At 44.4% G+C, this 288,358-nt stretch overlaps 4 protein-coding genes across 6 annotated transcripts in view; all 4 read right to left on the reverse strand.

The window, feature by feature from the left end:
* Nucleotides 1-15,001: 15,001 nt before the first annotated feature.
* AP1AR (adaptor related protein complex 1 associated regulatory protein) lies at nt 15,002-63,841 on the reverse strand. The gene is made up of 10 exons (XM_040418362.1): nt 63,663-63,841; nt 55,233-55,281; nt 50,683-50,709; nt 48,933-48,958; nt 44,304-44,400; nt 37,147-37,245; nt 36,219-36,274; nt 28,210-28,280; nt 19,075-19,203; nt 15,002-15,858 (listed from the first exon to the last, which is right to left on the reverse strand). Exons 1-10 carry the CDS (start codon nt 63,734-63,736, stop codon nt 15,617-15,619), a joined length of 870 nt encoding a protein of 289 aa, XP_040274296.1. The 5' UTR covers nt 63,737-63,841; the 3' UTR covers nt 15,002-15,616.
* A 12,340-nt stretch (nt 63,842-76,181) lies between these two features.
* On the reverse strand, nt 76,182-147,850 carry CASP6 (caspase 6). 2 transcript variants are annotated; one of them, XM_040418363.1, is made up of 9 exons: nt 147,690-147,850; nt 115,224-115,382; nt 110,623-110,664; nt 104,072-104,114; nt 102,781-102,930; nt 90,186-90,262; nt 87,788-87,963; nt 85,546-85,705; nt 76,182-76,876 (listed from the first exon to the last, which is right to left on the reverse strand). In XM_040418363.1, the coding sequence occupies exons 1-9, from the start codon at nt 147,706-147,708 to the stop codon at nt 76,644-76,646; spliced, it is 1,059 nt and encodes a 352-aa protein (XP_040274297.1). In that variant the 5' UTR covers nt 147,709-147,850; the 3' UTR covers nt 76,182-76,643. The 2 variants fall into 2 exon arrangements, with proteins under 2 accessions (XP_040274297.1, XP_040274298.1); XM_040418364.1 differs by lacking the exon at nt 115,224-115,382.
* A 55,659-nt stretch (nt 147,851-203,509) lies between these two features.
* On the reverse strand, nt 203,510-217,904 carry PLA2G12A (phospholipase A2 group XIIA). The gene is made up of 4 exons (XM_040418366.1): nt 217,545-217,904; nt 207,885-207,961; nt 206,823-206,988; nt 203,510-204,338 (listed from the first exon to the last, which is right to left on the reverse strand). Exons 1-4 carry the CDS (start codon nt 217,759-217,761, stop codon nt 204,220-204,222), a joined length of 579 nt encoding a protein of 192 aa, XP_040274300.1. The 5' UTR covers nt 217,762-217,904; the 3' UTR covers nt 203,510-204,219.
* Nucleotides 217,905-246,666: 28,762 nt separating this feature from the next.
* CFI (complement factor I) overlaps nt 246,667-288,358 on the reverse strand; it is a 58,951-nt gene continuing 17,259 nt past the window's right edge. Inside the window, exons 7-14 of one of the 2 annotated variants that reach the window (XM_040418367.1) lie at nt 278,523-278,567; nt 273,241-273,285; nt 268,906-268,941; nt 267,678-267,781; nt 258,820-258,923; nt 255,529-255,812; nt 254,087-254,188; nt 246,667-247,000 (exon numbers count right to left, since the gene is read on the reverse strand). In XM_040418367.1, coding sequence (XP_040274301.1) covers nt 246,783-247,000; nt 254,087-254,188; nt 255,529-255,812; nt 258,820-258,923; nt 267,678-267,781; nt 268,906-268,941; nt 273,241-273,285; nt 278,523-278,567 — 938 coding nt within the window. In that variant the 3' untranslated portion in view covers nt 246,667-246,782. The remainder of the gene's footprint in view (nt 247,001-254,086; nt 254,189-255,528; nt 255,813-258,819; nt 258,924-267,677; nt 267,782-268,905; nt 268,942-273,240; nt 273,286-278,522; nt 278,568-288,358) is intronic. The other variant, XM_040418368.1, reaches the window with a different exon arrangement.

Consider the following 288,358-nt stretch of genomic DNA (forward strand, 5'->3'; position numbering starts at 1 on the left):
CGGCTGGGACATATAGGGGTAGAGGTACAACACAGACTGGGAGAAGGGGTAGACGACGATGGCAGAAGGGAGGTACTGGCGGGAGGGGCCGCACGGGAGGGGTCAACTACTCCTCTGGTCCGGCATCCTATCCCTCTGGTTCATCATCTCATCTAACTGCTGCTTCATCCAACAGCTTTCCGCCATCACATCCCTCTTCGTCTTCATCTGCCTCTTTTTTTAGAGAAAAGCCAGGTCCCTTACCATCTGCGGGAGAGGAACAAAACCGACAGGGCTTGAAGGGAGGTCTGCAGGTTATTAACCTAACATCACGGGCACTTAGCACACTTGAACTTAGTGTACTAAATAAGGGCCTCTTTTTTGTACCCACCACCAATTTTTGCCTGTTTACGTGGATCAAGGACTTGAGTCTGTTCATTAGACGACTCAAGTGGCACAAATTCTTTAGGGACAATGACAGACAAACCTGCGCCAGATTTGGTTTGAGTGAGGGTGATATTTCTTCACTGTATTCTCTCTGTGAATTGGGGGAGGAGGGTAGTCGGTGCCCAGGACAGGGACCATTCACCAACCTCAAGCCCACTAGCAGGAAGATGCCCCCACCCATGAATTATGAGTGTGTGGACATCTTCATGCAGATGGTGACGAATGAGCTTGAGAAACTAGAGGGGATGTCTCCCCGCCACTTCAATTTGTCTCGAGCAGAGATGTCAGCACTTACTGCCCTGGAGAAAGATAAATCCATTATTATCAAGTCATCTGATAAGGGTGGGAATCTGGTTATTCTCGATCATGCGGCTTACCAGACGATGTGTGTAGACCTCTTGAAAGACAGGGAGGGATATAGGGTATTAGAGAGGAATCCCTCGGACACTTTCTATGAGGATCTTAAGGTCATCTTGACGGATGCTCTGACAGACAAATTGATTTCGGCGGCTGAGTACGACTTTCTTCTTCCAGCTCATTCGACCATCGCTACCTTCTATGGATTACCAAAAATCCATAAGGGTATTACACCCCTTAAGGGACGCCCCATTGTCTCTAGGATTAATTCCCTTACACAGAACTGCGGCATTTACGTTGATCGTGTGCTGAGGGAGTTCGTCGTGTCTTTACCCTCGAATACGAGGGACACGATGGACTTCCTCAGCAAGATCGACGCGATCAATGTTGACCAGGACTGTATATTGGCCAGTATAGACGTCGAGGCTTTATACAGTTCAATCCCACACAATAAGGGGCTTTTTGCCGCAGAGTACTATCTAAAGACAAGGGATATCTAAAGACAAGGCTCTATGTTCATGGTTCCCTTATCTCTATGGTCAAGAATCACGCGAATTCGGTAAATCCATCAAGGCCAAGACAAAAATAAATAGGATACACTTTGTATCTAATTTGCACATATGTCTTATGTGCCCTAGGTGTCACCTTTATCACAGGGAATACACCCAAGCAAAAATCTTTATCGTAGGGATTAAATCCAAGTGAAAAATACGATAATGAATATTCATGTATCACCCTTCACACCCTATTCCCCTGCCCCTTACCAAGAGTATGTGTGATTGCTGCTACAAATATATGTTCACACAGCGTCGCCTGGGCTCTGGGGGCCGTCCCCTGTGACATAGTACTCTGATGCACTGTTAATGGGACGCCTTGTGGAGCGGATGTGACGCGGCCATGCGTTCCACAGGACCGGATGTGGCCGCTCCGTGCGTTTCACCTAACACAGGCGTCGCACGGACCGGAAGTGACGCGATGATGCGTTCCACCTGACCGGATGTGGACGCTCGGTGCGTTCCATCTATACCAGGTGACGTACTGAGGCGGAAGAAATGCCTCCATGTATTACAGGGATTGGTGGCCACAGATGCATGCGGCGCATGGACCGGCAGTGACGCCGGCTGTGACGCCTTACCCCCTGTTACGATCTGCTGGACGCGCTAATTAGCGCGAAATCTGAACAGCTGGTAAGTGGATATATAGGGAAACTAGAGGGAGTGTGAATGTTAGGAGGAACAGGACGCCACAGGGACGCAGCTCAAATGTAAGTAAGGACCATGTACCAACAGCTGAAAATGATTATCATGGCATGCAATGTGCTTGATAGTATATGTAAATTTCTTGCCTACAGCTTCTTGGGTGAAGTACTGGCCCCTATCTCTCTGGGCCCTTTAGCCTCCTGAATGCACAGGACAATAAGTAAGTGCTGATCTACAGGAGGTCTAGGATATACTTCAGTTGTAGTACCCATATTTATACTGTTTTTATTTTCTACAGGTGGGACATATCAAATTGGTCCCTTGGTCCTATGTCTATCATCATCTGCGTCTCTGGTCCTGTGTCCTCTAACATATTCTAAGTATATCTGATATATCTTGTTATGTATGATGGTTGTATCCCTGACCGTGAATGCCCCCTGATGAACCTAGGAATAGGGGAAACGCGTAGGGGCTTATGCGAACCAGCCTGGGAACGCACCGTATGATGCCCCTGTGCTTGGTTTTGCATTAATATAGGTGATGCCTATCATGTTCACCTTCTAATGAATTGGTCTATGACTATCTATCAGTGTCCCTTAGGGTAATCTATTACCAGGGACGCATTATTACACCCGTCAGCTTCCTGGGGAGCATTTTTTCTATTGTTAGAGAGGAGGGTAAACGCAGGGCAGTCAGCCCAGGCACGAGGACAGGGAGTCTCCACCATCAGGGGACGTCCCTGGGCTGAGGTTTCAGTCAGGGTGAGCATAGGGAGAGGATAGTTCCACCCACTGCTCCCTTTAGCTGCCTTGTGTTCACTCACCACCTGACCAGTGTATCGAGAGCTGGCTCCCAGGAGCATTTTATATCGTATATTATTGTTGTTTGTTTCACTATTTTTCACTGGTGAACCACCACGGTGGTAGTATTTTATAATTTATGAAGTAAAAGTTAAGTTTTAAAGGGATCAATACTGCTGGACACTACCCAGTGCTTAAACACCCTGAAAGACCAGGCCACTTTTTACACTTCTGACCTACACTACTTTCACCGTTTATTGCTCGGTCATGCAACTTACCACCCAAATGAATTTTACCTCCTTTTCTTCTCACTAATAGAGCTTTCATTTGGTGGTATTTCATTGCTGCTGACATTTTTACTTTTTTTGTTATTAATCGAAATTTAACGATTTTTTTTGCAAAAAAATGACATTTTTCACTTTCAGTTGTAAAATTTTGCAAAAAAAGAGATCCATATATAAATTTTGCTCTAAATTTATTGTTCTACATGTCTTTGATAAAAAAAAAAAAATGTTTGGGTAAAAAAAAATGGTTTGGGTAAAAGTTATAGGGTTTACAAACTATGGTACAAAAATGTGAATTTCCGCTTTTTGAAGCAGCTCTGACTTTCTGAGCACCTGTCATGTTTCCTGAGGTTCTACAATGCCCAGACAGTACAAACACCCCACAAATGACCCCATTTCGGAAAGTACACACCCTAAGGTATTCGCTGATGGGCATAGCGAGTTCATAGAACTTTTTATTTTTTGTCACAAGTTAGCGGAAAATGATGATTTATTTTTTTTTCTTTCTTACAAAGTCTCATATTCCACTAACTTGTGACAAAAAATAAAAAGTTCTATGAACTCACTATGCCCATCACGAAATACCTTGGGGTCTCTTCTTTCCAAAATGGGGTCACTTGTGGGGTAGTTATACTGCCCTGGCATTCTAGGGGCCCAAATGTGTGGTAAGGAGTTTGAAATCAAATTCTGTAAAAAATGGCCAGTGAAATCCGAAAGGTGCTCTTTGGAATATGGGCCCCTTTGCCCACCTAGGCTGCAAAAAAGTGTCACACATCTGGTATCTCTGTATTCAGGAGAAGTTGAGGAATGTGTTTTGGGGTGTCTTTTTACATATACCCATGCTGGGTGAGATAAATATCTTGGTCAAATGCCAACTTTGTATAAAAAAAATGGGAAAAGTTGTCTTTTGCCAAGATATTTCTCTCACCCAGCATGGGTATATGTAAAAAGACACCCCAAAACACATTCCTCAACTTCTCCTGAATACAGAGATACCAGATGTGTGACACTTTTTTGCAGCCTAGGTGGGCAAAGGGGCCCATATTCCAAAGAGCACCTTTCAGATTTTACTGGTCATTTTTTACAGAATTTGATTTCAAACTCCTTACCACACATTTGGGCCCCTAGAATGCCAGGGCAGTATAACTACCCCACAAGTGACCCCATTTTGGAAAGAAGAGACCCCAAGGTATTCGCTGATGGGCATAGTGAGTTCATGGAAGTTTTTATTTTTTGTCACAAGTTAGTGGAATATGAAACTTTGTATGAAAAAAAATAAATAAAAATCATCATTTTCCACTAACTTGTGACAAAAAATAAAAAATTCTAGGAACTTGCCATGCCCCTCACGGAATACCTTGGGGTGTCTTCTTTCCAAAATGGGGTCACTTGTGGGGTAGTTATACTGCCCTGGCATTTTCCAGGGGCCCTAATGTGTGGTAAGTAGGTAAATGACCTGTGAAATCCGAAAGGTGCTCTTTGGAATGTGGGCCCCTTTGCCCACCTAGGCTGCAAAAAAGTGTCACACATGTGGTATCGCCGTATTCAGGAGAAGTTGGGGAATGTGTTTTGTGGTGTCATTTTACATATACCCATGCTGGGTGAGAGAAATATCTTGGCAAAAGACAACTTTTCCCATTTTTTTATACAAAGTTGGCATTTGACCAAGATATTTATCTCACCCAGCATGGGTATATGTAAAATGACACCCCAAAACACATTCCCCAACTTCTCCTGAATACGGAGATACCACATGTGTGACACTTTTTTGCAGCCTAGGTGGGCAAAGGTCCCCAAATTTCTTTTAGGAGGGCATTTTTAGACATTTGGATACCAGACTTCTTCTCACGCTTTGGGGCCCCTAAAATGCCAGGGCAGTATAAATACCCCACATGTGACCCCATTTTGGAAAGAAGACACCCCAAGGTAATCAATGAGGGGCATGGCGAGTTCATAGAAAAAAAAAATTTTTGGCACAAGTTAGCGGAAATTGATTTTTTTGATTTTGTTCTCACAAAGTCTCCCTTTCCGCTAACTTGGGACACAAATTTCAATCTTTCATGGACTCAATATGCCCCTCAGCGAATACCTTGGGGTGTCTTCTTTCCAAAATGGTGTTATTTGTGGGGTGTTTGTACTGCCCTGGCATTTGAGGGTCTCCGCAGTCATTACATGTATGGCCAGCATTAGGAGTTTCTGCTATTCTCCTTATATTGAGCATACAGGTAATGAGATTTTTTTTTTCCGTTCAGCCTCTGGGCTGAAAGAAAAAAATGAACGGCACAGATTTCTTCATTCGCATCGATCAATGTGGATGAAAAAATCTCTGCCAAAAAAAGAAAAAGGAGGGGAAAGGCGTCTGCCAGGACATAGGAGCTCCGCCCAACATCCATACCCACTTAGCTCGTATGCCCTGGCAAACCAGATTTCTCCATTCACATCAATCGATGTGGATGAATAAATCATTGCCGGGATTTTTTTTTTTTATATATACAAAGTGTTTGCCAAAGTATATGAACACCGCCACCTCCTCAGCTCATATGCCTCGGCAAACGTATCTTTTACTGCAGAGGAGAAATCTCGTCTTGCAGCGCCGCATACACCGACTTGCGTGTAATCTGACAGCAGCGCAATGCTTCTGTCAGAATGCACATCAGTGCTGCAGCTAGTCGATCGGTTGGTCCACCTGGAAGGTAAAAAAAAAAGAAAAAAAAAAAAAAAAGAAAAAACCAGGCCGCAACACAATAATTTTATTAACTTTGGAACAGAACATCTAAACTTTAACTTTTTGAACTGAACATTAACCTTTTTGCTTACTGGTGTTTTTTTTTTTTTTTTTTTACACCTTTATAGAACAAACCTCTCCTTCCCCATGGGACAATGTGCAAAGCGCAAATCGCCCAAAGATGTGGCGAAGTACGTTATGCACTTTATCCCAGGTGAAAGGAGACGTTTGCAGCAGCTGTGAGTGAATGGGCCCTAATAGCCCTGTGTGCCTGTCCTGGTGAGATGTGATCCCTATGCTAGGTGTACCTGTGTGTGGTACTTCCGGAAACACTCTCCTAAGCATAGGGCAGGGTGGTCAGGACAGTCAGGACAGAAATAGCGGGTGTCACGCCTTATTCCACTCCTGCTACAGACACAACATTTTTTTCGGGGTGGCGGTTGGGTTGAGGTCCTAGCAACGACACTGGGGAAATGTCGCTCGTGTAGACGGCTAACTACACTGGTGGATGGGGCCACGGAACCTCCTGGATAAAGGAGGTTCTCAATGATCTCTTCCTGGAATTTGAGGAAGGATCCTGTTCTCCCAGCCTTACTGTAGAGAACAAAACTATTATACAGCGCCAATTGAATTAAATATACAGACACCTTCTTATACCAGCGTCTGGTTCTGCAGGAAACTAAATAGGGAGCCAACATCTGGTCATTGAAGGCCACCCCTCCCATGAGCGCATTATAGTCGTGGACTGAGAGGGGCTTTTCAATGACACGGGTTGCCCTTTCAATTTGGATTGTCGTGTCTGCGTGAATGGAGGAGAGCATGTAAACGTCACGCTTGTCTCTCCATTTCACCGCGAGCAGTTCTTCGTTACACAAGGCAGCCCTCTCCCCCCTTGCAAGACGGGTGGTTACAAGCCGTTGGGGGAAGCCCACGCGACTAGTTCGCGCGGTGCCACAGGCGCAAATCCGTTCTAGAAACAAATGCCTAAAGAGGGCCACACTTGTGTAAAAATTGTCCACGTAAAGATGGTACCCCTTGCCGAATAAGGGTGACACCAAGTCCCAGACTGTCTTCCCACTGCTCCCCAGGTAGTCAGGGCAACCGACCGGCTCCAGGGTCTGATCTTTTCCCTCATAGATCCGAAATTTGTGGGTATAGCCTGTGGCCCTTTCACAGAGCTTATACAATTTGACCCCATACCGGGCACGCTTGCTTGGGATGTATTGTTTGAAGCCAAGGCGCCCGGTAAAATGTATTAGGGACTCGTCTACGCAGATGTTTTGCTCAGGGGTATACAAATCTGCAAATTTCTGGTTGAAATGGTCTATGAGGGGCCGAATTTTGTGGAGCCGGTCAAAAGCTGGGTGGCCTCTGGGACGGGAGGTGGTGTTGTCGCTAAAGTGCAGGAAACGCAGGATGGTCTCAAAACGTGCCCTGGACATAGCAGCAGAGAACATGGGCATGTGATGAATCGGGTTCGTGGACCAATATGACCGCAATTCATGCTTTTTGGTTAGACCCATGTTGAGGAGAAGGCCCAGAAAAATTTTAAGTTCCGAAACTTGGACTGGTTTCCACCGGAAAGGCTGGGCATAATAGCTTCCCGGGTTTGCGGTTATAAATTGTGTGGCATACCGGTTTGTCTCTGCCACGACTAAGTCCAAGAGCTCCGCAGTCAAGAACAGCTCAAAAAATCCCAGGGCCGTACTGATCTGAGCCGTCTCAACCCGAACTCCAGACTGGGCGGTGAAAGGGGGAACTAATGGTGCGGCTGAAGTTGGTGACTGCCAATCAGGGTTTGCCAGCACCTCAGGGATTCTAGGGGCTCTACGGGCCTGTCTGTGCGGTGGCTGCGACGGGGTAACTACTGCACGTGCCACCGTACCAGCTTCAGTGGCCCTTCTGGTGCTCGCTACTTCACCATGTTGTACGGCAGTGCTGGTACTAGGTCCAGGGAGGGCTGCGCTGCTGGTGTATGCCTCACCACGTGATCCGGCAGCGACAGCCCCACTCTGCTGCTCTTGAAGCGGATCCTGCGTAACCTGTGGTCTAGCGACACGGGGCCGGGTACGCCTGGTGCTGCCAGGGACCTCAACCTCCTCGTCCGAACTTTGGGTCAGAGAGCCACTGCTTTCTACAGGTTCATATTCTGACCCACTAGATTCGTCAGATGAGGGTTCCCACTCCTCATCCGACTGGGTCAGAATCCTGTAGGCCTCTTCAGAAGAATACCCCCTGTTTGACATTTTGGACTACTAAATTTAAGGGTATTCCCTGAGACTACCCAAGAAAAAAAGCAAGCCTGTCTTACAAAGGGGAGGCTAGCGAAGTACCGGAGGCCGCTGCGGTTGATAAAAAAATATCAAAACTGATTTTTTTATCGCCGCAGAGCGTGTAAAGTGAATGTGCAGTGATCAAAAATTTTTTATTTTTTGTCACTGCGGTGGGGCGGGCGTGGGTGAACGCACGTGTGGGCGACCGATCAGGCCTGATCGGGCAAACACTGCGTTTTGGGTGGAGGGCGAGCTAAGGTGACACTAATACTATTATAGATCTGACCGTGATCAGTTTTGATCACTTACAGATACTATAAAAGTACAAATGCTGATTAGCGATACGCTAATCAGTGACTGCGGTGCGGTGGGCTGGGCGCTAACCGATCGCTAACTACCTAACCAAGGGGCCTAAACTAATCCTAAACCTAACAGCCAATACTAGTGAAAAAAAAAGTGTCAGTTTACACTGATCACTTTTTGTCTTTCACTAAGTGATTGACAGGGGGCGATCAAGGGGTTAATTTGGATGATGGGGGTGATGGAAGGTGATCAGGGGCTAAGGGTAGTGTGTGATGTGTACTCACAGTGATGTCTGCTCCTCTGCTGGATCCAACCGACGAAAAGGACCAGCAGAGGAGCAGAGAAGCCATATAACAGATCATATTACTAATATGATCTGTTATCTGGCTTCTGATTTGATTTTTTGAAAATCGCCAGCCTGCCAGCCAATGATCGTGGCTGGCAGGCTGGTGACGAAATACTTCTTTAACTTTTGCCGGCCCGCGATGCGCATGCGCGGGCCGGCAATGCACGAAATCTCGCGTCTCGCGAGAGGACGCGCCGGCGCGTCCAGGTGGAATAAAACAACCACCTCCAGGACGCGTCTGTGCGTACAGCGGTCCGGAGGTGGTTAAAGAGGACCTTTCACTAGTTTAAAAACTAAAAACTAACTATCAGTGGGTAGAGCGGTGCCCAGGGGTCCCCCTGCACTTACTAGTATGTCTGGGCGCCGCTCCGTTCGCCCGGTATAGGCTCCGGTGTCTGCAGCTCCCTCTGTTGTACTGGGCGGAGTTTTTGTATTAGGGTTGTCCCTTGCTGCAGCGCTGGCCAATCGTAGCGCACAGCTCATAGCCAGTATTTTCCTTCCATGTCCGCTAGTTTTTTTTTGCGGACCCATTAAAATAAATAGTTCCGTATACGGGCCGCAAAAAAAAACGGAACGGACACGGAAGGAAAATACATTCGTGTGCATGAGGCTTAATGGTAAGAAAAGAAAACCCTCATCCACTTGCTGGCGCAGAGGCAGTGCGCTCCTCTCTTCAGTGGAAAAGACATGCCGAAGGACCTGTGTTGAGCATGATAATCAGCATGATCACATGGTGACGTCATCACGCTCAGCGCAAAGAGTTTGGCAGGTCTTTTCCATACAAGAGAGGAGCGGAGGACTTCCTCTGTGCCAAAAAGTGGATGAGGTGTCCGATTTTTTTTCTTTTTTCTTAAACCCAAAAGGCCATATTGCACTAGCGTATTAACGTTCTGTTTCAGCAGCCGCAAAAAACGGTCCCAGTGATTGATGGGCTGAATAGGGTTTTTCAAAACTTCTATCATTTCTAATGACTAGTATCTGCAATATGGCGGAGAAATACGGGGGAAAAAAAAAAAAAGAAAAAACACTTATAACTGATAAAAAAGATTTATTCATCAGCATGCCTATATTACAGTTTTATGTGCATTTATTCATTATGAAGCAGCAAAAAGCTGCAAGAACTTCTAGTGTATACATATAAAGCAAACCAACATTTTCTTTTTAATTACAGCATAATATACAAGCTTCTCAAGGAAGTTCAATAAAACACTAATTATTACGCCCCAAAATAAGATCTTCACAAAGACAAGCAACCTCAGACATTTAAGCAAATTCAGGATTTTAGGACAGGGCTATACTGAGTCACTGGTCGAGGTCAGGGTGGCAGAGTAGCGGTGATCCCATAGAAATGAATGGGTTCACAGCACGAGTTGCAATGTAGGATTTTTGGTGACTCGCACTGCGACCCCATGCGTTTCTATAGGATCACTGCTACTCTGCGATCCAGGCCGTGCCTGCCCTAAATTCAAATAATTTTGGTACCCAATTCAAATGCATCTTTATCTATCTGACTTCAAAGTCATAGTTAGAAGACGAATGCTATGTTCACAATGGCCTTTCTGTTTGCAGCCTTCATCTGGGGTCCTGACAGCATGCAGCGCTAATATTACTGCATAATAATGTAGACCTCGACAGGCAATGAGTTCCACTGAATAGGGTTTGGATACGCAGTTCGATGGATGTGCTACGCGTCTGTAAACCACAACACAAATGCAATCACAGCCTACCTGTGCTCCAGGAAATGGTTGTGATTAGATGCTCTCTTTAATTGTAAAAAATACCCCTTAATATGACACCTGATAGGTGGGGACTTAATAGGTGCTGAAGTGTCAAACAGTCTGAATTATTTGACTGCCACAGAAAAGTCTGTAATTCTCACTTGTAACGTTAGGCTATATTCACATGGCAGATGTCAAAATCCGTTGCGTATTCCACAACAGTTTCTGCTGCGGTTTTTCGGTTTCAATGCAGTGGAACTGCTCATGGAGCTAAAGAGTGAGCAACTCCTACTGCAGTTTCCCATGGTTTCTGTGAGGGAACATTGTCCAGAATGGACGTGTCCATTCTTGGAGCAGTCTGGAAAAGATATATAAATAATCCGCAGTCACATGAATGGCGGCGTGGACTCCCATTGAACACAACGGGCACGGATGTTGCATGGTTTTAGTACAAAATTTGTGCTAAAATCCATGGCAAAAATCCGCAATGTGAACATAGCATTAAGAACCTTCGGGAAAATCAGAATCTTTGTGCTGTCCACACCCTTGCAAAAAAAGATAGAACATGTCCGCAAAACAGACAAGAATAGGACAAGGATGGGATATTTCTACAGGAGCAAGAAAATAATTAAATTGTTGCCCTGCACACGGCCAGGATACGCGTTTTGCAGATCTACAATTTGCTGACCGAAAAACTGATACGGTTGTGTGCATGAAGCCTTCGACAAAAGCGTCTATTCCTGCACCAGATGTATCATCCACACGATGCAGATCTACACACACGCCATCTATAGGAATAGTAAATCTGGGCCACTGGGCTCTTTTCTTACAGGTCAAAAATGATACTACTGTTCAGGAATGTTAGTGACATAGGTCAAGGGAAACAAAGTGATATTCCCATCTTGGCCTTTTATGGCTGAGATGGGGATAGTCGAAGTTTAGGAAACATCCGAGTCAGCTGCTCTCCACTGTTTCCTTAGCTCTCACAGCATTAAATGAAAGCTATGCAAATAGCATGACAGGCTACGCAGTTTCTAGTAAATTGGGACTTACAGAAACGTTGTTTGCTTAGGTCCCGTTCATAGCTATGGGAGTTAATAGGGTATTCCAGTTGTGGAAAGTCATCCCCTATCTGCAGGATAGCGGATAACTATAAGATCGGTAGGCATCCTACTGCTGGGACCTCCACCGATCATGAGAATTGGTACACCGTACCACTTGGAGCCCCTCAAAACGAATGGAGCACCAGGTCGAGCATGCGCACTGCTGCGCCATTCGTCTCAATGGGAGTTTTGGAGACAGCCTAGCACAGAGCTCGACTATTTCTGTAATTTCCATAGAGATTAATGGAGAGATAGTTCGAATGCCCAACCTGCAGCTTTGTTCATATCGGGGGACTCCGAGGGGTACAGGGTACCTGTTCTCATGATCAGTGCAGGTTCCAGCAGTAAGACCCCTACCGATCTAACAGTTATCCCACATTCACAGCATAGGGGCTAACTCAACAACTCGGAATATCCCTTTATAGAAACAGAGGAGCAAAGCTGGCTCAGATATTTCCATAAGTCTGCTTACCCCAGGCTGGAGCTTACTCTGGTTATTCCCATCTCAGCCATGAAAGGCTGAGATGGGAATACCCCTTTGAGCACCACATCTACAAATGGAATGTGAGTGAACATGTACAAAGAATACTGCATGTCCGCAATTATTAAAACAATGAAACTAGGAATCCCGAGACCCAGGTCCCACTTCAAGCCTGCAGGGATTTAATCTTTTCATGTTTTAGATCACTTTTTTTTTTTTTGTGTAGGCCCCTATGCTTCTATTCACATACCACATTATTCTCCGTGCTTGTGTTTTATTGTATAGTCCTGTGATGGCCAACCTCCGGCACTTAAGCTGTGGTAGAACTACGACTCCCAAGATGCATTGCACACTTGCTTGGCTGTTCCCAGAACTCCATAGAAATGAATAGAGCATGCTGGGAGTCGTAGTTTCATCACAGCTGGAGTGCCGGAGGTTAGCCATCACTGGTATAGGCTATGTCTTATTGAATTTCTTACTTGTATTTGCAGTTATATGTGGTTACTTTTGATATAATCCCTGCCAGACACAGTATATTGCCATTGACATGTGGGTGACCTTTATTTTAGGTCAGGGCATGTGTTGATAGCACAATGTGTGTGGTTTTAACGGGAATTGCGTCTTCAGAAAATCCCCTATAGGCACCACTTCTTCATCTGTACAGATCACTATACTGCAGTTACCTGCTTATGTCATTCTAATCCTGTCTGTAATGATATCACCTCTGTGTATAGATAAGACAGGATCCAAAATTCCCGATATGCGATTGTCAAAGCTCATCTATTCTTTCCTTGTATAATTACTTCTACACAAATCACAGAGCATGCCTAGAAAACTCTCCCATAGAAGTCAATGAGGTGAACTCCTTGCCATTGTGCCGTAAAGCAATTCTTTAAGTGCTGTTAAGAACAGCTCAGGCAAGATGGCCGCCCCCATAATCATGTTTAAGAAACAATACAAAAATCTGTAGTCAAAATAAAAACATTAGAAAAAAAAAAGGATATAAGTTGCTATCTGGTTTTAGCTGGCAGAAAAAAGTGTATTTAAAGTGTAACTGTTGTTTCGGTTTAAAGGGAATCTGTCAGCAGTTTTCTGCTGCCCTCACTATTAAATCTTAATAGCGCCAGCATATGCCAATGAGTCCCCATATTCATGAGCTCACGGCTCTCCGCGCCCATCTGCCTCTGGACTGACAGTGCTTTCCAAATTAATCAGCAGCAGGTGGGCAGTGAAAATTCAGGAGCTCATCGGCATGCGCTGGAGCTGTTCAATACAAGATTTTGGCAAAATGGCTGGATCAATTAAAGAAAGTGACCCAGCATTTTACTAAGGGGACCTGTCACTAGTTTATGTTGCCCTTAGTTAGGACACCATAAAACTGGTGACGGATTCCCTTTAAAGAGTCTTTTTAGTAAAACTTTAATGGAGCGTTGCTAAGGAGAGTCTGTCTTCAGCGTTTTATTGAGAGTTGAAGACACCTGTGTGTAAGTCAGATAGGTAAAATAATGGGCAGTGATAGGAGGCAGGCTGGAAGCCTTTCTATGTTAGGGCTCTTTAACAAGAACGTAAGGGCTCCGTGCCCGTATTGCAGACAACAAACGGTGGCTTGAGCTTTGACTTGAATGGATCTGCGCTCCGCAAGATCTTTGCAGAGCTGAGGTATGAATCGGAAGCCCACGGAAACACCCCGAAGTGCTTCCGTACCGCAAAAGATAGGCCATGTCTTATCTTTTAAAGATCGCAGACCCATTCAAGTCAATGAGTCCGCACCACAATACAGGATTCACACAGTCGGGGACCATTTATGGCAGACCACTATTTGCAGTCTGCATCACGGGCACGGAGCCCTTACCTACGTGTGAATGAGCCCTTACACATAGGCGTCTTCATCGCTCAGTAAAATACTGAAGACAGATTTTCCTTAGAAACGCTCAGAGCTTTGCTAAGAAGACTCTTTCCACCCTGTTTTCTAGTACGAAACATATTTTCCTAATAAAGCATATTACAAAAATTTATAACATCCTTGTCCCTACACACAGTATTAAAAATAAACCGGAACAACAGTTACACTTTAAGCGGCTCTGTCTTGATGTCATTTGTGTGATTACTTTAAATAAAACTTTCATTACTTTGATATTTATGGAGGTGCAGTCGGTACGTGCATGTGTTGTTTGTCTTCAAATAAATTCATAACTGCATGATCAAGTAGTAAAAGTGGTCATACAGACAAACAACGGACTTGAAAGGTTTTACATTTGTGTAAGATTGCGCATTAAATGGGGTTTTCTTGGAGGAAAATATTGATAACCTATGCTCAGGATAGGTCATCAATATCTGATCTGTGGGGGGTCTTACTACCGGCACCCCCACTAATCAGCTATTGAAGAGGTCAGCGACATCGTGTTCATCAGTCACATGGCTTATGTGCAGCTCAGCCCCATTCAAGTAAATGTGCCTACACCGCAATACCAAGCACAGCCGCTATAGAACGTAGAGCGCTAAGCCCTTTCAAACAGTTGATTGGCGGGGGTTTCAGGAGTTGGACCGCCACCAATCTAATATGGATGACCTATCCTTTAATGACCAATCAAAATAAAGTATTTCACGTGGACAGGCTGCCTAAAAATATAGAAAAGGTACGGTATATATTTCATTTTCTCACCTGTTGAATCATACCTATAACTCCCTTCTCTAATACACGATATTATGTGTCCAATTAGTTGGTGTAAGGCTTCGTTGACATCACCGCTCAGCCTTTCCATTCTCCTGCCCCGTTTAGGAGCAGGGAAACGGAAAGGACGGATTCGGCACATAACTGAGCCCACAGTCCCCATAGACTATAACGGGATCCGTTAGGTTTCCGCTCAGAAGAAGATTTTTAAAGTGGAGAAAAAAGTCCTGCACGCACAACTTTGTCTCTGCTCCAAAATCTTCTTCTGAGCGGAAACCTAACGGAGCCCATTATAGTCTTTGGGGCCCATGGGCTCTGTTCGGCTCAGTTATGTGCCAAATCCGTCCTTTCCGTTCTCCTGCTCCTAAACAGGGCAGGAAAACGGAAAGACTGAACGGTGATGTGAACGAAGCCTTAGCTAAGACAAGTTCATTGTGAAATCACATCATGCATTTTAAAGTGTCCTGCTAGAGCCAAGATATGCTGGCTGTGCTCACCTGAAATTGTAGAGGATTTGCATACTGATATCATCAAGTGTTCCATGGAATGTACAAGAGATAAGGCGAGCCGCTCATAAAGATCCAGTCACTTGATAATGTACTGTACCTTCAGGTTTATCACAAAAGCAACCACAATTACAGTTATAACCCATATAAAATGAAAACAATCCAGAATCCATGAAGTCAATGACGCTAGGAGACAAAGTGCAAAACAAATGCCCAAGTATCAAGTTCTCAAATAGTGCATATCATTTCTACGTGAACTTGGACGAGTGTGGAAAAGCCTGACTACTTACCCCTCCTGTCCATCATTAAAAGGTGGACAAACCAATGAAAATTGCACTTTGTTGAATAAAAAAGGCTCTCAAAAATCTGTACATTCATGAGGGAGAAAGCTTTCTTTATGTGGTACAACATTCCTTGGTCTTTTCTATCGGTTCTGCTGCCCGGCAGAAAGTTCAGTCACTGGGTTTACAAACCCTGCGTATTCTGAGTTACCATTATCATCCATCTCTGCGCTTACAAAATCATTCTCCCACTCGAGTCCGTTGGAGTCATCCGAGGCAGAGGCTGTGTGGCTTCCAGGCTTTTTTCCACTGGATTTTAAAGCTGCTCGCAGGATGTCCTCTTCTGTTTTTGAGCGTTCTCTCATTGGAACCATCCTGTTTATTCCTAGGTAATTGGAATGGATAAAACTATATATTAATTACAAAGCAATTATAATTCACTTTAATTCTCAATTAAAGGGGTTGTCTGTTTTAGAAAAACCCATTTAATTTAGACACAGACAGCTCACTGATCTGAAAGGGCATTGTGTAATGATTACTTTCCCCAGTGGTGGCGCTGTAGGAAAGCTAAACACTTACTGCCAAGTTTCCCCACAGATTATAAATTATCACTGAGGGTCCCAGCAGATTATTGTCAAGGGACCAATCTAACGAGCAGGGAATATCTAAACAGGACAACCCCTGTGCCATTAACTTCTGGGATATAACGTTCCAGTATTTCTGGTGATTTCAGATCTGTAGCAAGCAACTAAAACATGTTTTGTTTTTTTTTGTTTCAAAAATGCTTTTATTGTGTTAAAAGTGAAAAAAAAAAAAAAAAAAAAAGTAAACATATTAGGTATCGCCGTGTCCGTAACAACCAGGTCTATTAAAATATCACATGACCTAACCCCTCAGATGAACACCGTAAAAAAATAAAAATAAAAACGGTGTCAAAAAAGCCATTTTTTTTTATCACCTTACATCACAAAAAGTGTAATACCAAGCGATCAAAAAGTCATATGCACCCTAAAATAGTACCAATCGAACCGTCATCTCATACAAAAAAAAAACGAGCCCCTACATAAGACAGTCGCCCAAAAAAAAACTCCCAAAAAAATAATAATATGGCTTTCAGAATATGGAGACACTAAAAAAATCATTTAAAAAAAAAAAATACTTTATTATGTAAAACTGAAACAAAACAACAACAAAAAAAGTAGTCATATTTGGTATTGTCACATAGCACATGATCTAACCTGTCAGATGAACATTGTAAAAAAAAAAAAAAAATGCATCAGGGGTGCCTTCAAATGTGACATGGCAACTTAAAATTATCCCAGTGAAATCTGCCTTCCAAAAACCAAAAACTTCTGCTCCCTGCCGTGTGCCCGTACAGCAGTTTACGATCACAAATGGGGAGTTTCTGTAAACTACAGAATCAGGGTCATAAATATTGGAGTTTTGTTTGGCTGTAAAACCCTTGCTTTGTTTCTGGAAAAATTTATTAAAATGGAAAATATGCCAAAAAAGTGAAATTCTGAAATTTGATCTACATTTTCCTTTAATTCTTGTGGAACACCTAAAGGGTAAAGTTTGTAAAATCAGTTTTGAATACCTTAAGGGGTATAGTTTCTTAAATGGGGCCATTTATGGATGGTTTCTATTATGTAAGCCTCACAAAGTGACTTCAGACCTGAACTGGTCCTTAAAATTGGGTTTTGGAAATTTTCTTAAAAATGTTAAGATTTTCTTCTAAACCTTCTAACGTCCCAAAAAAAGAAAATGTACTTTACAAAATGATCCAAACAAACTAGATATATGGGGAATGTAAAGTAATCACTATTTTAGGAGGTATCACTATCGGTTTTAAAAGCCGAGAAATAGGAAATTCAGAAAATTGCGAATTTTTCAAAATGTTTTGTAAATTTGCTATTTTCTTTTTATACACTGCTCAAAAAAATAAAGGGAACACTTAAAAAACACAATGTAACTCCAAGTCAATCACACTTCTGTGAAATCAAACTGTCCACTTAGGAAGCAACACTGAGTGACAATCAATTTGACATGCTGTTGTGCAAATGGGATAGGGGTGGAAATTGTAGGCAATTAGCAAGACACCCCCAATAAAGGAGTGGTTCTGCAGGTGGTGACCACAGACTACTTCTCATTTCCTATGCTTTCTGGCTGATGTTTTGGTCACTTTTGAATGCTGGCGGTGCTTTCACTCTAGTGGTAGCATGAGACGGAGTCTACAACCCACACACGTGGCTCAGGTAGTGCAGCTTATCCAGGATGGCACATCAATGCGAGCTGTGGCAAGAAGGTTTGCTGTGTCTGTCAGCGTAGTGTCCAGAGCATGGAGGCGCTACCAGGAGACAGGCCAGTACATCAGGAGACGTGGAGGAGGCCGTAGGAGGGCAACAACCCAGCAGCAGGACCGCTACCTCTGCCTTTGTGCAAGGACGAACAGGAGGAGCACTGCCAGAGTTGCAGATGCTTTAGTCCAGGTCTGGGAGGAGATCCCTCAGGAGACCGTCCGCCACCTCATCAGGAGCATGCACAGGCGCTGTAGGGAGGTCATACAGGCACGTGGAGGCCACACACACTACTGAGCCTCATTTTGACTTGTTTTAAGGACATTACATCAAAGTTGGATCAGCCTGTAGTGTGTTTTTCCACTTTCATTTTGAGTGTGACTCCAAATCCAGACCTCCATGGGTTGAAAAATTTGATTTCCATTTTTTTAATTTTTGTGTGATTTTGTTGTCAGCACATTCAACTATGTAAAGAACAAAGTATTTCAGAAGAATATTTAATTAACTCAGATCTAGGATGTGTTATTTTTGTGTTCCCTTTATTTTTTTGAGCAGTGTAAATAAAAATGAAATATTTTGACTCAAATTTACCACTGTCATGAAGTACAATATGTGACGAGAAAAAAAATCTCAGAATGGCTTGGATAAGTAAAAGCGCTTTAAAGTTATCACCACATAAAGTAACATGTCAGATATGCAAAAAATAGCCTAGTCCTTAACCCCTTAGTGACCACCCATACGCCTTTTTACGTCGTTACTAAGGGGCCTCTAGGTACTAGTGGGGCGTTGCTGCAGCACCTAGAGGCTCAGTCTTCTCACCCTTTGGCACGCCCATGTCCAGTTGATTGACGTCCTAGTTCTCCTCTGCGCCCGTAAAATCCTGTGCCTGTGCCGTCCAGTTTATTATTCGGCGCAGGCGCAGCGAGTGAAGCCGGCAGCAGGAGAATCCCCTTCCCTCACTGCGCCAAATACTAAACGGCACGGCGCGGGATTTATGGGGCACTGAGGAGAACTAGGACGTCAATCAACTGGAACATGGCGTGCCAAAGTGTGAGGACGGAGCCTCTAGATGCTGCAGCAACGCCCCACTAGCACCTACGGGCTCATTTGCATATTATAAAAGTCATTATTTAGCGCGAACGGCGGCGGGGAGTTAAAAATCATACAGTTATGTTCTGCTGACATTAGCACATCGCTAGTGTCAGCCAGATACATAACGATTCTTCTCATGACAGAAAACCCTTTAAGGTGAAAAATGGCAGGGTCTTGAAAGGGTTAAACTTGGTTGCAAGGCCATAACTTACCTTCTTCATCCTCCCATTCAAGATCAAGGGATGTGTTGTCATCATTGCCACTTGTAGACTTAGTTCTGGCTGTAAGATCACAGCTACTCTCTGTATTAGGAGTTAAAACGTTGGCGTCTGAGGATAGTCCTAATGGAGAGAAACAATAAATGCACATGCTTACTAGCTGGACATGCAATGACAACAAATTTTACATTTAAATCTATATTACAGTGGTATTTGCAAAAGTTTATGGTTTTCTTGAAGAAAAAGAAGAATGACATTCACATTACACATCTTACTAGATTGATTTCTAACCAAGTACAGCTCAGGGCAGGAACAGCCTCGGGGAGGAAAACAGGAGTGGTGACACCGGATCGGTCAGGAAATTAATCATCTGCTCTCTATTAATCATCTGCTCTCTATTACAGGTCAATCCCCTGAGTTGTGGGGTTTTCTTTTAAAATCCAACATCCCCTTTGGTGACCTCCGCCATAAATGTACATGCACCTGGCGCTGTAGCCACCAGGTTTCTACTGATCGTATACATTTAACCCTTAGATGCAGTGGTAATGTGACCACGGCATCTGAGCTGTCCAGAAGCGGGAGCCGCTCCCTTCCGATCCCCTAACAGCATTCCCCGGCTGAGATCAAGGAACCTGTAACATTACAGTAATAGCCTGAAGCCTCAAGCAGGCTTCAGTAGCTAGTACTAGAATATACCAATACGGGGTGTAATGGAAAAAAGTTAAAAAATGGCCAATTAGCAATTTTTTGTCACTTCAGCTCACAATTATTTTTTTTAAAGCGATCAAAAAGTCACGATTCAAAATGGTATCACTGAAAAGTACAGATCGCCCCACCAAAAATTAGGCCCATACATTATCGTACACAACTACAAAAAAGGTATAGGGGTCAGAATATGGCGATTAAAAGAAAAAAAATCATTTTTTTCAAGGTTTTTATTTATTTTTCAGTATTAAAACACAAGACGAACTATACAAGTGTGGCATCGTTGTAATCGTACTGACCTGGAGAATGAAGATAACAGGTAAATTTTACCGCATAGGGAACACCGTTAACCCTTTAGTGATCACCCATAAGCCTTTTTAAGGGGCCTTAGGCTGGGCCGCCGCTTTTTTAAAGTCTAAGCGCTGCACGGGTCCCCCATATGAGAGCCGCGGCCCTGCTCTAACAGGCAGCAGGATTGCCGATCCGGGCTGTTTAACACTTCACATGCCGCACGCCCGCTGCATGTAAAGTGCTGACAGAGGGAGTGGACTACCTCTGTATCCCATGTGTGTGAAGGCTGGCAGGGGTCTGATGTACAATCGTGGCCAAAAGTTTTGAGAATTACATAAATATTGGAAAAGTTGCTGCTTAAGTTTTTATAATAGCAATTTGCATATACTCCAGAATGTTATGAAGAGTGATCAGATGAATTGCATAGTCCTTCTTTGCCATGAAAATTAACTTAATCCCAAAAAACCTTTCCACTGCATTTCATTGCTGTCATTAAAGGACCTGCTGAGATCATTTCAGTAATAGTCTTGTTAACTCAGGTGAGAATGTGGACGAGCACAAGGCTGGAGATCATTATGTCAGGCTGATTGGGTTAAAATGGCAGACTTGACATGTTAAAAAGGAGGGTGATGCTTGAAATCATTGTTCTTCCATTGTTAACCATGGTGACCTGCAAAGAAACGGGTGCAGCCATCATTGCGTTGCATAAAAATGGCTTTACAGGCAAGGATATTGTGGCTACTAAGATTGCACCTCAATCAACAATTTATAGGATCATCAAGAACTTCAAGGAAAGAGGTTCAATTCTTGTTAAGAAGGCTTCAGGGCGTCTAAGAAATTCCAGCAAGCGCCAGGATAGTCTCCTAAAGAGGATTCAGCTGCGGGATCGGAGTGCCACCAGTGCAGAGCTTGCTCAGGAATGGCAGCAGGCAGGTGTGAGCGCATCTGCACGCACACTGAGGCGAAGACTTTTGGAAGTTGGCCTGGTGTCAAGAAGGGCAGCAAAGAAGCCACTTCTCTCCTTAAAAAACATCAGGGACAGATTGATCTTCTGCAGAAAGTATGGTGAATGGACTGCTGAGGACTGGGGCAAAGTCATATTCTCCGATGAAGCCTCTTTCCGATTGTTTGGGGCATCTGGAAAAAGGCTTGTCCAGAGAAGAAAAGGTGAGCGCTACCATCAGTCCTGTGTCATGCCAACAGTAAAGTATCCTGAGACCATTCATGTGTGGGGTTGCTTCTCATCCAAGGGAGTGGGCTCACTCACAATTTTGCCCAAAAACACAGCCATGAATAAAGAATGGTACCAAAACACCCTCCAACAGCAACTTCTTCCAACAATCCAACAACAGTTTAGTGAAGAACAATGCATTTTCCAGCACGATGGAGCACAGTGCCATAAGGCAAAAGTGATAACTAAGTGGCTCGGGGACAAAACGTTGACATTTTGGGTCCATGGCCTGGAAACTCCCCAGATCTTAATCCCATTGAGAACTTGTGGTCAATCCTCAAGAGGCGGGTGGACAAACAAAAACCCACTAATTCTGACAAACTCCAAGAAGTGATTATGAAAGAATGGGTTGCTATCAGTCAGGAATTGGCCCAGAAGTTGATTGAGAGCATGCCCAGTCGAATTGCAGAGGTCCTGAAAAAGAAGGGCCAACACTGCAAATACTGACTCTTTGCATAAATGTCATGTAATTGTCGATAAAAGCCTTTGAAACGTATGAAGTGCGTGTAATTATATTTCACTACATCACAGAAACAACTGAAACAAAGATCTAAAAGCAGTTTAGCAGCAAACTTTGTGAAAACTAATATTTGTGTCATTCTCAAAACTTTTGGCCACGACTGTAGGCACCAGACCAGCCTTGAGTAATTTCCAGCAGACTGCACCTCTCTGGCGCAGCCTGCTGGTCAATGTCAGAATAGCTGAGACAATAAAATGCAATGCATTATAGGGATAATGCATTTCATTTTAAAATAAATCAAAAAGCTGTCTGTTATAGTTCCTGTGTGAGACTATTAGCTAAAGAAAAAAAAAAAAAAAAAAAAAAAAAAAGGCTTGTTCACACGACAGTGCTGTGTTTTGCAGTCCGGATCTGCAAAACACGGATGCCGCCCGTGTGCCTTCTGGAGTGCCGTCCGCATCTTTTACGGCCCCATTGAAGTGAATGGATCCGCACCCGAGCCGCAAAATGCGGAACCAAACCACGGTCGTGTGAATGAGCCCTAAAAATGGGGCAGAATTGCGTTTTTCCCCCAATTCCAGTAGAAAAGTTAATATAAGACACTTACTAATGTATTGTGATTGTACAGTCGTGGCCAAAAGTTTTGAGAATGACACAAATATTAGTTTTCACAAAGTTTGCTGCTAAACTGCTTTTAGATCTTTGTTTCAGTTGTTTCTGTGATGTAGTGAAATATAATTAGACGCACTTCATACGTTTCAAAGGCTTTATCGACAATTACATGACATTTATGCAAAGAGTCAGTATTTGCAGTGTTGGCCCTTCTTTTTCAGGACCTCTGCAATTCGACTGGGCATGCTCTCAATCAACTTCTGGGCCAATTCCTGACTGATAGCAACCCATTCTTTCATAATCACTTCTTGGAGTTTGTCAGAATTAGTGGTTTTTGTTTGTCCACCCGCCTCTTGAGGATTGACCACAAGTTCTCAACGGGATCAAGATCTGGGGAGTTTCCAGGCCATGGACCCAAAATATCAACGTTTTGGTCCCTGAGTCACTTAGTTATCACTTTTGCCTTATGGCACGGTGCTCCATTGTGCTGGAAAATGCATTGTTCTTCACCAAACTGTTGTTGGATTGTTGGAAGAAGTTGCTGTTGGAGGGTGTTTTGGTACCATTCTTTATTCATGGCTGTGTTTTTAGGCAAAATTGTGAGTGAGCCCACTCCCTTGGATGAAAAGCAACCCCACACATGAATGGTCTCAGGATGCTTTACTGTTGGCATGACACAGGACTGATGGTAGCGCTCACCTTTTCTTCTCCGGACAAGACTTTTTCCAGATGCCCCAAACAATCGGAAAGAGGCTTCATCGGAGAATATGACTTTGCCCCAGTCCTCAGCAGTCCATTCACCAAACTTTCTGCAGAAGATCAATCTGTCCCTGATGTTTTTTTTTGGAGAGAAGTGGCTTCTTTGCTGCCCTTCTTGACACCAGGCCATCTTCCAAAAGTCTTCGCCTCACTGTGCGTGCAGATGCGCTCACACCTGCCTGCTGCCATTCCTGAGCAAGCTCTGCACTGGTGGCACTCCGATCCCGCAGCTGAATCCTCTTTAGGAGACGATCCTGGCGCTTGCTGGACTTTCTTGGACGCCCTGAAGCCTTCTTAACAAGAATTGAACCTCTTTCCTTGAAGTTCTTGATGATCCTATAAATTGTTGATTGAGGTGCAATCTTAGTAGCCACAATATCCTTGCCTGTGAAGCCATTTTTATGCAACGCAATGATGGCTGCACGCGTTTCTTTGCAGGTCACCATGGTTAACAATGGAAGAACAATGATTTCAAGCATCACCCTTCTTTTTTAACATGTCAAGTTGCCATTTTAACCCATAATGATCTCCAGCCTTGTGCTCCTTAACATTCTCACCTGAGTTAACAAGACGATTACTGAAATGATCTCAGCAGGTCCTTTAATGACAGCAATGAAATGCAGTGGAAAGTTTTTTTTTTGGATTAAGTTAATTTTCATGGCAAAGAAGGACTATGCAATTCATCTGATCACTCTTCATAACATTCTGGAGTATATGCAAATTGCTATTATAAAAACTTAAGCAGCAACTTTTCCAATATTTATGTAATTCTCAAAACTTTTGGCCACGACTGTACATACTGCTTCCTTTGCTGGCTGGATTAATTTTTCCATCACATTCTACACTGCTTGTTTCCATGGTTACAGACCACCCTGCAATCCATCAGCGGTGGTCGTGTTTGCACACTATAGGAAAAAGCACTAGCCTATGTACGCTCCCATGGTCCCGGCCACCAGAGAGGCTGATGCTTTTTCCTATAGTGTGATAGTACAATCACCACTGATGGATTGCAGGGTGGTCTGTAACCATGGAAACGAGCAGTGTATAATGTGATGAAAAAATGAATCCAGCCAGCAAAGGAAACAATATGGACAATCACAATACATTAGTAAGTGGCTTGTATTAACTTTCTCTACATGATAAATGCCACTTACTGAAGGGAGACAACCCCTTTAACTTTTTTATAGTTATGTCTACGAAACTGTGCAAGGGCTTATTTTTTGCAAAACGATCTTTAGTTTTTAGCGATACCATTTTGTAGTGTGTCCAGCTCTAATCAAAAGCAGGGGAACTTTATTTCAGCGGTTTAAAAACTTTCGGTTACAGGAAATGAAGTATTGTTACGCGTTTCAGACCACCTCTATTCTGGGTCCTTTATCATGACATACTAAACATTCAATGAATGCACTATATATGCTCACCCACCACCTGGTCCCGCAATCAACAGGTCACATGGTTGGAGCAGAATGTGCAATCAAAAACACACACATATAAAATAATGATTTTGCAAAATAAAGTCACATTATAGCTTCAAAAAGAACAATTTCCAAAAATTTTAAGAATTTTTTTTAAAAAATATAATCAGAAAATGTTTTCACTAATATTGCAGTATTAAATCATGTCTCTTATTAAGACATGATTTAATACTGCAATATTAGTGAAAACATTTTCTGATATATTTAATTTTTTTTTCTTTTAAAATTTTTTGAAATTGTTCTTTTTGAAGCTATAATGTGACTATTTTGCAAAATCATTATTTTATATGTGTGCACATGTGTGTGTTTTTTAATGCACATTCTGCTCCAACCATGTGACCTGTTAATTGCGGGACCAGGGGGTGGGTGAGCATATACAGTTGCAAGAAAAAGTATGTGAACCCTTTGGAATTATATGGATTTCTGCACAAATTGGTCATAAAATGTGATCTGATCTTCATCTAAGTCACAACAATAGACAATCACAGTCTGCTTATACTAATAACACACAAATTAAATGTTACCATGTTTTTATTGAACACACCATGTAAACATTCACAGTGCAGGTGGAAAAAGTATGTGAACCCTTGGATTTAATAACTGGTTAAACCTCCTTTGGCAGCAATAACTTCAACCAAACGTTTCCTGTAGTTGCAGATCAGATGCGCACAACGGTCAGGAGTAATTCTTGAAAATTCCTCTTTACAGAACTGTTTCAGTTCAGCAATATTCTTGGGATGTCTGGTGTGAATCGCTTTCTTGAGGTCATACCACAGCATCTCAATCGGGTTGAGGTCAGGACTCTGACTGGGCCACTCCAGAAGGTGTATTTTCTTCTGTTTAAGCCATTCTGTTGTTGACTTCCTTCTATGCTTTGGGTCGTTGTCCTGTTGCAACACCCATCTTCTGTTCAGCTTCAGCTGGTGGACAGATGGCCTTAAGTTCTCCTGCAAAATGTCTTTAAAAACTTGGGAATTCATTTTATCTTCGATGATAGCAATCCGTCCAGGCCCTGACGCAGCAAAGCAGCCCCAAACCATGATGCCCCCACCACCATACTTCACAGTTGGGAAGAGGTTTTGATGTTGGTGTGCTGTGCCTCTTTTTCTCCACACATAGTGTTGTGTGTTTCTTCCAAACAACTCAACTTTGGTTTCATCTGTCCACAGAATATTTTGCCAGTACTGCTGTGGAACATCCAGGTGCTCTTGTGCAAACTGTAAACGTGCAGCATTGGCTTCCTCTGTGGTATCCTCCCATGAAATCCATTCTTGTTTAGTGTTTTACGTATCATAGATTCGCTAACAGGGATGTTAGCATATGCCAGAGACTTTTGTAAGTCTTTAGCTGATACTCTAGGATTCTTCTTCACTTCATTGAGCAGTCTGCGCTGTGCTCTTGCAGTCATCTTTACAGGACGGCCACTCCTAGGGAGAGTAGCAGCGGTGCTGAACTTTCTCCATTTATAGACAATTTGTCTTACCGTGGACTGATGAACAGCAAGGTTTTTGGAGATACTTTTATAACCCTTTCCAGCTTTATGTAAGTCAACAATTCTTAATCGTAGGTCTTCTGAGAGCTCTTTTGTGCGAGGCATCATTCACATCAGGCAATGCTTCTTGAGAAAAGCAAACCCAGAACTGGTGTGTGTTTTTTATAGGGGAGGGCAGCTGTAACCAACACATCCAATCTCATCTCATTGATTGGACTCCAGTTGGCTGACACCTCACTCCAATTAGCTCTTGGAGATGTCATTAGTCTAGGGGTTCACATACTTTTTCCACCTTCACTGTGAATGTTTGCATGGTGTGTTCAATAAAAACATGGTAACATTTAATTCTTTGTGTGTTATTAGTTGAAGCAGACAGTGATGGTCTATTGTTGTGACTTAAAATGTGATCTGATCTTCATCTATGACTAGTTTGTGCAGAAATCCAAATCATTCCAAAGGGTTCACATTAGGGCTGCACGATATGGGAATTTTGTGCGATTGCGATTAGGGCCCTAAAAATTAAGATAACGGTATGGGATGCGATATTTTAAAGGGAATTGTGCTAGAGGTCTATTTGCTTGGATTTTCCCATATGAGTCGCTGACACGGCTGGGTATGACATAGTTGTGGGGGATCTGTGGATGGAGCTGTTATGTGGGGGATCTGTGGATGACGCTGTTATGTGGGGGATCTGTGGATGACGCCGTTATGTGGGGGATCTGTGGATGACGATGTTATGTGGGGGATCTGTGGATGACGCTGTTATGTGGGGGATCTGTGGATGACGCTGTTATGTGGGGGATCTGTGGATGACGCTGTTATGTGGGGGATCTGTGGATGACGCTGTTATGTGGGGGATTATTTTTGCGATATATATATCGTGCAGCCCTAGTTCACATACTTTTTCTTGCAACTGTATAGTGCAATTATTGAATGTTTAGTATGCCATGATGGACTCAGAATAGAGGTGGTCTGAAACACGTAACAATACTTCATTTCCTGTAACAGAAAGTTTTTAAACCGCTGAAATAAAGTTCCCCTGCTTTTGATTAGAGCTGGACTTCCAAGTGCGTTTCTGGACTATTGTTTGAACAGCCAAACCCAGGGGCTGCCGTCTCTGCTCTGCACAGCAGGAAACAGGTGAGAGCTGCTTTTTCCAATACTTCACCATTTTGGAGTGTGTATGATTTTTTGATCACTTTTTATTAATTTTTTTTTGGTGGAGTTGAAGTGCACAAAAAAAAAAAAAAAAAAAGGCAAATTGGCCATTTAGAATTGGACCCCTGCTGATCTGATGGAGGATAGGTCATCAATAGTAAGAAGCGGACAACACATTTAAATAAAATAATCTGTATATTGCAATGTAGTGCTGCCACCCGCAGGCCTACATTTGAATATACCTGTGAAGGAAGCTGAGCCTCCCTAAGGCTCCAGCCATTCACAACCAATGGCCCCTTCAATTGCTGCGTGGAGTAGTCTGGAGGGGGGATGTGGAGATGATGAATGCATGCACTGGCATTTCTGATCGGTGGGGGGGGGGGGGTTGGGGGTCGGACACCCGGCACCCCTGTCAATCAGCTGTTTGAAGAGAAAGTGGCACGCTATGCGAGCGCCGCTTCCTGGTCATTACACTGCACAGCGTCTCAGAAGTGCAGTGTAATTACAAGTACTCTGACTTGCATGAAGCAAGTACTTGTAATTACACTATGCCACTGCATGGGAGACGACACGTAGTGTAATGACCAGGTCACCAATATGTACGACAGGACAACCCCTTTAAGGGCTTGGATGTGTGGTTTGAAGGACATGGCAAAAACAAATGTTTTATCCCAAGGCAGGTTACCTCTTTAACAATTAAAAGTCTAGGGCAGGGATCAGCAACCTTCGGCACTCCAGCTGTGGTGAAACTACGACTCCCAGCATGCACACTTGCTTAGCTATTTTGAGAACTCCCATAGAAGTGAATGGAGCATGCTGGGAGTTGTAGTTTCAACACATCTGGAGTGCCGAAGGTTGCTGACCGCTGGTCTAGGGTAACCCCTACAATGTCTTAGAATAAAAAAAACTGATATGATATATAAAAACAATCACACAGTTTACTTACTACTACTCCTGGCAGGCTCATACTGTGATTTCACATTTTGCAAATAGGCCTCAAAATCCTCTGCTACAGAGCTGTAAAGAGTGACCACAGAATATGGTTATTAGTATGTGTACAATGGAGCATTGCTAAATGAGAAGAAAAGTGGTACAATGATTGTGGAGACATGGTGACTATCTATAGGAAAGCGGTGGCCACACGTTATTGTCTATAGATCTCAGGGGAGAACTGGCCATAGACCCTACGGTGAAACTTCCCGGTGGGCTGATGCCCAGGGGACCGTCTGAACCCTCCTCACAGCTGCCAGGGGGTTTAGTTTGTGCTGCTTATACAGTCTTTGGTGATGCACTGTGCTAGTTGGCTCTGTTGGGGTGGTATTTTGTGCTGTAATATGGTATTGCTGGCCCTGTCTTCTGTCAATTTGGACCTGACTACAAAATGGGGCCACCTTTTTTTTTTTCCAAGGGCCACTTTAGGTTGCCAGTCTGTCCCTGATAGAGATGCAAAAGCAGCAAAGTGGGCGCCCCCATCTGTTCCTGAATCTATCATTCACTACTATGAAGAGAGACTGTAAATGTGCAGCTACCTCTCGTTTTCAATGAGGGGACATGAGGCCCATGTTTAAAGTGGTTGTCCCATTACAAACACTTGTCCCCAATCCATTTAAATAGAGGAACCAAAGGCCCCAGCTTTTGTGATTAGCGGGGGCCCCAGCAGTTAGACTGTGCTAGTTAGACACCTATGCCCTATAGTAGATAGGGGATAACTGTAATGGGAAAACCCCCTTAAAGGGGTTGTCCGGGATCAAACATTTTTTTTTTTAAAACTGCTTACTCACTGTTAGTAGCCAAATCTATCTTCCTAAGATGTTTTTAGGTAGCTTTTGCACTGCTGCATGGCTCCTACAGTCCCCAGCAGACTGTTTACATAGCTGTTTATGTGCCATCACTTCCTGCTGCAGTGCATTGTGGCTCCGAGTGCAGCTCAGCAGCTCCTGGTTTCTACAGTGTAAGATCCCCTCCCTGCCCCCGCCCCCCTCATACATATTCAGCCTCCTCCACATCAGCCACGCCTCCATAGATCCGCCCCCCTCATACATATTCAGCCTCCTCCACATCAGCCACGCCTCTATAGATCCGCCCCCCTCTTACATATTCCTCCCCCATAATCTCCTCCCCCCTCTGTCTCTTGCACATGTCATGTGCTCAGTGTTTGCAGACAGTGAACTAACACACAGGGAGCAGCTCCATCTTTCCACAATGGTAGATCATTTTTAGTTTTATGTGTGCATTCATCATTACAATAACCATTTATTAGTAATATATCTTAGCATTGCTAATGTTTTACAATTTCCCTAGTTTTGCTCTGCTACACAGTAAGGCTATTTTCACACTCACGTTTGGTGTGGATCCATCATGGATGGATCCGCACCGATAATACAAATTGCTGCATCCGCTCAGAATGGATCAGTTTGTATTATCTTTACCTTAGCCAATATGGATCCATCTTGAACACCATTAAAAGTCATTGGGAGATGGATCCATTTTCTATTGTGCCAGATTGTGTCATAAAAAACAGATCTGTCCCCATTGACTTGAGCGCTTGGCAGCTGTAGACATCTCTGTTGGTCCCATGTTCATATGGGTCCGCATTGCTGAGAAAAGTGATGTGAGGAAGGCCTAACATTGTGTGTCAGGACGGATCCGTCCGGCTCAGTTTGGTTATGCGGACACCAAAACACAGCCAGCAGCGTTTTGTTGTCTGCCTCTAATGTGAAATGGAGGCAGAACGGAGCCAAACTGATGCATTCTGAGCAGATCAATTCAGAATGCATTAGGGCAAAACTGATCTGTTTTGGAGACCTCTTGTGAGATCTAAATCTCCTGTCTCAAAGAAGTCTTAGGCTACTTTCACACTTGCGTTCAGGTGTCCACTTGCTGAGCGGAGCGGAGGCTGAACGCTGGCAGACTGATGCATTCTGAGCGGATCCGCGTCCACTGAGAATGCATTAGGGCCGGACGGCTGTGTTCGGGGCCGCTCGTGAGCCCCTTCAAACGGAGCTCACGAGCGGACACCTGAACGCAGGTGTGAAAGTAGCCTTATTGAGGATCGCATTGGTGGATCCGCAATATATGTGCACAGTTCCATTTCCATTATGATTCACCGATGCAGACCCAATCCGCAAATCATGAGATTTGGAATGGGGCACTACGGAGTGTTTCCTGGGGTTCCATTCGATTCCTCTGCACAGAAAAAGGATAGAACTTGCTCTATCTTTTTGCTGAACGGATGAATCTTGGACCCATTCAAGTGAATGGGTCCATGATCTGTATGTGGCTGGCCCACGGTCGGTGCACGTGCATTGTGGACCTCAATTTGCGGTCAACAGCACGGGCACGTGAATAAGCCCTTATGCGGCAGTTAAAAAACACGAATGCTGCCTGTGTGCTGTCATAAATTTGTCTAAATAAACAGTCCATCAGGGCTCATGTACATATAATAAACATTGGTGGCGCAGTGCGCCCCCCCTCAATATAATAAACATTGGTGGCTCAGTGCACCCCCCCTGAATATAATAAACATTGGTGGCGCAGTGCGCCCCCCCTCAATATAATAAACATTGGTGGCGCAGTGCGCCCCCCCCTCAATATAATAAACATTGGTGGCTCAGTGCGCCCCCCCAACAACCCAGTATGATAAACATTGGTGGCTCAGTGCGCCCCCCCTCAATATAATAAACATTGGTGGCTCAGTGCGCCCCCCCCTCAATATAATAAACATTGGTGGCGCAGTGCACCCCCCCTCAATATAATAAACATTGGTGGCTCAGTGCGCCCCCCCCCCTCAATATAATAAACATTGGTGGCGCAGTGCGCCCCCCCAACAACCCAGTATGATAAACATTGGTGGCTCAGTGCACCCCCCCTCAATAGAATAAACATTGGTGGCGCAGTGGGCAGTGCCAATGAGGGTTAAAAAATAAAAAAATAATTCACTCACCTCCTCCAATTGATCGTCTCCTGGTCTTTCTTTAGAACCTGTCAAAGGACCTGTGGTGACCACTGTGCTCATCACATGATCCATCACCATGGTAATGGACCATGTGATGAGGTCAATGACGTCACCACAGGTCCTGAAGAAAAAAACAGGAGATCGGCAGCTACGCGATCAACTGGAGGAGGTGAGTTCATTTTTTTTTAACCCTCATTGGCACTTCCCACTGTGCCACCAACGTTTATTATACTGGGGGGGGGGGGTGGAAGGGGGCGCACTGTGCCACCAACGTTTATTATACTGGGAGGGGGGGGGCGCACTGTGCCACCAACGTTTATTACACTGGGGGGGGGGCGCACTGTGCCACCAACGTTTATTATACTGGGGGGGGGGGCGCACTGTGCCACCAACGTTTATTACACTGGGGGGGGGGGGGGGGCGCACTGTGCCACCAACGTTTATTACACCGGGGGGGGGGGGGGGGGGGCGCACTGTGCCACCAACGTTTATTATACTGGGGGGGGGGGGCGCACTGTGCCACCAATGTTTCTTATACAAATACAGGAGGCGGGTGCCGGAATCAAATAGGCACCCGACCTCTGACAGGGAGCTGCGATCAGCTACAATTAACCCCTCAGGTACCGCACCTGAAGGGTTAACTCAACTGCAGCTGATCGCAGCTCCCTGTCACAGAGGTCGGGTGCCGGCTATTTGATTCCGGCACCCGCCTCCTGTATTTGTATTACAGGTCATTTTTCTTCATTGGTGGCGCAGTGGTCACAGCCCCCCCCCCCCCCCTCCCCCCTCTTCTTATTGGCAGCGGCGAGGGCAGCAGCACAGGGGGAGAGAGAGACTTAGGTCCATAGCAACCAGGACGCCTTTGTTAGGCGTCCGGTTGCCATGGCAACGATCGCGCCGTTGCAATAGCAGCAGCAGGGGCGCGATGGTAGAGAGAGGGAGCTCCCTCCTTCTCAACCACATAGATCTGGATGCCGCGGGTGTTAGCTGTTACAGCTAACGCTCTCTGCTGATGGCAGCGGCTCCGTTCCTGAGCCGCTGCCATCAATATCGGCACCGGACTGGAGGGGCGGAGCTTAGCCAGGAGAGTTACTGCCCCTCCTAGACTTTTGAATAATTAATGAGGCTGTCAGTGACGTCACCGGGCTCCCGGAGCAGCGGAAGAGGAAGCTTTCCTCCTCTGCAAGGGACCCGGTACGTCACTGACTGAAAGAAATCTGTTACTTCCTGCCATAAAGGTTTTTGGTAAAAAGGGTACTTTAGAAACATGCTGAAAAGGTAGGACATGGGTGTATGTAAAGTGTGTGCATGTGCAATTTTATTAAACAATGGTCCCTAATCCCGGACAACCCCTTTAAGGGATCCCATTATTTAGACTTCCATAGATCAAATGTTTGTATCAGGCTTGATCATTAAAAATTGGTTTTCTGGAGCCCCAGGATGGTGTTAAAAAGGGAATGATCGCTCAGCCCTTAGCTGGGCACAGAAGTGATCTGCCCAATCTGTGAAATGAGAGTCACCAGGAAGTAGAGACAAGCAGAGGACCACAGAAGTGTCAGAATGGCAGTGGTGGAGGAATTGGAGAGAAGTATGATTTTTTTTTAGACCAGCAAAGCTCTAAATGTATTATTCGGGGGTCTATGTAGTAAAACATACTTTCTTCAGAACCCAGAGGGTACACTCCTTTCATATCAGGAGATAATGATATGAATACAGCTGCCCCAACCCCCCATTGTTATATTCATTGGTGGCCCAGTAGCCACAGGGTCCCCTCTTCATTGGTGGTGCAGTGGTAACTTCTGATCAGAGCCCCAGCAGTGAAATCGCAGGGCTCCGATTGGTTACCATGGCAGCCAGGAAGCTGTTGAAGCCCTGGCTGCCATGGTAATCTCTCTGCTGCTGTGTGCACAGAGCACAGGGACAGTGTGAGATCCTATTAAATCTGATAGAGCTCTATTAGGGTGACTAGGACAAGGGTTCTACCCATAAGGGGGTTAATCGTTAGTAAGTAAAAAAAAACAAAAAAAACCCACCAAAATATTTAATTTTAAATCATCGCCTTTCCTAATTTTACAAATAAAAATAAACAATAAAAAAAAAAAAACATTACATAACGCCACATCCGAAAAAGTACAAACTATTAAAGTATTGAAAAATATCTCCTATGCGGGGAACACCGTAACAGAATTTTAAATTTTTTTTTTTTTTTTTTAAAAACAGTTTGCTTTTTTTTTTGTCGTCTTGTCCCCTCAAAAATTGGATAGGACTGTTCTATTATGGGCCGGACGTTTCATAAAATGCACGCTGCTTTTTGGGGGTTTTATTTTTCTTTCGCGTGGTATCGAGTATTGCAATACTTTTTTATGGGACCGAAATTTTATCAAAATTTTGATATTGTGACAACCCAAGTCACAGGGGCATAACGTCATCTCAGGTCCATTAGGTCACAGTGAAATGGTATCTAGCGGCTGTAAACCCCCGGAGCCAGGAGATCGGCGCTGGATAACAGTGACTGCGCTCCAGGGGCTGCTGCACGGAGAGGCCAGGGCTGAGATAACAGGCACTGCGCTCTGTGGTTGCGGTAATATGGCTGTAGTGTGTAGGGACTAAGACCCATATGGGAAGCACTAGTCTTTAGTAAATGACCCCCCAATGTTTTACTTAAGGCACGTTTATGATGCCAGTGTGCACCTATGATGAGCACACTCTGAACAACCCATTCATCAGGGTTTTCCGCTAGCATGTCCCATTGTCTATGGAAGTGCCAGAAATAGCTGATCGCTGTTATCTCAAGCACTCCCATAGAGAATGAATGGAGCACTAGTGCGTATACCCTGACCCTGTTCTTGGTGGAGCAACTAAGAGATATTACTGTATGGGGGCAACAAGGAAACACGAGTATGTTTTTGAGTGTTTTTTTATTCTAAATGGGCATTTATCGCGATATACACTGCTCAAAAAAATAAAGGGAACACAAAAATAACACATCCTAGATCTGAATTAATTAAATATTCTTCTGAAATACTTTGTTCTTTACATAGTTGAATGTGCTGACAACAAAATCACACAAAAATAAAAAAATGGAAATCAAATTTTTCAACCCATGGAGGTCTGGATTTGGAGTCACACTCAAAATTAAAGTGGAAAAACACAACACAGGCTGATCCAACTTTGATGTAATGTCCTTAAAACAAGTCAAAAAGAGGCTCAGTAGTGTGTGTGGCCTCCACGTGCCTGTATGACCTCCCTACAATGCCTGTGCATGCTCCTGATGAGGCGGCGGACGGTCTCCTGAGGGATCTCCTCCCAGACCTAGACTAAAGCATCTGCCAACTCCTGGACAGTCTGTGGTGCAACGTGACGTTGGTGGATAGAGCGAGACATGATGTCCCAGATGTGCTCAATTGGATTCAGGTCTGGGGAACGGACGGGCCAGTCCATAGCATCAATGCCTTCGTCTTGCAGGAACTGCTGACACACTCCAGCCACATGAGGTCTAGCATTGTCTTGCATTAGGAGGAACCCAGGGCCAACCGCACCAGCATATGGTCTCACAAGGGGTCTGAGGATCTCATCTCGGTACCTAATGGCAGTCAGGCTACCTCTGGCGAGCACATGGAGGGCTGTGCGGCCCTCCAAAGAAATGCCACCCCACACCATTACTGACCCAATGCCAAACCGGTCATGCTGGAGGATGTTGCAGGCAGCAGAACGTTCTCCACGGCGTCTCCAGACTCTGTCACGTCTGTCACATGTGCTCAGTGTGAACCTGCTTTCATCTGTGAAGAGCACAGGGCGCCAGTGGCGAATTTGCCAATCTTGGTGTTTTCTGGCAAATGCCAAACGTCCTGCACGGTGTTGGGCTGTAAGCACAACCCCCACCTGAGGACGTCGAGCCCTCATATCACCCTCATGGAGTCTGTTTCTGACCGTTTGAGCAGACACATGCACATTTGTGGCCTGCTGGAGGTCATTTTGCAGGGCTCTGGCAGTGCTCCTCCTGTTCCTCCTTGCACAAAGGCGGAGGTAGCGGTCCTGCTGCTGGGTTGTTGCCCTCCTACGGCCTCCTCCACGTCTCCTGATGTACTGGCCTGTCTCCTGGTAGCGCCTCCATGCCCTGGACACTACGCTCACAGACACAGCAAACCTTCTTGCCACAGCTCGCATTGATGTGCCATCCTGGATAAGCTGCACTACCTGAGCCACTTGTGTGGGTTGTAGACTCTGTCTCATGCTACCACTAGAGTGAAAGCACCGCCAGCATTCAAAAGTGACCAAAACATCAGCCAGGAAGCATAGGAACTGAGAAGTGGTCTGTGGTCACCACCTGCAGAACCACTCCTTTATTGGGAGTGTCTTGCTAATTGCCTATAATTTCCACCTGTTGTCTATCCCATTTGCACAACAGCATGTCAAATTGATTGTCACTCAGTGTTGCTTCCTAAGTGGACGGTTTGATTTCACAGAAGTGTGATTGACTTGGAGTTACATTGTGTTGTTTAAGTGTTCCCTTTATTTTTTTGAGCAGTGTATATCGTTATCGCGATAAATTTCTTAATATTGTTATTGTGGGAATATTTTTGATATTGCCCAACCCTATGTCCATATAAAGTCTGAATGATATTTTGTATACTAATGTCAGTTAACCAAAATTATTATTTATTTTGCTGACTTATATAGCACTGACATATTCTGCAGCCCTTTACAGACATTAGTATTAGGCTGACCCCAATGGGGCCTATCAGTACGTCTTTGGAGTGTGGGAGGAAACCGGAGCACCCGGAGAAAATGCACACAAACACTGAGAGAACATACAAACTCCATGCAGATGTTGTCTTTGGTCAGCTTCAAACCTAGGATCCCAGTGCTGCAAGGCACCAGTGCTGGCCCATACTGAGCCACCGTGCTGCCCCAGACTGAGCCACCGTGCTGCCCCATACAAGTACAAAGCAAGAAACTGCTGCGGTCGAATTTTTGTGAACATGACAGTAGAGCATTACCTTTCTCCATTTTTAGCAGCTTGAGCTTTCTGCTTTATCCACTGTAATCGATGTTGCTAAAAAGAGGAAATGATATTGTAACAAATGCTGTGACATTAGTATGTTCTGCATAATATAGTTGGATTATTGGTTTGCTCGTGGTTTTCTATACATTTATTTTATGGTAGACTCAAAACCTTATCCACTAGCCACTAACACACCAAGCATTACATTAACATGAACAGCTGCCCTCCATCCTGTAAAAGAACCTGATGTGTTAAAATACCAGTAAGTGGTTAAATTACTAAAAGATCCTAAGCTGATGAACCAGTAGTGGGGTCAGTAGAAAGTAATCCACTCCACTGCTGGGCCCCAGAATTCTGGAGTATAGGGCGTGATATTTTCCCCACAGTGTTCTAATCGGAAGCAAGTGGCAATACAAGCCTGGGAATCCACTGGCTGTCACAGATGAGTCACCATGACTGTCACATGGCTGTGTAGTGTGTGTGTGTGTGTGTGTGTGTGTGTGTGTGTGTGTGTGTGTGTGTGTGTGTGTGTGTGTGTGTGTGTGTGTGTGTGTGTGTGTGTGTGTGTGTGTGTGTGTGTGTGTGTGTGTGTGTGTGTATATATATATATATATATTTTTTTTTTTTTTTTTTTTATTTATTTTACTGAATAGCATTTCTTCAAATAAATACAATTATGACTACCCTCTAAAATATCAGAAAATGCACTATACAGTTTGGCATTCATGACTGTTACTGATGTTATTTTCATACCGTATATGGTAACTACCATGTAATGGCGGCTATCATGTCCTCTTTCTAATCACCCAACATTAGAAGCAACCAATCCATTATTTCTGCAGTTGTCTTGGCTTCTAAACAACCAGATATTTTGTAGTAGTGATGAAATAGCAGCTGTAAAATTGGGGTTCCCATCCCCTCACCTCCAGAATCTTTTGCTGCTTGGCTGCCCTGGCAGCTTCACGCTGTGCAGTATATAAAGCCTCTTCTTCTAGTTTTAACTTCTCCTCCTGTAAGGCTAACTGCATATGAACAAAATGATAAGGGTTAACAAAATCAGAACCTGTCTAGCTGCCCTCGCTATTAAAAGAGAATGGAGAGAAAAGAAATTCATGCAAAAAGAAAAATGAATAATTATACCCACACCACTTCATCCAATAAAACATGCAAGTAGATAAAGCTCTTCTTCATTAGCATTGGATCTATGGCCAACAAAAGTGAAACGCAGCATTTTTGTAGATTTCCACTTTGTTTTGTAATGGCAACTTGTTATCAAAGCTAGTGCAAGAGAAAGGAGATTTCATGTCAGGTCCTTTTAGGTTGTTATGGGCAGCTTTTCACTTTTCCCCAGCATTAATGTTTTATAGTTCTATTCAGATTGGCAACAGAGCATTATTACGGGCAGCATAAAATCCTGACAAGTGTGTTTTAGGCTAGTTTCTCTTAGTCAGGCTGTTCCAGCAGAACAGCAGCCTGCCAGAGTTCATCGTATCCGTTATAGCGGAAGCACCGCCAGACCCCAGTGATTATAATGGGTCCCAGCGGGGATCCGGCCCGTTTCACGGATTAGCGTCAGGATTCAGCCAGACAAAAAACGCCGCAAGCACTGGTTTTTATCCCTTGCACTCATGCGTGAAACCAGATGGATCCATGACGGCTCTCATTATAGTCAATGGGCTCCGCCAGGGAAAGGTAGTATCCAGCCATAATGATTAACTCTGGCAGGCTGTTTCTCTGCCGGAACAGCCTACCAGACAGTTTTAACGCTAGTGTGAAGCTAGCCTTACTCTGAAATGATGCAGGGTTTCAGAAAGAACGGGCAAGTAACAGGGAGAAGAGCCATGCAACATCTACCCATCCAACCTAGATTGACAGGACCCCTCCCTATACAAAAAATAGGAAAAGACCTACAGACAAAGCTGAGCAAGGTGGGTAGATGCCAGTGGGCAGTCATCCAGAAACACTGTAATGAAGCCTCGTGTTTTAGGCAGCATGAATCTCCTGACTGGTTCCCTTAAAGGGAGCTTCAAGATTTGGTGAAAGCACAATCGTGCAGCAGTGCTTCTCAGAGTGCTCTGCACCACTGGGCTTCATCTGCGATGCTCTTCTTTTCCAGCGTGCAGAACATGGATCTCACTTTCCCACTGACATACACATTTGTCAAGATTTTATGCTGCCTGGAATATATGCATCTCCTGACAGGTTCCCTTTAATGCCTTGTTGGGAAAAGTGAAAGGTTGCACGTAACAACCAAAAGGATCTCTAAAAGCTGAATGCACAATCATGGTTCCCCCTTTAAAAGGGGTCTTCCGGGTTCAGAGATGAACCAGACATTCCTCCATTTTCACCCAGGCAGCCCCCCTGACTTGAGCATCGGAGCAGTTCATGTTCCAATGCTCTCCTTTGCCCTGCGCTAAATCACGCAGGGCAAAGGCATTTTTTAGAGATCCGGTGACGTACTGGGCTCTCCATGGGGCTGTCACTGGCACTGATGGGCGGGATTTAGCGCTGCTAGCCTTAGGGGAGCTGCCTGGGTGAAAATAAGGGTATGTCCAGGTTCAGCTCTGAACCTGGACAACCCCTTTAAGGGTATGAAATGTCTGCGACTGATCCACATAATCAAATGGCCTTTGTAAAACTCTATGGAGAAGATTTATCAAACTGGTGTAAAGTAGAACTGGCTTAATTGCAGATAGCAACCAGATTCCACCTTTTATTTTTCACAGCTCCTTTGGAAAATGAAATGTGGAATCTGATTGGGTGCTATGGGCAACTAAGCCAGTTTGATAAATCTCCCCCTGTATACATGCTGTAAAAACCACCCCCATTTAGATGTATGGAACAGATTTTCAGTTGCAGAAACTTCTCCAACATTGCAGTCATACTACCATTCATGCGGAAGGTCACTTTAAAGGTGTAGTAAACCATTTCTAACTTTGTGGTTAACGGAGCACACAGAGTCCTATCACTTCTCTCTCTATGCACCAAAATGTTCTACACTACAAGAAATGGGAAAAAAGAATACCTGGAAAGCTTAAAAGGGGTTCTCTGAGAATTAAGAAAATGAAAAAGACTTAAATATTACTTTATTATAAATATATTCCCAAATGCCTTTCATTAGTTATAATGGCTCGTTTTGTCTGGGGAGCAATTATCAGGGGAAATAAAATGGCCGCTGTCCTATTAGTACACACAAAACCTGTCCTAATCACACAGCAGGACAAGTAACTTCACAACACTGAGGTAAAGCGCTGCCTCCTCTCTGCTTGTACATGTACATGAAATTTTTATTGTGCATTGGCCACAGATTTCACCATTTGTATTGCATAAATACACATAATTATGAAGTACAATGCGCCACATTTATCAAAAGGTGCAATCCTCTTAGTAAATTTAGCATATCTTATGGCAGTCAGACGCCTCTATCTTTTTTTATTACAAAAGGGTGCAAATTTTTGTGTAATATGAGGCTTGAGTAAAACTGTGCAACCTGAGCACCAAAAGGTTGTAACAAGTTACTTCAGAACACGGAGCTAAAGAGCTGCTTCATCCTCCTTTCTGCTCTATTTGTCAGGGTTTATGATCCTGAATACAGCTGATAAGATTTTCAGCTGAATCTCTGTAGGAATGGAGTTCATGAGGAGACATTAAGTACAGAGAGGAGGAGGGGATGTGGATAATGAGCAGCAGCACTTGTATGCAGTCTCCATTACCACAGCCCCACATTACCAAAGTCTGTCCTGTCCATCCTCTCTGTACTTTATGTCTCCGCATGAACACCATTCCCACAGAAATTCAGCTGAAGATCTTATCAGCCGTATTCAGGATCATCATCCCTGACAAGTAGGGCAGAGAGGACGCTGAGGCAGCTCTTTACCTCAGTGTTATTCTGTGATTAGGACAGGTTTTGTGTGTACTAATAGGACGACGGCCATTTTCTTTCTTCTAACAATTGCCCCCTAAACAAAAAGACATTATAACTAATGAAAAGTGTTTAGTACTATATTTATAATACATTAATATTTAAGTATTTTCATTTTCTTAATTCCCGGAGAACCCCTTTAATGTGATTGAGCTGAGACAAAGTATAAACTTTTAATTGAGCTTGGTCAGTGATCACATAATCAAGGTGGCGCACCCTTCATCTTGGGTTCTGCAGCAGGGTATATGATGAAGAGTCACATTAATACTGAGGGGTATCTCCCCTTGTTAAGATACAGGCTGGTAATGGTCATATACATGCTGGATATCCTCCTGTGGTATGTCATTCCAAACTTTCAACTTGGACCTAAAAATCAGCCACGGTGATTGTTGGCCACTGTATATGGGAGGTACATCGATCCATCCAGTCCCAGACAATCTCGATAAGTGAGATGACTGGGTTAGTGAGGTGACTGGGTTGGCCAGGGGAGCTGCTGGATAATAGTAAAAGTCCAGCTCACCTGCATCAGCAGTTTCAAGAGTGCACGGATGGGATGAGACCCAAGCATATGAACTTAAAAGGGAAAAGAAATCCAGCACCTTGTTTTTCTTGCTTGACGGTATTTATTCCACAAACCAAGTGTACAGCGGTAATGGAACCCTCAAAATATAAGCCCCAATGCGGTCTACATGTTTCGAACCAGATGGTTCTTAATCATGACCTCCACAATAAATTTCCAAAATTGGAGGTCATGATTAAGAACCATCTGGTTTGAAACATGTAGACCGCATTGGGGCTTATATTTTGAGGGTTCCATTACCGCTGTACACTTGGTTTGTGGAATAAATACCGTCAAGCAACAAAAACAAGGTGCTGGATTTCTTTTCCCTTTTAAGTTCGAGCTGCTGGATACCCTGAAGAACAGATTGTGTAGCGCAGGCAGTGTGTTGGCGAGTACTCCGACATTGGTATATGCCTTCACTTTACACTGCTCAGCATTCCTGTCAGGCTGACAGCATATCTTTGGCAAAATCACTCTATTAGTACCTATGGTAGGGCAGTAACTCTCTACAATAGATGGTAATGATTCGATCCTATGTGCAATATTACATCATGGTTGACCAGCCCAACAGGAAGGAGGTGATGGCATATCGTAGGCAGGATCGCATCATTACACTATTGCTGTCAGGCTGAGCAACCTGACTGGAAAGCTTAGTAATGTAAACTAAAAGGTTGGCACTGAAGCACAGCATGTAAAATGAACGTGACCCCTCACCACCTCAGGCGGGAGGGCATCAGTACCTCCCATTTGCATAACAGGACTGCCGAGTCATGTGGAGGATTCATCAGGACTGGGGGGATCGGAGGGAATGATTAAGGGCGACATACAAAAGTAATTACATCTTCAGCACTCTCCCAGCTACACAACAGTAGGATTAGCTAGGGGCAACAAAAAGTAGCGACAGATTCTTATTAAGGGAGAGAGTATGCGTCTCCCTGCTTTCACAGGAAACAATCTAGCAAAATGGACACATTTCTATGAATATTAAGAATATTAGAAAAAAACAAAAAAAAAAAACAAACATAGGGTGGTTAATACATATATATGCCAAAGTTCTAAGTTTTGCTTCTAAATGAATATACTATTAACTGATTTTCAAAGCCTATATTATTCAATGTAGCAATAGACACAATCTACAGACAACAAGGAGCAAAACTAAAAGAAAATCAATATACTTATTGCATTATAAACCAAACACAAAGCATTATGGGATATTTAGAAGTAATGTAAGGGGAAATTGAGGAGTTGCCCATAACGCCGATATAGATTGCACTCAGCCTTTATTTTCTAAAACGAGAGCCTGGAACTGACTCAATCCTTAAAGAGCTGTAGGTTTGGATGAAGCATTCGATGCCTTTCAACATGAGAATACCTTACGAAGCCACCACAAGTCATCTTACCACATTTATAGCCCGCTAGTGCTGTAGTGGTAAACTGTGCCATGCAGGTGACACAAACTTACCAAACAAGATGGCTAAGTGAAGAAGCATATGTGTAAGAATCATCTATCTTCTAAGACCCACTACCAAGCTGCGGACCACCTCTGGAAGCAAATCTAGCATAAGAAGCACTAACACTTCCTTGGGAGCAACTTGGATTTCATTTTTCACGGTCAAGCAAATGTAGATTAGCCCGTCTTTTGAGCCTAAACTGTCGTGAACACTTTTTAGCTATTTTAGCATTAATAACTTTTATTTCTTGGCCCACTAAAATAATTTTTGAAGTGGTTCTTTCATGACACCTAATGGTGTTTGAAATACCTTTTTAATATTTATTTTCCGATATAGCCAATTCGCAGTGCTCGCCAGCGAACACATGCGGGCTGCCAGCTTGACTCCGGCGATGCACAGGTAAGCCCTTACCTGTGTCGGGAGTCGGTCTGAAACAAATGTGGTCACCAGGAGCAGGCAGTTCTGAGAACAGCCCGATGAAGGCCCACGGCGGCTGTTCTCGGAACTGCCTGCTCCCAGTGACCGCATTTGATTTCAGACCGGCTCGCGGCACAGGCACAGGTAAGGGCTTACCTGTGCATCGCCGGACTTGTGAGTCAAGATGGCAGCCCGCATGTGTTCGCGGGCGAACACTGAACTGGCCATCACTGTTTCTTTTAACTTTTTTTGTTGTTGTTTTATTAGGGTTATGGTGTACAAAAAATGTGATTTAACAATTCTTTGCTCTTTTAAAATTTTCAAACTAACATAAAAATAAAATATTAGAAAGGGATCTCTATTCTGCTTTGTTCATATTGATCACGATTTTGTATAGGTTTTGGTTATGAGGCAGCTATAGCTATGAATTGTGTTGGCACGGATGGCATTTTTTTTGTAGTTTATTCTATAATCATTTTTTTACTTTTTTTGTATATATATTTTTTACGTAATGTCCCTCATGGAGTCATAAAAGACATATGGGGAACATTCGCTGTTTGTTTCATGTTGCTGTTTTTAACTATAACCATATAAGCCTTAATGTCACTTTACACTGCTCAATTGAGCAGATGATTGTCAGGAAGGAAGTGTTCCTTCCCGATAATTGCCTGCTTGTTAGTGAAGGAGACAACTGCATTTACAAGCAGCGATCTCCTCCTCAGTATGGCTAATGCCATCACTTGTCTTCATACAGAATCATTGTTGGCCGGCAGCAGAGTGCGGTTTACACAGCATGATCTGCTGCCGGCAAACGATGATTTAGGGGACCGTACCAACGATCCAATTACCCGATGAATGAGCACTTCACTCGTTCATCGGGTAATCGGCGGTACCTTTACACTGGCAAATTATAACTAATGACTGTTCCTAGGAAAGCATATTAGTGATGATCTGTTCAGGCAGTGTAAAGAGGCCTTTATACCCCAGCAGAGGTAAGTAAGTGAATGTGGCTATTTTCAGGACTCCCACAGAAGTTAATGGAAAACGACCATCTGCCAGGTCATTGTTCTAGAGATAGGTGGGGACCCAGGGATTGGACCTGCATCTACTGCACATTTATGACATTTTCTCTGAGCATGCCATAAATGTCCATATGGGAATACCCCTTTAAAAATACAAAGCCATGACGTCAACACCAACTCTGGCCTGACCACATATCATAAGAACATCACTGGCAACCTCAGCATTGCTCTTTCCTACAGGAGCTGAGAATTAGAATAGAGGGGAACAATGAATATGACTTTTTGAGCTTCTTCGCTTTCTAAAGTGGCGATAAAAGCAGAGGAGCTTAGAGGGAGGGGTGGCGCTTACCACACCCCGCCGGATTTACAATAACTTACACCAGAAACTGGCGGAAGTTATAGCTCTGGTCTATGCCCGCCATGGGAACGCCTCTGTGCTAGAATATACTGTCGGATCTGAGTTTTCACGAAGTGAAAAATCAGATCTGAAAAAAACTGTTATGCAGACGGATCCGTTCTGAACGGATGCAAGCGTTTGCATTACAGGAGCGGATCCGTCTGTACAGACACCAGACGGATCCGCTCCGAACGCAAGTGTGAAAGTAGCCTTATAGGACCATTACATATGTCTTATTCTGTATTATCATGTATTTGATAAAAGGGAACTTCTGTGACCGCTGAGACTCCGAGATGTGGAGATCATTACCTCATTCTGTATCTTGAAATCCTCTCTTTTCTGTCTGTCGGTAATGGAATTGTAGTGCCTTTCCTTTAGGTCCAATATTTCTTCCTCGCTTAAAGGTCTGTGAAGAAAGTACTAAATAAATATACGGTTTTTTTGTTGTTCAGCTAGTGGCTCCATCAGGTCACATTACCCATTGGAATTCAGATGACTGAATATCTTCAGTTCTTTATTAGCAGCCTGTGTGGATGTGGAAAATCAAAATTCCCTACTAACACAACGCTCATAAGGCATTTTACTGCAATTTAGCAGCAGATGTACTGTACCATATACATATATAGTGTCTCTTGACCACATACGAGTTGTTAGTAAAGGAAAGTTTGTGCAAAAATGTATCACTGTTGTGTTGGGGCAGGTTTGGTTTTTCTCACTGGCTTCAAATGGGCAAAAATAACGCGTAGATTTGCACTTTACATTTACTACTTAAACAGTTGTCATACACTATGAAAAGAGAATAATATAGTAACACACACTCAATCACCCAGGAACGTTTCCAAGACAAGTGTATACCATGAGAATCTGATCTTTATTATATCCACATATATCAAAATCATATCAATAAACAACTAAACATATGAATAAAGTTGTCATACACTACTATAATTAAAGTGTTTTTAATGGTAGAATAGAAGTTTGACTTTTCTCAAGTAGTTAACGTCCGGTGAAAAGCTAAATGGTGGTCACACTTCAGGTTCTATTCTATCTTGTACATGGACATTAGGTTTGTGTAATGGGCAGCATTTTCACTTTTTAGGCTACTTTCACACTTGCGGCAGAGAGATCCGTCGCCGGAACTGCCTGCTGGATCAGGCAAAACGTATGCTAACTGATGGCATTAGGGCTCTTTCACACCTGCGTTCTTGTCTTCCGGCATAGAGTTCCGTCGTCGGGGCTCTATGCCGGAAGAATCCTGATCAGGATTATCCCCATGCATTCTGAATGGAGAGAAATCCGTTCAGGATGCATCAGGATGTCTTCAGTTCCGGAACGGAACGTTTTTTGGCCGGAGAAAATACCGCAGCATGCTGCGCTTTTTGCTCCGGCCAAAAATCCGGAACACTTGCCGCAATGCCGGATCCGGAATTAATGCCTATTGAAAGGCATTGATCCGGATCCGGCCTTAAGCTAAACGTCGTTTCGGCGCATTGCCGGAGCCGACATTTAGCTTTTTCTGAATGGTTACCATGGCTGCCGGGACGCTAAAGTCCTGGCAGCCATAGTAAAGTGTAGTGGGGAGCGGGAGAGCAGCATACTTACTGTCCGTGCGGCTCCCCAGGCGCTCCAGAGTGACGTCAGGGCGCCCAAAGCGCATGGATCATGTGATCGCATTGGACACGTCATCCATGCGCATGGGGCGCTCTGACGTCATTCTGGAGCGCCCCGGGAGCCGCACGGACTGTAAGTATACCGCTCCCCGCTCCTACTATGGCAACCAGGACTTTAATAGCGTCCTGGGTGCCATAGTAACACTGAAAGCATTTTGAAGACGGTTCCGTCTTCAAATGCTTTCAGTACACTTGCGTTTTTCCGGATCCGGAGTGTAATTCCGGCAAGTGGAGTACATGCCGGATCCGGACAACGCAAGTGTGAAAGAGGCCTTAGTAAGACTGATCAGGATCCTGATCAGTCTTAAAAATGCCTGATCAGTCGAAAAAATGCATTGGAATGCCGGATCCGTCTTTCCGGTGTCATCCGCCAAAAACGGATCCAGCATTTATTTTTTCACCTTTTTTTCCGTCTGCGCATGCGCATACCGGAAGGACGGATCCGGCATTCCGGTATTCTGAATGCAGGCAAGTCTTCAGTTTTTTTAGCCGGAGATAAAACCGTAGCATGCACTGAACTGAAGACATCCTGATGCATCCTAAACGGATTACTCTCCATTCAGAATGCATGGGGATAAAACTGATCAGTTCTTTTCCGGTATAGAGCCCCTGTGACGGAACTCTATGCCGGAAAAGAAAAACGCAAGTGTGAAAGTACCCTTAGAGCCTCCAACGGCACAGAAAAAAAAAAACATTTTAAGGGGTCAGGAACTCTAACGATAGATGTGAGCATGAAGTCAGCTACATGCAGGTTTAGACTTGCCCGTGAAGGACAGATGAATCCCTCGGTGTGCCCCTAGTCCCGCACCCCCTGCAGAAGTGGCACGTGGTACAGCAGACTGACTGCACTACATATAGATAGGCTGGTTGCGCTGCTGTACGCTGCCTATCTATATTCATAAAAAACTGGCTGGATTAGCAAACTACCCAGTTTATTAGAATAGATGCATCAAGAGGCTGAGATTACTTACAGGAGACAAGCAAGTCAGTATCCTCCTAAGGGCCCATGCACACAGCCTTGGCTGTTTTCACGGTACACACACTGCGGATCCACAAAGCACGGAAACCCGCCGTGTGCATTCCACATTTTTATAGATGGAAGGATGTTCCGTTCCACAAAAAGTCCTATCCTTGTCCGTAAAACAGACAAGAATAGTACATGTTCTATATTTTTGCAGGGACATGGAACGGACATACAGAGTGCTGTCAGTATCTTTTGCAGTCCCATTGAAGTGAATCGGTCCGCATCGGTACGAACAAAATACACAGTCATGTGCATGAGCCCTTACCCAGGGGCCTGCCTTCTTGAAGTCGCAGCAAGGCCTCCCATAACCAATGATCCTGCAGCTGTCTGTCGCTGTGTGAGTAGGCGATAGTTACATGTAGCTGTACATTGGGCACCCAGAAATAATATTATTGGTGGGCACAAGACACCTCAGTCCGACACTGGCAACATGGAATCTTCCTATAAAGTGACTATGCACTTTCAAGCACTAGAGGTAATATGGCCAAGCAGGTTTCCATGTAAGCGTTTTGAGGCCCTATTCACATCTGCATTATGATTAAGCCACAATGTTATGCCAGATCCCAAAAAAGCCGTTTTGACAGCGAGAATGTGCTGATCTTCTACTGCCATATAATTTGATGGAAAAGTCAGAGAAGTCTCCATACATAGTATTCTCTGCTTAGAATCATTCTGCCCTTGATGTACTCAATATCACTTCTCCATTGCACTGACTTCCTGCTGAAGAGGGAGAAAGCAGAAGCCTAAACCAATGAAGAGACAGGGGGCGTGTCTCAGACTAGAGTTGTTGCGATACCAAATTTTTGATTCGATTTCGATACCATAAAAAAGTATTGCGATACTCGACACCATGTGAAAAAAATAAACAAAAAAAGTCACGTGCATTCCGCATTTTAAAAAATGGCAAATTGCGCAGTTTTTATTTATTTTTTCTGTTCCGGCGTTCACTGCATAGATTTTTTTTATATTTTAATAGTTTGGACTTTTCTGATGTGGTGATAGGTGATATGTTTATTTATTTATTTATTGTTTATATATTTTATATGTGAAATTGGGAAAGGGGGGTGATTTATACTTAATATTTTGGTGTTTTTTTTTGTTTTGTTTTTACACTTTTTATTTAATAACTATTTCCCCCCTTAGGGGCCAGAACCATCAGGGTGAATAGGACCTCACACACTCCCTGCTGCCCTGAGCATAGTACACACAGCAGCAGGGAGCCGACTATGGCAGCCAGGGCTTCAGTAGCGTCCTGGCTGCCATTGTAACCGATCGGAGCCCCAGGATTACACTGCTGGGGCTCCGATCAGAAGCTGCCACTGCCACCAATGAGAGGAGGTGACCCTGTGGCCACTGCCACCAATGATACTGGGGGGTTGAGAGGGGCGGGCGCACTGTGCCACCAATGATTTTAATGGGGTGGGGGGTTGAGGGGGAGGGCACACTGCGCCACCAATGATAATTAACCCTTAATACAGGAGGCAGGTACTGGCAGCAGATCAGCGTCAGTTAACCCTCAGGTGCCGCACCTGAGGGGTTAACTGCCGCTGATCGCAGCTCCCTGTCAGCGGCAGGGTGCCGGCTATGCGATTCTGCTGCCGGCACCTGCCTCCTGTATTATGTGTTAAAGACGACCTTATATGGGTCCGGACTTTAAGCAGCAGGCTACACAGAGCGGCGCCCAGAGATGTCCCAGCACTTACTATTCTTCCTGGGCGCCGCTCTCTTCGCCCGCTGTGTCCCATTACTGTCTCCTGCTCCATATGCTAATTACTATGGGGAGGAGACATCAGCTTCTCTAGTGGGCGTTCCTTATCCCTGGCTATAGCGCTGTCCAATCGCAGCGCAGCGCAGGGAGAAGGAACGCCCACTAGAGAAGCTGATGTCTCCTCCCCATTGCTCCGATAGCATACTAAGACATTACAATAGCTACTGAATTCTTCTTTGTCCTGCTCACTGAGGTGGAAGCACATGCTCAGTTCCATCCTTCAATTACCACTAGCTGCAGCAGACAGGACACACCCCTGAGAGGGTAAGCCCCTAAGATGCCAGCTTGAAATTAACCTAGCAGAACAATTGGATGAGTGAATGGGGAGAACTCTGGATCCATGAGAGGTACAGGGCTGGTTCTAGCTTTATTAGAAAGACATTGTCCTGTAATAGATTATGTTGGATTTTAATTTTTTACATTAATAATGGGATAACCAAATGAACATAAATTGGGTTCTAAAATTGACACTGTACCTTTGGCTGCTTCCTGGGCTTTCACCCTGGAAAAAAGGAGAAATACAAAACACATTTCAATAAATAGTATATTACTAAGGGCCCAATCACACGACCGACATGTCCTATCTTTTGCAGTGCAGAGGGCACGGATCCGAAAGCCCAAGGAAGCGCTTTGAAGTGTTTATGTGGGCTTCTGATCCGTGCCGCCAAACCGCAAAATATATGACATGTCCTATCTTTTGCAGTATCTTGCGGATCACGGACCCATTGTAGTCAAGTTCACACTGCTGGCGCCCGTGTTTTATGGCCGGCTATTTGCGGTCCGGGAAACGGGTATGGCAACCATACAGTCGTGTTAATGAGCCCTTACAATGTTACAAAGTTCAATATTACAGAACTTCTGAGTAACATGCATACTTTTGCACTCCTTGATACATGAACCAACCCTAAACATGCATCTGTGGGAATTTTCGATGGGGTTGAGGTCAAGGCTCTGCGTGAAACCAGTTCTTCCACACCAAACTCACACATTCATTCCATTATGGATCTTGCTTTGTGGGGCCTTCCCCAAACTGTTCCCACGAAGCATAAAATTGCCCAAAATGTCTTGTATGCCGAAGCATTAGGAATTCCCTTCTCTGGAACTAAGTGGCCGCACCTCAGATCATCTCACTCAATGAACAAGCGTTCTGCTCATTTATCAGGTGATCTGCAGTACCTTTACATGGGCCGATTATCTGGAGAAAAAGGGTTTGTATGAATGTTTGTTCGCAATAATTGGCCCGAATATTGGACCGTGTAAACCCGCCTTAACTCTAAAGAGGACCTTTCACCGATTATTACACTATGAACTTACTATACAGACATGTAGAGCGGCGCCCAGGGATCTCACTGCACTTACTATTATCCCTGGGCGCCGCTCCGTTCTCCTGCTATGTCCTCCGGTAGCTCTGTTCCCTAAGTTATGGTAGGCGGAGTCTGCCCTTGTTCTTCTGTAGCGCTGGCCAATTGCATTGCAGAGCTCACAGCCTGGGAGAAAATAACCTCCCAGGCTGTGAGCTCTGCGCTGCGATTGGCCAGCCCTAGAGCAGAACAAGGGCAGACTCCGCCTACCATAACTTAGTGACTGGAATCTCCGCCTACTATAACTTAGTGAGCGGAGATACCGGAGGTCATAGCAGGAGAACGGAGCGGCGCCCGGGGATAATAGTAAGTGCAGGGAGATCCCAGAGCGCCGCTCTACATGTCTGTATAGTTAGTTCATAGTGTAATAATCGGTGAAAGGTTCTCTCTAAGTTGGCCAGCTTCATAAATGTATCTAAAAGCCAGACGAGCCCACAATCTAGTTTAAAAATGTGAAATATTGAGGATGTTGGAAAAAGTAATTCCTTTTTGGCTCATCTAAATAATGGGGATTAGTGGCTAAAATGAGATGTGAAAAAATTGTGGGGCAAAAAAAAAAAAAAATACACGAAAGTGGTACGCTTAGCATAGTAAATGTGGGCCAGTGTAGGAATTCACACAGTAAATTTTTATAAAAATATAAAATAAAAATGTGGATGCATTCTTCAGTTAAAGGTTGTTTGTAAGGATGGACTACTGTTTCAGAAAGATGAGTCCCACCTTCTCAGTCCATAATGGGTGCATAGCTGATAACCTGCAGTTCTGGGAGAGTTCTTATAACCCCAGTCTTTATGCAATTCACTTTTTTTGGGCAAATGGTGCTATGATCTGACTAACACAAGCTAAATAAAGTATTCGTACTTACCTCATCACTTTCTACAAGGTTTTCAAACTGTTAGAAGAAAAACAAATGTCAAAATTGAAAATTTATCCTGATACTCGCTCTATTTAAAAAAAAAAAATATATATATATATATATATATATAATATAATAATAATAATAATAATAATCTCATAGGAGATTTATTATGGCTGTACACTGATTTTCTGGCATAGAATAGTCACAAATTTTGTTGCAAGTGCCAGTCTCCAACATTCTCCCCATTTTTGGGCAAAAAGTAGATGGGGTATAGGTGGGAGGAGGGGACCTGTGGCACACATTGCACCAAAAAACTACCCCGGAGTAGATTTCAGTTATGGTGCATCTCATACCAGCACAGGACACATTAAAGGGATTGTCTCATCATGGACAATGGTGGCATATCGCTAGGATATGCACCCATTGCCTTATAGGTGCGGGTCCCACCGCTGGGACCCGTATCTATATTGAAAACGGAGCCCCGCAAGGTGGTGGCTGGAGGACTCCTCATAGAAGTGAATGGGAGCGTACCGCGCATGCGCGGCTCTCGCTACCATTCACTTCTATGGGGCCAACGGAAATAGCCGAGCCAGCGCATACCCTCCTTCACTTGCGGGGCTCCGTTCTCGATATAGGTGTGGGACCCGCACCTATAAGACAACGGGGGCATATCCTAGCAATATGCCCCCATTGTCCATGATGAGACAACCCCTAAGACTGGTGTACACAACTCTGGTCTTAATAAATCTCCCCCAATGTCTCATACCGCTCTTCTGCTATACACATATAGGCACTTATGTGCAGAAAAAAGTATTTAAATTCAGGTCCCACTTTAGAAACAATGGCAGACAATTAAAATTATCATATACAGTATAATAGCAAAATTGTTTAATTGTAGAAATCTTCAAGGAACTTGAACTAAAAAGGACATAATTTCACTTTAAACGATGACAATCGCTTTTCTGTACACAGGTGCATGCGGTACTTTTTTACCATCTAAAAAAAACGGATCTCAGACGGAAATGGCTCAAACGGAACAGAAAATGAAAGGTGATGAGAACTCTCCCTTGCTGAATCTTTTCCCACAACACTAAAAATATCACTCTGCTCAGCCCCTGCTCTATACCATGCTGCCTGCAGATTACAATGCATTTTGTCCTGACAGGTTCTCTTTAAATACTATTTCCTACTCTTAGGTCAATTTCTTAAAATCCTGGACAAAGAACAAAACATTTCAGAAACACTCCAGATCTGGTGTGACTAAACACAAAAACAAATCCTCACTTTTGTAGGCATAAAACTAAGTACCACGGCACTCAACTGGTTCTTGCTCAATCAAATGTGTAATTTTTAAGTGAGTTTCCAGTCTGGTCCAGAGATAGATATATAATGTACATTGGTAACCACTTATTAATCAGTCATGTTTCGGCTGTGTACTGACCTTCTTCAGCACAGTGAGTAACCAAAGTCATCCCAAACTAAATTAACAGTGTACACATAAAATCATATGAATATTCAAGGGACTGAGTGGGGCCCTCCAAAAAACCAACGAGGAAGGGTGGCGGCTGGTGAAGAAGAGAATCACATGCAGACCCGGTCACAGATAATGAGAACTTGGTAGTGACTATTTCATCTGTAAATGTCTCACCTGCCGAATTGTCAGTATCAGGAAGGGGTTAATCCTTTTGTCCCTCCCCCAGATACTTTGGTATTGGAACAAGAACTACAGGTTGAAAATAAATTTTCATAATAAATCAATGAATTTAATTGTGGAACATAAGGAGACTGCAGAGAACCCATTGAATAGATCATCTCTGGGTTTACAGAACAAGAGTTCTTTTATGCCTCCAAGACACAACCATCCGGCTGTCACATTTCGGTGTGGGAGGAAAACTCACACCGAACGTAGGAGGGAAAGGGGTGAGGGTAAAAGGCCTGGAAACTAGGGAAAGGAGCTTGTCACCTCCTAGAGGAACCCTATTCAAAGTCCTGACTGACTACATATATGAACTGACCCCAGAGGTAGGTGAGCTCATACACCGGAACCTAAAGTCCTAGTTCACTCTGAAGGACCCTGGTACTAATGTCAGGACAAGAGACCTGTTCCTCCAATTGGTAGGACGAACAGGAGTCTCCCTTTAGGCCTAAGCACAAATGACAGGGAAAAGAGCAACACGAGTTAACCCAAACAATAAACAAAAGGGAAAGAAGACACTTCACTTCAAATAGCTATGGAAGCACAGGAACTCTTCCGAGATCCAAACACCAGCAATCTAAAACAAGACTGAAGCTATAAACTGCACAGCTTGGTGGGAGAAGCCACAATAAATAGGGAAGTATAAATGACCACATAAGCAAAACCTGAGGCATGGGGTGTGGACATCACCAGAAACAACACAGACACGAATTGATAAACAAGGAAGCACGTGTTGCCAGTCTCACTGATCTCCTGGCACAGGAACGTCCGTGACACCGGCTGAGACTTTTATATCATTAGCCCATGCTGAGATACACAATGTGCTGCTCCAAGATACAGAAGACAAGTTTAATCCTGCCTCAGATCTAGCCCAAGAGAAGAAAATGTCCCTAGGTTCTTTGCAGCACAATGATCAGTTGATAATTTAACTGACCAATAAAAGCGCTGCTACCGTCATTATGGATAAGTCTGATTAATTGTAATCCCATAATAACACTGTTTTATGTCTACCGAAAATTCATAAATTTCTTTATAATCCGCCCGGTAGACCTATCATGGCATCTACCAACTCTGTCTTGTCCCCACTGGGGATTTATCTGGATAGAATTCTTATGCCACTATAATTAAAGGTAACCTGTCACCATGAAAATGCAATTTATGCTACAGGCAGCATGTTCTAGAGCAGGAGGAGCTGAGCAGATTGATATAGTTTTATGGGAAAAGATTCTGTAAAACTTGTATTTTAGACATTTTACCCTTAGGATACCAGAGTTTTTTTCATTTTGGCTTTTCATTTTTCTTACCAATCTTCCTTGAGCCATAACTCTGTATGAGGACTTATGTTTTGCAGGACAAGTTGTACTTTCTAGTGCCACCATTTAATATGGGGGGGGGGGGCGTTTTTGGTCGCGGTGATACCCATGATGTTTATATATTTTGTTATTTATGCATTTATTTTTTTATTCTACGGAAAAGGGGGGGTGATTTAAACATTTATATTTTTTCTTATTTTTTTGATATTTAACTGTTTTTTTTAAACTTTATGATTTTGAAGCTCGTACTTGAGCCTACAAAATCCCATTTTTTTTTTTTCTTCTGAACAATCATGGATTTTTTTATATCCATTTATTGCTCAGAATTGCTCATTTCTTATGTTGGCCTGCCACAAGCTGGCCAAAATAAGAATTGCAGCTTTAATACCCTTGGTCTCTTCAGCGAGACCTAGGGCATTGAGTTCAATTACCAGCATCCTCATTGGCCACAGAGGATGCCGGTAAAAAGCCTGTAAGCGCAAGCTTGATCACGGCATCTAAAGGCTTTATTGACCGCGACCGGCACGCACGAACAGGCGCCATGTTTGCCCATCGTACATGTACGGCGCTGGTAGCGAAGGGATTAAAGTCCTGCTCATTCTGGGCTTTGAAGTAAAGGAGTTGATCCTATCAGTGATTGACAGCCATCTGTGTATACACAGTCATAGAGGGAAGGCTGTCAATCACTGATAGGACCGACTCCTGGACTTCAAAACCCAGAATGAGCAGGAATTTAAATGAATACATTTCAGGTTATACTGAATCTTTTCCCACAAAACTATACATCAATCTGCTCAACTCCTCCTGCTCTATAACATGCTGCCTGCAGCTGAACATGACAGATTCCCTTTAAACATTGGTGACTCTCTCAAAACTGCAGGATTTCTCCATAACTGAAGATGACTGTCAGTTACTAACCCATGACAATAACAGTGTATATACTGTACTTGAACTGAACACCACAAAGATCTGGCAGCTACACAGAGGCTTTTGGCCACCGAATCAGATCTAAGCCTGACAACAGGAGTTGTGCATGAAACTACTTGAGCTGGTATTGAAGGAAAATGATTTCCTCTTTGGTGATGTCATCCTTATAAAGATTCAGGGGACCGCCATGGGGTCCAATGTGCCTCCCCCCCCCCCATTCATAGGCAAAAGCCTACATTACTTTTTTTTTTTTTTTAAGGAAAAGTTTGTGTATAAACATGCACCATTCCAGCAATAGGTCCGGTGGTTCCATTGATGACCTTTTCTGCATATGGGGGTGGGGGGTACCTGAATCTTCCATTATAGCCTTCTTTGATTTCATCAACAGGGTGTACCCCGAATTGAGCTTTACTCTCCACAAGAGTCAGGAAGTTGTTAGTTTCCCAGATACTAATATTTAGAACAAAAAGGGTACATTGGAGGCCAACCTGTACAATAAACCAACGGACCGTAATAGCCTCATGCATTATGGCAGCTGTCACCCATGGGCAACTAAAAATTCACATCCCTGATCACAATTTATCAGTTAGGAGAATACATGTAACAAACAAACGACTTACCTCAATAGTATAGTGCTCCCCTCTTGAGCAACTTCTAAAATATTTGGATCTGGAGGTTAAAAAGACATTAATATTAATAAACTTTACTCCAGCAGTCATTTGCTTTCTGCACACCTTATTATTTTCACAGAATATTATTCCCGCTTCATTCTTGTGACCTAATGGACGCCACCTCCTTCCTACCATGATGTGCCTCCTCCCAATCTTTCTTACCTAGATGCTTCCTTCCGTGTTGTTCTTTCACAGTCAGGATCTATATATTACAGTTTGGATGAGACAACCTACATACAGTTGTATACGTTCACTGCAGGATAAGTCTGCGTTTACATGAGCGCTTCTATTTCCACTGTTCTGCTCGGAATGCTACGCTATTTTGTCCAACATTTTTTTAAGGAATCTGTCATGGGGGTCTCTAACGGAGCATCCAATGCAGCGGGAATCTTTCCCGATACTGTTTATAAAGCCTCTCATGTTATTTTACTGTTCTCCGGTTATAGCCTCCGGTATCTTCATAGTTAGGCTCCACCCAGGGGAACCTGACGCCGTCTCTTTCTCCTATGCTGTAGCGCTGGCCAATCGCAGCGCTCAGCTCATAGCCTGGCCAATCGCAACGTCCCACAGTCTAGTTTAACGGCGCCGCCCCCTCGGCTACGTCAGTTAATTCATTCAAGCCACGCACCAGGAATCTTCAGTTAGTCCGGCTAAAATCTCGCGCAGGCGCAGTACCGCCTACTGCCTGCGCCTGTGCGATCCGACCGTTCCTGAGGGCAACAGCCTCAAAAGTGTCACTGGGCATGCGCAGAGCCCAGTGATGTCTTCTTATCGCTGTTGTCCTCAGGAGGGGTCGGATCGCACAGTCGCAGGCAGTAGGCGGTATTGCGCCTGCGCAAGATTTTAGCCGGACTAACTGAAGATTCCTGGTGCGTGGCTTGAATGAATTAACTGACGTAGCCGAGGGGGCTAGACTGTGGGACGTTACTACATAGCGAGGAGGCGTGCTTGGGCTAGGCACTGCAGGGGGGCGTTACTGGGCTCAGAGGGTGAAGAATAAACACCCCACTGGGCACCTTCAGGGTTCATTTGCATAACACAAAGATCGCTTTTTTAGCAAAATGAAAGCATGAAAATAAGAAAGAAAACCACTGCAGGAGAGAAGGTAATTTATTACACATGGCAATGGTGAGAGCTTAATATGGTCAAACCAGGTGACAGATTCCCTTTAAACAAATAGGAGTAACTAGGGTTTCTACGCTTTAATCTGACTTGCATAATAAGGGGAGGGGCTTCAGATGCACCAAAGTTACATCACAATTCTGGCATAAAATTCTCTCTCAAAGTATGTGTAGAGTCAGAGAAAAGGTTCTACCCCTGCCCCACATTTAGCATCCAGCCCAAGCCCCCGTGATAAATCTGGTGCAGATCTAGACAGTCTTTTATGCCATTAGTAAATCTAGGCCAATGCATATCTGTGAAAAGCACTGTATACGGAGGTCCAGCCTCAGACTGCAACACTAAGGGGCCTGAGCCTAATGGGAAGGGGACCACCTCTAAAATGGTTCAGAAGTTATCTGATGAAAAGGATTGATCACCTGTTCACAGGATAGATAATAAATGTATGATCGCTGGGACCCCCACTGGTCAGTAGAACAGGTCCCTGCTGCTCCATTCAATGTCTATATTGAAGACAGAGAAGGCTAAGTAGAGGGGGGCACCAGAGCGTATATAAATATCCAATATTGAGGTAATTAATGACAACCTTTCTCCCAGGAGCTCTGCAGATACAGCTTATTCCATCTATTGTGTCCCCAAAAAGCCACTGCTAAAGATAAGGCCACAATAAGGCCTGTATTACACCGACAGATTCTCCGACTAACCATTGGTCAGTTATCTGAGTACACACAGATCTCTTGTTATACACACCAACCATTGGTCAGATAATACACGCCTAAGACACGCGCCTGTCCCCAGATCCCTTATGTAACATCAGCCAGATATCACAAGTGGTGGGAAAGACCAGAATCCCTTTCCCCACATTTTACTACACAAACAGTCTACAATCACCATCCCACCCAGTTACACATCACAGGGCTACACAATATGGAAAAGCACATTAATTAATAAAGTCATTCCATGAATACTTCATGATGTTAGGCTGCAGGCTCGCCGCTGATGCACACGTCCTCAGTAGAACCTGCGACGGCGGCTGCAGCACAATGACGTACATCACACTGCTTGTCACCTTGGATCAGCGGAGATGAGACGGGAAATATAGGAAAGGCTCGGAAGCTACTAATAGCACATTTACAGTAGTCCTACCAGGGTCCTGTGGTAGTAGTTTTATTTGAGTGCCCCCGCATTAATGGTGCCATAAAAAGGACCTCATTAACATGGCAATCTGCATGCCCCGTACCAGACGGCTCTTTACATTAACACTGGTGGCCACAGGACAGAGAATATAATGAGGGTGTCAGAGTCCGCAAGTTCTGCAGGTCATCCAATTTGAAAGACGGTGATTTAAAGTTTTAGATTTATTTTTTCAATCGTTTTAAAAAAAAAAACTCCCCCCCCCCCCCCTTCCCACTTACCTCTGGCACTCCAGCTGTGGCGAAACTACAACTCCCAGCATGCTCCAATAATTTCTATGAAGTTCTGAGAACAGCCAAGCAAGGGGGCATCTTAGGAGTCCTAGTTTTACCACAGCTGGCGTGCCGGATGTTAGCCATCACAGCCCTAGGCATTAGCATTGGAGTCTATGAGAATGGCACTATTTTCCTATGGAGCCCTGCCGCTGTGGCAGCCTCAAATCATTCAGGAGAACCAGGCCTGCCGCATGGAATAAAAGGTTCCCCAATCGCTGCTAGGGGGAGCCGTTCCAGGCACGGAAGCGCAGGACCTCTGGGTTTTCAGCCTTCAGATGTCACGGTCACATTTAACCACAATATCTGGAGGGTTAAATGTCTGCGATTGCCATTATTGCCAATCGCAGACAGTAGGCCCGGCCTCTGCCCTTTGAAACAGCAGAAACCCGTAGCTATGCTGTCCGCTCGCAAGTACATGTACAGAGGTGGCCGTCCAATGGTTAAAACCCTGTTTTTCTTTTGTTGATCTGAGGCTCTGTTCCCCAGTTATGATACTTCTTCCTAATATGCAAATTAGGCGTTTGGTGTAACACGGGTGGGAAAGGGAATCACAGTAGCTCAGTGCAACAGTGACGCCCTCGCTGCACCAAATGCCCTATTTTCATAAAGTGTAAGGCCCCTTTCACACGGGCGAGTATTCCCGAGCGGATGCGATGCGGGAGGTGAACGCATTGCACCCGCACTGAATACCGACCCATTCACTTCTATGGGGCTGTGCACATGAGCGGTGATTTTCACGCATCACTTGTGCGTTGAGTGAAAATCGCAGCATGCTCTATATTCTGCGTTTTTCACGCAACGCAGGCCCCATAGAAGTGAATGGGGTTGCGTGAAAATCGCAAGCATCCGCAAGCAAGTGCGGATGCGGTGCGATTTTCACGCACGGTTGCTAGGAGACAATCGGGATGGAGTCCCGATCATTATTATTTTCCCTTATAACATGGTTATAAGGGAAAATAATAGCATTCTGAATACAGAATGCATAGTACAATAGGGCTGGAGGGGTTAAAAAAAAATTTAAAAAAATTTAACTCGCCTTAGTCCACTTGCTCGCGCAGCCCGGCATCTCCTTCTGTCTCCTTTGCTGAACAGGACCTGTGGTGACGTCACTCCGGTCATCACAAGATCTTTTACCATGGTGATGGATCATGTGATGACTGGAGTGACGTCACCACAGGACCTGTTCCTGTAATGAATGCTCACCACAGGTCCTGTTCAGCAAAGGAGACCGAAGGAGATGCCGGCTGCGAGATCAAGTGGACTAAGGTGAGTTAAATTTTTTTTTATTTTTTTTTAACCCCTCCAGCGCTATTTTACAATGCATTCTGTATTCAGAATGCTATTATTTTCCCTTATGACCATGTTATAAGGGAAAATAAATACAATCTACGCAACACCGATCTCAAGCCCGAACTTCTGTGAAGAAGTTCGGGTTTGGGTACCAAACATGCGCGATTTTTCTCACGCGAGTGCAAAACGCATTACAATGTTTTGCACTCGCGCGGAAAAATCGCGTGTTTTCCTGTAACGCACCCGCACATTTTCCCGCAACGCCCGTCTGAAAGAGGCCTAAGAGTTGTTTCAGTTTATTGTTAATATTGTGTAAGGTCACTGATGATAAACATTTTTGTAACATACTTTATATGGGAAAGATGTTTCTTTGTACTAGAAAACATGGTGTAAAGAGTCTTCTTAGCAGAACTGTAACTGAACATTGCTGAGCTCATCTTCAGTCTTCAGTTCTACCAAGCGCTGAAGATGCTTCCAGCCTGCGTCTTGTCACTATCCCAACCCCTGGACTATGTACATGTGGACTACACACAAGCGTCTCCAGTGCGTGCGGCCATTAACAATACAGACCCACTAAGACTACTTTCACACTTGCAGCAGAGTGATCCGGCAAGCAGTTCTGTCGCATGCAAACGGACAGCATTTGTAGACGGATCCGGATCCGTCTCACAAATGCATTGCAAGAACGGATCTGTTTCTATTTTTTTTTCACATTCACATGTGCAGACCGGAAGGACGGATCCGGCATTCCGGTGTTTTTAATGTACATTAATGCCGGATCCGGCATTCCGGCAACTGATACGGAATTTTGGACGGAGAGAATACCGCAGCATGCTGCGGTATTTCCTCCGTCCAAAATGCCGTTCAGTGACTGAACTGAAGACATCCTGAACGGATTGCTCTCCTTCAGAACGCATGGGGATGAAATTGATCAGTTCTTCTCCGGTATTGAGCCCCTAGGACGGAACTCAGCGCCGGAAAAGAAAAACGCTAGTGGGAAAGTACCCTAACCAGTTCAGTCTTCATCAGCTTAATCAGAACTCGCTGCAGCTGTTCAGCCGCCTGGCACTCGACAGCAGCATAGCCACGTCGCAAACGCCACACGACTGCACCATGTGGTCGTACCCTACGAGCGCCTTCACATGCAGAAAATGATGTTGTTGAAATTTCTGCAACTGAAAATCAGTTCCATTTATCTGAAAAGGGCTGGTTTTGGAAGAAAGCACATGAATTTCTGCAAATCCCATTCAGATGAATGAAACTGATTTTCAGTCCCAGACAAACACAATCGACGACGTGTGAAGGCACCCTAGAGGCAAGTGCTCGCTCATCAGGTAAAAGCATCCCTGGTGCGGTCACCTAAATCATCATCGCCCGGGCTACACCGCAACCTGCTGCCCAGAAACAAGGAATGTGTATGGGGACGAGTGATCACTTGTGCCTATTCAGCAGAAGGGATTGCTGCAGGTAAATGCAGCTCTCACCTCCTGTAAAGAGCAGGCTATTATTGGGAACAAATGGTTCATTCCCAATAATTGCCTGCAGTGTCAGCCATGTTAAGGCTTAAAGGGGTTGTGAAAAATGGGTAGGGTTTTAGGCAACCCCCCCACACACACTTGGACCGACCCGTAAAGGGAAGTTTACTTAACTGCATCCCAGTACTGGCTTGCAAACTCCCCTCCAATTCTTGCATAACTCCTTTAAGACAAATGTATTTATGCTAATTGTGGGGAAATTTATGTCTGCTTATAACAGGCATATATGTGAAGGGAGTTTGTCACTTCAGCAAGTAGAGAAAGTTAATACAAGCCACTTACTAATGTATTGTGATTGTCCATATTGCTTCCTTTGCTGGCTGGATTCATTTTTCCATCACATTATACACTGCTTGTTCCCATGGTTACGGCCACCCTGCAATCCCGCAGTGGTGGCCGTGCTAGCACATTACAGGAAAAAGTTCTAGCCTTCCTGGCGGCCAGGAGCGTGCATAGGCTGGTGCTTTTTTCTGTAGTGTGCAAGCACGACCACCGCTGATGGATTGCAGGGTGGTTGTAGCCATGGAAACGAGCAGTGTATAATGTGATGGAAAAATGAATCCAGCCAGCAAAGGAAGCAATATGGACAATCACAATACATTAGTAAGTGCCTTGTATTAACTTTGTCTACATGATAAATGCCAGTTGCTGAAGTGACGCAACCCCTTTAATTTTCAGACTGAAGACGAAGGTCTTCTGCTAGCTTATTCCCATTAGCGTACATTGCCACCAATAGTACAAGTGACCGGACAGCCTTTTTAGTAGCCAGGCAACAAGTACCTCCATAGGCATCAACAGGAATCCACCCACAAAGTGAGGTACCAGCAGTGAGATCACCAGGCTCCTGAGATTGATCAGGCCCTGCCACCAGTAGTGTGCCCGGTGGGATTGTCAGAGATGACCAATGCATTGCACACTACGTAGTTTCCAGTTTACTGGCAGATTCTTCTAGAAAGCCATTAAGTGGCCTCGAGAACTGCTGAGCTGCTGAATTTGGCCGTCCCCTGTAATATTGGGATGGACTCCTGTACTTTGATCAGAATCCTGAGGTACAGCACCGATGCCCCTGAACTCTTCCCACCCTGCACGTAACATATTGAACATCTGGAGCCTTTCCTCATCTGACGCACGCCATGGGATCTTGGACTGTCCACTGGTTACCCTTTAAGAAAACATCGCTAGAGGTTATACTCAAGAAAAGGAGCCTTCTCCCCGATCCAGTGTGATAACAGAAGTCTGTCTGACCACGCTATTCCTGTAAACAGCCTTGGCTTCCGTCCACCAGAGGATCAGACTGGCGCCAAACTGCAGCTTCATCCTACAAGGAAGCAACCGATACTCTCTAAGGCTACTTTCACACTAGCGTTCGGAGCGGGTCCGTCTGATGTTTCATCAGACGGATCCGCTCCTATAATGCAGACGTTTGCATCCGTTCAGAACGGATCCGTCTGCATTATAACTTAGAAAAATTTCTAAGTGTGAAAGTTGTCTGAGCGGATCCGTTCAGACTTTACATTGAAAGTCAATGGGGGCAGATCCGTTTGAAGATTGAGCCATATAGTGTTATCTTCAAACGGATCCGTCCCCATTGACTTACATTGTAAGTCTGGACGGATCCGCTCGCCTCCGCACGGCCAGGCGGACACCCGAACGCTGCAAGCAGCGTTCAGGTGTCCGCTCACTGATCGGAGCGGAGGCTGAACGCTGGCAGACTGATGCATTCTCAGTGGATCCGCGTCCACTGAGAATGCATTAGTGCCAGACGGCTGTGTTCAGGACCGCTTGTGAGCCCCTTCAAACGGAGCTCACGAGCGGACACCTGAACGCAGGTGTGAAAGTAGCCTAAGGCTACCGGAGCATGGGAATTTCCATGTGGATTTTTTTTCTGCATGCACAATTTCCGATTTTGCCCCAATCTCACCCTTTGCATTGCAGAGGGTAAAGGGTAAAATTGACATGCTGCAGATTTCAAAATCCACACCACGGGTCAATTTCCACACAGAAAAAATCTGCAAAGTGTACAAGGGATGTGTCTTCTCCTACGCTGCAATTTTTACCGTATGAAAAGCGGCACTGTGGCGTACTACAGCCCAGTTCCCATTCACATGCTGAGCTGCGGTACCCGGCACGGATCTCCGTACAGCATTCAAATTAAGTTTTGACCAAAGCGACTTCAGTCTATAATCCGAAGCGCGCTTCGCTCAACCCTACTGTGAAACTAGACTACCGCTACCCCAATCCTGCAGTCATGTTACTGATGCAGCCAATCACTGGCCTCAGGTGTGTCACCACTGCTGAAGCGGTCGTGTGAATGATGGATGTGGGATTTTTGTATTTTATACCACTTCTGGGAAAGTCCTTGTGGGGGCCACATTTCCCAGACGTGCCTAGGGGGATGTAACACCAAGTATCACAGATCACTATGGGCAGCGCGGCCGTCACGTGGCTGGTTCTCCCCTAACCGCACATGCCAGTGTGACATCTGCCCTCTACTTTTATTAACAGCCACACAAGGGTTGATGGCATATCCTAGGGACCCCACTCATCACCAGAACCAAGGGGCCATGGCACATGAAGACATCACTTCTCCCACAGGAAGGCACTAGCTGTGCTGTTCTTCTGCAGCAGGAAGTGTCCGACAGGTGTCAGGCTCCGCCCCTTCTGGCAGGTGCACATACCTTGTCACCTGGGGTCTAAGCTCCGCCTACAGATGGTGGTTCAGAAGGACACATCACGTTACACATTCCCATTCTACACAAGTCCTCTCATCACAGCCACAGGGGTCACCTGGGTAATGTCAGGTCGTGACTGGAGGTCTGACAAACAGTCCACTCCAGCTGTGTGCCCGCCAATGTGGGCTAAAACAAAGGAGTGACAGAAGCGGATAATCGCTGCGACAGCGGGAAGTCGCCACCTGGCTTAACCCTTGCAGTGCCACGACACCGTCGCCCGCCCCTGCCGCTTACCCTCCTCCAGATCTCTGGATGCGGTTATTCTCCCTCCTGAAGAGACTCCAGCACCGTGTCCAGCAGATCCCCATGGCATACTGAGCCGGGCGCGCACACGGCAGCCCTGGGGACGCGGAACGCTCGGACACCCGCCTCACCCAGCCGGCATTCCGAGGACGGCGCCAGCTCCTGTCACATGACACACTGCAGCTACCCCTAGAGGACAAACTGCTGTGCTACATGACGTGTACATGATCTACAAAAACATGGCCGCTGCCACAGACAGGTTCTTCAAAAAGAAGGGGTCAGCTTACAGTGCATGGGCGACTGGGAGGGCTAGGTCACGTGACACCGAGGCAGGGACTGCTGCTGATAAGGAGCCTTGCGGGTGCTGCCAGACATAGCTTTTCCTGGCAAACCGGGGCGGACTGGAAACCTAAAGTGACCCCATGTTGTAGGGGGGTCCAAATAGACATAAGCTGGGACATCTGTCCCAGCAGAACCATATACCATAGTGCAGCGCAATATATTGCGGAAAAAGCTGTCCCACTGTGGTGTTCATCAAGAGATGCCATTTTCCCTCCAGTTGTCTCTGATAAAGATATAGAGCAGTGGGCTTAAAGGGAGTCTTTCACGTCAAATCACCATTATAGAACACTAACATCAGGATCTCCATTACATTCCCCATATTAGAATGCTACCTTCCATATTTCTGTCCATCGCCGATTTTCTCAGAAAAACACTTTTATTCAATATGTTAATTAGCCTCTGAAGGTGCCCAGGGGTGGCGTTCATGCGTCCGTTGCCCAGGCCCCTCGGCGCTTTTCATACGAAACCCCTCCTCTTTCACCCCTCTGGCCCTCCCTAGGTTCTTCTGATTACGTCCTCCTCTTAGTGAGAAATCCAGCGCCATTCAACAGATTCGCCTCCCCTGCGCACTTCATTCCCCATTATGGACAGAGGCACAAGGCCGGCTAGATCGGGATGTACGGGCCGGCACATGTGGGCCATAGCAGTTGAATTCAGGAGGGCATGTGCGGTCACTGGTCGGGTACATGGGTACCTGATTCTCACAGCGTTAATTACTGCTGAGAGCTCATTATATGTACGGCCAACGGCAGAGAGGAGGACTTGGGGGCCCCCAGGTCACCGGCCCACCGGGAAATTTCCCTGTAAGGTCTATGGCCAATCCGCCCATGGTGGCAAGCCAGCAGTGAGGTGGAAGGGAGTAAGAAATATGAAGGAAGAACTTCTCCTTCCTGCTGGATCCACTTCTTCCACAGCTTTGACTCAGTAAGCTGTGTGTCACACCACCCTGCAGGGTTTTGGGGACTCTGAGGTGTTGGGTTTGGTGTAGTAGGTTCATATCTGCAGTGGAGGTTTTATCAAAGAAGCAGGACCCTGTACCTCTGCCTACCTCAGTATTATGTGAGGCGAAAACCCAACAGACCTCGTTATAATCAAGAGGATCCTTTGGGGGCCATTGGTGTCCGGCTTGTGTCAGATCATGTCCCTTGTTTTTTATTTGTTTTGTTCCTATAACAACAGAAAATCGGTAAGCAGCACTTATGTGAGGCTAGTCTAGGGTGAGGGTTGTTGGGGTGGTGGACATGGATTCAGTACCACGCACACATCATTGTTGGGAGAGTTCCATACAATACCCATTTACTGCATGCAGTAGTACATTGACTGGATTTCTATTTGAGGGGATGCTTGGAGACCCTGCCGTCCTATGTCAGGGACACCTCTGATGTATTGAGGAAACTCAATGGGGTGTCGCTGGAGGGGGACATGTGGCTGGTCACGTGTGATGTAGCGGCCCTGTACACGTCGATATGCCACGACCACGGGATCAGGGCCTGCCAATATTTCATGCATATGGCAAATTTAGATCCGGAAATTATTGTGTTTGTGATTGAGCTTCTGGACTTTATCTTGAGACACAATTATTTTACATTCAAGGACCGCCTCTATTAGGGCTGCACGATATGGGAATTTTGTGCGATTGCGATTAGGGCCCTAAAAATTGCGATAACGATATGCGATGCAATATTTTAAGGGAATTGTGCTAGAGGTCTATTTGCTTGGATTTTCCCATATGAGCCGCTGACGCGGCTGGGTATGACATAGTTATGTGGATGACGCTGTTATGTGGGGGATCTGTGGATGACGCTGTTATGTGGGGGATCTGTGGAGGACGCTGTTATGTGGGGGATCTGTGGAGGATGCTGTTATATGGGGGATCTGTGGATGACGCTGTTATATAGGGGATCTGTGGATGACGCTGTTATATGGGGATCTGTGGATGACGCTGTTATGTGGGGGATCTGTGGATGATGCTGTGTTGTGGGGGATCTGTGGATGACGCTGTTATGTGGATGACGCTGTTATGTGGGGGATCTGTGGATGACGCTGTTATGTGGGGATCTGTGGAGGATGCTGTTATATGGGGGATCTGTGGATGACGCTGTTATATGGGGGATCTGTGTATGACGCTGTTATGTGGGGGATCTGTGGATGACACTGTGTTGTGGGGGATCTGTGGATGACGCTGTTATATGGGGATCTGTGGATGACGCTGTAATGTGGGGGATCTGTGGATGACGCTGTGTTGTGGGGGATCTGTGGATGACGCTGTTATGTGGGGGATCTGTGGATGACGCTGTTATGTGGGGGATCTGTGGATGACGCTGTTATGTGGGGGGGATCTGTGGAGGACGCTGTTATATGGGGGATCTGTGGAGGACGCCGTTATGTGGGGGATCTGTGGAGGACGCCGTTATGTGGGGGATCTGTGGAGGACGCCGTTATGTGGGGGATCTGTGGAGGACGCCGTTATGTGGGGGATCTGTGGATGACGCTGTTATGTGGGGGATCTGTGGATGACGCTGTTATGTGGGGGATCTGTGGAGGACGCTGTTATGTGGGGGATCTGTGGAGGACGCTGTTATGTGGGGGATCTGTGGATGACGCTGTTATGGGGGATCTGCGGAGGACACTTATGGGGGATCTGTGGATGGCACTGTTATAGGGGATGTGTGCTATGACACATGGGGCCACGAGGGGGGGCCAGCATAAGACACACATATAGCATCTTATGCTGGTCCCCCTCATGGCCCCATGTGTCCCCTCATGTGTCCTAAACTGCGCACATAACTCTCCTATTCATAAAATGGCCAGCCTCTGTACTTTCACTATGAATGCACTGCAGAGAGCGGCAGCGAGGCGCGAGCCGGCCGGCGCGTGACTGATGTCACTGTCACGCTCCTCCCACTTAATTCAGGAAGCAGGAGCGTGACTAAGTGACGTCAGTCACGCGCCGGCCGGCCGCCTCGCACGCTCCCGCTCGCTGCAGGGCATTCATCGTGAAAGTAAGTACAGAGGCTGGCCATTTTATCAATAGGACAGAGGACATTTTATCAATAGGGGCCCCTTCATATATAATCGCGGCATTTTCGGGTCGGCTGAATCGCCTTATCGCATTTGTCGATTATCGCGAATCGATTATTTTTGCGATATATCGTGCAGCCCTAGCCTCTATCTACAGCTCCGGGGAACAGCGATAGGGGCGACTTGTGCACCCTCTTATGCTAATCTGTTCCTCGGGCTGTGGGAAAGAGAGATAGTCCAGAATCTCCCGGACTATGGCTCTGTGGTCACGGTATATCGACGATGTGCACGGAGGGCACGGAGGGACGGCTTTTGTCCTTCCTCCAGCGACTCAATAACAATACCCTTACCATCAGGCTGACATGGCATTATAGCCAGGATAGGATGGAATTCCTGGATATACTTATCAGTAGGGAAAAGGACAGCCGGGTCTCCACGGATCTATACAGGAAGCCCACTTCCACTAATACTCTTCTACATGCCAAATCTGCACACTATCCACAGACGGTTAGGGCCATTTCGGTGGGGCAATTTTTGCGTCTTCGACGTGTTTGCCCGAGTGCTAAGAAATTTGAGGTGCAGTCTGGGGAATTATCCAGGAGGTTCCGAAATAGGGCATATAATCAAGTTGACATTAAGAGGGGTTATGCACGTGCTAAATCTGCAAATAGGGACTCTCTCCTGACTAGCAATAGACCAAAGACTGACAATGCCAGCTGTCGATTTATCACCCCCTTTAACATGCAGTGGCGTAAAATACGGGAAATACTCACCAAGCACTGGCCTATACTGCTCTCAGACAATGACTTGCGGGCGACACTTCGAGACTATCCCCAGGTGACATGGCAACGTTCTAAAAATCTTGGTGATTTGCTCATCAGTAGTCACTATGTACCCCCATCGCCATCCTACATCTTTGGGAGTAAGGGGCCAAAATGGGGCTCCTACCCGTGCAATAACTGCCAGGCATGCAGATACATGGTTCGGTCCTCCACATTTAGGGACTCCGAGGGCCGACGTGAGTATCACATCGTGCATCATATCACATGCAGAACCGCATCTGTGATATATCTGATTACCTGCCCTTGCAAGCTCCTGTATGTTGGGATGACCACCAGGGAGCTGCGCGTTAGGATATTTGAACATGCAAGTAAGATCCGCCAGGCAGCTACTACTGCACAGGATGAGCTGATCCAGTTTCAACCCATAGCCCTGCACTTTAGGGACCATCATAAGGGGGATCCCCGAGGGTTACAATGCATGGGTATCAATAGGGTTTCCATGGGCTGCCGTGGAGGTGACATTAAGAAACGCCTCCTGCAATTGGAGACCAAATGGATTGTTCTACTTAATCCCTAGAGGTCTCAATGAGACTGTTAGCTTCAAGTCTTTTCTATAAATCGTGCTTTTTAACCTTCATTATATGTTAGTTGTCCTTTTATCATGTATTCATTGTGTTATCTATATTTCATAGTACATCTGATTGCTGCGATTGTGTGTGGTCCTTTTGGAGATTTGCGAGCTTCGGGCCTAGAGGAGAACAACTCTCTATGGAGCAATGGACATCTATCAATACCACAATACCCATCTTATGATGTGGGAAGTGACCCTTGGCTGTTGCTCCTTTTGCCTTTACCCCCAGTTGGTCGATTTGGGGCGCCATGTGAAGTGGGCGGGTGAATGGTTCTGATTATGCGCCTAGTATTGATTGGCTCTGTGGCTATTTTGCTCAGGGCCCTATTGCACTATGCACTTTAATTGGTCACTTTAACAAATGTATGGTTATTTATTATCACTTGTATATTTTCACATATATATATATATATTTTGTATTTTTTGTAATTCTTAATTATTTTTATTAACTTTTTTCACTTGTTTGTGTACATATATGAATTATTATCATGTATTGATCACATGAACCTATTTACATATGACATTAGAATAGGGGTATGGGAGAGTGCCTTTCTCTTTAGATACATTTATCTATTAACTTAGTAGGGTTTGATGGCCTCTCATCAGTGCACTTTCATTACCAAGTTATCACATTTATGTATTTATTTATGTATTTATATAACTAAGTATGTATAATTACACTAGGATTATATGTTCACTGTTTTAGGTCTACTATTCTGTACATGTTCAGGGTCATTTCCCCACTCACGGTCCAGGCTATTGTAACTATTGTTATTTATAACTATCTATCTTGGTATGATCGAACGGATTAACCTGCTTGTTAACATCTTACCATTGTATATGTATCTATTTTCTACTTTTTTCGCAGGTTACACTAATATGGGGTATATATAGGGACCTAGATCTTATATGCATTGCAATGGAGAGACATAATGTATTTGAAATGGGTTATGCTACCCTTTTGGTACTGCAATGTTCATCTAATGCCACTCTGGTATGCTGGACCCTTGAGAAGATACTCTGAATAACATTACGATCTGCTGCTCTCTATGTCCTATCTCCACCTGGCATATGCGCATCGCACCGGTGCGCTGTGGGGCGGCATCGTGGTGGCGCTCCCATACCTGGTCCTCTGTGAGCCGGCTGACGCGCGCCCTCGTGTCATGTGATTGGACGGGAGGGGGGTGTGGCTGCGCGCTGTTAGTGCGGCTCCCTCCTCCCTGTCTGGCCATGTGACGCGGTGGGCGTGCCTCATCTGGTTTCTGGTATTGGGTGGCGCGCCTCTATGATGTCATGCTCAACATCACTGGGCGCATGCGCTAATCAACTGCCGGCTGTGGACCACACTATTTAAAGACGGACACTGTTTGTTACCTTAACCTCCTGACGAAGCCTTTCCAGGCGAAACGTGCGTCGAGGTGCAGCTCCGGTCACACACTCTGGGTTCCAGCACACCATGGGTAATTTATGTTTTGCTTTCATGCTTGGTTAGTTTGTTACCTTAAGTGTTACTGCTTACACATAGCACTCTTGCACTGCCTCTATTCACCTTACATGTGGCTATCTGCATTTCTCAGGCGGCCACATATGTTACCCAGGGTGGGCAATTATGCTATGTGTGACCATATTTACTCCTTACTTGCATGCAGCATACATATGTTTATATGTCACTTTGGGCGAACTTACAGCTTTCCCAAATTTATGTGGCTCGATACCCAGGGCTGTGACCCTTTTCCCTGTTAGTCGGGTATATGTGAGGGTGGTTGTTCATGATCCCGTTACATGGGGCGTCCCACCCTCCTTTTCCTTTGTGCCTTGTGTCATATTCTATGTTATTTGATTGTGTTTCAATAAATTACATATATTTTATATGTGTGTTTTCTCATTCTTATGGGGTTATTGGTTTGTTTCGTTGGTTGGTTCCGTACATTGACTAGAGGTCCATACAGTGCCCAGACAGGTCATGTAGTGCAAGCTTAGAGAAATGGTGACCATATACACCAGTCATAACATTAAAACCAGATCCCTTTTGTATCACTGAAACAGCTATGATCTGTGGAGGAATGGACTTTTAAAGGTGTCCTTTGGTATCTATCAGAATCATGTTAGCAAGTTTCCCAGCATAACATTGCCCAGAGCATCACCCTGCCAGCTTTTCTTCTTCCTAAAGTGCATTCTGGTGTCATCTCTTCCCCACGTAAGTGACACACGCATAAGGCTGTCCACAGGAAAACATGATTCCTCAGATCAAGTCACCATCTCCTGTTGCTCCATGTTCCAGTTCTGATGGTCATGTGCCCACTGTAGGCCCTTTTGGTGGTGGAGTGTGGTCAGTGTGAGCACCATAAATACTCTGTGACTATTCAGCTCCATGTAGCCAGTATTTATTATTCAGCAGTTTTTGCTACAGTAGTTTTTCTGTGGGATGGGACAGGCTAGTCTTCCCATGCATCCATGATCTTTTCGCTGGTTCCTCAGTTGTCCTTCCATGGACCATTTTAGGTAGATGCTAAACACTGCCCACTGGAAAGACCCCACATGACCTGCACAGTTAGTCAGATCCTCCTCCCATGTCATGTCTGAGCCTTCCTTCAGACATTGGCCAATTTCACACGAGCGTATTAGTGCGAGAAATTAAATCATGATTTATAATGCTGTGTGTTCCTTCCTGACCTCAACTCTAATGATTTGTACTGACGGCATTATTTGAATACAATTCATTAGAGTTGAGATCAGGCAGGAAGAGACAGCATTATAAACGATTTTAACCATTAGGCTCCCAGTGCCGTACATGTAAGGCGCTGGGAGGGTCTTTAAACATGGCGTCCAGCAACAATTGCGGGTATTTGCAGTCTATGGGAGATTTGCTATATTCCATAGGAACTTCGCTATGGCAGGCCTCAGGGCGTTCAGAAGGCCAGAGGCTGCTATAGCAACTGAACGAGGCTCCGGAAGCGCAGTACTTCCAGGAAAAGACCTCTCAGATGCTGTGGTCGCAATTGACCATGGCAACTGAGGGGTACAAAGTCTGTGAGCAGCATTATCATTGATCACAGACTTTGCTGCCGGGTGTCTACTGTGTAAAACTGAGTGGGGGCTATCTTCAAAGACCTGATATCTGCCATATATGTATGGCGGATGTCAGAAAGGTGTTAAAAAACTTAATTTGTGCCCAAAACAACATTACCGAAGACAAATGAGTTCTCGATATCATTAAAAACAGACACAGAACAGAATTTGCTTCCCTTCCACCTCAGAGATTTTTAGTTACAAGTCAACCTTCCATACTTCTATAGCAGAGATCAGCAATGTTCAGCACTCCAGCTGTGGTGAAACTACAACTTCCAGCATCCATATTTGCTTGGCTGTTCTTGGAACTCCCATAGAAATGAATGAAGCATGCTGGGAGTTGTAGTTTCACAACAGCTGGAAGTTGCTGACTAGGGATGAGCGAATTTCATATTTTAAAGTTTGTGTGCGGGTTCGTGTTGTGGTATTTACTGAATTGCGTTATGGATTCCGTTACCATGGACCATAATGCAAATCCATAACGGAATGCCTTTAGAGGCATTCCGTTATTCATTCTGTCATAATAGAAGTCTATGGCCTGCATAACGGATCCGTCCGGTTTACGTTATGCTGGAGTCCTCTCCTGCATAATGGAAACCGGACAGATCCGTTATGCAGGCCATAGACGTCTATTATGATGGAATGAATAACGGAATGCCTCCAAAGGCATTCCGTTATGCATTTCGTCATGGATTGGCGTTATGGTCCATGGTAACGGAATCCATAACGCAATTCAGTAAATACCACAACACGAACCCGCACACAAACTTTAAAATATGAAATTCGCTCATCCCTAATGCTGACCCTTGTTCTATGGCAAGAAATTGAAGTTATAGTTAGCAGGAGTGAATATCTTGTTTCCCAAAAAAAGATTAAGAGAAAGGACATTATTCAAATTACTTACTGCACGATAATAAACCTGAAATATCTCAACATATGGTACACTGGCAGATTGGCCATATACCCTACAGGGAAATTTCCAGATGGGCCGATGTCCAGAGGGCCACCTGATCCCTTCTCACTGCCCAGTTACACAATGATCGGACGCTCTCAGCAACAATTAATGCGAGGAGGATTAGCTACTTATGCAGCAGGCCGGCGGCTGCAGATGCCCTATTGAACTCAATTGAGGTTGGCCATACAGCGCAATACTGCAGCGGCAGCAGTATTTTGTGCTGCACTGTGGTATTTGGTTCTGCTGGGGCGGTATTTTGTGCTGCACTGTGGTATTTGGTTCTTCTGGGGCGGAATTTTGTGCTGCACTGTGGTATTTGGTTCTGCTGGGGCGGAATGTTGTGCTGCACTGTGGTATTTGGTTCTGCTGGGGCGGAATGTTGTGCTGCACTGTGGTATTTGGTTCTGCTGGGGCGGAATGTTGTGCTGCACTGTGGTATTTGGTTCTGCTGGGGCGGAATGTTGTGCTGCACTGTGGTATTTGGTTCTGCTGGGGCGGAATGTTGTGCTGCACTGTGGTATTTGGTTCTGCTGGGGCGGAATGTTGTGCTGCACTGTGGTATTTGGTTCTGCTGGGGCGGAATGTTGTGCTGCACTGTGGTATTTGATTCTGCTGGGGCGGAATGTTGTGCTGCACTGTGGTATTTGATTCTGCTGGGGCGGAATGTTGTGCTGCACTGTGGTATTTGGTTCTGCTGGGGCGGAATGTTGTGCTGCTCTGTGGTATCTGGTTCTGCTGGGGCGGAATGTTGTGCTGCACTGTGGTATTTGATTCTGCTGGGGCGGAATGTTGTGCTGCACTGTGGTATTTGGTTCTGCTGGGGCGGAATGTTGTGCTGCACTGTGGTATCTGGTTGTGCTGGGGCGGAATGTTGTGCTGCACTGTGGTATTTGGTTCTGCTGGGGCGGAATGTTGTGCTGCACTGTGGTATCTGGTTGTGCTGGGGCGGAATGTTGTGCTGCACTGTGGTATTTGGTTCTGCTGGGGCGGAATGTTGTGCTGCACTGTGGTATTTGGTTCTGCTGGGGCAGTATTTTGTGCTGCACTGTGGTATTTGGTTCTGCTGGGGCGGAATGTTGTGCTGCACTGTGGTATTTGGTTCTGCTGGGGCGGAATGTTGTGCTGCACTGTGGTATTTGGTTCTGCTGGGGCGGAATGTTGTGCTGCACTGTGGTATTTGGTTCTGCTGGGGCGGAATGTTGTGCTGCACTGTGGTATTTGGTTCTGCTGGGGCGGAATGTTGTGCTGCACTGTGGTATTTGATTCTGCTAGGGCAGTATTTTGTGCTGCACTACAGTGTTGCCAGCCCCACCTACTTCTGTTGTCCTGGTCTACTTGTGTTGGCCCACCTTGTGTCAATTTGGACCCACCTACAACATGGGGCCAGTTTTAGGTTGTTCTCCAGGACCACTTTAAGTTTCCAGTCCGCCTCTGGTTGGATAGCTTACCAAAGATCCCATTTCACATAGCATAGCAAAAATTGTTCAGGTTTTCAGTAGAAAGATCTGACACTACCAGTTCACAGTGCTCCCATTTGGTGTTTAATGCGCCCCAGGAATCTTTACAAAGGTTATGGTAGAGGTGGTTGCAGGCAGCCTTGAGAAAACTAATAATTCTATATTTAGTTGAATTCCTGTAAATCGGAAAACCCAGACTTGTTATTATAAAAAAAATCGATAAGTCTGTCTTCAGTTGTTAAAGAACTTGACCTAGACAGTAAACACAGAGAAACTACATTTGAACTGGGTGAAGCAGAAAATGTTCTTGGGGTTCTAAACTCAATGAAAAAATAAGGAACCTGAAGTAAAAAGTTCAGGACTTTCAGATCTACTGTAGCATAAGGAGGGCTATGAATTTGCTGGGGAGTTTTACATCTTGCATCCCTCGTTTCTATTGGAGTCAGGGTCAGTCCATGATTCTACAGTCCTGGATTTCAACAATATGGAAAAAAAAGCAGTCATCATTAGACAGGACAATGAAAATCCCTCTTCAGAAAAAATATCCCTAAATTGTCGGACAATGGAAACGAACCTTCAAAGGAGTTCCCTTGCATCTGTACCAAAATGTCTCCATTCCATAGAACACATACCTTCAGGATTCCTGGTCTCAAGAAATAAGCCTGAGATCTTCAAATTATGGGGATTTAACAGCAATATGGGAAACTTTAAAAGAAGCAGCCATTCTAGTAAGAGGAAGACATCTTTTCTGACGATGCAACTACTATAGCCTATCAGGGACAAGAAGGAGGAAAAAGATCTTCTATCCTCAGAGGTTAGAAGAAAAAGAAATCTGCTTTTTTATCACCGCCATTCATCTAAAGGGAACAGATAACAAAGCGCAGATTTCCTCAGCAGATAGGAATTGGTTTCAGGAGAACGGTCCATAAAAAAAAAATACAATTTCAACATGTGCAGAGTTTATTCATACAACTTAGGCCCAAAGTTACATGCGTATGTCTTCATAAAATGACCAGAACGGGAAAGAACAAAAATCTGTTTTTAAAGGGGTTGTCCTGGTTCAGAGCTGAACTCGGACATACCCATATTTTCACCCAGGCAGCCCCCCTGACAAGAGCATCGGAGCGAAGCTCTTCTTTGCCCTGCGCGGAATCGCGCAGGGCAAAGGCATTTTCAGGAGATCTGGTGCGGTACCGGGCTCTCCTTAGGGCTGCCAAACGGAGGCTTCCGTCCAGCAGTGAGCCCGGTGACGTCACCGGCACTGATGGGCAGGCTTTAACGCTGCCCTAGCCTGTACAACGGCCCGGGAGCGCTAAAGCCTCCGCCCGGCAGTGTGTTATTGTAAATAAAAAAGCCCTTGCCCTGCGCAATACCGTTTCGTTCTGGTTTTGATATCCTCTGGCGCCATAGTTTCCCCAGTATAAATAATGGCCCTCTCAGTGTCCCCCATATAAATATTTGCTCCCATAGTGCCCCCAGCAGATATAGTGCCACCTCCCTCACCCCTTCCCCGATAGTGCTGACAAGTAAAAAAAAAAATTATATATACACCCACACCCACACCCACACACACACACACACACACGTACATACTGTGACATAGAAAGGGGTTTTGTTTGGGAAGGCAGGCATTTTCCTCCCAACATGGGCGGCTGGGCTGATTTCCAGCCAGGTGAGATCAAATACCGGACCAGAGTTTAAGTGCCGGTCCGGGTATTGGCAGCACCTGGCTGTCCTTTAAATAGGCAGCTGGGCTCAGAATCAAGGTCTCTGTCTTGGGATCTGAGGCATGGTGCCGTACTAGAGGGCTGAGAGCCGCATGCGGGGAAATAGGCCCCCTAAAGCTTGTTGTGGACGTTGAAAGCACCTGCTAACAAGGTGACTGTTTTTGTGCTTTGGACTTTCCTTTGTGTGAACGAAGACTGAGACTGTCAATGTTGCTTTGTTTTTTTTCTCCTGTGTGAATAAACACTGAAGTTTTGTTTTACAAACTGTTCCTTTTGCCTCTGTTCTGCGTCCGCTTACCCTGTCTACCAGAGCGAATCCTCACAATACACACACTCATCTCACCACAGACACGCATGCTTGTGGCTGATTCTCTCCATATTTACCAGATTGCAGCTGGATCTCCGCTGTCCCCCATTATAGTTAATTGGGCCAGCGGGCCTTCAGTCAGCGTCCGGCAATGCCAGATCCAGCCGGCTGTTCCCTTTTCTCTAGCACTAGTCATGAGCCCTATTGTGTAGCAAGTGATGATGGCCTTTTATTATTTTATTTTTGCAATTTATTTGTAGCACAGTCAGTGATTAGCACAAATACCCTAATTTATTATAATAAACAACCAAATAAACATATGTTGTGAAAAGTGACATTTTATTGCTATCGGTCCACATATGGTGAAATAATGCATTACGTGCTTCACAGTAGCAAAGAAAAGCAGTAGTGTCACAGTAAAAAAGTTGAGTCGCATTATGAATTACATTTTATAAAACATGCATCCTGAATCTATTAACCTGAATGTATTCTGCATTTTCCTGAAAATTTAAAAATAAATTATCTCCTGGCTACAATACAATTGACTGCAGCACAAATGGTAAACATTTAGAAACCTAAGCAAAATGTTTGCTGGTCCTTTAATGGCTTTAGATCTGAAATGAGACAGTGTATGACCAAATTGTAGTTCTGTGTGTAGAAAACAGGCAAGTTTCAATAGTTTTACTTTGGTCTTAAGTAAAGCTTTTTGGTCAGCATGGAGGCAAAGCAGGGGACTTGTTTTTTCCCAATTGCGTTTTGGTCGAGACAATTTTCAACAGAGCGCAGAGACACTTTTCTGTTCACCAGCGTCAGCAGTTCTGTAAATTCCAGCTCTTTTCCGTACTTCTTAAGTGCATCACATAGATCTTGAATGTACCAGGACCCATTTATAGTTTCCCGATGAGAATAGTAGCCTTTGAAAATAAAAGGAATAATAGTGAAATTAAAAAGGGAACTAAAGCCAGAATAAAATGAAACAAAAAAACAAAAAACCACAAAATGTTTCTTGTTTCATTAGATATCACAATTGCAGACCATGAACAATACAATAGGAAAGCAGTGCACTGTTCTTTCAAGCTGCAGTAATGTCTACTACCCCATCTTTTCCCACCTCTTATGCTAGTAAACATGAGCCAGGAAGTATAGAAGGAAGAGGTTGAGTTTACTCTGGATACACAGCGAGAGTGGCCATTTTGTTGGAAGGAAATTCCGAGTTAGTAATAGTATAAAACAGATTTTGTACCAACCCATGTGGAACTGTAATAAAGTACATAATACTAAATCTACCAAGAAAATCCCACTCCCCATTCCTAAATAGTGCCATAGCAAGGCAAATTTGCCCTTCAAGCTGGGTTATTACTATGTAGAACTGTAATAGATTACTGAATACTAAATCAGCCTCCCTACTCCTAAATACCACCATGGCTAGGTAGATTTGTCTTTCAGGTTCCTGACCTGTGCTGAGTTACTGCCTTATGGATCTGTAAAGGAGTCTGAGCTGTTACTACCTTATGGATCTGTAAAGGAATCTGTAGAATACTAAATCTACCAAGATAAATCCCACTCCCCATTCCTGAATAATGCCACAGCTAGACAGATTTGCCTTTCAGGTTCCTAGCAAAGCTGGGTTACCACTATATGGAACCATATTAGACTGCAGCATACTAAATCTACCAAGACAAATCTCCCTCCTCACTCCTAAATAGCGCCATAGCTAGGCAGATTTGCCTTTCAGGATCCTGGGAAATTTGAATTACAACCATGTGTAATTGTAATAGACTACAGAATGCTAACTCTACCAAACTCATATATATATATACACATATAACCAGTACAATAGCTTATAGTGACAGAAAATGCCAGTTCTGACGGAAACCTTCCCTATCTGTCAGAAATCTATCAGATCTTCCTCCCTAGTGATAGTTGCTATTACTCAAGCAGGTAAGGCTGTTATTATGAGGCATCAGTGGACATTATAAGGAGAGGGGTATAAGAGGACAGAACTACAGTTCCCAGCATGTTCATAGTTTTTTTATGTGGTATCAGTTGACATTACTGTCACGGCCTTTGCTGTGTGCGCCGTGACACTTGTGCCATGCTTGCGGTTGTTAGTGGCAACGTGTTGCTGTTATGGCATGTGGTGGCAGTGTCTCGGCTTTGGCTGTGTGTGCCGTGACATGGTTGCCACCCATGCTGTTGCCAGTGGCAACGTGGTGGCTGGTGTGTACACTTTCACTTTAAGTTGTAGCCTTACCCTGTCTGGTGCTGTAAGGGTTAAACCTCTAAATTGGGTGTGGTCGCTTTGGGCTATTTAGCTTCTGCTGGATGCCTGTAGCTCAGGGTTTCCTCCAAGCTTGGTGTGTGCTGGTGGTTCACTGCTCCTGGCTTTACCATCTGTCCAGTGAGGGCCACCCTTGTGGTCACCAAGGTCTTCCCAGTTTCTCCCTTGTATCCTCTATGTACCCAACCTCACTTGTTGTATGTTTGGTGTGGGTTTATGGTCAGGGTTTGTTGTAAGTCTTGTTTGTTGTTACATGTCTGGGCTGTTGTTGGTGTTTGTCCCTGCATGTGTGCAAGATGTTTGCCCTGTATGTTGAAGCCTGTATGCAGCGCTGCTTGGGGCTGCCATGCACTGTGTGAGCATGGGGGGCTCTGGCAGAGTTGGTATGCTGGATTCCTGTGTTGTTGTTTGCACTGTGACCTACTGTGTGTTCGGGCTCCTGTACTTATGCACGGGTTCCAGTTGTGGAGGCTTCGGCAGGTAAGTGTGTTGTCTTGTTTTTCTTCCCTTTTCCCTGCTGCTAGGCCATTTGAGACTCCTGTTCATCCATGTCTGGGAAGAACAGGTCGTCTCTCCCCTGCTCCTATGTGAGGGATTACCAGGACAACTCCGGGCCATAGGTATCCTGGTAATCCTACCATCAGGGTCCGCTCATACAGTTAGGAGTTAGGGAGAGGATTAGGGACGCAATAGGAGGTGACCTGCTCCCTGATCCCGGCGTCCTGGCCTAGTTGCTACCATTTCCCTTTACATTGTATGGTGGGGGGTTTCCCCCACTCCCCACCATGACAATTACATGGAGAGGGATGTAAAAGGAGAGAACTGCAACTCCAAGGGTGCCCAAAGTTATTGTAGGACATCAGTGGACATTATAGGGAGAGGGACTTAACTCCCAACTCCCAGCAAAATCTAGGATGTTATTGTGGGCAGAGGACATTACAGGGAGTAAATATAAAGAAAGAACTACTCCTAGTATGACACCTTTGAGGAAAACCACTAAACTCTCACACACAGCATACCTTGTGATGTCACACAGGTCCTTCACCACTTTTCTCCACTTCTGAGCTCTGTCTCAATGAGTAAATGGTGTGAAGTGAAATTGGCTGGAGTAGAGTGAGCTAGCTGAAAAGGCTATGAAGCAGATGGAAGATCTTAGAGGAGTGAAAGATAAAGTGGCTGTAAGGACCAAGAACAGGGACCCCTAAAACAGTGCAGGCAGATCGATCTTCCGGCATTTCAGGGTTGCTGGTTAAGCCTAGTGGCGTCGATAGAGGGCGGCGAGGGGGGGCAATTGCCCCCCCTATGTTGTTCTTTGCCCCCCCAGGTGCCCCCCGCTCATTCCCCAAAGCAGCTGCGCTGCCTCTTGAGCCCCAGGTGAATACTAATGAGCGCTTTCCTTATGGAAGCACTCATTAGTACCGAAGGACCAGGAAGTGGTGAACGCTATGTACTTACCGCTTCCTGGTCCTCGGCTGTCGGCTGTGCAGGGCTGCACACAGCGTGAGGGCGCTCTTTGACCTCACGCTGTGCGCGCCAGTTCAGAGCACAGTCGACTGAGGAGAAAGAAAATTGCAGGCGGCGTCCAGGAGCAGGAGAGGTAAGTGTTTTTTTATTTTATAAAAAATGAGGCTGCTGAGGGCATAATAGGGGCTAATGAGAGGCATCATGGGGGCTAATTAGAGACACAATGAGGGCTAATTAGACTATTAGAGGCATAATGGGGGCTAATGAGGCATATGGTGGCTAATGAGGCATATGGGCGCTAATAAGAGGCATATAGGGGCTAATGAGATGCATAATGGGGGCTAATGAGAGGTATCATGGGGGCTAATTAGAGCCACAATGGGGGCTAATTAGACTATTAGAGGCATAATGGGGGCTAATGAGGCATATGGGGGCTAATGAGGCATATGGGCGCTAATAAGAGGCATATAGGGGCTAATAAGAGGCATATAGGGGGCTAATTTGAGACATAATGAGGCTAATTAGAGACATAATGGGGCTAATTAGAGACATAATGGGGCTAATTAGAGACATAATGGGGGCTAATTAGAGACATAATGGGGGCTAATTAGACTATTAGAGGCATAATGGGGCTAATGAGGCATATGGGGGCTAATGAGGCATATGGGGGCTAATAAGATGCATAATGGGGGCTAATGAGAGGCATCATGAGGGCTAATTAGAGACACAATGGGGGCTAATGAGGCATATGTGAGCTAATTAGGCATATGGGGGCTAATAAGAGGCATAATGGGGGCTAATAAGAGGCATAAGGGCTTATAATGGGGCTAATGAGGCATAAGGGCTGATATGGGGGCTAATGAGGCATAAGGGCTGATATGGGGGCTAATGAGAGGCATAATAAAAGTGTCATCCACAGATGCCCCCATAACAGTGTGTCTTCCACAGATCCACCATAACAGTACGCCTGCGCACTGACGAGAGACAGAAAGAAGAGGAAAGAATCCGCGGAAGCAAGCAGAGGACGGCACAGCAGACGACTGAATAGCTTCTTTTGTAAGTAAATTGTTTTATTATAAATGTATCCCTGCATACCGCAATTCTCTCGTATTTTGTAATCTTATTTATATATACTTATTTTGTTTTTGCCCCCCCCAATTTTGACTGTGGTATCTTTGTGCCCCTATATACACTCACCTAAAGAATTATTAGGAACACCATACTAATACGGTGTTGGACCCCCTTTTGCCTTCAGAACTGCCTTAATTTTACGTGGCATTGATTCAACAAGGTGCTGATAGCATTCTTTAGAAATGTTGGCCCATATTGATAGGATAGCATCTTGCAGTTGATGGAGATTTGAGGGATGCACATCCAGGGCACGAAGCTCCCGTTCCACCACATCCCAAAGATGCTCTATTGGGTTGAGATCTGGTGACTGTGGGGGCCATTTTAGTACAGTGAACTCATTGTCATGTTCAAGAAACCAATTTGAAATGATTCGAGCTTTGTGACATGGTGCATTATCCTGCTGGAAGTAGCCATCAGAGGATGGGTACATGGTGGTCATGAAGGGATGGACATGGTCAGAAACAATGCTCAGGTAGCCCGTGGCATTTAAATGATGCCCAATTGGCACTAAGGGGCCTAAAATGTGCCCAGAAAACATCCCCCACACCATTACACCACTACCACCAGCCTGCACAGTGGTAACAAGGCATGATGGATACATGTTCTCATTCTGTTTACGCCAAATTCGGACTCTACCATTTGAATGTCTCAACAGAAATCAAGACTTATCAGACCAGGCAACATTTTTCCAGTCTTCAACAGTCCAATTTTGGTGAGCTCGTGCAAATTGTAGCCTCTTTTTCCTATTTGTAGTGGAGATGAGTGGTACCCGGTGGGGTCTTCTGCTGTTGTAGCCCATCCGCCTCAAGGTTGTGCGTGTTGTGGCTTCACAAATGCTTTGCTGCCTACCTCGGTTGTAACGAGTGTTTATTTCAGTCAACGTTGCTCTTCTATCAGCTTGAATCAGTCGGCCCATTCTCCTCTGACCTCTAGCATCCACAAGGCATTTTTGCCCACAGGACTGCCGCATACTGGATGTTTTTCCCTTTTCACACCATTCTTTGTAAACCCTAGAAATGGTTGTGCGTGAAAATCCCAGTAACTGAGCAGATTGTGAAATACTCAGACCGGCCCGTCTGGCACCAACAACCATGCCACGCTCAAAATTGCTTAAATCACCTTTCTTTCCCATTCTGACATTCAGTTGGGAGTTCAGGAGATTGTCTTGACCAGGACCACACCCCTAAAGGCATTGAAGAAACTGCCATGTGATTGGTTGACTAGATAATTGCATTAATGAGAAATAGAACAGGTGTTCCTAATAATTCTTTAGGTGAGTGTATATTGTTCCTAGAGTCGCCACTAGTTAAGCCTCACTCCTCTCCTGAACTTCCTGTTTGGTGTGTGTGACGTCAGGCACGTTCACCTAGCCGTTCTGTAGCTCAAGATGGAGAAGAGTGGGGGTGTTAAAAGAAAATATGGTTCCCAGCCAGAGCTTCAGTCCAAGACCACACAAATATGATATAGCATATACTGATATTATTCAGTGAGATTCACCCATTGAGTGATATCAGTATGGCCAGAAGCTATTTGGTCATTGTGTCCCCTGTTAGCATATCAAAGGCAGGAAGGGGACATTATAAAAACAGTTGGACAACATTCTCTTGGCCAACAGATTGGGAAGATATTTGGGTGGTCATAGGGTGGAGTCCATGATGGGGGCTGGGACACAGGAACATAAATAGTATGTGAAACTTGGGGACTCTCTCTCTTCCTGCAACACCCCTGGACCAACAGCAAGTTATATGTGTGCTTATGTGTGTATGTACAGTACAGACCAAAAGTTTGGACACATGACTATGAAAATTGTAGATTCACACTGAAGGCATCAAAACTATGAATTAACACATGTGGAATTATATACATAACAAACAAGTGTGAAACAACTGAAAATATGTCATATTCTAGGTTCTTCAAAGTAGCCACCTTTTGCTTTGATTACTGCTTTGCATTCTCTTGATGAGCTTCAAGAGGTAGTCCCCTGAAATGGTTTTCACTTCACAGGTGTGCCCTGTCAGGTTTAATAAGTGGGATTTCTTGCCTTATAAATGGGGTTGGGACCATCAGTGGCGTTGAGGAGAAGTCAGGTGGATACACAGCTGATAGTCCTACTGAATAGACTGTTGGAATTTGTATTATGGCAAGAAAAAAACAGCTAAGTAAAGAAAAACGAGTGGCCATCATTACTTTAAGAAATGAAGGTCAGTCAGTCAGCCGAAAAATTGGGAAAACTTTGAAAGTAAGGGCTATTTGACCATGAAGGAGAGTGATGGTGTGCTGCGCCAGATGACCTGGCCTCCACAGTCACCGGACCTGAACCCAATCGAGATGGTTTGGGGTGAGCTGGACCGCAGAGTGAAGGCAAAAGGGCCAACAAGTGCTAAGCATCTCTGGGAACTCCTTCAAGACTGTTGGAAGACCATTTCAGGGGACTACCTCTTAAAGCTCATCAAGAGAATGCCAAGAGTGTGCAAAGCAGTAATCAAAGCAAAAGGTGGCTACTTTGATGAACCTAGAATATGACATATTTTCAGTTGTTTCACACTTGTTTGTTATGTATATAATTCCACATGTGTTAATTCATAGTTTTGATGCCTTCATAGTCATGAAAATAAAGAAAACTCTTTGAATGAGAAGGTGTGTCCAAACTTTTGGTCTGTACTGTATATAAGTATAATATCCCAGTAGACTTTATATGTGTACATAGAGATATTTGTAGTCTGCAATTGTATTACCAGTAGATTATATATGCTGTTTATGCATGAGTCTCTATATGTACATGTACTGGATGTGAGTTGGTTAGAAGAGTAGATCCAGTAGACTGTATATTGGTGGACTCTGGATATACTGTATATACATACACATTATTAGCCACATTGCTTAGCATCCAGGAAGGGCAGGAGCAGAGGCAGCTGTGTGTGGGGGTGTCCTCTATGTATTGTGCTATTTGTAGTGTCTGTATCTTTATGTAATGTCCATTGCTTTGTCATCTCTGTTATCAATAAACTATTTTTCTATATAAGTATCTGCGAAGGTTGTTTTTTACTCCTGGGGTGTATGAAGGACTGGAGGGGGGTATATAGTACACCGAATAATCGGGTTATATGGGAAACAAAGACAACAATCTAAGAACAGAATAAAAGGGACTTAATACGGAGACAGATATAAATCTCTAATTTCCAAAAAGCAAAATTCCACTTTATCAGGGGGGAAGAAAAAGTGCTTTGTCAGCAAGAACTCTTAAGCTGTTTATGCCGGCGGTTTGAGGAGCACCTTTCAGACATAGCTGTGTGCACTATGGATTCAATGTATTTGTGTCTTGTTTTTTTCAGGGTTTAGTTCCCCTTTAATATAATAGTAAATCTTACATATAAACACGATACATTATAGTAATGTGTTTTAAACCAAAAGTTACAAATGTACTGAGATAGTCCTAGTGGTTTGGGGTCTCATTCCAGCTTTTACTATGGGGCCCAATGTTACTATGCCATCCAGGAGGAGTGAATGTTGGCTAATCGTTCTCCTTCCCATGTTCTGCATTAGCCCACAAAGTAGTTAGCTGGGAATGTATCTTACTCTATATATTAAAGCACCTTGGGGGGCGGGGGTAAAAAAAAATTACTGCGCTGGAGCTCTGTGATAGCGCTCAGCAGATTGATTTCTAAGAAGTGATCATAACACTCCACAGTAGAGCTTCACTTTAACCATTCCTATATGAATATACCAAAAATTATAATGTAGAAACTCCACAATCCCTGAAATTCTATTATTACACTATTATATAAAAGGCAAGCTATGTTGCCAACAACTCATTTCTTCTCTGACTGGCTGCAGTAATCACATGGTTAAAGCAGACATACATAGTGCTAACTGTAACTGCGAAGGCACATCTTCTCAGCCTGCCTCTCATCTCCCTGCATGGACCATTATAATAAATGTTGTGTTTTACATAAAAACTGTACACAGTGGAATACACAAATCAAAACTGTCTAAGAGAGAAAAATATTCTTGCCCACAGCAACCAATCATGTACACACAGTAAATGAACTCTTGCAATAATAATTCCACTATTAATCCTATTTAATTAGCCCATGGATGTCATGCTTCTTAATAGATTAGTTACATCTCTGGCACTCTGTGCGCCAAAAATTCAAGCCTATGCCAGCCAGGAGCCGGAACTGCCTGCCGGCAAAACGTATGCCAACTGATGACATTTGTAAGACTGATCAGGACCCTGATCAGTCTGAAAAATGCCTGATCAATCCGAAAAATGCTTTGAAATGCCAGATTCGTCTTTCCGGTGTAATCTGTAAAAAAACGGATCCAGCATTTCTTTTTTTCACCTTTTTTTTCGATCTGCTCATGCGCAGACCGGAAGGACGGATCCGGCATTCTGGTATTTTGAATTCCGGATCTGGCACTAATACATTCCTATGGAAAAAAATGCATTCATGCAAGTCTTCAGCTTTTTGGGACGGAGATAAAACCGTAGCATGCTGCGATATTACCTCCGTCCTGAAAAGGCAAAAAGACTGAACTGAAGACATCCTGATGCATCCTGATCGGATTACTATCCATTCAGAATGCATGGGGATATGACGGATCAGTTCTTTTCCGGTATAGAGCCCCTAGGACGGAACTCAGTGCCGGAAAAGAAAAACGCAAGTGTGAAAGTATCCTAAACCCTTACAATACAAACATGGATACCTTCTGCAACAGAATAGCACATGATGAAGTCAGCCCCTGCAGGCAGAGTATAGACAGAAGCTGCATCTACTTCAGTGATATTGGTCTCAGGAATGTCCTCTCTGCTGTCAGTCCTGTCAGTAGCCATGACTGGTTCATCATGTTGTGCACCTCGGCATGCCTAGAGTCAAGGGAGAATAAATAAAAATAAAAAAAGAAGTCAAATCCAGAATATCTTTCAGATTATTAATTGTTCCAATATATTTAAAGGGAATTTCCATCATTTAACATTATAGCATACTACCAGGATATGCTATAACATGATCATTACGGGTCCAACCTCAGGGTCCTCCCCATGCCATAGAGTGAAGAGGCAGCTTCCGTCTATCCACTGTGTATTGAAAATCAGTGAAGAGGCAGCAGCGCTGCGGCCCCTAATTCTAGTGATTTTTCGCTTTTGCGATTCCTTCTCAGAAACCAGCAGCCTTAGGCCTCTTTCACATGACCGTTTTTTCCCCCCGTTTACGGGCCGTTTTTTGCGGTCCGTATATGGAACCATTGATTTCAATGGTTCCGCAAAAAAAACGGAATGTACTCCGTATGCATTCCGTTTCCGTTTTTCCGTTCCGTTTTAACATAGAAAATGTCCTATATTTGGCCGCAAATCACGTTCCGTGGCTCCATTAAAGTCTATGGGTCCGCAAAAAAACGGAATGCATACGGAAGTGCATCCGTATGTCTTCCGTATCCGTTCCGTTTTTTGCGGATCCATCTATTGAAAATGTTATGCCCAGCCCAATTTTTTCTATGAAATTACTGTATACTGTATTTGCCATACGGAAAAACGGAACGGAAAAACGGAACGGAAACGGAAACACAACGGAAACAAAAACGGAACAACGGATCGGTTTAAAACGGACCGCAAAACACTGAAAAAGACATACTGTCGTGTGAAAGAGGCCTTATTCATCTAAGCGTTTCATATTCGGGCGGTTTCTTTAGTACAAAGTGTTGTTCTGATGCTATGCCACAAAAATCTCATTTCCATGTTTTAACCACTAGGGGGCGAGAGGCACTACATAGACATTACTTTTCCTTATGAGGAAATCTAGCACAGACGTCAGTCAATCAGTGCTTGGCAAAGGAGAAGGAACTACCTGAAAAGGACAAGTATGGCTCCCTTTCATTTTTAAGAATGGTTCTTAACCAGCTGCTAGTAAGAAAGTGTCCCAACTGCTGCAGTATTATATAAGGCACATTGCATGGGCTGCCGATCCTGAATGGGATGAGCAATTTTCCCATCACTAAATCAAGGGTGAACAGAATTATTGCCTTTATGGTAAGGTTAGCCGTCCGCAGCGGATCTGGCTGAAATTAGCATTGCAAATGGCTGCTTTCAACCTTTTCATTGGGAAGATTGAAATCTGCAAGTAAAAGTTGCAGCATAAATTGACATGCGGATGGAAAAACCACAGTGCAGGTCTGTATGCTGCAGGGTTTTTCTGTGTGTGGATAAGATTTCTGAAAGCTACTGTAAATGCTGCCACATCAGAGCATCCACGCCATGCATAGCCTAACCTTTACTGTTCAAAAAGAGGTGCTGTAACCATTTAAATCTGTCTTAAAGGAATACATTTACCCCCTACTATGAAGTATAGGGCATATAAACTATGATATCACCTATTGTGAATGGTGGATCCCAGTGGCGTACATAGAGAAGTAAGGGACTTATGGCAAGGATCAAACCAGGACCCCCCACACGGGACAGAAGGGTTTCCGCCTAAACCCCTTTCAACGATCCTTGGGCCATTTTTTCCACTGCCTCATTTGCTAAAAGTAGTTCCTTAAGAGGGTACAGTCCTGACCAAGTTTTCACCTCTAGTAGAAGAGGAGAGAATCCCAACTAAGACTGGGCCCCTCTTGGCCTGGGCCCCATAGCAGTCGCCTGGTCTGCCGCTTTGGTAGTTACGCCCCTGGTGGATCATATCTATCTATGTTATCTGTCACTGTAATTATGCCTGTAATTATAAGGAGATAACTGCTAAAAGGTGATCTGCACAGACCAAGAAGTAGTGTATTATTAGACCTTGTGACCAGTACGATTTTCATCACCAGTGTGAAATAAAGGGCATCAGTCAGCAGATTTGTAATTAAGGTGATTGAGAACATTGGTGAATTTACAATATTGATGATGATTTACCGGTATGTCTTTTTAAATCATGGCGCAAAATCACTAGCCATCATTTAACCATTAAATATTTACCTGGATTATGAAAATCTTAGGTTTTCCCACTAAACTCTGGCACTTGTCTCCTTTGAATAAAGAGGTCAGTCTTTGAATTTCAATTTTAGCATCATAAGCATAAACGTGATTATCTTCTCCATGGCTCAAGAACACACAGAGGAAGCAGTCAGCATCACTGTGATCGCTTGTTGCAGCTGGGAAGGTCAATTGGAAAGCAAAAGCAGATTTAGAGACTAGCAGAAGCAGACAAAGAATAAAAAACGAATAAAACATTATTTATACGATCGCTAAAACGTAGGCTAGTTACGTACCCAAAGAGAAATGTTGAATTGCTGGGCATGTAGTTATGTCTCAGACAGATATGTAAATTATTACAGGTGTGGTCTGATTAGAACAGAAGAGGACATAAAAGTGCTTCCCCTGCTGCCTTATAAAACATCTCTCAGATGCTACTTTTGGGTAGTGTACCTCTTAGTGACAGATCTTTGATTGCTAGACATAGGGTGTATAGGGAGCTCCAAATTCTCCCCCTACAGATGATATCGGGGGGAAAAAAGGATTGAACAAAATAATTATTTTTGCCTGATCCTTTTGGTCTCTTCTCCCCATTGAATACACATGACGTTCAGCCAAACAGAATGGGGCAGATTTACTATAGTGTCTGCTCCTCTTTTCATGAGTAAAAAGCCTGTTTCCGACTGTCTTATTTTTTCAGTCTCTTTACCAACCGATTTTGCGTCTGTTTTGGAGGCATTTGTGCCTGTTGCGCCTATTTTGAGTTTTAAGACTAATTCAGAAGTTTTCAATCTTTTGCTCCTATTTAGTCGTAAAAACAGTCTAATTTCTACTCCACTCTGGGGCTGGTGTAGTTTTCTGTGTCTGTTTTGAGTGGTGAGTTGCGCCACAATTTGGCTTCTTTTATGCAGATGTGCGCCCAATTCATTTGCGCCACAATTTCATGCGCATACTTATTAGACCAGTCTTCGTGATTATGAATCTGTCTTACAAGAAAACAACCACTAGATGTCAGACTAAGGCCTCATGCACACGACCGTTGTTGTGTTCCGTGTCCGTTGTTCCGTTTTCCGTGATTTTCTGCGGACCCATTGACTTTCAATGGGTCCGTTGAAAACTCGGATAATGCACCGTTTGTCATCCGTGTCCGTGATCCGTGTTTCCAGTCCGTCAAAAAAATATGACCTGTCCTATTTTTTTCACGGACAACGGTTCGCGGACCCATTCAAGTCAATGGGTCCGTGAAAAAACACGGAGGCACACAAGATTGTCATCCGCGTCCGCGCGTCCGTTTTTTCATTTGCAAGGCAAACTTGACTTAGATTTTTTTTTACTTTCCTTCATGTCTGGTGATCCTCCAAAAATCAAGGAAGACACACGGAAACAAAAACGGAAACGGATCACGGAACAACAGAACCCCGTTTTGCGGACCGTGAAAAAATACTGTCGAGGCCTTAAAGCAAAAAAGAAAAACCTGATTTATGTAAGGATAATAAAGGCGCAAATCAAAGCCAAAAGTTTCCAATGCACCCGGGGTTTTTTTTGCTCCAAAAAAAGGAAAGCTTAGTAAATGTGCCCCAATCTGTATGGGGGAGTAGGGAGAGACAGCTGTCGGCTGAATTATCGTTTGGTGGACAGCTATTGAATGTGTACGGGGGCCTTTAGACACTGCTGTCATGTGACACTAAGTAAGGGTCCATTCACACATCCGTGTGTGTTTTGCGGATCCGCAAAGCACGGACATCGGCAATGTGCGTTCCGCATTTTGCGGACCGCACATCGCCAGCACTAAATAGAATATGCCTAATCTTGTCCGCAATTGCGGACAAGAATAGGACATGTTCTATTTTTTTCGGGAACGGAAATGCGGACCCGGAAGTGCGGGTCCGCATTTCTGGATCCGGGCAGTGCATCATGCGGCCCCATAGAAATGAATGGGTCCGCAATTCCGTTCCGCGGAACGGAATTGCGGACGTGTGAATGGACCTTTACTGTAAGACAACACATCACCACTGATATTTTACATACAGCCACAATGTATCATTAATGCATCATTAAGAAAAAATATTCTGCTTTTGTGCTTTTATTTTCTCAAATTTAGGGCTCATTCAGACGGCCGTATGCTGTCCGCAAAAATACTGAATGCTATCCGTTTTTTTGCGGATCCGCAAAAAAACGGATCTGCAAAAAAACGGATAGCATTCAGTATTTTTGCGGACCCATAGACTTCAATGGGGCCATGTCCTGATTTTCACGGACAAGTATAGGACATGTTTCATTTTTTTTGCGGATCCGCAAAAAAACGGATAGCATTCAGTATTTTTGCGGACAGCATACGGCCGTCTGAATGAGCCCTAAGAATGGGGAAAAATTAAAGATTAAAAATATTGAATCAATTTACCATCATGGACCTTTTCAAGAATTTCCACAGCTTTGAGGTTATCATAGCGCCTCACGTCAAAACCAAGGTCAGTTAACCTGAAAGTCAAAAATATATATATATTTATGTAAGGGGTTCAGGGAATATTCATCAAATGTGTATGCCCAACTTAACTGCTTATCGCCCACCCACAGTATATATACACGATGGGTGGTCCAGGCCTTCAAAACCCACACATTGTATATATACAGCGTGAGTTTATTGGGGACCCTGGGAAGAAGAAAGAAGTGGTTTTCACTGCTTCTGTCTTCTCGGTTCACTCAATGAGGAAAGTATATAGAATAAAGATGGTGGCACTGCTTCATTACAGTCATCATGCGAGTGGTCACATGTTCACCGGAATGCCAGTGCTAGGAGGCTGCTACTAGGTATAAACAGGTCTAGCACAACCCTAGTAGTGACAACTGTAACTGGGCAATTTCCTGCCTGTGCCACTACTCTGATTAGCAGAGCAAGGGCACAGGACCTTGGCAGACACTGCTCTGCTAAGTAGACTCTTTATGCATTTCCTCCAGTCTCCGCAGGGGAATATATACCACCAATACTTCCTTGAGGCTTTTAAATGAATGACAATTGAAGCCCATTCATTTCAGCTGCCATAAGGTATACATGACTGACTCAACAGCAAATAAAGAAAAGAAGTCGTGCCATTAATATGGCTGCCCCCGAGGACAACATGGAGTTTTTATTTTATTTAAATAAAAGTTACGTTTTAGTTTAGGCTACTTTCACACTTGCGGCAGAGGGATCCGGCAAGCAGTTCCGTCGCCGGAACTGCCTGCCGCATCCGGAAAAACGTATGCCAACTGATGGCATTTGTAAGAGTGATCAGGATCCTGATCAGTCAGAAAAATGCATTGAAATGCCGGATCCGTCTTTCCGGTGTCATCCGGCAATACGTATCCGACATTTATTTTTTTCACCTTTTTTCATGCGCACACCGGAAGGACGGATGCGGCATTCCGGTATTTTGAATGCCGGATCCGGCACTAATACATTCCTATGGAAAAAATGCTGGATCCGGCATTCAGGCAAGTCTTCAGTTTTTTGGGCCGGAGATAAAACCGTAGCATGCTGCGGTTTTATCTTTTGCCTGATCAGTCAAAAAGACTGAACTGAAGACATCCTGATGTATCCTGAACAGATTGCTCTCCATTCAGAATGCATGGGGATAAAACTGATCAGTTCTTTTCCGGTATAGAGCCCTTTTGACGGAACTCAGTGCCGGAAAAGAAAAACGCTAGTGTGAAAGTACCCTTAAATTCCTATTGAAAATTTGTTACTGAAGTCTCTCATGACCCCAGATCCGGGGGATTCTTCTGTGCTGCCTTTTTCTTCATATTACGAGAGTGTCTGGATTACACAAATTCAGGGTGAGCTGTACAAAAACTTTTGTTTTTTCTTGCTCCCCAGAATTTTTTTATTTTTATTTTTAAAAGAAAACTAAAGACAAAACACAATTTCTCATCTTAAGGCCTCATGCACACGACCGTTGTGTGCATCCGTGGCCGTTGTGCCGTTTTCCGTTTTTTTTCGCGGACCCATTGACTTTCAATGGGTCCGTGGAAAAATCGAAAAATGCACTGTTTTGCAGCCGCATCCGTGATCCGTGTTTCCTGTCCGTCAAAAAAATAGGACCTGTCCTATTTTTTTGACGGACAACGGTTCACGGACCCATTCAAGTCAATGGGTCCGTGAAAGAACACGGATGCACACAAGATTGGCATCCGCGTCCGTGATCCGTGGCCGTAGGTTACATTTTATACCGACGGATCCGAAGATCCGTCTGCATAAAAGCTTTTTCAGAGAGGAGTTTTCACTTCGTGAAAACTCAAATCCGACAGTATATTCTAACACAGAGGCGTTCCCATAGTGATCGGTAACCATGGCAACCAGGACGCTACTGCAGGCCTGGTTGCCATGGTTACTTAGCAATATTACAATATTAGAAGCATCACTTCATACCTACCTGCTGGCTGCTGCGATGTGTGTCCGGCCGGGAGCTCCTCCTACTGGTAAGTGACAGGTCTGTGCGGCGCATTGATCTGTCACTGCCCTGTAGGAGGAGCTCCCGGCCGGACAGACATCGCAGAAGCCAGTAGGTAAGTATGAAGTGATGCTTCTAATATTGTAATATTGCTAAGTAACCATGGCAACCAGGCCTGCAGTAGCGTCCTGGTTGCCATGGTTACCGATCGGAGCCCCAGAGCGATTAAACTGGGACTCCGATCGGAATCTCCGCTGCCACCAATGATCGGGCGGGGGGGGGGGGGGGGGGAGAGGGGAGGTCGCCCACTGGCCACCAATGAAATTACAATAGAGGGGGGGGGGGGGGCCGACGGAGGGGGGGGGGGGAGGGGAGGCCGCACACTGGCCACCAATGATATTAATACAATAGAGGGGGGGGGGGAGGCCGCACACTGGCCACCAATGATATTACAATAGGGGGGGGGGGGGCGGGGGGGGCCGCACACTTGCCACCAATGATATTCAAACTGGGGAGGGAGGGGGGTCTGCCCCCTGCTGCCTGGCAGCCCCTGATCTCTTATAGGGGGCTATGATAAGCACAATTAACCCCTTCAGGTGCAGCACCTGAGGGGTTAATTGTGCGGATCACAGCCCCCTGTAAGAGATCGGGTGCTGCCAGGCAGCAGGGGGCAGTCATGTACACAGTTCTCAGTATATTCTAACTAGAAGCGTCCCCATCACTATGGGAACGCCTCTGTGTTAGAATATACTGTCGGATATGAGGTTCACGATGTAACTCATATCCGACAGTATATTCTAACATAGAGGCGTTCCCATGGTGATGGGGACGCTTCAAGTTAAAATATACCATCGGATTGGAGAAAACTCCGGTCCTATGGTATATTAACTCCTGACTTTACATTGTAAGTCAATGGGGGACGGATCCGTTTGAAATTGCACCATATTGTGTCAACGTCAAACGGATCCGTCCTCATTGACTTGCATTGTAATTCAGGACGGATCCGTTTGGCTCCGCACGGCCAGGCGGACACCAAAACGACTGTTTTTTCATGTCCGTGGATCCTCCAAAAATCAAGGAAAACCCACGGACGAAAAAACGGTCACGGATCACGGACCTACGGACCCCGTTTTTGCGGACCGTAAAAAAAAACGGTCGTGTGCATGAGGCCTAACTTACATGAAGTAAATACACAGCTCATTCCTTTTAGGAACATTTTTCCACCAAAGACTTTTATTGAGTAAATAAACCATATCCAGTGCAATTCTGTCACAGTTTTATGGGTTGTTTTTTTTTTACTGTGTTCCTTATGCAGTAAAATTGACCTGTTAACTTCATTCTCCAGGTCAGTACGATTACAACGACACCACACTTATATAGTTTTTATTGCATTTTAATACAAAAACACATAAAAACCTTGAAAATAATTATTTTTTCTTTTCATCGCCATATTTTTACTCTTTTGTAGTTATGTGTAAGGAGCTGTATGAGAGCTCGTTTTTTGGGGGGTGATCTGTGCTTTTCAATGACACTATTTGAAGGGTGTGTGACTTTTTGATCACTAATTTTTATGGCGAATTTGCCATTTTTAATTTTTTTACTTTATGCCTTTCACTGTAGGGGATATATATTTTTATATTTTACGGGCATTTTCGGAATTGGTGATGCATATAATTTTTTTTTTATTGTTTATTTATTTTGATTTTGGGGAAAGGGGAGTGGCTTAACCCCTTAGTGACTAATGACGTACTGTTGTATTAGTTACCGCATCATGACGTGCACAGTACGTCATGAGATCAAAGTGTCACCGCAAGTACACTTGCGGTGACACCGACATCTAAGCGGGTGCTACAGACAGCTGAGCTGTCCAGGCATCCGGCAGGGCACCAATCACAGCGGTCCCTGCCTTTGGATCGCTGCAATTGGTCAGTCAGATTAAACTGACCAATCGCAGGGTTCAGCAGCGCAGTTCCGATCTCCTCAGTGAGTGTTGAGGAGATCGGGGCTACACCCCAATCCGCCCCCCTTCAGGATGGCCGAGCGAGACCAGGTAATAATGAGGGGGCCAACCCCCCACAATTATTCAGGATGGCTGAGCGGTAGCAGATTGTCAGCTGTAACATACAGGTGACAATCTACTGTAACGGCCGACATCAGTGCTGGCACTGTTGTTGGCCGTTTAACCCCTTCCATGCCACAGTCCGTAGGGACCACTGTATGGAAGGGGTTAACAGGGAGAAAGCTCCCTCCGCCCCCCATCGGGCGCTGCGCTGCTGTGGCAGCGTCCCGATGGTTACCATGGCAAATGGATGCCTTACACAGGCATCCAGGATTGCCATGGCAGGAACCTGATCAGGCTTACTGTGAATTAAAATACACTGCAGTACACTCTTATCATGAGTAAGGACCAGCATGTAAAGGTCCGAAACGCGTAGATTTGACTGCCCTGCGTATGTGGAAGTTTTTATACCGCTGTGAATAAAAGATTCCCTGCTATCAAGAGCTGGATTTTCTCTCTTTTCTTCAGTACTGCAGTACACTATACAGTATACAGTTTACTGCAGTGTATTGTAGAGCCATCAGACCCACTAGATCTTCAAGAACCAAGTGGGTCTGAGTCAAAAAAGTGTAAAAAAAAAAGTAAAAAAAGAAATCAAAAAACATTTTCCCATATACGCACATTTATAATTGGGTAAAAATGAAGAAAATAAAATACCCTAAACATGTTTGGTATTGCCGCGTCCGTAACAACCAGCTCTATAAAAATTTCACATGACCTAACCCCTCAGGTGAACACCCTAAAAATAAAAAAAATAAAAAACAGTGCAAAAAGACATTTTTTGTCAACTACCATCACAAAAAAAAAAGTGCAACACTAAGCGATCAAAAAGGCGTATGCCTCCAAAATAGTACCAATCAAACAGTCACCTCATCCCGCAAAAAATTAGACCCTACCTAAGACAATTGGCCAAAAAATAAAAAAGCTATGGCTCTCAGACTGTGGAGACACTAAAACATTTTTATTATTTTTTTTGTTTCAAAAATGTTATTATGGCTTCCGGTTCTGGCGCCAGCATGAGCGGTCACGCTTGTTAGAGCTCTGCTGCACTGACTTGCGAAAAACTTTGCCCCCATCTAACCAGCACTGGCAAGTTTCCTAGTACTGGGCGAAAAGGCAATCACTTACAGGCACCGGACTATATGAACCGGTATATTAAACATATGGGGAGCAGAACTCGCCAAGGGAATCGACACAAATCAGCAGGCGCAACCACGCTACCACCAAAGATGGCGGATCCTGCTCCTCCGATAGATCCAGACTGTATACCTCCAGGATCGCAAGAAATCCAAGAAGATCTGGAAAACTACGAGAATATAAATGACCCTGTGAAGGTGGACTACAAGCGACTGGCTTTGGAGGTTGCAGCTAGAATCCTCCCTGATTTACAAGACTCTCTAGCCAACACCGTATCTGACTCCTTATCAAATCTGCAAAAGGAACTGACAGATCATGGTAGGCGTCTGACTGAAGTGGAGGACAGAATCGCCAATCTGGAAGATGAGCAATATCACCTTGTACGCACTAATGACACCTTACTCAAAGAAAATAAAAGAATAAGCAATAAATTGGATGATCTTGAGAATCGCTCCCGGCGAAATAATTTAAGGCTGGTGGGTCTACCAGAGTCTATCCCGTTACAAGACCTAAAGATCCTATGCGAAAAAGACATCCCTGAAGCGCTTAATATCTCTTCTACTTGAGCGCACAGAATTGGTGCACCTCCAGCCATCCAAAATCGCGGAGAACTGGAATCCACCTTTCATCCAGCACTCAGACAGCGTCCCCGGCAAGTAATCACTAGATACCTGGACTTTTCCGATAAGGCCGCGATTCTTAGGGCTTATAAACGCCATCAGAGCCCACTAGAGATAAGGGGTCACCGAGTGCTAATCTTTGAAGACTTTTCGGCAACCGTGTCAAAAAAGAGAAAATAATTCTCCTCCATTTGCTCTAATTTATTTCATGCGCAAGTTAAATTTTACGGGTATACACTGCTGATGGATCTTATGTTACCTATCATTCACCGCAAGAGGCCAAAGCGGCGATACAAGATGGCGCTCTTGAGGGAGAAAATTCGAGACAACGAGGATACAACCAACGCAGATCTGCATCGAACCCGTCCTCGGATCCCATGTCGAGAGGAAACGAAAGTGAAGACCAGATACCCAGAGACTACCGCAAAAGGCAGAAGAATCTTTTTGAGTGTCACATGTGGTAGCGTATGTTCGTGTGTTCGTATATTCATACATTCGTATGTTCGTATAGCCGTATATTTGGATATCTGTATATCCATATATTCTTATAAACTACACTTACCACTTTTTTCTGTTACACGCCTAACTCAGATGTTATAAGGCGTCATATTCAGCAAGAACTTTCAAATTGTATTATGACATGTTGATTCCCAACCTTCTTCCCAGTCAAAGCAAGTCAGGGAGATACTCCTACCAAAGTGTGTACTGTGGGAAGTTTGGGAAGTCATGCTGGGAAGAAGTGAAGTCAGCAATTTCTGTTCCAATAGGGACTTTATTTTGTTATATTGCAGTTACGTTAATGAGGTTATTTCAACATGTTGTGGGGAAACGATCTGTCTTATGCACAAACCATTTAGCCTACATAATAATATGAGATTGCTCCTACATAATTGTCCTAAAGAGCTTATAAAATGTTGAGGTTTATTATGTGGAATGTAAAGGGCCTGAAATCTCCACAGAAAAGATTGATGATATTGAGACATCTAAAGCGACTTGGGGCAGATATCGCTTTATTACAGGAAACGCATCTTCATGCAGAAGAATATTCTCGTTTACAAAGGCTATGGGTGGGCAGGGTTATGGGCTCGCCAGCAGAAGGGAAGAAAGGTGGGGTCTTAATTTTAATACACAAAATACACAAAAAGCTTGCCCATATGAAGGTTCAGCACTTAGAAACTAAGGAGGGACGTTTGATACACATACTTCTCAGCTCATCGCTGGAATCTTGGAGCATATATAACGTTTATGGTCCGAATGACATCAATACTGAGTTTTTTGGAGAGCTAAGGGAGATGTTACTTACAGATACGATAGCTAACAAAATCATTGCAGGGGATATGAATACGGTTATGTCACATGCAGAAGATCGCCGCTCAAGCATTAACAAAACTAGGGTTCCCAGACATAGAGACAAAACAATGCAGACAGTAATGTCGTGTGTGGGATTGATCGATGTATGGCGAAACTTCAACCCAGAAGGGAGGCAGTTCACACATTTCTCCTCGCCACACAATTCTTGGTCGAGGCTTGATTATTTCCTAGTTTCAGAGGAAACATTACGGAAAACAGCTGCCATAGAAATAGGAGATTTGGTAATTTCCGATCACTCTCCAGTCATATTAGACTCAGTTAAGAAAGGTAACGATTTTGTATGGAGATTTCCATCTGACTTATCCAAAAATTAGCAATTCTCTGAGAAGTTCACACACTGGTGGGTTGAATACTGGGATACTAATTCACAAAGTGGTGATCCCCAATTTCTCTGGAGGGCAGGAAAAGCGGTAATAAGGGGCCAGATACTGGCTTATACTAGAGGCTTAAAAAAATCCATCCAAACAAAGATACAAGAATTGTCGAAAGCACTACAAAGTGCTTATACCTAGTAGTTTCAAACATACCATTCCCCTTTAAATAAACAACAATGGGTAGCAACAAAGTCAGAATATGAAAAGTTGGCTAAAACAAAAAGAGGAGTTTTATGGTTTGAAAAGAGAAGCCCATCTTTTCAAATTTGGAAATAAAATCGGGTAAACTCCTAGCTTCATTAGCAAAGGGACAGAAATACACCTCGATGATTTCCACCCTGAAAAATTCCCAAGGAAAAACAATGTCATAACCCAAAGGAAATATTAAGACTTTTATAAATCCCTTTACACAATTAACAACAGATGAACAAAAGATAGATTCACATCATTATTTAACATCATTGACGCGAGTTACTGAGGAAGATCTAGAGATATTAAACCGGTCCATTACGGAAGAAGTTCTAAATGTCATACGTAACTCGAAGAATGGTAAAGCCCCAGATCCGGATGGATTTACAAATGAATTTTACTAAATTTTACCTCACAAAATCTCCCCCACTCACATCTTTATATAACCAAATTGTACAGGGACTCCCGATACCTTCAGATATGAATACAGCTTACATAAAAGTTTTACCGAAGCCAGGCAGAGAGAATACTTTACCGTAATCAGATCGCCCGATCCCGTTAATTGACAACGATCTTAAATACCTTTCAAAGATAATGGCAGATAGATTATCAGTGATAATGCCCAAAATTGTGTCAGAATATCAGACAGGTTTCATTAAAGGCAGATCGGCAGTATACAACATAAGAAAGGTATTAGCAATTCTAGATGCCATTAAATTATCACCGCATCTTCATACATCCCCTGCTTTACTCGCAATAGATGCGGAGAAAGCATTTGACAATGTTAGTTGGACATGGCTCAACAAAGTATTAGATGCCATGGGATTTAAAGGCTACTTTAGGACATATATTTCCTCCTTATATAACACCCCTACAGCTAGGATTGCTATTCCAGGTCATTTATCACAGACCTTTAACTTACAGAAGGGCACAAGACAAGGGTGCCCCTTATCACCCCAACTCTTCAATCTAGCCCTGGAACCGCTTTCCAAACAAATTGCGAAATCTGAATCAATCCCAGGGATCAAAATAGGAAATCTCACTTTGTCACACGCTCTATTCGCAGAGGACTTGCTTATATTCTTGTCACAACCTCAGTTAGAGCTTCCACCAATTTTCGATCTATTAGCACGTTTCAAAAAATTATCTGGTTTCAAAGTAAACTTAACCAAATGTGAAATGTTAGATTTGTCCCCGGCCCAAACTCTCAACAAAACTGCTTTAAGAAACACCCCAGTCTCTATTGCGCCCCTCTTCATAAAATACCTAGGAATACGTATTGGATAAAACTCCAGAATCATTATATTCCCTTAATTACCCTCCAATATTTACCAAAATTATAACGGAGCTCAAATCATGGGTAAAATATACCTTTGTCATTTTTAGGTCGCTGCCATCTCCTGAAAATGATACGTTCCGTTCTTTCATATGGAAACAGGGAAAAGCGAGGATATCGCTCAACTCACTATCCCGATCAAAACTGAGGGGTGACGGTACAATCTAGCAAGTCTGATGAGACACTGTTTAGACTGGTTAAAAAGGCACCTCATACTATTCTGTCCTTCCTATTGAAACTGAATTAGCTAGACCCTGGAACCTAAATGCTAGTTTACACACAAAATACTCCTTGGTACCCCGGGCGCTGAAACTTAGCAGGACTGAGAATTAGGGAAGTTAGACACATGATGAACCTGAGGGAAAAAAGATATCTGGATTTTAGAGAAGTTCAGGATATGTATAGCATCCCGAGCTCTCATTTTCTTGCTTATCAACATCTCTTTGCTTTTCTAAAACCCAGAGTACAAGACCTATCCAATGAATGTAGAACAAATCTATTTGACTCTCTGGTCATTTCAGGAGGAACGACAAATTCATTGGCCTACATTTATAGATGTATAAATGATATAATGTCAAAAAAAGGGGATACAAGTCTGTTTAAAGGTTGGCGCAAAGAGTTCCCGAAACTATCCATACCAGATGATATATTGGAGGGTTGGGAGAGAGTCCGCAAACCTATAGGAAATGAAATATGGCGGGAAACGCAATTCAAAGTTATACACAGGGCGATATATGGTTTCTATGTTCCTAGAACTCCCGAGAAAATTTATGAAAATAAAATAACACATTGTCCGAAATGCCAAACGCCAAACACAGATATGACACATGGTCTATGGGCTTGTCCTAAGGTAAAAGAGTTTTGGAACTCTCTTATAGCCTTTATTGAAACTAAAACCCATATAACACTTCCCTTGGACCCGATTTTATTTCTATTTCATATGCAGACAGAAGCATGTAAGGTCAAGTTTCCACCAGTGTTTCATGTGATATTGTTAGCTGCCAAAAGGAGTTTGTTAAGGCACTGGCTAAACACAAGTGTCCCACAAATTTCTGAACCATTCCAAATGACCACAAGATGTCTAATTTTGGAGAAATCAGAAGCTGAATACTGCAAATCTAAATCAACCAAATCTTTCTTTGGAAGATAGAGACCATATGTTTCGAATTTCCTTAAGACAGAGGAGATCCAGGAAATTGTACGACCTTTTAAACACACAGAGTGGTTTCTAAAATTGGATTCATCAGACCCTTGGTACACACTTTTTTCCAAATAGTATATATATTTGAAAATAAAAGGAATCAGAATTTAAGATATCTCATCAAGAACAATAGGAGATCTTAGATGCTAGGCGGGCAAGGAGTAAGATAGACAGAAATAGGGGGGTGGGGGAGGGAGTTTTCCAATATGTTTGGTTTGGTTTAATTATTAACCATATCTTATGACCTATGATCGGATATAATAGAAAAATGATACTTTGATAAATGTACATTTGCTTCTAACATCATCTCATATTTATTACTAGAAGAACATCATTACCTATTATGTATCAGATATGTTTATGCATAATTTTACTGTATATGAACTCTCATTGTATGGTGAATACTATCTAAAATCATAATAAAAAAAAAATTATGGTTTAAAAAAAAAATGCTATTATTGTGTAAAACTTAAATAAATAAGAAAAAGTATACATATTCGGTATTGCCACATCAGTAACAACCTGCTCTATAAAAATATCACATGACCTCACTCTTCAGATGAACAGCGTAAAAATAAATAAAAACTGTGCCAAAATTACCAATTTTTTGGTCACCTTGCCCAAAAAAGTGTAATAATTAATGATCAAAAAAATCATATGTACCCAAAAATGGTACCAATAAAAACGTCAACTCTTCCTGCAAAAAACGAGCCCCTGCACAAGACGATCGGCAAAATTTAAAAAAAAAATGGCGTTCAGAAAATGGAGACACAAAAACATAATTTTTTTTCAAAAATGCTTTATTATGAATAAAAACTGAAACAAAGAAAGTAGACATATTTGATATCATCGCATCCGTAACAACCTGTTCTATAAAAATAGCACAAGATCTAACCTGTCAGATAAACGTTGTAAAAAACAAAAAAATTAAAAACGGTGCCAAAACATCCATTCTTTAGTTACCTTGCCTCACAAAAAACATAATAGAGTGATTAAAAATCATATATACCCCAATAAAACTGTCACCTTATCATGTAGTTTCCAAAATGGGGTCACTTTTTGGGAGTTTCTACTGTAGGGGTGCATCTGGGGGGCTTCAAATGGGACATGGCATCTAAAAACCAGTCCAGCAAAATCTGCCTTTCAAAAATCATACGGCCCTCCTTTTCTTCTGCGCCCTTCCATGCGCCCATACAGCAGTTTACCACCACATGTAGGGTGTTTCTGTAAACCGCAGAATCAGGGTAATAAATATTGAGTTTTGTTAGGCTGTTAACCCTCGATGTGTTAAAGAAAAAAATGGGATTAAAATGGAAAATCTGCCAAAAAAGTAAAATTTTTAAATTTAATCTCCATTTTCCTTTAATTCTTGTGGAATACCTAAAGGGTTAACAAAGTTTGTTAAATCAGTTTTGAGTAACTTGAGGGGTATAGTTTCCAAAATGGGATAATTTATGGGTGGTTTCTACTATGTAAGCCCCACAAAGTGACTTCAGACCTGAACTGGTCCTTAAAAAGTGGTTTTTGGTTTTAAGAATTGCTTCTAAAATTGTAAGCCTTCTAACGTCCCAAAAAAATAAAATGACATTTACAAAATGGTGCCAACATAAAGTAGACATATGGGGCATGTTAAATAATAAATATTTTATAAGGTATCACTTTCTGTTTTAAATAGAAATTTTGAACATTTTGGATTTTTTCATAAATAAAGGTGAAATATATTGACTCAAATTTATGACTGTCATAAAGTACAATGTATCACGAGAAAACAGTCTCAGAATGGCTTGGATAAGTAAAAGTGTTCCAAAGTTATTACCACGTAAAGTGATACATGTCAGATTTTCAAAAAGGTACAAAATGGCCCGGTCATTAAGCGCTAAAACTTTAAGATTTTTTTTTAAAAAACTGTTTTTTTTTGTTTTTTTTTAGTAACCCTAGATGACTATAACTGGCAATCATTAGATTGCCAATTGTGTTCTGTGATGGGTGTATATTCATCACAGAACACACTGTTTACTATATACCAATACAGTGCTGCCACCTGCTGGCCTGTATTGGTATATACCAGTGATGGGTATTGGAGCAGGCTTGAGGCTTTGAGCCGAGGAATACAGCGGAGGTCACCAAGGGGTTAAAGGATTGCCATTTAATACCACATTTCCCTTGCAAAACGTATGACCGATCAAAGCTTCACAGTTTCAGTTGTTAGACCTGTAACAATCAGCTGAATTTAGAAAAAAAAAAAAAAAAGTCTAATTGGGATAATTAAATTTTGTACCTACCTTCTGTGAAGATTATCTCTGTCAGTATTGGTTCCCCTTCTTTCTGGAAGTGTTAACTGCCAAAAGAACCAGTCATGGTTAAAGATCAGAGCCAAGCCTCGCCGTCCGTTTTTCATGGTATACTCGGCAGCTGGGTCCAGTGCTTGAGACCTTCAAATATAACCAAATTATGATACATGTGATCACTTCATTTGTGTCGCACATGAGCTCTAGAAGTGAGAGTAGTGGGTATGAGAAGTCCCACTGACTGACAGTCAGAAACTGTATACAGACCGGAGGAATACCTTAGGCCAGGCATGGGATTCAGCCAGTTCCCTCCAGTTCTCCAGATCCAGTTGTTAAAATTAGAACTGGATCGGAGAACCGTGTTACCGGCCGAGTCCTGATCCGGTGCTCTGGCGGCGGCAGGGCAGCTGGAGATGTTCGCTTCCATTGCTTCGCGTGCCTCTGATAGTTTAGCGCCTTAGCTGGGTGGTATGTGTGTGTAGTGTATATATATATATATATATATGGTATATTTAGGTTTGTGTGTGTTGCATATATATGGTCTATTTATATGTAAACATGTGTCGTGTCGCCATTGAGTTTACACTTCAGTTATTTGGTTAGTTATTGTGAGCCAAACCCAGGTGTGGGTCAAAATCACAGAACAGGAGCAAATCTTTCCATTATACCTTATCTCTGAGTAGGCTTCACTACTGGTTTTGGCTCACAATAACTAACTGTCAATTTCTTGCATGGGCGGGCGCATGCGTGACACTACAGCCAATGACTAGCCTCAGCTGTGACATTTTCCAAGTGGCACATACCCCAGTAGTGACTCGACTCTTGGGGGCACATTACTGCAGAGGCCAGTTATTAGCTGCAACAGCGCACATGACCCTGTCCGTGCACAAAGTTTACAGTCAGGGACCATGAAGCCAGAACGGAGGAGGTAAGTACAACTCTCTTAACAGGTCCCACTGGGGGATCCGTACTACTGTTTGCACACGTGTGCTGCCAGAATTCCAGCCGGCCCCATTCACTATAATGGGGATCGGCCGGAGATCCGTCTGCAACACGGCAAATATGCCGAGAGGCTTACCATGTTGAACAGCCTGCCGCTAAAGCTTAACACCAGTGTGAAACTGGCCTTATGGACTGCTCAATGTAGAACACAACATATGCACACATACAGCATGGTTATGCTTGCTTCTATGCTCTTACTTCAAGCTTCCAAATACAAGGGATACAAAATTATTTCTCATGAACATCTCAATAAATAATATGAACAGTATAAACATCCACTCACATTGCAAACCAACCATCGGTCTCGGTGATGCCTGCATCCCCATCTAGGGAAAGGATAAAAAAATAAAATAAAATAAAAAACACATTTCAAAAGGAGACATTTCCATTTATCAAATATTTTCCATAAACATGTTAATGTATGTAAATACACTGTGGTATTGTACACGTGCATAGTATGTCATACAGTATAATAAGCAGGCTGCAGAACAGATGTCCCATTGTCCTATTGACTTAAATGGGTTGCCCAGCTTTTTGGTCTTTTTTCCCAGCCTGTTGAAAAATATTATACCCACCTGCTCCCCGCTGCTCTCTTCAGCAGTCTTCCGGTTCTTGTCCTGTAGTGTGTCATGTACACTGCTGCAGCCAATGACTGGTCTCAGTGGTGATTTGTCCCCAGGCAACACATCACTGCTGGGTCACAGGCCGCTTGGGAACATGTCACAAAGTCAAATTGTAATGGGCACCACTTAAATATATTTAAGGGCTGCTCACAAACCTCCCTACCATTGCCTATATTAGATATAGTCACAGAGTGCCCTGAATTAGTGAAATCCACTACCATGACAGTCACAGGATCCCTTACCTAGGATACTGTCATGATGTTATTGGTGGTTCAGTGATGGAAGCAGGGATCAGTGTTTGCCCCTGTTGCCTGCACAGTAGCGGGTGTGTTCTTGTTTATGTAGGTGGATACACACAACTCTAGGTCCATCCTGCGATCACTGAACCATCAATGGTGTTAAGCAGTAAGGCCTCTTTCACACTGACGTCACGTGTGATGGCCGGATAAGATGCGGCTGCATCGCGGGAAAATGCGCGATTTTTCCGCGCGAGTGCAAAGCATTTTAATGCATTTTGCACGCGTGTGCGAAAAATCGGCATGTTTGGTACCCAAACCTGAACCCGGACTTCTTCACAGAAGTTCGGGTTAGGTGTTGTGTAGATTTTAACATGGTTATAAGGGAAAATAATAGCATTCTTAATACAGAATGCTTAGTAAAATAGGGATGGAGGGGTTAAAAAAAATATATAATTTAACTCCCCTCATCCAATTGTTCGCGCAGCCCGGCTTCTCTTCTGTCTTCTTCTTTGATGACCAGGAGGAAAAGGACCTGTGGTGATGTCACTGCGCTCATCACATGGTCCATATGTCTTCCGTATCAGTTCCGTTTTTGCGGAACCATCTATTAAAAATGTTATGCCCAGCCCAATTATGTAATCACTATATACGACATACGGAAAAACGGAACAGAAACGGAAACACAACAGAAACAAAAAACGGAACAACGGATCCGTGAAAAACGGCCCGCAAAACACTGAAAAAGCCATACGGTCGTGTGAACGAGCCCTCAGGCTGTCTAGACCTGCACCAGATTTTTCATGGTGGCTCAGACTGGAGGATAAATGTATAAAAGTAAAGAAAAAGTTGAAAAAAATAATATTATACCAACTATTGGTTGATTTTCTTTACCACAGAATTTTACAGGATTGTGTGGCAATTCTTGTGCAAAATGGTGCATATAAGTGACTACCCTTTTCCATTGAGCCACATCACCTTGGTGAGCAATTTAGAACATCTTGGTGCACTCATTAGTAATTGTGGCCCTATATGTTCTTTGACATTTAAACTAAACTTGTTACAAAGCTAAAGAAACTTAGCAACTTAGGGGTTGTCCAACTAAGGGCACTTTCACACTAGCGTTATTCTTTTCCGGCACTGAGTTCCGTCCTAGGGGCTCAATACCGGAGAAGAACTGATCCGTTTTATCCTAATGCATTCTGAATGGAGAGAAATCCGTTCAGGATGAATCAGGATGTCTTCAGTTCAGTCTTTTTGACTTTTCAGGACGGAGATAATACCGCAGCATGCGTTTTGAAGGAACCGGCAGACAGTTTCGGCGACGGAACTGCCTGCCAGAATCCTCTGCCACAAGTGTGAAAGTACCCTAAGATAAATAAAAAATTCGGTAGCATAAAATAACAAAAAAAAGTGTTACCAATACCTTTTCTCCCCTGCCACTTTCAGCTCCCTGGGCATTTTCCTGGCTACAGAAATGACATCCCTTACACATCACGTCATAGCTGCAGACAATCACTGGCATTAGCAGTAATGTGCCATACACTGCTGGGGCCAGTGATTGACTGCAGAGTGGACTTTTGTGTACGGGATGTCACTGCCATAGCCAGGAACATGATGTCAGTGCTGTAGCTGCAAGGGGGAAAAAGGGTGAGTAAAACTTTTTATTTATTTTTTATTTTTACTTTTTTGCTGCTGCAAGAGGTTTTATTTAACTCAGACAACCCCTTAACTGTCTGCTCATTAAGAATTCAATAAACTGCATTGTAGACGTGTTGAAAAAATGTTGCTTACCCTACAGCACTGGTCTACAACCTTTGGCTCTCAAGCTGATGCTAAACTACAACTCCCAGTTGGAGAAACAAAAGGTTGGAGATCAGAGCCCTACAATTTCAAGTTTGTACTGAATGATAAGGATACTGTCATAGACTTGGATGTAAGGTAAAAGCATCATAGACATGGGAAGAAGCAGGGCCGGATTAAGAGCATCATGGGCCTGGTGCTGAGGATTTTGCTGGGCCTTTTTATGGAACTGCACTCAGTGTCTTAATTACATATATATTTCATCGATACCATTAAAGTATTTTGTTCCTGCAACTACCCGTTCATTTGGCGTCTATCTTGGCAACATGGAGGGGGACCACGGGAGGGGGACCCTGAGGGTGGGGGCACCCTCAGGGCACTATAGTGTCAGGAAAACCGCTTTGTTTTCCTGACACTATAGTGATCATTTAACATGACTATGAAGATTACTGTTTTCTAGCTGCTGTGGACTGTGGACAACAGCAGCTAGAAACAGTAATTTTCATAGAGCTGTGTTATGATTTATGGACACAGCACTCAGCATGCTTAGCCAGTCAGATAGAAGGCTGGCTAAGCATGCTGAGAGCTGTGTCTAAATAACATAACACATTAAAGGGATTCTGTCACCAGGTTTGACCCCTTGTCAGCTAAAAATATGCTGATGTTCAGGGCGTCTGCACGATTCCTAATGTGGGCTTATAAATGTCATCTGTGGGCTTATTTAGCTAAAAAACAGCTTTTACTAACCTGTCAGTCAAACAAATAAGGTGCCGAAGGGGATGTTAATGAATGCAAGGTGCCGGCCGCACCCGCCGCCGTTCGTGCCCAGCGCCGCCTTTCCGGACTTCTGCGCCGCCTCCTAATCCTCTGTGCCGCCTCTCGCTCTCCCTCCCTCCCCCCTCCTCCTGCTGTAAGATCTCGCGCATACAGGGGTTGAGCGAAGTGCCGGCGCATGTGCACTTCGCTGTAAGAAGCCAAATGGAGAAGTCTGCACGGGCGCATCAGGCAGAGCCCTGTGCGCAAGCGCGAGATCTTACAGCAGAAGGAGGGGGGAGGGAGGGAGAGCGAGAGGTGGCACAGAGGATTAGGAGGCGGTGCAGAAGTCCAGAAAGGCGGCGCTGGGCACGAACGGCGGTGGGTGCGGCGGGCATCTTGCACCCATTAACATCCCCTTGGGCACCTTATTTGTTTGACTGACAGGTTAGTAAAAGCTGTTTTTTAGCTAAATAAGCCCACAGATGACATTTATAAGCCCACATTAGGAATTGTGAAGACGCCCTGAACATCAGCATATTTTTAGCTGACGGGGGTCAAACCTGGTGACAGAATCCCTTTAAAGAAATTACTGTTTCTAGCTGCTGTGGACTGTGGACGGTGGACTAGCAGCTAGAAACAGTAATTTCTTTATGTGTTATGTTATTTAGACTGAGCTCTCAGCATGCTTAGCCAGTCAGTAATTTTCATAGTGCTGTTATGATTTATGGACACAGCTCTCAGCATGCTTAGCCAGCCTTCTATCTGGCTGTGCTTCTTGAGAGTCACAGTCCACAGGCTCAGAAACAGCCAGATAGAAGGCTGGCTAAGCATGCTGAGAGCTGTGTCCATAAATCATAACAGCACTATGATTGCCCTCCCTTCCAACTGGATGAGTTTATCTGATACCTGCCCTGCTCCAGAAGCTCCTGCTGTCTCGCGGGCTGGTGTGGCTGAGCGCTGTGGGCCATGTGCTGGTCGAAACTGCTGAGTAGGTTGTACACAGCGCAGCGTGCAGGAGGGATAACCGCGGGCGCACTGAGGTCATATCCGGCGGGCCGGCATTACAGGAACCGCACCAGCTGCTCTGACGTCCTGCCGCCGGATATCCTGTGACGTATATCCGGCGGCAGGACGTCAGAGCAGCTGGTGCTGTTCCTGTAATGCCGCGGCCCGCCGGATATGACCTCAGTAGTGATAGGAAGTTCGGATCTTTCAGATGAATCGGTTCATTTGAATCAGCTCATTCAAATGAACCGATTCATGAATCGGATCTTCGGTTCACTTGCTGAGTCACTGACTGCTGAGCTGACTCGCAAGTGAACTGAAGACTCTAGGTGCTGGTGCGCATGCGCAGATGCTATCCATTCGATTCACTTGCTGCTGCTGACTCAGTCGGCTCTTCAGCTCTCTAATGAGTGAGTCCGGATCAGGAAGAGTGATTGATTATAGTGATAGTGAAGGGAAGCTGAGGCTGACGCCGGACTGGAGGACTCAGGAGCTGTCACTGTGGTGTGCATTGTTGTCTGTTGTGCATTGTTACCCACAGTGACAACAGTCTGACACTGACAGTAGTACAACGAACCAAGTGAAGTGAAATGTGAATGCACGCACAGGGAAAACTATGTGCTGAACTGATAACAGTATTACAGTAACACAGTCACTGGCTGATAATAAAATAGTCCCCACAGTCCCCACTTAATGGAATCCATAAAGGAGATGTGAACCCACCCTTAGTTATATAGCTACTGAATGAGATGCCTTTAACATATATATCTCCTGAGAAGCCAATTTGATCCTAAAGGGTTAATTCAACCTGTAATCTAAACTCTGTGTCATCTGTCACTTCTCTTATCTCTCTGCTCCTGTCAAAGGCTTACATAGATATCACTGGGCCCCATAGCAAGAATCTAAATTGGGCCCCCATTCCCCTCTTATAGCCCCTCCCACTACCCATTCCAGGCCTCTCTCTTTGTTCCATGAACTATGTTCGCTGCCGTTTTATAATTTATGCCATCAGGGCCGGATTGGGATTACAAAACAGGCCTGGCACACAAAAGAGGCATAATAGATACAGTGTGTACAGATGTATAGTGTATACAGCAGTGTACTGATATGTGAGGAACGTGGTATAATATATGCAGTGTGTTCAGGTATATAGTATATACAGCAGTGTACTGATATATGAGGTATAAATTACAGCTCGTACCTCACATATCAATCCAATACTGTATATACAATATACCTGTACACACCATCTATTATACCTCATACCTAACATATCAGTACACTGCTGTATATACAATATATCTATACACACTGCATATATTATACCTTGTACCTCACATATCAGTACACTGCAATATATATTATATATCTGTACATATTGCATCTATAATACTGTTTAATATATGCAGTGTGTGTGTGTGTGTGTATATATATGTGTGAGGCATACAAGGTATAATACTGTAGATGCAGTGTTTATAGAAATATGTGGTCAGTTATTCATTATAGTCACTGTGTGTGTGAAGTACATGAGGTTGTGGTCACTGTACCTGTCTGAAGTATTATACATGAGTGAGCATTGAATAAAAACAGGGCATGGAGGGGGGGTAAATGATGAAAAGTGGAGGACCTCCTCTTACCACTCCATTCCAGTCTGTATGGATCAATGCAGAGCTGATTGTGAACTTCTAATACTTGCTGTTAGGGGTTGAAGGACCTGTGATGATGTCATCACAGGTCCTGGCAGATGTACCTTTCAAACCTAGGAACTACAGCATTTTTGGTGCTGTTCCTTTGCTAGATTCTGCAGGACCTGTGATGCTGAAGATGATGTCATCACAGGTCCTGTCTGATGCACTGTTCTAACCTGGGAACTACACTTTACACTGTGCAATTCCCTTACAGGACCTGTGAAGACTCCCTGTACTACTCAGACGACTCAGAGCTGCTAGTACTTACCTTGCCTCAGCTCTGATTGGTTGGTGGGCGGGAGGGGAGGGGCTGGCAGAAGCAGCTTCCACTCTAGGATCATATTACGCTCCTCCCGAGTCCCTCCCTCAGGCTCCCTTCTGCCAGCGTGAGGTGAGCGTCTCTGCATTGTCTGTGCGCTATGTGACGCTGCGCTGTGTACAACAGAGGACTTTTAACCCTCAGACGGCCTTTTGGCTGGCAGATGGGCCTATTTTATGGTAGGGGCCTGGAGCTGCAGCTCCATCAGCCCCTACGTTAATCCGGCCCTGGGAAGAAGGTACATAAATCAGTTCAAACATACTGTCCTTGTCCTATCATAGTTATATACTGTATATACATTGGCCACTTCTATTGAGAAGAGGCTTGTGTGGCCTTGTGGTAAGTAATAAAACACTATGCACACACAAAAACAAGGTTATCAAGCAAGAGAAAGAAATCAATACCTTTATTTTCTGGTATTTTTTTGCTGTCAATTTCTTCCTGACCTGTAAAACACAACAAAATCTTAATATTCATAGGAAAACAAATGTACATCCAGCATGAAAATTTTTAATTCAATTTTTCTAACAATTTCTTCTAAACTAAATCATCCAAAATACATATATAGGATACCGGTCTTGGACTCTGACCCATTACACCAAATTTAAGTAAGCAGTTTTATGAAACGTTGAAGTAGGTAAAGACTAGGACTGCGGATAAAAGCAAGGCAGCATCTCAGTACAAGGTCCTGACACCTAAAGAAGATGGCATGGATAACTGGAGGCTCAGGCAATACGGTCCCATTTCTTCACTTCAAGGGCTCAATGCACATTCCGTGCATTGGGGACCACAATTTTCAGTCCCCAATGCATATTTAAAGGGTTTCTATCACTTCGTTTCACCTATTTAGCTTTCAGACACTAGCGATCCGCTAGTGTCTGCTTTATCTAACCATCCTAATATAAGAGCTTATTGTCCTGCCGTTTAGCTAAAAAAATAACTTATATAGATATGCAAATGAGCCTCTAGGTGCTATGGGGGCGTGATTAGCACCTAGAGGCTCCGTCTACCTTAACAAACTGCCGCCGCCCAGCGCGTCCCTCCAGCCCGCCCATCTCCTCCGGAATGCGATGCGCCTCGTATTCGGCGCATGCGCAGTGAATGTCTGATCGCTTCCCTGCTCAGACATCTCCACTGCGCCTGCGCCGATGACGTCATAGTGCTCCGAGGAACAGGCGCAGTGGAGATGTCTGAGCAGGGAAGCATCAGACATTCACTGCGCATGCGCAGAACAGAGACGCGCACGGAGAGGATCGCTTCAGCTGGAGATGGGCGGGCTGGAGGGACGCGCTGGGCGGCGGCAGTTTGTTAAGGTAGACGGAGCCTCTAGGTGCTAATCACGCCCCCATAGCACCTAGAGGCTCATTTGCATATCTATATAAGTTCTTTTTTTAGCTAAACGGCAGGACAATAAGCTCTTATATTAGGATGGTTAGATAAAGCAGACACTAGCGGATCGCTAGTGTCTGAAAGCTAAATAGGTGAAACAAAGTGATAGAAACCCTTTAAGTAAATGAGTGCGCATCAGTGATGCAGTACAAATACCGCCGGGGCCCGTATACAGTGGACCCGCTGTTTGCGGGTTGTAATACAGGACCAGCTGGCACACAGTTGCGAGTATGAGGTCTAATACATAAAACAAGCAGTGTTACAAAGAAAAAAAGGGAAGGAAGGGAGAGGAACCGTGACATAACATATAAAGTGACTCAAATTGGGAAGGGGGGGGGGGGATCAGTCTGTATTTCACGCCAGGGGCGTAACTACCATAGCTGTGGACCATGCGACTGCTATAGGGTCCAGGCCAAGAGGTGGCCCAGTCATAGTTGGGATTCTCTCCTCTTCTACTGGAGGTGAAAGGTTGGTCAGGACTCTATCATCTAAAGGAACAACTTAGCAAATAAGGCAGTAGAAAAATGGTCCAAGGGTCATTAAAAGGGGTTTAGGCAGAACACATTCTCTTTTGTGTGGGGGGCCTGGTTTGATCCTTGCTATGAGGCCCTTACTTCTCCATGTACGCCACTGTTTCATGCTACAGGTAACAGGTAATATATTTGAAGTCACCTATTCTGAATGTGGTCACCTTAAGTTCCATATGAACAGTTGCTTCAACCTAATCCATTTTGAATCAAAATGTGAGCTTGTCTAAGAGCAATCTCTGTGGTGGGGCTTGTGGGTCTATCCATATTTGTAGAATGGCTTTACCTGCTACAGCAGAGATCGTGGGAAGCAATTTTCTGGTTCCTGGATCACAATGATATTGCTTCTTGTCCACCCAGCCAAACAAACCCCAAAGAGCATTACGAGGTAGAAAGATGGTTAAGTGTGTATGGGTAAAGTCCTAGACCCTTGACCAGAAAAGCTGAACAACATCACAAGACCAGAGACAATGAAAAATATCCGCTCGTGGAGAACCTCAGCAGAGACAAGTGTCTGAGACATAAGTGCCCATCTTAAAATCGCTGACAGGTGAAATATATGATCTGCGGAAAGTTTGGACAGTAGAACCACCAGCATAGCAAATACAAGGTATCATTTGGGATGCAGATATTTAAAATAATTAAATATGTTTCTGTGAATTTCCATCTAGATGACAGCACTGCTTCTGATTACATAGCTTTGAGGACTATAATAAGGAATACGATGACAAACAGATTCATCCAAAACGGATTCTGGCTTAAAGTCACTTTTCTATGGTTCCTAAATTATACAAGACATTTCAGCAGCCTGCACAATACCATACTTGAAGTAAATCATGGATGAAGTCATGAAGATCAGCAAACATGAGATTATTATACCAGGCTGATTGGATATAAGTAATATTATGAGCATCAAATGTAGGGACATGTTGATGGACAAAAACCTGATCATGTTCAACTCGTTGAGAACATCTTGGGACAGAGGCTTCAAAAACAAATCTATTTTAGAATCATTATTGAGGAAGGTGTTGGGTCATGCACATCCCTGCTCTGCGCAGCAGATCACGACCTTAAGTTACATGGAATAATTACATGGCACTAGATTGTCATAAGACCAGGTACACGTGCGGCAAACAACTGCAGTGCACTAGGTATAAAGAAGGCCTGAATAAGCATCTCTCACATTGTATATACTTTCAATTTCTCTGTGTGATACATGTCTAGCCTGTGTATTTTGCAATAGGTAAATGTTGTGCAAGATTTAGCTTACACTTACAGTATTACTAACTTTTATTACCATGAGTCATCCCAAAATTATCTTGCTCCAGGTTCACTAAAAAAAGGACTTTCTACCGTCAGTAGAATAATTTATGGGATCATAACATTTTTATTACCTTTTCTTTCTTTTCTACTTGACACCAGTGTAGTATAATCAAATAAAACTGATGCCCATAAAGTTATAAAAGCTAAAAATCTCCAACATAAAAGAAACGGAAAATAACGTAACATAAGCATAGCACTAGGCTAAAGATGCTTGACTCTACAGTCACACATAGAATGCCCCCCTTGGCACGCCACTGATCTCATGCTCTCTGGTAAAAAAAACAGATTATTAATATAAGAATAATAAATAGCTCACCCCATTGATGGTGAGACGTGTGGTCACTTTGGGATTGAGGCTTCCAATGTCACATGACCCTGTGACATCAGACGGTCCTTAAAGAGCATGGAAAGCTCTGACTTACGGTACCTAGAGGACCTTTGAGGATGTCACCAGTGGGAGGAATTAGACCAGTAAGAAGACTACACAGGGGGTGCTGTATGTACAATACACTGTAGCTTCTGATGTTTATTGTGATGTTAATACGCCTATCATTTGACCACATGAGCCATTGCTGTTTCTTTCAATGGTCAAAAGACGACGCTCTAGGATTAACATGAGCTGACCAAAACTATTAACCCTCTCTACCCTAGACTCCGGAATGCACATGGAGTAACTCCAGTTTTTTTTGAGGACCCATTGAAATGAATGGTTCCGCATACGGTCCGCAAAAAAACCCCAAAAAAACGTAACGGACACGGAAAGAAAATACGTTAGTGTGCATGAGCCCTAAGGCTTATTTCACACAAGCGAGGTTTCCTTATGGATGCGTAGTAAACCCTGACACATTCATTTCAAAGGATATATGCACATGAGCATGGTTTTTCACTGACTAATTGTCGGATCAGCAAAAGTCGCAGCATGTTATAGTATATAATATATATATTTATTAGTATCTTCACCTGTTTTTCACACGGGACTTGTCTATTGAAGTCAATGGGTCAGTAAAAAAAACGGAATCACACTGAAGTACACCAATGGACTGTTCATTTTTCACTAATGGTTCCTAGGAGATGTTGAGTTATGTTCTTCAGTTTTTCATCATGTGCGGAAAAAACACATTAAAACCTATTGCATCCACGCTGATAAAACGAAAGAACTTAACAGATTGCAGAAGACACTGTAGCAAACTGGGGAAAAAACTGGATAAGGCCTCATGCACACGACCGTTGTTTTGGTCCGCATCTGAGCCGCAGTATTTGCGGCTTGAATGCGGACCCATTCACTTCAATGGGGCCGCAAAAGATGCGGACAGCACTCCAGCATCCATAGTCTGCAAAAAAAATATAACCTGTCCTATTCTTGTCCGTTTTGCGGACAAAAATAGGCAGATATATGAATGCCTGTCCGCGCCTTTCCACAAATTGCGGAACGCAAACAGACGACATCCGTGTTTTGCGGATCCGCAATTTGTGGACCGCAAAACACACAACGGTCGTGTGCATGAGGCCTAAAACATTCGTTTTTCACTGTCAGAACTCAGACGTGTGAAAGAAGTTTGTGTCCTGGTCTACCAGAAATACTGAAGTGCTGCCCTGCCGCTCCATCAACACACTGCATGTAGCCAGTTACGGGGGCTACACAAGTCTCTGTCTGCTGTATAGTACTACCCATTGGTTGTAAGGGCGTTACTGAAGACATAGTAAAAAATTATTCTAAAAAAAACAAACACATTAGAATACTTATTGGAGCATATTATATACTTCACCTGGTACCTCTCCAGTCGACACCCTCTCATAACCAGCATCTGTGGGTGCTGTAGTGAGCACCCTGGGACGACTCGCCTTGAGCGTCCGCACCATGGGCATTGGTCTTTTGCGCTGTGAATCCAGCACAGTCTGCTGCTCTGCAGCCGGCTTTGTCACCTCTAAAAATGGAAACACGACAGGAACTTAAAGCTAAAATGCCAATACATATGTGTGTTTTTGTGCGCCTTGTCAGACCTATGTTTAATATGCTGATCACTAATAGAAATATTAGTAATATCTCAATACTTACAATGGAGTATAATGGCTCATGCATACTGACACATAGCCTGTATGGCTCCTTTTGTATAAGGCCTCTTTCACACTAACGTTTTTTTTTTTCCGTTTTGCGGTCCGTTTTTTGCGGTCCGTATACGGTCCGTATACGGAACCATTCATTTCAATGGGTCCGCAAAAAAACGGAATGTGTTCCGTATGCATTCCGTTTCCGTATTTCCGTTTTTCCGTTCCGTGGAAAGATAGAACATGTCCTATGTTTGTCCGCAAATCACGGTCCGTGGCTCCATTCAAGTCAATGGGTCCGCAAAAAAAAACGGATTACATACGGAAATGCATCCGTATGTCTTCCGTTTCCGTTCCGTTTCCGTTCTTTCTGCACCATCTATTGAAAATGTTATGGCCAGCCCAATTTTTCCAATGTAATTACTGTATACTGTATATGCCATACGGAAAAACGGAACGGAACGGAAACACAACGGAACAACGGATCCGTTAAAAACGGAACGCAAAACACTGAAATGGACATACTGTAGTGTGAAAGAGGCCTAAAGCTGTACAGACTCTGTGCACTACTGCAAGGCTTCATTGGATTCTGTCTTATTAGGCCTCTTTCACATTTCCATGTCAGGGTCACGTCCGTGAAAAAGAGCGTACATGTTTCATCCGTGAAGGATCCGTCGTTGGTCCGTGTGTCCATTTTTACCATCCGTGTGTCATCCGTAATTAATTTCCAAAGAATCTCCTAATAGTCTTCAGTGAAAAACGGACACAACACGAATGTGCGTCAGTAATTTTCAAGGACCCATAGACTTCAATGGGCGTGCTTGCTCTGCATCACGGATCAAAGTAGTGCATGTGCCCGTGATTTTTTTACTGACCCGTGGTAAAAAAATACTGAAATGCGAACAGACACATTTAAATCAATGGGTATGCGTGTGTGAAAAATGCGGACAGCACACATCAGTGAAAAACGGAAATGTGAACGAGGCCTTATCAGTGTGGTTTTTACACTTGTAAAAACTGCATGGCCAATTACTGCATTGCAAAATTATGGTAAATATTCTCATACCCGCCTGTGCAAGAATATGTAGGCTCTTTGGCTGCTATTTAGAAGGTCTGCAGTCTGCACCAAATTTACACATTGTCGTGCGACTATTCATACTGTTAATTTGGCACACAATGAACATAATGTAAAAGACAAAAAATTTCTGAATAAACACTAGTTTTTATAATGTTTCTTAAACAGATTCTGTAGAGTCCTGAAATCTACTGAATTACACTGACATAATGCTGTCAGTGTAATAAAGTATATTCCAGGACCCTCAGCGTTACACAGCATTATAAATCAGTAAAAGGGCTCATGCACACGACTGTAAGGGCTCTGTGCCATTATTGCGAACTGCAAACGGTGGGTTTACAATATATGGGCACTGACCATGTGCAGCGCATGCACACCCATTGACTTGAATGGGTCAGCGATCCGCAAGATATGGCAAAAGATAAGACATGTCCTATCTTTTGCGGAGCAAAGTGTCACGCTTGGGTGTTGGAGGGAAACACCACACCGAGCATAGGAGGGAGGGGGGTAGGGGGAAACAGGGAATCAGGCCTGAGAACTAGGGAAGGAAAATGGACACCACCTAGTGAAAACCCTGACCAAAATCCTGACGGACAACCAGTATGAACAGACCCCAAAAGGTAAGCGAGTTCATACGCAGGAATACCTAGAGTCCTATAGGACCCTGGTACTAATGGCAGGGACGAGACTACCTGTTCCTCCAAAAGGAAGGACGAACAGGAGTCTCCTTCAGGCCTAATACAAACAATAGGGAAATGCAACACACAGAACCCAAACTAAATACAAAAGGGAAAGGAAAGACTCAACTTCAAAAGGAGCAATGGAAGCACCAGGAACTCAGCCAAGATCCAACCACAATCTATCCAAAGGTCCAAACAGAAGCTATAAACCGCACAGCATTGTGGGAGAAGCAACTATAAATAGGGAAGGTTAAATGACCCTAATAGCCACACCTGGGGAAAGAAGGTGTGGCAAGCACAAGAAACAACACAGATGTAATTTGATCCAAACGGAAAACATGTCAGATCAAACCATGTGTTGCCAGTCTCACCAATCTCCTGTGAACTGTCGCGGAAAGGTCCATGACACAAAGGCACGGATCAGAAGCCCACAGAAACACTCCGAAGCACTTTTGCTTTCGGGTCCATGCCTCAGCACCCAAAAAGGTAAGACATGTCCTATCTTTTGCCGTATCTTGCAGATCTGGACCCATTGAAGTCAATGGGTCCCCATCCGCGGCATGGAGTGGACACAGTCGGTTCTAGTACAAATAGCGGTCCACAGCACGGGCACGGAGCCCTTACATTCGTGTGCATGAGCCCTAATTCTGTGCAATCCTGTGAGGGGAGCGGAGGCCAGAACGGGACCTCTCACTGACACACGCTCGCTTGTGTGTGTGTCTGGCCTAACAGTGTAAACTGTGCTTTATTAGTGCAATGTAACAATTTGTGATAAAGTTCTACCTTAGGCCACATTAAAGAGTAAAGAACATCTTTGGGAGTTGAGATTTTCTCATATACTGTAGTGTTATTATTGGAATAACACATTTGTGTCAAGGATATATTCTGATCATAAATTGCAGGCCTATAAGGAATTTCAAATATTCTGCGGTTGCTTTGCAGACCTCTCGTAGAATGTGTGTTTACAACAGGAGGTATTCTGTTAGTGTACCTTTGTACACTGGCCTATTTTACACAGCCGGTGATAGCTGATGGGCCTACATAGCAAACTCAGAGAATTTGGATGTCATTTACTAAAGACTAGGGCCTACGCCTAGGGAATAAGGGGTGGCGTACGTTTCAGGTATTATTGATGGAAGTATGCTGAATGTGTCAGGCTGAGGAGGCCCTGTCTCCTTCCAATAAGCCCACATGCTTATGAGTGGCAGAAAATCTTACAATGTTGCACATTATTGCACAAGATGGGGCATGTTTATTAAGCTTTTTACGCTTTGTGGTGCAAAAAAATAATAATTGAATATACGCAAAATACAGATGCTGTCCATTTTTTGGAGACTCATTGATTGATTTCTGCCTCCCATACAGCATGCCTTGGGTTCAATACCCAGCAAAGACAATCTGGAAAAAACTGTAATAAAAGTTAAAGGGATTCTGTCACCAGGTTTCACCCCCTCCAGATAAAAATATGGTTATGTTCATGTAGCTTTCACGATTCCTAATGTGGTCTTATAAATGTAATCTGTAGGCTTATTTTGCTAAAAAAAAACGCTATTACTAACCTGTCATTCAACAAAATAAGGTGCCCAAGGGGATGTAAATGGATCCAAGCTGCCACCCGCACCCGCCGCCGTTCATGCTCAGCTCCGCCTTTCCCGACCTCAGCGCTGCCTCATAATCCTGTGTGACACCTCCGGCTCTCCCTCCCTCCCTCCCCCCTCCTTTTGCTCTAACATCTCGCGCGTGCGCACAGGGCTCTGCCTGATGCGCCCGTGCGGACTTCTCTGTTCGGCTTAATAGAGCGAAGTGCGCATGCGCCGGCACTTCGCTCAACCTCTCGATGACCTGCACACTGGCAGAGCCCTGTGCGCACGCGCGAGATGTTAGAGCAGAAGTAGGGGGGAGGGAGGGAGAGCCGGAGGCGTCACACAGGATTATGAGGCGGCGTTGAGGTCGGGAAAGGCGGAGCTAGGCACGAACGGCGGCGGGTGCGGGCGGCAGCTTGGATCCATTTACATCCCCTTGGGCACCTTATTTTGTTGAATGACAGGTTAGTAATAGCGTTTTTTTTAGCAAAATGAGCCTACAGATTACATTTATAAGACCACATTAGGAATCATGAAAGCTCCCTGAACATAACCATATTTTTATCTGGAGGGGGTGAAACCTGGTGACAGAATCACTTTAAATATAATCCTGTATCCAGAAGGCCCATCTCCCTCCATGTCAGAGTGCCAGGATGCAATAGAGCAGTGATAGTGAAACTTTTACAGACCGAGTGCCAAAACTGCAACCCAAAACCCACTTATTTATAGCAAGGTGCCAACACGGCAATTTACCCTGAATACTACAGTATAATATACACTGCCTGTCCCAAAAAAAAAGTCACCACCAAAAAAAAAAAAAAAAAGATAGTTAAGGTCTGGACTCTGCCAATCCATGTGTGAAAATGATGTCTCATGCTCCCTGAACTATTCTTTCACAATTTGAGCCCGATGAATCCTGGCATTGTCATCTTGGAATATGCCCGTGCCATCAGGGAAGAAAAAAATCCATTGATGGAATAACCTGGTCATTCAGTATGTTCAGGTAGTCAGCTGACCTCATTCTTGGAGCACATAATGTGGCTGAACCTAGACCTGACCAACTGCAGCAACCCCAGATCATAGCACTGCCCCCACAGGCTTGTACAGTAGGCACTAGGCATGATGGGTGCATCACTTCATCTGCCTCTCTTCTTACCCTGATGCGCCCATGACTCTGGTACAGGGTAAATCTTTACTCATCAGACCACATGACCTTCTTCCATTGCTCCAGAGTCCAATCTTTATGCTCCCTAGCAAATTGAAGCCTTTAAGGTTTTCCTTAATCCCTTGAGTTCCCTTCACGTTGTGCATGTGGAAATGCTCTTACTTTCACTATTAAACATAGCCCTGAGTTCTACTGCTGTTTTTCTTCAATTTGATTTCACTAAACGTTTAAGTGATCGCCGATCACGATCATTCAGGATTTTTTTCCCGCCACATTTCTTCCTTGAATACGATGGGTCCCCACTATCCTTCCAGTTTTTATTAATGCGTTGGACAGTTCTTAACCCAATTTTTGTAGTTTCTGCAATCTCCTTAGATGTTTTCTCTGCTTGATGCATGCCAATGATTTGACCCTTCTCAAACAGACTTGATGTGTCTTTCGACATGGTTGTTTAAGAAATGAGAAGCAACTCATTGCACCAGTTGGGGTTAAATAACTTATTGCCAGCTGAAAGATAATCGCCCATGCAGTAATTATCCAATAGGAGGCTTATAACTATTTGCTTAGCTAAATCCAGGTGACGACTTTTTTTTTGGACAGGCAGTGTAGTATATCTTCCATGTACTTTATCATTTGGCTATACCAGCCTGCCTACATTCAATGCACTGCCTGTGCTGTTCATAGTGTGCCCTGCGCTGATGAAGGGCAGGAAAAGTCTAAGACAAATACACCATAGACTTTTTCCAGGGTGTGGGTGCCCACAGAGAGAGGGCTCCTGTTTCCCCCTTCCATCCTATGCTCAGTGTGGTGTTTCCCTCCCACACCGAAGCGCGACATAATTTTTCGTTTGTTTCTGTGCAGCCATGAATCCTATTGCTGCACTGGCAGGTCAGCTACAAGGGCTGTATTTGGAGGTAGCATGACCGTCTCGCGGATGCAGAGACCACAGGCTGTTGGTCCTGGTGGTAGTGGTGGAGACCAGGCCTATCTGGAGCCTAAAGTTGCCCTCCCAGACAGATTCTCTGGGGGACGCAAAAATTTCATTTTGTTTAGGGAGGCTTGCAAACTGTATTTTAGGCTATGTCCACACTCATCTGGGGATGAGAAACAGAGAGTCAGTGTGGTTATTTTCTTGCTTAAGGGGGATTCGCAGTCATGGGCTTTTTCTCTGCCGACCATATCGCAGTCTCTCCGGTCAGTAGATACATTTTTCGAAGCTTTGGGTTTTATCTATGATGATCCGGATCCGATCTCTCTAGCCAAAACTAAGCTGCGTGGCCTTCGTCAGGGTGATCGTTCCACTGAGATTTATTGCTCTGAGTTTAGGAGGTGTGCTACAGATACGGAGTGGAACGATTCTGCCCTCCGTAATCAGTTCTGTCAGGGGTTATCAGAGAGGCTGGAGGACGCTTTGGCCTTTCATGAAACCCCAGTGTCTCTGGAGGCTGCTATGTCTCTATACACATTGATAGACGCCTGAGAGAGATATAGGGGCCGCCACTCTCAGGACGTACTATCGCATGATGTATCGTCCTCCTCTGATAGTTTGGGTGAAGCCACTCCTGGGTTAATGTCTGGGGACGAACCCAAGCAATTAGGTGGAGCTACTTCTGGATCCGCTTTTAAGCATACTGATAATAGGAAGGGAGTGTGTTTCTTCTGCGGACAGAAGGGACATTTTATCAGAGTATGTCCATACATTTAACGGGGGGGAAAAAAACATTTAATTCACATCTGACTCTTAGAGGGGTGAGAGGAGAGTCAGAAAATGTGCATTTGTCTTTTACTGATAGTACCCGATTCCTCCTGACTGCTGAGGTGCCGCTAGAGTCAAAAACTGTGGGGATTGAGGTGTTTATCAACAGCGGGGCCTGGGTGAACCCGATTGATGCTCAGTTCGTCCGTATGCACAGGTTGTCACCGAGTGCATTAGAAAAAAACATTTCCATTTTTGCTATTGATTCTGCACCTCTAACTCATAAGTGTTTATCTCAGATGGTGCATGACATCAGATTAATAATGGGTGACTTTCATCAAGAATTTATCTCGTGTTTTGTGTTGGAGGGTCTCCCTGCTCCAGTGGTTCTGGGTTTACCGTGGTTAAGCAAGCACAACCCAACCATTGATTGGCAAGCTAGACAGATTCTGTATTGGGGTGATTATTGCATTGACAATTGTCTGAATACATCTTTTTCTGTTTTAACTATTAGGTTACTTTCACACCCGCGTTTTGGCTTTCAGTTTGTGAGATCTGTTCAGGGCTCTCACAAGCGGTCCAAAACGGATCAGTTTTGCATTCTAATGCATTCTGAATGGAAAAGGATCCGCTCAGAATGCATCAGTTTGCCTCCGTTCCGTCTCCATTCCACTTTGGAGACGGACACCAAAACGCTGCTTGCAGCGTTTTGGTGTCCGTCTGATGAAACTGAGCCAAACGGATCCGTCCTGGCACACAATGTAAGGCTACTTTAACACTTGCGGCAGAGTGATCCGGTAAAACGTATGCCAACTGATGGCATTTGTAAGGGCTCTTTCACACTTGCGGCAGGACGGATCCGACATGCTGTTCACCATGTCGGATCCGTCCTGCCGCTATTTCGCCATGCTGCCGGACCGCCGCTCCGTCCCCATTGACTATAATGGGGACGGGGGCGGAGCTCCGGCGCAGCACGGGGGTGCACGGTGGTGCGCGGTGAAAGCCGCCAGACTAAAAAGTCCTGCATGTCCGACTTTTTAGTCCGGCGTGCACCACCGTGCTGCGCCGGAGCTCCGCCCCCGTCCCCATTATAGTCAATTATAGTCAATGGGGACGGAGCGGTGGCACGGCGAAATAGCGGCAGGACGGATCTGACATGGTGAACAGCATGTCGGATCTGTCCTGCCACAAGTGTGAAAGAGCCCTAAGACCTCTTTCACACGGGCGTTGCGGGAAAATGTGCTGGTGCGTTGCGGGAACACCCGCGATTTTTCCGTGCAAGTGCAAAACATTGTAATGCGTTTTGCACGCGCGTGAGAAAAATCGCGCATGTTTGGTACCCAAACCTGAACTTCTTCACAGAAGTTCGGGCTTGGGATCAATGTTCTGTAGATTGTATTATTTTCCCTTATATGGTGGCTTCACACAAGTTTTTAACTGCGTTTTTTGTGCACTTTTGAGGTTTTACAGGCAGATTTTTTTTGTAACTGTGGCTTTTGATGCTTTTTTGCAGTACAAATGTCTACTCTAGCTGACAACTCCCTGCTTCACCATTGTGTTCAACTGTGTCTCAGGATGAAGATACAGTACAAATTAGGACATGATTCAGCTTTCCCTGGACAGTAGCCAAAATCAGAGACTGTCCCCGGTATCCAGGACAGTTGAGAGCCATGCTGCTGCTGCAGAAAGTAGTGTTAGCAGATATCCTTTCCTTTCTCCCAGCCCCTCCATCTTCGTTTGGGGATCGGCTATTATCTCTCTGTGTGCACTAGCATGCCCTCACAGTCAAAACTAGATGTTCAGGGTCGAGGGTTGGGGTTTAATGCCCATTCACTTCAATACTTGATAGTCACAGTACGGTGAAAAGAGCTGTAAACTGCAAAACTTCAGCAGCTTTTTGGTAAACCTCCCTCTGAATGTGGGCAGGTATACTATACAGAATTATAATATACCAGGGCAATGACACTACTGAAAGTGTTACCTAGCTTTCCCAGGTACTTGAATGTCAAGTGTGTTTATATAGGCCGGAGCAATTTCTTACTGTCTAGGCAAGTATGAATTACAACTCTTGTGGAGCTGTACATATAATGTTACCCTTACATTGTGTTCTCCATACAGTAAATCTTTCTGTGGCATTATGGTATGGTATTGAGCAATCGGAAGATATCCACCAACCACCAACAAAGCAGTACTAAAGTTGACACTCCAAACAAAGCCAACTCTTAGCTGAGGTAGTGAGTACAGTAATCATTACTGCATGTTTGCTTGCCTAAACCTAATGCCTCTTACAGACGAGCGATATCGAACTCATCCTCAAGTTGGCTTCAGAGTTTTCTGTGAATGCATTCACGTCTTTCGGTTTTTTTCAGTGTAGATGTCACCAATTTTCTTGCATTTTTCACATGCATGAATAAAAAAGAAAAGAAAAATAACACTCAACACTTCCTAGCAACCATTAGTGAGAAACGGGCAGTCCTCCAGTGTGGTTCAGTTTTTTTAACCGACCCATTGACTTGAATGGACCAGTCCTGCACGAAAAACGGTTGAAGACAAAACATGCGATTATTCCTGAATGGACTGATGAATGGGTCAGTCAAACTGTCAACTAGTGATTTAAAATGCTTCATCTACCAACAGGCACGTGTACTAAAAAGTAACTGGCTACAAGCACATGTATAGTACTAGGTTTTTGAAATGCATTCAAATTTAATTATACCATAATATCCCAGGACTGTACGGACTGCACCATTTTCAATAATTACCCATTAAAAGCTGTATTTAGAGGTATATTATGATGTAAGACCTATGCATATGTGACATCAGTGATCTGCTTTAGCACAGTGCAAGGGCCACTTGTTCTGTTTTATACCTCATATTGCTTCAGGGCCTGTTATTTTGTGGATTTTACTGATTAAGAAAATAACTAGGAATTTAGTTATTTTCATACCTGAGGGGGAGGGGGGGGGATTTATTAATCTATAATATGCCTAAATTAGGCGTATTTCAGGCACAGATGGTGGCGCAACGGTTTGTTGCGCTGCTATCTGCGACTTTTCCCCGCTCACGCCAGGTCTAAAATTGTGGACGGGGAAGGGCCTGCCGGCCCGTCTCATTCATCATTTTCTATGCCTGTTTTTGATGTGAAAAAAGGGTCTAAATGTAAGACCGCTACCTGCGCCTCTTTATAACTTTGGCGGATCCTCCGCCAGCTATGGGGCTTTATTAAAACCAGCATCTAAAACGCGGGTCTTAACAAATGTGCCCCAAAGTGTGTATGCCAACTGGTGTACAAAAATTAACATTTTCTGTGCAAATGCAATTTGTGCAAAAAATTTGTGACTTTCTGAGTTTCTTTGCTGCTCTCACCACTTTCTTAAAAAAGCAGTTGGAGCTTAGAGGAAGGACAGGGCCGCCGTAGCCTGATATATTTCCTATAATTATGCCAGAAAAGTGTTCTAACTTATAACTGAAATGTATGCCAGCTCCGAGCTGATGTAGATATGTTTCTTCCACATAGGCTCAACAAATTTAATAAGCAGTGTGCACCACTGGTGTACCCTCAACTAAGGCACACCAGGAGGATGCTGTAGGGCCCACAGGCAGGCTGGGACACTGTAAGGAGTCCTTGCTTTTCTCTATGGATTGACGGTTTTCCATCCCCCTTTCCAAGGTTGCTCTATGGTAGTGGTGGCAAAACTATGGCACAGGTGCCAGAGGCGGCACTCAGAGCTGTCACGCTTCAGTGGGGAGAGAAACACCACACCGAGCATAGGAGGGAAGGGGGAAACAGGGAATCAGGCCTGAGAACTAGGGAAGGAAGATGGACACCTCCTAGTGAAAACCCCTAACCAAAATCCTGACGGACTACCAATATGAACAGACCCCAAAGGTAGGTGAGTTCATACGCTGGATTACCTAGAGTCCTATCGTGCCCTATAGGACCCTGATACTAATGGCAGGGACGAGACTACCTGTTCCTTTAAAAGGAAGGACAAACAGGAGTCTACTTCAGGCCTAATACAAACAATAGGGAAATGCAACACACAGAACCCAAACTAAATAAAAAAGGGAAAGGAAGAACTTAACTTCAAAGAGGCTATGGAAGCACCGGGTACTCAGCCGAGATCCAACCACAAACAATCCACAGGCACAGAAGCTATAAACCGCACAGCATAGTGGGAGAAGCAACTATAAATAAGGAAGGTTAAATGACCACATAAGCAACACCTGGAGGAAAGGGGTGTGGCCATTACCAGAAACAACACAGACGCCTATTGATCCACAAGGAAAACCTGTCAGATCAAACGATGTGTTGCCAGTCTCACAGATCTCTTGCCAGTACGACAGTACCCCCCCTTCTATGGGTGACCTCCGGGTACCCAGGACCGAGCTTATCCAGGTGAGACCTGTGAAAAGCTTTCACCAAACGACTGGCATTCACGTCAGATGCCGGCACGCACATCCTATCCTCTGGTCCATAACCCTTCCAGTGAACAAGATACTGAAGCGATCTACAGAGAATTAGAGAGTCAATTATCTTGGCGATCTGAAATTCCAAACTACCGTTCACCATGACAGGAGCGGGTGGCAAGGAAGACGGTTCCAAAGGTTCAACATATCTCTTCAACAAACATTTATGAAGCACATTATGAATTTTCAAGATGAAAAGCTACAGGATTAATAATGGCAGTAATCTTATATGGACCAATAAACCTTGGACCCAATTTCCAAGAAAGTACCTTCAACTTAATGTTTCTTGTGGACAGCCACACAGAATCACCCACTCTTAGGTCCGGATCATTCATACGTTTCCTGTCAGCCACACGTTTATACTTGTTGCCCATATTCATCAAGTTATCTTGAATTTTCCGCCATATAGATGACAATGTGACAAAAAAACGTTTCTCCTCTGGAATATCAGAAGTATCAGAACCAGAAAATGTGACAAACTGTGACTTCCCAGTGGACTCCTGTCTACGATTATTTATTATATACCACCAATAGAAAATGACTCACAAAGGATGTTAGTGCACGTGCTCAGCCTGCACGTAGGGTAGAACACCAAAAAAGAAAACAAGGCTTGCACAAATAATGATGAATGTAAACTTTATTATAGTCTCAACACGAGACAAGATGTTTTTAAAATGCACATAAAAAACAATACAATGGTGAGTGGAGAGCACTCAGAATAATGGTGCACCACTGGATAACAGAACGTATCAAGGCTAGAAAGATAATATAAATATCCTAAAATATATATATGGCCCAAGCCAGATAACAAATATATAGAACTAGCCAAAGCTATCAAGACTGAATCAGAATAGAATAAAATACATACCAAGATATAAAGTGCATAGTGCAAATATGACCAGGTGCATAAGTATATTACATTGAAATAGCCATAAAGAGAGCCATAAAGTGAATACCTGAGTGGTGAACCAACAGAGCCCTAACGCACGTTTCGCGTAAGCTTCTTCAGGGGGAGAGTGCGTTGGGGCTCTGTCCGTTCGACTGAGGATGAAAAGCCGAAGAAAAGGACGGTTGTACCCCCAGTCGAGCACAGAACGCCTTCTAGAATCTGGAAACAAACTGAGTCCCACGATCCGAGACCACGTCAGAGGGAATGCCATGGAGTTTCACAATGTTGTCAACAAACACTTGTGCAAGTGTTTTAGCATTAGATAGGCCCGGCAACGCTATAAAGTGCACCATTTTACTAAAGCGATCAACTACCACCAGAATAACTGTCTTTCCTGAAGAATTAGGTAGATCAGTGATAAAATCCATGGATAAGTAAGTCCATGGTCTGGACAGGGTAGGCAACAGAAGTAGAGATCCGGAAGGCCGAGTATGTGTCACCTTAGCGCGTGCACAGGTACTACAGGCTGACACATAGTCCTCAACACACTTGCGCAACCCTGGCCACCAGAATCTACGAGAGATGAGGTCTGCAGTGGATCTGCACCCAGGGTGTCCCGTAAGAACCGTACAGTGATGTTCCTCAAACACCTTGTGACGCAATTCCGATGGCACAAACAGTTTCCTAGAGGGACAAGAATCCGGTGCGTCTCCCTGGGCCTCTAACAGCTTCACCTCTAGGTCAGGGTAAAGAGCGAATATCACCACCCCTGCCGACAGAATAGGACTCTGATTTTCAAAATCGCCACCTCCTGGAAAACTACATGGCAAGGCATCTGCCTTGACGTTCTTAACCCCAGGATGATAGGTGACAGTGAAATTGAATCTGGTGAAAAACAAAGACCATCTGGCCTGCCTTGGTTTCAGTCATTTAGCCGACTCCAGGTAAGCCAGGTTTTTGTGATTAGTGAACACCGTGATCGGCTAAATCTCTCCTTCCAACCAATGATGCCATTCCTCAAAAGCCAACTTAATGGCCAGTAACTCTGTTACCTACATCATAATTTCTCTCTGCAGAAGAAAAAGGCACATGGACGCCATTTACCAGGTGACGGGCCCTGTGATAAAACTGCTCCTACCCCTACCTTGGATGCGTCCACTTCCACAGTGAAAGGTTGTGATACATCCGACTGCACCAATATAGGGGCAGAAGAGAAGCATTCCTTAAATCGCAGAAAAGGCTTGCAACGCCGAATCAGACCACACTGAAACACACTGTCCCTTTGTTAGTCATGTCAGTTAAGGGTTTTACTATTGTCGAATAGTTCTGAATACATTTTCGGTAATAGTTGGTGAACCCCCAAAACTGCATAAGAGCCTTCAGATTTTCGGGTCGATCCCAGTCCAATACAGCACGGACTTTCTCATTTAAAAACCCGAAGATGACAGCAGGTAGCCCAAAAACTGCACCTCATGTACCGCAAAAACACATTTCTCTAATTTTGCATACAATTTATTATCTCTTAGGCTCTGTAACACCTGTCTAAAGTGATCCTGAGGTATCTCCATGTCTGGAGAATAAATTAGAATGTCATCCAAATACACAACCACAAACCTCCCCACAAGGTGATGAAAAATGTAATTCACAAAATGCTAGAAAACCGCAGGAGCATTCGTCAACCCGAAAGGCATGACCAGGTTCTCAAAGTGCCCCTCAGGAGTATTAAAAGCCATCTTCCATTCATCCCCCCCTTGATCCTAACCAGATTATATGCCCCCCTTAAGTCCACCTTGGTAAGGATCATGGACAGTTTTGCGATTGAGTTCACGGAAATCCAGACATGGCTGAAGACCTCCGTCCTTTTTTTTAACAAAAAAGAACCCTGCTGCCACTGGAGAGTCTTATGTGTCCTTTAGCCAAACTCTCTGCAATATACTCTCTCATGGCCAGTCTTTCAGGTCAAGAAAGGTTATACAATCTAGATTTTGGCTACTTAGCTCTGGAAATACGGTTGATAGGACAATCATATTCCCGATGCGGAGGTAAATCCTGGCATCCACTCTCAGAAAACATGTCGGCAAAATCAGATATAAAAGAGGGTAATGTCTTAGGCTACTTACACACTCGCGTTTTGTGCGGATCCGTCATGGACGGATCCGTTCAGATAAAACAAACATCCGCATCAGCTCTGAATGGATCCGTTTGTATTATCTTTAACATAGCCAAGACGGAGCCGTCTTGAACACCATTGAAAGTCAATGGAGGACGGATCAGTTTTCTGTTGTACAAGATTGTGTCAGTGAAAACTGATCCGTCCCCATTGACTTAGGGTACTTTCACACTTGCGTTTTTCTTTTCCGGCACTGGGTTCCGTCAAAAGGGTTCAATGCCGGAAAAGAATTGATCAGTTATATCCCCATGCATTCTGAATGGAGAGCATTCTGTTCAGGATGCATCAGGATGTCTTCAGTTCAGTCATTTTCACTGATCAGGCAAAAGATAACACTGCAGCATGCCACGGTTTTAGCTCTGGCCAAAAAAACTTAAGACTTGCCTGAATGCCGGATCCATCCTTCTGGTCTGCACATGCGCAGACCGAAAAAAAGGTGAAAAAAATAAATGCCGGATCCTTTTTGCCAGATGACACCGGAAAGACGGATTCGGCATTTCAATGCATTTTTCTGACTGATCAGTATCCTGATCAGTCTTAGGCCCCTTTCACACGAGCGAGTATTCCGCGCGGATGCGATGCGGGAGGTGAACGCATTGCACCTGCACGGAATCCTGACCCATTCATTTCTATGGGGCTGTGCACACAAGCGGTGATTTTCACGCATCACTTGTGCGTTGCGATAAAATCGCAGCATGCTCCTCTTTGTGCGTTTTTCACGCAACGCAGGCCCCATAGAAGTGAATGGGGTTGCGTGAAAATCGCAAGCATCCGCAAGCAAGTGCGGATGCGGAGTGATTTTCACGCAACGCATCGGGATGGAGACCCGATCATTATTATTTACCCTTATAACATGGTTATAAGGGAAAATAATATCATTCTGAATACAGAATGCATAGTAAAACAGCGCTGGAGGGGTTAAAAAAAATAAAAAATAATTTAACTCACCTTAATCCACTTGATCGTGGAGCCCGGCATCTCCTTCTGTCTCCTTTGTTGAAGGACCTATGGTGAGCATTAAATACAGTTACAGGACCTTTGATGACGTCACTCAGGTCATCACATGGTACGTCACATGATCTTTTTCCATGGTGATTCACCATGGTAAAAGATCATGTGACGTACCATGTGATGACTGGAGTGACGTCATCAAAGGTCCTTTACCCAGGTCCTAAAGAAAGAATACAGAAGCAGATCCCGGCTGCGCTATCAAGTGGACTAAGGTGAGTTAAACATTTTTTTATTTTTTTTTAACCCCTCCAGCGCTGTTTTACTATGCATTCTGTATTCAGAATGCTATCATTTTCCCTTATAACCATGTTTATATACATTATATCGTTTCATAACTCTCTCCCGAGGGTTACAAGGATGCCACAGAAGATTCCAGTTTTCTATCTACAGATAGAAACTACAGATATTGGGCTACAAATATTGATGACCTGTCCTCAGGATAGGTCATCAATATCAGATTGGTAGGGGTCCTATTCATGCTGTCAATTTGGCACACAACAAACATAATGTGAAATATATTCAAAGACAAGAACGTTTCAGAACAAGACTAGTTTTTATAATGTTCCTTGAACACAGATTCTGTATGATGAAAACAAATGGAGTAGTGGTATCTTGGGATTCATTCATTTAGCAAGAAACCTGAAACCCTGCTCCACTGGGACATGCACATGTCACGCATTATTCACATGAACCTCTCGTGTTCACAGCACCATCAAATCAAGCCACAAGAGACTGAAATATGAACAACAGGACATGGCAGCACAAGTAAATTGCAGTGGTGTCATGATGCTCTTTCACACTGGTGTTTTTTATGCACGTAAATTGTGGTGCCAAACTACTGCTTAAAGGGGTTCTCCGGGAATTAGGAAAATTAAAATATTTATATATTCCTTTATTATAAATATATTCCCAAATACCTTTCATTAGTTATAATGGCTAGTTCTCTCTAGGGAGCAATCATTAGGAGAAATAAAATGGCTGCCACCCTATTAGTACACACAAAACCTGTCCTACTCACAGAGGAGGACAAGTTACTTCTCAACACTGAGGTAAAGAGTTGCTTCATCCTCCTCTGTGCTCTACTTGTCAGGGATTATGATCCTGAATACAGTTTAATGTGATATTTAGCTGAATCTCTGTAGGAATGGAGTTCATGAGGAGACATTAAGTACAGAGAGGACAGACAGAACAGACTGTGGTATTGGAGACTGCATACAAGTGCTGCTGCTCATTAGCCACATCCCCACCCTCCTCTCTGTACATCATGTCTCCTCATGAACTCCATTCGGCTAAAGATCTTATCAGCTGTATTCAGGATCATAAACCCTGACAAATAGAGAAGAGATGATGAAGCAGCTCTTTAGCTCAGTGTTCTGAAGTAACTTGTCACAACCTTTGGTGCTCAGAGGTTGCACATTTTTACTCAAGCCTCATTTTACACAAAAATTAGCACCTTTTTGTAATAAAAAAAAGGAGGCGTCTGACTGCCATAAGATAGGCTAAATTTAAGAGGGCTGCACCTTTTGATAAATGTGGCGCATTTTACTTCATAAGTATGTGTATTTATGCAATACAAATGGTGAAATCTGTGGCCAATCCACAATAAAATTTTCATGTACATGAAAAGTTTTCCAATGAAAATTTTTCTCCCCATATGGACATACCCTCAAAGTGTCCCTCCAATCACAATCTCCCCACTGCCATTATGCGGGGAGAGACATTGGTACACTATGGACAGTACCGTTGCTTAAGGATTCATATGAAACCCAGAGAGTATTGTCAAATTTGTCTGGAACATTTACTTTGAAATCTAAAGGCACCTTCACACACAAATCTGTTTTGGCCTTTTTTTTTCACTTAGGGCCAGTTCACGCAGAGTTTTTTGGTGCTGATTTTGGAGCATTTCTGTCTATAAATCAGCTCTAAAAACATCTCAAAACAGCCTCCCATTCAGTTCGATGAGAAGCAGAACTTGCTTCTTTTTTACAAGTGTAAAAAAAACTGCGTAAAAAGATGCAACACGTCCTATCTTGAGGCAGAATCAGTCCTGAATTTCCCATTGAAATGCATAGGAAGCTGGAAAAAAACAGCTCCAAATAAGTCTATGCAGTTTTTGTGCATTGTCCTTGCTTCTTTTGGGTAGATCAGCTATAAAAACCTGAAGCAGAAAATTCAGTTTTCTAATGAAGTGAACACCCATTGGTTTAAAAAAAGAAGACGCATCAAAAACTGATTTTCTAAGTGTGTTTTTTAAAATCAATCGTGTGAACCAGTGGCGTAGCGTTGGGGTAGGGGGGCTTGGGGGGCCGTTGCCCCTGGCACAAAATTTTAGGAGGCGCCAGCACGGCTGCACCGCCAATTAGGCAAAGTGAGGCGATTGCCCCAGGCGGTGTGGTCCTGCTCACAAGTGGGTTAGCAGCGGCAGGGCACAGGGAGATGAGCGCTTCCATTGTGGCTGCCTGAGCCGTACAGCGCGGGACACAGGCCGGAAGAGGCCTTCACCGCTTCACTGAGTGTGCCATGGAGGTACGGAAAGTATAAGTGTTTATTTTTTTATATGGTACAATACTTACTGGCACATGATTGGGGGGCACTTGTTACTGGCACATGATTGGGGGAGCCATCTATGGGGGGCACTTCTTACTGGCATATTATTGGGGGCACTTTTTACTGGCAAATTATTGGGTGGCACTTCTTACTGGCAAATTATTGGGGGCACTATGGGGGCATCTACTGAGGCCACAAAGAAGAGGTATTTTATATGGAGGGCACAATGGGGGAAGGGGAAAGGAACACTATGGGGGCTTCTACTGAGGCCACAAAGAAGGGGTATTTTATATGGGGGGGCTCTGTATAGGGGCATTTTATACTGGGACACATTGTGGTGGGTACTATGGGGAAGGGGGGAGAGGAGTACTATGGGGCAGGGGCGTAGCGTGGGGGGGGCGCCACAGGGGGGCGCTGTCCGCTGGCACAACAAAATCTTAAATCGTTGACTCTTTGTTTTTTTTCCCCCACATAGCGCCGCAGAGCAGAGTGAGGAGGCGGGGTGTGCACGGCAGTACGGCAGTTAGTTCACACTGATAGGCTCCGCCCACCTTCCAGGCGGGAAATACAGTGCGGAGCCAGAGCAAGAAGAAGAAGATGGCTGCCGCACTGTCGCTTCAGGACTGAGACTAGAGAGTTTGTCCAGAGACAGAGGCAGCCTGAAAGCGACACTGACAGTGAGTGACAGTCAGTGTCCATCCCACCCTGAGTGTGTTAGGTGTGTTGGCATGGGCTGAGGGCAGGGGTTAGGGGTAATATATGAGTGAAGTGCCACTGTGCCAGTGCCATGAGAGCCAGGCCAAGGCTGCCAAGCAGGTGGCAGTCAGGGTGCTGGTGAAGAATGACCAGCCCAGGGACCCTGACTGAGACAGTATGCCTCTCTGGGATGCCATCTGCATTCTGCCCATCTCTGCTCTCCATATACCAGGCCTTCCCTGGTATATGGAGTGGACAGCAGAGATGGGCAGATGGCATCCTCTGGGCAGTACTGTCTCTCTGGTCATCCTTCCCCAGCACCCTGACTGCCACTTGCTTGCCCTGGCTCTGATGGCACTTCACTGCCTGGTGCTTGGCTATCAGCACTGAGTGACTCAGTCACACTGCGACACTGACTGTCACTCAGTGCTGATAGCCAAGCACCAGGCAGTGAAGTGCCATCAGAGCCAGGGCAAGCAAGTGGCAGTCAGGGTGCTGGGGAAGGATGACCAGAGAGACAGTACTGCCCAGAGGATGCCATCTGCCCATCTCTGCTGTCCATATACCAGGCCAGGCCTACCAGCATTACCCCTTGATATACCGCCTGCCCGCCTGGTCACCCCACCTAACACTCAGGGAGACAAGTGACTCAGACTGTTAGGTGTGGGGTGATTAGGCGGTATATGAAGGGGTAATACTGGTAGGCCTGGTATATGGACAGCAGAGATGGGCAGATGGCTTCCTCTGGGGGTTGTATCTTACATGGGACTATATGTTGGAGGAACTGAAGGGAGAGTGATGTATTTTACATGGGACTATATGCTGGAGGGGCTGAAGGCAGGGAAGTGATTTATCTTACACGGGACTGTATGCTGGAGGGGCTGAAGGGGGCCATAATTATTACTATAATACAGAGGGGGCCATAATTATTACAATAATACTACAGAGGTGGTCATAATAATAATAATAATAATAATAATAATAATAATACAGAGGTGGTCATAATAATAATACAGAGGGGGCCATTATATATTATAATTATACAGGGGGCATTATACTTATGGACACTACGTGGGGAGGGGAGGTCTGTTATCTGAAGATGATAGTAAAGTAAGGAATCTAAAAAAAAAAATCTGCGAAACTTTGCAGAGACGAGATGCTGTCATGACAGTCCTATCTCCGAATGAAGACGCTGAGGAAAGTCTACATCACAGGAGATGTCACTGGATGTAACAGGTATAGTGCGGTATTCTCCTGTATATTTCATAGCAATGTATGTTATGTCCATCCAAATATCTGTTTCACGGTAGGGGATGGGGGAGGGGGTATATAGAATTTGGCCCACACTGCCTCAGCCCAGCCCCAGACTTCAGGTCACACTGTGTGTGTTCTAAATTCTGGGGCCTCACACCCATCTACTACATTATCTGTATTCAGAGAGTTACCACTGTGTTATCTGTGGTATTAGATAGGACTGCAGGTGACATCTACCACATTATCTGTACTCAGTTATCACTGTGTTATCTGTGGTGTTACATAGGACTGCAGGTGACATCTACTGCATTATCTGTAGAAAAGGGGCGTGGTCACAGGTTGGGGGGGGGGGCGCAATACTTGGCTTGCCCCGGGTGCTGGCTACCCACGCTACGCCACTGCTATGGGGTCATCTACGGGGGCACTAAGAAGGGGTATTTTTATACTTGCAAATTATGGGGGACACTGAGGGCATCTACTGGGGCACTATATATGGGACATTGTACTGTTACATTATAGACGCACTAGAAGGAAGGGGGGGGGGGGAGCACTAGGGGGGCATTTACTGGGGGCACTTTATAGGGGTATTTTATACTGGCACATTATGGGGCACTATGGGGACATTAGCTCAACGGGGGCATAAAAAGGGGGTATTTTTTTGCACTGGCACAAATTATAAAGGGGCATTTTTTTCTACCATCACATTATAAGGAGAATTATTACTACTGGCAGGCATTATGGTGAACTTTATTACTACTGGGGGTCTATGGGGAACATGATTACTAGTATGGGCTCTATGGGAGTATTGTTACTTCTGGGTCACAGTGGGGAAATGTTGGGGACACTGTAGGAGCACTTTTATTACTACCATATGTGCTCTAGCAGAGAATTATTCCTATCGGTGGGACTTTTGGGACCACTATTACTGTGGGGGCACCTTGGCACAGTATCAGCTTACCACAATTATTTTTGGGGGACGTTATGTGTACATTATTAATGTCAGAGGCACTTTTTGCTGGGCGCAGTTATTTTAGGGCAGTGTGCCAATAATGATTGAAGGGGGCATTATCTGCATGGTATTAGTATTTTCAGGGGGTTTATCTGTTTCTGCAGTATAATATTGGGGAGCACAGCGGCACAGTATTGGGGGTGGTAGGATGATTTTTCCAGAAGATGGGAGGATGATGGGAAAGTAGTAAACTAAGATTTTTTTTGGTCAAACTGCAGACGAGAAATGGCTGAAAAATGGTGGTCTGGTCTGAAGGTCTGAAATTAGAAGATGAGGAAAGAGAACATCAAAGGAGACGTCACTGGATGTAAGAGGTATGTGCGCTGTATTACCCTGTATGTTCTGTAGTCATGGGAGAGTGGATATAGAATTTGGCCCACCCTGCCACATCCTGGCCCCAGACTTCAGGTCACACTGTGCTTGTCCTAAATTCTGGGGGCTCACACCCATCTACTACATTGTCTGTACTCAGAGAGTTATTACTGTGTTATCTGTGGTGTTACGTATGACTGCAAGTGATATCTACTACATTATCTGTAAAAAGGGGCATGTTGACAGGTTAGGGGTGGGGTGCAATACTTGGCTTGCCCCGGGTGCTGGCAACCCACGCTACGCCACTGGTGTGAACTGGCCCTTATAATCACTTCATACTGCATGTGGTTTTTATGGCATTTTTTAGCAGTGTTTTTCTAAATAGCTGTGTGAATCACAGTTTTTTCCCATATAGAAAGCGAGATGTAAAAAAACACTGGAAAAACAGCAAAAGGTTCAACATGCTGCATTTATAAAAATCCCTGAGACCCAAATAAAACCGCCTAATAAAAAAAAGAAAATAGTGGCAAAAAAAAACAACTGTGTCCTGCGTTTCATCATTCCCATAGACTTTCAATTAAGCTCTGGAGCTGGCAAAAAAAAAATACTAAAGAAAAAAAATTAAAACCTGTGTGAAACCAAAGATTCTTCATTTACTGAAAAATTAGGCTGATTCCACATAAAGAACTGATACATACAAGATATGCTTAAAATATGCTGGCAGGTGGCATGTCTGTACACAAGTAACTATTATGAAGGCCTTGAAACACAAAGTAGCACCAGAGGCTACGAATGAAGACGAACCAGAAATTCCCTGCAGTATATAGAGCAATACTCTAAAGACCTGCCCGGCATCTTTACAGACCTTCCCAATCCTGTTTTTCAACCTTACTAACAGTTATTACAGTTGTAAAGATTCTTTCCCCAACTACTCCCTCCATACATGCAGGCTCATTTACAGGAAACAAGGTTTTATTTAAAAAAATTAAAATAAATCATGTATCAAATCTCTCTATTATTCCCAATAGAAATCTATGAATAAATTGACAATTACCATTCTCCTTGTCAAAGAAGCGTGTCCCTATACAGTCTGAAAGTGAGCACTTACTGGACAGTGTAGGGCAGGGGCACTTAACTGTTTTTATGAGGAGGTGAGTAAAAGCCTGGACAGAGGGGCGGCTGTGGATGTAGTGTTTCTGGGTTTTGCAAAGGCTTTTGATACTGTCCCTCATAAACATTTAATAGGTAAAGGAAGGTCTATAGACTTGGAAAGTATAGTTTGTAATTGGAGTATCCAGAGAGCTATGGTCAATGATTTCTATTCAGAATGGTCCCGGGTTATAAGTGGTGTACCCCAAGGTTCAATGCTGGGTCCTCATTTATTTATTAATGATCTTGAGGATGGGATTTATAGCACCATTTATATTTTTGCTATGTAGAACTGTACAGTCTATGGAAGATGTCCATATACTACAAGCTGACTTGAACACTCTGGGTGATTGGGCCTTAACTTGGCAAATAAGGTTCAATGTGGATAAATGTAAAGTTCTGCATCTTGGTAGTAATAATCTCCGTGCATCATATGTCTTAGGGGATGTAACACTGGGAGAATCACTTATAGAGAAGGACTTGGGTGTCCTTGTAGATGGTAGATTGAATGCCAGGGGGAGAAAAACAGAACTGGATCGCAAATCCACATCCCATTGACCTGTAGCTCCTGATAGCTATGGACATGTTGTGTTAGACAACTGTTCACATGGTGCAGTACTGCGTGGTGGCCTTTGTTTTTGTGGTGCTGTACTGGTGGGTTGGTGGGACCCAGTGCCATGGGTGGCATTGTCAGACAGCAGGGTTGCTGTTTGACTCCTGGGTCCCGCCGCCTACTAGGGCAGTGCCGCTTTGTCACCGCATTGCGCTGCGCCTTTTTGTCAGAGTAGGTCCCACTCAAAGAGGCGACCTTGGCGTGGTGAGTGGGCTTATGCCTTTTGATCGAAATGTACACTAATGCCTCTTGTACAGCATGCAGTATGGGGGGCTGTACACTTCAACATGGCGCTGAGAAGCGAGTTTGATTAGATCAAAGCATAGCATTGTGGATGTGCGATCCAGTTCTGTTTTTCTCCCCCTGGGATGGTAGATTGAATAACAGCATACAATGTCAATCAGCTGCTTCTAAGGCCACCAGGATATTGTCATGCATTAAATGAGGCATGGACTCACGGGGCAGGGATTTATTACCACTTTACAAAGCGTTGGTGCCGCCTCATCTGGAATATGGAGTTCAGTTCTGGGTACCAGTCCATAGAAAGGACGCACTACAGCTGGAAAAAGTACAGAGGAGAGCGACTAAACTGATAAGGGGCATGGAGGGTCTTCGTTATGAAGAAAGATGAAAAGAATTACATTTGTTTAGTCTTGAGAAGAGACGTCTAAGGGGGGACATGATTAACCTATACAAATATATAGATGGGCCATACAAAAAAATACGGTGAAAAACTGTTCCATGTCAAATGCCTGAAAAAGACAAGGGGGCACTGCCTCCAACTGGAGAAGAAAAAGTTCAGTCTCCAGAAGCGTCAAAGCTTCTTTACTGCAAGAACTGTGAATCTGTGGAATAGACTTCCTCAGGATGTGGTCACAGAAGGAATAGTGGACCGTTTTAAGAAGGGTTTAGATAAATTCTTAAAAGTAAGGCTCCATTCACACGTCCGCAAATGGGTCCGCATCCGTTCCGCAATATCGGGAATGGGTGCGCACCCATTCTTTCTCAATGGGGCAGGAATGGATGCGGAGAGCACACTATGTGATCTCCGCATCCGCATTTCCGGAGCGCGGCCCCGAACTTCCGGGCGGCGGCTCTGCAAAAAAATAGAACATGTCCTATTAGAATAGGCAAGAATAGGCAGTTCTATGGGGGGGGGGGGGGTGTCGGCTGGGTGTATTGCGGGTCCACAATACACCACAGACGTCTGAATGGACCCTTAATGACATTAATGCTTATGAAAATGTGTAGAAATCTGAGTCTCACTTCCTTCTGGGATTCGAGTCCCCACCTATCCCTTGGTTGAACTTGATGGACTTATGTCGTTTTTCAACCTTATTAACTATGTAACTATGTAACTGGTGGATCAAATTTGGACAGCGGATGTCAGCTGTCAAGACACATATATGTCCTGATTTATTCAGGACCCAGATACAGCTGAATACACTGGGGAAACCCAGAAGCCCTGCTTCTCCACTGCTTTGCCATCAGTGGTTCAGCACAGGCAGGAGCAATGCAGTGACACCATCACAGCATCAGGTGCTTTAACCACCTCCGGACCGCCTAACGCAGGATCGCGTTCCGGAGGTGGCAGCCCTGCGCACAGTCACGCATATACGCGTCATCTCGCGAGACGCGAGATTTCCTGTGAACGCGCGCACACAGGCGCGCGCGCTCACAGGAACGGAAGGTAAGAGAGTTGATCTCCAGCCTGCCAGCGGCGATCGTTCGCTGGCAGGCTGGAGATGTGTTTTTTTTAACCCCTAACAGGTATATTAGACGCTGTTTTTATAACAGCGTCTAATATACCTGCTACCTGGTCCTCTGGTGGTCCCCTTTGTTTGGATCGACCACCAGAGGACACAGGTAGCTCAGTAAAGTAGCACCAAGCACCACTACACTACACTACACCCCCCCCCCCCGTCACTTATTAACCCCTTATTAGCCCCTGATCACCCCTAATCACCCCTGATCACCCCATATAGACTCCCTGATCACCCCCCTGTCATTGATTACCCCCCTGTCATTGATCAACCCCCTGTAAAGCTCCATTCAGACGTCCGCATGATTTTTACGGATCCACTGATAGATGGATCGGATCCGCAAAACGCATCCGGACGTCTGAATGAAGCCTTACAGGGGCGTGATCAATGACTGTGGTGATCACCCCATATAGACTCCCTGATCACCCCCCTGTCATTGATTACCCCCCTGTCATTGATTACCCCCCTGTAAAGCTCCATTCAGACGTCCGCATGATTTTTACGGATCCACTGATAGATGGATCGGATCCGCAAAACGCATCCGGACGTCTAAATGAAGCCTTACAGGGGCATGATCAATGACTGTGGTGATCACCCCATATAGACTCCCTGATCACCCCCCTGTAAAGCTCCATTCAGATGTCCGCATGATTTTTACGGATGCACTGATACATGGATCGGATCCGCAAAACGCATCCGGTCGTCTGAATGAAGCCTTACAGGGGCATGATCAATGACTGTGGTGATCACCCCCCTGTCATTGATTACCCCCCTGTAAAGCTCCATTCAGATGTCCGCATGATTTTTACGGATGCACTGATAGATAGATCGGATCCGCAAAACGCATCCGGACGTCTGAATGAAGCCTTACAGGGGCATGATCAATGACTGTGGTGATCACCCCATATAGACTCCCTGATCACCCCCCTGTCATTGATTACCCCCCTGTCATTGATTACCCCCCTGTAAAGCTCCATTCAGACGTCCGCATGATTTTTACGGATGCACTGATAGATGGATCGGATCCGCAAAACGCATCCGGACGTCTGAATGAAGCCTTACAGGGGCGTGATCAATGACTGTGGTGATCACCCCATATAGACTCCCTGATCACCCCCCTGTCATTGATTACCCCCCTGTAAAGCTCCATTCAGACGTCCGCATGATTTTTACGGATGCACTGATAGATGGATCGGATCCGCAAAACGCATCCGGACGTCTGAATGAAGCCTTACAGGGGCGTGATCAATGACTGTGGTGATCACCCCATATAGACTCCCTGATCACCCCCCTGTCATTGATTACCCCCCTGTCATTGATTACCCCCCTGTAAAGCTCCATTCAGATGTCCGCATGATTTTTACGGATGCACTGATAGATGGATCGGATCCGCAAAACGCATCCGGACGTCTGAATGAAGCCTTACACGGGCGTGATCAATGACAGTGGTTATCACCCCATATAGACTCCCTGATCACCCCCCTGTCATTGATCACCCCCCTGTCATTGATCACCCCCCTGTCATTGATCAACCCCCCTGTCATTGATCAACCCCCCTGTCATTGATCACCCCTCTGTAAGGCTCCATTCAGATATTTTTTTGGCCCAAGTTAGCGGAATTTTTTTTTTTTTTTCTTACAAAGTCTCATATTCCACTAACTTGTGTCAAAAAATAAAATCTCACATGAACTCACCATACCCCTCACGGAATCCAAATGCGTAAAATTTTTTAGACATTTATATTCCAGACTTCTTCTCACGCTTTAGGGCCCCTAGAATGCCAGGGCAGTATAAATACCCCACATGTGACCCCATTTCGGAAAGAAGACACCCCCAGGTATTCCGTGAGGGGCATATTGAGTCCATGAAAGATTGAAATTTTTGTCCCAAGTTAGCGGAACGGGAGACTTTGTGAGAAAAAAATAAAAAATATCAATTTCCGCTAACTTGTGCCAAAAAAAAAAAATTTCTATGAACTCGCCATGCCCCTCATTGAATACCTTGGGGTGTCTTCTTTCCAAAATGGGGTCACATGTGGGGTATTTATACTGCCCTGGCATTCTAGGGGCCCCAAAGCGTGAGAAGAAGTCTGGTATCCAAATGTCTAAAAATGCCCTCCTAAAAGGAATTTGGGCACCTTTGCCCACCTAGGCTGCAAAAAAGTGTCACACATGTGGTATCTCCGTATTCAGGAGACGTTGGGGAATGTGTTTTGGGGTGTCATTTTACATATACCCATGCTGGGTGAGAGAAATATCTTGGTCAAATGCCAACTTTGTATAAAAAAATGGGAAAAGTTGTCTTTTGCCAAGATATTTCTCTCACCCAGCATGGGTATATGTAAAATGACACCCCAAAACACATTCCCCAACTTCTCCTGAATACGGCGATACCACATGTGTGACACTTTTTTGCAGCCTAGGTGGGCAAAGGGGCCCATATTCCAAAGAGCACCTTTAGGATTTCACAGGTCATTTACCTACTTACCACACATTAGGGCCCCTGGAAAATGCCAGGGCAGTATAACTACCCCACAAGTGACCCCATTTTGGAAAGAAGACACCCCAAGGTATTCCGTGAGGGGCATGGCGAGTTCCTAGAATTTTTTATTTTTTGTCACAAGTTAGTGGAAAATGCTTATTTTTTTTTTTTTTTTTTTTTTCATACAAAGTCTCATATTCCACTAACTTGTGACAAAAAATAAAAAGTTCCATGAACTCACTATGCCCATCAGCGAATACCTTGGGGTCTCTTCTTTCCAAAATGGGGTCACTTGTGGGGTAGTTATACTGCCCTGGCATTCTAGGGGCCCAAATGTGTGGTAAGGAGTTTGAAATCAAATTCTGTAAAAAATGACCTTTGAAATCCGAAAGGTGCTCTTTTGAATATGGGCCCCTTTGCCCACCTAGGCTGCAAAAAAGTGTCACACATCTGGTATCTCCGTAATCGGGAGAAGTTGGGGAATGTGTTTTGGGGTGTCATTTTACATATACCCATGCTGGGTGAGAGAAATATCTTGGCAAAAGACAACTTTTCCCATTTTTTTATACAAAGTTGGCATTTGACCAAGATATTTATCTCACCCAGCATGGGTATATGTAAAAAGACACCCCAAAACACATTCCTCAACTTCTCCTGAGTACGGAGATACCAGACGTGTGACACTTTTTTGCAGCCTAGGGGGGCAAAGGGGCCCACATTCCAAAGAGCACCTTTCGGATTTCACAGGTCATTTACCTACTTACCACACATTTGGGCCCCTAGAATGCCAGGGCAGTATAACTACCCCACAAGTGACCCCATTTTGGAAAGAAGAGACCCCAAGGTATTCGCTGATGGGCATAGTGAGTTCATGGAAGTTTTTATTTTTTGTCACAAGTTTGTGGAATATGAGACTTTGTATGAAAAAAAAAAAAAAAAAAAAAAATCATCATTTTCCACTAACTTGTGACAAAAAATAAAAAATTCTAGGAACTCGCCATGCCCCTCACGGAATACCTTGGGGTGTCTTCTTTCCAAAATGGGGTCACTTGTGGGGTAGTTATACTGCCCTGGTATTCTAGGGGCCCAAATGTGTGGTAAGGAGTTTGAAATCAAATTCAGGAAAAAATGAGGAGTGAAATCCGAAAGGAGCTCTTTGGAATATGGGCCCCTTTGCCCACCTAGGCTGCAAAAAAGCGTCACACATCTGGTATCCCCGTACTCAGGAGAAGTTGAGGAATGTGTTTTGGGGTGTCTTTTTACATATACCCATACTGGGTGAGATAAATATCTTGGTCAAATGACAACTTTGTATAAAAAAATGGGAAAAGTTGTCTTTTGCCAAGATATTTCTCTCACCCAGCATGGGTATATATAAAATGACACCCCAAAACACATTCCCCACCTTCTCCTGAGTACGGAGATACCAGATGTGTGACACTTTTTTGCAGCCTAGGTGGGCAAAGGGGCCCATATTCCAAAGAGCACCTTTCGGATTTCACAGGTCATTTTTTACTGAATTTGATTTCAAACTCCTTACCACACATTTGGGCCCCTAGAATGCCAGGGCAGTATAACTACCCCACAAGTGACCCCATTTTGGAAAGAAGAGACCCCAAGGTATTCGCTGATGGGCATAGTGAGTTCATAGAACTTTTTATTTTTTGTCACAAGTTAGTGGAATATGAGACTTTGTAAGAAAAAAAAAAAAAAAATCATCATTTTCCGCTAACTTGTGACAAAAAATAAAAAGTTCTATGAACTCACTATGCCCATCAGCGAATACCTTAGGGTGTGTACTTTCAGAAATGGGGTCATTTGTGGGGTGTTTGTACTGTCTGGGCATTGTAGAACCTCAGGAAACATGACAGGTGCTCAGAAAGTCAGAGCGGCTTCAAAAAGCGGAAATTCACATTTTTGTACCATAGTTTGTAAACGCTATAACTTTTACCCAAACCATTTTTTTTTTACCCAAACATTTTTTTTTTATCAAAGACATGTAGAACTATAAATTTAGAGCAAAATTTCTATATGGATCTCGTTTTTTTTTGCAAAATTTTACAACTGAAAGTGAAAAATGTCATTTTCATTTTTTTGCAAAAAAATCGTTAAATTTCGATTAATAACAAAAAAAGTAAAAATGTCAGCAGCAATGAAATACCACCAAATGAAAGCTCTATTAGTGAGAAGAAAAGGAGGTAAAATTCATTTGGGTGGTAAGTTGCATGACCGAGCAATAAACGGTGAAAGTAGTGTAGGTCAGAAGTGTAAAAAGTGGCCTGGTCTTTCAGGGTGTTTAAGCACTGGGGGCTGAGGTGGTTAAAGGAGCATCAAACTGTGTGGGGGCACCATAGATGCATCTGTGACTTACCCCCTATAGTGAGAGAACATATCACACCTGTGATCCAAATAACAGCCACAGTACAGGGTTTCTTCAGACATTATTTTTTTGTTTTGTTAGGCTACCTGCACACAGGTACAGACTTGCAGAAATTCCACGAGTGTCTCACTCTCTTGAAGAGGGTAAAATCAGCACAAAAGAACTGCACAAGCAATTGACATACTGCAGATCTCAAAATCTACATGACAGGTCAATTTCGACATGGAGCAAAAGTTTGCTGATACTGTATCCAGACAGACAAACCATGCGTAGACAAGCACAAGCGTGCTCAATGCGAGAAACACGGTTATGCTGCGTGAGTAAGTGTGATGTTTTGCTTTGACCGGATCGCATGACATTATAATGCTGTGTGAGCCTGCTAGGCCTGTATCTACTGAATTACACTGACATAATGCCCTCAGTGTAATTCATTAGAGAAGCTTATGCAAAGTAATTCCAGAAAATGCCATATCTACACTGAACAAAAATATAGACGCAACACTTTCGGTTTTGCTTTCATTTTGCATGAGCTGAACTCAAAGATCTGAAGCATTTTCTACATACACAAAAGACCCATTACTCTCAAATACTGTTCACAAATCTGTCTAAATCTGTGTTAGTGAGCACTTCTCCTTTGCCGAGATAATCCATCCCACCTCACAGGTGTGGCATATCAAGGTGTTGATTAGACAGCATGAATATTGCACAGGTGTGCCTTAGACTGCCCACAATAAAAGGACACTCAGAAATGTGCAGTTTGATCACACCGCACAATGCCACAGATGTTGCAACATTTGAGGGAGCGTGCAATTGGCATGCTGATTTCAGGAATGTCTACCAGAGCTGTTGCCCGTGCAATGGATGTTCATTTCTCTACCATAAGCCGTCTCCAAAGGCGTTTCAGAGAATTTGGCAGTACACCCAACCGGCCTCACACTACAGACCTGCCTGCTCCCGCATGTGTTTCAGAGCGGCTCGCGGCGCAGGCACAGGTAAGGACTTACCTCTGCATCACCGGGCTTGAGAATATAGATGGCAGATCGCATGTGTTCGTCGGCGAACACTGCGAACTGGCCATCACTACGTGTAAACACACCAGCCCAGGACCTCCACATCCAGCATGTTCACCTCCATGATCGTCTGAGACCAGCCACCTGGACAGCTGCAGCAACAATCGGTTTGCATATCGAAAGAACTCCATCAGAAACCATCTAAGGGAAGCTCATCTGCATGCTCGTCGTCCTCATCAGGGTCTGGACCTGACTCCAGTTCGTCGTCATAACCGACTAGAGTGGGCAAATGCTCACATTAAATGGCATCTGGCACGTTGGAGAGGTGTTCTGTTCACGGATTAGTCCCGGTTTTCACTGTTCAGAGCAGATGGCAGACAGCGTGTGTGGTGTCGTGTGGGTGAGTGATTTGCTGATGTCAACGTTGTGGATCGAGTAGCCCATGGTGGCGGTGGGGTTAAGGTATGGGCAGGCGTAGGTTATGGACAACGAAGACAGGTGCATTTATTGATGGCGTTTTGAATGCACAGAGATACCGTGATGAGATCCTGAGGCCCATTGTTGTGCCATTCATCCACGACCATCACCTCATGTTGCAGCATGATAATGCACGGCCCCATATTGCAAGGATCTGTACACAATTCGTGGAAGCTGAAAACATCCCAGTTCTTGCATGGCCAGCATACTCACTGGACATGTCACCCATTGAGCATGTTTGGGATGCTCTGGATCGGCGTATAGGACAGCGTGTTCCAGTTCCTGCCAATATTCTGCAACTACGCACAGCTATTGAAGGAGTAGACCAACATTCCACAGGCCACAATCAACAACCTGATCTTTTCTATGCGACGGAGATGTGTTGCACTGTGTGAGGCAAATACTGACTGACCCCACCCCCCCTCCCCTCCCCGTGATCAAACTGCACATTTCAGAGTGGCCTTTTATTGTGGGCAGTCTAAGGCACTCCTGTGCAATATTCATGCTGTCTAATCAACACCTTGATATGCCACACCTGTGAGGTGGGATGGATTATCTCGGCAAAGGAGAAGTGCTCACTAACACAGATTTAGACAGATTTGTGAACAGTATTTGAGAGTAATGGGTCTCTTGTGTATGTAGAAAATGTTTCAGATCTTTGAGTTCAGCTCATGCAAAATGGGGTCAAAACCAAAAGTGTTGCGTTTATATTTTTGTTCAGTGTATATCATGCTGTACCCCATGGGCAAAAAAAAGGCCTCTGGCTCCACTTAAAGGGGTTGTCTCACTTCAGTGGCATTTATTATTTAGAGAAAGTTAATACAAGACACTTACTAAGGTATTGTTATTATCCATATTGCTTCCTTTGCTGGCTGGATTCATTTTTCCATCACATTATACACTGCTCGTTTCCATGGTTACGACCACCCTGCAATCCATTAGCAGTGGTTGGCCTTGCACAATATAGGAAAAAGCACCAGCCTATGTGCGCTCCCATGGTCCCGGCCACCAGAGAGGACGGCACTTTTTCCTATAGTGTGCAAACACGGCCACCACTGATGGATTGCAGGGTGGTCTGTAACCATGGATATTAGTATTACTTTATATACTATAATAAAACTTCCTCGTTTAGATGGACCATGGCCGCTATTTGACCCAAAGCTTTATATTCTTCTTTACACCTAAAATGTATCTCCTGATCCATAGATATGTGTTAGCAAAATATCAGGTACCCGTCTGCTTGCCACCTGCATATTACCACATAGTACACCTACCTTTTATACTAGTTATACATTATTGTTATTTCTGTTTGTAAAGCCAACCAATATTTATTATAGTCACTTATATAGCACTACTATATTCCGCATCGCTTTACAGACATTAACATCCAGCTGTCCCCAATGGGGCTCACAATCTAAGCTCCCTATCAGTATTTGGAGTGTGGGAGGAAACCGTAGCACCCGGAGGAAAGGCACACAAACACTAAGAGAACATAGAAACTGCATGCAGGAGTGCTAACGGTGCTAACCACTGAGCCACCCTGCTGCCCTATTTGTGTTACTTTAGGTAATAAAGACTGATGCGAGAAGTTATCTTCCTTGTTAGACTTCCTAGTATATCAATAGGTATGCTATAGTATATTGCACAGAGCCGTGTGTAGCAGATAGCATTTAAAGCATAATGTAATTCCCCCAAAAACGAAAGAATGACAAAGTTACTCTGTGTAGAGTATTAGTATAGTAAGAATGCTACTGACCTGTTACTTTGCTGGACATGTTGTCTTGTGATCCTGTCTTCTCTACCTGGAAGTATGGGGTGTGTGAAATGTGACTGCTTTTCACTCCTTACAAGCAGTTCTTCTGCGCTCTCTTGCAGGTAAGCGTTGTCTCTTTTGTTAGTTACTTCCTCACAGTCAGCAGTCTCCACCCTGCCTCCTCCCACCAGCAGACCCTTCCCTCTTCCTCCTCATGGTATTACTCGCTGGAGCGTCCTGAAGTCACTTTGTAAGGCTGGAATCACACTTGCAGTTCGTGTGGCAGTTTTTGGTTCAGTGTTTGTTGCAGTCTTGAGAAAAAGCCAGGGGTTAATTCGAAAGGAAGGACTTATACTTCTCCTTCCTGTAGGATCCATTTCAAGCTTTGTCTTATAGAACTACATAAAAAAACTGTGTATGTGTTTCCAGCCCAAGGGTACGGTGCAACATTGTTATAACGATAGTCAATGGTGTCGCTCTGCGACTGCGAAACGACAGTCACACCAAAAGCCGTCCAAGTTAGATTTCTGTGCGAATGTCACGTTGCAGTGCGACACTATTGACTATTATTACAAAAAATGTTGCGTGACACATGTTGCAGTGTAGTTGCACCCTTTTGTTGCACGACAAATGTTGTCAAGTAGCTGTTCCCTAAGGTCCCTTTCACACGAGCGATTTTCCCCGCGTGGGTGCGATGCGTGAAGTGAACGCATAGCAAACGCACTGGATCCTGACCCATTCATTTCAATGGGTCTGTGTACATGAACGGTGTTTTATTTTAGCATCAGTTCTGCGTTGCGTGAGATTAACAGCATGTTCTATAGGCTACATGCACACAAACGTATTTTGTTTCCGTGTCCGTTGCGGTTTGCAGATAGGATGCGGACCCATTCGCACACCGTGTGCTGTCCGCATCAGTATGTCCGTAACGTAGCCCCGCAAAAAAAAAGTAGAACATGTCCTATTCTTGTCCTTTTTAGGCATTGTTACAATGGATCCGCAAAAAAAAAACGGATGGCATGCAGTTTTTTTTGCGGACCGGTCGTGGGCATGTTGCCATATTCTGCGGAAAAAACTTAACAACTGAACGCAATCGCAGACAAAACTGACTGAACTTACTTGCAAAATGGTGCAAGTTTCACTGAAGGCCTAAGGGTTTGGCTACCCGGACATCTTAGTCGCACCCAGGAATCACAGTGGAATCTCAGTGTAGCGGTGCTAGTATAGAAATAAATGCGATCTCCCCGAATATGAAAGGTATTTCAGCGCGTATTCCCGTGCGGAAAAAAACGCAGCATAGTACAGAACCAGCAAAGTGTGTGATAAACCACATCTAATCTGCATCAAAATCCACAATTAGAAATTTTGGTGCGGATATGTTGGAGAAACGCACATAAATCCTCATGGAAATTCGTGTGCATCTTATATGTGATCACCCACATCGTGTGCAGGAGGTCTTAGGGCCTCTACACACATTAATTTGCTCTAGCATTTATTTACCTAAAAAAAACACCATTGAAACCACTTGGGTTTTTCCATACTGCATGCAGTTTTTAGGGTGGGTTCACACACATCCTTTAATGGCATTTTTGTACAATCGGATCGGATGCGGACCAAAAATTATTTTGTGTGCATGAGCCTTTATTGGCGTTTTTTTGCTGTGAAAACGTCAGATTCAGATGTTGGCTGAAAGTCTATGGGAAATAGGCAGAACACACAAGCATTTTTTTGCTACTCATGTTTTTGTTAACCCCTAGAGAACCCTGCGATTTTCCGTTTTTCACTCCCCTCCTTCCCAAAGCCATAACTTTTTATTTTTCCATTCACATAGCTGTATTAGGGCTTGTTTTTTGCGAGACAAGTTGTACTTTCTAATGGCACCATTTAATATTGCATATGAAGTAGTGGGGAGCTGGAAAAAAAAATTCAAAATGAGGTGGAATTGGAAATAAATTCCCTGCATTTGTGGATCACAATATGTAGGGAAAACTAAGCGCGAATTTAGGAGGCGCATAGGGGAACACCTATTGAAGATCAGAAGCCTTGGTGATACCCCTATTGCGCAACATGTGGCAACTTACCACCCCAGGACAACAGACTGCTTCAAATTTCAGGGCATTGAACATGTAAGACCACCGCCCAGGCGAGGCGATATCGATACACTGCTCCTCAAAAAGGAGGCACAGTGGATCTTTACACTAAACACTGTTAAACCAAAGGGCCTTCATGATGCGATTTCATTCGCATGTTTTATTGAATGAAGAGCAGTGCCCTTCCCCCTTTTTGGTCAGGGCATGAGATTCATCCTCTGTCTTCCATTTGAATAGATATACTGTTCCCTCTGATGACTCTCCTTTATCGTGATCTCCTTTTATCTGCCATATGTGGAGACCATCCATCAAATGGGACCCAATTGTGTCCCTAATGTCCTTAGCATGAGTGTCAGTGGTTGTCGCTTCTGCTATTCATGGGGACGTCTATGGTACTGGATGCAATTGGATCCCTTATGTTTCAAGCAGGATCGACTTTTTCTGCTTACTCTTTGGCAACTATTCATGGCAGTGTAGGTTTCAATTTGTTCCGATTATTTAGACATGGGTTTACCTGAACCTGAACATATCTTACGGATTCTATGTTCCCGCCCAGATGGTGACCCAAGCATACGTCACGACTATACACTCCCCACTGTAACAGCGACGAATGAAGACAGGAGGAGGCGGAGTCGGCGCGAACGGCTGTGCGTGAAAGGGCTGTCTGTCAACAACTGGAGATGACGACAGTAGGAGGCGCGGCCATCTAGCGATCGAACGCCCATTGGATGCCTGTTAGAGACTTGGCAAGGAAAGGGGAGGAGGCATTTTGCGCGCGTTACGGCCACTACAGTGTCGGGAGGCTCGCTGTTTTGCTGCACGCACGCTATCAGAAGCGCGCAGCATCTTTTAGTCAGTAGACCTAAGTGTGTTTGGCAAGATTATTGCGTACCCACCATCAGGGTCGCAGTACATGGTGCCTGCCAAACATTAGGTCTAATGCTCCTGATGAATTACCGACAACTGTCGGAAGGGAAACGCGTCGAGCATTAGACTGCAGTACAGAGTATACGTGCAGACTTACTCTCGCTTCTATATTGAGCCCCGATAGGGAGTTATCCTTTAAGTGTTAGGTCCTGAACAGCACTGACCAAGGGGTCCACAACCCTGTGAGTGTAGTGCAAAAATATTCTCCTAGGACCACAATAGGATATACCCCTCAGTTTTCCTACTCCTATATAATAAAGGAGTTCTTGTGGTAGGGTGCATTTAGGAACCAGCATATACAGGGAGTGCAGAATTATTAGGCAAGTTGTATTTTTGAGGATTAATTTTATTATTGAACAACAACCATGTTCTCAATGAACCCAAAAAACTCATTAATATCAAAGCTGAATATTTTTGGAAGTAGTTTTTAGTTTGTTTTTAGTTTTAGCTATTTTAGAGGGATATCTGTGTGTGCAGGTGACTATTACTGTGCATAATTATTAGGCAACTTAACAAAAAACAAATATATACCCATTTCAATTATTTATTTTTACCAGTGAAACCAATATAACATCTCAACATTCACAAATATACATTTCTGACATTCAAAAACAAAACAAAAACAAATCAGTGACCAATATAGCCACCTTTCTTTGCAAGGACACTCAAAAGCCTGCCATCCATGGATTCTGTCAGTGTTTTGATCTGTTCACCATCAACATTGCGTGCAGCAGCAACCACAGCCTCCCAGACACTGTTCAGAGAGGTGTACTGTTTTCCCTCCTCGTAAATCTCACATTTGATGATGGACCACAGGTTCTCAATGGGGTTCAGATCAGGTGAACAAGGAGGCCATGTCATTAGATTTTCTTCTTTTATACCCTTTCTTGCCAGCCACGCTGTGGAGTACTTGGACGCGTGTGATGGAGCATTGTCCTGCATGAAAATCATGTTTTTCTTGAAGGATGCAGACTTCTTCCTGTACCACTGCTTGAAGAAGGTGTCTTCCAGAAACTGTCAGTAGGACTGGGAGTTGAGCTTGACTCCATCCTCAACCCGAAAAGGCCCCACAAGCTCATCTTTGATGATACCAGCCCAAACCAGTACTCCACCTCCACCTTGCTGGCGTCTGAGTCGGACTGGAGCTCTCTGCCCTTTACCAATCCAGCCACGGGCCCATACATCTGGCCCATAAAGACTCACTCTCATTTCAACAGTCCATAAAACCTTAGAAAAATCAGTCTTGAGATATTTCTTGGCCCAGTCTTGACGTTTCAGCTTGTGTGTCTTGTTCAGTGGTGGTCGTCTTTCAGCCTTTCTTACCTTGGCCATGTCTCTGAGTATTGCACACCTTGTGTTTTTGGGCACTCCAGTGATGTTGCAGCTCTGAAATATGGCCAAACTGGTGGCAAGTGGCATCTTGGCAGCTGCACGCTTGACTTTTCTCAGTTCATGGGCAGTTATTTTGCGCCTTGGTTTTTCCACACGCTTCTTGCGACCCTGTTGACTATTTTGAATGAAACGCTTGATTGTTCGATGATCACGCTTCAGAAGCTTTGCAATTTTAAGAGTGCTGCATCCCTCTGCAAGATATCTCACTATTTTTGACTTTTCTGAGCCTGTCAAGTCCTTCTTTTGACCCATTTTGCCAAAGGAAAGGAAGTTGCCTAATAATTATGCACACCTAATATAGGGTGTTGATGTCAGTAGACCACACCCCTTCTCATTACAGAGATGCACATCACCTAATATGCTTAATTGGTAGTAGGCTTTCGAGCCTATACAGCTTGGAGTAAGACAACATGCATAAAGAGGATGATGTGGTCAAAATACTCATTTGCCTAATAATTCTGCACTCCCTGTAATTGGTCTGTAACAGTTCCAGTTCACCCTATCAGCCTATTAATGTGGAGATAAACTTTTAATATTACTAAATAAAGTGTTTTTAACGTACTTCAGCAAGGCAGTAAACGGAATTGGAAATAAAAACATAATTCCACAGTTTTATGTTTTTCGTTTTTTTTTACGGTGTACCCTATGTTGTAAAATTAACCTGTTACCTTTATTTAGCAGGTCAGTGTGATTACAATGATACCACACTTGTATAATATTTCTTGTGTATTAATACTGATAAAAAAAAACTTTGTAGAAAAATATATTTTTCTTTTAATTGCCATATTCTAACCCCTTTAACTTTTTTATATTTATGTTTATGATGCAGTGTGAGGGCTCATTTTTTGCAGGGCAATCTGTACTTTTCAGTGATACCATTTTGAAGTGTCGGTGACTTTCAATTTTTGGGGGGAGGTGAAGTGACAACAAATGGCAGATTGACCATTTAAATTTTTTTTCCGTTATGGCATTCGCTGTATGGGATAAATATTTTTATATTTTAACAATACGGGTGTTTTCAGACAGAGATACCCACAATGTTATTTGTTTTTAATTGTTTATTTTTATTTTGGGGAAAGAGGGATGATCATCCTGGGTGACTATAACAAGCAATCATTAGATTGATCACAGAACACACCATTTACTATATTCCAATAGAGTGCTGCCAACTTCAGTCCTACATTGGAATATACCAGTGATGGGTATCGGAGCCTGCTTGAGGCTCCAAGCTATCACCCGCATTTATTACAGCTTCCCCGATCTCAGCCAGGGAACGCTGTTACAGGTGCGGATCTCTGTTGTTTGAAACAGCAGAAAGCCGGTAGCTATGGTGCCCCAGAGGTCGCAAAGAGGTTAAATAAATAAAAAAACGCAGTGTCATCTGCCAGCAGCATGTAAGGGAACACGAGGAGCTGAGAAGACTCATTATTTTTGATGGGAGAAAAAGTCCTCCTTGCAGGACTTTTCTAGGGATGAGCGAACTTTGTGTTTCAAGTTCAACGTGCAAGGTTCAGGTCATCTAAGAATTCCGTTAAAAAAATAGAACTTTTTTTTTTGTGGTGCCGACTGAATCTTGCAGATCGCATATGCAATGTCTAATAGCGGCAAAGGGTCCCTTTAAGATGTTTAAAATGGTACCCAGGTGTAGGAATGGCCGAGTGGTATAGGGTGGCCTACAGTGTCCCTTAATGTTTTGTATGTGTTAGGGTGCTCCCATCTGGATACGCTGGACCCCAGGCGTTGTCTTCCGAAGCAGCAAATAAGGGGTAGTTAAATTGGGGGGCATTAACTGTGGCAGGCAAACTCGTCTCTAGTACATCTGTTGCTCTTCTGACTCTGCTGTACTAACAGGCTGGCTGGATGACACAGCTTCTTCTTTATGCTGTACCTCACTTTGTAGTCTGGTCTGTCTCTAGATTTGTCCAGGGAAAACTCCTCCTGGCTTCTGAGGCTTTAAGCTGTGGCCTCCATGTCCAGCTGAGCTAAAGGTGCTCTAGCTGGCTTTCTTTGCTTAGCTGGGGCATGTCCAACGGCGACATGCCCAGCCCTTGCTTCCTTCCCCTAGCAGGGGGTAAGCTAGACTGCCTTCCAACTAACTAGTCCCCTCCCCTCCTTAGAGGGAGAGTTAGAATGTTCCATTCTCCGTAACTGTAGCTCTGCCATGTTTGCTGCCACCTACTGGTGAACCAGGTAAGTTACACTTGAAAATAACAGTTGCAAAATAGGAAATGCACAGTGTTGGACCTGAAATAAAGACACAGATGACATGATATTGGACCATTAGAGATAGTAGCAAGGTGCAAAGGTGGTAATGCCACTCTGGGGCGTTACACATACCCATTCAAGTGAAAGAGTCTGCATCTGCTATTTGTGGTCCACATCACAGGCACAGGGCGCTCATGTTTATGTACATGAGTCCTTAGGGCAAGTTCACATCACCTTTTAGTTTTCTGTTCTTCTGATCCATCTGCACGCAGGACTTTTTCTCCTGTAAAAATAACAGATCTCTGACAGAAGTGACACAATCTGATCACATCTGATGTTCAAAAAAAAATCTGTTATTTTTTGTGCTAACTGGGCAAAACTGATGTTCAGATTAACAGATCCGTTTTTTTTTCTGTTCTTCTGATGGATCAGAACAGTAACTGAGTATAACTGATGCTCAAAATGTTACTTTTAAGCTCACAAATTGGGAAAATCCTTCCAAAAATGTCACTTTTTCTCATTGTGACAAGTGCCATACTCAGAACAAAGACAGATATGGGTGCATTCACGCAGTTCTAAACAGACTGTCTCTTTTGAAATATGGCAAGTCCTATTTTGTCCGTTTTCACGGCCCGACAGCATCCATACAAGTCAAGAGGGCTGTTTTTAATGGCCATTTTTCAGAAAAACATCAGTTAAAAAAAAGGCATGAAAACAAGACAAAAACTGTTTAACCACTTAAAGGGTTTCTGTCACCCCACAAAACTAATTTTTTTTTTTTGGATAGTTAGATTCTTCATAGTGCGATATAGGAGAATATAATGCTCTTACTTACTTTCATGCGGCCGATTCTTTATAAAACGAACTTTTATAATATGTAAATGAGGGCTCTACCAGCAAGTAGGGCGTCTACTTGCTGGTAGCTGCTGCAGAAATCCGCCCCCTCGCCGTGTTGATTGACAGGGCCAGCCGTGATCTCCTCCTCCGGCTGGCCCTGTCAGTAATTCAAAAATCGCGCGCCTCGCGTCATTCGGCGCAGGCGCTCTGAGATGAGGAGGCTCGTCTCCTCAGCACTCCCTCAGTGCGCCTGCGCCGATGACGTCTTCTCTTTCGGTGATGTCATCGGCGCAGGCGCACTGAGGGAGTGCTGAGGATACGAGCCACCTCATCTCAGAGCGCCTGCGCCGAATGACGCGAGGCGCGCGATTTTTGAATTACTGACAGGGCCAGCCGGAGGAGGAAATCACGGCTGGCCCTGTCAATCAACACGGCGAGGGGGCGGATTTCTGCAGCAGCTACCAGCAAGTAGACGCCCTACTTGCTGGTAGAGCCCTCATTTACATATTATAAAACTTCGTTTTCTAAAGAATCGGCCGCATGAAAGTAAGTAAGACTATTATATTCTCCTATATCGCACTATGAGGAATCTAACTATCCAAAAAAAAAAAAAGGAGTTTTGCGGGGTGACAGAAACCCTTTAAGGACCACAGGTTTATACCCCCCTAGTCACCAGGCCCTTTTTTACAAATCGGCACTTCACAACTTTAACGGTTTATTGCTCGGTCATGCAACTTGGCACCCAAATTAATTTTACCTCCTTTTCTTCTCACAAATACAGCTTTCTTTTGTTGGTATTTGATTGCTGTTGACATTTTTCATTTTTTCTGATATTAATCAAAATAGACCGCAATTTTCTCAAAAAAAGTGTATTTTCAACTTTTTCTGGTAAAATTGTTCAAATATAATTCCTTTTCATACAAGTTTGTGTCAGAATTTATTGTGCTACATGTCTTTGATAAAAAAAATCCAATAAGTGTATATTTATTGGTTTGCGCAAAAGTTATAGCGTTTACAAACTATGGTAAAAAAATGTGAATTTCCGCATTTTGAAGCAGCTCTGACTTTCTGAGCACCTGTCATGTTTATTGAGGTGCTAGAATGCCAGGATAGTATAAATACCCCCAAATGACCCCATTTTAGAAAGAAGACACCCCTAAGTATTCGCGGAGGGGCATGGTGAGTTCATGTATGATTTAATTTTTTTTCACAAGTTAGCGGAAAATGACACTTTCTGAGGAAAAAAAATAAATAATAAAGTTTCCATTTCTGCTAACTTCTGGCAAAAAATAAATAAATCTCCCATGGACTCACTATGCCCCTCAGTGAATACCTTGGGGTGTCTACTTTCCGAAATGGGGTCATTTGTGGGGTGTGTTTACTGTTCTGGCATTTTGGGCGGGGCTAAATTGTGAGCAACCCTGTAAAGCCTAAAGGTACTCGTTGGACTTTCGGCCCCTTTACGCACCTAGGCTGCAAAAAAGTGTCACACATGTGGTATCGCCGTACTCAGAAGAAGTAGGGCAATGTGTTTTGGGGTGTATTTTCACATATACCCATGCTGGGTGAGAGAAATATCTCTGTAAATTGACAACTTTGTATAAAAATTTTTAAAAAGTTGTCATTTACAGAGATATTTCTCTCACCCAACATGGGTATATGTAAAAATACACCCCAAAACACATTGCCCTACTTCTTCTGAGTACGGCGATACCACATGTGTGACACTTTTTTGCAGCCTAGGTGCGCAAAGGGGCCCAAATTCCAATGAGTACCTTTAGGATTTCACAGGGCATTTTTGCGCATTTGGATTCCAAACTACTTCTCACGCTTTAGGGCCCCTAAAATGCCAGGGCAGTATAAATACCCCACAAGTGACTGCTGCTGGGATAAGGGTCCCCCTTCCCCTCCGTGTGGTGCGACACGACTGCTGCTGGGATAGCGGTCGTGACAATGCCCTGTGAAATCCTAAAAGTACTCATTGGAATTTGGGCCCCTTTGCGCACCTAGGCTGCAAAAAAGTGTCACACATGTGGTATCGCCGTACTCAGCAGAAGTAGGGCAATATGTTTTGGGGTGTATTTTTACATATACCCATACTTTTTCAATTTTTTTATACAAAGTTGTCAATTTACAGAGATATTTCTCTCACCCAGCATGGGTATATGTAAAAATACACCACAAAACACATTGCCCTACTTCTCCTGAGTACGGCGATACCACATGAGTGACACTTTTTTGCAGCCAAGATGCGCAAAGGGGCCGAAAGACGGACAAGATCTTGTAAGGCCCAATAAACTGAGGACCCAACTTCCAGGAGGGAACCTTCAATTTGATATTCTTAGTAGACAACCACACCAGATCACCCACATTTAGGTCCGGACCAGGCACACGTCTCTTATCCGCCACTCGCTTATATCTCTCACTCATGCTCTTTAGATTACCCTGAATCTTTTGCCAAATAGATGACAAAGATGAGGAAAATCTCTCCTCATCAGGTAAACCAGAAGACCCCTCTCCAGAGAATGTCCCAAACTGCGGATGAAACCCATATGCACCAAAAAATGGTGACTTATCAGAGGACTCCTGGCGACGGTTATTTAAAGCAAACTCAGCAAGGGACAAAAAAGAACACCAATCCTCCTGATTCTCTGTCACAAAACAGCGCAGATATGTCTCCAGATTCTGATTGACGCGCTCGGTCTGGCCATTCGACTGCGGGTGAAAAGCAGAAGAGAATGACAACCGAACCCCCAAGAGAGAACAGAAAGCCTTACAGAATCTGAAAACAAACTGCGTGCCCCTATCAGAGACTATGTCTGAAGGAATGCCATGCAATTTGACAATGTGGTCAACAAATGCTTGCGCCAGCGTTTTAGCATTGGGTAACCCAGGAAAAGGAATGAAATGTGCCATTTTGCTAAAACGGTCCACCACCACCAGAATCACAGTCTTCCCCGAGGAACGAGGCAGGTCCGTAATGAAGTCCATGGACAGATGTGTCCAAGGACGGGAAGGAATGGGTAACGGGAGGAGAGGACCCGATGGCCGTGAATGAGGGAAATTGGCACGAGCGCAGGTCTCGCAGGCTGCCACAAAACCCTCAACCGTCTTACGAAGAGCTGGCCACCAGAATCTCCGTGCAATGAGATCCTGTAATGACCGGCGTCACGCACAGGGAGGGAAAAGGGAAAGCCCTGCCCAAGGGAGAGGGAAAGGTGGTGACCCCTGACTCACCTTGCGGCTGGCACCTGACTGCCCTGACGTCCCTAGACGGGTTCCTCACCCGTGCGGCGATCACGTGCCTAAACCCTGGCTTTCCCTAAAATGAGCCCTAGATAGTGGGATCGCTAGTCCGCACCACTGACACTAAGAGGGAAACACCAGGGAGAGGACAGACAATACAGACAAACACATACACCCAGGTGGGCGACCACAGCAGACCACAAAGGTCCAACAGGGATCCGGAGGGTAACGTTCTGGACCAACAACCAGAGAACGCAGCAACACAGCTCCGGAGGGTCAGAATAGAAGTCCAGGCAGGAAGCTCTATATCTGGCAACCAGAGAAGTGTGAGAGGGGAATATAAGGAGGTTGGGAGTGCTGGACAAGGAACAGCTGAGGAGAAGGAGCTACGGATCCCTGAGTGAGCCAAAAAGGGTTGGAAAGCAAACCCAGAAAGCTACCATAAGGAAACAGCCCTATCTCACATAGAGCGCGCAGCCAACCGCTGCGACTTCCTGACCCCGTGTATAATGCAGTCAGGCGTGGTTCTTGACACCCTCGTGACAGATCCACTGTGGCTCTACCCCCCGGGTGCCCAGCAAGGACAGTATCGTGGTTCTCCTTAAAAACCTTGTGTCGTAAAGGGAGAGGCACAGACAACCTCCCAGGAGGACAAAGATCAGGAGCCTCTGCCTGGGCTGCCTGAACCTCTGCCTCCAATTCAGGATAAAGAGCAGAGACGACCACCCCTTCAGCCAAAATGGGACCCGGGTCTTCAAAGTTCCCCCCTCCCGAAAAAACAACGTGACAGAGCATTAGCCTTCACATTCTTAACCCCAGGGCGGAACGTGACAACAAAATTAAACCTTGAAAAGAACAAAGACCATCTGGCCTGTCTCAGGTTCAAACGCTTGGCTGACTCCAAGTAGGTCGGTAAACAGGGTAATAGGGTGTCTGGCTCCCTCTAGCCAATGGCGCCATTCCTCAAAAGCTAACTTGATGGCCAACAACTCCCTATCTCCCACATCGTAATTTTTCTCTGCAGCAGAGGAGAGTTTTTTTCGAGAAAAAGGCACACGGTCGCCATTTGGCAGGACAGGGACCCTGAGACAAGACCGCACCCACACCCACCTCAGAAGCGTCCACCTCAACAATGAAGGGCAGAGAGACATCAGGTTGTACCAAGATGGGAGCGGAAGCAAACAACAGAGGAATAATTCAAAATAAACTTCCTGTAATAATTGGCAAAACCCAAAAAGCGCATCAGCGCCTTCTGATTCTCAGGAAGCTCCCAATCAAGCACGGCGCGGACCTTCTCAGGGTCCATGCGAAAACCAGAAGCGGAGAGAAGAAAACCCAGAAATTGAAATTTCTGGAACCGCAAACACACATTTTTCCAGTTTAGCGTACAATTTATTCTCCCGCAGAATGAGAAAGACCTGACGTAGGTGGTCCCTAAGAGTTTTGAAATCAGGAGAAAAAATCAAAATGTCATCTAGATACACTAGTACAAATTTCCCCATTAAATGATAAAAAATGCTGTTCACAAAATGTTGGAAGACGGCCGGAGCATTCATCAAACCAAAAGGCATAACCAAATTCTCGAAATGGCCCTCAGGGGTATTGAAGGCCGTCTTCCATTCGTCCCCTTCCCTGACCCTGACCAGGTTGTATGCCCCTCTTAAATCCAACTTAGAAAAAACCTTAGCCCCAACAATCTGGTTAAACAGGTCCGGGATCAGAGGAAGCGGATAAGGGTCACGAATTGTGATACTGTTCAGCTCCCTGAAATCCAGACATGGGCTTAAAGAACCAACTTTTTTCTTAACAAAAAAAAAAACAGCTGCCACAGGTGACTTCGAGGGTTGGATGCGTCCCTTTCTCAGGCTCTCAGAAATATAAGTACGCATAGCGACCCTTTCAGGTTGAGAGAGATTGTATAAACGAGATTTAGGCAGCTTGGCGCCTGGGATGAGATTAATAGGGCAATCGTACTCCCGGTGAAGGGGGCAGCTCCTGGACACCACTCTCTGAAAACACATCCAAAAATTCAGAGAGAAAAGATGGTACTACATCCGAAAATTAAGAGAGAAAAGATGGTACAGTCTTAGTAGAAACCTCTGAAAGAGACGTCAAGAGGCAATTCTCTCTGCAAAAGTCACTCCAACCATTTATTTGCCTCGCTTGCCAATCAATGTTGGGGTTATGTTAAGTGAGACAGGGTAGCCCCAACACTAGAGGAGTAGGTAATCCGCTTAGGACGAAACATGACACATCCTCAACATGAGCATCACCCACAGTCAAACGGATATTGTGAACTATGCCGATACGATTTTTGAGAAAGTGGAGCGGAATCGATAGCAAAAACAGGTATATCCTTTCCCAAAGTGCATACCTGGAAACCATGTGTTATAGCAAATTGATTATCAATGAGATTGACAGCTGCTCCACTATCTACAAAAATCTCACAATGTTCTTGCTCTCTAGCGCCACCCTGGCAGGTAGGACAAAACGGGAACTACAAGCAAATGGAAAACCTTCAATTTCCACATCAACCTTGCCAATAGTAACAGATGGAACGTTTTTAGAGGACTTTTTTCTTTTTGTTTCTTTATTACCCTCAAAAAAAACTCCCTGAATCTCCTAGAGGGGCAAACATTTGCCAAATGATTTATACCTCCACAACAGAAACAAACCCTCCTCTGAGAGCTGAATCCTCTATTGTTAGAGGCAAGCAAACCCAGCTGCATGGGCTCCTGCTCAGAGAGGATTGAGAGAGGCTGAGGCCCCTGCGCACTGAATGAGGCCGCCCCACTGTCCTTGGACTGAATATGACAGGAAGGAGTGATCTCTCCTCTCTCTCTAAGACGCCTGTCAATACGAACAGCCCGAGACATGGCAGACTCCAAGGAGGTAGGTCTCTCATGAAAGGCAAATGCATCTTTCAATCCCTCCGAAAGACCATGGCAAAATTGACTTCGGAGTGCAGCATCATTCCAACCAGAATCAGCTGCCCATCTCCGAAATTCTGAACAGTATATCTCTGCGGACTGTTTACCCTGGCATAAAAGACGCAGTTTAGATTCAGCCAGAGCAATACGATCCGGATCATCATATATCTGACCCAGGGCTACAAAAAATTCATCCACCGATCGGAGGGGCCGTGCCCCCACCGGTAACGAAAAGGCCCAAGACTGAGCGTTATGAGCGTTATCCCTGAGCAGCGAGATGATGATCCCCACCCTCTGTTCCTCATCACCAGTGGAATGAGGAAGTAGGCGAAAATGAAGTTTGAAAGCCTCTCTAAAACGAACAAAATTCTCACTACCCCCAGAGAACGTATCCGGAAGCGAGATCTTAGGCTCAGAACAAACTCCATGAACGCAAGCAGAACCGGTCAACTGAAACTGAGAGACAGTTTTACGGAGATCAGCTACCTCCAGTGAAAGACCCTGTAAGCGGTCAATCAAGGCTGAAACCGGATCCATGCTTTAAAACGGTTATGGCGGTTTATAATGTCACGGATGGTTATGCAGAAAACTAGAAGTCACAAATAACGATCCAACTGACTTGATCCCAAACTAAGGAACATATTGGTGAGCCCTACAAAAGACCTAGAGCTCTCCCTGACTGCTCAGCCCATGCAAAGATCTTAATGATAGAAAGTTGCATGCCCCCGTACCTAGACTGAGTAACACCTGAAAACCCTATAATAGTGAGGGGACACGACCACCGGCTCCCTGCACTCAATATGGAGGGAGTCATGGTCACCTAGAATCAAGCCAACAGGAAAACACAAATAAGGGAATAGACTTATCTGAGGAACCAGCAGTTGTAGCATCTAGCAGTGAGCACAATCCAGAAAGTGGTATAAACCGCAAAGTGAAGCAGTATGGGAGGGGATATAAAGCAGATCACTGCTAATAGATGACAGCTGGGAGAGGGAGGAGAGATGACAAAATGAAACCAAAACAAAAGAATATCATGCAAGAGGTACTGAAGAACGTCTGTCAGAACTTCTCAGAGATCTGGCGGTGACAGGCTCAGGCTGGATGATACATTTTTGTTGTTCAATTATTTTATTCAGGCATAAAAAATGTAACAACATGTACCATTATAAAGTGCGAAACACAACATAATTAAAAGCGATATCAATAGGGTTACATTAATTTAAGCAAGAAGCTCTCACTTACATAGAACCCATGGCAAAGAGTGTTTCTTAAAGCCTATGGACGAACATGAAACAGGACAAACGGGGGGAGACGAACTTAGACAACACAAACAAACACAAAGGGGTAAAGACATACTGTAAGTATCTTCAATGCAAGCAAGCATCTACAATCTATCTGTACCCATATAGCCAATCCATAAACCTCTGGGACCCTTTAAACAGAATCCATGGCCTCCACACTTTCAGGTATTTCTGATCCAGTCCCGCATCCTCTGCAATCAATTCCTCCATTCTACGTAAGTTCTCAAACGTCTCCAACCATTCTGTCATTTTTGGAGTGTCCTGTGATTTCCAATGCCTAGGCAACACCAGACGAGCCGCCTGCATAAAAAATCTCAGGAGGCCCTTCTTGGCTACCAGAACGGATCCATCGAACATTGATAACAGAGCTTCCTCCAGCGACCAATCAGATGTCACACCCAACATACTATTGTACAGCTCATTCAAGGCCGACCAAAAGGGAGCAATTTTCCTACACCGCCACCAGATATGGGACATTGTACCCACCTCCTCCAAACATCTCCAACACAGGTCAGAGCACTCCGGGAAAAAGGAATGTAGAACAGCAGGGGTCCTGTACCACCTAGAAAGTATTTTAAAATTCTTCTCCTGTATCCCACAGCATATGGAGGACCTGTGAGACAGCACAAATGATTTTTCCCATTTATCCTTAGAGAACACTTTTTTTTTTTTAACTCGTTTTATTGAAGTATAAATATGCATTATCAAAGTACATGACATTACAGCATATCAATTGACTCAATAGAGAAGTATCATGACATCGATGTACAAATTGGCATAAATACAAGTACAAAAAGTACAAAGAATAAATGGAATAAAACAATATGAAACATTAAACATTTGTGGTACATTATTCATGTTTTAAAGTACATTTTCTCATGGACATGGCATGGCCTCTTGCAGAGAGCAGTAAGGATTCATAATCTTTTCCCCATCCTTTCATGGCAAGAATGTTATCTCTAGTGGAAATTTATTATAAAAGCACCTCACATTTCCCTACACTATCTGTATTAGCATATGGAGTCTCAACGAGAACTTAGCGTATTTGCGGACTCGCACCATTCTCCCTAGACTTTCTCAAATTTCTGGGGGCATCCCCTATGAATGTATACTACTTTCTCCAATGGGATAATCTGATTTACTACTTGTTTCCAGTGGTTAACATTAGTCATTCTATCAGCCATCCAACGAAGGGCTATAGCCTTCCTGGCCAAAAATAAAGTTTCCTCCAGAAATACCCTATGATGGTGGGACCATTGCTCTTCGTCCATGATTCCTAACAAACACATCTTAGGGCAAAGGGGGACGCTACCCGGCACTAGATCTGACAGTAGGGACGTCACATCTTTCCAAAATTTTTGAATAAGTCTGCAGTCCCACATCATGTGCCAAAAATTGGCGCCAGCTTGGTGACATCTTAGGCAATTGTCATTCTCAGATCTGCCCATTTTAAACAACCTACTAGGAGTAAGATAACTTCTATGCAGTATATGTAATTGTATCATCCTATTGTTAACTGAGGGGGACACTCTTGTAGGGGCCGCCAACGCCTCGCACCACTCTGTTCTAGAAAGAGATGGAATGCAATCCCTCCATTTATCCTCCACAGTCAATGGAGGTGTGTCTATCTTCGTAGTTATGAGATGCATGTAGATAGCTGATATAAGACCTCTAGGGCCCTGTGTGGAAAGCACTCCAATCAGGGGGTATTTAGAAATCCTTTTTGAGCCCCTGCCAAACTGCGCAGATAGGGCATGCCTAACTTGTAGATATCTGAAAAACATGTGTCTTGGGGTATCAAATTTTTCTTGAATCTGAGAGTAGGATCTCAAGGATCCTTCCTCATATAAATCTCTCAGTGTGTGAATACCATGTTCCTTCCACATCGAGGCTCCTTCATGCCCAATTAGATGCTGAAACATAGGATTCTCCCACAAGGGTATTAAGTCCGGGATGTCAGTGTAGTGTTTTAGCTTGGCTGCCTCCCAAACCTGATGGGCAAGCTTATGTATCGGGAGGGCTTTCCCATGGAACAGACTAATATCTTCCAGAACCGGCCATAGGGAGTGTAGTTGGAGGAAGTTCTGCAGATAGAACTCCGTATTGGGTAAGGGCTGTGAGGATACCCAGGTGACAAGGTAGCGCAGCTGTCCCGCTAGGAAGTATAAAAACAGGTCCGGTAATGCCGCACCTCCCTGCAGTTTAGGCCTCTGTAAAGTGCGTATCGCCAGTTTCCTTCTGGCTTTACCCCAAATAAAAGCTGACATCATGGAGTGAAGGCGGTCAAAGAACTTTCTAGGAACGGTTGTGCTTGCATGTTCTAGAACATATAGTGCCTTAGGAAGGAGAACCATCTTAATGAGATTCAGACGTCCCATCATTGAAATAGGAAGGGACTGCCATGCCGCAAACTTCCCAGTAAATATGGAGATTAAAGGCTCCGTGTTCAAGGTGTACGCTAGAAGGGGGTCCCTAGTAATTATAATACCAAGGTATTTAAACCTGTCTACCACCGGGAGGTTGTGATATACCGTATGCCAACCCTCCGGCTTGAGAGGCATCAGTGCTGACTTGGACCAGTTAATGTGTAATCCAGAGAAACGGCCAAAATTTTCAATCAACTCGATCGCTCCAGGTAGTGACTGTTCCGCCCTGTCCATAAAAAGAATCAAATCATCAGCGTAGAGTCCCACCCTATCCTCTCTATCCTCTAAGGAGATACCCCTGTATACCTCGTCCTGTCTCAGTCTAATTGCTAGGTGTTCTATTGCGATTGCAAACAGGAGGGGCGATAGAGGGCATCCTTGCCTTGTCCCTCTAGCCAGATCAAAATAATCTGAGTGTGCTCCATTCACCATTAGCTCTAGGCTGTCTATATAACATCTGTACCCAATTGATGAAAACTGGACCAAAGCCGAAGCAATCCAGTACTTCCAGTAAGTATGGCCACTCCACCGAATCGAAGGCTTTGGCCGTATCTAGAGAGGCCAGCACCCATGGCTTATCTAGGGCCCTACCTAATTGCGTGATAACTTGCGCCCTTCTAATATTGTTGGAGGTGGATCTCCCAGGTATGAAACCGGATTGATCCAGGTGTACAACAGAGGCGACTACCCTATTTAGTCTATTGGCGATTATTTTTGTAAGGACTTTATAGTCCAGGTTCAGTAAGGATATAGGTCTGTATGAACCACATTCCAGTGGATCCTTATCTGTTTTCAAGATTACCACTATGGTGGCATCATAAAAGGAGTCCGGTAGTTTCTGTTGGGTTTTAGCCGCTTGTAGCATGAGTTTCATTCTGGGGGCTAAAATAGCACTATATCTGCTGTACACCTCGATCGGAATTCCATCCGGTCCGGGGGCCTTACCAGTCGACAATCCTCTCATAGCTTCTTGAATCTCATCTAAGGTATACTCCCCCTCCAGCATGTCCCTATCTTCAGCACTCAATCGGGGGTATGTCACTGTCACGACCCTTGGTCATGGTCGTGACTCCTTAGGAGCCGCATGCAGTTACCCGCGGTTTTGGTGTTGTGTCAACCGCAGCTGGGGGCACTTGGTGGTTTGCCTCAGGTGCGGTTGCCGCGGATAACAAGCATGCGTGCGGTTGCCCTTGGCAACGTGTTTTAGGTGCACTCCCTTTGTCTGTTTGTGGTGCACTAGGTCATGTGTTGTATGCACGGAGACACCTTCCTTTACCTGCAGTTGTCCGCGGCAACGTTGTTGTTGTGTGCATGTGGTGGCAGGGTCTCGGCCTGCTGGCTGTTCCCCAGAACATTTTTGCCACGCATGCCGTTGCTGGCGGTAACAGGTGAGTGTGTTTGTGTGTTTCTTAGTTTGTGTGCACTTCCCCTTATTTGTGAGTTTTCCCTTCTGTGTGCTGGAAGGGTTAACTTCCTTCCCAGTGTGTGTGATGTCACTGGGTGTGGTTGACCGGTGGGTGTGGCCTTTTGGCCTATATAGCCTGAGTCTCTTGCAGGCTTCAGTAGGTTGCTTCAGCCCTGCTAGCTGGAGCAGCCTCCTGTGTATTTTACCATCTACCAGTGGGGGCCTCCCTTCTGGTCATAAAACCTTTGTTACACGGTGTTATCTAGGTGTGTGTGGGGTTTTTGTATCATTGCAGCTTATGGTCCGGGTCCCTGTGTGATGTCTGTGTGTGCTGTCATTGTTGGTGTCCTGAACTAACAGCACCTGCACATGGGTTCCTGGTTGTGTTGCTCTGTGACAGGTGAGTGTTGTGTTGATTGCGTTTGCCTGTCACTGCCAATAGGTGTTTACTGTTTCCCCTTGTTGCTTGGCCATTGAGACTCCTGCTCCTCCGTGCCAAGGAGGAGTAGGTCGTCTCACCCAGCTCCTAGGTCAGGGATCTGCGGAGGGTCAGCAGGGATCCGAGGTTCCTGAGTATGGGCCCTCCTACCATCAAGGTCGGCCCATGCAGGTAGGAGACAGGGTCAGAGTTAGGGACGTAACAGGAGGTGACCTGCTCCCTAATTCTGTGTTGTTTGGCCAAGTGGTAACCCTACCATCTCCTGGCACCGCACGGCTGGGGGTTTCCCCCACCACCAGCCGTGACAGTCACCTCCCGTAGGTAATCTGTTAGCTCTTGGGGTGAATACTGTGTCGCTGAACTGTATAGGTTTTGATAGAATTCTTGGAATCTAATGATAATATCTGGTAACTTTTCTTTTATCTCTCCATCTAACCCCTTGATACGGAGGACTGGCGGGGCCGAGGCATTGTTTCTAGCAATGTGGGCGAGTAGCTTACCTGCCTGTCCCCCCTGCTCAAATGATTGTTGTTTAAGAAAAAAAAGTTTCCGGTCGCTCTTCACCTGTAGGTGCTGCATATATTGCCGCCCTTTAAGAAGCCAATCTAACCTGTTTGCCTCGGAAGGGTTATCAGTAAAAACACTCTCAGCTACCTTACAGGCCTCCTGAAGTCCAACCTCCGTGCGGTGAGACTCTTTTTTAATAAATGCTATGGATGACTTTATACACCCCCTCAGGTAAGCCTTCAATGTCTCCCAGATCAATAGCTCATCAGTGGTATCACCCTGCACTTCAAAAAACATATAGAGTTGATCCGGGATTCGGTCGTTAGAGCCCATCAGTGTTAGCCAGAAGGGGTGTATACGCATCTTATTACCATTCTCTCTTCCATCCGCGAGTAAGAGTTTAGCGACCAGTGGAGCATGATCAGAAGGCCCCTGCGGACAGTACTCAATGCTCTCCAAATCAGTGAGAGACAGTGCATTGCCCACGATATAGTCTATCCTAGACAAGGCACCCCTAGAGGGGGTGAAGCAAGAGTACTGCACCGCCAGGGGGTGTCTCTCCCTCCATAAGTCGAGCCAGCCCATCTCAGTAACTACTTTGTGAAGTGCCGATGTGGAGCTAGTGGACATCCCCACTCTTGCTGGGTCACGAAATCTGTCTAATTCTGAGTTCATTAGCATATTAAAATCTCCCATACACAATAGTCTAACATTCGGGTATTGTACAACAAAACTCACTATTGCCTGTAGGACAGATGTGCTGGCTGGTGGGGGATTATACACATTGATGATGACGTATGGAGTGCAATTGATATAAGCATACATAAATATGAACCGTCCGTCCGGATCCACGACAGACCTCTGCAGTTCCCACCTGAGGCTGTTATGTATCAGGACCGCTACCCCTCTTGAGTATGAGTTCCCATATGCATTAGCACTCCACTGTACCCACGGCTTCTTTATTCTGTTACCTGTTTCTATTGTCAGGTGGGTTTCCTGCAAGCCCAGGATATGTGGAGCAAACCGACGCACATGTGAAAACACTGCTATCCTCTTCCTAGGTCCTCCCAACCCTCTAACATTCCATGACATGACTTTTAGAGCCGCCATGCTATCCTAAGTTCCATGAAATGCATATTAATGTAACTTTGAGGAAATTTACTGAGCTTTCCTCTCTGCCGCCTCTCCTGCATGTCTGCTTCAGATAGGACCATGAAAATAGTATGTACCACAACATAAAACGAAAAGAAAAGGAAAAATAAAAATAAAAGTATTTAAACATATAACCGCTGGTAATTAGCAGGTCAATAGCCTGCTTCTTTTTTTTTTTGACCGTGTATACGGGCACCTGCACGGTGTAAATGGATGTTAACCCAGTGCAGGTATTCGCCGGATGAGACCCTCGGTCATGCTCTGCCAAACAGCCCAATATTCACTGGTACTAATACAGGAATTAAACATTTCAGTCAGACGTTAACTCCGCATATCTCAACAAAGAAAACGTGGCATTTATACGATACCAAAAGCTTAATATCGAAAGGGGAGTCCAGCTTTGAATAACAACGCAGGGCAACGTCCTTCTCAGGCCCACTCAAGGTACTAAATCAGCACGAAGATCTCAAGGCTGCTCAGGCCTGTGTCTCGGCCTTCCAGCTGCCCACTCGTCAGCCTCTCTCGGATCCGTGAAGAACAAGGATTTCCCGCCATCTACAACTCGGAGCCGTGCAGGATACGACATGGAGTACTGAACATTCATCTCCCGTAATTTCCTTTTGACAGCCACAAAGGTAGATCTTTTTTTCTGCAGCTCCGCCGAAAAATCAGGGAACAGAGATCCTGGCGTTGTTAAAGGAGAGGTTCTGCGCTGTTCTGGCAAGATTAAGCAGCATATCTCTGTCCTTCCAGTTCAGGAGCCTGGCTAGCAGGGGTCTGGAGGGAGCCCCCGGTGGGGGAGGTCTAGCTGGGACTCTATGGGCCCTTTCTACAGCATATGTCGCTGAGAACACAGCCTCTGGGAATGTAGATTTGAACCAATTTTCTATGAAGGACGACGGATCCATACCTTCAGCCTTTTCCGGAAGACCCAGGATCCTGATATTGTTGCGTCTCGATCTGTTTTCTAAATCGTCGCATTTTTGCTGCCATAGTTGAACTCTCTGTTCCAGATCTGAGAGTTTGACCTGCATGGGTCTGGTGATATCTTCCAGCTCAGACACCCTGTGCTCCGTTTCTCTCGCCCTCTCCCTCAGCTGCTGTACATCATGCCTGAGGAGTCCCACATCCACTTTCACCTCCTCTATCTTACTTGTGAGGGAGGTCTGGCACATGGAGATCGCAGTAAGTAGCTGTTCGTGGGCCGCTTTAGGCGAGAGTTCTGGCTCTTCCTCACTTTGAGGATCTTGCTGCAGTGACTGGTTTCCGCGGGTCGCATGAGTGCGGGCGTTAGAAGGAGACGCGGCGCCATGTTGTGTCTCAGCCCTAGCATATTCCTTGAGCCGCTCCGCTGCCGCCTGCCCCTTGCTTGGGCTCATTTTACTCCTCCGGGTGTTCCCCCTTCGTTTCTGGACCTGCCACTCTATGTTTGCGGCTGATTAGCAGTCAGGATTGATGAGGATTAAGAACGGGTCTTGGAGCGGCGCTCAGAAGCGTGCGCTCATACCGGAAGTTAGTCACGCCCCTTAGAGAACACTTTACCCAGTTCACTCTCCCAAGCCCTCACATAAGGCAAGGCAGAGGTAGGTCCAGCACTCTCCTGTAGCAGCCCATACACCAGAGACACCAGATGCGTAGGGGGAGATGACTGTGAACAAACTGCTTCAAAGGGGGTCAAATCCCTAGCCAGGGCCTCTAACGGGCCTAGGGATAACACATAATTCCTCCAACCTCTATATAGCAGGTCATCTAAAGTACGGACAGAGGTTCCCGAGATCAGTTAACTTACCCTTAGTCCCTCCTTCTTCTGAAAACCTAATATTTCTCTCTTACCCTTACCCAGCGGGAAAGCTGGATTATCAAAAATTGGTGTCATAGGGCTTGGGAAGGATGAACAGCCAAGCGCATCTGCACACCTGTCCCACACCTGCAGTACTCCAGCTGTAATACTCGGGAGTGTATTACCACGCAAATTTTTTGGGATCCATAGAAGATTTTGGGGGGGAACCTCTATCTCACTTCTCTCAAACCGAACCCATCTTTTACTAGAGCTATTGTGAAACCAGTCTAATATATATGCAAGAATTGCCGCTCTATGATACAGTTTAATATCAGGGACTCCTACTCCTCCCCTATCCTTAGTTCTGAAGAGGAACTTGATCCCCAGCCTAGGGGTAGACCCGGCCCATATAAATTTTATAAACAAGGATCTTATGGTTTTAAGGAACACGCCTGGCAATGGAATGGGAATGGTCCTTAGAACATAAAGAATCCTAGGAAGCACATTCATTTTTAACGCGTGTATTCTACCAAACCACGACAGGGGTAAGTGCTTCCAAACCGCCAAATCCCTCTTAATTTCTTCTATTATCATAGAGAAGTTCAGCCGATAAAGATCCTCTAACTGGGCAGGGATGGCCACCCCCAGATATGAGATGTAATCCGTCTTCCATTGGAACGGAAAAGCTAGCTTCAAGGCTTGCACTGTGGTGTGTGGTACCGTGACATTCAGTATCTCAGATTTGTGAAAGTTCACCTTAAAATTGCTCAGGTCCCCAAATACAGAGAACTCTTTCGTAATATTTGGTAAGCTAACAACTGGATCCGTACAGTACACCAGTAAATCGTCTGCATATATTGCAATTTTGGATTCCAATGTACCAAAATAAAGACCTTTAATTGATGCATTGGCTCTCAGTGCCCTTGCCAGAAACTCCATGACCAGAATATATAGCAATGGCGACAGCGGACACCCCTGGCGAGTCCCATTGTGGATCTCAAAAGAGGAAGACAAAGCGCCATTTACTCTCACCTGAGCTCGCGGCTTATTGTAGAGCGCCATTATTCTGAGTAGCATGTTAGGTCCCAACCCAAACGCCAGCAAGGTCTCCCTAAGAAAATCCCAGTCGACGCGGTCAAACGCTTTTTCCGCGTCGACTGAGAGGAGACACAGAGGCGACCCACTAGTTCTAGCCCTTGCAATATGAGCCAAAGATCTGATGGTGTTATCCCTAGCTTCCCTACCGGGGACAAACCCCACTTGGTCTGCTGACACCAGGGAAGGAATATGTCCCCTTAGCCTATTTGCCAATATTTTCGCGTAAATTTTCACGTCCACGTTAATTAAAGAAATTGGTCGGTAATTACAACAGGCCATAGGATCCTTACCCGGCTTAGGAATGACACAAATATGTGCCGTAACTGCCTGCGCCGGGAACACATCTCCATGATCTAGGGAATTACACATAGCCTTCAAAGGACCCAGTATCTCTGCCAAAAACTTTTTATAAAAACGGGGTGTAAATCCGTCGGGGCCAGGGCATTTACCAACCTCCAACGACTTCACCACCCCTCTGATCTCTTGATCGGTCACCTCTCTTTCCAAATCCAAGCTGTCTGTAGACGAAAGTTTAGGTCCCTTCAACTCAGCTAGATACTGTTTTATTTTATGGGCTTTAATATCAGGAGCCAAATCTGCATATTTACCTTTCAAGCTGTATAGCTCCTCATAGTAGGCCCGAAACTCCCTCAAAATGTCTTCTGTAGCATGGACCTTCCCCCCCACTCTACAATTTAGTGAGGAGATATAACCGGATGCCGCGCGTGGTCTTAATGCCCTCGCCAGGAGTCTGCCGCTCTTATCGCCTAGTCCATAGAACAAACTTTTCAATTTGTCTCTGGCTCCCAAATATTTCTGGTCAATGAGCTTCCGCAACTCACTTCTAGTGTCGCAGAGCTCCTGAAACACCGCAGGATCCAAATTGTTCTTATGAGACTTCTCCAGATCCGCTACCTTCCTCAAAAGTTCAACAATCTTAGCGGCCCTCATTTTCTTGAGTCGGGACGCGTGAGAAATCAGACGACCTCTGATCACACACTTAAGCGCCTCCCATTTAATAGTGGATCTGGAGGAGTCCCCTGTATGAACCTCCACAAATTCCTCAATTACCTTCTTAATGTCAGCCACACACACACTGTCCTTCAGTACATTATCATTCAATTTCCAAGAGCTCCTTGAATGAGTGGGATCTCCCAGGTCTAAAGCTACCCAAGTCATTGAGTGATCAGAAAATAGGATAGGTTCTATTGCTGCAGTCGGGTGTAGGTCTAATAAGTCATGTGAGACAAACACATAGTCCAGGCAGTGGTATGATTTATGTGTCATAGAAAAGAATGTAAAATCCTTTCCTGTTGGGTGCAGTATTCTCCACACATCCACCAACCGCAGCGCCTGTAGGTGTCTCTGAAAACCACGGGCTACCCCAGGAGAAGTGGAGGACTCACCTAAGGACGTGTCTAGTTTAGCTTCTAGGGGGAGGTTGATATCACCACCTAGGATAATCCTTGCGCCGTCCGCAAAGTCCTCCAATGCGGCGAAGGCTAAATTCGCAAAGCCACTCTGACCTGTGTTGGGACAATATATATTAGCAAGAATCAATAATCTGGAGGCAATATTAACTTTCAGAAATAAGTAACGACCTTGGTCATCTCGGCGGGTATCCAGCACACTACAGGGTACATTTTTATGTATAGCTATGGCAACCTCCCTTGATTTAGATTCCGCAAAGTTACTATGAGCCCATGTGGTGAAGTACCTATTTTTGCATGAAGGGGCGTGACCTTCCTTAAAATGGGTCTCTTGCAGGAGGGCTATATCGACTTTCTGTTTGTGAAGGCTATATAGTACTTGATTCCTCTTGGCCGGCTCATTCAAACCATTAACATTATATGAGCATACTTTAATGGGCCCCATATCGGATAGGAGATGTGTTTCTGTAATTTATTAAATACCAAACATATAAGGACAGAACCACTGCCCTAGGGAAGACAAGACACAAAAGGGAGGACATACAAACAACATATATAACAGATAAATCCCCATGGTATGGGGCAACGAAAATAACAATACTTCCAATTATCAATAGGCAGTGGAATAAGTCAACCCTCCACCACCCACCCATTTAAGGGAGAAGAGGAAGCCCTAGATGACAAAGCAGGCCTCCCCCCCCCCCCCATCTCCATATGATATTATCATCTGATAATTAGAAAAAAAAAGCTACACACAGAAATAGTGCTAACATAAATGCTGCATTAAGCAAACTGTATAGGCCCTTATGGCCCACCCATTTACTGACTGAAACTTATTGAAAACAACATGACCCATGATATAATAACCTTCAACTCTCATGCTGTCCTGAGCATAGCACACATTATATGTGTGAACATAACAGGAAGGCCTGTCGACCATTACCACATTAGCATGAGGCAGGCTATGATTTATATTAGTGGCCTATTATACGACCACTGCAAAAAGGCAATTAGTCCCACGTTTAGAAAGACCAGCTTCATGGCGACTTCCTTTGCCTAGAAGCCCTTGGGGAGACCTCAGACCACCTTTCTGTTTGTGGTCCAGGTGCAGGCTCCATAACCAACGGCCACTCCGGTAGTGATACGCGTGGAAGCGACAAAGTCTCCAGAAACTTGGGGAGGATGATACATTTTTGCCCATTCTTTGCATAATAGCTCAAACTTAGTTAGATTGGATGGAAAGTGTCTATGAACAGCAATTTTCAAGTCTTGCCACAAATTCTCAATGGGATTTAGGTCTGGACTTTGACTGGACCATTCTAACACATGAATATGCTTTAATCTAAACCATTCCATCTGGCTGTACAGGGAGTGCAGAATTATTAGGCAAGTTGTATTTTTGAGGATTAATTTTATTATTGAACAACAACCATGTTCTCAATGAACCCAAAAAACTCATTAATATCAAAGCTGAATATTTTTGGAAGTAGTTTTTAGTTTGTTTTTAGTTTTAGCTATTTTAGGGGGATATCTGTGTGTGCAGGTGACTATTACTGTGCATAATTATTAGGCAACTTAACAAAAAACAAATATATACCCATTTCAATTATTTATTTTTACCAGTGAAACCAATATAACATCTCAACATTCACAAATATACATTTCTGACATTCAAAAACAAAACAAAAACAAATCAGTGACCAATATAGCCACCTTTCTTTGCAAGGACATTCAAAAGCCTGCCATTCATGGATTCTGTCAGTGTTTTGATCTGTTCACCATCAACATTGCGTGCAGCAGCAACCACAGCCTCCCAGACACTGTTCAGAGAGGTGTACTGTTTTCCCTCCTTGTAAATCTCACATTTGATGATGGACCACAGGTTCTCAATGGGGTTCAGATCAGGTGAACAAGGAGGCCATGTCATTAAATTTTCTTCTTTTATACCCTTTCTTGCCAGCCACGCTGTGGAGTACTTGGACGCGTGTGATGGAGCATTGTCCTGCATGAAAATCATGTTTTTCTTGAAGGATGCAGACTTCTTCCTGTACCACTGCTTGAAGAAGGTGTCTTCCAGAAACTGGCAGTAGGACTGGGAGTTGAGCTTGACTCCATCCTCAACCCGAAAAGGCCCCACAAGCTCATCTTTGATGATACCAGCCCAAACCAGTACTCCACCTCCACCTTGCTGGCGTCTGAGTCGGACTGGAGCTCTCTGCCCTTTACCAATCCAGCCACGGGCCCATCCATCTGGCCCATCAAGACTCACTCTCATTTCATCAGTCCATAAAACCTTAGAAAAATCAGTCTTGAGATATTTCTTGGCCCAGTCTTGACGTTTCAGCTTGTGTGTCTTGTTCAGTGGTGGTCTTTCAGCCTTTCTTACCTTGGCCATGTCTCTGAGTATTGCACACCTTGTGCTTTTGGGCACTCCAGTGATGTTGCAGCTCTGAAATATGGCCAAACTGGTGGCAAGTGGCATCTTGGCAGCTGCACGCTTGACTTTTCTCAGTTCATGGGCAGTTATTTTGCGCCTTGGTTTTTCCACACGCTTGTTGCGACCCTGTTGACTATTTTGAATGAAACGCTTGATTGTTCGATGATCACGCTTCAGAAGCTTTGCAATTTTAAGAGTGCTGCATCCCTCTGCAAGATATCTCACTATTTTTGATTTTTCTGAGCCTGTCAAGTCCTTCTTTTGACCCATTTTGCCAAAGGAAAGGAAGTTGCCTAATAATTATGCACACCTAATATAGGGTGTTGATGTCATTAGACCACACCCCTTCTCATTACAGAGATGCACATCACCTAATATGCTTAATTGGTAGTAGGCTTTCGAGCCTATACAGCTTGGAGTAGGACAACATGCATAAAGAGGATGATGTGGTCAAAATACTCATTTGCCTAATAATTCTGCACGCAGTGTATAATTAGGGTTGTTGTCCTGCTGTAAGATGAACCTCCTCCCCAGTCACAAGTCTTTTGCAGTCTCTAACAGGTTTTCCTCTAGGATTGCCCTGTATTTAGCTCCATCCATCTTCCCATCAACTCTGACCAGCTTCCCTGTCCCTACTGAAGAGAAGCATCCCCACAGCATGATGCTGCCACCACCATGTTTCATGGTAGGGATGGTGTGTTCAGGGTTATGTGCAGTGTTAGTGATCATCCACACATAGCGTTTTGCATTTAGGCCAAAAAGTTCAACTTTTTTATCTTCATCTCACCAGAGCACCTTCTTCCCCTACATGTTTTGTGGCAAACTGCAAATGGGCCTTCTTATGGCTGCTTCCTTCTTGCCACTCTTCCATAAAGGCCAGATTTGTGGAGTACACGTCTAATAGTTGTCCTGTGGACAGATTCTCCCTCATGAGCATCTCCAGAGAGACCATGGGCCTCTTGGCTGCTTCTCCAATTACTGCTCTTCTTGCCTGGGCTGTCAGTTTAGGTGGATGGCCATGTCTTGGTAGGTTTTCAGTTGTGCCATACTACTTCCATTTTCGGATTATGGATTGAACAGTGCTCCGTGAGATATTCAGAGCTTGGGATATATTTTTTTAACCTAACCCTGCTTTACACTTCTCCACAACTTTATCCCTGACCTTACTGGTGTGTTCTTTGGTTTTCATGATGGTATTTGATCAGTAATGTTCTCTAACAAACCTCTGCGGCCTTCACAGAGTAGCTAAGAATAAGGCCTCATGCACACGACCGTATGTATTTTGCGGTCCGCAAAAAAAAACAGATCCGCAAAAAATATGGATGCCCTCTGTGTGCATTCTGTATTTTGTGGAACAGAACAGCTAGCCCCTAATAGAACAGTACTATCCTTGTCCTTAATGTAGACAATAATAGGACATAGTTACATAGTTAATACGGTTGAAAAAATACAAAAGTCCATCAAGTTCAACCAAGGGATAGGTGGGGACGCGAATCCCAGAAGGAACTGAGACTCAGATTTCTACACGTTTTCATAAGCATTAATGTCATTTACTTTTAAGAATACATCTAAACTCTTTTTAAAACTGTCCACTGTTTCTGCTGTGACCACGTCCTGAGGAAGTCTATTCCACAGCTTCACCATTCTTACAGTAAAGAAGCTTTGACGCTTACGGAGACTGAACTTTTTCCTCTCCAATTGGAGGCAGTGCCCCCTTGTCTTTTGAGCGCATTTTACATGGAACAGTTTTTCACCGTATTTTTTGTATGGCCCATTTATATATTTGTATAGGTTAATCATGTCCCCCCTTAGACGTCTCTTCTCAAGACTAACTGGTTTATAATTACCTGTGAAGGACCTTGATCCTTTTTTGAATATGGGCACCACGTTTACCTTGCGCCAATCACTTGGCACTGTACCAGTACTTAGAGAATCTTTAAAAATTATAAACAGGGCACAGCAATGACTGAACTGAGCTCTTTAAGCACTCTTGGGTGTAATCCACCTGGACCCGGAGCTTTGTTTACATTTACCCTATTTAACTTGTCTTGGACCATATCTACAGTTAGCCAAGTGAGTATATTACTGGATGTACTAACAGCCCCAGCACCACTGATATCACCTCCTTTCTCTTCTTTTGTATATACAGTGCTAAAAGACCCATTTAGTAACTCAGCCTTTTCCTTATCTTCAGTGACTACCCCCTCTTTACCATTATTTAGGTGACCTACCTGCTCAGACCTAGTTTTTTTTAGCATTTATATATTTAAAGATTTTTTGGGGATTTGTTTTGCTCTCTTTTGCTACCTGCTGTTCGTTTTGTATTTTTGCTAATTTTATCTCCTTTTTACAGATTTTATTAAGCCCTTTGTAATCTTCAAACGCTACAGCTGACCCCTCAGATTTGTATTTTTTTTAAAGGGCTTCTATCACCCCACTAAACCTTTTTTTTTTGCTTACTTATAATCCCCACACTGCGATTTATGACTATATAATCAAATTAATCATTTTGGTCCTGTAGATTTTGTTTAAAACATGCTTTTAAAATATGCAAATTACCTTGCTACCAGCAAGTAGGGCGGCTACTTGCTGGTAGCAGCCGCATCCTCCGATCCTAAAGACGCCCCCTCCGCATTGTGATTGACAGGGCCAGGGAACGGAATCGTTCTCTGCTGGCCCTGCCTGTTAGCACTCAAAATCTGGCGCCTGCGCCGCGGCCGTACCTGTCTTCAATCGGCGCAGGCGCACTGAGAGGCGGCCGCTCGCTCAGCCACTCCATCCTCAATGCGCCTGCGCCGGGTGTAGATGTGACGTCATCGGCGCAGGCGCATTGAGGATGGAGCGGCTGAGCGAGCGTCCGCCTCTCAGTGCGCCTGCACCGATTGAAGACAGGTGCAGGCGCCAGATTTTGAATGCTAACAGGCAGGGCCAGCAGAGAACGATTCCGTTCCCTGGCCCTGTCAATCACAATGCGGAGGGGGCGTCTTTAGGATCGGAGGATGCGGCTGCTACCAGCAAGTAGCCGCCCTACTTGCTGGTAGCAAGGTAATTTGCATATTTTAAAAGCATGTTTTAAACAAAATCTACAGGACCAAAATGATTAATTTGATTATGTAGTCATAAATCGCAGTGTGGGGATTATAAATAAGCAAAAAAAAAAAAAAAAGGTTTAGTGGGGTGATAGAAGCCCTTTAAATGCCCTTTTTTGTCTTTTATTGCCCTTTTTACAGTAGCTGTAAGCCATGGGGGTTTAATTTTAGCCGTTTATACTTGTTACCTAAAGGAATAAATTTTTAAGTGCAATTACTCAATGTGGATTTAAAGCTCTCCTATTTATCCCCAGTATTATTATTATGTGACAGTAGCTGCTCCCAGTCTATGCCCTGAAATGCTGCCCTCAACCCAGGGAAATTTTCCTTTTTGAAATTTAGTGTCTTTGCTCTGCCTGACAGAGTTTGCTTCTTATAGTTTAGGGGGAATATGATTATATTGTGGTCACTATTACCTAGTGTTTCTTGAACAGTAACATTTCCAACAAGCTCTGATTCATTAGAAATGACCAGATCCAACATAGCATTGCCCCTAGGGGGAGCTTCTACAAACTGGCCCATAAAGTTGTCCTGCAGCAAGTTGAGGAATTTTCTCCCCTTTGTGGTTATGGCAGAACCATGACCCCAGTCAATATCTGGGAAGTTAAAATCTCCCATTATGACAACTGCACCAGCCCGTGCAGCCCACTCTATTTGGTTATACAGTTGCGTTTCTATTTCTTCTGTGATGTTAGGGGGTCTATAGATTACACCAAGTATTATTTTTTCAGTGTTTATATCCCTTTGAACTTCCACCCAGAAGGTTTCAACATCCTCAATATCCGCACCCACAATTGCCTCTTTCACACTTGTTGTAATGACCGACGACACGCACAGGGAGGAAAACAGGGAAAGCCCTGCCCAAGGGAGAGGGAAAGGTGGTGACCCCTAACTCACCTTGCGGCTGGCACCTGACTGCCCTGACGTCCCTAGACGGGTTCCTCACCCGTGCGGCGATCGCGTGCCTAAACCCTGGCTTTCCCTAATATGAGCCCTGGAGAGTGAACAGGCCGGTGGGATGGCTAGTCCACACCACTATCACTAAGAGGGAAACACCAGGGAGAGGACAGACAAAACATACAAACACATACACCCAGGTGGGCGACCACAATAAACCAAAAAGGTCCAACAGGGATCTGGAGGGTAGCGTACTGGACCAACTACCAGCGAACGCAGCAACACAGCTCCAGAAGGTCAGAATAGATGTCCAGGCAGGAAGCTCTATCTCTGGCAACCAGAGAAGTGTGAGAGAGAAATATAAGGAGGTCTGGGAGTGCTGGACAAGGAACAGCTGAGGAGAAGGAGCTACGGATCCCTGAGTGAGCCAAAAGGGTTTGCTAAGCAAACCCAGAAAGCTACCAAAAGGAAAACAGCCCTATCTTAAATAGAGCGTGCAGCCAACCGCTGCGACTTCCTGACCCCGGGTATAACGGAGTCAGGCGTGGTCCTCGACACCCTCGTGACACTTGTTATCAGATCAATCCTCACATACAGGCACACACCACCTCCTTTTCTATTAACACTATCTTTCCTAAATAGTGTAAAACCCTCAATATTAACAGCCCAGTCATTTGAAGAATCCAACCATGTCTCAGCCACACCGACTACATCTATGTGTTCTTCTAGTACCATAGCCTCCAGCTCCCCCATTTTGCTAGCTAGACTTCTGGCATTTGTGAAAATACATTTTACTTTACTAATACCTGTAAAGTGAATATCCTGGATTTTTGGGTTACCTTGGTTGATGTTTGTATGTAACAGGTTCTTGTTACCAGCAGTTCTATTTTTCATAAGTGTATAGTTATGCCCAGTCTTCTCCCTACTTTCCTCGCTAACCCATTCCCCCACTAAATCCCCACTGTCCCCTCCTATATCCCACTCTCTATCTACACTTTCTACCCCCTTATTAGTATAACCCACCCTCCCCCAGATCCTAGTTTAAAAGCTCCTCCAGCCATCTAACCATTTTCCCCCCAGGGCAGTTGTACCCTCCCCATTAAGGTGCAGCCTGTCCCTACTGTAGAGCCTGTAACCGACCGAGAAGGGCAAACATTTTCTGTAAGTCTTCACAAGGTTTTCACACTTTGTTTCTGGTATTTTGGCCCATTCCTCCATGCAGATCTGGGCAACACGGACTTTCAACTCCCTCCAAAGGTTTTCTATGGGGTTGAGATCTGAAGACTGGCTAGGCCACTCCAGGACCTTGAAATGCTTCTTACGAAGCCACTCCTTCGTGGCCCGGGCGGTGTGTTTGGGATTATTGTCATGCTGAAATACCCAGCCATGTTTCAATGCCCTTGCTGATGGAAGGAGGTTTTCACTCAAAATCTCACGATACATGGCCCCATTCATTCTTTCCTTTACACGGATCAGTCGTCCTGGTCCCTTTGCAGAAAAACAGCCCCAAAGCATGATGTTTCCACCTCCATGCTTCACAGTAGGTATGGTGTTCTTTGGATACAACTTAGCATTCTTTCTCCTCCAAACACGATGATTTCAGTTTTTACCAAAACGTTCTACTTTGGTTTCATCTGACCATATGACATTCTCCTAATCCTCTTCTGGATCATCCAAATGCTCTCTACCAAACTTCAGACGGGCCTGGACATGTACTGGCTTAAGCAGGGGGACACATCTGGCACTGCAGGATTTGAGTCCATGGCAACGTAATGTGTTACTGATGGTAGCCTTTGTTACTTTGGTCCCAGCTCTCTGCAGGTCATTCACTAGGTTCCCCCGTGTGGTTGTGGGATTTTTGCCCACCGTGGAGCCATAACTTTAATTTTCTGTTAGCCGTATGAGGGTACTTTCACATATGCAATTTCCTTTCCGGTTTTGAGATCTGGCAGAGCATCTCAAAACCAGAAGAAAACGCTTCAGTTTGATTTAATACAACCGACGGCATCTGTTCCGTTCGGATGCGGTTGTATTTAATTGAAAGTGAGCAAACCGGATCCGGCAGAGGTCACTGTTTAGGGGCGAGGTGCTATGGATGTCACATTTTAAGGGGGCAGGGTGCTGTGGAAGTAGGGTTGCCACCTTTCCCCCCCAAAAAATACCGGCCAAGTTAAGCCACACTCAAAGAGGGTGTGGTGTTGTGGGCATGGCTTAAAACCGGGTGTTAAGTCGCTGTCATACTGTGGCTTCCAATAATATTAATGCCTCCATTAATGTCCCCCAGTAATATTAATGCCCCCGTTAGTGCCGTGCAGAATGAATAATGCCCCCATTAGTGCCCCCCAGCATTAATAATGCCCCCATTAGTTCCCCCAGAATTAATATTGCCCCTATTAGTGCCCCCAGTAATAGTACTGCCCCATTAGTTCCCCCCAGAATTAATAATGCCCCCATTACTGCCCCTAATAATATTAGCGCCCCCCCAGAATTGATACTGCCCACATTACTGCCCCCAGTGATATTAATGCCCCCAGTATTAGTAATGCCCCCATTAGTGTGCCCCCCAGTAGGAGTAATGGCCCCATTAGTGCACCCCAGAATGAATAATGCCCCCATTAGTGCGCCCCAGAATTAATAATGCCCCAATTAATGCCCCACAGAATTAATACTGCCCCCATTAGTGCCCCAGTAAGAATAATGCCTTCATTAGTGCCCCCTTGTAAGAATAATGACCACATTAGTGCCCCCAGTAAGAGTAATGCCTCCTTCTCTGCTTCTGCAAAAAAAAAAAATATTAGAAAAATATTGGCAATTAATATTGCCAGTAGAAAAAAATAACCAGCAGCGGCAGGGCCACTAAAATACCGGCCTTGCTGGTGAGATATCTGTCGGGTGGCAACCCTATGTGGAAGTCTTATATGAAGGGACGGGGTGCTGTGGAGGACTTATATTAATGGGGTGTGGTGCAGTGGGGGGGGGTCACTGATAAAGGGGAGGGGCCCTGTACAGGTCAGTGTTAAGGGGCCAAGCTGCTGTGGAGGGCACTGTGGGAGGTCACTGTTAAGGGTGAAAGACACTGTTAAGGGGGTGGGCCGCTGTGGAGGTCAACGTTGAGGCGGCAGAACCCTGTGTAGGTCACTGTTAAGGGGTAGATTGCTGTGGGGGGGGTCACTGTAAAGGGTGTGAACCACTGTGGAGGTCAATTTTAAGGGAGTGGGGTGCTGTAGAGGTCACTGTTAAGGGGTAGATAGCTGTGGATGGTCACTGTAAAGGGTGTGGGCCACTGTGAAGATCACTGTTAAGGGGACGTGTTGCTGTAGAGGTCCCTGTTAAGGGGACGAGAGTTGTGGAGGTCACAGTTAAGGTGGCGAGGAACTGTGGAGGTCAATGTTAAGGGGACAAGGTGCTGTGGAGGTCACTGTTAAGGGGCGGGCGCTGTAAAGGTTACTTTTAAGGGAGCGGGGCATTGTGGGGTGACTGTTAAGGGGGTGGACCACTGTGTAGATCAGTGTAAAGGGGGCAGGGCACTGTGGAATTCACAGTTAAGGGGGCAGAGTACTGTGGATGTGTCACTGTTAAGGGGGCAGGCCACTGTGGAGGTCACTGTTAAGGGGGCGGCATACTTTGGCGGTCACTGTTAGGGGGGGGGGGGCGAGGTCCTGTGGATGTTGTTGCTAAGGGGGTGGGCCTCTGTGGAGGTCAACGTTAAGGGGATGGGCCTCTGTGGAGATAAAAGTTAAGGAGGTGGACTGCTGTTGAGGTCACTATTAAGGTGGTGGGTCACTGTGGAGGTCACTGTTATGGGGAAAACTATGGATATCTTTTAACTTCACAGACAAACATGAAATGAAATAGTCAAAATATACTCGTGCAAAGCCGGGTCATCCTGCTAGTTATTAATAAATGTGGACCACTGAGTATCTGTCACGGCGGGCATGCACTCAGTATAACAGATAACGCACCAACCAGGCTCTGGGCGAGAGACAGGGGAAGGGTCACCTCCTAGCTAATCCCTGACCTCTTTCCCTGCACTGCTCAGCCCACCTACAGACCTTTAAGGTAGGTATGAGGTGTCCCCGTGCCTGGGCTGACAAAACCCTGAATTCCCTGAGATGGTGAAGTGGGAAATAGGAGCAGCCTGCTCGCACAGAACCTGGATGGGATAGATGACACAAAACAACCAACTTGAAATAACACTTATCTTCCTGAGCTGGAACAGACAGCCAACCTTCCTTCCTAGCTTCCAAGACCACAATGATGAGTATAATCCTCTCAGGGCACTGGGCTGATGAGCTATTTAAACTAATGACTCCACCCAGTGCACCTGATGAGGGGCGGATCCAGCACGACTCCAAAACAAACACTAAACTCGTGCTGCAATCCTAGCCGACCTCCGCACATCGTCAGAGTGGGGCATGACAGTATCATAGGCAAAAGATGGGCTTTTCAAGCCACACACAATCAACTTTCCACCATCTGAATGCACACTAAAGCTCTATGCAAATTCTATGGGAGAGACAGAAACACCCAAATGCTATGGCTGAATTTGGTTTGTTAAATGGAGTTTATTATGACTTTTGACCCCCCAGTAAACCATAGACAGTGCCAAAAAGCTGAAATTAGTTTAGACATACCAATGTTGTTCTCTGTACTGGTATAACCAGAGCCTCTACACGATGACTCAGCTGATCCCATAAGTTTTCAATGGGATCCAGGTCTGGGGAAAGTGCAGGCCACTCCATTTCCCTTATGATGCGATCTCTATGAGCTGGCGCATTGTCATCCATGTAGAGGAAATTAGGCCTGTGTTGTTCATGCAGAGGCACAATGACTGGATTAATGATGTTATTCGATAAGTATGGGCGTGTCACTGTGCCACACACAAAGTGCAGGGCAGTTCTGTATTGACTACACACCTGCCCATACTGTACAACCACCACCAAAGGCAAACAGTGGCTGATGCATAGCGGATAGCGCTCTCCTTGATGTCTCCAACATTGTTGGCGGCCATAATTTTTGCTCAGTGTGAATCGACTTTCATCAGTGAACAGCACTGAGGAACACTAGTCCCTCATCCAGCGTAGATGACAAGACAATGACGCCTGTTCCTGGTGGTGTGGTCACGTCCACTTCTATGCCTTTCTGTGACTCTTCCAGTCTCTCTGTTGCAACATGCTGATGACACTCTGTGACATTTTAAGCTTAGTGGCCACTTCTCTCTTAGAACATCCTGCTTGATGCCTCGCAATGGCGAGGTACTGTTGATCAATTTATAGGTGTCGTGGTCTCATGATGACAAAATGTGAACAGCATGATGAGGAGGACTGTTTAAATACCAATTCTAATTGAACCAGGAAATATTTTGGCGATTCATGGATCAAACACCTGTTGTGACTTTTGCCATTAAGCTCCTTGTTAGAAAACAGCAAAAAGTTCTGTGCAAAAAGTACAGAAACATTGAACAGTTGAACATGTGCATTCAAAAGTTTAGAGAAGGTCACATTAAGTTCACCTGTAAAGGTTAGAGTGCATTTTAGGTTTCTCCTGAAATTTCACCCACAAGCCAAATATCCCTAACTTTTTGTGAGTAGTGTATGTACTGTATGTGATTACCCAATGAACACACAGAACAGAAGGCTAAGTGCAGTGTTACACTATCTTAAAGGAGTTATCCCATGAAAAGTATTCTATATTTTTAAAACCAGCACATGGATCCGAATACTTTTGTAATTGTACAGAATTAAAAATTTTGTATAGCCACCGATTTATTCAATAATATCTGTATAGGACCTCTTGCTGTTTGTTCTTGTCTAATTTTTTTTACCATCTTACTGAGGTGGTTGCGCATGCTCAGTTTTATCCTTCAACTGCCATCAACTGTTACTACTGTAAGAAGCTGTGACAGTTACAAGGATAGAGCCGCAGCAGAAAGGGCCTCTTAGAAAGGACACGCCTCCTGAGCTGCCAGCTTGCAATAAATTTAGCACAGCAACTAGAGCAATGAATGGGCAGGGTGTTCTGCATCCATGAGGTAAATGGCTGGTTCTAGCTTTGTTACAGATTGTTATTTACTAAAGTGTCTTAAAAATGTATTTAATACCCCTTGAACTTTTCCAAAATTTTTTCATGTCACACCCACAAACTTAAATATATTTTCTTGGGATTTAATGTGATAGACCAACACAAAGTAGCAAGTATGTGTGACGTGAAAAGAAAATGATACATGTTTTTCAAAATATTTAAAAAATAAAAATCTGGAACGTGTGGCGTGCATTTGTATTCAACCCCCCGGTACTCTGTTATCCCTAAAAAAAAATCCAATGTGACCTAATTAGTAAATAGAGCTCACCCGTGTGTAATTTATTCTCAATATAACTACAGCTGTCCTGTGAAGGCCACAGACGTTTGTTAGTGAACATTAGTGATCAAACAGCATAATAAAAACCAAGGAACACACCAGATAGGTCAGGGATACAATTGTGGAGTAATGTAGAGCAGGGTAAGATTATAAAAAATTATCCCAAGCTCTTAATATCTCATGGAGCACTGTTCAATCCATTATCCGAAAATGGAAGGGGTACGGCGCAACTGAAAACCTACCAAGACATGGTCATATAAATGAAGAAGGGAATCCAGCTTCCAAACAACGTGTAGATGCTTTATTGAAAAAGTGCTAAAATCCAGACATGTACATCAGGTCTACGCGTTTCAGATCACAAAATGCAGATCCTTACTCATGACAACGAAGTAATGTGAGACACTGGCCTTAAATAGGGGGCAGGTCAAGCATGTCAGGTGGACATAATCAGAAACCGCTCCACCTCTGAGACATAAAAACATATGCTAAAAAAAGACTTCAAGAAACAATGTATCAGGGTCAGTAATGCAGGATGAGATGGTGCCTGCGGTTAAGACCCATTGGTACACTGGTATTCATAGTAAAGATCCAATAAGATTCTCTATTTAAAAGAACTCACCTATGGTCACCTCCACTTTTGGGATATTTAACTCGTTCAACCCCTTGCACAACAACGTGGTGTACTGTATCACCTGCATGACAAGCCGCATAATGTAAACTGACTGCAGAAACATTTCTGGTCAGCGCATGAGGAAAGTCCGAAATATGCCTGCGAATTCTTGTTTTAAGGCTGTTAGAAGTACATCCTATATACTGTAAGCGGCATGTTGTGCAGGGGATACAGTACACCACGAAATTGGTATTGCAATTAATGTACTGTTAAGGTGCAAAGGTTTTTTGGTTGGACGCCGAAATGACAGTTGGACGCCAGTTTGTAAGTGATTGCAACAAGTGCAGATGCGATGCCAGCATTTTAAATTTCCTTTAAAGCGTAGCCAGTTCTGTTGCTTTTGGTGGTCATCCAAAAACAAACTAGGACTGACACGTTGGCCCAAAGTGGGGGCTCGGCGGGCAATGCATTTGACACTGGGACTAAGAATATCAGACCACTGTCCATCCATGCGTAGCACGGACAGATGTTTTCTGATTATGTGACAAATCTTGCTGTATTCAACACTATAATTTGTGATAAAAACTGGAGCCCTGTTCCTAGGGCCTTCACTATTTAAATTCAGTTGGCTGCTGGTCTTGTTTTTTGGAAAAACTAGTTCCGCCCGTGATTTAAACTTAACTTGGCCCCAGCCTGTAACAGACTGCTACTGCTGTATCCACGGGCAACAAGGCGGTCAGCAACTGAACTGAGCTCTTCCTGGAAACTCGCATCACTAGAACAATTCCGTCTGAGGCGTATGAATTCGCCTCTAGGAATATTACGGACAACGTGGGCAGGATGACATGAGGATGCAAAGAGAGTGCTGTTTCCTGCAGTCTCCTTGCGGTAAGTACATGTAACTATATTCGAATCAGTGACGTTGCCCATCAAAGTTAGATCCAAAAATGAAATAGACGTACGGTTATAGTTAATGGTGAATTTCAGATTGAGTGTGTTATTGTTCAGGAACTCCTCAAACAGTGGGATGGCAGTATGGTTACCTGACCAAATAAACAATAAATCGTCGATATAACGACCATACCACTGTAATGAGGGTGCCCACACATTCTTGTGTGACATCCTTCATATGCTAAAGCTCTTTTAGAGCCGTTCTTTCCGCAATGGTTAAATTACAATTGGTATTGAATTTAGCCACTGTCTGGAATGTATCCCTCAATGCAAACAAGACTCGCTCCACTGATTCCTGAAAATGGTCAAGAGCCAGAGAGCGGGACTGTACAGGATAAAAATCATGATTATGAGTGACAAAATTATGGGAAAAATCATGAACAGACAGGGAATTAGAAACATCGCGACATTGTTGAAGATGAGAGATGTGAGCGAGTTCCTGGAAGGACAATGGCATATGGTTGGAGATGGTCATCACAGGAGAAATAGGAACAGGAACGGAACTGACAGGAGCAAATTCTTCCACGTCTGTATGGGCAAAGTGTTTCTTCAAGGTAAGGTCCCGGGCCAATTTGTTAACGTCCAGTATGGTTTCATAGATATCAAAGTGGCACGTTGGTGAAAAGGATAGACCTTTGGATAAGACTTCAATCTGAGCTCGAGAGAGTATCTTGGAGGAAATGTTGATCACTTGAGAATTAATTATGTTTTTCTCTGTCGCAAGGGATAACGCCCGCCCTTTCTTATGTCTACGCCCTGCTCGGCGTTTTTTGCTGGCTTCCCAGAGCAGGTGTTTCCCTCTGCGGTAACGTGAGATGTGAACGATGCACTAGGGCAGTGATGGTGAACCTTTTAGAGACTGAGTGCCCAAAACTGCAACCAAATACCCACTTATTTATCGCAAAGTGCCAACACGGCAATTTAACCTAAATACCAATATAATATATCTTTCATGTCCTTTATCATTTATCTATAATAGATTAATAGCCTACATTTAATGTGCTGCCTGTGCTTTTTATAGTGTGTCCTGGGGATGATGAATGCCAGGAAAAGTATAAACATATTGCTATGCCATAGACTTTTTCCAGGGCGTGGGTGCCCACATAGAGGGCTCTGAGTGCCGCCCCTGGCTTCTCCTGACCTTTCTTTGCTTATCCCTCTGTACTGCGTTGTCCTCTTGGTTTTGACCCGGTCCGTTCACTATCCGTTATTTGTCTTGTCTGTCCTTCCCGCACGTATACTAAGTTAGAGACTACCGTCCAGTTGTCCCCTGTCATCAGGACTCCTCACACAGATCCTCGCTCCTGAAGCTAAGCAGCAGGTCAGAGTCAATAAAGCTGGCCGCTGAGCCAGAATCAATAAAGGCCTTACCCGGCCATTTATCTACCCCCAGAGAAATCGTAATGGGTACCAAAAGCTTACATTTAGAAAAATCAGGGTGTACCTGGTCTTTAGGTTGCCTTGCCTTAGGAGACTTGACAGAGAGGACCTTCTTAGGACACTGGTTGATCCAATGGTCAGGATCTCCACAGTAAAGCCATTCTCCACATCTGCGGCGAAGATTCCCTCGGGTCATGCCAACCTGCATGGGTTCCTCGGTGGAGACCTCAGCATTGTCTCTGGGATAGGCCTCTGGCTGGATCACCATCTGGGAAGAGAACTGTCGTTCCTGTCATCTCTCTCTAACCCGTCGGTCAAGTCGGACAACAAGGGTCATCATCTCCTCTAAGGTCTCTGAAAGTTGATAACTGACCAGAAGAACCTTTAAATTATCAGACAGACCTGACCTGACTCTTCAGGGCTGGTTCGTTCCATCCTGAGGGGACACACCACCTTCTGAATTGGGTGCAATAATCCTCCGCAGGTAGATTGCCCTGAACCAGTGCCTTTAGAGCTGTCTCGGCTACTATGGTTCATCATAGAGGGTACCCAGGGCCTGAAAGAACCCCTCCACAGAAGTTAAACAACTGGTGCCAGCAGGTAAAGAGAACGCCCAGTCCTGGGGATCACCCTGTAGTCGGGAAATGATAATGCCCACGCGTTGACTCTCGGGGCCAGAGGACACGGGGCGCAAACGGAAGTAAAGTCTGCAACTCTCCTTAAAAGAGAGAAATTTCTTCCGGAGCTTAATCTGGGGCTCAAAATGCGGACTGAAGGCCTGAGGAGTGGAAGAACCTTGCCCTAACTCAAAAGAACTGAGTTTTTCCCCTAGCTCCTGCACCATCTTCGTCAGATTAGAGACATGGTCAGTCAGGGTCACCAGAGGATTCATTATACAGTGGTTATTGGGCCTGTTAATCTGTAACGGTCACGTACACACACACACAGGGGGGAAGATAGTGACCACTGTGCTCCACCCTCACCCCTGGCCCTGCCTACTTGCCTCACGAGTCCGGATGACAGGGGACAACTGGACGGCAGTCCCTAACTTAGTATACGTGCGGGAAGGACAGACAAGACAAATAACGGATAGTGAACGGACCGGGTCAAAACCAAGAGGACAACGCAGTACAGAGGGATAAGCAAAGAAAGGTCTGGAGAAGCCGGGGTCATAAATACCAGGAGAGTCAGAAGTACCAAAGGAGTCTGCAAAGAATAGTCAGGTGGAAGCCGAGGTCAATATACTAGGAAGGATGCGCAGTACAGGAGGAGCAGGCAAAGGATCGTCAGGGAACAGGTTCAGGTAAGTACACAGGTATCCAACAACTGCCAGGAACCAAAAATTAACAGGCAACCTGTGGCCAGCAGGCTGCCTGTATTTATAGTGGGGAGTGAGGGTCATGTGACGTGGCCAGCGTCACATGACCGACAGACCGACCAGTCAAGCACTGAGTGATCAGCTCGGTGCTCAAGGCAGACCTAGGAGCAGGGAGCCTCCCAGCTAGCAAAGCCGCCCTGGTAACGAGGTCAAACACAGATCCTCGCTCCCGAAGCTAAGCAGCAGGTCTGCGGCTGAAGGGAGACCGAGTGTGCCTTCGGCACCCCATTACACTTACCTTGAAGAAAAACTTTGCCCATACAGACGCGGAAGAATTTGCTCCTGTCAGTTCCATTTCTGTTCCTATTTCTCCTGTGATGACCATCTCCAACCATATGTCATTGTCCTTCCAGGAACTTGCTCACATCTCTCATCTTCAACAATGTCGCGATGTTTCTAATTAGAGCCTACAATAACCCAAAAACAGTACCTCACTCCCCAACCTACTGCAACTTGTACAAAAAAAGAGCAAGGATTTTTGCAAGGTAAAAAATCTCATTTTATTCAATATACCGTATTTTTCGCCCTATAAGACGGACCGGCCCATAAGACGCACCTAGGTTTTTGGGGAGGAAAATAAGAAAAAATATATTTTTAACCAAAAGGTGTGCTGTGTTTTTGGTGGGTTTGGAACTAATGGTGGTCTGTGGATGGCACTATTACTGGAGATCTGTGGATGACGGACACTGTTATGGGGGGATCTGTGGATGACGGACTGTTATGAGGGGATCTGTGGATGACGGACACTGTTATGGGGGGATCTGTGGATGACTGACACTGTTATGGGGGATCTGTGGATGACTGACACTGTTATGGGGGGGATCTGTGGCTGGCACTGTTACAGGGGGGATCTGTGGATGGCACTGTTACAGGGGGATCTGTGGATGGCACTGTTACAGGATGGATCTGTGGATGGCACTGTTACAGGGGGGATCTGTGGATGGCACTGTTACAGGGGGGATCTGTGGGTGGCACTGTTATATATGTGCCATCCACAGACCCCCCCCCACCCCATAACGGTGCCATCCACAGACCCCCCCAGCCCATAACTGTGCCCTCCACAGATGTCCCCCATAAAAATGTCATCCACAGATCCCCCGCCGCCGCTCTGGTATACTAATATAAGATGTCTTATTCAATTAATAGTTATTAAACATGCCCCCCAACTCCTAATAGTACCTTACATCCTAACAGCTTCTGTACAACGCCGGCAGGCAGGCCGGGCGGCCGGCGCGTCCCTCACTGACGTCACTTGCCTGCGCCGCCTGCTTCATTCATAAAGTAGGCGGCGCAGGCACGTGACATCAGGGAGTTACGCTGCCGCCCGCCCGGCCTGCCTGCATTCTACAGAAGCTGTTAGGATGTAAGGTACTATTAGGAGTGAGGGGGAATGTTTAATAACTATTAATTGAATAAGACTTCTTATTTTAGTATACTGGAGCGGCGGGGCTATACTACACTGACTGCACCGCCCCGCTGCTATTGCCGGCCCCCAGCTCCTCCTCCCAGTCCCTCCCCGAGTCCCCGCTCGCTCGTACATCGCAGCTTGCGATGTAAAACTGCAAGCATTCGCCCCATAAGATGCTGGGGCATTTTCCCCCCATCTTGGGGGGAGAAAAAGTGCGTCTTATGGGGCGAAAAATACGGTAAATCACATGATCATTACAGGTATTGCTCAAAAGGGACAGGACATGGAGACTGAGCCACAAAGGGCTATACAATGTGGAGAATCACAATGGGGGATAATGTGACCATAAACAGCAGAGAACAACAATTTACCAGCGGCCGTGAACAAAAGTGTAGTTGCGGGTGCAATTGCTAATCCCTAGTATAAAACAACTACCTGACTATTGTTCACAACATCTGTCCAATAATGCTGTGAGGTGTCAATGGACGGTGCAATACTACTAATGAAGATGGCATATAACAATGAACTGCAAGCCTCTCGTCCCACCCTGATCCAGCTGCCAAGTTACCTACCCATGTTGCTGCTGTAGAATGGTAACACGATTCCCCCACTGCTTCAACCTCGACACGTGTTTCGCCACGTAGGCTTCGTCAGGACAGATGTTGTGAACAATAGTCAGGTAGTTGTTTTATATTAGGGATTAGCAATTGCACCCGCAACTACACTTTTGTTCACGGCCTCTGGTAAATTGTTGCTCTCTGCTGTTTATGGTCACATTATCCCCCATTGTGATTCTCCACATTGTAGAGTGATGTTTCTAATTCCCTGCCTGTTCATGATTTTTCCCATAATTTTGTCACTCATAATCGTGATTTTTATCTTGTACAGTCCCGCTCTCTGGTTGTTGACCATTTTCAGGAATCAGTGGAGCGAGACTTGTTTGCATTAAGGGATACATGCCATACAGTGGCTAAATTCAATACCAATTGTAATTTAACCATTGCGGAAAGAACTGCTCTAAAAGAGCTTGAGCATATGAAGGATGTTATTATTAAACAGGCGGATAAAGGGGGGTCGGTGGTGGTCATGGACCGGCTCCATATATGCGTCCCAAAATCTTCTCATGCTAGGAGATTCTGACACATATCTGGAGATGTCACATGACCCCACCCCCAGTTTCAAAGTAGTTTGCTTTCCCTGTTGTCCTTGGGAGTTAAGAGTGGTTTTATGGATCAAAGACTAGCCGATTTCATACATGTTTTACATCCTATCATTCCAATATTCCACTCTTTACCCAACATCCACAAGGCGGGTTTCCCTCCATCAATGCGGCCCATTGTGGCCGGAATTGGATCCTTCACGGAGCGGCTGTCTGCGTGGGTGGACAGCTTGTTACAACCGCTAGTCCAGACTATTCCGAGTTTCATTTTAGACACTATAAGGGTCCATTCACACGTCCGTTTTGGTGATCCGCATCCGTTCCGATTAAAAACGGAACGTTATGCGGATCCATTCATTTTCAATGGAATCCGCAAATAATCGGAGAGCACTCATGGTGCTCTCCGATTCCGTGATTCCGTTCCGTTCCGTGGGTTCCGTTATTCGGATCCTGGAAAAAAAATATACCCTGTCCTACTATTTGTCCGATTTTGCGTTCCGTCATCCCATTCTAGTCAATGGATCCGTCAAAAAATCGGATGACATGCTAAAAGCATCCTCATGTCATCCAGATTTTCGGATCCGCAAAAAACAGGAACGTTTATCTGGAAAGGTAAAAATACTGACGTGTGAATGCACCCTAACTGTCCTTCAGTCCTTTTACAAATTTTCTTGGAGGCCTGAGTATGTTTGGATAACTGCGGATGTCACATCCTTGTATACTGTCATTCCTCACGCTTCAGCCATCTCCTCTCTGCGATGTTCCTGAACACTTATGCTGATTTCAGCATGGAATTTCAAGACTTCATATGTGATGTCGTCCATTTTCTGCTTAAACATAATGTGTTCATGTTTAACCACTGCTTCTTCCTACAACGCACGGGCGTTTCCATGGGGTCTAAATATTCGCCCTCCATGGCCAACATCTACATGGCGTGGTCGGAACAATGTTATCTTTTTTCAGACAAGAATGTGTGGGCACCCTCATTACAGTGGTATGGTCGTTATATCGACGATTTATTGTTTATTTGGTCAGGTAACCATACTGCCATACCACTGTTTGAGGAGTTCCTGAACAATAACACACTCAATCTGAAATTCACCATTAACTATAACCGTACGTCTATTTCATTTTTGGATCTAACTTTGATGGGCAACGTCACTGATTCTAATATAGTTACATGTACCGTATTTTTCGCCCTATAAGACGCACCGGCCCATAAGACGCACCTAGGTTTTTAAGGAGGAAAATAAGAAAAAAAAAAATTTTTAACCAAAAGGTGTGCTTTTGGTGGGTTTGTGCATGACACTATTATGGGGATGTACTTCTAACAGCATTAAAACAAGAATTCGCAGGCATATTTCGGACATGCTTCATGCGCGGACCAGAAATGTTTCTGCAGTTAGTTTACATTATGCGGCTTGTCATGCAGGTGATACAAATGGCCTCGTTGTGCAAGGGGTTGAACGAGTTAAATATCCCAAACGTGGAGGTGACCATAGGAGAGTTCTTTTAAATAGAGAACCTTATTGGATCTTTACCATGAATACCAGTGTACCAATGGGTCTTAACCGCAGGCACCATCTCATCCTGCATTACTGACCCTGATACATTGTTTCTTGAAGTCTTTTTTTTAGCATATGTTTTTATGTATCAGAGGTGGAGCCGTTTCTGATTATGTCCACCTGACATACCAAGACATCGTCATCCACCTAAACTGACAGCCCAGGCAAGGAGACCACTAATTAGAGAAGCAGCCAAAAAGCCCATGATCACTGTGGAGGAGCTGCAAAGATCCACAGCTCAGGTGGGAGAATCTGTCCACAGGACATTAATGAATCACAGTTCTGACAAATACCAGTCAGAAGGTATAGATAATTATAGTGGTGAAAAAGAAATTACAAAATCACAGACCATCACCATTAAGACTTTATTCTATATGTTAAAAGTATACCACAAAGTGCCCTTATAAAATGCCAGGTCAGGGTGGTAAAGTGAACTGCACGGGCAAGAAAATAGCTGTACCCTACTTTTTCACTATCCTAGTACGGAATGGCCGCCCCGATAGGGGCGATCCCATATCAAGAACTTCCTGTAATCTCTAGAATGGCCCTGACAACAGGATAGATAGATGGCCATCACCATAGATCTACGTAAATGTGATAGGGGGTATATACATATATAAAAAAAAAAAAAAAAAAGGGACATTGTCCCAAGTAGTGTCAATATTCAGTATGATGTAATATGTTAAATTACAAGGTATTATAAATCTATTCAAAGAAAATGTATTAACATCCAGTGGATCTGTTTCCAACAGGGACAACAGTTGTCCCTGATGGTTGCACAGTATGTAGCAAGGCAACCTTATATAAAGAATGTCCGAATGCATTTCGCCTATTTTATATGGCTCTTTAGCCATTAGCAAATTATATGGATCTCGTTAAAGGTCAGAGGTAAGTATGACACCCATGTTCTCTTTTGGTAACAAAGGTAAACTTGACCCCCATGTTGTATTTCAATGGAGATAAATCCTATGTCCCAGAAGGATAGGATAAGATAAATAGATGAAATGTATCAGATCAAGAAGAGGCCCATATTGGTATCTGTGTACATATCCCCTCCCATATCAATGTAAAACATATGTATTTAATACACAAGGTCATATATGGTACATGCGTGACCCAAAAGAAGGTTGTCGGATATAGGATGTATCCTGCATATAGGACATGGAGAGGGGATGCTCCGATCTCAGGTTCAGACATGGTGGATGTGGCCCATGTTCGTCTGGATCAGACAGACACACAGGACAAATGTTGGCAAGAAGAACGCCATTTTTTTTTTAAACCAAGCCTCAAGAACTCCCGTTTGCTACAAGACATGTAAGGAACAACAAACATATGGAAGAAGGTGCTCTAGTCAGATGAGTCCAACGTTGAACTTTTTGGCATAAATGCAAAACGCTATGTGTGGTGGAAAACTAACACTGCACAGCACCCTGAACACACCAACCACACCATGAAACATGGTGGTAGCAGCATCATGCTGTGGGGATGCTTCTCTTCAGCAGGGACAGGGAAGCTGGTCAGAGTTAATGGGAAGATGGATGGAGCTTAATTTAATACAGGGCAATCCTGGAGGACAACCTGTTAAGACTCTGCAAAAGACTTGAGACAGGGGAGGAGGTTCCCCTTCCAACAAGACAACGACCCTGCCAGAGCTACAATGGAATGGTTTAGATTATAGCATATTCATGTGTTACAATGGCCCAGTTATAATCCAGACCTACAGTCAGGTCCATAAATATTGGGACAGCGACACAATTCTAACATTTTTGGCTCTATACACCACCACAATGGATTTGAAATGAAACGAACAAGATGTGCTTTAACTTCAGACTGTCAGCTTTAATTTGAGGGTATTTACATCCAAATCAGGTGAACGGTGTAGGAATTACAACAGTTTGCATATGTGCCTCCCACTTGTTAAGGGACCAAAAGTAATGGGACACTTGGCTTCTCAGCTGTTCCATGACCAGGTGTGTGTTATTCCCTCATTATCCCAATTACAATGAGCAGATAAAAGGTCCAGAGTTCATTTCAAGAGTGCTATTTGCATTTGGAATCTGTTGCGGTCAACTCTCAAGATGAGATCCAAAGAGCTGTCACTATCAGTGAAGCAAGCCATCATTAGGCTGAAAAAACAAAACAAACCCATTAGAGAGATAGCAAAAACATTAGGCGTGGCCAAAACAACTGTTTGGAACATTCTTAAAAAGAAAGGTGAGCTCAGCAACACCGGAAGACCACGGAAAACAACTGTGGTGGATGACCGAAGAATTCTTTCCCTGGTGAAGAAAACACCCTTCACAACAGAAGGCCAGATCAAGAACATTCTCCAGGAGGTAGGTGTATGTGTGTCAAAGTCAACAATCAAGAGAAGACTTCACCAGAGTGAATACAGAGGGTTCACCACAAGATGTAAACCATTGGTGAGCCTCAAAAACAGGAAGGCCAGATTAGAGTTTGCCAAACGACATCTAAAAAAGCCTTCACAGCTCTGGAACAACATCCTATGGACAGATGACACCAAGAACAACTTGGGAAGAGAAGAGTATGGAGAAGGAAAGGAACTGCTCATGATCCTAAGCATACCTCCTCATCAGTGAAGCATGGTGGTGGTAGTGTCATGGTGTGGGCATGTATGGCTGCCAATGGAACTGGTTTTCTTGTATTTATTGATGATGTGACTGCTGACAAAAGCAGCAGGATGAATTCTGAAGTGTCTCGGGCAATATTATCTGCTCATATTCAGCCAAATGCTTCTGAACTCATTGGACGGCGCTTCACAGGGCAGATGGACAATGACCCAAAGCATACTGCAAAAGCAACCAAAGAGTTTTTTAAGGGAAAGAAGTGGAATGTTATGCAATAGCCAAGTCAATCACCTGACCTGAATCCGATTGAGCATGCATTTCACTTGCTGAAGACAAAATTGAAGGGAAAATGCCCCAAGAACAAGCAGGAACTGAAGACAGTTGCAGTAGAGGCCTGGCAGAGCATCACCAGGGATAAAACCCAGCGTCTGGTGATGTCTATGCATTCCAGACTTCAGGCTGTAATAGACTGCAAAGGATTTGCAACTAAGTATTAAAAAGTGAAAGTTTGATTTATGATTATTATTCTGTCCCATTACTTTTGGCCCCTTAACAAGTGGGAGGCACATATGCAAACTGTTGTAATTCCTACACTGTTCACCTGATTTGGATGTAAATACCCTCAAATTAAAGCTGACAGTCTGCAGTTGAAGCACATCTTGTTTGTTTCATTTCAAATCCATTGTGGTGGTGTATAGAGCAAAAAATGTTAGAATTGTGTCTATGTCCCAATATTTATGGACCTGACTGTAAGGGTCCATTCACACATCCGCAATTCCATTCCGAAATTTGCGTAACAGAATTGAGGACCCATACATTTCTATGGGGCTGCACGACGTGCAGGCCTGATCGGAATTGCGGACCCGGAGGATCGGAATTGCGGACCCGCACTTCCGGGTCCGCAATTCCGATCCTGAAAAAAATAGAACATGTCCTATTCTTGTCCGCAATAGCGGACAAAAATAGAACATGTCCTATTCTTGTCCGCAATAGCGGACAAGAATAGACATATTCTCTTAGTGCCGGCAATGTGCGGTCCGCAAAATGCGGAAGGCACATTGCCGCTGTCCGTGTTTTGCGGATCCACAAAACACACACGGATGTGTGAATGGACCCTAAATCGCAGACTTTGTGGCAAGACTCGAAAATTGCTGTTCACAGACACTCTCCATCCAATCTGAGTGAGCTTGAGCTATTTTGCAAAGAACGGGCAAGAATTTCAGCCTCTAGATGTGCAAAGCTGGTAGAGACATACCGCCAAAGACTTGTAGCTGTAATTGCAGCGAAAGGTGGTCCTACAAAGTTATGACTCAGGGGGCTGAATACAAAGGCATGCCACACTTTCAAGATTTTTATTTATTAAACATTGTGAAAACCATGTATTACTTTCTTTTTACTTCACATATACTTGCTACTTTGGGTTGGTCTATCACATAAAATCTCGCAAAATAAATAATTACTCTTACCGGTAATTGGTTTTTCCAATAGCCTCCACAACGGCACTTATTGGAGGAGTGTCCCCGCCTCGGACAGGAAACAACGACGTAGAAGCAGAAGATTTAAGAACCTCCTCCCCTTTACCTAGTCAGTCAATAAGAGAGGACACGGAAGTGATGCCAAGATAAATTTTGTATTAATAACCAAGGACAATTACATCATTAGAAGGAAAACAATAAGTCTTTACAAACTTAGACCCATGTAATAATATTTTAGGGAGGGAATCCCAGTGCCGTTGTGGAGGCTATTGGAAAAACCAATTACCGGTAAGAGTAATTATTTATTTTCCCTAACGCCTCCACAACGGCACTTATTGGAGGATTAACAGAGTAATAGGATCTAGGGAGGGACAGCAGCAGAAAGTACCCTGCGCCCAAATGATAAGTCCTGGTTCTTAAGGATATCCAGCCTATAGTGATTGAAAAAAGTCATAGGATTGGCCCAGGTTGCGGCTCTACATATCTGTTCTAATGATACAGATGTTGCCTCCGCCCATGAGGATGATACCGCTCTGGTGGAGTGAGCCCTTATTCCAACCGGGGGTTGGAGGTCTTTCTGCAGGTAAGCCAACTGGATCATATTTTCTATCCATCTGGATATCGTAGGTTTGCTTGCCCCGTGACCTTTGTTGGGCCCTTGGTACTGTAAGAACAGCTGGTCTGAGTGCCTGAACGATGAAGTTCTGTTGAGGTAGCAGATTACCACCCTTCTTACATCCAAGTTGTGGTAATTCTTCTCCTTTTCCGAGGTTGGTGAAGGACAGAACGAGGGCAGTGATATTTCTTGTTCGCAGTGAAATCTAGACACTACCTTAGGTAGGAAGGCTGGGCAATGTTTCAGAATTATGCGATCATCGAAGATTGTCAGATAAGGAGGTTTATATGAAAAGGCTTGGATCTCCCCGACTCTTCTAGCCGTTGTAATGGCCGTAAGGAATACTGTCTTCAACGTCAGAAGTTTCAGGGATATATCTTCTATAGGTTCGAACAAGGGAGACATTAGTACAGACAGTACTAAATTAAGATCCCAGGGAGCAATGGTAGGACGGGCTACAGGAGTCTTTCTCGTTGCGCCCTTGAGAAAACGCTTTATTAAAGAGGATTCTGACAACTTGACGTCCAAAAACACACTAAGGGCTGATACCTGCACTCTAAGGGTTGCTGGCCTGAGGCCTTTGTCAAGTCCGGCTTGAAGGAACTGCAGAATTTGAGGAATGTTGGGCAAACTCGCGTCACCCGCGAATTTCTGAAAGGCTTTCCAGGTCCGCATATAAATTCTGGATGTTATGGGTTTCCGGCTGAGCATAAGAGTAGAAATAACTGAATCCGAGAGTCCCTTTTTTCTTAAAGTGTTGCGTTCAGTCTCCAGGCCCTCAGGTTCAAGTTTTTGATGCTTGGGTGATCTACTGGGCCTTGATGAAGGAGATTCGGAATGGATGGGAGGACCCAGGATTCCCCTGCTGAAAGGTGAAGTAGTAAGGGGAACCAGGATCTTCTCGGCCAGTGAGGGGCTATAAAGATTACCTTGGCCTTCTCTTCCTGTACCTTTATCAGAGACTTCGGTATTAGGCTGAAGGGAGGAAAGGCATAGAGAAGGCAGTTTGGCCATGGTCGGGATAGGGCATCTATCCATAATGGCTGGTCCTTTTGGGAGAGGGAACAGAACTGTTTGGTCTGTTTGTTGGACTTTGTCGCAAACAGATCTATTTCTGGAGTCCCCCACTTGAGACATAATTGGTGAAATATTTGTGGATTTAGGGACCACTCTCCCTCTTTCAGAGTTTGACGGCTGAGGAAGTCGGCTAAAGTATTCTCTTCTCCTCTGACATGTAAGGCTGTAAGGGAAATCAGGTTGCTCTCTGCCCAGGAGAAGATTTTTTCGCTTACGGCTGCTAGGGAGCGACTCCTGGTTTGTTTAAATAGGCGACCGCGGTAGTATTGTCTGAGAAGACTTTTATATTTTTTGGTGATGTAGGCGTAAATAGAGCGACTATGACTTTGTATACCGCTGAGAGTTCTTTTAAGTTGGAGGAGGCTTGTAGTAGATCCGCTCCCCAAGTGCCTTGGACCACTTTCCCGCCTGAGTGACCCCCCCAGCCGATGCTGCTGGCGTCTGTGGTTATGATCATTTGATCTCCTTGTCTCCAGGAAACACCCGTCTGAAGGTGTTTTCTGATTCTCCACCACAGAAGAGATGTTTTTACCGATTTCGGAATCAATACTCGCTTTTCTAGGGCCGAGGAGGCGCCATCCCAGGAAGATAGGAGGAACGCCTGAAGTGGTCTTGTGTGGTGTTGGGCCCACCTTACTGACTGGATCGTGGACGTAAGGATACCTAGAATGGTCATGAGGTTCCTTATTGTTGTGGATTTTTGGCTGCAGAAAAGCGAGACTTTTTCCTGGAGCTCGATCTGTTTGATCTGTGGAAGAAAAGACATTAATCGATGAGAATCTAATGTTACCCCTAAAAAGGTTTTGCTTTGTGCTGGATTTAAGTCTGACTTTTTGAAATTTATTATCCACCCTAGGGTGGTAAAAAATTTCTGAACATCTGCTAGGTGCGACAGAAGGGTCTCTTCACAGGGAGCAACTACCAGAAAGTCGTCCAGGTATGGTATAATTTGGATGCCTCTTAGGTGAAGGGCTTTGACGACATCAGACATAACTTTTGAAAACACCCTTGGGGCTGAGGAAAGCCCAAAGGGAAGGGCTATGAATTGAAAATGACAGAGCCGGTTATTTATATAAATAGCGATTCTCAAAAACTTTTGATGGGCCACAGCAATCGGGACGTGGTAATAGGCGTCCTGAAGGTCCATGGTCGCCATGAAGCAGTCTTGGGGCAGGACATTTATGGTGGATCTCACTGACTCCATCTTGAAGCGTTTGTAAACGATAAACTTGTTTAAACCTTTTAAGTTAATTATTAGTCGATAGGTCTTGTTGGGTTTTTGGATTAAGAAGACAGGGGAGTAAAACCCTTTTCCCTGTTCTTCCGCAGGAACCTGACAGATTACTCCTGAATGAGTGATGTAATTTCTGACTCTAGGCAGGATTGTTTTTCTTGATGAGGTAGGATTTTGTTGATCATGAAATGATCTGTGGGTATTGACAGAAACTCTAACTTTAGGCCATGACTTAGGGTGTCCACTACCCAGGGAGATGCTCCTATATTTTCCCAGACGGCAGCAAAGTAGATTAGTCTGCCCCCCACTTGATGTATAGCTTCATTGTTTTGAGGATGAAGCATTCTCGGGGTTAAAGAGAAACCCTCTACCCCTACCTCTGGAGGGCTGCCACCTCTTTGAACCCTCTTTTTTCTTAGGATCTCCTTTGGGCTTTCTTTGATTCCGAAAGGAACGCCTCTGATGGAAATAGCGGTTCTCTATAGGGAAGCCCTTCTTCCTGTCCGCCGCCTGATCCAGAATATCATCCACGGTGGACCCAAATAGTCTATCGCCTTCACACGGGATGGAGCATAGGCGATTCTTTGAGCTCGCGTCCCCTGACCAGGTGCGGAGCCAGACAGCTCTTCTTGTGGCATTCGATAAGGCCGCTGACCGGGCAGAAAGCTTTACTAAGTCTGCAGATGCATCGGCAAGAAAATTAGACGCCTTCTTTAGGGCTGGTAGGGAAGCTAGGATTTCTTCCCGCGGGGTACCCGCCGCCAGATGATCCTCTAGCTGGTTCAGCCATACTGAGAGTGTTCTTGCAGTACAGGTGGAAGCTATACTTGGTCGCAGCATAGCTGTGTTAGTCTCCCATGATTTCTTTAGGAGGCTCTCACACTTTTTGTCCATGGGGTCTCTGAGGAGGCCAGTATTCTCAAAGGGTAGCGAGGTTCTTTTAGAGATCCGGGCTACTGGTGCATCTACCTTTGGGGTTTTTTCCCACAGGTTAGAATCAGCATCATCAAAGGGGTATTTGCGTTTAAAGGCACCGGATATAGCCACCCTTTTTTCTGGATCTTTCCATTCCCTAGCAATGAGGGACTTGACAGTATTGTGAATGGGGAAGGTTCTTTTCTTCCTTTCCCCTAACCCCTGGTACATCCGGTCTTGTACAGAGTGAGCCTCCTTCACCTCCTCGATGTTCATAGTTGCTCGGATGATTTTTAAGAATCCATCTGTCTCTTCCGGCAGAAAGAGGGGTTTACCTGAGTCGTCTTCAGAGGAGGAGACTACCTCAGAAAAGACTTCCCCTTCATCCCATTCAAACCCGGCGTCAGAGGCTAGGGATCTTTGAGAGGTGGATGGTCTTGGGGATGACGGCATTCTAAGGTCTACTGCCGCATTCACTTCTTCCTTAATTATTGACCTCATGGACTCGAGCAGGGAAGGGGATTCCTCTGAGACAATTTTTTCTGTGCACTTGGGGCACAGAGGTTTTTTTGACTTGGAGGAGAGTGCTTTGCGACAAATGCCACATTTCTTCCGTGCCAAATCTCCACCAGGCGGCTTCAGGGTCGCGGTCTCTCTGGCCTAAGATCAATTACACAAAGAATGGGGCATACTTAGAGACCAGTGGCTTAGAAATTATTTAAGAGGCCAGACCCTTCACCGGTGGTGGAAGCAGCAAGCACCAAGTGTGTACATACTCTCTTAGGTAAGAACAGAAACACACGCTATTAAGCATATCTCTCCTCTGGGAGGAGGCTTACCGGGCTGAGGGCAGAGGCTGAAGGATCCACGGGTTTTCTGGCGGTGTACATATCTCCAGGGCTTTGCATCGTCCTCGTAGCACGGGGACGCTGTGTTTGAGGAAATCTTTTTAAAATCCGCTCCGCCTTCTTGCGAGATTCTCTTGCCCAAGGAGAATCTCACCCGCTGACGTCACACGCCGGACGTTGGATCCCGCGATAGTTCTGGCAACTACCGCACACGCGCCCGGGGACGCCTGCAACCAGGACTTACTCCAAGGAACAGGAAGGGAGGCAATGCGTCCCCGCGGGCCCGTTCCCTGCTCCAGCCCTCCCACATGAAGTGGGGAGAACCCCAGGATCGAGGTGAGGCTGGGCGGAAGAAAAGTTACTCCTGCTACAGGAGCGGCTTCCACGTCTTCCGTCGGACAGGAAACAACGACTGACTAGGTAAAGGGGAGGAGGTTCTTAAATCTTCTGCTTCTACGTCGTTGTTTCCTGTCCGAGGCGGGGACACTCCTCCAATAAGTGCCGTTGTGGAGGCGTTAGGGAAAAATACATTTACGCTTGTGGGTGTAACGTGAAAAAATGTTCAAGGGGTATGAATACTTTTTCAAGGCACTGTGTATGTTTATTTTTCTTTTTTTTTTACATTAATCATGGGGCACACTTTAAAGTAGCGTTGTGTAGTTTGATGCATTTGTACATAATGTTGTATCGACAACCTGTGTCTATAAAACATTTTACAATGAGAAGAACAAATATGCGACGAGAATTATTCACAATTTAATTTAATAATCAATTAATTTACAATGGGGAATCACCTGGTAAAATGTACATCCATATGATATGTGCCATAAACTCCACATGGTGGCTTCAGCAACAGTTACTGCCTGCATGGCTTAGAAGACGGACGCTATATATTAACCAAAAGTAAAAAGTTTTATATGAAGACTTTGGCACGGTGTTTGTGTTCAGGCCAATGACCTGACCTGAATCATGTGTTGAGTCTTTCTTGGGATTCAAGTTGTATAACTTTTGCAAGTTAATAGACAGTTATGAGAAAAGCTTGGTACCTCTTCACATCTATTGGGATATGGATGTTGCGCAGTGGTTGTAAGTCATCCTAAAGTTTGGGTGCAAGACTTGCGCAACTTGAAACTTTACATCATAAGACACATTTACAAAAATTAGTGGAACATGATGCATCTAATACATAGTATTGCATTATACAAAGGAAAAGTGCATAGTTGTGTAGAAATGAAATCATCCTGAGGTTAATTATAAATAATAGTATATGCATACTTCCTTAATTAAGCATTGAATATAACTTAAAAGCATCTAACATGCTTTGTCTAGTCCTTCAGTGGTGCACACATCAGCCCCGGTAGCAGTGTCTTGAGATATCCTTAATCATAGATCTATTTTCTCTTCATATGGACAAATGCACGCAGCTCTTTGGCTTTCCATATAGGGTTTACATCCCAAATGTATGACTGCATCAAACAGGAGTGCCACTGTGGATTCACAAGCTAAAGGAAGAGAATGAGAAAATGAGTGGACAAGTCAACAAAGAGATACTTAAATCAGTGATCACTAGAATGGGGGATCCACAAGGGACTCCAAACTGCCCCATGAACATAGAGCAGTGGCGCTCATATGCGTCCTCCTCTCCGTTCAGTTCTATGGGACTGCTGTGCGCACTACTCGGCAGCCCCATAGAAGTGTAAAACCCTGCTCCAATGTCATGGGGATGGGGGGGGTCCTAGAGGTCGGATCTCCAGTGATCAAATGCTGTTCTCCTATCCTGTGGATAGGGAATACCTGCTGGCTGTAGTTATCTTCTAGAAGTCCCCAAACCAGAACTCACCAAAGACACTACTGTGGAACCCTAAATTGTTGTTGTACGTATGGCAAGTCACCGCACTGCAACTTTTACATCATCCATAGTGACATCACCAGTGTGAATAACAATTGGGCTGCGTTTATCAATGTCATCATTATGATCATCACATCAGAAGGAGGTAGTCTGCTGGAGAAAAGTAGGCACGCAGTGGGGCACAATACTAATACTGGTGAAGAGAGGCCTGGGGTGAATATATGAATATTAAATTAGTTTCCTTCCCTGCAGGACGTTGTTTAGCATGGCATAACTGCTTTATCTGGTAATGTGTTAACCTATAAAAACACAGAATATAAGTCATCTTACTGATCCCTAGAATAAAGTGTCTCAGTGCTAGTAAAGTACATCCACTCCTTACTTCTTCTCTCCACAGTTCTACTGCCAATCTGGTCCTATGCTCACACTCTGAACTCCTTTTTCAAAGCTTCACTGAAGGCTAACCAGATGACTCACATTCATATAACTGATAGGAAATCCAACTATGTTAGAGGCAATGCACTGCAAACCTAAATAGAGTCTGTTACCATGCAAAACTGCCGATTGCCCTAAATAGGTGCTGGGGAGTGCAGGACATACATTTTGTGGAGCTTTTCTCATCAGGAGTAGTAAGAATACAAAATTTTATTCTGCCAAACTGCGTTACTTCACAGCACTTCCCCTCCGAGTGACAGCTTTATTGGTCTCCTAGTTGGATGCTACAGCTGTCACTCACAGCAGAGGGAGCACAATTTGGCAAAACAATATTCTTCCAACACCTGATGAGAAAAGTTCCACAAAAGGCACATTCACCCTGCCCTCTCCAGTCGCTACCTAGTGTTTTCAACAGTTTAGCATAATCAAAACTGCTGGCAGACTCTAGTTAAACAAGTGGTCAGCGTTAAAAAGGGTTTCTCGATACTTTAATATTAACGGTCTATCCTTAGGATAGGCCATCAATGTCTGATCCATGTGGGTCCAACAATCCAGTACCCCTGCTGATCAGCAGAGATGTTTTTACCAATGCCTGGTTACTACAGTGCTGCACCACTCCAGCGACGCTCTGGTGCTTAGCGCCACCCTCCCCTTAGATTGACAGCACTAGACTTTACATCTTGCGCCTGCGCACTCATTCCACGCTGTTTAGGGTAATACAATGAACATTTAGAAACGCTCAGTGAGGGTAGCATAGTAGAGGTGACAGGTTCCCTTTAATGAATATTTAATGGTTATTTAATTATTCATGGTTATTATTATCATATTATGTAACTCTTAATAAAGGACCACGGCCATTTTTCACCACAATTTGGTTTGTATTAATTTTTAGATAAGTATTAATAAAGTAATTGTTATAGTTTAAGTTATTGCTCATATGGCACCATGGGGGCGGGGGCGGAGTTCCGGTGGCAGCACACGGCGAGAGGCAGCTGGACTAAAACTACGACATGCAGTACTTTTAGTCCAGCTGCCTCTTGCCGTGCACTGTATTTGGAACTCCGCCCCCATTATAGTCAATGGGGACGGAGCGGCAGTCCGGGGGCACACGTGCACTAGCGGCAGGACGGATCAGACAGGCTGTTCACCCGCCGGACTACCCTGCCGCTAGTGTGAAACTAGCCTAAATTTATCCACGACGCCGGCACATATAGTTTTACTCTGCTACACCAACCGTACCAGGCTATATGTCTGGTTTAATAGGGTTGATCCTGGTGACAGAGCCTCTTTAAAGGGGTTATTCAAGATTAATATAAACCTCCCAGTGTGGCCGACCCACGGTGGTGATCATACTTACCTGGTCCCAGCTGCTGGGTTTGGCGTCTGTCGCGCTTGGCTTGACTCTTCCTGTCCCTACATTCTGTCGATGGGGCAACACATAACCTCTGCAGCCAATCACAGGCCACAGCAGTGACCTGCTCCCCTTGCGCCATGACCGTTGGTCACATTACTGCACTGCAGTAACCAGACATCACCACTAGTAAAAGACTGCTAATCTCTGAGGTACTGATGACCTATTGTATTTCAAGGGAGAGATTGCCTCCTACGCATCAAACAGCCTTTTATACAACAAAAGCTGCCATGGAGTCAGACTAAAACAAGATGGAAGAACATTTAAGGCTCGTGGTACAGCTGCTCTCACCTTGAACACTCTCAGAAATGCCTAACGTTTTCTGTACATCTCGGCATATTTTGGAGAGGCAGCTCTGAAACTGCTCATCACAATCATTCTTCAGGTTACCACATGTGTCATAGCAGCGGTCATGTTGGTTGCAGCATCTAGTCATTGATGGAATGCCAACATCAAACTGGAAAAAATGGAAAGAGAATGTCAATCATGAGCTATATATAAATGAAGGTTTTTTTTTTTTTGTTTTTTTTATGAAGACCAACAAAATGATACTTAGGGGGAGTCCACATCTCGCGGTCAAATTGCAATATACTGTGGCAAAATCAAGATGCTTTGCACAAAAATCTGTGAAATGCCCCTTACATAGAATAAAAGGTTTATTTTAACCCTTTAGGGACCACCAATACACCTTTTTCACTAAGGGGTCTTAGGTTGGGTCGCTGCCTTTTTACAACAGCCCAGTCTAAGCAATGTATGGGTCTCCCGTGCACCAGAGAACCGGGGCTTGGCTCTCCCATGAGAGCTGTGCTCCTTCTCCAACGGCCTGGACCGGCAGGAATGCCGATTCAGGCCCTTTAACTCGTATTGATGGAAAAAAAATAAAAAAATTCTAATGCAGCATTGAAATCCCCAGTGAGGTGATAATGATGACCTACCCTGAGGATAGTCATCAATATTTCAGTCATGGACAACCCCTATAAAGTGGACCCGTCACCTCTTCTGACATATCTATTACTACTTGTATTCCTCAAGAAATCACAATTCTGGGGCATCTATTCTCATGACTATGTTGTGCCATTACTCTATTATTCCTTCTAGAAGTTTATGAATGCATTGCCAGCAGTTTGCAATCAAAGTCTAATGCAGTGTTACCAATTATATAATACAATACTCTGTAAAGGAATTTCCCATCTCACCTATCAGCTAGAGCAGAGAAAGGATACAAAAAGGGTCTCCTGCTCTAGAGGACCCAACAGCCCACTGAGAATTATGTCATGCTTTATTTCCCATGTTGTTGTGCTAGTACATATGCCTAGAAATTAATACTACTGCAACATAAAAGGAATTATTTACATGAAATCCAAACACAGGAGATCCACATCCATTCGGCGGAGCATGTTTGTAGCCATAACGGGGAAGTGGCTTGGAACCTGTGGATGAAAACAAAATCAGCTGTAGAAAGTTCCAAGAACTGCATACATTTAACTATTTCACTTGTGTTTTTGGTCTTAGATTTTCATTACCTAGTCAGGCCTCATCCCCATTTCTGTTTATCACTGACGTGTGCTATCTGCGTTTTCCGCGGACAGCACACGTACCCATTGATTTAAATGTGTCTGTTCACAATTCAGTATTTTCTTACTGACCGTGGGTTAGTAAAAAAAATAAAAATAATCATGGGGACATGCACTACTTTGATCCGTGATGCGGCCCAAGCACGACCATGGAAGTCTATGGGTCCATCCGGACACACCGTGGATGGCATCCATGGTGCGTCCGTTTTTCACTGAAGACTAATAGGAGATTCTTTGGAAATTAATTTACAGCTGAACAACGTCAGTGAATTACGGATCGGTAAAAACGGACACAAAGACCAACCACGGATCCTTCACGATTGAACCACATTCGTTTTTTTTTTTAAATCTGGACAATACCCACTGGGAATGTAACGGTACCCGCATGTAATGCTTACGGGTATTCAGTTTAAATTAAGTTATCCCTATCCACAGGAAAGAAAATAACTATTAGATCAGTGGGGACCTCCACCGATCACAAGAATAGGAACTCTGTACCCCCTGCAATGAATGGAGTAGATGGCGTGTGGCCGCTCCATTAATTTCTAGAGGATTTATAGAGATTTCCGTTGTCATCGGCTATCGCAGGAACTCCCACAGAAATGACTGGACCATTCACGTGCATGCCCCAACGGCCACTCCATTAATTTCAGGGGGCTGCAGGGGGTATGGGGCCCCCATTCTTGTGATCTGTAGGTGTCCCAGCGGTAGAACCCCCACTGATATAATAGTTATCCCCTATCCTGTGGAATGCCCCTTTAAGAAGTATTCCAGCAGTAAACATGTATGACTCTTTGCTCATCACAGTCACTGATAAAGTTCATCATTCCTGATACTATATCAGTGCGGTGTAGATGAACGAGATACATTATCTAAGCAACAACTTTATTTTAATCTCACTGGAAGGCAAGGTGTTCAGACTGTCTTCCATAACAAAAGGTAATTTTGCATACTGAGGCCAAACTCGAAATTCGCAGCATGTCAATTCTTTGTGTGGATTTCACCAAAAAATGCAAGTAAACACACGTTTTTACATATTGTGTGTGTGTGTGCGGATTTGGTGTGGAAACGCACAGAAATCTGCATGGAAATTCCTGGGGAGTTTCTGCGAAACAGCTGGCATCTGTGTACAGGCGGCCTGAAGAGTTCAGTACCAGGGACCACACATGCCCACAGGCTTCAGAGCAATTCCTGTTATAGTACAGGCCATCCAATAAGAATCAGAGACCTAAAAGTGGCTTCTTTTTATCAGGAGTGAAAACTTTCGGTGGACATTCTGGCAAAAAATCTAAAGAGCACTAGGGGGCGCTAAAAGGGTATGGCCACATGTGGCAGATATGCTGCATATTTGGAACAGAGCGTGGAAAATCTGCACTGTATACAGTAGTGAGATTATGAAAAATTTCATCCACATGCTGGGAAAAATTTCCGCGACGCAAACCGCACATAAACTGACGTGCTGCGGATTTCACCCTTTGTAATACAGAGGGTGAAATCTGTATTCAATACTGCATCAACTTATGTGGGATTTGCCTGTGGATTCACTGCACCAAAATACGTCCTGTGTGGTCGGACCCTAACATGCATGGAACCGATCACTGTTTCTTTTTCTGTTCTGATCCATAAGAACAGAAGGAAAGGGAAAAAAAAAAAAAGAAGAGCAGGAGGCCTCTTCACACCAGGTTTATGTCAAACAAGGGGTATCAATGAAACAATCTTGTGTAGGAGGTAAAGTGGTGTCATTTCACATAACAACCAATCAGCCCTCAGCTTTCATTTTCTTTGCAGCATGGAAAACATGCAACGTGGACTCTGATTGGTTCCACGTTATCTCTCTTTGTGACCTGATTGTATTGTGTCACAGCACAACAGTAATGAGTAATGATTGCAAAACCCTGAACAGGGAGGCTTTATGGTGTAATAAACCAGACATAGGAGCCTTATCACAGGAACCCATGAGGTCACCTAAAAACAAAGTGTACTGATGAGAGGTAAAGGTTGTAGAGCCTCACAACGTCTCCGACACGGATTCAATGGGTATTAACATAGGTGTCTATTGCCATAAAGTATATAAAAATTAAACTATTTATACACTCCCCATTGTGCTCTCCTTGCCAATCCCACTCACACATAGGGGGTCATTTGTCAAATTGGTGTAAAGTAGAACTGGCTTAGTTGCCCATAGCAACCAATCAGACTCCTCCTTTCATTTTCCGGAGCTGTCCAAAATGAAAGGTGGAATCTGATTGGTTGCTATGGGCCACTAAGCCAGTTCTACTTTACACCAGTTTAGTAAATCACCCCCATAGTATGGCATTTTTAAAGGGGTTTACTGGGAGTTGATGACCTATCCTCAGGACACGTCATGCAGACACCCAGCACCCCCCGATCTGCTGTGGTTCTCCGACCTCTTCCTAGACCACTTACATCATGTTCACTGGTCACATGTCCTGGGTGCAGCTCAATCCCATTCAAGTGAATGGAAGTGAGCTGAAATACCAATATATGAGTACCATGTACGGCTCTGTTCTTGGCATGCTGTGAGAAGGCTGCAGCGCTCACCGGAGCACCCTTCAAACAGCTGATCAGCAGGGGTGCCAGGAGACATACCCTCAGATAGACCTTCATAATCAAACTCCCGGAAAACCCCTTTAATTCCCTGTTATTTACACTTTGTAGGCAATAGACAACTATATTAACCCCTTAATACCCTGAGCCATAACCGTATGTTGGGGGAAGTACACAGTTGTTGCAAAGTGCAATTACTTTAACTGTGCACTGATGGTGCAGGCACAGCTTCTGTGTCATCTCTATCGGTTCTGGCTGGAGGGCTACTTTCACACTCACGTTTGGTGTGGATCCGTCATGGATCTGCACAGACATATCCGTTCAGATAATACAATCGCATGCATCCGTTCAGAACAGATCCGTTTGTATTATCTTTAACATAGCCAAAACGGATCCGTCTTGAACACCATTGAAAGTCAATGGGGGACGGATCCGTTTTATATTGTGCCAGGGAAAACTGATCCGTCCCCATTGACTTACATTGTGTGGTAGGACGGATCGATTTGGCTCAGTTTCGTCAGACGGACACCAAAACGCTGCAAGCAGATGGAACGGAGGCAAACTGATGCATTTTGAGCGGATCCTTTTCCATTCAGAATGCATTATGCCCTGAACGGATCTCACAAACGGAAAGCCAAAACGCGAGTGTGAAAGTAGCCTTATACAGCAGATACTGGGGATGAGCAAATCGACTTCGGATGAAACATCCGGAGTCGATTTGCATAAAATTTTGTTCTAATACCGTACGGGGCAGGAGCTCCGTACAGTATTAGAATGTATGGGCTCCGACGAGCCGAAGTTATCGCTGTGCAAAGTCTCACGAGACTTCGCGCAATAACTTCATAAATTAATTTGTACTGTAAAAAAACATTTCCTGAACTCGGGTTCAGGTACAAGTGGTGCATATCCCGCTATATTATGTATCCTGCTGTGCCAGGTATAATGCTGTTTTTCGTTCCCTCAGCTTCAAAAAACAAAGAAAAGAACAAAAAAGTAATAAAATAGCATGTCCCCCAAAGTGGTACCAGGGGAAACTACAATTCACCCTGCAAAAGAACACAAGTCATCACACAGCGACATGGGTGGAAAAATATAAATGTTCTAACTCTTTGAAAGTGTAGACACAGAGAAAAAAGAGCGGCTGCCAACTTTGGGACAGGCTCCTATCTCCAGAACAAAGCCTTTGAAGTGAAGAAGAGCACACGTGGCATCCTCTCTATTCACTGCTACGGGACTCCCGAAAAGAGCTCAGCTAGCCTAAGGCACATTGGCACACCTTAGACTTATTCCAGGGTGCAGGTGCCCTCAGAGAGGGCTCGGAGTGCCACCTCTGGCACCTGTGCGATAGGTTCCCCAGCACTGCCCTAGTGATATGCTACAAATGTTGAGATGGGAAAGCCTGTTTAAGTACCCAGTGAGGCCACATCCTCATAGGAAAAGCTGTCCCTTTAAGGCCCCTTGCAGACAAGCGAGTATTCCGAGCAGGTGCAATACGTGATGCGAACGCATTGTGCCCGCACAGAATCCAGACCCATTAATTTCAAATGATTTAAATCACATTTTAAAATCACTAGTCAGTAAGGCTTGATTTAAATCATAATTTTCCACATAAAGACTAATTCTTGCTGGTATAACTTATAATATGCAAGTAGATGAAGATTTTTAGAATAACAACTTTTCATATTAGTTTGATTAGGTTGATTCTGCATTCATAGGTTTGTAGAAGTTAGGATTAAGGTCTTTTTCTTAACTCTGTTCACGTTATAACATTATTGCTGTGAAGAAGAGGCATGTGATCTCTGCTGAGTCAAATTCAGTTTTGAGAACTGCAAAAGTAAACCAAGCATCTGTGATAATATCTTGTAGGCAGAGAAACTGCCCAATAATCTTACAAAAACTCTGGAAGAGCATGACATTGTGAATGGATTAATGGAATTTATTTACCCAAAAAATTACACATATAGAAACATAGAATGTGTCGGCAGATAAGAACCATTTGGCCCATCTAGTCTGCCCAATATACCGAATACTATGAATAGCCCCTGGCCCTATCTTATATGAAGGATGGCCTTATGCCTATCCCATGCATGCTTAAACTCCTTCACTGTATTTGCAGCTACCACTTCTGCAGGAAGGCTATTCCATGCATCCACTACTCTCTCAGTAAAGTAATACTTCCTGATATTACTTTTAAACCTTTGCCCCTCTAATTTAAAACGATTCTGCTAGCATTTCCTGCTGCTCTATGACATTGTCTGCCTACCTTTAAGTCTTCTGAAATAATGACCCCTAAATCCCTTTCCTCAGATACTGAGGTTAGGACTGTATCACTGATTTTATATTCTGCTCTTGGGTTTTTACGCCCCAGGTGCATTATCTTGCACTTATCAACATTAAATTTTAGTTGCCAGATTTTTGACCATTCCTCTAGTTTTCCTAAATCCTTTTCCATTTGGTGTATCCCTCCAGGAACATCAACCCTGTTACAAATCTTTGTGTCATCAGCAAAAAGACACACCTTACCATCAAGGCTTTCTGCAATTTCGCTGATAAAGATATTAAACAATATGGGTCCCAGAACAGATCCCTGAGGTACCCCACTGGTAACAAGACCTTGGTCTGAATATACTCCATTGACTACAACCCTCTGTTGCCTGTCCCTCAGCCACTGCCTAATCCATTCAACAATATCGGAGTCTACGTACAGTCTTATTCTACATAGTTAAAAAACTAATCTTTATTTCATGATGTAATAACCTTTGGATGGTAATATATTTCCCTCAAAAAGCATTTTATATATATAAAAAAAAAAAAATCTGATTTAAATAAAAAACATTGATTTTTATACACCCTAGTCTGTGTACATGAGTGTTGGATTTCACGCATCACTTGTACATTGCCTGAAAAATCGCAGCATGCTCTATATTCTGCGATTTTCACGGAACGCTGGCCCCATAGAAGTGGATGGGGCTGCGTGAAAAATCACATCGCATCTGCAAGCAAGTGCTGTAGAAAGGTACAAGGGGTCGTCATTGATGGTAGGTATGTGTCACAGAGGTTCCTGGCCTCGATGAAGTAAAAGCCGGTATTTTCATGTGTCAGCGGCAGCTAATGCTGATTGACACTTTGCTATTTAGTATGGCTGTAAATAGCTGATCCTGGACGGCTCTTACTGGAAGTAGTCAAAGTGCTGGGTGGGTGACTACTCCCCACGTGTCAGGCCGGGTCTTGGCAGGCTTATAGAAAACAGCCAGCACTGTCAGGTGGTGTGGATTACCTCCCTCTGACAGTGGAGCTCTGGAGATCTCTGTGCTGGGGTCTGAAGACCGTGTGTCAGGCGAGCAGGCCGCCTTAAAGCCTGCAAGTGGACTTTGAGGCTGAGCATTCAGCCGGGATGTGAACTTTATTTAGTTTTTCTGTGTGTGAACAAGTACCAAGTCTGAAAAGTGACTGTTGTGTTATGTTATAAGTGTGAATAAACACTGAAGAGTGATTTACAACCTGGTCCTTTGCCTCTATACTGCGTCTGCTAACCTTCCTATGAGAGCGAATCCCCACAGTGTGTTTTTCACTGATGATTGTTTGTAAACAGTTTTTTATCACGCGCGTGAAAAACGCATCGAAAACGCATTGCATCGCGTGATAAAAACTGAACGCAATCGCAGACAAAACGGAATGAACTTGCTTGCGAAATCACACATTTTTCACTGAACGCATCCGGACCTAATCCGCTCACGCTTGTCTGCAAGGGGCCTAAATTGTGAATTTACACGTTGCGGTAAAAAAAAAAAATAAAAAAAAAAAAAAAAAATATCAAAATATAAGCTCATGCGTTTTTCCCCACAAATACAGTCTCAGTTTATAGCCGCACATATTGGATCCACTGCAGATGTTCAATAGCGGAAATGCCACAGTGCATCTGGGAGAAATCCGCCGTAAACAGCCTGGTTTTCACGTCGGCATTGCACACGGTGACACTGGTCGCGGTGATCCCACAGAAATGAATGGAATCATGCTAGTCACAAGAAATCCAACACGTCGGGATTTTTTGTGACTGGTGTGGCGATCCCATTCATTTCTATGGGATCACTGCTACTCTGCGATCCAGGCCGTGACCAGTGTAGCCATACACAAACTTTGCAGTGCAACGGTTAAATATACTCTGGTAAAACCCACAACAAAACTGATATGATGCCGACTGAAAACTCGCAATGCAAGTCCGTTTCCACAGTCTGTGGGTGAGATTTCTGGAATATCGCCCGTTTTGCTACTTCTTTAAATGCTGTGGAATTCTGCAGAGGACAATTACAGCATTTACGCCAAACGTGGCCATTCCCTCAGTGTCCAGTCCCACATGGCAGCTGCGGACTAGAAGGGGACCTGCACACGAGGCAGATTTGTAGACAGAAAACTTGCTAAAAATAAAAAATAACAAACACAAATCTGCACCATTTATTGTAGTTTTGGTACATTTTTGTGTGGTTTTTATAGTGAATTTTCCATTTACATCCCCATTGAAGTCTATGGGGAAAACCATTCCACATAATGTATGGATTAAAAAAATCTGCATGGCAGGTCAATTTCTGTACAGGTGAAAGAAGCGAAGTGTACATATTCACTTTGTTGATACTGTATTAGGGCTTGTTCACACGAACGTGTGAAGCCCGTTGCCGTATTGCGGACCACATTTGCGTATCCGCAATACACGGGCACCGTTCCGTTGCCATTCCGCATCACGGATGCGGACCCATTCATTTCAATAGATCCGCAAATCCGGAGATGCGGAACGGAAGACCGGAATGGAACACTATGGAAGCACTACAGAGTGCTTTCTTGGGTTCTGTTCCGTGCTTCCGCACCGCAAAGAGGTAGAACTTGCTCTATCTTTTTGCAGAATGGGAGGATCACGGACCCATTGAAGTGAATGGGTCTGCGATCCCCATGCGCCTGCCCCACGGACGGTGCCCGTGCATTGCTGACTGCAATTTGCGGTCCACAGCACGGACATGGGCTTCACACGTTCGTGTGAACGAGCCCTTACACTGCGGTTCCTTCCGCATTAAAATCTGTGCAGATTTTTTTTTTTGCATAATTCACATTGTGTGCAAGTACCTGAAACTAAGCAGGCATGCCTGTACTTACAATACACTTCCATTGATTTCAATGGGAAAACAGCTTGTTAACTTATATGGCACATTTTTTTTCCACTCATGGTTTTAAAAACCACAACGTAGAAAAAAAGAAGTCATGTCCATTCTTGACATGAATTCCGCATCCAGTGTTGCCCCCTTAGTGTTAATAAAATAATTTAAAAAAAGTAATATTCACCTAGCCCTGTTCCCCTGGAGAACGGAGAACATCATGCTCTCCCCAGCAACAAGTGCAATGTAGTGACATCGTCGATCCTGCTGGGAAAAGACTGGGGGATGATCCCTGGCCTGTGCGCTCTCCTGCACAGCTCAGCAGCAGCGATGACATCACCACATCACCCCTGCTGCTGGAGTAAGCACTGGCCCTAAAATGGTAGAGGAGGAAGCTAACAGCTCCCTGTTCCATCATTGGATTCTGAGGACACAGATCCAGTTGAAACTGGGACATGCCACAGCCATTCCAGGACAACTGCTGCTGAGATCTGGGACTGACCCGCCACGTCCAGGACAGTTGGAAAGTATCCTACAGTCAATTCACAATAAGGGCTCATGCACACGACCATGTGCCGGCCGGGGCCCGTATATTAACTTGAATGGGTTCGAAATCAGGATTTTCCGCTGCGGAACGGAGACACGGTACCCCACTTCTGTGGGATTTCTGTCTGTGCATCCGCACCGCAAAGAAGTAGCGCATACACAATTTTTTTGCAGTGTGGACCGTCAGATGCGGATCACGGACCCCATTCAAATGTATGGGTCCGGGTCCGCATGTTGTGGTCCCACGGTAGGTGCCTGTGCATTGCAGACCACAATTTGCGGCATGTAGAAGCACTACCCCTGACTGTACAGCACCGGTTACACTGGGGACATTACCGTCTCGGCACTTATGCTGGCACAACCCTGGCATGTAGAAGCACTACCCCTGGCTGTACAGCACCGGTTGCACTGGGGACATTACCGTCTCGGCACTTATGCTGGCACAACCCTGGCATGTAGAAGCACTACCCCTGGCTGTACAGCACCGGTTACACTGGGGACATTACCGTCTCTGCACTTATGCTGGCACAACCCTGGCATGTAGAAGCACTACCCCTGGCTGTACAGCACCGGTTCACTGGGGACATTACCGTCTCTGCACTTATGCTGGCACAGCCCTGGCATGTAGAAGCACTACCCCTGGCTGTACAGCACCGGTTCACTGGGCACATTACCGTCTCTGCACTTATGCTGGCACAACCCTGGCATGTAGAAGCACTACCCCTGGCTGTACAGCACCGGTTACACTGGGGACATTACCGTCTCGGCACTTATGCTGGCACAGCCCTGGCATGTAGAAGCACTACCCCTGGCTGTACAGCACCGGTTACACTGGGGACATTACCATCTCTGCACTTATGCTGGCACAGCCCTGGCATGTAGAAGCACTACCCCTGGCTGTACAGCACCGGTTACACTGGGGACATTACCGTCTCGGCACTTATGCTGGCACAGCCCTGGCATGTAGAAGCACTACCCCTGGCTGTACAGCACCGGTTACACTGGGGACATTACCGTCTCTGCACTTATGCTGGCACAGCCCTGGCATGTACAAGAACTACCCCTGGCTGTACAGCACCGGTTACACTGGGGACATTACCATCTCTGCACTTATGCTGGCACAGCCCTGGCATGTAGAAGCACTACCCCTGGCTGTACAGCACCGGTTACACTGGGGACATTACCGTCTCTGCACTTATGCTGGCACAGCCCATCTTCTCCTCCCAGCAGGTCCAGGGCAGCATTCAGGTACATGTCTATCTTGTGCACTCCGTTCCTGATGGTCTTCAGCGTCATCCTCCAGTCTGGGGTCTCTGGCTGCTGATGGGACTGGTGCTCCCCGGAGCTGACAGCCAGCAGAACGGAGTATAGACCGGCAAGTGGCAGCAGCCAGGGGCTCATGGCCGGCTAGTGGAGGAGCGGAGCGAAGCGGCCGACAGAGGTGTGGACTCTCCGGCGTATCCAGGACATGGGGCAGCTGCAGTCCTTCCAGTACACTGTCATCACAGTCCTGCTCCGGGCTCCTGCCAGTGACGTCATCAGCGCGGGCCGGGTGCACCCCACACAGAAGGGAGGGGTGTGCGGAGTCCTGGCTGACACTCGGAGAGTATAGGCAGAGCGGGGGGAGAAGTGGTCTCTTCTTTATACAGAAGGCTTTTATTGGGTAAACGTGTTGGCTGGCGGTATCAGTACTGTGCTGTTGGGCCTGAGACCGTATTGCCCGGTTCCCTACTGCACAGCATTGTCACCGCGATTCGTGCTATTTGTGATGCAGTCATTTTTTACAGGTGAAACGTTTTTAGCATGTTTCCGAGTATAAGTCGGGCTTCCATTTTATTTATTTTTTAATATGCTGTAGTTTTTGGAGTTACAGCCATAAATGGGTGATTCACAAAGAGAAGTGTCTAGGCCTCATGCACACGACCGTTGTTTTATTCCGTGTCCGTCTTTTCCTCAGTTTATGACTAGTGTTGAGTGAACTTGTGTTTTCAAGTTCGGCGTACAAGGTTCAGGTTATGGCCTCATGCACACGACTGTTTTTCGGGTGCGCATCCGAGCCGCAGTTTTGGCGGCTCGGGTGCGGACCCATTCACTTCAATGGAGCCGCAAAAGATGCGGACAGCACTCCGTTTTGATTCCCATAGACTTCTATTATGACAGAAAGCTAAATGAATGCCTTTTAAAGCCTTCCGTTTTGCATTCCGTCATAATACAAGTCTATGGGCTGCAAGCTGCAATCAGGCTGTCTGCTGTCATATAGATAAATTATAGAATTATATATACTATATCATATACTATATCAATATACTCCTGAGGAGATATATAATTGCCCCTCTGTAGAGACGCCAAGGCTTTGCGACACCACCATCTTTATTCCCAGCCCAAGGGATCAAACCCCATCTATCCCACTTCAATAGAATGTATAAAAACGTTTTAAACTTGATAGAGGAGATTCTCAGTCCTCAACTTAAATTATCGAATTACCTCCTCCTCAGCGCAGCTGTCGTGCTGGCACTGCGCTCCTGTGTACTCCGGTCCTGGTTGACTCACTTGACTGGTATGTCTGGTTCCTCCTAGTCTGGACTCCTGGCTAACGCCGCGCCTGCAAACCAGAATTGACTGGCGGAGCGCGAATCTAAAGGCGGCATGCGTCTGACGCCACGTCAGTGCGCTCTGCCGCTGCGCATCACTGAAGATTCGGATCGGAGCCTTCCGTTTTAAAGGAAAAGGCAACAGTACGGCCGGGAATCAGCGGTGGGGGCAAGAATAACCAAGGGTGGGGCAATTGCCCCCCTGTAGCGACGCCACTGAGGGTAACCCAGAACCGCCCCGCATCCCAAAGTCCCCTCATAGCTCCCCCAACATCATTCAGAGTAGGGTTGTCACAATACCAAAATTTTGATTCGATTTCGATACCATAAAAAGTTATTTTTATACTCGATACCACGTGATTTTTTTTTTAACATTTACATTTTTTTTATAGAACGTCTGGCCCATAATAGTCCTATCCTATTTTTTGGGGGGGCAAGGTGACTAAAAATGGCGAATCACACAGTTTTGATATTTTTTTCTGTTACGGGGTTCACTGCATAGGAAATATTTTTTTATATTTTATTTGTTCGCACTTTTTCGGGCGTGACAATATGTAATATGTTTATTTTTTATTGTTTGTAAATTTTATATGTAAAATTGGGAAAGGGGGCGATTTAAACTTTATGTATTTAGGTGGTTTTTTTTTTACATTTTATTTACTAACTATTACCCCCCTTAGGGGCTAGAACCTTTTTCCTATTCACCCTAATAGAGCTCTATTAGGGTGAATAGGACTTCACACTCTCCCTGCTGCCCTATGCATAGTACACACAGCATCAGGGCTTCAGTAGTGTCCTGGTTGCCATGGTAACCGATTGGAGCCCCGCGATTACACTGCTGGGGCTCCGATCGGAACTGCCACCAATGAAGAGGGGGGAGGGGACCCTGTGACCACTGCAACCAATTAATATAACAATGGGGGGGTGCACCTGTGGCCACTGCGCCAACAATGATACTAATACTGGGGGGGGCGCACTGCGCCACCAATGAATGTAAAACACATTAATTCAAGTATAGGCAGCGGGGTACCCGGCATCAATAACAGGGCATGCGATCCGCCAAACTGCGGCAATTAACCCCTCAGGTTCCGCACCTAAGGGGTTAATTACCACGGATCGCATGGCCTGTTATTGAGGCCAGGTGCCGGGCATGTGCTACCGCCGCCGCCACCCTCTGCCTATACTTGAATTAATATGTTTTACATTCATTGGTGGCGCAGTGGCCACAGTCCCTCCCCTCCTCCTCCCTGCTATCTCCCCATTGGTGGCAGCGGCAGCCGCGTCACAGTGGAGAGGGAGGGAAGGACTCCCTTCTTCTCCATTGTGCTGGTGAAGAGAACATTGAGAGCAGCGCGTGCCATGTTCTCTAACTGATACTAGGCTGCACAGTATCGATCCGGACAGCCGTATTGATTGAGTATTGATACTTCGATACCTGGCGCAACTCTAATTCAGAGGACTTAGCTTAATCTGGCACTAGCGCCTTTACTCCTCGGGTAAGCGCCTGCGCGGTCTTCCATCCCTGTACTGGCATCAGGCTTAGGCCTCATACACACGACCATATGTATTTTCCGCAAGAACGGATCCCCAAATATACGGATGACGTCCGTGTGCATTCCGTATTTTGCGGAACGGAAAAGCTGGCCCCTAATAGAACAGTACTATCCTTGTCCGTAATGCGGACAATAATAGGACATGTTCTATTTTTTTGCGGAACGGAAATACCGACATATGGAACGGAATGCACACAGAGTAGCTTCCGTTTTTTCTGCGGACTCATTGAAATGAATGGTTCCGCATACGGTCCGCAAAAAAAACCCCAGAACGGATAAGGAAAGAAAATACGTTTGTGTGCATGAGCCCTTAGGGAGCGGACTGCATATGTGCTTACAAGAAGAGTTCAGGTGCTGCTCACGCGAGATTATGCTCAGTCCTCTGAATGATGTCGGGGAAGCTAGGCAAGGACTTTTAAATGCGGTGCTGGGCTCCCTTTGGGCTCTTTTCAAAGGTAATTGATAGGTATATAAAAACTATTTTATGGCAAAACTAAAGCAACCATAAAGTTGGCAATGGTATAGTTTTGACATGCTGTAGAACTACCATAACCTATAAACAGCTCTATAGGCATAATCTAGCTAACAGAATCTCTTTAAATGTGTTTTATTGGGATTTTATGTGATAGACCAACACAAAGTAGAAAATATGTGTGAAATGAAAAGAAAATGACACATGGTTTCAAACATTTTTAAAAATAAAAACTTGGAAAGTGTGGCGTGCATTTGTATTCAGCCCCCAGTCAATACTTTGTAGGACCACCTTTTGCTGCAATTATAGCTGCAATTTTGGGGTATGTCTCTACCAGCTTTGCACATCTAGAGGTTTACATTTTTGCCCATTCTTATTTGCAAAATAGCTCAGATTGGATGGAAATCGTCTGTGAACAGCAATTTTCAAGTCTTGCCACAAATTCTCAATGGGATTTAGGTCTGGATTTTGACGGAGCCATTCTAACACATGAATATACTGTACTTTGGTCTAAATTATTCCATTGTAGCTTTGGCTGTATGTTTAGAGTCGTTGTCCTGCTGGAAGGTGAACCTCTGCCCCAGTCTCTAGTCTTTTGCAGCCTCTAACAGGTTTTTCTTCAGGATTGCCCTGTATTTAGCTACATCCATCTTCCCATCAGCTCTAACCAGCTTCCCTATCACAGCTGAAGAAAAGCATCCCCACAGCAGGATGCCACCGCTATGTTTCACGGTGTGGATGGTGTGTTCAGGGTGATGTGCAGTGTACGTTTTCATCCACACATATGGGGTCATTTATCAAACTGGTGTAAAGTAGAACTGGCTTAGTTGCCTATAGCAACCAATCAGATTCCACCTTTCATTTTTGATAGATCATTTGGAAAATGAAAGGTGGAATCTGACCAGCATTATATTCCCTAGTGAATGATGACTGTGCCATCTAAGGAGTTTGCAGAGGGAAGGGGCTCCCTCTGTCTCTTGTGACACAGTCAGAAGGCTGGTCAGGGAAAACAGGTATTTTCCTCCCAGCATATGCTGCTGAGCTGATTTATAGCCAGCTGAGGTCAAATACCGGACTGGATTTTAAATGCTGGTCTGGGTTTTGACAGCACCTGGCTGTCCTTAAATAGGCAGCTGGGCTCAGAAGCCATGTCTCTCTGTGTTGGGATCTGGGAGCCTTGTGTCTGGATGAAGGCTTGCTACCTGTTTGGCATGAAAACAGGTTGGTGCTGCTATCAGCAAGGACTCTTTGAGGCAGATCTGCTAATCCTGTCTACCAGAGCGAGTCCCCACAATTGGTGGAGGATGTGGGCAAGAGTAGTGAGGCTGGCGTGAACGCCGATATTTTTGGTTTCTGCATTTTTCAGGCACGGTTGTATGTCGTACATTAAACCAGTTGTATTACAACCAGTGCCCCACGACAAAATGGAGGCTGTTGTGAAGGACCTCCTAGTGGCTAATCTGCAGCAGCGATAGACAAACCAGCAGGAGACTAACCAGTTGCTGCTACAACACGTGATGGCATTGCAGACAGCAGGAGAAACCCTGAGCGTCCACGATGCCTGGAAAGCAGTCCGTGCGATGATTCCTAAGATGACATTGAAACCTACTTGGCGATGTACGAGAAAGTGGCCATCAGGGAAAAGCTACCCTGTGACCAGTGGGCTGAGGTCATCGCTCCATTCCTGGCATCCGATTCCCAGCGGATGTATTTCGACTTGCCGGACGATCAAGCAGCCGACTACCAAAAAGTAAAGGGTGAGATTTTGTAAAGACTGGGGGGTGAATGTGTTGGTCCAGGCCCAGCGGGTACATCAGTGGGGGTTTAAGCCGGCTGAGCCTGCGAGGACCCAGTATTATGACTTACTCCACCTCTTGCAAACGTGGCTACAGCCTGATGTGCTAAGTCCCCCGGCCATGCTGGATAGACTATTAGCCGATTTGTTCTGGAGGACTTTGCCATACCCTCTTCAGTACTGGATTGGTCAGGTGTCTCCTGGCAATGCCCTTGAGATGGTGGAACGCTATGAAGCTACCAGGAATTTAAAGGAGGGTTCTGTCGGGAAGGGGGAATCGGCAAACCCTGAAAATCTCCACCCCAGGCCAGGGCATTTGAGCCGATAAAATCCGCCCGGGATGTACCCACGGCGGAATTGGCTCCGATAGTCTGCTGGCGGTGTCCAGAGAGTGGCCATGTAAGGGCTGACTGTCCTCATCGGATTGAGCCCATGGACACTAACTATGGCTACTGTCAGTTGCTATATGCAAGGAGGCTGTGTGCAACAGGTACTCCAAAGTTTCTAGATCACTTGTGCCAGGTGGGAGACACTCCGGCGGAGGCTCTGCTGGACTCAGGGATTCTGGTGACCCTAGTAAGGGCTACCCTGGTGCGGTCCACTGAGTATACTGGCCGGAAAGTCAGGGTGATGTTCATCCATGGAGACTTAAAAGAATACCCCACCGCGCTGGTGTCTCTAACCACGGTGGGCGGTAGATGGACCCACGAGGTGGCTGTCCCCACAAATCTACATTATGAACTCATAAAAGGGAGAGACTTCCTGGGCTTCCCGACACTGTGGCCTGCTATGAGAGTGACTGATACCCATGAGACAGGGGTAACCCTAGCAGAGTGGTCCAGCTCAGGGGGGAGACCAGAACCCTGGGAACCTGAGACCTAAGGACCAGCGGTCGGGGTGACCGCCACTTCGGTGGAAGAGGGGGAGATAACCCCGCTAAGTGTGATGGTGGGAGACGTGGAGGACTAGCTGCCGGGTCCTGAATTGGCAGACCTCAATGTCTCCTGGGAAAATTTTGGTACCGCCCAACGTCGGGACCCAACCCTGGGAAATGTGTTAATAGTAACCTGGGGCAGAGTCAGTGTTTCCCCGTTTTGTGGTTCATCAAGATATGTTGTATCGGGTAAACCAACTACTGGGTGAGCCTATTGAACAGTTCGTGGTCCCCAAGGCTTATCGCAAACTTGTGTTAGATCTAACCCACCAACACATTCTCGGGGGTCACCTGGGGCTGCAGAAAACTCAGGATTGTAATCAAGCATGACATTGTCACTGAGCCTCAGGCAAAAGTCAGATTAAAACCATACCGGGTGCCTGAAGCTCGGCGACAAGCCATATCGGAGGAGGTGCAGCTAGACGTCATTGAGGAGTCAAAAAGTGAGTGGGCCTGTCCTATAGTATTGATACCCAAACCGGACGGGACTTTGTGGTTTTGTAACAACTTTCGAAAACTTAACGAGGTTTCCAAATTCGATGCGAATCCCATGCCCTGGGTGGATGAGCTCATCGAGATGTTAGGACAAGTCCGGTATTTTTCTGTTTTGGACCTCACAAAAGAGTACTGGCAGGTGCCCTTAACGGAGGCTGCCAAAGAGAAAACTGCCTTCATCACGCCTGAGGGGCTGTATCAATATAAGGTCTTACCCTTTGGTCTGTATGGCGCCCCCGCCACTTTTCAGCGACTAATGGACATTGTACTTCGTCCACATCGTCGGTATGCCTTGGCTTACTTGGACGATATTGTCATCCACAGTACAGACTGGGAAAGTCACCTACCCAAAGTGCAGGCTGTAGTGGACTCCCTTCGGAAAGCTGGCCTAACCGCTAACCCAATAAAATGTGCGATAGGGTTAGAAGAGACTAAGTACCTGGGGTATGTCATTGGGTGCGGAGTCATCAAACCCAAAGTGAACAAAAGAGAGGCGATACGGAATTGGCCCCGACCTGTCACCACTAGGCAAATAAAGTAATTCATGGGAATGGTGGGCTATTACATGAGGTTTGTTACCCACTTTGCTACTCTAGCCACGCCCTTGACAGGACTGTTGAAGGGACACAAGTCAATGATGGTTCGCTGGGATGATCGGGCGGAAGAGGCTTTCTCCGCTTTGAAGTCGACCCTGTTCAGATCCCCGGTTTTGGTGACGCCCAACTTCAAAAGGGAGTTTATAGTACAGACCGATGCCTCAGAAGTAGGCCTTGGTGCTGTACTGTCTCAGGGAGTCAACGGGGAGGAGCATCCCGTTGTCTTCCTCTGCCGTAAGCTCACCCCAGCCGAGACCCGGTATAGTATAGTGGAGAGAGAGTGCCTGGCTATCAAGTGGGCACTAGAATCTCTCCGCTATTATTTATTGGGGAGAAAATTCCGCCTGGTGACTGACCACTCCCCTCTCAAGTGGATGAGCCAGGCCAAGGACAGAAATGCCTGGGTCACCCGATGCCAGGTAAATGCCATTAAAAATTTTTTTTTTAACTGTGCCAGAACAGCCATTTTTTGGTCATCTTGCCTAGCAAAAAGCATAACAGCGAGTGATCAATAGTTGTATATACCCCAAAAGGATACCAATAAAACCATCACCTCATCCCGCAAAAAATGAGCCCTCACATAAAGCAATCACCAGAAAAATAAATAAACTATGGCTTTCAGATAATGGAGACACAAAAACTATTTTTTTCTTTGGAGTAAAACCTTACAAAAAAAAAAGAGACATATTAGTTATTGCAGCGTCCTTAATGACCTGCTCTACAAAAATATCACATCCCCATCAGTTGTTAAGACGCTGTTAAAAGCTAGAAAAGCCATTTTTGGTCGCCTTGCCTCTCATAAAGCATAATAGCAAGAGATCAAAAAGTCTTATGTACCTCAAAATGGTACCGATAAAAAGGTCACCTCATCCTGCAAAAAATAAGCCCTCACACAGCTCCATCAAGAGAAAAATAAATGTATAGTTCTCAGAAAATGGCTGTAAAACTACCCCAGAGGCTGTTCAATAGCAACATGGTGCCCATAAACCAATCCATCAAATTATGCATCTTCCCCTTCTAAACCCTTCAGTGTACCCAAACAGTAGAATCCACCTAACAATTTAAAGGGTGTGGGGTCATAGATGGCATCAGCTGGGCACAGCATATTCGGCCCTGAAATGCCATATCTGTGAAAAACTTGTAATTGAAATTTTTCACAGTCCCCTGCATTAATTTCTGCATAACACTTCCATTTTCCGTTAATTTCAACAGAGCAACTAAAGGGCTGACACAGTTTGTAAAATCTGTTTTGAATAACTTAAGGGGTATAGTTTCTAAAATAGGGTAATTCAGGGATGCCCAACCTGCATCCCTCCAGCTACATTACTACAACTTCCAGCATGCCCAGACAGCCTGCAGCTTACATGTTGGGAGTTGTAGTTTTGCAACAGCTAGATGGACGCAGGTTGGGCATCCCTGGGGTAATTTATAGGTGGTTTCTATTATGTAAGCCCTATAAAATTACTTCATAACTGAATTGGTCCTTTAAAAAGTTTTTTGCAGATCCGTCATGGATCTGGAAAAACGCTTCCGTTACAATAATACAACCCCATGCATCCGTCATGAACAGATCCGGTTGTATTATGTCTTCTATAGCCATGACGGAACCGTGTTGAACACTATTGAAAGTCAATGGGGGACAGATCCGTTTTCTATTGTGCCAGATTGTGTCAGAGAAAACGGATCCGTCCCCATTGACTTACATTGTGCCGTTTGGCTCCGCTTCGTCAGGCGGACAGCAAAACAGCCCTGAATGGATCTCACAAACCAAAACTCTAGTGTGAACGTAGCCTAAGCCTTCTAACGTCCTAAAACAATCAAATAACATTTACAAAATGATGCCAACATTAAGTAGACATATGGTGAATGTTAAGTTATAAGTATTTTATGAGGTATCACTAGTTGTCTTAACCCCTTAGTGACCGGGCTCATTTTCACCTTAAGGACCAGGCCATTGTTTGCAAATCTGACCAGTGTCACTTTATGTGGTGATAACTTTAAAATGCTTTGACTTATCCAGGCCATTCTGAGATTGTTTTTTCGACACATATTGTACTTCATGACACTGGTAAAATGGAGTCAAAAAAATTCATTTGAGTCAAAAAATGTATTTTTATTTATAAAAAAAATACAAAAATTTGGAAAGATTTGCAAATTTCCAAGTTTCAATTTCTCTACATCTATAATACATAGTGTAAGGGGTTACACTCTCAGGTTGGGCGGTGATGACAGATTCTCTTGCAGACCACAGGGTTAAAGTCCAAATGCTGCTTTATTTATCACACTCCGGCAATACAGGCAACCCCAGTTATAATTCACTGGGTAAGGTGAAGGCCCAGCACCACAAAACATAAACCAAACCAAAATAAACACCTGCCCGTCTGGGCTCTGGCTAATACAGTGAAGATCCTAGCTCACCTATTGAACACAGGTCACACAGAGAATTTGGTTTCTCTAGCCAGCAGCGCAGCCATCTTCCCAGACTTTCTCCAGGCATTACTCTCTTCAGACTGACAGCATGGGCTGTGCTTTATTTCCCCTTGATGATCCCAGCTGGCTTCAGCTGGGATCCCTCAGGCTAGGGGAAAACCTGTCCCGGAATGGGGTGGACTGGGGAGGTCCCTCTACCAATCCTACCTTCTCCCAGTCCAATAAAATCCAGCCCATAAACTTAACAAAACTGTCTCAGCAACCTACACATTGCTGAGACCATTTTAACCTTCTGGATTTTATTTACCTCACCCAGTTGAGGAAGCTGGGTGGGATATACATACCTTCCAGGACTTTACCATACACTTTTTCTGTTCACCTTACCACATATCCCCCCCCCCCCCTCCCTCTTCTCCAGACCAGAGGTCTAGATATTTTTAGCCAACAAGCAGTGTATCCTGGACAAAGCATCTGCGTTCCCCTGTAATTCCCCCGGCCTATGTTCAACCTTGAAATTAAAATTTTGCAGGGAGAGAAAACACCTGGTCACTCTTGCGTTTTTCTCCCTGTTTTGTTTCATCCAAGTTAAAGGGTTTCTGTCACCCCACAAAACTCTTTTTTTTTTTTTTGGATAGTTAGATTCCTTGTAGGGCGATATAGGAGAATATAATAGTCTTACTTACTTTCATGCGGCCGATTCTTTATAAAACAAAGTTTTATAATATGTAAATGAGGGCTCTACCAGCAAGTAGGGCGTCTACTTGCTGGTAGCCGCAGCAGCAATCCGCCCCCTCGCCGTGTTGATTGACAGGGCCAGCCGGGATCTCCTCCTCTGGCCGGCCCTGTCAGTAATTCAAAAATCGCGCGCCTCCGGTCATTCGGCGCAGGCGCTCTGAGATGAGGAGGCTCGTCTCCTCAGTGCGCCTGCGCCGATGACATCACCGAAAGAGAAGACGTCATCGGCGCAGGCGCACTGAGGGAGTGCTGAGGAGACGAGCCTCCTCATCTCAGAGCGCCTGCGCCGAATGACCAGAGGCGCGCGATTTTTGAATTACTGACAGGGCCGGCCGGAGGAGGAGATCCCGGCTGGCCCTGTCAATCAACACGGCGAGGGGGCGGATTGCTGCTGCGGCTACCAGCAAGTAGACGCCCTACTTGCTGGTAGAGCCCTCATTTACATATTATAAAACTTCGCTTTATAAAGAATCGGCCGCATGAAAGTAAGTAAGAGCATTATATTCTGCTATATCGCCCTATAAGGAATCTAACTATCCAAAAAAAAAAAAAAGAGTTTTGTGGGGTGACAGAAACCCTTTAACCACCTCCGGACCGCTGTACGCACAGACGCGTCCTGGAGGTGGTTGTTTAATTCCTCCTGGACGCGCCGGCGCGTCCTCTCGCGAGACGCGAGATTCCGGTCACAGCCGGCCCGCGCATGCGCATCGCGGGCCGGCAAAAGTTCGAGGAGTATTTCATCAGCAACCTGCCAGCCAATGATCGTCGCTGGCAGGTTGCTGATTTTTAAAAAATCGAATCACAAGCCAGATAACAGATCATATTAGTAAATATGATCTGTTATATGGCTTCTCTGCTCCTCTGCTGGTCCTTTTCGTCGGTTGGATCCAGCAGAGAAGCAGACATCACTGTGAGTACACACCAAACACTGCCCTTAGCCCCTGATCACCATCCATCACCCCCATCATCCAAATTAACCCCTTGATCGCCCCCTGTCAATCACTTAGTGAAAGACAAAAAGTGATCAGTGTAAACTGACACTTTTTTTTTTCACTAGTATTGGCTGTTAGGTTTTAGGGATAGTTTAGGCCCCTTGGTTGGGTAGTTAGCGTCAGTTAGCGCCCACCCCACCGCACCGCAGTCACTTTTATTCGCTGTTTAGCGTATCGCTAATCAGCATTTGTACTTTTATAGTATCTGTAAGTGATCAAAACTGATCACGGTCAGATCTATAATAGTATTAGTGTCACTTTAGTTCGCCCTCCACCCAAAACGCAGTGTTTGCCCGATCAGGCCTGATCGGTCGCCCACACGTGCGTTCACCCACGCCCGCCCCACCGCAGTGACAAAAAATTATTATTTTTTGATCACTGCACATTCACTTTACACGCTCTGCGGCGATAAAAAAATCAGTTTTGATATTTTTTATCAACCGCAGCGGCCTCCGGTACTTCGCTAGCCTCCCCTTTGTAAGACAGGCTTGCTTTTTTTCTTGGGTAGTCTCAGGGAATACCCCTAAATTTAGTAGTCCAAATGTCAAACAGGGGGTATTCTTCTGAAGAGGCCTACAGGATTCTGACCCAGTCGGATGAGGAGTGGGAACCCTCATCTGACGAATCTAGCGGGTCAGAATATGAACCTGTAGAAAGCAGTGGCTCTCTGACCCAAAGTTCGGACGAGGAGGTTGAGGTCCCTGGCAGCACCAGGCGTACCCGGCCCCGTGTCGCTAGACCACAGGTTATGCAGGATCCGCTTCAAGAGCAGCAGAGTGGGGCTGTCGCTGCCGGATCACGTGGTGAGGCATACACCAGCAGCGCAGCCCTTCCTGGACCTAGTACCAGCACTGCCGTACAACATGGTGAAGTAGCGAGCACCAGAAGGGCAGTTGAAGCTGGTACGGTGGCACGTGCACTAGTTACCCCGTCGCAGCCACCGCACAGACAGGCCCGTAGAGCCCCTAGAATCCCTGAGGTGCTGGCAAACCCTGATTGGCAGTCACCAACTTCAGCCGCACCAGTAGTTCCCCCTTTCACCGCCCAGTCTGGAGTTCAGGTTGAGACGGCTCAGATCAGTACGGCCCTGGGATTTTTTGAGCTGTTCTTGACTGCGGAGCTCTTGGACTTAGTCGTGGCAGAGACCAACCAATATGCCACACAATTTATAACCGCAAACCCGGGAAGCTTTTATGCCCAGCCTTTCCGGTGGAAACCAGTCCAAGTTTCCGAACTTAAAATTTTTCTGGGCCTTCTCCTCAACATGGGCCTGACAAAAAAGCATGAATTGCGGTCATATTGGTCAACGCACCCAATTCATCACATGCCCATGTTCTCTGCTGCTATGTCCAGGACACGATTTGAGGCCATCCTGCGTTTCCTGCACTTTAGCGACAACACCACCTCCCGTCCCAGAGGCCACCCAGCTTTTGACCGGCTCCACAAAATTCGGCCCCTCATAGACCATTTCAACCAGAAATTTGCAGATTTGTATACCCCTGAGCAAAACATCTGCGTAGACGAGTCCCTAATACATTTTACCGGGCGCCTTGGCTTCAAACAATACATCCCAAGCAAGCGTGCCCGGTATGGGGTCAAATTGTATAAGCTCTGTGAAAGGGCCACAGGCTATACCCACAAATTTCGGATCTATGAGGGAAAAGATCAGACCCTGGAGCCGGTCGGTTGCCCTGACTACCTGGGGAGCAGTGGGAAGACAGTCTGGGACTTGGTGTCACCCTTATTCGGCAAGGGGTACCATCTTTATGTGGACAATTTTTACACAAGTGTGGCCCTCTTTAGGCATTTGTTTCTAGAACGGATTTGCGCCTGTGGCACCGCGCGAACTAGTCGCGTGGGCTTCCCCCAACGGCTTGTAACCACCCGTCTTGCAAGGGGGGAGAGGGCTGCCTTGTGTAACGAAGAACTGCTCGCGGTGAAATGGAGAGACAAGCGTGACGTTTACATGCTCTCCTCCATTCACGCAGACACGACAATACAAATTCAAAGGGCAACCCGTGTCATTGAAAAGCCCCTCTCAGTCCACGACTATAATGCGCTCATGGGAGGGGTGGACTTCAATGACCAGATGTTGGCTCCCTATTTAGTTTCCCGCAGAACCAGACGCTGGTATAAGAAGGTGTCTGTATATTTAATTCAATTGGCGCTCTACAATAGTTTTGTTCTCTACAGTAAGGCTGGGAGAACACGATCCTTCCTCAAATTCCAGGAAGAGATCATCGAGAACCTCCTTTACCCAGGAGGTTCCGTGGCCCCATCCACCAGTGTAGTTAGCCGTCTACACGAGCGACATTTCCCCAGTGTCGTTGCTGGTACCTCAACCCAACCGCCACCCCGAAAAAAAATGTCGTGTCTGTAGCAGGAGTGGAATAAGGCGTGACACCCGCTATTTCTGTCCTGACTGTCCGGACCACCCTGCCCTATGCTTAGGAGAGTGTTTCCGGAAGTACCACACACAGGTACACCTAGCATAGGGATCACATCTCACCAGGACAGGCACACAGGGCTATTAGGGCCCTTTCTCTCACAGCTGCTGCAAACCTCTCCTTTCACCTGGGATAAAGTGCATAACGTACTTCGCCACATCTTTGGGCGATTTGCGCTTTGCACATTGTCCCATGGGGAAGGAGAGGTTTGTTCTATAAAGGTAAAAAAAAAAAAAAATTACCGGTAAGTAAAAAAGTTTAAAAAGTTTAAAAAAGTTAATATGTTCTGTTCTAAAGTTAATAAAGTTATTGCTTTGCGGCCTGGTTTTTTCTTTTTTTTTTTTTTTTTTTTTACCTTCCAGGTGGACCATCCGATCGACCAGCTGCAGCACTGATGTGCATTCGGACAGAAGCATTGCGCTGCTGTCAGATTACACGCAAGTCGGTGTATGCGGCGCTGCAAGACGAGATTTCTCCTCTGCAGTAAAAGATATGTTTGCCGAGGCATATGAGCTGAGGAGGTGGCGGTGTTCATATACTTTGGCAAACACTTTGTATATATAAAAAAAAAAATCCCGGCAATGATTTATTCATCCACATCGATTGATGTGAATGGAGAAATCTGGTTTGCCAGGGCATACGAGCTGAAGTGGGTATGGATGTTGGGCGGAGCTCCTATGTCCTGGCAGACGCCTTTCCCCTCCTTTTTCTTTTTTTGGCAGAGATTTTTTCATCCACATTGATCGATGCGAATGAAGAAATCTGTGCCGTTCATTTTTTTCTTTCAGCCCAGAGGCTGAACGGAAAAAAAAAATCTCATTACCCGTATGCTCAATATAAGGAGAATAGCAGAAACTCCTAATGCTGGCCATACATGTAATGATTGCGGAGACCCTCAAATGCCAGGGCAGTACAAACACCCCACAAATAACACCATTTTGGAAAGAAGACACCCCCAGGTATTCCGTGAGGGGCATATTGAGTCCATGAAAGATTGAAATTTTTGTCCCAAGTTAGCGGAAAGGGAGACTTTGTGAGAACAAAATCAAAAAAATCAATTTCCGCTAACTTGTGCCCAAAATTTTTTTTTTCAATGAACTCGCCATGCCCCTCATTGAATACCTTGGGGTGTCTTCTTTCCAAAATGGGGTCACATGTGGGGTATTTATACTGCCCTGGCATTTTAGGGGCCCCAAAGCGTAAGAAGAATGCTGGTATCCAAATGTCTAAAAATGCCCTCCTAAAAGGAATTTGGGCCCCTTTGCCCACCTAGGCTGCAAAAAAGTGTCACACATCTGGTATCTCCGTACTCAGGAGAAGTTCAGGAATGTGTTTTGGGGTGTCTTTTTACATATACCCATGCTGGGTGAGAGAAATATCTTGGTCAAATGCAAACTTTGTATAAAAAAAATGGGAAAAGTTGTCTTTGCCAAGATATTTCTCTCACCCAGCATGGGTATATGTAAAATGACACCCCAAAACACATTCCCCACCTTCTCCTGAGTACGGAGATACCAGATGTGTACACTTTTTTGCAGCCTAGGTGGGCAAAGGGGCCCACATTCCAAAGAGCACCTTTCGGATTTCACAGGTCATTTACCTACTTACCACACATTAGGGCCCCTGTAAAATGCCAGGGCAGTATAACTACCCCACAAGTGACCCCATTTTGGAAAGAAGACACCCCAAGGTATTCCGTGAGGGGCATGGCAAGTTCCTAGAATTTTTAATTTTTAGTCACAAGTTAGTGGAAAATGATGATTTTTTTTTTTTTTCATACAAAGTCTCATATTCCACTAACTTGTGACAAAAAATAAAAACTTCCATGAACTCACTATGCCCATCAGCGAATACCTTGGGGTCTCTTCTTTCCAAAATGGGGTCACTTGTGGGGTAGTTATACTGCCCTGGGGTGTCATTTTATATATACCCATGCTGGGTGAGAGAAATATCTTGGCAAAAGACAACTTTTCCCATTTTTTTATACAAAGTTGGCATTTGACCAAGATATTTATCTCACCCAGCATGGGTATATGTAAAAAGACACCCCAAAACACATTCCTCAACTTCTCCTGAGTACGGAGATACCAGATGTGTGACACTTTTTTGCAGCCTAGGTGGGCAAAGGGGCCCATATTCCAAAGAGCACCTTTCGGATTTCACAGGTCATTTTTTACTGAATTTGATTTCAAACTCCTTACCACACATTTGGGCCCCTAGAATGCCAGGGCAGTATAACTACCCCACAAGTGACCCCATTTTGGAAAGAAGACACCCCAAGGTATTCCGTGAGGGGCATGGCGAGTTCCTAGAATTTTTTATTTTTTGTCACAAGTTAGTGGAATATGAGACTTTGTATGAAAAAAAAAAAAAAATCATCATTTTCCACTAACTTGTGACAAAAAATAAAAAATTCTAGGAACTCGCCATGCCCCTCACGGAATACCTTGGGGTGTCTTCTTTCCAAAATGGGGTCACTTGTGGGGTAGTTATACTGCCCTGGCATTCTAGGGGCCCAAATGTGTGGTAAGGAGTTTGAAATCAAATTCAGTAAAAAATGACCTGTGAAATCCGAAAGGTGCTCTTTGGAATATGGGCCCCTTTGCCCACCTAGGCTGCAAAAAAGTGTCACACATCTGGTATCTCCGTACTCAGGAGAAGTTGAGGAATGTGTTTTGGGGTGTCTTTTTACATATACCCATGCTGGGTGAGATAAATATCTTGGTCAAATGCCAACTTTGTATAAAAAAATGGGAAAAGTTGTCTTTTGCCAAGATATTTATCTCACCCAGCATGGGTATATATAAAATGACACCCCAAAACACATTCCCCACCTTCTCCTGAGTACGGAGATACCAGATGTGTGACACTTTTTTGCAGCCTAGGTGGGCAAAGGGGCCCATATTCCAAAGAGCACCTTTCGGATTTCACAGGTCATTTTTTACAGAATTTGATTTCAAACTCCTTACCACACATTTGGGCCCCTAGAATGCCAGGGCAGTATAACTACCCCACAAGTGACCCCATTTTGGAAAGAAGAGACCCCAAGGTATTCGCTGATGGGCATAGTGAGTTCATGGAAGTTTTTATTTTTTGTCACAAGTTAGTGGAATATGAGACTTTGTATGAAAAAAAAAAAAAAATCATTTTCCACTAACTTGTGACAAAAAATAAAAAATTCTATGAACTCACTATGCCCATCAGCGAATACCTTAGGGTGTGTACTTTCCGAAATGGGGTCATTTGTGGGGTGTTTGTACTGTCTGGGCATTGTAGAACCTCAGGAAACACGACAGGTGCTCAGAAAGTCAGAGCTGCTTCAAAAAGCGGAAATTCACATTTTTGTACCATAGTTTGTAAACGCTATAACTTTTACCCAAACCATTTTTTTTTTTACCCAAACATTTTTTTTTTTATCAAAGACATGTAGAACAATAAATTTAGAGCAAAATTTATATATGGATCTCGTTTTTTTTGCAAAATTTTACAACTGAAAGTGAAAAATGTCATTTTTTTGCAAAAAAATCGTTAAATTTCGATTAATAACAAAAAAAGTAAAAATGTCAGCAGCAATGAAATACCACCAAATGAAAGCTCTATTAGTGAGAAGAAAAGGAGGTAAAATTCATTTGGGTGGTAAGTTGCATGACCGAGCAATAAACGGTGAAAGTAGTGTAGGTCAGAAGTGTAAAAAGTGGCCTGGTCTTTCAGGGTGTTTAAGCACTGGGGGCTGAGGTGGTTAAAGGAGCGTGATCTGTTACCAACAGAAATTTCCTACCCAGCAGGTAATATTTAAGTGACTCCAGAGCCCATTTAATGGCTAGACACTCTCGTTCCACTATGGCATAATTTTTCTCTGCTGGGGTCAGCTTCCTACTTAGGTACATCACTGGGTGCTCCTCCCCATTTATCACTTGTGACAGGACCTCTTCCAAGCCTGTCTCAGATGCATCAGTCTAGACCAGAAACTCTTTTCTGAAATCCGGGGAAATTAGCACCGGCTGTTGACAGAGAGCGGACTTCAGGCTTTGAAAGGCCTTTTCTGCCTCTGGGGTCCACTTCACCATTATTGACTTAGGGCCTTTCGTTAAGTCAGTCAATGGTGTTGCCATCGATGCAAAATTCGGTACGAACCGGCGGTAGTACTCCGTCATGCCAAGGAAGGCCCTGACTTGTTTCTTCGTTAAGGGCCTAGGCCAGTCTTGTATCGCCTCTACTTTATTGATCTGGGGTTTAACCAGCCCTTTACCAATAATGTAGCCCAGATATTTTGCTTCCTCTAGACCCACTGCACACTTCTCAGGGTTTATGGTTAGGCCAGCATCACTAATGGAGTCTATAACGGCCTGTACCTTTCAGAGGTGACTTCTCCAATCAGATGAAAAAATGACCACATCATCAAGGTAAGCGGCAGCATAGTCACGATGTGGCTTCAAGATAAGGTCCATCAACCTCTGAAATGTAGCAGGGGCTCCATGTAACCCGAACGGCATCACAGTGTACTGGAACAGCCCCTCTGGAGTGGAGAATGCCGTCTTTTCTTTTGCATCATCTGATAATGGTATCTGCCAATACCCTTTTGTAAGGTCAAGGGTCGTGATGTACCTTGCTTTCCCAAGCCTCTCAATCAGTTCGTCTACTCTGGGCATGGGGTACGCATCGAATTTTGATACCTCATTTAGCTTCTGGAAATCATTACAAAATCTCCAAGTCCCATTAGGCTTCGGGATTAAGACAATAGGGCTTGAACACTCACTGGTAGATTCCTCAATGACCCCTAACTCAAGCATGCGCCTGACCTCAGAGGATACCGCTTTTCTGCGTGCTTCTGGTATCCTGTAGGGCTTTAGATTCACCTTACTGTGGGGTTCAGTTCTCATGGAATGTTCTATCAGGTGGGTACGGCCTCGTAGGTCAGAAAACCTTCCTCTATTTTTCTGTAGAAACTCCTTTACTTCTTGTTTCTGGGGTACTGACAATGCCTCACTAATTTTTACCAGAGGAATTTGTGGTGACACCTCCTTACTCATGGTCTGTGCGGCCACCAATGACTCCCGATCTTTCCATGGCTTGATCAGATTTACGTGGTAAATCTGGTAGGGTTTTCTCCTTCCTGGTTGGTGCACCTTATAGTTCACCTCGCCCACTTTTTCCACAACCTCGTAGGGACCCTGCCACTTTGCCAGAAACTTACTTTCTACAGTGGGAACTAGAATCAGGACCCTGTCCCCGGGATTAAAGTCCCTTATCTTGGCAGACCTGTTATAAATTCTGCTTTGAGCCTCCTGGGCTCTTTGCAGATGTTCTTTAACTATGGGCATCACTGTCGCTATCCTGTCTTGCATGTCAGCCACATGTTCAATGACGCTCTTATAGGGAGTAGCCTTAGCCTCCCAGGTTTCTTTAGCTACATCGAGTAAACCCCTCGGGTGACGGCCATATAGCAACTCAAATGGTGAGAACCCTGAAGAAGCCTGAGGCACCTCCCTAACAGAAAACATAAGGTATGGCAGGAGGCAGTCCCAGTCCCGACCATTCTTTTCTACTACTTTTTTTAACATCTGTTTCAGCGTCTTGTTAAACCTCTCGACCAACCCATCTGTCTGTGGGTGGTACACCGAGGTACGTATCTGGGTGATTTTGAACAACTTGCACAACTCTTTCATGACCTTCGACATAAAGGGGGTACCCTGGTCCGTGAGAATTTCTTTAGGGATCCCCGTGCGGGAGAACATGAAAAATAATTCCCGGGCAATATTTTTGGACGCCATGTTTCGCAAGGGTACCGCTTCCGGGTATCGTGTGGCATAGTCCAACACAACCAAGATATACTGGTACCCCCTAGCTGACTTAACAATGGGACCCTCCAAGTCCATGGCAATTCTTTCAAAAGGTACCTCAATGATGGGAAGAGGCACCAAGGGACTCCGGAAATGTGAGGTCGGGGCACTTATCTGGCAGGTTGGGCAGGACTCGCAGTATATTTCCACTTCCTTGTATACTCCAGGCCAGAAAAATCTTTGTAGTACCCTCTCCTGTGTTTTGCTAACACTCAAATGACCCCCAAGTACATGGTTATGTGCAAGATCTAGTACCATATGTCTATAGGGTTTTGGCACCAGAAGCTGCTCCACAATTTCATTGTTGCATTTATTAACTCGATGCAGCAGGTTTCCATTCATGGCAAAATGCGGAAAATTTTGGTCAGCTTCTGGTACACCATCTATCACGGTAACATTTTCGTGGGCACTCATGAGAGTGGGGTCTCTCAATTGCTCTGTACCAAAGTTACCCCGAGACACCCCTAAGTCCAACACATTTTCCCCAGTTGGGGAAGCTTCATCTTCACCAGCTAACACCTGCAATGGAAAAGTGTCATTATCAGGTACGTCACATAACCCCATATTTTCATCAGACCTTTTAGTTACCATAACATCTTCATTTTGCACCTTATCGGCACCATTGTTTTCAATGGTCTTTTCCTTTAAAACATTGGATTCAATGGGCCCCTCATAGCAATGATTATTTAAAGGAGACGGCACAGATTCTGCAGGAATGTTTCCCTTCTCCCACAACTTCCAAAACAAGGGGAAGTCCCGGCCCAATATCATATCATGCATAAGTCTTTTTACAACCCCGACTTCATAGGATACAGTCCGAGCCGGAGTCTCCAGCTTAACGCAAGCCACCGGGTATGATTTTGCATCCCCATGGATGCACAGCACACTTACTCTTTTGTCCGGCACATAATTACCAGCCACGAAGCTGGCATGCACTAAGGTGACCAGACTACCGGAGTCCAACAGAGCCCTGACGGAGCAGTCATTTATCACCAGGGTACACATCTGCGGCTCAGTCTCTAGTCCTGGGGAGGCCGCACACACTGGCACAGCATACAGCGACTGTCTCCGGCTCCCGGCACACTCCATGGGCTCTGAGGTCAGAGGACAATAGGCAGCAATGTGTCCCCACTGACGGCACCTCCAGCACTGGGTCGCCCCAGGTCTTCTAGGTGAGAAAACCTCTCCGGGTCCGGACTGCCCGGGAGACTCAGCCTTATGCCCACGCCCAACCTCTAGAGCCTTATTCCCTCTTGCACCCTTCCACACACCCCCAACAACCGGAACTCTCTTACCCACAGATGACACAGGTCGGGCACTCCGGGGAGGTGTTGGTGTGGTAGGGACATCACGGAGGTAGTCCTCCATCGACAGGAACCTTTCCACCAGGTTTACGAGCTGATCTGCAGTTTTGGGGTCTCCATGTCCGACCCACCGTTGCAGCTCCGCTGGGAGGGCTCTAAAGTAGTGATCCACCATTACTTTCTCCACAATCTGGTCTGGTGTAGAAGTCCCAGGTTCCAGCCACTTCCGTACAAGATGGAGGAGGTCAAACATCTGAGATCGGGCAGGCTTGTCCATGGTGTAGCTCCACGTGTGGACCCTCCGGGCACGAACCGCTGGTGTAACGCCAAAACGAGCCAGGATCTCCATTTTTAATTTGACATAGTCCCGGACATCCTGCTCCCTGAGGTCGTAGTAGGCCTTTTGTTGTTCGCCGGACAAAAAGGGCGCAAGGACCTCTGCCCACTCTGCTATTGGCAGCCTCTCTCTTTCCGCCACCCTCTCAAGTAGCCTCGATATCATCATCAAGTGTCAGTTTTTGCAAGGCCCGCTGCACAACCCTCCTCACATTCAAAGTCTCTGGGGGGCTTACCTCCACTTGTGGGGCTGGAGTTACAGCAGTCTCTCCTATTGCAGCAATATGCTCCATCAACAAACGATTAGTTTCCTGCTGCTGTGCATTAGCCTGTTGTTGGACACGTAAGGCTTCTTCGTGTCTCTCTTTATCCTCAGCATGTCTTTTCCTTTCCTCCAGATTGGCCTGTAACAACATCTTCATCATTTCCTCCATGGTATTTGGTGAACTTTGCAAAGCTGCAGCAGCTTTCACCCAGGACATTAAATTATTTACTGTCACGCCGTTGCCCTTAGCAACCGACTGTTGCCTTTTTAGCAGGTACGCTTGCCCGCATCCGACACCAATTGTAAGGGTTTAACACTCTCAGGTTGGGCGGCGATGACAGATTCTCTTGCAGACCACAGGGTTAAAGTCCAAATGCTGCTTTATTTATCACACTCCGGCAATACAGGCAACCCCAATTATAATTCACTGGGTAGGTGAAGGCCCAGCACCACAAAACATAAACCAAAATAAACACCTGCCGTCTGGGCTCTGGCTAATACAGTGAAGATCCTAGCTCACCTATTGAACACAGGTCACACAGAGAACTTGGCTTCTCTAGCCAGCAGCGCAGCCAGCTTCCCAGACTTTCTCCAGGCATTACTCTCTTCAGACTGACAGCATGGACTGTGCTTTATTTCCCCTTGATGATCCCAGCTGGCTTCAGCTGGGATCCCTCAGGCTAGGGAAAAACCTGTCCCGGAATGGGGTGGACTGGGGAGGTCCCTCTACCAATCCTACCTTCTCTCAGTCCAATAAAATCCAGCCCATAAACTTAACAAAACTGTCTCAGCAACCTACACATTGCTGAGACCATTTTAACCTTCTGGAATTTATTTACCTCACCCAGTTGAGGAAGCTGGGTGGGATATACACCCCTTCCAGGACTTTACCATACACTTTTCTGTTCACCTTACCACAATAGTAATACCTACAAAAATAGTTATTACTTTACATTCCCCATATGTCTACTTCATGTTTGGATCATTTTGGGAATGACATTTTATTTTTTGGGAATGTTACAAGGCTTAGAAGTTTAGAAGCAAATCTTGAAATTTTTCTGAAATTTTCAAAAACCCACTTTTCAAGGACCAGTTCAGGTCTGAAGCCACTTTGTGAGGCTTACATAATAAAAACCACCCAAAATCACCCTATTCTAGAAACTACACCCCTCAAGGTATTCAAAACTAATTTTACAAACTTTGTTAACCCTTTAGGTGTTCCACAAGACTTAATGGAAAATAAAGATACAATTTAAAAATTTAACTTTTTGGGCAGATTTTCCATTTTAATAATTTTTTTCCAGTTACAAAGCAAGGGTTAACAGCCAAACAAAACTCAATATTTATTGCTCTGATTCTGTAGTTTACAGAAAACCCCATATGTGGTCGTAAACCGCTGTACAGGCACACGGCAGGGTGCAGAAGGAAAGGAATGCCATATGGTTTTTGGAAGGCAGATTTTGCTGGACTGTTTTTTTGACACCATGTCCCATTTGAAGCCCCCCTGATGCACCCCTAGAGTAGAAACTCCAAAAAAAGTGACACCAGTCTAGAAACTACACCCCTCAAGGTATTCAAAACTGATTTTACAAACTTTGTTAACCCTTTAGGTGTTCCACAAGAATTAATGGAAAATAGAGATACAATTTCAAAATTTCACTTTTTTGGCAGATTTTCCATTTTAATAATTTTTTTCCAGTTACAAAGCAAGGGTTAACAGCCAAACAAAACTCAATATTTATGGCTCTGATTCTGTAGTTTACAGAAACACCCTATATGTGGTCGTAAACCGCTGTACGGGCACACGGCAGGGCGCAGAAGGAAAGGAATGCCATATGGTTTTTGGAAGGCAGATTTTGCTGGACTGGTTTTTTGACACCATGTCCCATCTGAAGCCCCCCTGATGCACCCCTAGAGTAGAAACTCCAAAAAAGTGACCCCATTTTAAAAACTACGGGATAGGGTGGCAGTTTTGTTGGTACTATTTTAGGGTACATATGATTTTTGGTTGTTCTATATTACCATTTTGTGAGGCAAGGTAACAAGAAATAGCTGTTTTGGCACAGTTTTTATTTTTTGTTATTTACAACATTCATCTGACAGGTTAGATCATGTGGTATTTTTATAGACCAGGTTGTCACGGACGTGGGGATACCTAACATGTATACTTTTTTTTTAATTTATGTACGGTAAGTTTTACACAATGATTTCATTGCCTCCAGGTGTTCCTTTTGTGGTCATTTAACCTTCCTTATTTATAGTTGCTTCTCCCACTATGCTGTGCGGTTTATAGCTTCTGTGCCTGTGGATTGTTTGTGGTTGGATCTCGGCTGAGTTCCTGGTGCTTCCATAGCCTCTTTGAAGTTAAGTCTTTCCTTTCCCTTTTTGTATTTTGTTTGGGTTCTCTGTGTTGCATTTCCCTATTGTTTGTATTAGGCCTGAAGTAGACTCGTTTGTCCTTCTTTTTGGAGGAATAGGTAAAATCATGTTTTAGTGTTTCCATAGTCTGAGAGCCATAGTTTTTTCAGTTTTTGAGCGATTATCTTGGGTAGGGTATGATTTTTGCGTGATGAGATGACTGTTTTATTGGCACTATTTTGGGGTGCGTGTGACTTTTTGATCGCTTGCTATTACACATTTTGTGATGTAAGGTGACAAAAAATTGCTTTTTCTACACCATTTTTTTTTTACGGTATTCAACTGAGGGGTTAGGTCATGTGATATTTTTATAGAGCAGGATATTACAGATGCGGCGATACCTAATATGTATACTTTTTTTTATTTATGTAAGTTTTACACAATAATATCATTTTTTAAACAAAAAAAATCATGTTTTAGTGTCTCCATATTCTGAGAGCCATAGTTTTTTCAGTTTTTGGGCGATTATCTTAGGTCAAGTCTCATTTTTTGCGGGATGAGATGACGGTTTAATTGGCACTATTTTGGGGTTCATATGACTTTTTGATCGCTTGCTATTACACTTTTTGTGATGTAAGGTGACAAAAAATGGTTTATTTAGCACAGTTTTTATTTTTTACGGTGTTCATCTGAGGGGATAGGTAATGTGATATTTTTATAGAGCCGGGCGATACGGAGGTAGCGATACCTAAAATGTATACTTTATTTATTTAAGTACGTTTTACACAATAATATCATTTTTGAAACAAAAAAATCATGTTTTAGTGTCTCCATATTCTGAGAGCCATAGTTTTTTCAGTTTTTGGGCGATTATCTTAGGTAGGGTCTCATCTTTTGCGGGATGAGGTGACGGTTAGATTGGTACTACTTTGGTGGGCATACGCCTTTTTGATCGGTTGCTGTTGTACTTTTTGTGATGTAAGGTGACAAAAAAATGGTTTATTTAGCACTGTTTTTATTTAGGGGTTAGGTCATGTAATATGTTTATAGAGACGGTCGATACGGATGCGGCGATACCTAATATGTCTTTTTTTCCCCCTATTTTGTACCATTTTTTTTTTTACTTTATTTGGGGAAAATGACATTTTTGTTTATTTTTACTTGAAACTTTTAATTTTTGGGGGGAAAACTTTATTTTTTCAACTTTTTTTTCACTTTATTTTTTGTCCCATTTTGGGACTTCAACTTTTGGGGGTCTAATCCTTTAGAATGCATTCCAATACTTCTGAATTGACCTGCGGTTTGCGGCAATCGCTGACACGGGGGTCACGGGACCCCCCCGCCCATTTAGCCAAGGTGCCTGTTCAATGATTTGAGCAGGCACCTTGTTCCGATCACCACCCGCCGATTGGAAATACACATGACGTACCGGTACGTCATGTGTCCTTAAGTACCGGGAGAACATGCTGTACCGGTACGTCATGTGTCCCAAACAGGTTAAAAGCAGAAATTTTTTTAATTTTTTTAATTTTGGGGTAAATTTGGGATTTTTTAAAATAAATAAAGTTAAAATGTATCCTCTTAAATTGGCCACTGACATGAAGTATGATGTGTCACAAAAGAACAATATCAGAATCGGATAAATATAGGTAATGTCACACTAAAATGAGATGGGGATCCAGCAGAGACAACACCCAGTCTGATAAGAGTAAATATATAAAAGAATAGAAGTGGGGCACTCTCTAAAAGTATAGGGATCTTTTATTACACATATTACAATAAGATAGTAAAAAAATCACAATAGGATATCCGCAATAAAATAGAAGAACAGCAGATAAAATGTTAATACTGACAATAGTATAAATGTTAGACTAAAAGGATGATAAAAAAATATTAAATTGAACAATAAATAGATATAAATATGATCCCAATATGTATATGAATTTTTGAGAATGGGATGTTGTACTCAGATATTCAATAATAATAATAATGTTCACTGATCATACTCTGGTATAAAGTTCCATACACGGTAATCCACTCCTGCAACCAGTCCTTTTAACAGATATTAATTTTTGATAGTCAAAGTCCCAAGCGTATGCAGCTATTAACGGTTTGTTTGAACAATAATTCAGCTGCTCATACGCACAGCGGCGTCCCGCTGTATTGTTAGGAGGCGATCGCTTTAGATGGGATATGCAAGGTCTTACCCAAGGATCTTTTGTGCTGGATGATAGCCCCTCGACTCGGCGTGTTGCTCCTGACTCCGGTCACAAGGGTTGGTATTCAGATTCTAATTTGGCGCCAGTGAAGTTGTTTGCTACACGTGGTTATATTACCTTGCGTGTAGTAGCGATTATATAACAATCTCCAGACTTCCTCGGCTTGCTGTCCCTCTCCTCTTGGTGGGGGGATTGATACCAGACGCGTTTCGGGGATTTACAAGAATGACCCCTTCCTCAGTGGTTAACATCCCCCTGCTCATGTTCCACCTTTATAGTGGATGGAGAATGTAGAAAGGACTGGTTCGGAATCCGGATCTTTTAAGGATTGGGATCTATAAGTGTCGTAGCTGACTTTAAAACATATGTTAAAAATACTATTCTTTTTAGATATATCAGCCGTCTCATCCTTATAGTAAGAGAACGAATAACGTAAATAAATCATACATAAGAGAGTATCAATATAAAAACATCAATATAAAAATATATATAAGAAATATCAATAAGTGGTGATAACAGGTCTCCACCTGCAAAACCTTCATTTTATTGTCCAACACTTCCTCTAAAATCATCTCATAGAGGACGCATCAATGTCGCATATGTATCAATGCGGCTCCGATGCGTCTTGGTGGACAACTATGAGTTCTACAAAAACGATCTTCAAATGATCAGGGCAATCTTTTCAATGAATGGTTGTGTATTAACAATGCATTATCTGCTGATGTGATTACAGAGGAGATCGGTATCTGCACAAAAGAATTTCATATTATAAAAGGTACATTAGAATCGCATGCGGCTTCAATAATAAACCAATCATAGAGAAGTGTCTATATAAAAACATCCATATAAAGACATCCAAGTGGTGATAGCAAGCCTCTATATACACACAAGCCTTCGTTCAATAATTCAATACCTCCTTTGAGGTCCCATCATGTAGAAAACGCACCAGTATCGCATGTGGTCTCAATGCGACTCCGGTGCGTCTTTTTGATATTTTAATATTTTACATTATTCAGAAGTTCTCCCATATGGGTCCCTCTTCAAATCTCTGAGGCAATCTTATCATCGCTTAAATATTTGTAAATGGTGCAATTTCCATTGATATAGCTATAATAGTGACAGGCATCTACATAATGAGGTATTCATTCAACCATATAGTACATTTTTTGAGGTCACACATTATAGGGGACGCATCAGAGTCTTTTGCGACTTCAATGCGGTTCCAATGTCCTTTTCTGGGGTTCTTCAAAATGGGTCCCTGAGATAATATTTTTGTTGTGTAGATATTTCTTTCTGATAAATTCTACACTATAGAATCGCCTGGATAAGTGATAGCATTCCAAAGTTCTTACCACGCAAAATGGCGCGTCAGATTCACAAAAATACCCACGGTCAGGAATGTGAAAAATGGCAGGGTCTTGAAGGGGCTAAATAAATCTCATCCACATGCCACATACAAATTCCACACCACAAATGGACCTGAAACACTATTTATGCCTTGGATTTTCTCAGTGGATTTCATACTTTGAAACGAAGAGGGCGAAATCCACTGCAAAACCCACATCTAATTCATGCGAACTTTGCTGCGGAGCCATCGCTGATTTTGCAGAATTGGACAACGTACTTGATAGCAGTCACAAGGACCAGCAAAGGTGTAAGGCAGATCTCTACAAAGTGACTGATGAAACATGTAGGCAGGGTAGGCTGACACATAAAGTAGCCTCCTAAAGACCCAAAGAAGCACTGTAGGACAAGTAAATGCTGACAGTCATTTAGGGGTGCACCTCATACTCTGTATACTTATCACACAGTCCCCCAATAGAGGACAACTAAAAAGTGATCAAAAAAGTTAAGTTCTTCAACTATCAAGTGAGACCTGCAATTACCATATGCTTATTGTGCCACCTCGTGTGCTTAGAACCATCAAGCGATTGTGCCACTGTTGTAAATGAAAATAAAGTTATATGTTCATTGGTTACATTCTCTGCTCATTTTTTCAAAGGAAGCACCTTTTACAGATTTATTTCGTTTGGTGCATTATTTCTCTAGCTCTAGAGCACCTTGAACACTTGCTTGTGGTAGAGCAGAAGGAAAGACTCATCAGCACTGGTATCTCAACAACTCTAGTAGCTCCATTCTATAATTGCAAAAAAATTACAGTTTCACTATTATTTCATATCAGATCATAAAAATTAAGGGGGTCATTTATTAACAGTTTTCTGGTGTATATCTGTCACAGATTGCAGAGCAGAGGTTATTTGCGCTGAAATCTGCGACTTTTCCCCACTCACGCCAGGTCTGAAAAAGTGGACAGGAATGGTTTGGCTGCCAGGTCCGTCTCATTCCTCATTTTCTAAATCTGTTTAATGGTCTATTCACACGTCCGCAAGTGTTTTGCGGTCCGCAAATTGTGGATCCGCAAAACACGGACACCAGCCATTTGCGTTCCGCATTTTTCAGACCGCACATGGCCGGCACTATGATAGAAATGCCTATTCTTGTCCGTGGCTGCGAACAAGAATAGGACTTGCTCTATCTTTTTTGCGGGGCTGCTCAACGGAACTATGTGTGCTGTCCGCATCTTTTGCAGCCCCATTGAAATTAATGGGCCGCACCCGTTTCGCAAAATTGCGGAACGGATGCTTACCCATTCATGCGGACGTGTGAATGGACCCTTAGGTGTAGAAAATATTCTAAATATACATCAACAAGGGAGCTGGCGTAGATTTAGACCGGCGATGGATGCGCCAAAGTTATGCAGAGGCCGGCACCTCTACATAACTTAGGTGCATCAAGCGCCAGCACAGCGGTTATTAAGACCGGCGTCTAAAATGATGGTCTTAATAAATGACCCCCTATATGTCTGATTATGCTCCAAAAATCTCTGTATGTTGCCCTAACCAAATGTGTGTGATTTGAATTGCAAAAAGAATAGAACCATTGATGAAAACTGCAAGAGGGAGTATGCCTTTATTATTGTTGCCCACATGTGTATATACATAAAGAGGAAGTAAATCATATTAGGACATCATTAACTTCTGGAAGAACTTGTAAGTTTTATCAAATATTATGTTTTGCAATGAGCTGTCTTCCCACTTGTCGACTTATCCACTCAAAGTAGTGAGCGACCTTTGTGTATACTCCAGGGTAACCAGGCAAACCACAGTTCTCTCCCCAGCTTACGATTCCCCATACATATGCCACATTCTCAGCATCACGGCATATCAGAGGTCCTCCTGAGTCGCCTTTGCAGGAGTCTATTGATCCATCATACGTTCCTAAAACCGTAAAACAATAACAAACGTAAATTATTAGGCTTGATTTTCTTTGGTTGACATGGTCATTTCAATGTTGTGTATCATGTGGATTCAGAATTTTATAAACCCTAAGGCCCCTTTTACACGGGCGAGTATTCCGCGCGGATGCGATGCGTGAGTTGAAAACATTGCACCCGCACTGAATACCGACCCATTCATTTCTATGGGGTTGTTCACATGAGCGGTGATTTTCACGCATCACTTGTGCGTTGTGTGAAAATCGCAGCATGCTCTATATTCTGCGTTTTTCACGCAACGCAGGCCCCATAGAAGTGAATGGGGTTGCGTGAAAATCGCAAGCATCCGCAAGCAAGTGCGGATGCGGTGCAATTTTCACGCATGGTTGCTAGGAGACGATCAGGATGGAGACCCGATCATTATTATTTTCCCTTATAACATGGTTATAAGGGGAAATAATAGCATTCTGAATGCAGAATGCATAGTACAATAGGGCTGGAGGGGTTAAAAAAATTGAAAAAATAATTTAACTCACCTTAATCCACTTGTTCGCGCAGCCCGGCATCTCCTTCTGTCTCCTTTGCTGAACAGGACCTGTGGTGACGTCACTCCGGTCATCACATGATCTTTTACCATGGTGATGGATCATGTGATGACCGGTGTGACGTCACCACAGGTCCTATTCAGCAAAGGAGACAGAAGAGAAGTCGGGCTGCGCTATCAAGTGGACTAAGGTGAGTTAAATTATTTATTATTATTTTTTAACCCCTCCAGCACCATTTTACTATGCATTCTGTATTCAGAATGCTATTATTTTCCCTTATAACCATGTTATAAGGGAAAATAATACAATCTACAGAACACCGATCCCAAGCCCGAACTTCTGTGAAGAAGTTCGGGTTTGGGTACCAAACATTCGTGATTTTTCTCACGCGAGTGCAAAACGCATTAATGTTTTGCACTCGCGCGGAAAAATCGCGGGTGTTCCCGCAACGCACCCGCACATTTTCCCGCAACGCCCGTCTGAAAGAGGCCTAAATCAGTGAGAAGTTGCAAAATTGCCCAGATTATCTTTACAGCATAAGGAATGATTCGTTGTATGAGTGTTGGAAGTGTGAGACATTAGATCATCGCAACTTTAGATAATTTGTAGTTTATTGGGTCACTAAAAGTGAGCTGAAAGGGGTTTTCCAAGACTTCAATACTGGCACCCAGAGGTCGGACACCCGGGACCAACGCCGATCAGTTGTCTGAGAAGGCATAGTTGGTCCTCTCCATGCTTACCAAGTTCAGTGCAGTACATTGTATAGTGGCCATTCACTTCAATAGGGCTGAGCTCTGCCTGGGCCACGTGACTGATGAATGTGACTTCATTTGGCCTAGACAAAGGTAGAGAAGGACGTGTCGCTAACAGCAAGTGCTGCTATCTTCTCAAACAGCAGATCAGCAGTGGTCCCAGGTGTCACACCCCCACGATCAGTATTAAAGTCTCGGAAAAATGTTTCATTTGTATTGGATGAAAATTCAGAATTATAAAGAATGAATAACAATTCTAAAAACTGAGCAGTGCACCTACTGCACAACAAGTGCAATGTGTAGAAAGGTTGGGGTAAAGGTTAGGAAAGGGCACCACAAAACCATCATTTTATTGATTATTTTCCTATTGTATTTAGTTAGTTATTCCACCTTTTACTGTGGCAGCTACTCAGAACTATACATCTGTAGAAGACCTGGATATTTTCCTATGTGGGCTATAACTGGTAAAATGTGTGTCTAGTTTTAAGGCTACTTTCACACTGGCGTTTTTACTGGATCCGGCAGGGTTCATCAAAAAAATGTCCGTTACTGATAATACAACCATCTGCATCCGTTATGAACGGATCCGGTTGTATTATCTTTAACATTGCCAAGACGGATCCGTCATGAACTCCGTTGAAAGTCAGTGGGGGACGGATCCGTTTTCTATTGTGTCAGATCGGAAAGCAAACTACAACATGCTGCGGTTTGCTCTCTGGTATGGGAACACAACTAAACGGAACGGAATGCATTTTGGAGCATTCCGTTCTCTTCAGTTCAGTTTTGTCCCCGTTGACAATGAATGGGGACAAAACTAAACCTTTTTTTACTGGTATTGAGCCCCTATGACGGATCTCAATACTAGTGTGAAAGTAGCCTTAGGCCTCTTTCACACGACCGTATGGCTTTTTCAGTGTTCCGGTTTTTGTTTATGTTGTGTTTCTGTTTTTCCGTTCCGTTTTTCCATATGGCATATACAGTATACAGTAATTACATAGAAAAAATTAGGCTGGGCATAAAATTTTCAATAGATGGTTCCGCAAAAACGGAACGGATACGGAAGACATACGGATGCATTTCTGTATGTGTTCCGTTTTCTTTGTGGACTCATTGACTTGAATGGAGCCATGGAACGTGATTTGCGGGCAATAATAGGACATGTTCTATCTTTAAAACGGAACAGAAAAACGGAAATTAAAAACCGTCGTGTGAAAGTAGCCTTATTTGTTAATACGTTCACCATTAAAATGTGAACATTAAAGAGGTATTCCGGTTTAGAACAAGTGATCCCTTATCTGTGCACAGCTCTTGGCTGTTTCCAACAGTGCCATAGACTTTGAATGTTGCACATACTGAACCATTGCTTCATTCAAACAGTAAACATGGGCCCTCGTGGTCAAACCCCCACAAATCTAATAGTAATCCCCATCAAGTGGATAGCGGATAACTTATTTTAACTGGAATACCCCTTTAATGTAAACTTTTACTCACATCCTGGTGTTGGCATTTTCACTATTCACTGTAGTGATGATGTGCAACACTTTTAACACTAAAATGTGTTAATTTTCTCAATGATTTACAAATTTGGAAATTGATGACAAAGGTTAGTGGGGTTTTTAAAGGAGACATTTGGCCAGATTTATTAAGTAGAATTAGAGGAAACTGCAAATTTTGATGCAAGTCCTACATTTTCACATGTGTTGACCTTATTTCCTGACATCCAACAGGTACAAATGTGCCAAATTTATTAAGGGATATGTGCCTTATAACCCCTTATTGACCAAACCTGTTTGTGCCTTAATGGCTGTGGACACCTTTGCAATGACTTTTATTTTATTGTTCATTTGCTTGGTAAATGCAAAATTAAGCAACTTTTTAAATAGAGTAGTCTTCATTAAAAAATCATACCACTTTGTTTCTGCAAAGTGTGTGTAATTCCTTCACCTAGCTGCGGTGCTGCTGAATCTGACAAGTCGGTCAGAGCACTGCTCCTGTTTCTGATGGCTCCCTACTTTCCACTCCCTTCTTTAGGATGTTAGATATAGCAACAGGGAGGGTGAGGAGGTTATACACAGCAGATCAGTGGGTGGAGAGTTCAAAAATGTTTTAAATGAAAATAAATATTTGTTCACATATCTTCACAGAGACACAGAGGGCAATACTACTGTGAAGGGGGCACAGAGGGCATTACTACTCTGGTGAGGGCATAACTACTCTGAAGGGGTACAGAGAGGGCATAACTACTGTGAAGCAGGACAAACAGCATTGCCACTGTGGAGGAGGCACAGATAGGGCATTACTACTGTGAAAAGGGCACAGAGAGGGCATAACTACTGTGAAGGGGGCACAATGAAGGAATAAGTACTTTAAGGGGGCACAATGTGGGCATAACTTCTGTGAAGGTTGTACAATAAGGGCATTAATACTGTGAGGGGGCATAGTGTGGGCTTAACTATCATGACGTGTACAATATGGGCATAACTGCCGTGAGGGGGCACAATGTGGATATTATTAGGGGGCACATATCTGGACATAAGTACTGTGAAGGTTGTACAATGATACAATGAGGGCAATGCTACTGTTAGGTGGCACAATTTTGTTAAAGTATTGGGAGGGGGGGGGGCCAGAGAAAGGACCCGCCCCGGGTGCTAAACACCTTAGGCATGCCACTGCTATGCACGCTCACACGGTCCTGGCCACCAGAGAGGCGGTGTTTTTCCTATAGTGTGCAAGCACGGCCACCACTGCTGGACTGCAGCGGTGGCTGTAACCCCTGGAAACGAGCAGCTTTTTTCTTATAGATTTCACTGTATGAAACCTTGTTTTATATGTAAGAAATAGTATTTTGTTTTTAGTGCTGCTTAGAAGTATATACACTTCACCGGGAAATTTATATACTTTTTTTGCAGTATGGATCCAGACCAAAAAAAATATCTTGTCACTGTTTATTTAAATATACCATTCACGTTCCACACTAAATAACCTGTTAAGTGCGTTGTCCAGGCCCTTAAAAGTTTGTGATGACTGGGCATGATGTGTGAGTAAACTCACCTTCTCTGCTAGTATTAGTTCCTGTGGCATTTCTATGTCCCTGCCAGGCCAGAAGTGTGATGTGCCGACTCTCTGGAGGTCCTCACTGATGGCCAATCTCTGGCCTCAGCGGTCACGAATCAGCATGTCACATTTCCAGCTTGGTGGGAACTGAAAGAGAAAGGGATAGAGACATGCTGCAAGAACAGTGATAAGTAGAACCGGTGAGTGTTTGTTTTTCACTTACACACCATGCCCGGCTATTCCCAATTTTTTTGTCAAAGCACAGACATTTACTTCAGGGGCATCTGTCACTGTCAGCAGATTTGTACCTATGAAACTGGCTGACCTGTTACATGTGCACTTGGAGGCTGAAGGCATCTGTGTTGGTCCCATGTTCATATGTGGCCGCATTGCTGAGAAAAATTATGTTTTAATATATGCAAATGAGCCTCTAGGAGCAACAGGGGTGTTGCCGTTACACCTAGAGGCTCTGTTCTCTCTGCAACTGCTGCACTTTCTGAACTTTTTATTGACAGGGCCAGACAGTGTCAACATCATCACACTTGGTCCTGTCAATCAAAGTGGAGAGGGCTCGATAGTTACAGAGACAGCAGAGCCTCTAGGTGTAACTGCAACTCCCCAGTTGCTCCTAGAGGCTCATTTGCATATTTTAAAACATCATTGTTCTCAGCATGCGGGCACATATGTACATGGGACCAACACAGATGCCTTCAGCTGCCAAGCACATATGTAACAGGTCAGCCAGTGTAATAGGTAGAAATCTGCTGACAGATGCCCTTTAAATTAGTTTTTCATTTATTACAGATACCTCATAAGTGTAGTGTTTTTTAGGTTTTATTAAATTTTTATTTTATTTTTTACATTTTTTTATCCTACTTTTTAATTACATATTTTAGAAATAAGTAAATCCTTTTAAGGGATTACTGTTTTACATGTTTGCCAATACGTTATGCCCTATGTCACCATGACAATGGCTGTTGTTTAGGCAGCACAGTTCAGACTTATTGTACAGACAGCCAAGCGTTCATCCTTCGTCCCCAGAGAGATTGTACAGGGATACCCGAGTGCCTGAGTGCATCATTGGTAAAATCTGGTGGCCTAAATAAAGAGGGGAGGCCCCCTTTGATCATGTTGTGATCATGTGATCTAAGGTTTAAATTGCAGGAATGAATGTTCCTATGATCACAGCTATTAGAGCAGAAGCTCGGCTGTTATTAGACATCTCAGAACCAACTCTTGGACAGCATGGAACCCCCCCAGCACTTAATCTACAGCTCCATAAAAACATGGCGCTCGAGGATAAGTAAATAGGGGACAATACCTGTGATGAAACTAGTGAGCCTACACAATGCATCTGAGCCTAGGTTTGCATGGGTCGATGAATTAACCAATCAGATGGACTTTGTCATAATTACTTATAAAGGAAATTTTTAATCTAATGACAGCAGCCTGTCATGTGATACGCCATCCTATAGTGAGTTTTTTTTTATTTTTTAAAACAGCAGGCACTTAGAGTGTCAGCTATGCATTCCCTTAAAGGGGTTATGCGGTAAATTATATTGATGACCTATCCTCTGGATAACTGCTGTGAGTCAGCTGTGCTCACCACAGCTCCAGTGAGTGTGGTGGCTCCCCATATCAACTGATCAATCGGGGTCCCGGGACTCGGACCCCCACTAATGTGAGAATGAACATATTTACCAGGATAACCTTTTTAAACTGCAGTCCTTCTAAAAAGCACGTCATTTAAGGCACAGAGCCCTGTCACTTTGTGTTTTTCCCTTATAAAGCTAGCCTGGGACATGGTTATAGACAACAGGGAGGGGTTTTAGTATTGAGGATAAGGACAGGTGGTAGCGTAGGTAATCTGACCTGAATGGTAAGAGGTAGGAGCTACTGGGCATGTTGATACAGGAGATAACTCTTTGGTCCTAAAGGGGTTGTATGGCATGGCAGGATATTTTTTTTTTATATAAGGGCCAATCCATGGCCACTGCCATTTTGATGCTCCCGATTCCTGGTCCTGGCTGGACACACATGAGATGGCAGGAGATGCCCGCTCATCCAATTACTGGCTGCAGTGTTGACCTATAGTCAGTGACTGGGTAAGCAGGAATCTCCAGGCATTTTCTGCATGTCAAGTTGGGACCAGGAAGCAGAGGACAGCAGAGACTTAGGCTACTTTCACAGTAGCGTTAATATAGATCCATCATAGGGTCTCAATACCATACAAAAATGCTTTCGTTTTGTCCCCATTCATTGTCAATGGGGAGAAAACGTAACTGAACAGAACGGAATGCTCCAAAAAGCATTCAGTTCTCAGACCGGAGAGCAAACCGCAGCATACTGCGGTTTGCTTTCCGTCCTGGGATGCGGAGCAAGACGGATCCGTCATGACCCACAATGCAAGTCAATGGGGACGGATCCGTTTTCTCTGACACAATCTGACACAATAGAAAATGGATCCGTCCCTTATTGACTTTCAATGGAGTTCATGACGGATCCGTCTTGGCTATGTTAAAGATAATACAAATGGATCCGTTCATAACTGATGCAGATGGTTGTATTATCAGTAAAGGAAGCGTTTTTGCTGAATCCAGTTTTTTAACTATTCTGCCTCTTATATAAAAAAGGTCATCCTGATGGACAATGCTTCACACTGAAATAAATGCATACAACTTGGGTCTGAACATTCTCTTTTCTTTCAAAGAGCACAGCAATGGCAGATTTTAGTCTTACCTGCACACTCCATTTTATCAAAGAAGCGTCCTTTGTAAACAGTTGAACAATTGTTCATCAGTGAAATATGGCCCCACTTTAGATGAAACACTTTGCTCAAGCCTAGGGAGGCGAAATAAATACGGTACATGTTACATTCCTTGTTGAATGCATTTTATGAAAACCAGTCAGCAAAATTGCATTTCAAGGATCATATACCACAAGGTCCCTCATTGAGTTAAAGGTTATGTACACCTTCGGAGGCAATTTTTTTTTTTTGCATTTTACTCATTTTGGGCTAAAAATCTTTTTTTTTCAGTTGGCCTTTATTAAAAATATTAAGCTGTTCTGTCACAAAGGGTTAACTGTTTTTCTAATTGTGTGACTGGTACTTTAACATTCACTTTGTGCCTGTAATAAACCTTATCTCTAAACTACTAAGAGGTCATAAACACTTATTTAAGCCACATTATTTTCAGTAAGATAAGAACTGAGCTATAATGAGTGTTTATAAGGTCAGAGAGCAGAGATAAGGAGTCCGTCTGCTCCTGGTCTGACGGAAAAGACAGAAAATCCAAAGGGTGCTACTAAAACATGTCAGCTCTGTACAGAAAAAAGGACATTATACTTTTAATACAGACCAATTGAAAAAATTAATTTTCAGCTGAAAATGAGTACAATGCAATAATTTTAAAAAATTGCCCCGCAAAGTTGTACATGGCCTTTAATTTAAAGGGAGTCTTTCACCTATACTGACCATTATAGAACACTAACATCATTATCAGCATTATGGTCCCCATATTGGAATGCTACTTACTGTTTAGCTGTCCGTCGCTTATTTTCTTCAAAAAACACTTTTATTCAATATGCAAATTAAGTCTAAAGGTGCCCAGGGGTGGCATTTCCGGTGCCCAGGCCCCTCGTCACTATTCATATGAAACCCCTCCCCTTTCACCCTTCTGGTCCACCCTACGTTCTTCAGAAATCCAGTGCCAGCGCCGTTCACAAGATTCGCCGCACCTGCGCACTTCATTCCCCATTCCGGCACATGCGCATTAAACGCTCTTGTGCCTCTGCCCATAATGGGGAATGAAGTGCACAGGTGCAGTGAAGCTTGTGAACGACGCTGGCGCTGGATTTCTCCTTTTTTGGATTTCGCCTTTTTTTTGCGGACCTATTAACTTGAATGGAGCCACGGAACATGATTTGCGGGCATTAATAGGACATCTTCTATCTTTCAATGGAACGGAAATACGGAATGCATACGGAAAGTATATTCCGTTTTTTTTCCGGAACCATTGAAATGAATGATCCCGTATACGGAACGCAAAAAACGTTCGTGTGAACGAGCCCTTAGCCTAATGTGAGCAGTATGACAACTTCACCGTTAACATGCAGTAATGCAAAATTACAAAAACAATACAAACAAGAAACTCATTTGACCATTAATTGTATGTATTTACCTTCTGAACGTCCCCATCCAGAGACTGTACAAATGTCCCCTTCCTTGAACTGATAAGGTGACCAAGGTACACAAGCAGCTAGGAGATTATTGTCAACTTGCATGCATGCTGGTTCATTGTATATATTTATCACTTCAAGCAGAGCAATATCATTTTCATATGTGTTAGGATTATAGAGTTCATGGACTCTTACACTTTTCACTGGAAAGGAATCAATGTCTTTGTCATAAGCCAGGCGATCCAGGAGCTCAACAATAATACGGTATTTATGGGCCTGGTCTGACCTGTAAATATGAATTATCAGCTTAAAAGGAGAATTCGGCCAAACAACTACATATCTATAAAAACACATTTAAAGAGCATTTTCACCTAAAATGAAAAAAAAACTGTAAATATGTGGATATATAGGTCACTGAATTATTCTCTTGAGTGCAATCTTTAAATTTTTTTCTGTTGTTGCTATTTTACGTTAATGGGTTATCTAACAAATGACAATTTATCATATATCCACAGAATACGTGATGTGTCTAATCTATTACATTATACCTAGTGGTGGCTACAGTTAACCACAAATGTATTATTTAACTCCTTAACTCCTTTCTGTATAAGCTATTTTGAACAAATGCCAGAGCCCCATTTATTCAATCTGACTTTATGTGGTAATAACTTTGGAATGCTTTTATGTACACAGGATTGTGAGATATTTTTATTTTCTTGACAAAATGATACTTTATGTGTGGTATACATTTTGGTCGGTATATATTAAAAAAGAAAAATCGGAAATTTCTGAAATGTTTTAAAAAATTAGCAATTTAAAAAATTTGAGTTTCTCTGCTTTTAAGAACGAAAGCCAAACCTCCCAAAATAGTTAAAAATTTAACATTAAACTTATGTCCACTTTCCATGGGCATCCATTGTTATACCTATTTTTTTATTTTCTTATAAGTTTAGCAACAATTTCTCAAGTTTTCAAGAAAATTTCCCAAACCCAATTTTATGGACCAATTCAGTTTATTTATGTGGCTTTTAGGGGGCCATATCACAAAAACCCTCGATAAATTACCTCATTTTAAAACATGCACCTCTCAAAACACATTTAGGAACTTTAATACTTTAGGTGTTTCACAGGAATTAATACAAAATGAAGATGAAATTTAAACATTGCATTTTAGATTTTTAATTTTAATCCATTTTTAACACAGCAGGTGTTGAAAGAGACATACGACTCAACATTTATTATGCTGATTCTGCATTTTTATTTTAGAAATTTAACTACATTATTGGTCTCAGAAATGAAGGTGCACCTATTGTATTTTGGGGACTCCATTTTAAGGTTGTTTTTCAGGCACCATTTCAGGTTTTAAGAGGTCTTGAGGTCAGAAAACCTCCAAAATACCACATTTTGTAAACTACACTGCAGAAGAAATTCACCTAGGAGTGTAGTGACCATTTTGAACCCAACTATTTTTTTTATAGAATTTATTAAAATTAAAAACTACATGTTTCTAATAATATGTAGTTTTAGCTAAAAGGTTTTAATTTTCAGAAAGTTTAACAAGAGAAAATGCACTACACAAATTGTTAAGAATTTTGTTTAGAGTACTGCAATATCCCATATGTTGTCACAAGCTTCTGTTTGGGCATACAACAGGGCTCAGAATGGAAGGAATGCCATTTTTCTTTTGAAACACAGATTTTGCTGGAATGGGTTTAGGTGCTATGTAGAACTTGCAACACCCCTGTACCAGTACAGTGGAAACCCCAAGAAATAACCTAATTTTAACAACAATAACCCCCCCCCCCCCCCCCAAAGAATTTAGCTCAGGAGCTAGGTGTGTAGTGATGGTTTTGACTCCACAGGTGTTTCCTATAATTTATTAACAATGGACCGTGAAAATGAAAAATTTCTTTTTTTCCCAATAGTACATTGTTTTAGCTCCAATTTTTTATTTATACAACGGGTAAAATGAGAAAAAGCATCACACAATATGTTGCACAATTTCTCGCATGTATGGAAACTCCCCACATATGTAGTCATAAACTGTGGTCTTGGCAAATGGCAGGGCTAAGAAGGGAAGGGGGGCCATTTGGATTTTGCTGAAATGATTTTTGAGAACCATAACTTTCAATTATTTTGTTATTGTGTATTTTGATATTTTTGTGGGGTTCATTGGGTTTGCTAAATAAAGTTATAATTGTATTCTGTTGGTTTATATGATTAAGACAATACCAAATATATATAGCTTATTTGTTGTATTACTTTTACATCACTTTTAAAAAAAAATAATTTCTACTTTATGTTCTCATATTCCAGGAGCAATAACCTTTTCATTTTTCTGTTGATGTAGCTGTTATGAGTGTTTGTTTTGCAGGAAACATAGTAGTTTCTATTGGTGTCATTTTGGGGTACATTTGACATTTTGATCACCAATTTTTGGTGAACCCCATAAAAATATTAAAATGATGGTTATATTCTGGTGGTTAATATGATTACAAAGAAATTATATATTTTTATGTTTTACTACTTTTACATCATAAAATCTGTTTTATTTAATTCAATTGGTTTGTTACAGACATGGTAATACCAATTATATTTCAATAGTAAAACACTGGATAAGGGGCACAAGGAGATTTTTTTTTCACTTTTTCAAAAATCCATTTTTTTTACTTTTAAGTTCCACTTGGGGACTTCAGCTTGCACTGTCTTCATAGCTGGTGCAATATATTGCAGTAGTTATCTATTACAGGGTATTGTACCTGTCAGTTTTACATTGAAAGCAAGCCTATTAGACCCTGCCTGTGGCAGGGTCTAATTGGCTACAGTGGCTGGCAGACCCAGAGACCATAGCAGCCATCGGCACCCCATGATTACATTGCGAAATGCCAATGGCTAGACAGAGAGAGCCTCCTACTTTTGCCAACCACTTAGATGCCATGGTTGCTATTGACAGCGACACCTGCCGGAATTGCCCTAACTGCACTAACTTTTTTATTTGATACTTTATTTATAATTTATTTTAAAGATTATTATTTTTTGTTGTGTTTTATTTTTGTGTTTTACTTTTGTACAAATTATAGCCTCTAATAAACAGCTTCTGTCTTCTCCTTAAAGTACCTATCTGTCTCTGATTGCTAGGGACCCAATTTGCTCCTGCCAGATTGCAGGAGCTGGAGCTTTAAACCCTCCCCGTACATGTACATTGCTCCAGATTAATTATCCAGACAATTATAAAATGAACAGGAACAGCATGTTGGATATATAATTGTAGATATTTTTGGAAAACCCTGTACCTGACACAGTGAGCAGCTGTCAATACAAAGCAGCCACCTATATAAATTCCTCCGCAGTTAACTTTGCTGCCATCTTTTATGGCGACTTGCCATGGAAACTGATTCTAAAATGAAAAAGAAAATCAGTGATACTTCACTCATTGAAGAAGTATTACACATGCCAGGTAAAGGTTTTAAGTAACTGTTTTATGGAACTAAAATCAAGTTAGTAACAAACTGATCAAAAGCTTCTTTTCACTTTACATACACACATTGAAAAAATAATAATAATAATAACGCAATTGTTATGATATAAACAACTTTTGAGAGTTAGATTATTTAAATTAATACTTTAATTTATGTATAATCTCATTATAATACATGACATGACATTTAATGCTATGTATATGACATTGATTTACTTTACTCTTTCGTTGTAAAGAATAATGTTGCTTTTTTGAACTTGCAAAATTTGAATAAAGAAAGAATTTAAACAGATGAGAAATGTCAATGTCATGGCAGGACTTCCAACTGGATAAGGCCTCTTTCACACTTGCGTTGTTGGGATCCGGCATGCACTTCCGTTGCCGGAGGTGCCCGCCGGATCCGGAAAAACGCAAGTGTACTGAAAGCATTTGAAGACGGAACCGTCTTCCAAATGCTTTCAGTGTTACTATGGCACCCAGGACGCTATTAAAGTCCTGGTTGCCATAGTAGGAGCGGGGAGCAGGGGAGCGGTATACTTACAGTCCGTGCGGCTCCCGGGGCGCTCCAGAATGACGTCAGAGCGCCCCATGCGCATGGATGACGTGATCCATGCGATCACATGATCCATGCGCTTGGGGCGCCCTGACGTCACTCTGGAGCGCCCGGGGAGCCGCACGGACGGTAAGTATGCTGCTCCCCCGCTCCCCGCTACACTTTATCATGGCTGCCAGGACTTTAGCGTCCCGGCAGCCATGGTAACCACTCTGAAAAAGCTAAATGTCGGCTCCGGCAATGCGCCGAAACGACGTTTAGCTTAAGGCCGGATCCGGATCAATGCCTTCCAATGGGCATTAATTCCGGATCCGGCCTTGCGGCAAGTGTTCCGGATTTTTGGCCGGAGCAAAAAGCGCAGCATGCTGCGGTATTTTCTCCGGCCAACAAACATTCCGTTCCGGAACTGAAGACATCCTGATGCATCCTGAACGGATTTCTCTCCATTCAGAATGCATTAGGATAATCCTGATCAGGATTCTTCCGGCATAGAGCCCCGACGACGGAACTCTATGCCGGAAGACAATAATGCAAGTGTGAAAGAGCCCTAATGCTCACCCATACACAGCAAGGGTTGTACACAGGGGTGGGATTAAAAATTTTTAGAACAGGCTTCATACTCAACAAAACATTTATACACACACACACAAAAATTACCTTTAAAATTAAGAGAAGTCCAGGGGACTTGCTATTAACGGCAGCAGAAATCCTTAGTTTTAGTGCTTCACTGCAGGTAATACAAGGGGGACAAACATGGAGATTGGCCTGCAGAAAGTGTCACAGGACACAAGTCACTGGCTGGTCTCCATGTGTCTGCCTCCCGTGTATTACCTGCACTGGAACACGAAAAATAAAGCACCATTACTTTCTGGTTGCGTGCAACTACTGGTCTCAGCAGAAGATTTTTGTGCATAATTACTAGAGCCTCCTTTCAATTGTACAGTTTTCCCCAATAAACGTATCCTTTCGCTCTAATATTGTAATCACTTACATATTATCATCATTACATTCACACATACTGTATACAGTTTGATTCCATACCAACAGCTCCATTTTCCAATCACATTATTCACTGCTCATTTCCACGGTTACGACCACCCTGTAATCCAGCAGCGGTGGTCGTACTTGCACATTATAGTTTTTCCAGGACTATGCACACTCTCATGGTTCCGGCCACCAGAGAGGCCGTGCGTCTTACTATAATGTGCAAGCATAGGGCTGTATTACACCAAAATACCTATCCAATCAGACCAACAGTTGGTGTGTATAACAAAAGATCTGTGTGTGTAATCAGCCATCTGACCAATGATTGGTCAGAGAATCTGGCACATAATCTGCTGGCCTTAGTCTCTGTCATGTCAGTGATTCTGACTTTTTTTGACAGTAAGAATCACACAATCTGCAGCACTTTCACTTTCATAGTAAGTGCCAGAACCCATTTAAGTCAGTAGGGTCAGTCAATCACCCTCTGGATGCTATGGACAAAGAAGCCATGACACTTGCGTGAACCTAACCTACACTGATACATTTTCCCTCTACTTTCAGTGTTTGTTGCACACCGATTGTACTTTTCTTCTCTAGGTCACCCATTCCCCTGCACAGGTAAGTTCCATGCCTGATGTGCTAATTAGTATGAAGAAACTGACATTTGCACCAATGTCAAAGGGTTGTGAATCATAGCCGCCCTGTCTCTAACCAATAAGTGGTGAGAATATCAGGCGGGTCTAGCTGTATGTTCTTGTGAGAATGTCACCATCTCACTAGATCACTGTGGAGTTGGACGACAGGCAGTCATCTCAGAGCAGCAGGAGATCCAGGTTCCACCAAGGTGAGGCAGAAGCTGCAGTAGTAATCATACTTACCTTATCCCCGTCGCTGGGTTCTGGCTCCACTGCTGCCCCACCGGTTCTGCAGATCCAAGGACTACCTGCATCAACATATGACTGCCACAGCCAGTGACTGAGCACGGCGGTGAAAGGCCAGTGAGGTGCCACATGGGTGTCACCACTGTGACTAGTCATTGTTTGCAGAGGTCACATGATCTGCATTGAAACAGATGTTGATGTGCTGCTACCCGGGACTTTCAGAGTCAGTAGAGCAGTGATAGAGCCGGGACCCCAAGTCCGGTCACGCTGGGTTGTCTGAAGAACAAGTCACCAGGGGTGAACAAACCCTTTAAAGATCAATCACGGGGGGGGGGGGCGTGGCCTAACCGTCATGGTGTGAGGACGCAAGTTGTTTCAGCTCCGACATTATCCTGCAGAATCCTGATTGTCTGTGCGTGTGGCCAAAGAAAAGACACCCCCCAAGTGATCCGCAACTCACGGTTTACCGGTAACCGGAGTTTCAGCTGTGTGCCTGCTGCGGTCATCGCCTGCCGGATCCCCTGGAGTGAGGCCTGGGAAAGGAGCAGTATCCAGCACTGCGGACCCCTCGGTGAGAGCGGGAGAGGTGCGGACGCAAGATCGCCTTACTTACCGGGTCGCCTTACTTACTGGTGGTGGTGGTCGGGTGAGTCCTGGAGTGGCTGGGAGGTGAGACGCCTCCGGTTCTCTCTCTGCTGGGCTGCTGGTTTCAGGTCCCCCACGTGTCTGGCGGTGTGAGCGCCATCTTGCCTGTGACGCTGTGTGCAGTTGTCTTCATGCCCCAGGACTGAACCGGGATCCTGGCTCTCCTGTCTGCATACACCTGGCATCTGTATTAAGGGGCGAATGCACCTCAACTGAGTGGGGCCAGTATCCTGACTCCAGGGAAAAAGCCGCCACTGCTGTTCTATTGCCCCTGTGTGGGGGAGATATTTAAAGGGCCAGTACTCCTATTACTGGTGAAGGGGAGATCACCTTATGGGCCGGAAAACAGGCACCTCAGGACCGGCTAATCCACCTAAACTTATGCTGGACAACATGAGTCAGACAGAGCACCGAGAGGTTGCAACCTCCTCTGAGCGTCCAGAAGTAGACTTTGCAAAAATTATGGCGGCCATCACTAACTGCCAAACGGCGCTTACGGTCAAAATTGACCATGTCCAGGCTGATCTTACTCTTCTCAGACATGATATTGATAAAATTAGAGAGAGAACAACGGAAGTGGAAAGAAGAGTGAGTGATGTGGAGGATAGAGTACAGCGTGATGACTCTGCAATTAATGCGCTACAGAATCAAGTCAAGACCCTGATGGCAAAGGTGGAGGATGCCGAGAACCGTAACAGACGGAACAACATCCGTATTATGGGTTTACCTGAAAGAGCAGAGGGGCCCTCTCCAGAAGAGTTTGTGGAACGTCTCATAAAACAAATCTTTAATCCTATAAATTTGTCAGGGACTTTTGCAGTTGAACGTGCTCACAGGATTCCCACTTGCCCCCTCCCTCCTGGGGCCCCATCTCGTCCCTTCATCTTTAAAGTCCTAAACTACAGAGACCGTGATGCTATTCTGGCTGCAGCTCGCCGTTTGAAAGACATTCTTTTTGAAAATACCCGGATCTCCTTTTACCCGGACTTTTCTACAGAAGTGCAGAAGCAACGTAGACAGTTCACGGCGGTGAGGAACCGCTTAAGAGAGAAGGGACTTGTCTATGCAATGATGTATCCGGCTCGGCTCAGAGTCCAGGAGGGTGACCAGGTGAAGTTCTTTGCCACCCCTGAAGAGGCATCGGACTGGCTAGACCGCAGAGGCTGAGAGTCATATATCTAATGTTTTGAATGTCTTTCCATGCGTTTCAGATGATAGTTAAATAACGGAGCTGAACGAGTGATGGTTGTAGCAACCTGCTGCATAGGTTCAGTTATTAGGTTTACCTAGAGCAGTAGGGCTGAAGGAAGGGTTGCTGTTCCCCTTTTTCTATTAAAGAGGCAAATGGGGGGAGGGTTTTTAAGCTTGGATAGGTTGGGGTCATCTGGGCAGGGTGGGGGGGGGGTTGCCTGATGTTACGGGCGTATTCAGGGGCTCTTGCTCTAATGTTTGGAAGTTGGTATGAATGTGTGAGTGTATGGCTTGGGTGGTGCAGTGACTTCTGGGATTACTATCTCAATAGACCGCCATAATGTCAGTTTGTCGATTTGTCTCCTGGAATGTCAGGGGTCTCAATGACAAAATTAAACGGTCTCTGGTCTTTAATTTTCTACGAAATCATAATCCTGACATTCTGGTATTGCAGGAGACACATCTTCAGGGGCGAAAGCTCTTAGCGTTGAAGAGGCCCTGGGTTGGTTCAGCATACCACGCGGTATATAATTCTAGAGCCAGAGGTGTGTCGATTCTGGTGGCGAAATCCCTTCCCTTTCAGGTGTATTCTGTGCATACGGATATAATGGGTCGTTTTGTGATTCTCCATGTGGCAATCAGGGGCATCGATTACCTTCTGGTGGGCCTTTATGTCCCCCCCCCTTTTCGTAGGGATATACTGGATGAGGTTATGAGAATGGTAGCATCTATGCCCCCGGCACCTCTGATTGCCCTTGGAGATTACAACGCGACTTTGGATCAGTCACTGGATCGTCTTCGCCCTAGTGATACCCATAATGAGGCGCTAAGCTCCTGGGCTGATGTATTTGATTTAACGGAGGGTTGGAGGTACTTACATCCGGGGCTGCGCCAATATTCCTGCTATTCCGCTTCTCATGTTACGCTCTCACGGATAGATTTAGTTTTTCTTAGCAGAGATCTATTACCCTCTCTGACGGTGGCTGATTACCTTCCCCGAGGTATCTCTGATCATGCTCCATTGTTAGTAGTTCTAAAACAACCTCTAGCACCGGTGGAGAGGGTATGGAGACTCAATAGTAAATGGCTAGAGGTCCTGCCTGTTGTTTGGAGTGTACAGCAGGGTTTGAAAGACTATTGGGAGTTCAATGAGGGCTCAGCTAACCCGTTGATAGAGTGGGAAGCCTTCAAAGTTGTGATGAGGGGTACTCTGATTCATGCGATAGCTACGTATAGGAAGGAGATGAGGGCTACAAGGACTAAGCTAGAGGGGGAGGTAGTAGAGAGAGAACAGGCTTTTATTACAAATCCGGATGGAGAGGGTCGTAGTTTATGGGAGGAGGCCCAGAGGAAGCTCAATTTGCACCTAACAGAATATACCCAGAAGAAGTTATTGTATCAAAGGCGTGTAATATTTGCTGATGGTGATAAGAATGGGAGGGCTTTGGCGTTCCTGGCCAGGACTGAGTCGCCCCAGACGGTGGTCCCACACATTACTTGCGGGGATGGCTCAAGGGTATATCAACCGGAGGACATATGTGAGCAATTTGCTCAATTTTACAGGGACCTGTATAGCTCCAAAATTGCGATGACCCCAGATGAGATCCGGTCTTTCCTTCAGAACATCCCCCTTACTACATTGGCTAGAGAAGACAGTAGCTTTTTGGAGGCAGCTATTGATGTGGGAGAAATTAAAGCGGCAATCAGTGATATGGCAGCAGGGAAATCACCTGGTCCGGACGGGTTCCCAGTCGAATGGTACAGACTAGACGTTGAATTGTACTCTACACGTCTACTGAATCTTTTTAACTACGCACATGATTCTGGTGGACTGCCTCTATCCTTTGGCGAGGCTACCATTGTGGTAATTCATAAAGCTGGGAAGCCTCCGGACCACTGTGCATCATATAGACCTATTTCCCTGCTGAACACCGATGCCAAGATCTTAGCTAAGATCCTGGCCAAGAGGCTTAATCAGGTAATCTTATCCATTATTGACCCTGACCAATCTGTTTTTATGCCCGGGAAAACAACGGATATCAATCTTAGGAGGTTATTTACGAACTTGCAGGTCAGGCATGATAATGCAGGGTCAAGGGTCCTGGCATCTCTCGATAACGAGAAAGCCTTTGACTCGGTAGAATGGCATTTTATTTGGGAGACAATGGCCCGACTTGGTTTTCCTCACTCCTTCATTCAATGGGTCCAGTTACTGTATCAGGCACCTTCAGCGCGCATCAGAGTAAATGGGTCTCTTTCCCGACCATTTAAATTATACAGAGGTACAAGGCAGGGTTGCCCCCTGTCCCCGTTGTTGTTCGCTCTGATAATGGAACCTCTTACTCAATTGATAAATAATAGCTCCTTGATAGAAGGGTGGACGGTGGCTGGGATACAGGAGAAGGTTTCGCTATACGCGGATGACTTGTTGGTGTACTTAGCTGACCCTGGCCCATCCTTAGAAACTTTGCTAGATGTGGTGAATGGATATGGTAGGTTCTCAGGGCTACGAGTGAACTGGGCTAAATCGAGCTTATGTATAGTGGACAGTGAAGAAGCGATAGAGATATCTCCAGTATCCCCCCTGAAAGTGGTAGACAGCTTTCTATATTTGGGGATCCACATACATAGAGACCCTCGGAAATTTTGCCATCTGAACCTGAGGCCCACTATGGAATATGTCACACGCAAGTTGGAAGCATGGGAAAATCTCCCCTTGACTTTAATAGGAAGGATCAACATCTTTAAAATGGTGTTACTACCGAAACTGTTATATATATACAGAGCGGCTCCAGTGAGGGTACCGAAATCCCACTTTGATGTCATAGATAAGGTTATGTCCCGATTCCTATGGTGTCATCGGAACCCTAGGATAGCAAGGAAGACGTTGAAGGCATCCTACTTGCAGGGTGGTCTACAACTTCCTGACTTATATGTTTATTACATAGCGACACGCCTGATGTATGCTTCCTGGTGGATTAGAGCAGACTCCAATAATCCGGCGGTGGTGCTGGAGGCGGCGTTAGTGGGTTCGTATGAAGCTCTAACAAACTTGGTCTACAGGGGAGGTGGTTCTTTGTTGAGTGGGACATACACAGAAGCTATGACAACGGTTATAGAAGCCTGGGCAAAGTTTGTAAATACACATATGGACACCCAAGCAGGGGATATCTGGTCTCCGTATATCCCACTATGGTGTAACAGGCATCTCCCTGAGCTTTTACACTTGCCAGACTTTGAATTTTGGCCTAGGAAGGGGCTTAAATATCTGACGCAGCTATTCCAGGATGGGGTCTTTCGCTCCTTTGGGGATTTGCGGTCGGACTTCCTGTTGCCACAGACGAGCTTTTACCGGTTCCTCCAACTGAGACACGCTTGTGAGAAACAGTTCCACTCCTTGTCCCTAAGCTTGGAGTGTGGTCCTCTGGAATCGATAGCCAGAAGGAAACAACCATATAAACCAATTTCTTCCTTTTATGGTGAAATTATTAAAATGCAGGACTCTCCTATCCAGCGATCATTTGTTAAGTGGTTGGCGGATATCCCAGAGTTGGAGGATTCTCACTTGGAGGAATGGCGTCTGGGGTGGAGGAGGTCTGTCGTGAGCTCTCGAGATCAACTTATTCAGGTCAAATGGATGCATAGGGTGTATCTGACTCCGGTACGTTTATATCAGATGCGGCAGATACCAAGTCCTTAATGCGACAGATGTGGAAGCGACAGAGGATCCTTTTTCCACATGGTTTGGTCCTGTCCGGCCTTACAAAATTATTGGAAGGGGGTGTGTAATTTCATTAATGTTAAACTGGGTTTACCAGGGATATGTGATCCTATTGTTTGTGTTCTGGGGCTAGTTGCTGATGCGACTCCTTCCAAATATTGTAGAATTCTCCTACGGCTCTTAATGTTCTATGGTAGGAAGAATATACTCTTGAACTGGAAGCCTCCCAAGTGTCCCACGATAAGCCAATGGGTACAACTAATTAACAACGATCTCCAGATGTACAAGTTGACCTATGAAGCGAGAGGAACCCCTGATCGGTTTGACAAAATCTGGGGTATATGGGTACAGGCGGAGGGCACAGTTTGAGATCCATTACTGGTTGGGGCTGTGCCACCCAAGTGTGTGTGTGGACGTATGGATGTGAGTGGGTGTGAGCAGACATCTATTTCCCTTCCTTTTTTATGACAACAAGAATGTTTTGTATCCAAATGCATTTAAGTCTCTTACTGTCGTATATTATGACACTGATGGAATTGTCTGATCTTGCTCACGTGTATGACTGTATTGCAGTATTGTTTTTCCCTATGGGATTGTTGTACTATTTTGAAAATGTTAAATAAACGCTATTAAAAAAAAAAGATCAATCACACTGTAAATGTTTGAGTGCTATGCAGTGTAATATAAGGCAGTTCTACCTTTTCTGCTTTTTGTCCTCCAACAATTCTCTTCACTCTCGTGTGCTCTTGTTTAGCAACTCCACAGGAGAGGCTTGGAATGCTTTCCTTTATAAGTCTTCTCTCTTTTTGGATACAAAGAAAACATGTGATAAGGAATCAAATGAAGAAAACTGGAACATCCATTGCATTCTTGAAATCACGTTAAAGGAAAAAGTATAGTCCACAACAAACGATGATATGCTATGGAGTTGTTTTATGTCCACATAACATTTAGTTAGTGCTCAGGCATGCAGTACACTAATCTTAAAGGGAATGTATCACGGAAAAACATTTTCTGGTAGTTTAAACCAGATAGCGACACATATCCTTTCTTTCTAATCTTTTTTTTTTTTTTTTATTGCAAATTTTCTTATTCTATGTTTTGATCATGATTATGAGACATCGACGCAATTCTAACATTTTTGGCATCTGGTGATGTCTATGCGTTCCAGACTTCAGGCTGTAATTGACTGCAAAAGATTTGCAACCAAGTATTAAAAAGCAAAGTCTGAGTTATGATTATTATTTTGTCCCATTACTTTTGGTCCCTTAACAAGTGGGAGGCACATATGCAAACTGTTGTAATTCCTACACCGTTCACCTGATTTGGATGTAAATACCCTCAAATTAAAGCTGACAGTCTGCAGTTAAAGCACATCTTGTTCATTTCATTTCAAATCCATTGCGGTTGTGTATAGAGCCAAAAATGTTAGAATTGTGTTGATGTCCCAATATTTATGGACCTAACTGTATTTCTGCTCGGTCTCTAATTTTTCAACACTGACTATTATTGAGTGATACAAATGCTCAATTAATATGAATGTGATGTATTTCATGTTTCATCCTTACTTTGTACTTTTGTGCATCATTCTATTGTAAATGTGTATTTTCATTTCCGTATTATTTAATAATAAATATACAATTATTAAAAAAGTATCCATTATCAACTAGATTTAAATTGAACAATTTCCCGCTGATCAGACTGACAGTCAAGCATTTACTCAATAATGATACAACCTTATAATAAAGCTTTACATGCAACGATATTTTGCCACAAGAGGAATGATTGATGATGATGATCACCCTTCCAAATATGTTTTTAACATTGTTCAAAAAGGTTTCAGACTGATGAAAAATGTTTCAGAATCACTGGAAAATCACCATTGAATTGATATTAAGATGGTGGTGAATTTTAATGTTTACTTACCTGCATTAATGTCATACTTTAATGCATTGCTTCCCTCTGTATAATACAAAAGATTGGTTAGCTTATTAGAAGATCATTAGAAAATGGTGGTTTACTATTAGTCCTTAAAGATGTTATCCAAGATCTATAATGCCTCCCATACTGTATGCCCGGACCCCTCACAGAGGTTATACTTACCTGGCTCCCCGACACCCACTTCACTTCTGATGCCGCCACTGCATCTCCCCGTCGCGCAGATGAAAATATCCAGCAATGGGGGGAGCAGCCAATGGCATGTTTTCATCCGCATGACGGGGAGATGCAGTGGTGCCAGTGACGGCATCAGGAGCAACGCGGGTGCTGGGGACCAAGGTAAGTATAACCTCAATGAGGGACTTGGGCATATGAGGGGGCATTATAGATCTTGGATAACCCCTTTAAAGTTTGTGACTGTGTAGACTATGCTTATTATATTATAGAAGAATAATCTTCTCCAAAGTTTTCACATTGTTACGTTATGGCAATTTGGTGCAAGATAAAATGCTTTCCTCTTTGTAGGGATGCTTGTAAACTTCGCCCTAAAGTCTATGGCATTAATTGACAAATGGCACTAACTGAGAAAAACATAACGCAGCCAGATAGAAATCTTAGATTGCTGCAAAACTTGGCATGCAATTATGTCTCATGCTGATATGTAAACGATTAAAGGTGTGGTTTGATTAGACACAGTGCCTTGCCACTCTCAGAGGCTACTTATGGGTAGTGTACCTCTTGTTGACTGATCGTTGACTGTCTCTACAACACACTCAAAGTCATTTTGCTTAGTTCATAGTCTTTGAAAGAGTGAGCAACATTGGACTGAAATACGCTCACTGTCTACCATCTAAGCCTTTCTTACCTAGATCTTAGGAGGTTTTGGGAGCAGCTGTTACATGAACTCACGTACACACGCCGGGAAGACCCAGAAAGACCACCTGTAGAGGTTAGTAAATCTTCTGGTGAACTAGCAAGTGAGAGGATGTGCCTAGTGTATGCTGCTTACAAGTAGGTCAGAAGAGAATCCTCTATGTGGATCCAGGGAAACACCATTCCTGTGTGATTTGAAGCTGCCAGAAAAGCAACCTTGATAAGAATTAAGCTCTGAAGGTAAGAAGCATTGAATATTTGCAGAAGGTTGATGACCATAAAGGGACAGTGTCTGAATGTTGGACTTTGGACTTTACTGCACGTGGTTAGGGTTAATTACTTCCGACAATTGCCATGCTGCTAAGATGGACTGGCTATCTGATCAAAGCTGCACCCAATCTGGGAACTGCAGAAATATAGAGCAAGGAGTTGTACACCTTTAATCATTTAGGAAGATTACATTGTATACCTAGAGAGAGACTTAGAGGGACTATCATAATTGTTATTCCCTATACAAAGCCATTTAGGAGACATCTGCCTTGTGAAATACTTGGAAACGGTGCCTACTACTTGTATTTTCACTGTGACACCCATCATCTATCCATTAAAAGAGAGACTTTATTTTCCGTGTACCATCATCTGGTTATTGTTCTCCATACTCTAAATGGGTCCTCTTGCTCTGTGCTCCAAGACCCCAAAAATATCCAGGGTGTGCAAGTGAACATAGGGTTGTGCCCCTCTCCATTCCTTGTGTGCGTGGCCTGGGGGAGCACTGGAACAGGGGTTAGCCACCATTGAGAACTACAACAACCCTTATTGCCATCGCCTTCCCCTACAGGCCTGCTCAATTACAGCAATTCCTTCTTGGTGCATTATTATTTTTTGTCAACGAGTGTAGTTTAGTAGGATTTACAAAACAGTGCCATGGGAATAATCCACATGTATTTTAGGGCATGTGAAATATCACCAATTTGTTGCAGATTCCCCAAGGAACTACTGGGTCTTATCCATTCTATTGAAATGGGGATGCAAGTGATTGTGTAACATCCCAGAGTTATGTTACTAAACTCTTTTACCCCGCTACAACCTGTTAAGTGTATTTGTACGGTCATCTAATGTGATTTATGTTATATTCTCACAAATGTGCATATTCTAAGCCTGTTACATGTATTTTGCTGTAATTTCCATGTCCACCAGCAGGTGGCAGCAATGTGTTACCAGGAACTTAGTTCAGTTTAGCATATCTAGACTGGAATAGTTTATTCCAGTTTAGTTCCCCCCTCTTTGAGCAGAGTGGGCTCGCCCATGTCCTGCCTCATGGGGAGGAAAGGAAGTTAGTGTTAGTGTGCCAGCCACCTCGGCTAGGGGAAGGCTGTGCTGGTAGGAGCTCCCAGTTCTAGGGATCCCATGAGACCAAAGATCACCATTCCCAGTCTGAGCCTTCAGCCTCAGCTGGTGACAAGCAAGCGGCCACCTCCAGGACTCCAGGAAGAACCATACCCTGTGAGCATAACTGTGAGTACCATCCAGAGACCAGGAGAAACCAAATTCTTCCTCAGCTAGTCAGTCCCCAACACAGCAGAAGATAGACAGAGCAGAAGATAGTAATTCCTGCCACATATTGCCAATACCTGCTGGGACCCAAGACTATTGCTGCATCTCACATGGATTACTGCTACATCAAGTAAAGACCAGTTTGAATTATATTCCAAGTCTGGATCTTATTAATTGCTACCAAGTTCCTCAAATACGGTATACGACAGCAAAGCTCCCGTTTAAGTCCTGAGGTGCCGACATCTAAAGGCAGCCCCCTGGACCCCCGCTGAGTGGATTTATGTGCTATTGACAGCACACAGTCTGGACTCTAGGACCCAACATATTTACCAGCCTTCCAAGGAGCCGCGTGGATCACGTGGTGCGCCGCCAGGTCACGTAGGACGCCGCGTATGAGACCTTGAGACCACACGGGACGCCGATGTGAGTCTAAGCGGCAGAATAAGGACATTTACCTATCTCCTTCCAGCCTCACAAGAGGGGTAACGTACTCTGTCCCACGGGGCTGCATTTATATATCATCTACATAACGTCTTTACGCCATACACGGCGATTGAGTGCGGTCCTACATTTAAACCAATAATATCGCATATCTCTATAGGATATTGTAGCTGGACTCGGACTGCCCACATCGGGATCGGGTCCACAGCCTGTATTTGCGGTCATCTGTGCCTTTGCATTTTATAGGTTTTAGGGTTTATCGGGTGCATGTTGCACTTTTTTATGGATGTATAGTTTTATGTCAGTTCTGTATTAAATAAGGTTATTGATACCCTACACTGATGTTTCCAGGTAATTGAGGGCTCTCCAACAATTTATCTATTTTACTCCTACTAGCAACACTCATTTTATTGCAAGTGAGCCAGGATCCAGGAGTCCAGCCGTTCCAAGGTAGGAGACACCGTTGACACTATTACTACTGCTACACAGAGACATTACACCACTCTGGCATTCCTAACCTGGTACGTGAGTTGCAACACCTTAAAGGGCCCTGAGACTGTACCCTGCGCACCCTGAAATTGGCGTCACGAACAAAACTCTTAACTATCATTTACACCTGACCCAGTCATTGCATATTATAGCGTCAGTGAGCATTATTCCAATCCGGCTTACTGCAATTGCATATGGCTGGTCACTTGTTTTTGCTTTCGACTGTATGTATGGTGGTGTGGTTGCCTCAGTTTTGCTCTTGCACCATAGCCACCCATCTTTTCAAGGTTGTTTATATATAGCTGGACCCTACTTTCACAGAATTCATTTGAGGCCTACTTTATATTAGGTTCCTATTTATATGAGGTCATCTTTTCATGGTAGATATACAAAAATGATTTTGATAAAAATATCTGCCAAGACCTCATATTAATTTACCATATTTTTGGACTATAAGATGCAGTTTTTAGCAAGAAACAAAAATCCTGCCAAAAACTACCTGCGTCTTATAGTCTGCAGTTAGGGTAGTATAGCAGTGTCAAACCTCCTGATCAATTAGAGAGAGGTGTGAGTCTTATGGTCTGGTGCTTTTGAAAAATATAGGCATATATGCAGAGTGCTGTTGCATTATCGGTTCACGTGTCTAAATGAAGACATATGGCTAGGGTCACTTGTTGATCAGTGGGAATCCAAATGCCAGAACCCCCACTGATCCTCAGAGGTGTAAAACTGTGGATTCTTTAAAGATTTCAATTGAGCTATGTTACAGGGCAGAGAAAAAGCTGAAAGGGCTTCTGCACTGTTCTTGGGATTAACAAGCATCCTAGCACAGAGAAGCATTCAGGGTAAAATATATGATGTGTAATTAATAAAGCTTGGGGCCTCCTGTGACATACAGTTGACCCGCTCACTGGACCTGTAAGTACACACACATATACTGGACATGTAAACTAAATGTATACTTACCATTAACACCAGATACAGGATTTTCTGATCTTGCTGCTGTATGTTTTAAAAAAGTTAAAGGCAAAAAATGTACATTAGTTTACCTTCAAAGGCATAGTTAACTGTCTGATGGCAGATGTTTTCATTATAATCACATCAGAATGTGGAGGTTTTTTTTTCTCTTTCTTAAAGGAAATTAAACTCAAAATTTAAATGTTCTTTAAGGTCATTTTGTAATATCAGAAGCCACGGATTGCAAGTGATTTAGTATGTAAAGATCCTTACTATTTAGGACTATAGAAATATAGAGCTCGGGCCACAGTGCAAAGTCTCTTAACAGGGTCCTCATCTACCATAGGCCACTTAAAATACTTGTGTCTTCTTATGTGGCAAGGGGCCTCTGTACCTCCTCGGCAGTAGGGCTTGGGGACAACTTGTTGTGCATTTTCATACGTATACAATATTATCTAATGACATTATAATCAAAATTAATGCTCATCTCATTGCCTTTAAGAATAAGATCAGCCTGAACCAAAGTTATAGTATATGGCTGAGGAAGCCAAGATGAGTTCATGGCAAGTTCAGTCTATATAAAAAAATAATAATTGTGAACATAAACGGACATTGTATTTAAAAGTTATTACTAAAGATATGAGACCATCTGTTAAGGAGTAAGTCAACTCCCTGTTACTTGATAAGGACTCATGTCCATATCACACACCTGCTGCATGAGATTCAATTTATATATTCATAATTATATTATATATATCTTTGCATGGTATATTTAGTTTACAACATATGTTAATCAATAATTCATATAATGTGTTATCTATGTGTAACAATGTATCGATTTATATATATATGTTATACCATGTATTTACTATTTAGAAGGTACAAAAACAAGTAAGTTTAAGTTAATTGGATTTCAAAACAATAGTTATTCATGGACGTAGATAAGTGAAATGTACAAGTTCCAATGCCAAGCATCAAAGCCGTTATATAAAACTTTCACCAAGTCAACCTATATTTCAAAAAGATAGGAGAAGACAGTCAACTCCAACAAGTCCAGGATATAGGTAATTAAAAGTGTCAGGAAAAGACTTTCCTCAATGATTTATAGTAGGAAAGGTCAACGAGTTACTGAAAACATATTATTAGATATTTAATTTTAATGCTTAAAAGTTGGGATGTTCATCTACGGTACCGCAGTGCCATCTGGAGGCAGATGGGCAACATTATATTATTTCATTATTTATTCTATACCATATTAGGAGTTGAGATAACGTCATGATGTTATTAGCATGAGAATACACCCACCCTAGATTTTTGGGAATCCCTAATCTAAAGGGGATGATTCTTAGATAAGGGAGGGAATAATTACTCGTGTGCGGAGTAGCATGAAAAAAGTTAGCAAGAAAAAAAAAAGAGGGCTAGAGAAAAAGATCCATATATCCATTGATCCATCCATTCATTCAATCAAAAAGAAAACTTTACCAGAAGAAACTTGGATTATTCCTTTTGGATTACTAGGAAAGTTCTTCAGAACTGGTCCCATCTGAACTCTGTCTACCTTTGACCCAGTAACGTATATTTGGTTTACTACTCGTGATATTAATAAGATATTTCTCTCGGTATATAGCCAAGAGTTCCCATATTGTGGGAATATATAGTGTTAGGTGCCTCCATAATGCTGATTATTCTCTTAGCAAAGATGCATATTGTTAATGGAAGATCTGACATTATTTAAAAAGAGGACTAAATCCTTGGAAAGTTATTTTCCCTAGTCTGATTGCCAAGTTGAATATTTTATCATATTAATATCATATATTTTTGATTGGTCATAGGAAAACAGAGTCAAGGGATAACAGTTATTTTCCTGTAAATCCGTGTTTTATTGTTATAGCCTGTTTGATAAACAGAAGATCCTAAGTTTCTCTTGGTATATGAGTCCGTTTGTTAAAAGTATGACACTGGTTGTCATGAATCATTAAATCATACTGTGCTGATCAGATAGGGGTGTGTGAACACCACCGTGTGGTACATTTTGGATGTTATGTTATAACTTCAGAATTTGTTTTGCAGTTGTATTGTTTTTATATTCTTTGTTTTTATAATAAACGATTATATATTTTTGCATATACAATTGTTCCTTTGTTTCACTGCTTGCACAAATCAAATTAAGATACTTGATAAAAAGAACTTAGAGGCGTTTTTTATGTCCGCCTGAAGGATAATATATATATTTTTTTTTTTTTTATCCTCTCTTTTATATGAAGATTCTTTTTCATATAGAAGATATATGACAAACTGCTACCTCAGCACTCCCTGTAGCTACTCCATTGATTGCAGTTCAACAAGTTTCTAGTACACCTTTTAGGTGTCATGGCTTGAAAGTTTGTATTAATCAAAACTGACCATGATAAGTGTAAGATACTACTATTTCATAATAACCAGCCGTAGAACTGACATAAACCTCAATTCTCACTTACAGTTGTATTTGGAATCCAAAAGCATGATTGATGAGGATCAGGCTGCGGCATTACCAGATACAACAGGGTACCACCAGACCCACATTGAGTATAATGGGATCTGGCAGAGATCCGGTCGCAACTACTTTGAATTGCCTTAAGTTAAAAATTAGACTTTTATTAGCTCACCTAAACACATTTAAAATCACTAACCCTCCTGTTAGTTGTCTTGATTGTATACTAGGACTCACTGTTCAGACAGAAACCCGTCTGTGGGTGGTATAATATTATGACAGGTGGTATATAAAATTATCAGCAGTCACAGACTACCACACCTAAAGAATAGCCTTTATTATATATCATTAAAATAAAAAATGAAAAATAACCATAGTGAAAACATAAAGAAAACAATGAAAGAAAAAAATATTGATTTAAATGAGTCAATCCTCTGCACTTAGGGACACGAATAGTCAGGTGCGGGCCAAATATAATATCCTATGGGCTCTGACCCTCAAACTGGCCCTAACTCTATAATGCCCTGCCTAAGAATGGAATGGCCGACCCAGTATATCTGGACTAGTGATGGACGAACATACAGTCCTGATCAAAAGTTTAAGACCACTTGAAAAATGGCAAAAAATCATATTTTACATTGTTGAATCTTAACAAGGTTCCAAGTAGAGCTTCAACATGCAACAAGAAGAAATGAGAGTGAGACAAAACATTTTTTGAGCATTCAATTAATTGAAAATAACGATTAAACTGAAACAGGCTGTTTTTCAGCTGATCCAAATTTTAGGACCACATGCCTTTAAAAGGCCAAATCTGTGCAAAGATGTGAATTCATTGTCATTTTCTGTCAGGTAATCACACGTTGTGATGGCAAAGGCAAAAAAACTCTCCCTTTTTGAACGTGGTCGGGTTGTTGAACTGCATAAGCAGGGTCTCTCACAGCGCGCCATCGCTGCTGAGGTGGGACGCAGTAAGACAGTCATTTGGAATTTCTTAAATGATCCTGAGGGTTATGGAACAAAAAAGTCAAGTGGAGGACCCCAAAACATTTCACCAGCACTGAGCCGGAGGATCCAATTGGCTGTCCGTCAAGACACTGGACGATCCTCGACCCAAATAAGGCCCTTACTGGTGCTGACTGCAGCCCCATAACCATCAGACGGCATCTGAGACTGAAGGGCTTCAAAAACAAAAAACGTCTTCAAAGACCTCGTCTCCTTGAACGCCACAGAACTGCTCGTTTGGACTTTGCAAGAGAGCACCAAACATGGGACATTCAAAGGTGGAAGAAAGTTTTATTCTCTGATGAGAACTTTTTTTACCTTGATGGTCCTGATGGCTTCCAACGTTACTGGCATGACAAGCATATCCCACCTGAGATGTTTTCTACGCGCCACAGTGAAGGGGGCACCATAATTGTCTGGGGTGCTTTTTCCTTCAGTGGAACAATGGAGCTTCAGGAAGTGCAGGGGCGTTAAACGGCCACTGGCTATGTCCAGATGTTGCAGAGAGCATTCCTCATGACTGAGGGCCCTCGTCTGTGTGGTAACGACTGGGTTTTTCAACAGGACAATGCTACAGTACACAATGCCCACAGGACAAGGGACTTCTTCCAGGAGAATAACATCACTCTTTTGGCCCATCCTGCGTGTTCCCCTGATCTAAATCCAATTGAGAACCTTTGGGGATGGATGGCAAGGGAAGTTTACAAAAATGGACAACAGTTCCAGACAGTAGATGGCCTTCGTGCGGCCGTCTTCACCACTTGGAGAAATGTTCCCACTCACCTTATGGAAACGCTTGCATCAAGCATGCCGAAACAAATTTTTGAAGTGATCAACAATAACAGCGGAGCTACTCATTACTGAGTTCATGTTTGGAAGTTGAATTTCTGTTTTGAGGGGGTTTAGTTTTTTTTGGGAGGTGTGGTCCTAAACTTTTGATCAGCTGAAAAACAGCCTGTTTCAGTTTATTTGTTGTTTTCATTAAATTGAATGCTCAAAAAATGTTTTGTCTCACTCCCATTTCTTCTTGTTGCATGTTAAAGCTCTACGTGGAACCTTGTTAAGATCCAGCCATGCTAAATATGATTTCTTGCCATTTTTCAAGTGATCTTAAACTTTTGATCAGGACTGTATATATAGCTGGACCCTACTTTCACTGAATTCATTTGAGGCCTACTTTATATTAGGTTCCTATTTATATGTGGTCATCTTTTCATGGTAGATGGACACAAATGATTTTGATAAAAAATATCTGCCAAGACCTCGTATTAATTTACCATATTTTTGGACTATAAGATGCAGTTTTTAGCAAGAAAAAAAAATCCTGCCAAAAACTACCTGCGTCTTATAGCTTGCAGTCAAGGTAGTATAGCAGTGTCAACCTCCTAATCAGTTAGAGAGATGTGTGAGTCTTATGGTCTGGTGCATCTGAAAAATATAGGCATATATGCAGAGTGCTGTTGCATTGTCGGTTCACTTGTCTAAATAAAGACATATGGCTAGGGTCACTTGTTGATCAGTGGGAATCCAAATGCCAGAACCCCCACTGATCCTCAGAGGTGTAAAACTGTGGATTCTTTAAAGATTTCAATTGAGCTATGTTACAGGGCAGAGAAAAAACTGAAAGGGCTTCTGCACTTTTCTTGGGATTAACAAGCATCCTAGAGTATCGTATTCTAGGACAGAGAAGCATTCAGGGTAAAATATATGATGTGTAATTAATAAAGCTTGGGGCCTCCTGTGACATATAGTTGACCCGCTCACTGGACCTGTAAGTACACACACATATACTGGACATGTAAACTAAATGTATACTTACCATTAACACCAGATACAGGATTTTCTGATCTTTCTGCTGTACGTTCTAAAAAAGTTAAAGGCAAAAAATGTACATTAGTTTACCTTCAAAGGCATAGTTAACTGTCTGATGGCAGATGTTTTCATTATAATCACATCAGAATGTGGAGTTTTTTTTCTTCTCTTTCGTAAAGGAAATTAAACTCAAAATGTAAATGTTCCTCAAGGTCATTTTTTTGTAATATCAGAAGCCACGGATTGCAAGTGATTTAGTATGTAAAGATCCTTACTATTTAGGACTATAGAAATATAGAGCTCGGGCCACAGTGCAAAGTCTGTTAACAGGGTCCTCATCTACCATAGGCCACTTAAAATACTTGTGTCTTCTTATGTGGCAAGGGGCCTCTGTACCTCCTCGGCAGTAGGGCTTGGGGACAACTGCTACCTCAGCACTCCCTGTAGCTACTCCATTGATTGCAGTTCAACAAGTTTCTAGTACACCTTTTAGGTGTCATGGCTTGAAAGTTTGTATTAATCAAAACTGACCATGATAAGTGTAAGATACTACTATTTCATAATATCCAGCCGTAGAACTGACATAAACCTCAATTCTCACTTACAGTTGTATTTGGAGTCCAAAAGCATGATTGATGAGGATCAGGCTGCGGCATTACCAGATACAACAGGGTACCACCAGACCCACATTGAGTATAATGGGATCTGGCAGAGATCCGGTCGCAACTACTGTGAATGGCCTTAAGTAAAAAATTGGACTTTTATTAGCTCACTTAAACACATTTAAAAACAGTAACCCTCTCGTTAGTTGTCTTGATTGTATGCTAGGACTCACAGTCCAGACAGAAACCCGTCTGTGGGTGGTATAATATTATGACAGGTGGTATATAAAATTATCAGCAGTCACAGACTACCACACCTAAAGAATAGCCTTTATTATATATCATTAAAATAAAAATAAAAAAATAACCCTAGTGATAACATAAAGAAAACAATGAAAGAAAAAAATATTGATTTAAATGAGTCAATTCTCTGCAAATATAATATCCTATGGGCTCTGACCCTCAAACTGGCTCTAACTCTATAATTCCCTGCCTAAGAACGATCCCATAGGGGCGATCCCGTACCAGGAACCTCCTGAGCGCCCTAGGGTGGCCCTGAATAGGGGAAAAGCTAACAGCTAGTATATGCTATATCACTACCATGATTAGTAGCTCAATATACCAAAAAAAATATATATATATACACAGAACGTCAAAGTTTGTATATCACTGTAACGCACCTAGTTGATCAGTTAGGATCTCAACTGCGGAAGCAATGGACATGCACTATTATCCCACTGCCCTTGTTCTTGGCTGTGGGATTCGCGGTTACTCAGTATGTACCCCAGGCGTCTCTCTCAGTCTTGGGCGGAGAGTTTGGGGTAACAAAATCATTTACCGCTATCCATCTATTTAGTATTACTGCTGGAGAGGAAGGTCTCCCAGTATTACAGGAGTCACAAGTTAGTATAAGCTTGTGCACAGTTCAGAGTTAGTATCTAGTATGCAATAAGTTCAGGGTTAGTATATAACATGTCCTCAGTTTAGTATATTGTATGCCATAGGTTCAGGGTTAGTATATAGCATGTCCTCAGTTTAGTATATAGAACAGGGGTCTCCAAACTTTTCAACAGGAGGGCCACATTGAAGATTTTACAAGTATTCGGGGGCCGGAAAAAAAAATCAGTTATGTATTAAATTAAATGTATATATTTTACATGGATCGTTTTTGTAATCAGCATGATATGACTGAGAACAAAAGAGAAAAAACTTTAGCAAAACAACGCAAAGACACCCGTGTCCCTATCAGCGGTGTCCCCATCAGCACAAAAATGTCCCCATCAGCACAGCAATGTCCCCATCAGCACAGCAATGTCCCCATCAGCACAGCAATGTCCCCATCAGCACAGCAATGTCAGCATCAGCACAGCAATGTCAGCATCAGCACAGCAATGTCAGCATCAGCACAACAATGTCCCCATCAGCATAGCAATGTCCCCATCAGCACAGCAATGTCCCCATCAGCACAGCAATGTCCCCATCAGCACAGCAATGTCAGCATCAGCACAACAATGTCCCCATCAGCACAGCAATGTCAGCATCAGCACAGCAATGTCCCCATCAGCACAGCAATGTCCCCATCAGCACAGCAATGTCAGCATCAGCACAACAATGTCCCCATCAGCACAGCAATGTCCCCATCAGCACAGCAATGTCCCCATCAGCACAGCAATGTCCCCATCAGCACAGCAATGTCCCCATCAGCACAGCAATGTCAGCATCAGCACAGCAATGTCAGCATCAGCACAGCAATGTCAGCATCAGCACAACAATGTCCCCATCAGCACAGCAATGTCCCCATCAGCACAGCAATGTCAGCATCAGCACAGCAATGTCAGCATCAGCACAGCAATGTCAGCATCAGCACAGCAATGTCCCCATCAGCCGTGTCACCCTTAAGCACAGCAATGTCCCCATCAACGATGTCCCCATCAGAACAGCAATGTCCCCATCAGCGGAGTCCCCATTAGCAGCTGATAGGGGCCACCACTGATGGGGACACTGCTGTTGGGGACGCGGCTGATGGGGACACCATTGATGGGGACACCCGTGTCCCTATCAGCGGTGTCCCCATCAGAACAGCAATGGCCAAATCAGAACAGCAATGTCCCCATCAGAAAAGCAATATTCCCATCAAAAAAACAATATTCCCATCAAAAAAACAATATTCCCATCAGAAAAACAATATTCCCATCATGGGGACACCCACTGATGGGGACGCTGCTGTTGGGGACATTGCTGTGCTGATGGGGACACCACTGATGGGGACGCTGCTGTTGGGGACATTGCTGTGCTGATGGGGACACCACTGATGGGGACACCATTGATGGGGACACCCGTGTCCCTATCAGCGTTGTCCCCATCAGCACAGCAATGTCCCCATCAGCGGTGTCCCCATCAGCACAGCAATGTCCCCATCAGCGGTGTCCCCATCAGCACAGCAATGTCCCCATCAGAACAGCAATGTCAGCATCAGCACAGCAATGTCCCCATTAATGATGTCCCCATCAGAACAGCAATGTCCCCATCAGCGGAGTCCCCATTAGCAGCTGATGGGGACACTGCCTTTGGGGACGCGGTTGATGGGGACACCCGTGTCCCTATCAGTGGTGTCCCCATCAGAACAGCAATGTCCCCATCAGAATGGGGACGCTGATGGGGACATTGCTGTACTGATGGGGACACCATTGATGGGGACACCTTTGTCCCCATCAGCAGTGTGCCAATCAGCGGTGTCCTCAGCAATGTCCCCATCAGCACAGCAATGTTCACATCAGCAGTTTCCACATTAGCAGCGTCCCCATCATTGCTGATGGGGACGCCGCTGTGCTGATGTGGAAACCGATGATGGGTCACCGCTGATGGGGATACCCATGTCCCCATCAGCGGTGTCCCCAGCAATGTCCCATCAGAACAGCAATGTCCCCATCAGCAGTGTCCACCGCAACATCCCCATCAGCACAGCAATGTCCCTGTCAGCGGTGTCCCCAGCAGCATGTGTCCCCATCACCGCTGATGGGGACACCTCTGATGGGGACATTGCTGTGCTGATGGGGACATCGATTATGGGGTTACCGCTGATGGGGACATTGCTATCCTGATGGGGACACCATTGATGTGGACACCCATGTCCCCATCAGCAGTGTGCCAAACAGCGGTGTCCCCAGCAATGTCCCCATCAGAACAGAATTGTCCCCATCAGCAGTGTGCCCATCATCGCTGATGGGGACACCTCTGATGGGGACATTGCTGTGCTGATGGGGACACCATTGATGGGGACACCCGTGTCCTCATCAACGGTGTCCCCATCAGAACAGCAATGTCCCCATCAGCACAGCAAAGTCCCCATCAGCAGTGTCCCCAGCAGCACAGCAATATCCCCATCAGTATGTGTCCTCAGCAGCTTGTGTCCCCATCAGCGCAGCACAGCAATGTCAGCGTTCCCCATTGTGTCCCCATCAGCGTTGTGCAACACTTGCCTCCGCTGTAGCCGGCTTCTGCTCCTCTTCTTTTTTTTTTCTTCTTGGACTCCTGAGTCCCGACTCCCGCCCGCTGCTACACACGTGGATTTGTTATTTCAAACAGCGGGCGGGAAGAGGGGAGGTGCCGCACCTGTGACGTCACTGGTTGCCGGGACATCGGCGGTCCCAGCAGCCAATCAAAAAGCACAGCGTGACAGCATGGGCGGTTGTGCGGCTTTCGTTCCTGCAACCTGTCAGCTGCGGGCGGGCGCGGAATCGAACACACAACACAAGCGTGACAGCATGGGCGGTTGTGCGGATTTGGTTCCTGCAACCTGCCAGCTGCGGGCGGGCCGGATCGAACGCACAAGCGGGCCGGTTGTGGCCCGCGGGCCGGGGTTTGGAGACCCCTGATATAGAATGCAGTAGGTTCAGAGCATGTCCACAGTTTAGTATATAGTATGCAGTAGGTTCAGAACATGTCCACAGTTTAGTATATAGTATGCAGTAGGTTCAGAACATGTCCACAGTTTAGTATATAGTATGCAGTAGGTTCAGAGTTAATATAGCATGTCCACAGTTTAGTATATAGTATTCAGTAGGTTCAGAGCATGTCCACAGTTTAGTATATAGAATGCAGTAGGTTCAGAGTTAGTATAGCATGTCCACAGTTTAGTATATAGAATGCAGTAGGTTCAGAGTTGGTTTGGGAGTATCGTCTCACACCAGTCAGGAACCACCCCACTCAGAGTTCCAGGACATTAATCAGAGCAGGTAACAGGCATATACTTGCGGTTAGTTGGTCCTGGCTAGGAAGCCAGCAGTGGGGAAGCCAGTGGCAAGAAGGTAGACAGTCCTTCCCGCTGTTGTTAGGGATCCAGGTCTGGATATGTGGACAGAGTCCTCAGATGCAGTGGAGCTAGCAGGGTGCGCACTCCATTAGTGGAACACCCTGCTTAGCACCTGTCTTCTATTTAAGGGTCGGACGGTAAGTGGGCGGAGTCACAGGAGGGCCCAGCAGCCACTGCGTTCCACGCTGGAGCGCAAGCCAGCATAACAACACAGGCGGTCGCTGCGTTCCACGCTGGAACGCAAGCCAGCGTATCATCGCAGGGAGCCGCTGTGATCCAGGCTGTACTGTTACAATCACTACCGTAAACCGATCCTGATTATAGATAGCTATAAAATTGATATTATAGCAAAAACATGCCGTGTTAGTTTATCACGTCATCACCCCGACGCGTTTCACCCATACATAGTTGGGCTATGTAGGAAGTCACGGAGGCAGCGGCCTCCTTGCTTCAAGTCACGGTAATCAAGCCCTCTTCCCTGCCCCTTCGCTGTGATTGACAGCGCTTATGCACTACCGTTCGGCTGCCTTTGCCAAACTACCGGCTGTCAGTCACAGCGAAGGGACAGGGAAGGGGGCGTGGTTACCGTGACTTGTAGCAAGGAGGCTGCTGCCTCCGTGACTTCAAGCCTGACTAGAGAAGCGCGCCGGCAGGGGATTAAAGAACGTTTTTACAGCTTCTGCTTCTCTGCCTGCAGGAAGAAAATGATCGTTACAGACATGCTGCTGGCTACTCTAAGGTACTGCTGCCGGCTTGGGATGTTTGTTGGAGGTGACAGGTTCCCTTTAACTTGCAAAGCAGAAAAGCACAGATAACGCTTTGCTGCAGGAGCCCAGTGTAAAAATACACAATTATAGATGTGTGACACAGTTCCCTGTAAGTGGATGAGGCACTGCATATAGTGGTCCTGTGTCACAGTGGCAGAGGGTCTCCTGGCATCCGTGGTGCAGAGCTACTAATCGTGGTAGTGACAGTATTTTTTCAATTAGCATATACTAGCTGTTAGCTTTTCCCCTATTCATGGCCATCCTAGGGCGCTCAGGAGGTTCCTGATACGGGATCGTCCCTATCAGGGCGGCCATTCCGTTCTTAGGCAGGGAATTATAGAGTTAGGGCCAGTTTGAGGGTCAGAGTCCATAGGATATTATATTTGGCCCGCACCTGCCTATCCGTGTCCCTAAGTGCAGAGGATTGACTCATTTAAATCAATATTTTTTTTCTTTCATTGTTTTCATGTTATCACTAGGGTTATTTGGGGTTTTTAATTTTAATGATATATAATAAAGGCTATGCTTTAGGGTGGTAGTCTGTGACTGTTGATTGTATACTATATGTAACAATCTACACTCACCTAAAGAATTATTAGGAACACCATACTAATACGGTGTTGGACCCCCTTTTGCCTTCAGAACTGCCTTAATTCTACGTGGCATTGATTCAACAAGGTGCTGATAGCATTCTTTAGAAATGTTGGCCCATATTGATAGGATAGCATCTTGCAGTTGATGGAGATTTGAGGGATGCACATCCAGGGCACGAAGCTCCCGTTCCACCACATCCCAAAGATGCTCTATTGGGTTGAGATCTGGTGACTGTGGGGGCCATTTTAGTACAGTGAACTCATTGTCATGTTCAAGAAACCAATTTGAAATGATTCGAGCTTTGTGACATGGTGCATTATCCTGCTGGAAGTAGCCATCAGAGGATGGATACATGTTCTCATTCTGTTTACGCCAAATTCGGACTCTGCCATTTGAATGTCTCAACAGAAATCGAGTCTCATCAGACCAGGCAACATTTTTCCAGTCTTCAACAGTCCAATTTTGGTGAGCTTGTGCAAATTGTAGCCTCTTTTTCCTACTTGTAGTGGAGATGAGTGGTACCCGGTGGGGTCTTCTGCTGTTGTAGCCCATCCGCCTCAAGGTTGTGCGTGTTGTGGCTTCACAAATGCTTTGCTGCATACCTAGGTTGTAACTAGGTTGCAACGTTGCTCTTCTATCAGCTTGAATCAGTCGGCCCATTCTCCTCTGACCTCTAGCATCCACAAGGCATTTTCGCCCACAGGATTGCCGCATACTGGATGTTTTTCCCTTTTCACACCATTCTTTGTAAACCCTAGAAATGGTTGTGCGTGAAAATCCCAGTAACTGAGCAGATTGTGACCAGCCCGTTGTCACGGCCAGGCCCATGACTGTGACTTCTTACCGCATGCAGTTGCCGGCGGTTTTGCATGGGTCTTCAACCACGGGTGAGGGCCCCTTGTCTGTGGCCTCACTTGTGGTTGCCGCGGGCAACCAGTGTTGGGGTTTAGCAGCAGAGTAGCCTGAGCGTTGCTAGGCAGCTTGCTGCCCTGGCATGCGGTCACACCTAGCAACCTTTTTGTTAGGTGTGTGTGTTGTGTGCACTGTGTTGTATGTTATTGTGTGCACTTTCCTTTATGTATGTGTGTTTCCCTTCTGTGGTGCTGGAAGGGTTAACTCCCTTCCCAGTGTGTGTGATGTCACTGGGTGGGTCTGACTGTTGGGTGTGGCCTCTTAGGCCTATATAGCCTTGGTGTTTGGCAGGGCTCAGTAGGTTGCTTCAGCATGCTTGCTGATAGCAACCTCCTGTGTATACCAACTGCCTGTGAGAGCCACCCTTGTGGTTCATAAACCATATGTCACATTTTAGTTTTGTTAAGTTTATGTTTGATGCCTATTTGATGTTTTCCTGTTCTATCTTGTGTTAGTGCAGCTTATGGATCTGGATTCCTGTTTGCACAGGGATCCAGTCAGCAGGGCTGTGGCAGGTAGGTGGAACTCGGATAGTTCACCTGCCATATCCGTAAGTTTGTTTGTGTTCCCCTTTTTCCTGCAGCTTGGCCAGTGAGACCCCTGTTCCTCCGTGTACAGTAGGAACAGGTCGTCTTACCTTGACTCCTAGTCCAGGGACCGGTCGGAGGGTGAGTTAGGGATCCGAGGTTCCGGAGCATGGGTCCTCCTACCTTAAAGGTCGGCCCATGCAGCTAGGAGTTAGGGTCAGGTTAGGGACGCTTTAGGAGGTGACCTGCTCCCTAATCCTGTTGTCCTGGCCGAGCAGCCAAAACATCAACTGGCATCGCACGGCTGAGGATTTCCCCCATCCTCAGCCGTGACACCCGTCTGGCACCAACAACCATGCCACACTCAAAATTGCTTAAATCACCTTTCTTTCCCATTCTGACATTCAGTTTGGAGTTCAGGAGATTGTCTTGACCAGGACCAAACCCCTAAATGCATTGAAGCAACTGCCATGTGATTGGTTGACTAGATAATTGCATTAATGAGAAATAGAACAGGGGTTCCTAATAATTCTTTAGGTGAGTGTACATGGACCTTGTATCTTTCTATACCAGGGGTCTCCAAACCCCGGCCCGCGGGCCACAACCGGCCCGCTTGTGCGTTCGACCCGGCCCGCCCGCAGCTGGCAGGTTGCAGGAACCAAATCCGCACAACCGCCCATGCTGTCACGCTTGTGTTGTGTGTTCGATTCCGCGCCCGCCCGCAGCTGACAGGTTGCAGGAACGAAAGCCGCACAACCGCCCATGCTGTCACGCTGTGCTTTTTGATTGGCTGCTGGGACCGCCGATGTCCCGGCAACCAGTGACGTCACAGGTGCGGCACCTCCCCTCTTCCCGCCCGCTGTTTGAAATAACAAATCCACGTGTGTAGCAGCGGGCGGGAGTCGGGACTCAGGAGTCCAAGAAGAAAAAAAAAAGAAGAGGAGCAGAAGCCGGCTACAGCGGAGGCAAGTGTTGCACAACGCTGATGGGGACACAATGGGGAACGCTGACATTGCTGTGCTGCGCTGATGGGGACACAAGCTGCTGAGGACACATACTGATGGGGATATTGCTGTGCTGCTGGGGACACTGCTGATGGGGACTTTGCTGTGCTGATGGGGACATTGCTGTTCTGATGGGGACACCGTTGATGAGGACACGGGTGTCCCCATCAATGGTGTCCCCATCAGCACAGCAATGTCCCCATCAGAGGTGTCCCCATCAGCGATGATGGGCACACTGCTGATGGGGACAATTCTGTTCTGATGGGGACATTGCTGGGGACACCGCTGTTTGGCACACTGCTGATGGGGACATGGGTGTCCACATCAATGGTGTCCCCATCAGGATAGCAATGTCCCCATCAGCGGTAACCCCATAATCGATGTCCCCATCAGCACAGCAATGTCCCCATCAGAGGTGTCCCCATCAGCGGTGATGGGGACACATGCTGCTGGGGACACCGCTGACAGGGACATTGCTGTGCTGATGGGGATGTTGCGGTGGACACTGCTGATGGGGACATTGCTGTTCTGATGGGACATTGCTGGGGACACCGCTGATGGGGACATGGGTATCCCCATCAGCGGTGACCCATCATCGGTTTCCACATCAGCACAGCGGCGTCCCCATCAGCAATGATGGGGACGCTGCTAATGTGGAAACTGCTGATGTGAACATTGCTGTGCTGATGGGGACATTGCTGAGGACACCGCTGATTGGCACACTGCTGATGGGGACAAAGGTGTCCCCATCAATGGTGTCCCCATCAGTACAGCAATGTCCCCATCAGCGTCCCCATTCTGATGGGGACATTGCTGTTCTGATGGGGACACCACTGATAGGGACACGGGTGTCCCCATCAACCGCGTCCCCAAAGGCAGTGTCCCCATCAGTGGTGTCCCCATCAGCTGCTAATGGGGACTCCGCTGATGGGGACATTGCTGTTCTGATGGGGACATCATTAATGGGGACATTGCTGTGCTGATGGGGACATTGCTGTGCTGATGGGGACATTGCTGTGCTGATGGGGACACCGCTGATGGGGACATTGCTGTGCTGATGGGGACACCGCTGATGGGGACATTGCTGTGCTGATGGGGACAACGCTGATAGGGACACGGGTGTCC

The sequence above is a fragment of the Bufo bufo genome, chromosome 2 (assembly GCF_905171765.1).
Source record: "Bufo bufo chromosome 2, aBufBuf1.1, whole genome shotgun sequence".
NCBI classification, from domain to species: Eukaryota; Metazoa; Chordata; class Amphibia; order Anura; family Bufonidae; genus Bufo; species Bufo bufo.

Excerpts from the sequence above, each read along its gene's own strand:
- PLA2G12A (XM_040418366.1), bottom strand. The coding sequence starts at position 217,761 with ATGAGCCCCTGGCTGCTGCCACTTGCCGGTCTATACTCCGTTCTGCTG. Across the intron at positions 207,962-217,544 it reads CCAGCATAAGTGCAGAGACG|GTTCCAAGCCACTTCCCCGT; the intron begins GTAATGTCCCCA and ends TTTCATCCACAG. Across the intron at positions 206,989-207,884 it reads CTCCTGTGTTTGGATTTCAT|TTTGATGTTGGCATTCCATC; the intron begins GTAAATAATTCC and ends CATTTTTTCCAG.
- AP1AR (XM_040418362.1), bottom strand. The coding sequence starts at position 63,736 with ATGGGGATCTGCTGGACACGGTGCTGGAGTCTCTTCAGGAGGGAGAAT. Across the intron at positions 55,282-63,662 it reads ATCCAGAGATCTGGAGGAGG|ATCCAAATATTTTAGAAGTT; the intron begins GTAAGCGGCAGG and ends TTTAACCTCCAG. Across the intron at positions 50,710-55,232 it reads GGGAGCACTATACTATTGAG|TTTGAAAACCTTGTAGAAAG; the intron begins GTAAGTCGTTTG and ends TTCTTCTAACAG.
- CASP6 (XM_040418363.1), bottom strand. Across the intron at positions 104,115-110,622 it reads AAAAATACCAGAAAATAAAG|ATGGGGATGCAGGCATCACC; the intron begins GTATTGATTTCT and ends TCCTTTCCCTAG. Across the intron at positions 87,964-90,185 it reads TCTTGAAAAGGTCCATGATG|CTGCAACAAGCGATCACAGT; the intron begins GTAAATTGATTC and ends TGACCTTCCCAG.